Source organism: Rousettus aegyptiacus, unplaced genomic scaffold (assembly GCF_014176215.1).
Source record: "Rousettus aegyptiacus isolate mRouAeg1 unplaced genomic scaffold, mRouAeg1.p scaffold_m13_p_1, whole genome shotgun sequence".
NCBI classification, from domain to species: domain Eukaryota; kingdom Metazoa; phylum Chordata; class Mammalia; order Chiroptera; family Pteropodidae; genus Rousettus; species Rousettus aegyptiacus.
In genome coordinates, this window is record NW_023416284.1 from 157635076 (window position 1) to 157923433 (window position 288358).

Below are 288358 nucleotides of genomic sequence, written 5' to 3' on the forward strand. Positions count from 1 at the left end.
CCAGCCTTTGCTGATTTAATTTATGATGGAAACCAAATGAAACAAGAGTAGGCCTCTTTCTCCAGAATGTCTGTAGGATAATTCAAAGAGAAGAGATGGTGCCATTGTGGAGGTGTGCTTTAATTCATTTTGTTAACCAAAGTTCTGGTTTTATGTCGTTTTTTTATTCCCATCATGTAGGACCATTCCAAATGAGTGAACTCTCTCACATTTTCCTCAGTCCTCAGTTTCCTGATCTAAAACCTCCAGATGAACTTGCCACTTTTTTTTTTTTTTTTGCATACATCTTCCCATGCTTCCTGCTGTCCCATAATTCCCTATTTCACATCACTACTCCCATGTTAGGCACCTGGATTACTTTCTAAGTGTGCCGTTTACCAAGAGGTGGAAGACTTTCCTCATCCGGGGAGTACACAAAGGAGAGACAGCCTTTTCACTCAATTGTTGTTCTCATTCCCTAAGCCTGTGATTGGGGCTTTTGCAACCACTGGTGACTCTTCTTTCTGGGACCAAATAGAAGGCAAATCTTGGGTACAAAGTTAGCTTTTGGAAATGCGGTGTAAAGCAGGGGAAGAGGCAGAGACAAATTTAGCATGATAACCCCAAGAAGACATGCAAGGAAGAGACTCTTCTTGGTCCCTGCGTGCTCCCCACTGATCCACTCATAACTCTAGGTGCTTGGAAACAGATGAAATGGAACACTTGGCAATCTGTACCAGTACAGGCTAAGGAGAAGAGGCATGAACCTAAGAGGTAGCAGAGGAACCAAAGGACACACAGAGTTGAGAACAGAGAAGAGAGGAAACAGTAGCCCAGAGAGGAAAATGTTTTATTCCCTGCTGATAGCAAGAATGGTGGCCATATTGTATAGCTCTAAGACCCTAGATGAAAGACCTTGGGCCCTTTAATGATTTGGGCATGATTTATATATGGCAGAAAAAAACTACTTCTGACTTTTTACCATTTGTTAAATGTGTATAGGTTGGAAAATGTGATTCAAACCTGAATTAAAGGATTATTTTTATAAATTCTTTTGGACCCTTAGTGAGTGCGATGAGGAAACCGATGGTTAACTATAGGATTTCATCATCCTTCTCTTCCACAGTTAGTGCATGGTACAGGGTTATACTATACATCTGTACAACGATTTATCAATCATGTACTATTCATCTCCTCTTGGGCTCCTCCAATGAATACCATGAGAAGAAAATTGGATACTGTGTTTCTAACAGGTTTTCTTCCTCCTTAATTCTTTGCCGTGAGAGACTACTATTAACTTTCATAAGTCTTCATCCAGATCAGCTCTTAAATGCTCTGACCTTCACAAAGCCAGACCTCTAGGAAACATATATTAATATCCAAGATGTAAATAAATTAAAACATACCAGAATAAATTCCTGAAAAACACAATTCCCAGTGATACTTTTATGTTCTACTTTTTTTCTGACAGCTGACATACTAGATTCTATGTGATCTGCTAAAACACCAGAAGCTCTGTTTATCTAAATCATATATTCTCTTAGACTGCCTTGCATGGCTCCTGGACCAAGATTTTTTGGGCAGATTACAGCAGGACCATATTTGTTCCAAAGCTAAGAAACGTGTATCCGAAGGTTTGTAGTGGAACTTCCTAGTTTCACTGGTTCCATGATTCTACTGCTCAGTCACCACCACCAACAACAATAAAAAAAAAACAGACAAAATCTTCATTCACTTGGAGTGGAAAGGATCTCAACATTAAGGATATCTAACAAATTCTGAATTTCAGTGAGTTTTTGTATCCCATTTTTCTAACTTCACTTTCATATTTAGCAATTTATTTTTAATAAAAAAAGAATGTTCTTTGCAAGTTCATTATTGGATTCTGCCTTTGGTGATATAATTCAACAGGCTTCTCTTGATCTGTGATTATTCATCAATATTTCATTCCAGTATTTCTATCATTATATATTTTCATTAACTCTTTATTTCTTTCATGCTGTATTTTTTCTAAAGTAGTGGTCTACCTTGATTTTTATCACTTAGATCCATATATTATTCAAAAATCAAATGGTTTTGAAATTCCTCTTTCATCCTATACCAAATTGTTTCAAACATTTGGGACAATTTCTGGTTTTCTTTTTCTATTCCATTTATTTCTTTGTTCGGTAGCTATCAACAAATGTCTTGTTTATTTTTCTATTTTCTTTGTTTGGTTTTATCTTTTATTTCTTTTATTTTCCGAAAATATAGGAAAGCTTTGAATTTTGTTTTTTTATTTTAGGAACAGATTGCCTTTCTAAACTCTCTAATCTACACTGACCTGTATTTGATTATCTTGGATTTTCTAGGTAAATGATCTTATTGCTTACACATAATAATAATTTTGACTCTTTTTTTTTCCATATGTAAACCCTGCTAATTTTTATTCTCCTTCCTTCCTTTTTCTCTCTCCCTTCCTTCCTTCCTTCCTTCCTTCCTTCCTTCCTTCCTTCCTTCCTTCCTTCCTTCCTTCCTTCCTTCTCTCTCTCTCTCTCTCTCTCTCTCTCTCTCTTTGTTCTGCAGGGGAGAGAAAATACCCCCATCTCCAACTCAGGTTCTTTGGCTGGTTGAATAATTATTTTATTTTATACACATAGAAACTCCATATACATAAGAGACTTGGAGGCTGCACATGTATGAGGGGTTCAGAGACAGAAAGGTAAAATGGGGTATACATGACACCCTGAGCTAAGGAATGGGATAAGGGGCCTGGGGCTTCAAATGGGGAGGAGGGCAGTTCACAGGACACTAAGAACAAGAACAAATGCTCAGGAATAAGGTGTTTGTTATACCATATAAATAGGTTATAAAAATTTATTTCTGATAATAACTCTTATTCTGGGAAAGACTCCCAATTTAAATTCTTCTAGGTAGTTTATAGAGGGGCAGAAGCCTCTTTGGAGACCACAGGGTCTCAATTGTCTCCAGCTCAAAATAATTTGCACACCACGGTGCCATATCTTGGGGCCACTCATTATGTTTTTTATTTATTTTATTTATTTATTTATTTTATTTTATTTATTTTATTTTTTTTATTGGTTGGCCTCACAGTTTGCAAGGACCTTGTCTGTCTGTCTGTTTGTTTGTTTGTTTGTTTATTTATTTATTTATTATGCCTACAGCACCTGGTCTTCCTAGGTGGTCTCCCCTCAAAGTGCTAACCAGGCCCAACCCTGCTTAGCTTCCAACAGGGGCCATTCATTTTGAACCCCTACACTTTCTTGTTTAAAACTCTCAACAGTGCCCAACAACAATAGCCGATGCTGTAAACTCATCTCATTTATATTACATTCTTCGTGATTTTAATGTGAACGGCTAGGCTTGCTTTTGCTTTGTTTTTCAGTTGAATACAATATTTGCTGTTGGATTTACTACTTGCTACTATACTACCTATGCCAAATGCATGATAGAAATAATAATAGCATGTTAACCAGCTTCCATGAATTTCTATGAGAGGTTTGCAAGATAGGTTGAGAACTTCTTTTTCCCTTCCTCATTTATCATCAGCCCAGCTTCAGGCTAGGTTTGCCTCAATTCCCTGTCCCTTGGAGCTTGACTGTGTTTTCAGATCTTTCTGAAAACTGTCCATTGACCTTTTAGGTGGGCTAGTGAACTTCTTGGTGGTTTGCCATTCTCCAAGTTTAATTTACCAGTATCATGTCTTCCAAAAATTGCTTGAAGTTATGCTTCTGATCTCTCTTAATTTTTTAAAATATCCCTTTGGAATGTCATTGGGAATTAAGTAAACAAATCATCTCAGCCAACCAACTTGAAATCGTTAATGATTCTTTTAAAAATAAAATCTATCATTTTCAGTTTTCAAGTATCAAAACATAAGTTATTTTTTTCTGGAGTAATAGAGACAGATGGAAATACTACATTAAAACTCAGCTTTTAACACACATCAGTAGTGGTAGCTTTCTTAAAATTATTACCCTGCTTAATTTAATGAACATTGGAAATATGAATATGAATAAATTGTTTCTAAAAGAATGAAAACTAAGCAATGTATTGAAAGAGTGTTTTTTATTCTAATTATTTCATGAATTATTTTCCTTTTTTATTATGTTGGCAAAGAAACTCCCTAAGAAACAATGTTGCATTTTAGATCAACACTGCATCCTAATTAGAAAAAAACGAAACAAAACAAAACACTATCTCTATTATTCTCTCAAAAGCAAGTATTTTTTCCAGTGGAGCCACTGTGACTTTGTGGATGCCAATGCCTGATTTTTCAAAAGATTTACTACTCTGATGTATGTTTTCCAGTACTAGGTCTCATCGTGCCTTTTACAATGAAATATTATCACTGTTTGAATCACATTTTCGGCAGGACAGTGTTCTGTGTCATTCCATAAAAATCATGGGAGGCTGAGAAAGGAGGAAGACAAATCTATAAAGCTTATGCTTGACTTTTGTTTCCGTGTGTAGGAAATTTGCCCCTATGTGTGACAGGGAGAGGAAAAGATTTCTGTAATGCTTCATCAAACAATATCAGCTTCTTGCAGCAAAAAGATACCATGTAACACTGAGAAACCCTTTTCTCATTTGCTTATGTGTTTTTAAATATAGTTCAAAATTCAAAATAAATTTGAATGTTACCTCCAATCTATACCACTACACCCCACATTGGTTCTCATACCCAGACGTCTTCAGACACTTTATAGTTTCATTCTATTCCTTCAACAGAAAACAGCACTTTGGTTCGTAATCCAGACCTGCTCTTTCTGTCAGTACCGCACGCTCAGAATCTCCTATTTTTCCTCTAATTTCTATAATTCGGCTCTATGATTTTCAGGTAAAAGCTGGCTGATTTGTCAAACTAACTCTAAATCTAGCCATAGCCTTTTTCTTTTTCTCTATGCTATAATCTCACATTGATTCATTATTATGACTCTGTGCTGAAGGTGCAATAATATCAAGGACCTGTGTTATTTTTTCAGGGGCTGAATACTTGGTTTGACATGTCTCTTCTCTAAACTGCCTGGTCATTTACACTGATTCCCATGCTTTCCATCATACTGAAGCAATAACCAAGGTGTTATTAAAATAGAAAAAGAGTCTGGAAATATCATCTTCCTCTTCTGAAGCTTCAAATTGAAGTAACTCAGTATCTTAAAATTCTAAAAAGTCCTCAAACAAGCAGTCTTCAATAATACAGACCATGTTTAGTAAGATTTACCATCTTAGAAACTTCTTAGCTGATGCAAATTGTTTTCAAAAAGGCAGCTGTGTGACCCCTATTGGCAGATGGCCTCATTGGTGTTGCCACTCTGCTGGTGGAAAGGCCTATCTGTTCCCTTGAACTATTTCTTCAGAATCATCTCCAGCTTGCTCTCTTCACTGGTCCATCACTACAGCCTTTTCAATGTAGGGGCACATCTCTTGCAAACAAATGTGTCACATGAAAAAGCTGTAATAGTTGGGTTCTAAGTCTTCTTCTATTCCTGACCTACTATGTAATTTTGGGCAAGTCAAGATCTCTGGACAGGGCCTCAGTTTCTTAGGACATAAAATGAATGTTTTGGATTATACAATTTTTCATGTCACTTCCTATTCTAAAAGTAAAACTCTCACTTATTTCAAGGTTGCTTCTCTATTTGTCTTTAACTCATTATCACAGTCCATTCACTGCTGGAAAGGGGGACAAGACAGGCAAAGCAACTGCCAACTCAAGAATACTAGCACATTAAGTCCTAGCTTATATATGTATTTCATTTTTCTCCTCCAGACCATTTAACTTATGTCTGTTATTTGCTGATTACAAGTTAAAATAGCAACCCATTCTTCCTTCCAGAAGATTTTATTAATCAAACACAGACATAAATTTCCTTTGGGAAATGATACACTGTCTAAGCCATTTTCTAACATCAAGTCCAGACAGTGATCATCATGTTTCGATTATAGAATGATCTTCCTCGTATTGATCTCATTCGGGAATGACAGGCCTGAGGTCACCAGAAAGTCAGAAAAGCCAGGAAGTTAGAAAAAGAATTTAAAAAGGCCATGTTTCTAGAGTTTGCTACAAAGACCTTTATCCTTGGATGACTAGAAATTTCTGGCATGCCTCAGTTTTTACAGTTTCTCTGAATAAGGAGATTTAAAGATATATAACCCCTGACTATTCAGACAAGATCGAAAATTTTTTTTCAAAAGTGTCATTTAATTGAAGTTAAAACACAAACAGGGAAAAGTTTATTTATTTTTGAAGTCTAGAATGTATATGCAAAAAAACCCCTGGAATTCTTGATTGTCTGGAACTCATCACACTTGAATAGCAGAATTTCTATTTTTTCCCCATCATCTCTTTTGTCCAGGCTGTCCCTGTGAGCCACTGAACAAGTAAGCTAGTAACAGTCACTGGAAAGTTCAGGAACCTAAGTATATGAAAGGAAGGCAGTAACACAATATAAGGCCGTAGGAAGCTAAGAACTTCTGCTCAAATTTCTGAAGCAAAACATAGCTTGTTATAACAGTTGAGCTTAAACTTCTTATGGTGGCTGGGGGTACAGAAGTGGAGCAGCAACCTTTGTTATTACTCAAGGAGTCTTCTTGTTTGAGCTCATCTGATGCTATTATGCCTCTTTAAATAACATCACTTAATTCAGAAACCAAAAGCTAAAAATTCCAACATTTTTGGAATCACTTTAATTCTATATAATTCATCTCAATTAAACATTTAAAACAGTTACAACATTTTTTTTATTCACGTTGTTACATACAAGATCTTTAAAATGTTATTGATGTTGCTTAGAATTTACTCCTTAATTTTGTCTTGGTTAGCCTGACTAGAGGTTTATGTATTTTAGTGATCTTTACAGAAAACCGGCTTTGGTTTTCGCTTATTTTCAGTATTGTTTTCTGCTGTTTAAATTTATGATCTCAATTTTATTATTTCATTACTTTTCTTTAAAAAATTCAATCGATCACACTTTTCTCTGTTTTCCTAAGATGAAATTGTAGGTTAATAATTTTTGATTTTTTTCTGATTTCTTCTTTTGTAATACATGTACTTAAAGTTGTTATTATGTTAATATTTTAACTGTATTTTTATTTTAATTTTATTCAAAATATATTTTTATTTCTTTTGAGACTTTTTCTTTTACCTCTGTGTTATTTAGAAGTGTATTGTTTAATCTTCAAACGTTTGGAGGGAGCGTTGGTTCTAGTCTTCTTTCTATTATTATTTCTAGTTTAATTCCATTATGATCTGAAAACATACTTTGTCTGAAATCTCTTCTTTTAAATTTGTTATCTGAACAAATAATAAAAATGAGGGTATTAATTTAAAAGTTGAAAATGAAAAATCAATATAGAAAGTAAATAAAAACAAAAGCTAGTTCCTTGAAAAGATTAATAAAATAGATAAAGCTTTAGTAAGTCTACCCAAAATGAGAGATAAAGAAAGAGAGAGAGAGAGAGAGAGAGAGAGAGAGAGAGAGAGAGAGAGAGAGAGAGAGAGAGAGAGAATTGCTATTTGTTAATTGTTGGATATAATTCATCTGTAAAACCATCTTTTTCTAAAGGTTTTAAATTATTAAGTTAATTTATTTAATAGATACAGGGGTATTAAGGTTTTTCTTTTCTCTTTGAGTGAATCTTGGTAGTTTGTGTCTTTCAAGAAATTGGTCCATTTTATTTAGTTTTCAAATTTGAGGGCACTGTTCTTCATACCATTCCCTCTTTGCCCTCTGAATGTCTCCAGGATCAGTGGCGGTGATCCCTCTTTCATCTGTGATATGATCATTCGTGTTGTCTCATGTACTAGTTTCAATGAAGACAGAATTGTGTTAGAAAAAATTAATAATTCTTATATTTAAACATAATCAAAAATTAAAGTATTTACCCCACATTACAGAGAAGAATTTTAATATCTAGACCATATTATATAAGTGGATTTTATAAATCATTAAGAAAAAGAAGTAGTTCAGAAAATAGACGACAAAAGTCATAGACAACTAAACCAAGAGGAGAGAACTGGCTAGAACTCATTCGCAAAGTTTGTTGCTTTTACTAAAAAAAAAAAAAATTAAATATAACAATTAAATTTTTATTTGATCAGTTATATTGGTAAAGATTACAACACTTTATAACATCGTCACTTAGAGTTGCTGGGGTGAACAAATTTATTTAATGAGTTGTGATGTAAATTATATATATTTTTTCTCAAGTTCTGTGTGATAACATCTCTCAAAATGTAAAGTTATACATATTTTGACCTAAAGGAAAAGTTTCTAATTGCAGATACACGTATTTTATTTAGCAAATATTGACTGTGAACTGCTTTGTGCCAGACAGCACATGAAATGCTAGGAATAAAGTGGTAAATAATAGAAATTTATAATCAATGAAAAATTTCATGTTAAGAGGCTGGTAATACGTGCTTACAATGTTGTAGTATGTTAACCCCAGAGAGAACAAAGTAAGTCTATAGATATAGAATTTAGAAAATTTGTGAATATCTTTGGGCTATTTAATACTGTGTTAAATTACATGTAAAAGATAAGTTGAAAACTAATATATATAACACCATTTTAATAAAAGAAGTTTAAATATGAATCCGAAAAAATATAAGGATTTGTAACAAATTTTTTTACTGAATGGTTAAATTTTGGGTTTTATTTTTATCATTATTAGGACCACTGGCCTAAATGAAAAAATAAATGATTAAGAAAATAAATTAATCAAAGTTAGATGATCAAACATTTAACTACCTACTTTCTAAATAATATTATTATTCTTTACATTTTCCCCAAATAACATGATTAGAAAACTATGTTAAGAAAAACTATTAATGAAAAATAACTTTACATATAAAACCGTTAGATACTGTAACGCAGGAGGAGGAAAAACTTTCTCAAAACCTAAGATTAAGTTGGCCTCTGTGTTTCTCCTGTTTCACCTGGGACCTGTGCTGTTCTCTCTGGCCACATGGTGGCAGCATCTGAACACTGCTGCTCATTTTCTTCTGGGCAACACATTTTTAGACAAAACCTTGGTGGGTGCAGTCTGATTCGAGGGAAGTGGCTAAATGAAACTGTCGTACCACGACTGATGTGCTGTGTAATGCCTTCCGATGAAAATACCCGCTGTACCAGAAGGAAATATATAACGTCCTATTGCCATTGCTGGGGAAAAAGAAACTTTTCTCAACCTTTAAGTTTCTTAGTCTGGTCTAAAAAATCTACAAGAGATAGATTAAAAGGGAAAATAACCAAATTTAGTACATACGTGTGTTTAGGAATACCACATACATGAGAGGTTCAAGGGACAGAAAGTTAAAACGAGGTATATATGACATTCTATACTAAGGAAAAGGTAAAGGCTTGAAAGGGTCACTGCAGGACAATAAGAATAGCAGATGTTCAGTAATGAGAAGTTTGCCTTGGTCTGTAGATGAATCATGAAAAGTGATTTCTGGTGATAACTCTTACGGGCACAGCCCCTCATTTAAATTCTTTAAGGGAGAGGTAAGTTTCTCATGAGCCTGCAGGATCATGATTGCTTTCAGCTCACAATAATTCACATGCTAAAGTGGCACATTTTGAGGGGGGGCTATTCTGAGCTCCTACATCATGTATAAAACTTACATGTATTTGAGAAAAACATTTTAAATTTTGAGAAAGCCTTGGCAAAAAACTAGCAATCTTCAGAATAAATTTCAGTAATAGTAATATTTTCTACAATTAATTATGTTTTTTTCTTATTGTCTTAAAAGACAGACTTAGTAATCTTAATTCTTAAATTACTCCTCTGTCTCTTATTGAAATTCAATGTGATACATGTGTTTTCAAGGAGTGAGTGGGTGAGGGAGAGAGAAGAGCAGTATATTTAGGTAGAAAATTAGATTGTCATCATACGAAGTGCCCCAAGGCAGGATAGTACATAATTCTTTTGTTCACAGTTTCTTCTTGGTACCTAACACTTAGTCTGGTATGAATGAATGAATGAATGAATGAATGAATGATGACCTGTTGTTTGCCATTTGATGATGCAGCTTTCCTAGACCTGATCATTTGACTAATCCTTAATATTATAATTACATGATACTAAAATTTATTCATAAAAGATTCTCCTAAAATGAACTTGCTTTTTAAAAAATATCTGTAACGCATGCATTTAAAAGTCTTTAAAAGACTTTTTACATTGGTTTTCTTAGAGGTGGTAAGATGTTATGGTAAATAGATTTTGTATTACCTATTAAATTTGTGCTTTATGGTGAAAACATTGTGTGAGATGACCGTATGTTAAAATAATTAAATTTAAAAAGTCACTAGGTCAGTTAAAATTAAGAAAATGTGTCTTCTGGTCAGATATTCTAAATTTCGGTTTTACTCCCCTGACATGATCTTATCCAAGCTACTTAAATTGTCTAAAATTTAGTTTTCTTATGCATGAAATGAGGATAAAATACGTTGCTTACAAAGTTTAGGAAGATTCATTGCGATAATGTTTGTAAGACTTGTGAGTGTTATATGTGAGGCACAGTCAGAGTTGCTCTAGGCACTATTGCTTTGACAGAGACTAGAGGGTGCACTCCTGAAAGCAGGAAAGCTCAGGTTTCTGTAGTATAGTGAGGAAGTTTTATAATGGTAAAGAACCATGATGTATCGAGCATGACAAAGACTATCCTCTTGACCAAACTTTAGTAAGGCTCCTCTGAGCCCTCTTCTCCACTAGGCCTTAACCTTGGCCTTTGGTATCTCTCTTTGCTATGTTTGATTTTAGCAAGAATCCTAAATTGGCTTAGAAAGAATCCACTATTCTTGATAATCTGATCAAGTTCATCATCTCCCACCTCTCATATCTAAGTTATAGGCCTGTCTTTAGCAAGAATCTTGTTAAGTCAGTTTAGCAAGAATCCTCCTGTCCTGATATCTCCTCTTAGTGATTTACTATTCATTGACATCATTCCAATCACTACAAATCTCCTGCTGACTTAGTCGTATTATAGGTTGAGTTTTATCTTCCCCCTCAATTGAAATACCTCTTTGCAATAGTCTTGAATAAAGTCCTCCTTACCGTTTTAAGAAGTATCAGAATAAGTTTTCTCTAACAGGCAGATCCTACATAGAGTTGCATCGCCAATTATGGACATGGTTTATGGAATGAATGCATGTGTGTGTGTGAGTGTGTATGTGAATTAACCTTCATCTAGTGGATGAAATGAATCATTGCCAATACTCAGACTCATTCTGGACTCTGTGTGCAAGCAATACTTTCGTTGTCACACTAGAAAAATATTCTCTGCTTTGAATGTCTGGATATATCTCAAAGCCTGCAGACCAAAAAAGCAGTGTCTTTCTACCAGCACTCTTACCTTTCAGTAACTTCTGGCTATTTTCACATGCTTGTGCTGGTACATGAATTTTATAATGATTGGCCAAATTCCCAAATCGTTACTTTTGGATTTGTTGGAATTGTTTTGAATGTATGAGTATAAACTATTCCTTTGAAAGCAAAACTTGATCAGGTCAGTCGACCAAAATGTCAAAATTGTTTCCTATTATTTAAAGCAGGAGTCCCCACTCCCAAGCCGTGGACCGGTTCTGGTCTGTGGCTTGTTAGGAACCAAACTACACAGCAGGATGTGAGTGAATAGCCAGCCAACGGAGCTTCATCTGTATTTGCAGCTACTTCCCAGTGCTAATAGCATCACCTCAGCTCCACCTCAGATTCTCAGGCATTATAATCTCATAGGAGTACCAGTCTCTGATGCGAAAGAGTTGGGGACTGCTGACTTAGAGGATTATGATATAAATATAGAAAAATGTATAATTTAAGTTTCCATTACTGCCCTCTAAAAATTGTAATAAACCCTCAACTGTCACCATTATGATATTGAGCTAACACTACCATGTGAATTGATGAATATGATAAGTAAAGAAAGATTTGTAGATCATTGTTATAGTTGTGTTTAACAAAAATTTTAACTGCCATGTTTGGAAATCTTTTTAGAAGAAAGAGTTTATTAGGCCATTGCTAACAAAGAAAAGAAGACTGGTCTTTAGGGCACGGCATCTAAACCACCAGGAGCATGGCTAGGGGAGAGGGGTGGGTGGAAGACAAACATGTCCATTGTCCTGGAGTTTTGCAAGCGTTTTATATACATCAGATAGTGGGGAGAAAGATGCAAGCCATTCTCAAAGAACTTATAATGGACAGAGTGGGTGAGAGGAGATGGAGCAGGGTTAGTCCTGGGATAGGTGTAGCAGTCTATACCAGAGACTATAAAGTCATATGTAAACAGAAACGAATCCTCCTGTGGTTTGATGGTGCCTGGCTATTTTCTATTTTTAGATAATCTCAGAAAGAGCCACGTGGAAGTAAATTTTATAATTCCAACATTCAAGAAGTGTGAGCAATCTTTTGTTGTTTTTGCACGACAGTTGTTAATTGATTAACTTTTTATTTATTTATTCATTTTGTCTTCCTTCCACTCTCTGGCCATTCCACATAAACCTATATACTGTGAAATGAATAAAATATCTATTTTTTAATATTTCATAAAATAAAGTAAAAGAAGTCATTTTGCAGGCTACCAAAGTTATTCTTTATCTGATATGTGTAGTTTTAAAATCCCATTTTATAGAGTTACTTATATTTTCTTCATCCCATCATAAACTGTTTTCCAGAGGAAAATTAAATCTTATTATAAAGACACGAGCTAAACTGGACTGCTCTTACAGAATAATACTTTCCTGTGTCATTTCCTCTTTCACATTTTACTTAGTTTATATCTTTTTAAAATAAACTTTTCTGTTTTAAATTTAATTTTTCTAATGTCCTGCCTAAAAACATCATCATATTTTTAAAACAATCTTACCAGTTGTTTGTTCATAAAATTAATTATAACTTTTGAAAATATTTTTATAGTAAAATGGGGCCACATGTCAAAAGCTGGCCCATCTTAAATGTTCAAAGTTGCTTAATATTAAAAAAAAAATGCATTAATTTAATTCACTATATTTATAGGTTAAAGGAGTAAAATAACTTACACTAGATGCAAATCATTGGATAATATTCAACCTCAATAAACAATACAAGTGTTCTTAACAATCACTGAGTAAACGTGAATTTCCTTTTTGTGATAAACATAAATTTCCTTTACCTGAGGCCTATAGTAAACATAATTACTGATAATGGAAATATTCTTTTTAAATTCAGGAACCAGATAAGAATGTCATACCTCCCATACAAGTCAACATTTTATTGGAGGTTCTAGTCAGTATAATTATAAATAAATATAAATAATACATAAAGATTAGAGGGACAGATACAAATTGCCTTGTCAAGGGCAAACAAATTACTTTAGTAAGCTAAATATTTTATTTCTGGCCAATTTATTAATTTATTATCAATCTGATAATACCCAGATTAAAAATTTCTTCCCAGGTGTTCTCTTCTTCCTTGTTTTCTCAAGGATATTCCTGAAAACTTTCAAGCCCACATCCCTCCATGTACAGCTGATAAACTAGTGGAAGTAATTAAGTTCTTTAATCTGGGCCAATCCTATGAAAGTAGTTATACAAATGAACTCTCACTTAAGTCTTTGAGAGTCAAGTGTGTGTCTCACTTCCACTTCCTTTAGTGAAGATATTGAATCTCCTCTAGGTATTCACCAATATTATGAGTAGTATCATTTTTTAAATTGACATTGTCCTTACTGAGCAAGTGACAGTGCAGGCACAATGAGTCTTCCTCTGAGAAATTTGACTTCCTTACTTAGGGTAGGAAATTTTTGAAATTCTGGTAATGGTGTAGGATGGTATGTTTCCTAATCATCTTATACCTCAACTTGGCACTTATATATATGTCTTCACAGGTAGCTCCCTCATACCTTGCTGGCTTGGAGTATTTCTACAGATGAGAAACACCGAGAAAATTTTTGAGTTTCCATCCTTTCCCCCATAGAAAAATTTGGGATATTGGGAGGATTGGCTACTACTTCACATCATCTGATTTTCTACCCATATTCCTCCAGTGCTGTTCACCTTTCCCCCAATTCAGAGCTCATCTTATACAGTTTGTGGTAATAGGGCAATTGGTCTTGTCTTTTTAAACATTTAGAATATCTCTTTGTCCCACACTAAAGTAGTAATTTTTGGAGCCAGAAGAAGATACATTGTTCTTTCAAATATCTGTATGACTGCCAGAAAAAAAGGACAAATTGAATGTCTCAAATTATTAGTTTTCACAAAGTAAAAATTTATTATTTCATCCACCACTATCATCATGAAAACAAATGTTTGAAAACAGCAAATGTATATACAATTTTGTTTTTATCTTTAGATTTCAACATGCCAAATTGTGTTTGTCTTTGTATTTACTCTACTTTGTGATTTCTGATTTCCCTGAATCTGTTATTTGGTATCTCGAATTCTGAAAATTCTCAGCTATCATCTATTTAAATATTTCTTATTTCTCTTTATTTATCTCTCTTCTTCTGAGACTCCAGTTAGATATATGGAAGATCATTTGAAATTGTCTCCTTAGAAGGACTTATTGTCTAAAATTTTATTTGTTTAATTGTCTTGAGACTGCAAGCTCTGAGCTCTCTGATGCTGTCCTAGATGCCATGTGGGTTTCTTTTTAACTCATTTTCTCCATTTTTTTCTTTTCTAATTCTACCAGTCTATCTTCAAGTTCAATTACTATTTTTTTCTGATGCCATGTTCATCCTGAAGGCAATTCTATTTCAGAAATTCTTCATCTCTGATAGTATGCTTTTTATTTCCAGCATTTCCATTTAAGCTTTTTAAAAATTCCCTGCCTTTGATAAAACTTTTCATTTCTTCATAAATATTTTCCATCTTAAATGCTTTAACATAGTCATCAAAGATATTTAAAGTCCCCCTCTGATAACTCCAATGCCTATGCCATCTCTGAGTCTCTTTGTTTCGATCAATTTATCTCTTGATAACAGTTCATTTCTATTTTTCTTGATTTTTTGTATTCCTAATAATAATTAAATAAATTAAGGAACAATGTGTAAAATAATAAGGTCGTTGCTAAAATCTATGTATTTATGTGCTTTCTACCATGAAGCACTTTCCTGACCACAGTGTAGATAAAGGGAACCCAATTATGACAGTCTAGCTGAATAGAGGAGGCAGGTAACAGAGTTCAGGGAAGAAAAGTTAGTTGGAACTTACACAGCAGAGTATCAGAGAGGAGGAAATTATTCAGAGAGGCCTCTAGAAATCTGCATAGGTATCCTCCTGAGTTTATTCCTTAATACAACCTAGGCGAGCCTAAGGTTAAACAACAAAAGTCAGGGCAAAAACAATTCCAGGTAGCTGAAGCTTAATAATTTCCAGGAAAAAAGGACATTGAACATGGTATTCATGCAGAAACTGTAACAGACATTTTTTTCTTTGTTTAAAAGAAATTCCTTTAAAGTGCGACTGTTCAAATCAAAAATAATAATTAGTTTGGGGATTATAACATAGGTAAAAATAAAATGTATAAGCAGAGTTGCGTGAAGGCTCAGAGATATTGGGCCTCCCCCATCCTATTTGAGTAGCCTCACTGCCACTGGATGAGAAGCAAGCACAGACCAAATCTTCCACCTGAAGCCTGAGGCATTCTGGGACTTGGTGTCCAATTCTTTTTCTTTGCTCACTGCATGACTAAAATTGTCTACCATTCAGTACTTCGTGTGTTTGTAGGTCATGGAAGGGTAGTGAAGTGGCCAGAACGTGGTGGTATGAGGGAGTTTAGGTGATGGTGGCAAGTCATAGACTGTCCTCCAGTTCTGTCCAACCTAGAGAATTCTGGTTACTATGAACACGTGGGTGCCGCTAGCCAAGGTGTCTTTCCTGGCATATCAGTACTTTTATACCTTAAAAATCAAGTAAAATTATTTACCTCTCTGTGAAACAAACCAGTCTTCAACTTCTGTTGAATCTCAAGTTGTTCCCCACTATACTATTTATCCTCAGAATAAGGACAAGTTATGGGGAATGAACGCGGAGAGGTTTGCAGATGAAATGCCTGACAGGGCCTTCTGCAGCAGCTCATCTAATGCAATTGGCTGCTAAACAGGAAGAGGACATCTGCATCTGTCTAGTGGAGGAAGCTGCCTCAAACGGGAGCTCATCCTCTCTCAGGAGCTTGCCATAATTCATGTGCTTTTGAAGAACTGTTTGTTCCCAGACAGGAAGGAAGATGAGGACTTTGCTTAATACTTCTATAACAGAAGACACACTTGGAATATTAATAGAGATATATAGAATTCCTATGTCCTATCATTCATGTCTTTCAGTGAATAATCATGGCAATTACATTTTATACTTGGGACATTTAGTGAGCTGGATGAAAGAACAAACAGAAGCCCTTAATGTTGAAGTATACTTTGGTTATGCTGCTGTGAGGTCCTTTTTCAGTACATACAACATTGTCAGAATACACCTCTTTTTCAAGTATTATTGAAATATTCTCAAAGACAAACCATATAGTTAACTGAAAACAAAACAAAACTAGTCTCGATATATATAAAATGATTTAAAATATGCAAAATGTTCCTTAGAATAGCCAATTTTAGGGACTGCAGAATTAAATTAGAAAACAATACAAGAAAGATATCTGGAATATTCTCAAAATATGTAAAAAAAATTAAAAACACACTTTTAAATAAATCATAAGCCAAAAGAAAAAAAACAATGTAAATTAGAAAGAATTCTGTAGTCATTAAAAATGAAAGCATGATATATCAAAATTTGTAGGGTGCAGCTAAAGCAGTACTTAGAAGGAAATACATGCTATGTAAAAATTTTTGAAAGGTTCAAAGTTAATGATCTAAAATGTCTTTTGAAACTGTAAAAAGGGCAGTTAAACACAAAGTAAATTTTTAAAAAAGAAAACACTAAAGAGTGCAAATCAATTAAATATAAAACGAATGAAAAACAAAGAAAATCAATGAAACCAATAATTTTAAAAAATATCAATACAATTGATAAATATGCACTTTAATTGATAAAGAAAAGAGGACACGAATGACCAATATCAGAACTAAGATGGGATATCACCACATATTTTACTGACATTTAAAAAAATAATAACATGGAAAAGTTTATGCCAACAAGTTTGAAAACAGAAAAAAGCTGAAAAAGTTCTTTAAATGTTAAAACATGAACTGGCATACAAATAAAGAAAAAATCCAAATAGCTATATACTAAATAAAGAAATCGAAGGAGTAAATCAAAAAAAGTATTTTACACCTACACCCAATTAAAACTTTCCAGGCCCCAATATTTTAATTAGTGAATTATCTCAGACATCTAAGGGAAAAATAATACATCTTACATAAACTTGTTCTGAAAATAACAGAAGAGATAGTAATTCTTAAGTCACTTATCAGGCCTACATTATCCTGTTATCATCGCCAAAAACAAGAACAGAAAATGGCAAACCAGTGTGCTTCCTGAACAGATATAGAAACACTAATTTTATTAATAGCAAATTGAATCCAGCAATATACAAAAAGGGCCCTACATCATGAACAAATATGCTTTATTCCAGCATAAAAGCTTAATTTATCTTTGAAATTAATATAATTCACTATATTAACAGGATTTGGGAGAAAGAAAAGTAAGATTATCTTCATAGGTTTAGAAATATCACTTAACAAAATTTTACACATAAGGAGACTAGGAATAGAAGAGTACTTTCACAGGGTGAAAAAGGGGATCTGTGAAAAATCTACAGGTAACATTATGTTTAATGGTAAGGATTACATTTCACTTAGGACCAGAATCAAAGCAAAAATGTTCACTTTCAGTACATCTAATCTCTATTTTATTGGAAGTTGAACAATAAAATAACAAAAATAAAATTGTGCAGGCCGGAAATAGAAAATAAATTGTCTTCTTCTTAGACAATAGGATTTCATACACAAAATACTAAGAAAATTTAAAAAGAAGCTGTTGCATAAATTTAACAAGACCAAAAGTTATAAAAGCAATACACAACGATGAATTATATTTCTATATATTAACAATGAACAATTGTAGAATTCTATTAATTTTAAAAATCAATTTACATTAGTATCCCTGATGTGAAAGAGAGATACATTTACTAAAATACATGCAAACCATAAATACTGACAATTATAAATATTGCTGAGAAAATCAGAGAAGACATAAATGAAAAGATCTCCCATAATTATCAATTGGAATGAAACCTCAGTAAGGTTAAAATTTCAATTCTCAAATTCAATGCAATCCTAATTAAAAGTCCCAGCAGATTTTTCCTAGAAACTACAAAAGAGTGAATTTATTAGAAAGAAATGGAAGTTAATTTAAAATGATAAATATGTACATATTTATAGAGCACCAAAATACATGAACCAAAATGTAATGAAATTAAAGGGAGAAATTAACAATTCAATGATATTAGAATTTCAATACCACACTCTCAATAACGGGTACAACAACTAGAAAGAAAATTAAGAACAACTCAGAAGAATTAATAACACTATCAACCAACTGAACATAATTCATGTCTACAGAACACTACACACAATGGGAGAATACACATTTCCTATATGGAATGGTAATAATTAGACATGATTAAATCTAACTAAGTCCTAACAAATCATGAAATGCACCAGGTATAATAGTTTTGTAACAGAACTAGTTTGTGTATACTGACGCTTTATACTATACTTTAGGTTGCATATGAATATGGATTGATTTATTTATGAATACTGTTTATATTTCAACATCATGAAAGCCAGACCTTATACAAACATAAATGGCACTGTAACAATGAATGTTCAAAGTTGCCAAATGGTGGCAAAATTACTTGAGCTTAAAAGAAGAAGAATTTCCAATGTGGACATGAGAAGCTTCAGAGAAGAGAATTGATTGTGGTGCGTGTTAAAGGTAGGTTTGCATTTTTAAATGGTGAGCAGAAAAGAAGCTAAATGCCACACAGAAGAGTATCCTAATCAAAAGGAAAGCATTCCTTCAGTATCTATGGGAAACATAATGCTTAGTTTGATGGAGAGAGAGAGACTTTTCGAAAAGTTTTAAAGCCCAGAATATGACATTCTTGAAACATTAGAGTTAAAGAAGTTTGATTAAAAATCTTGAAGTCTTAAGAAAAGTGACTTTGAGATCATGGTTCTGTAGAATGGCCCCAAACTGACTCACTAGTAATTCTTTCCACTCTTTTCCAAATGCCTTAGAGTTATATTAATGATGAAAAACTAATAAATCTCAGCAGTATTCCAGTCTTTAATACCCTAGGATTTTGCAGTTTTCAGAATTCCTGTTTAGAATGTTCTCTTCCTAATTTTGCTTGGTTACTTATTCTTCACCATGTTTCCAAAATGCTTAGTTTCTCATTCTTGAATATTCTGCAAGGAAGTCTTTCCTGACTCTTAGTCTGAACTATCTCAAGAACATAATAGATATGAAAAGATTGATTCATCCAGGCAGTTTTGTTATTACGTAAACGTGGTTTGTTTAATTTAAATATAAAATACTAAAGATAGACGAATGGATAAAGACAATGTGACATATATAAATAATTGATTTATTGTGGTGATCCTTTTGCTATATATACAAATATTGAATTATGTCATACGCTGGAATCTAACATAATGTTACATGACAAATATACCTCAATAATAACAAAACAAAGATTGCAATCACTCTCTTGTTTTGAATTCTTTGACTGACAGAAAAATTTCTGAAAAAATGTTAATGTTAATATAGATAGTTATGAAGATAGTTTTGATGATGATTTTTTCCAAAACACTGGAAAAATTGAATAGATTATATTGCGAATGTGTATAATAATTTAATTGCTGACCTTAAAAAATATGCTTTTAGTAAGAAAATAGTTTTGGAAGTTTATCTGAAGAGAGACAGCTTAGATATAAACCTATGCTGATGAATAGAGGACACTGAAAGAAGTTTTTAAGAAGATTGCCTATCAAGTGCTGTTCCACACCTGAAAGTCCTGTTTCTGGTACATTGTCAGACATCTAATATCAATCAAACGACAATGATTATGTCAACATTGGTGAGCTCTACTTCTTAATATTCTCAAACATCAAGATTTAATGAGTATTTTACATAAATTGCATATGTTTAATGAGTACTTACTCATTAAGTGCTCATCAAACCTACATGTATTTAAAGATCTTAGATTGAACCCGAATTATGTCTTTTATTAAAGAAATAAGAAGTATTAGAATATTTATAATCGATATTTATCCTACCATTTCATTTAATGGTTTAACATTATATGAATAAACCACAATACTATTAATAGTCTTTATTTAGCTTATGTGTGAATGCTCACACATATTTGAAGCTTTGATTTGTTCTTTAATTAGGGACATATTTCTTTGTCTTTCGATTTTGGCTGTTTTCGTGTGTGTGTGTGTGTGTGTGTGTGTGTGTGTGTGTGTGTGTGTGTGTGTGTGGTTTGTTTGTGTTTTTTCCCTATGTGTTAGATAGAGCTACTACATCTCCTGGTCTTAGTAGAGTGGCCTTATTTAGTAGGTATTCTATGGGGCCCAATGGTGCAGTATCCCTGGCCAGCTGGTGTGTGTCCTCCTTTTGTGGGTTGTGAATGCCCTCATATTGGTTGTTGTTTGCATGTCAGTGGGAAGAATTGACCCCCATGCTGGTTGATTGTGAGGACTGACCATGACTGTACTGGAGGAGCTGTTGTGAAAAGGCTGTCTCTACAGAGCAGGATTCACTTTACCAGGGCTCTGGTGCCTGATGAGTCTGGCCTTTGGGTGTGTCATTTGTGGAGGTGGCCAAGTGGTGTTCCAGCTCAGTCAGAAGTGGCCACTTGGCAGTCTGGCCCTTGGGCCTTCTGGGAGGGGCCTTGCTGCAGACTAAGTTCAGCCACTGCCTGTGCCCTGCTTGGGGTCACCTGGCAGGAGCCATGAAGTGATCTTCAGATATCGTCCACCTGCATTGACCTTGGAGGTGCCTAGGAGAGGCAAACTTGCAAACTAAGGCCAGCTGCCACTAGTACGGGGTTTGGGGATGCTTAACAAGAGGTATGAGGCATACCAAGGATACATGCTACTTGCTTAGGGTTTGTGAACCTTTGAGAGATTATAGAAAAGTTTCCAGCATGATCCAAGACAGTCTGCTTCTGTGGAAAAGCCACTGGAAGTGGCTTTGGTGTGCCTACAAGTTGGGTGGGTCGGAATCTTAGGGAATCACCAGGGCAGGGCTAATGGTGTTAACCGGGTTGATGAAAATTCAGATACGGTGTCTGCATGGTCTTCATGATGGGATGAGGGAAGATTCAACAAAGGAACAATACCCTCAGCCAGGACTTCTGTGGCAGGAAGCTGCCCCTCCTAGTACTCATTCTGACAATTCGGTTTCTCCTCAAATGACCTGGTGCCTTTGAGCTGCTTCCTGAGAGTTGGAGATCAGAGCGAGTGAGCCTGGCAGCAAGTAAATCCATGCGTGGGCCCTTGAGGAAGAGTACCCAGGACTCCCACAGACTTCCATTTCACTCAGCCACAATCTCCACTGGTTTTCATAGCCAGAATTTGCGAAGCATTTTATCCCTGGCTCTGGTGCTCCGGGCTGGGGACCTGACTGTGAAGCTGGGCCCTTCACTCATCTGGCAGCCTCCACAGCTGAGATATTCCTCCTGATTCTCAGTCACCAACCATTTCGCTACTCCTACCAGTTTCATTGTGTCTTCTTCTGTATAACCTTAGTTATAGAACATCTTTTCAAATAGACTTTAGATTTTGTAGGTTAGTTACAATTTTGATGTAGTCATGAGACCAGGTAAGCACAGTATTTACCTACTCTGCCATCTTGACCAAAACTTTGGGTCTCTGAAGTTTTTTGTTCAGGGATCTGTGTTCAGACATTCTCCAGAAGTACTCACAAGACTCAGCATATAGACATACTCATAGTTAAGATTCTTTGCAAGGTTGTAACAAGGATACATAGCAGAACCATAAGAAAAAAGACACAGGTTGAGTCTGGAGGAATATATGTGTATGTTTTCATATGCTCTCTCCCTCCCCTAAATGGTCACACTATCTTTTTCAGCAATAAAACTGTAGCAACATATGTGTGATATGCTTGCCCAGAGATGCCCATTAGAGAAACAATGCTCAAGCTGTTTATTGGGGACTGATCAGGTAGAGCTGATCACATATAAAAAAGTTCAGACTTTGCAAGGAAAGCAGATGTTAAGTATAAACCATATTGATTGAACAGACTAGGAACAGTACATTACTCTTGTCATTTAACTGTTGATTAGGAACTTTGAAAGCTAAGTGCACAGATGCCAGCCAAAGATCAACCTTGCAAGTATATATTCTTTAAATGATAGCAACCTCAGGCCTGCTGTATAAATTCTTTTCTGCAAAGATTAGTACATGTCTGTATATTTAATTTCCAGATAAATAAGGTAAAGATATATCTGCAGGAGTGTACTTAATAAGCATAAAAATACAATATAAATATAATAAGTTACTAAAAGTAATTAAAATATTTACTCATTCAAAATTAAAGCTTTTGATTGCTTTTTAAAACTATTACATAAATGACCAACTGTGTTTGTAATGTTATTTCACAAGGAAGGCACCTTATTTTCGGTGGGAAGGCATTCTTATCTCTATTGTTTCCAGGGAAAACAATATAGTGTTGGTATGTTGGCCTATGATAAAAGGATCAATACCAAACTTCTTCCTCCATTTCCCAATAAAAAGCCCTGCCACGATCCTAATTTCTAGCTTTGTCATAATGACTTTCCTTCCTTTTTGGGTCTTCGTACTAGCAGGCTGCTTTTCTGTTTCTTTAGCAGAAGCATCCAATCTCTCAGACTTGTATCCTCCTCTGTGGGAGGAGAGTCCTAGCCAGCTCAATGACTACAAGGTGGAGAATGGAAAGTACATTGTGAATCCTTGGGTATATCCTGAGAGACTGGGGGCATATAAAATCCTGCTGAACAAGACGGGCAGTTATTTTGAAAAATTTGGACCAGAAAATAAACTAAATCTATTATGGGGATTGCCTCTGCAGCACGGCTGGCAATATACTTCAGGTAAGAATGACTCTTATTTTTGTTCTAATGATCTACCAGTATAACCATGTAGTAATTGGGAAATGGGACTCTGTATATACCACACAATGGTTTTGAAAGCTGATTATTTTCTTTTCCCTTCTTCTCTCACATAACTATTCCTTTTCTCCTTTTTTTCCTCCACAAATATTTTTATGTGTTGCCTGTTTTGACTAGAAAGTACAAAGGGGCATATAGTATAGTTGTCAAACACAAAAGACTTTATATCTAATCTATTGAGCATTATGCAAGTATTTATGGGACTTCTACTCAGTGCTAGACTCCATTCTAAGCACTGGAGGAACAAAAACAGTAAAGGGAATATACATAAAAACAGAATGTGATATAAAATTAATTTGAATTCCTTGGAGTTCTAATTGTGATTATCTATACGTGATGATGGAGGCGATGTTAACAAGTAACATCTTATTTATAAGAGTGTTTCTCTGCAAATAATCCAATAATTTTGAAAATAAGGTACATTCCAGTATGTCTCTTGCCTATTTCATACTGATAATACCACCAATAAAAAAGTTAGTTCTGTTCTAATGGAAAAAAAATATGGGGTGATCCAAGTTTATCTGAGATCTGAGCAGGGATCACATGCAGGATCTATTGAGTTGGGCAAGCTATTCATCTTTGTCAGGGGATGTCTTGAGACTCAAACCCACTCCTATTTATCTGGCTTTCCTTAGGGTCAAAAAGACCATGGTCCAAGGGAACTCATGAACGTAGTTTTCACTGTGAGAGGCATTCCAGCCTCAGGGTGCCCGTAGGTCTGTGGTATGAATTGGCTGGTAGATTAATGTCCTTCTTACTCTTTTATTACATTTACACATTAAGGTCAAGCCTTAGTGATGGGCTTAAATGTGTCCAGCATTTTATAACAGCAGTTAAGGTGGCAGGGTTTTAAATAAATATTTCAGACAGTTTCTCTGACATCCAAGATCTTACGAAACAACTGGAACAAGAAAGATATCAAAAATTAAAGAGAGAACAATAAATAACAATTCTTGGATAAAATTTAAAAGCGCAAAACAAGAAACAGCGGAATTAGCTGCAGGGATCAGAAAAAATGAATTTGAACTAGGACTTGCAATGTGGACAGAATTTTACTGGGAAAATAGAAGGCTTGGCTGTTTTTTGAAAATAACTGCTTATGTTAAAAAAAAAAATACTAGTGGCTAGGTCCGCAACTAGAAATTTTTTTCTGATTAAATAATATGAGAAATTAATCTAAAGGACAGAGCCTGGAAACAGCATGTCATAGGTATGTGTGATGGAGTGTAGTATGTGTGTATGCATGTGTATGTGTGTGTATGTGTGTTAAAGGGTCAGGAAAAGGAAGAGATGACCCAGAGAAAGGGTCTGAGGGGGAAGGCGTTGTTGGTTGATCAATGAAAGAGTAAGTTAAAGCAAAATATTTACTGGTATTTAAGAATTAATTTGATTGGAATGTTAGGTAAATTTAGCTTAAGATTTGGGTTTGAGGTTTTCAGAAGTATAAAACCTCTTTAGTTTCTTGAACAAGTATGATTTTACTAAAAGTGTTTTTATAAGCCTTGTTGAATATTTGGTTTATATGGATTAAAACAAGGTATTGGTTCTACTGGGCCAACCTCAGATAATGTAGAGATAATCCAGATTTGAAATAAAGAATCTGGATGAGTGAATGTCCATGGCAAAGACTAGAAAGATTCTTCAAAGGGAAAAATAACATGACATGGGTTCAGAATGGATACAGAAGAAAGGGAAGAACTGAGTTGTTGAAATAAGAATAAAAAATGTTATTCCTCTGACCGAAAAAGAGATATTTAACCTTGCATGGGTATCAAAATCAGTGTACAATTTCAGCTATTTCAGTTGGAGAGGAGAGTGAGAGTTTAAGGCTGAAGAATAATTGTTACCAACATAAAGGTGATATTTGAAAGTGTCGTATAGGGTGAACTGTTTGAGGGAGTAAGTGAAATCCAAAGGAGATGGAGTATAATGGAAAGAGGAGGCCGAACAACCCCTGAAGGAAATGAAAGAGAAGTAATGGAGAAATTTTATAGACTTATTTTAACTCTAACAGTTTGGGGAACAGTCAGAACATTTCACACTTCTAAAATTCATCCAGATTAGTAGCATTGACAAGTTCTTTATCAATCATTGCTTTGAGAATGATCAGCTTAAGAAAAGCCAGGTAATAAAAACAATAAATAAATTTTAAAAAACCCGAAGATATAACTGAAAAAAAGACGAGCAAAACTCACACGCGCACACACACACATATACACACACACACACTCACATACGAAGAATGAAGATGGGAAATTGTAGAGAAAGGGAAGGAAAAGAAATTGAGCGCACAAGAGAAGGAGTAGACACAAAAGTAGAAGATACAACATATTGATCGATAGAGGCATGAAGGCAAGGGAACAACAGATGGAGAAAGTCAATGAGAATGAGTCCTTGACTGATTTACTGGGAGCCAGGGAAAGGAAGATGTTAGCAGAACTGAGAGAATAAGTTATAGCTGAGTAAGGAAAGAAAAGAGCAAAATAAAACAAAACAAAAAACTGGACTGGAAGTCAGTTGAAAAGGTGAAGCAAAGTATGATAATCAGGAGGATGAACAAAGGATGAGCAAGGGAGGTAGGAAAACGACACAAAATTGAAATGAAAAGTTGAAGAGAGGGACTGAGAAAATATCAATCGTCTTTTGCTGAGGAAAAGAAAGACTATATTCATTGGAAGAAACACTTTTCATGTTCTTTATCACTTGACACATATCCTTATAATGTAGTTAATATTATTATCCCTCTTTTATAGATGAAGAAACTAAGGCATAAGTGGGAAGTTATTTAGTGTAGGTGAACCTAGTAGATGGCAGAGCAGGGATCTGGTTTGACAGTAGGCCTCTTTTAATCTGTGTGTATATATTGCCTCCCTAATTTTGAAGGGAAGAAGAGAAGGAAGTAGAAGAGAGAAGAATACAAAAGTAGATAATATTCAAGACAGATAATCCAAAGCAGAAAATTGTGGTGATATTAGAAGAAGGGAAAAAAAACTGGTTTGGAGACAAGAAATGAAGGCTATAAAGAGTGATAGGAAGATAAATACGAAACAGGAGAAATAAGGAGATAACTGTTTGAAAAGACTGATGGTTGTCAGATGGTTGTCAGGTGAAAAAAGTGAAGGGGTTAAGAAAAACAAACTGACAGTTACAAAATAGTCACAGAGATATAAAGGACCACATTAGGAATATAGCCAGTAACGTAATAACTATGTATGCTGTCAGATGGGTACAAGATTTGGGGGATCACCTTGTAAGTTATATGAATATCTAACCACTATGTTTTCCACCTAAAGCTAATGTAAGATTGAATGTCAACTGTAATTGAAAAATAAAAAAAGAAGATAAATGTTTGTGCATCTTTGCAAATAAAATGCACATAATTAAGTTACAATTAACCAGTTTCAAAGTGTGCATAATAAATAATGTGTGCATCCTTTCTCTTCTAGGCAGATTAGCTGATCCCACCCAGGAGACAGACTGTGGCTATGAATCTGGAGATCATTTGTGCATCTCTGTGGACAGCTGGTGGGCTGGTAGGCTGATTTAAAGAATAAAATAGAGGATAATTTTTACCCAACCCTCCACAAAAGTTTCAATATAAAATCTTACGGATAGAGACAAAACAAAAACAGTACTGTTCCTTTGTTAAAAAGAATCTATTTCATCATGTGCCTTGCGGCCTTCATGTCACATTCCAGGATTTAACAGCCATGATATCAATAACAATTCCTTAGGACATAATCTGCTTTTCACAGAATGACTGAAACAAGGAACTGCTAAAGATGATGGCCTCTGACAGACCAGCACTGACAGTTAGGTGGGAGGTCCCACTAGTGATGGAGAGTCTCAGAATGAGAAAATGTGAGAAGTAAGAGAACAAGAAAATATTTTTTTTTCATTTTGCTCAGAGCAAATGCGTTTAACTTTTAAACCTGTAAAAATACGAGATTAATCTACCACAAATCATTTTGTCAACCAGTAATTTAGGCTTTTAGATATTTAATATTAAAATAATCAGAAAATATTTCCTAATGCTTAAATTTTATTTCATGTTCTAGTAATGAAATTAATGTACAGACAATGTCTTAGAGATATTCCCAACAATTAGAAACAAAACCACATGAAATTTCACTTTCTTGGAGTGACACACATCATATACACCTTTATGTATTTTTTCTAATAAGACATTGATTGGTTCTTTTCAAAGACCCACAAATAGTCATGGCCACCAGCTTCTTTATTCTCAGATTGACTTAGTAGTTTGAAGTATTAGCCTGCTACTCTGGAGTGTGGGACTGTATTCATGAATACATGTCTATAATGAAGAACATTCTGCATTACCAGTGGGAATCAATATAATGGTTATAACCAACTATATTATAAAGTTTAAATCTGCTGGAATAGGATATATGTAGAAAGAAATTTTAAAAAACATAATTCATTATTAATTTAGTTATCCAAAAGTCTATTGTAAACACTTATCCAATATTTTTGATTTAACGACCTACTATATGACAAGAGCTCTGTGACATTATGATTGCACATTAAACTTGGTTAAATAAAATATAAAATGTCAATGCTATAACCACATTAAAATATTTTTTTAAAAATCACATTTCACGGTAGAACCTCAGTTAGAGGTGTTGTATCATTCTGTATACAGGTAGATACCTATCTTCCTTTTTTAGTTAATACTTTGAGAAATGAATGTTACTAAATCCATTGCAATTACTTTTGTTTTACAATATCATAGTCAACTACTTTAATCATATTTATTTATGATTATAGGTTTATTAACAAACCATGTTAAAGTTATATTCATATATAATCCTTATGGAGATTTTCAATTCTGTTGGCAGTAATTGTTTTCATATATTTCTGGATCTGTGAGTTTTTGCTTAACAGTTTACAGATTACTTAAAAAAATATCCTCTATCACATTTATTAGTACTTAAAGTAATCATAGGAATTTCGCTCTTACAGACATAAATTACTTTCTCTGGTCATTACCCTTCCTTGCTGCGGTTGATTCTGGAATAATGGGCATATCATCAAACCAAGTCCTACTTTCGCCACCAGCTAAGGATCAGAAGAAGTTTTGTCTTTCTGTTGCTGCTTGTCAGTCATCCTTCCCTAAGGCAATGAAAAAGTGGAAAGATTTCTACCAGGTTCCTTTTTTAAATTTTGTAATTTACTTTTAGGAGGTAGTAAGATCATTTCTTTTTCTGCATAATGCTTTTGTTTAGGCTGTTGTGTGTATTAAACAATATTTTTCTACATATAAAAATGTAAATTTTAAGCAAGTTATATTAATATTATTACATTGCCGCAGGGCATTACATTGTCATTCAAAACTCTCAACAAATACAGCATTAACACAAAATCTATCTACTTATCTCATCCTAAGCAAATTGTAGGTAAATGTGAGAGCACACAGGATAGCTCACTGAAGAAAAACATTATTCTGGTTATTTGAAATTTCAGGTCAACCCAGGGATAATTTGGGGGAGAAATGTAATTATGGAGTTATGATTCTTTTTGAAGTAGATTTAAAAAATTAAAAATTATTTTCAATTATAGTTATATTCAATATTTTATTAGCTCAGGTGTACAGCATAGTGGTTAGACATTTATACAATTTATAAAATGGTCCCACCTAGTCTAGTGCTCAGCTGACACCATACATAGTTATTACAACATTCCTCACTATATTCCCTATGCTGTAATTTACATCCCCGTGACTATTTTGTAACTGTCGATTGGTACTTCTTATCCCTTCATCTCTTTCATCCAACCCAGGGTTGATTTTAGGACAGTCATTAACTTATTTAAACTGAATTAATAAATGATCACATATAGGTAGAACTAACAATTACAAGGCAATCGAAACCAAATATTCAATGACCAAATAAAATACATTCTTTAAGCTAGACATGGACAAATATCAATGTTAAAAAGATAGATTTACTAGTTCTATAGCTGATTAGTTCATTATTTTAGATAGGCTTAAATTAAATATTCTAATAATTCCTCCTCTTTTTTAATCTTAATCTTTTGTGATAATTTCAACTGTGGAAATGGAGAAAAAAGTAATAAAAATGTAAAGTCCTCCTGGCCAGTATAAAATGCTGACTGTTGGGAAACTATTTGCTATTTATTTCTTATGGATGCATTCAATATTACTACTAATAATAGACAGTTATTATAACTTTTCAGAGTTAATAACTGATGGTTTACAAATTAATTCTTAGAAACAAAATTCTGCTCTCACGTAGAATATTGTTAATTGTAAATGTGAACAAGATTAAATTGTAGAGAGAGGAATTATTATAATTGCTAAAACATTAATCAATTTCTCTTCTTTACCATAGCACTTGAAGGTAGCTTCTAGTAGCTTTGAGGACTTGTTGGAGTACTTATGGGCCGCACATACCTCAACCTTGGAAACTACTCACAAAGCATTTGAGGATAGGTAAGAACGAATCCCAAATTATTTTTCATTTAATACAGCCAATGATTTTTGGTTTTACTTATACTTTTCTTCTTCTTCTTCTTCTGAAGTGACTGTCAACCTTCCCATTAAATAATATATCTAATCATTGGGGCATTTAATGATGAAGTATAAATCTTTTGGCATGAGCAGGCTTAAAAAGTGTTTTATGAAGAGGCAAAAATTTGAGAAGAAAAATTTCATAATAACCAAGCAACCAACCAACCAAAAAGCAAATAAAACATGTAACCAATTTCTCTCTTTTGAAAAAAAAAATTTATTCATGATTTTAATCACAGACACATAACACGAGATATTCAGCATGTTTAGACACCTCATAGGGACAGGAGCTGTGAATTACATAGTTATAAAAACTTACTACACCCATAATCTTACCACTGTAATAATTTGTTCCTCAAATATGTAAGTTTGGTTTACTAGAAGACTTCATCCAGTAGGAAAAATCCATGTATTTAAAAAATTAGATATGAAAATCACACACCTATTTCTCTAGGATGTTCAATGTCTTAGTGGCCTCCTTACTTCAGGAAATCAACAGTTTTACGAAGGATACCTGAGGCTAGAAAAAGTGCTTCCTTAGAATCTTTGATCTTTATCTTCACATTTCTCAAGAATATTACTTAGTCATATCTAATATTTGGTTAGTATATAATACACAAGGATAAAGTTTCTTGTTAAAAGTGATAAAAACAAAATGAAATACAAAGAATTGATTGGCTGGTCCTTTCCAAATGTAAAATTTTAACTACCTATATTTGTATCATCAAAGGTAGGAGGAGCTAAAGCCATAACATTCTAAAACTAAGAATTACATTCTTAGTTTGTTGGCAGAAGATTTTTTGCTGCTGTTTAGAAAACAACGAGGTTTAAATTGTGAGTGGACTAATTATAACTTTACATGTTTCCATTTGTCTTTTAGGTTCCAATATTATTCTAAACCAGAAGCAAGTTTTGGAAGAAACTGGCTTGTGAGTGTAAAATATATAGGAGCAATCGAGTTTCCTACGACCTTGATTAAAACACACGAATTCCAGAAGGTTTTACCCCAACGAATGCTCGTTGATGGGGATAAAGCCCCCTTCATCAATGACTTTACTGAACTTCAGAACATGGTCCTGCTTGGTTTAAAAGTTGTTTATGAAGTGGATTACTATACAGGTAAGGAGCTTATGAAAAACACCTTAAAGAAAATCAATAATACATTGACTTAATAAAGGAAGAAATAATGATTATCAGAGATAATGATAATTACAATGCATACCTTCAAAGAAAGTCATGATTTCCCATGAGTATTCATGTTACACATTTTAATCTTTCTACTAATGGTCTTTCCTCCCTTGCAAGTCCTTATTGACCCATGAAGTCATAACACTACCTCAAGTCCACTATTCTTTTTTTACCTATGAATATATATATATATATTTGTTGTTGTTATAATAGTCTATCTTTTCCCCCCTTATACATAGCTCTTAAATTTAGAAAAAAAATAAAGGAATCTCAAAAGAAAACCTACCATGATAAATGAGAAAACTAGGAAATTGGCTTATGTGAGCTCCTTCTATCCAGCCTTGCTAGTTACAGAAGAATTATTCTACTCCATCCCCTCCACTGTAGGACTCCCTGGCAGAGTGAAAAACACAGAGATCTATAATCATGTGTTTGAATTATCACATTATCCCACTTTTTCAGATGTGCTCTTATGCAGTGAATCAAGCTTAAAACACAAATAAAATATTGATATTTTTAAAACAAGCAAAACACAAGCAAATCTGAAAGACATAAAAGCGAACACAAATACGTTAAATATATGATTTACAATTTTATTTGAATTAGTTAGAGTAATAAATATATCCATACAAATATACCCATTTCTTGCTCCAGTAATGGTCCAATATGTTACTAATAAAGAAACAGAGGCTTTTTAAGTTTAAATAGTTCTCCAGCTGGTAAAAATTTTGTATTCTGGCTGTATTATGTTAGAGCCTGTGCTCACCTCCTTAACAAACCATATTGCACACTGAAATCTATATTCTAGGATAGTTTGAAATCTGGTGTCAGCACTTTACTGTTGTTGACAGATGACTAAAAATTAATCAGACCTAAAGATTTCAAACTGACTTAACTTCCTTGCTAGTCTAGATAAAAAAGAAGAGAGAAACAGCTATTCTTGGGTCTTTGGACTTTAATAGATTAGCCCGCTAATTAGCTAGCTGAGAAACATGAACCAAATGCTCTTACCCACCAATCAAGTAACATGCTACAACTACATGAAGAGGAGTAAAGGATGTTTATGAAAACAAAATGGAAATTAAGCCCTCTCCTCCTATCCTCAAATAGTCTAGGAAGAAAAAAAGAACTGGGACCAAGTGTTCTGGGTACTTCCAAACTGCTACATTTTGTACATTATCAAATCTAACTTAAAATAGTTCTTTCTCAAATTTTTTTTCAAACTTAATTTACTATTTACTTAAAACACATTTTAATTGCTCTAACTTTTACTAATTTATTTTAAAGTATATTTAATATATTCAAACTTTAAAAGTCTAAGTATATTGATGCATTAAATGCAAATAAAAATCTTTTTCACCATCCCTCTTCATTCATATCTCTTGGCCTTTCACTCAGTTTTTAAAAAATTAGTCTTCGGTGCAAATTTCTAGAATTTTTTAATACATTAAACATTGTAAATAAATGAATTAAAAAAACTCTTGTTGTTTGCACCAATAAAATCACACTCACTGTTCTGCACTATACTTTTTTTTTTTTTTAACTAAAAGTCTTTCTTGGAATTTTTCTCTTATTAGAAAGTATCAATCCAGCTCATATTTTTATTTTAAAAATATGTAGTGTTTTATTTAACAAATTTACCATAACTATAGAGATTATTTTATAAGCTATTGACAATAAATCACCAATGGCATTTTATGCAAACTTTTTTTGGATTAATTTATTATTTGACTAATAAATTTGTAGAACAGAAATGAATTAACATCGATGGGTCATATATTGCCAAATGGCACTCAAGAAAGTTTTCAGGAGTTTACATTTGGGTCATGAAACTATGAATTAAGGTTCCTATTTTCTCCAACCCACTATTAAATAGCAATTTCAATACTTTATGTTAGTTTGTTATGTAGAAAATGTGACTTTACTGTTATATGAATTTACAATCTTTGAATGTGTTTGTGAACTTTACCCAGTTTTCTGGTGAGTTACTTAATTTTTTAAACTAATTTTTATAGGAAGAGCTGATCAATTAATTTTAAATTTTAAAATTTATGTGTGTAATTATCACGTAATGAACATATAATATTTGTGTGCAAAGAACATAGAATTTTCATTAAAATAAACATTTTAACAATTGAGCTTAAATTTACATGTAAAAATTTTGTATCTTTCCAGGGTCATTATCTCTTACTGTAATGGAAACTTTAATGAAGGTGCCAGGTGCAAAAAAAGAAATCCTAAAGTATATGGAAAAAATTCTTGAAAATGCAACCTCAAAACTTTTGGGAAGTAATTAACAAATTAACAATGCACTATTTTGATTTGTTGAACAAGAGCAATTTTAAAATTTAACATGATCATAACTATATAGTTTTCCTGTTTCTCTTGTTTTTGATTTATGCTCATTTGCTAGGATTTTGTCCATGCATTCCTAACTAACTGTCAATTCGAATCAATGCTACAATTATTCTATTCAATTATTAATTCCTGATTTTTAAATTCATTAATATAAAATGTTTAGGATCTAAAGAAGATTGTATTAAGCTGTTATAAATCACTGAGAAATTAATAAAGAGACATGAAACTTTTATGGCTCTTTTGTGGTTATCATATGTAACCTAATTTCATGAAATTTGGATCAATATACTTGCTGATTTATAACCCAAATCCAGAACATTTTAAAAGAAAATACTAACTATCAATTAAAATTTAAAATTCAGAAAACTGAACCAATGAGTAGAATACTTAACTGATTTGTCAGGTTTTTGTGTGCATTTTCACAAGTTTACAGACATTACATTCTAAGTTTCTCCTCCTTTAATCCACATGTGATAACAATAAATTCTTAAAAGTCAAGTCTATCAAGGTTGCTTTCTTTTAGGAGAAAAAATGAACTGTCCAGGAATAGTGATTTCTAGAGTCGACATGAAACTGTCATACAAAAGCTTTTCCAGAGCTTTATCATAGACTAAGTCTAACCACCAACTTTTGGGAAAAAAAATAAATTGGTTTGAATAATATAGGCACTGGAATAGGAAAGATGTACTCTAAATCTTAGCTCTATTGCTTTCCGGAGTGAACAGGCAATTTTTCTATCCTCCTCCGTGCCTCAGCCTTGTGATTGTTCAAATGAAGATTATAAAACTCACTTGCAGAATTATTTGAGGATTCAATGAAAACATAAATATCAAATGACTGGGACTCTTCCCAATGAATAGTATGCATTTACAAATGGTAGCAATTGTCACAATAATTTTGCTCAGAGATCGATGGTATGTGTTGTATTGTCAGGGCAGTGAAAACATCTTTGATGAGCCAAGATCATAATTAGTTTTTATTGAATCTAAAAGCACATGGATTTCCTGGTAGCTATGTACAACAGAAGCAGTGTAGCAAATAGTCTCCCTAAATCTTCTTCCCAGATGATGTGAAATAACTACACATCTATAAAATGTCTATACAAAACCAAACCCTCAAATCACTTGAAGACAGACAATGCAAAAAGGCAAAATAGCTCTCAGTAAAAAGAGAAAAATCAACAAATACCAGTAATACAGGTTTTAACCCCATCCTTGTTTTGGGAGAGGGAAAATTCCGTGCCGCCTTCTTCTTTAGTTCTTATAGCCGGACAAGTATAGAAGTAATAAAATCGACATAATGACGGAAAACTTCCTTAACCTGGTGAAGAAAATGCACATACAACCCCAGGAAGCTCAGAGAGTCCCCAAAACCAGGAACCCAAAGAGGTTCACACCAAGACACATACTTAAAATGCCGAAGGTTAAATACAAAGAGAGACTCTTAACAATAGCAAGAGAAAAGAAGTTAGTTACCTACAGGGGCACACCTGTAAGATTGGCAGCTGATTTCTCAAAAGAAACTATGCAGGACAGAAGAGCTTGACACAAAATATTCAGCATGATGAAAAACTCATGATCTACATTCAAGAATACTTTGTCTAGCAGAGCTATCATTTAGAGTCGTAGAACAGATAAAAGAGCTTCCCAGACAAAAATAAGCTAAGGGAATTTATTAACACAAGGCAAATATTACAGGAAATGTTGGAAGGACTTTTTTAAGAAGAAAAAACATGTATCAAAAACAGGAATAAAGAATGGTGATAACTGCATTTCTATCAACAAGTACCTCAAATGGGAAAGAATTAATTGCTCCAACCAAAAAATAGAGCAGCTGAACGAATAAGAAAACAAGACCTCTACATATGCTGTCTACAAAAGATTTGCTGCCTACAATAGACTCACACAGACTAAAAGGAGGAGGGTGGTAAAAGATATTGCCTTGATGAAACTAGAGGGTATTGAGCTGAATGAAATGGGTCGGATAGAGAAAGACAAATATTATGAGATTTCACATACATGTGGAATCTAAAGAACCAAATAAACAACAGCAACAAGAAAAGTGGAAATGAACTCATCAATACAGAGAATAGTTTCAGAGTTTCTAGATGGATGGGAGTGGGGGGATAAAAAAAAGGCAAAGGATTAAGAGGTACGAATGGATAGTTGCAGAATAGACGTGAAGATGTATGGTGTAGCATGGGGAAGATGGTTAATAATGTAATAAATATGTAAGAGGGAAGAGGGCTACTACATTTAGTAGGATGATTGCTTTGTGAGTTATGTGGATCTCTGATTGCTATCCTATACAACTGAAACTGGCATATTATCGCATGCCAACTATAAATGAAAAGAGCTCATCAGATTGTACGATGTAAATATAAGCAACAGGTAGTCTAGTATATTTCAATAAAGCCAAAAAAATAAATAAATAAAATCAACACAAAACTAGATTAACAAAAGAAAAAAGTCAATTTAATAGGCGTGCACAAGAGAATCAAAATGTGATTCTCAGATCATAAATGCAGTTCTAAGAAATGATCAAACTAGGCATTTTTTAAAATACATTTTAGACAAAAAAACCCCAATACATTTGTGAGTGATTGACAGGACAAAGTTAGTGCTCATTAGAAAAAATCTAAGCAAAGTTTGGGCTCAGGTAGTAAGTTAGTAAAGGCTCTCCAAGGTTTATTTATACGGGCTTTTTAAACTCTGGGTTTTATAACTCTTAGCAATGTTATCTCTAAGTATTCAAGACCAAGGAGGGCACCTGTCACATGGAGATCTATTTCCTGCATTTAGAGAAGGAGAGGAGAGTCAGAAACCTCCTCTTGCTGCTTCTCAAATAATTTTAGTTTGAAATAATCAATATGCTGTTGTGAGATATCTTGAGGTGGCCTTCCCTAGGCCCCAACACCCATAAGCAAAAGTAGACCAAGACAAACTGTTAGGTAGACTGAGGAGGATTGGCACTAGCGAAGGAGCTGGAGATTGGGATAGAGTGACCATGAGAAAGATTAAAGTCCACCTTATTCTAAGAATAGTAAAAGGCAATGGGCAGATCAGAGTACCTCAGGGCACAACTACAGGAAGCAGATTTCAAAGAATGAGCATAACTTAAAAGGCTAGGGCTGTGCTTTAAATAGAGGCTCTGTATAAAAGGGTAAAACCTGATTAAAAGGAGAGGTATGATTTCAAGTGACACTCTTCCAAATGAATAATTTCTTATGGAGAAAAAAGACAAAAAGAATAAAAAACATATCCATTGGTAACTGGGTAGAAGAAGCAAAGAAGAAAAAGAAGGAAATTTTGTGTCCTTCAAGATAAATGAGAGCTGCAAAATGAGATGACTTTCAACTCTTTCTTCATCATCAATGCAAATAAACCAACAAACAAGAATAGCTAAAGCAAGTGGACTATGAAATTTAACAGAAAATTAGAAAATTAACCGGGTATTTTTAATTAGAAAGCTTGTAAAACACTACAGTGTAATATAAATGAACAAGAGAAAAATAAAATCAGCAATGAACATTTGCAGAAAATCAGGAAATAAAAGTTTACATGAATCAACTGAAAATAATTTGCCTCAGAAAGATTATCATGAAGCAAAAGGAAACTGTAAGTCTAAACAGAAATATCCTCAAATGAGATTTTGAGATTATGAAAACCAACTTGAATTAGAAATTTAAAAAACTAAAAACATAAATTTAAACAAACAGGAAGAAATAAAAAATAGTTAATAAGATTCAGAAAAAAAAAGATGAAAATAAAATTATCTCGGAAATGAAAAATAAAGCATAAGTTGAATTGCCCAAGGCAGAGTAAACTCAAATGAAATTTTAATGTTTGATTAAAGAAAGAAAAAAAACCAAGGACAGATAACAGCTCAAATAGATCAAAATAATAGAATAGAAGGTTCATACCTAGATCCAAATACATGTGGAAACTTAGTGCATGACAAACATGGAATCTCATATCACTAGAGAAGACAGAGACTTGTTTGTAAGTGATGCTTGGATAATTAAGTAGCAACTTTGAAAAAGATAAAATAACATCCATTTCTCACACTCCACACAAAACAAACTCTGAGTGAATTAATTAGTCATCTAAATGTAAAAAAAATGAAACCAGAAATAATCAAGAGGAAAATTTGGGTGACTCCCTCGTAAACTTTCGTGTGAGCACAGGCTTTTAAACTTCATTGCCTGAATGCAATATACAAAAAAAAAAAAAAAAAAAAAAAAAAAAAGACTACATCACAATTGAAAATGCATGTGTGGCAAAAACAAAGTTAGAATACTACTTATTTAGAAGGAAAGATTCTTAACATATACTATTGACAAAGAGCAAGTATCTCTAATGTATAAAAGACTCAAAATTTGAGGGACAAATGGTAGTAGAATTGAAAACATATTGAACAGATAATTCACAAAAAAGATGGAAAAAATGTAAATTAAACCTTAAATTACCATTTATAACATACCAGACTGATAAAAATTAAAATATGTAATGACCATTCCGTTGGTCAGACTGTAGAGAAACAGGCACTATGTTATACTGCTAATGTACATTGGTAGCACCCTTCCGGAGGGAAAGTTGGTAAGAACTAACAAAACTATATGTACACCTGTCTTTTAATCCTGCAATTGTACTTCCAGGAATATATCCTGAAGAATATACCTCCAAACAATACAAAATATAAATGTACAAGTTTATGTATTGTACTATTGTTTGTAATTGCAAAGTAACAGAAACAACCTAAAACATCCCCAAATAGGATAGCGGTTGCATTAAAATTTCAAATGCCTCGTAGTTATAGAAAGAATGAAGAAGCTGACTATACCCTGATGAGGAATGAGTCCCATGACTCATTGTGACATTTAAAAAAAAAAAAAAGCACTTCAGTAAGAAAGAAGAAAAAAAAAGCCTCCTTAGTCAACTGATTCAGTTAAACGTTTTCAGTAAAGACGCTGAAGGAACTTTAGTTAAAGCAGAAGATTATGCCAGACTTCTTTTGTTTTGTTTTGTGCAGCAAAATTGTTCTCAGAGACCGATTTTGTCTTTGCCAGCAATTTATTTAACACAGGTTTACTGTGGGAAGTTTATTAGCCAAGAGCATAGAGGAAAATGTCACTTAATAAGCTGATAAAGAAATAACAACACTCCAAAGTGACGATAACTACATTGTTGTTCCAGGCAAGAATAGGTGAAAGGTAAGGTGTACCTTTTTTTAGGAGCAGGCACTCTGGAGAGACAGCTGAATACACCTGCAGTTGACTTCAAGCTTCTTTTGTAAAAACTAAAATCCCTTGTTGCTAGCCCTTGTTGTTAAGGAGCAGTGACATCATGGCGGGCAAGATGATATTTGCAAGGCCCTTTGAGACTTTTACCACTGTCAATGAGGAGTTGCCTGGACGAGACAGGAGCTAAAGCTCCAATTTAGGAGAGCTACTTAAGTCGGCAAAGTGTTGTCTTTGCTCAGACCCCAAATTCTCAGATTCTACACATGACCTTTAGATATTTATAGTTTAAACATCCCCTTGCCATAGCTGCTTCTCCGTATGTTTTTACTCTTAAACCCCAGCAGTAACATCCTGACACAACTTACTTCATTCATACATCAAAATAACTCAACTTATAAATAACTTATTTTTTGTCTTTGTTATAAGCAAGTGGATTAGAATAACTTCACTTAAGTCCTAAACAAGTGGATGTGACATCATATCAAACCAATACACCACACAGACCGAATAAAAATACCAGGACTTGGGAATAAATGGGAGAATGTGCTTCAATAGGTTGAAAATCATTTTGTCATGACCTTTTTAAAATTAAGCATTGGTTTAAGAATGTTTTAGAAAAAAATACTAATGCAAGAGAGTATAAAATACTATGTCTAATTTTTAAAGTCCTGGAGAAGATTAAAGCAATAGAGTGAAATCTACGCATAGAAACAGAAGAAGAAAATTAAAAAGAAGTATTGAAAAGAAAATATATTATTACAATGACAAACTAAAGTCAAACAGATTTTTTAATACATAGACAAACTTCCCTTTTGAAGGATAAAAATGAAAAATTTAATAGCATGCTGCTTACGGATAGATAATCCATCCCAGATAGAACATTTCTCGCCACTTACAATGCTACGACAGTCCAAAGGAAATTCATACTGTACTTAAAAGGATCTTCCAGCTTTTACTCTTGCTCTCTTTCTTATGCAAGTAATGTCCACATGGTGACCAGAGTGATCTTTTCCATTTTAAGTCAGACCATGTCGCTCCTCTGGTCAACCTTAAAATGGCTTGGCACCTCTCCCAGAGCAAAACTTTGGGTTTGCAAAACCCTAAGTGATGTGGCTTCTTCACTCTCTCTGCCCTGCTGTCTTACCACTTCCCCCTTTCAAACTGACCTCCTTACTCTTCCTCACACACTACAAGCACACACATGACTCATGATTTTTGCATCGTTTCCCTCCTATAAGAATGTTCTCCTCTCAAACTACTGCTTGTCTCACTCCTTATACCTCCTGCTGGTTTTCCCATGTCACTCTCTTAGACTGTCAAGATATTCTCTGACTTCTTAGCACAAATTTGCTCCCACTCAACTATCTCTCTCCTTCTTACTCTGCTTTATTTTTTTCTTCATAACACTTATCTCCACCCCTCATATTCTGCTTTAATTTCTTTGTTTCTTTCCTGCCTCCCCAATCTAGGGTGACAGCTTCATGATGGTAGAGCTTTGTTTTTTTCACTGCTGCAGCTCTAGGATCCAGGGCAGAAGATTTAGTGAGCACTCAAATATATTTTACTTATTTAAATAAACAAATAAATATATGAATGAAAAATGCAAATTTGAATAAATAAGGAAATATTGATGAAGGTTTTAAATGCCAAAACACTTTCGTTTAGTATGAAAGCCACAGGACCTGGATATTTCAGTAAGGAGTAGGAATTAGCTGACAAACATAACTTTCAGGAAGACAAATCCAGGGTAAGAAAGGAATTGTAATCCAATCTGAGATTACTGCAATCTGGTTTAGAAAAATAGTTACAAAAAAGGAAGGAAATTAATGAATTCGAATGGAACAAAAAGTAATTAGCTGAATTAACTATGGAAGGTAAAGGAAGTAGTATTTTGTAAACACTCCTAGTACTGTGATCTTTTAAGAAGTGGAAATATTGGGGCCATTCCCAAAGAGGAAGAAGTTGGGAAGTTAAATTTGTTTTGAAGAGATGACTCTTCTGTGTATGGGGTGTGGGGTAGACAGCTGTGGTTTATTGATAATCTTAAAAAATAGTTTTGAACTCCTAGTATTTATTTCAATGATAAAAGAAAAGTGAACTAACAAAATTTTTACAATAATAAAAGACTGGCCTTTTCAAACCGCACTTTTATTTTTTGTTTTATATTGCTCTTACATGTATCACAAAGCTGTTATTTGATCTGTATACTAATTAGCAGACGAGTGATTGTGTACTGCTCCAAATTACTTTAGGGTTTGTTCCTTCTGTGTCTAAAGGGGTCACAAAACTAATAAACAAGTTGCCAGGTTCTATCTGACCCTCTACCCTTAGCCACATCCTAATTTCAAGACTTCGCTTTCATGGATAGCACACTGACATCATGGAATAACAGAATCACAAATTTTTCCATTGAGTCAGAAGGAGAGTGAGACCTGGAGTGAGTGAGAGCCACAGGAAGAGATCTCCTGAATTGGTTTAATTCTTTAGCACTTTGCACTAGAATCGAGTCTCCTGAAATTCCTTTAGTCTTGAATTTCTCAGAGTATAAATTACTAGAAAACCAAGTCCGAGTTAATTTTACTCAGTTCACAGAGGTTGGAATAGAATCTATATGAATTTATGAAGTCAAGTTGTACCACTCACCTGCCCACCAAAACTACTGAGATCCCCAGTAGCAGAATGTGTGGGAGGGCCGAGCCATCCAGACTTGTAGGACTGAAGTGAAGGCCCTAAGAGGTGACATTCATTTGCAAAGTGCTTGATGTTTCTGGGAAGCTGTATCCATCCCTTCAAGATATCCTTAGTCTAATGAACCATAAGCATTTTACATATTAACTCCAAATTTTACCTCTTAGGCTCCTTGCATTTTTACTCTTTTTGTATTATATCCATATGCTGTAAGAATTAAACCTGAAAAGATTATGGGGTAAGGATTTAAACTGCTCGGCTACACTTTTGAATGGGTAGGATGAGTGACCACCTGGATTAGGAAGAACTCCTCGTTTAAAGTGATGGTAACCCAAATCAAACTAGCTGGGACAAAATGGGATATTTATTGGAGGGATGCCTTGTTGTCACATGTGATTAAAGAAGTCTGGCTCATCAGCCTCTAGGAGGGCAGGGCTGTCACGGACTCCAGGAATAGTGGGAATGAGGGATGTGAACACCGCCAGGACTCTCTGTCTCGGCCTTTTCTCTCTCCTCTTCTGCTTGCCAGTTTTGTTTTTCCCTACTTGAGGCCAGCTTTCTGTGCTGCTTCCCCAGCACCTGCATCCCACTCTTGCTGCTCCCATTACCAGGGAGTCACTGGCTGACCTTTCCTACTTCTCGTTTAAAAAAAATTTAGGGAGATTCTGAATCACCTTTTGTCATGCACATTAAAATGGAGCGAACACTATTATTCACCAATTCTTCATGGTAAGACATACTGAGCCTGCTGTTGGCAGTGACACGAAATGGTTTTGCAAATTCTTCAGGGTCTGTAAGAACAAGTCAACTCAGGTGTGGCTAGAATAGGACGCAGCTGATGTATTTAAGGGCTAGGAAGAGTCTGCTCATCTTCACCACCCTGTCAGGGACCTCCTCCAAGCTCTAGTAGGGTGGAATTGTTTGTGCCTGAGTCAGCTGTGCCTGGCTCTGCCTCTAACCTGAGCTGAAGATTTAGAAACACAACTACCTCCATGACTCTTCCACATGAGGCCAAATTTTTAAAAGAAGATTGATTGGGCCCATTGTTAATGCTGACAGGACTCCATCTATTAGCCGAGTTAGGTTTATGATGGAAACCAGATGAAACAAGAACAGTAGATCTCTTTCTCCATTGTCTCTCTACAATAATTCATAGTGGAAGAGGGGTGGGATGTGTCAGAGAGAGGGTATATTTTAATTCATTTTATGAACCAAGTTTCTGATTTAATATGGCCTTATTACCCCTTCCATGTAAGATCATCCCAAGTGAATGGGCTCTCCAAATGAGGGCCTTTTTTTTTGCCGGCCCTAATAGTGAAAGCTCTCCTGTGAATTCCTGTATGGGAGGCGACACCAAATTGCTGCTGTGTTCCCACATTTCCTGTGTTTTCCTTGCTACTATGTTTTCTGGTGGGAATTCATAGGACGACATCTTCAGGAAAATGTGAAAACTATACTTTGTAAACATCTGCATAAAATTCCTTCAGGCACAAAAATTTCTATTCCACCATATTCTACCCTTGCTCTTTTCCTCCATATTTGGCACCTGGAAAACTTTCTAAATCAGTCTTCTTCCAAGAGGTGGAAGACTCTTCCTCACCTGCTAAACCATTGTTCTCACTCCCAGAACCTGAGGCTGGGCTTCCACAATAGCCTATGGTGCATTTTTCCTATACTCATCCTTCTAGGAATACATAGAAGGAAAATCTAGGATACAAAGTTAGCTTTTGGAAATGCAAATCAGAGGAAGAGCCAGAGATCATTTTAGCGTGATAACCCTTAAGATTCATACGAGGACCAATACCTTAGGAAAACTTAGAACTATACTTTTGCACACATCTGCCTATACTTTTGCACACATCTGCCTGTACTTCCTGAAGGCTCACAATTTTCTATTTCACCTTACCACTTCCTTCTCAACTTCCCCCATAGCAGACACCTGGATTACTTTCTAAGTGTGCTGTTTAGAGGTGGAAGACTTTCCTCACCCAGGGAGTGTGCAATGGAGAGACAGCCTTTGCACCAAACTGTTGTTCTTATTTCCCGAGCCTGAGATTGAGGCTTTTGCAACCACTGGTGACCATGTTTCCTACATCTATCCTTCTTTCTGGGACCAAATATAAGGTAAATCTTGGATACAGAGTCAGCTTTTAGAAATGCAGTGTAAAGCAGGGGAAGAGGCAGAGACAAATTTAGTACAATAACGCTAAGAAGATGTGCAAGGAAGAGGCACTTCATGGTCCCCCCTTGCACCCCACTGCTCCACTCATTACTCCAGGTCCTTGACAATCTATACCAGGGTAGGCTGAAAAAGAGGCATTAACTGGCAGGTAGCAGAGAAATCAAGGGATACATGGAATTATGATTAGAGGAGAGAAAATGTACCTAGAGAGTAAGATTCCTTATTCTCTATTAATTACAAAGGTAGTGACTGTGTTGGATAGCCCTGCAACCCAAGGTCCCAAGTCCCTTGATGACCTGGGAATGATTTTTATAGAGTGGAAAAGCACTTCAGATAGCCTACTCTTCGTGAAATATATAGGTGTTATGATTCAAACCTGAATCCATGGATTATTTTACACATTCTTCTAGACTCCTAGTATGTGATAAAGAAACAGACTGTTCAATATGGGACACCATCACTCCTCTTTTCCACGGTTAATGCATAGTACCCAGTAATATGTACACATCTACACAACACTATATCAATCATGTCCCACTACTTCCTCTTAGGCTCTTCCAATGCATGTCAGGAAGAAGAAAATTGAAAAACTATGTTTCTAATAGGTTTTCTTCAGGCTGAATTCTCTGCCATGAGAATTTTTACCTTTCACCAATCCTCTCCTGGACTAATTCTTAAACACCCTAGTTTTCATGATGCAAGACATAAGTATATTATATACTTAATATAAGTATATTAATATCCAAGAGGTAAATGAATAGAAATACACTTTAAGAAGTTTGTGAACAGCATGAGTTCCTAGAGATGACTTTTATTCCCTTGTTTCCTCTGACATCTGAAAAAGTAGATCTGACATGATCTTCATAACAACCAGAAATCATTGTTTATCTAAATAGTGTATTCTACTAGGTTGCCTTTCATGGTCCCTGGACCAAGTGTTTTGGGGAAGATTATAGCAGCACCATATTTAGGCCAAAGATGAAAAACATATATCTGAAGACCTGTAGTTGAATTTTCCGGAACTGCTCCTTCTGTTTCGATCACCTAGACAACATCAGATAAAGTCTTTACTCACTCGGAATGGAAAGGGCCCTAACATACTAAGAATATCTAATGTATCCTGGATTTTGTAGAAGTTCAGAATGAATCATTCCAACATATGCCTCTATGATATACAGATCAGTTTGAACTAAAAGTAACCCAAAGTTTGCGGACTCAAGAGAAATCTCTGTCCCCACCCATCTTAACTACCTAGAAGAATTTAGATTAGGGGCCTTACCCATGATAATGCCTTCACCAGAAATAGCTTTTTATGACCTAGCTATAAGGTAGGCCATAATTGCTGAACATCTGCTCTTCTTATCATCCTGCAAATGACTTTCCTTCCTACTGAAGCCCTAACATGCCTTACCTCATCCTTAGCTCAGAATGTCATACATACTTCATTTTCCCTTTCTGTTTCTGAATCTCTCATGTATGTGAGGTCTCTGACTCTCATGTATGTGGAGTTCTGATATATACATATTAATTAAATCAGATTTTTTTCTCTTATTGATCTGTCTCATGTAGATTTATTTATTAGATCAGCTGAAAGAACATTGAAGGGTAGAGAATTTCTTCCTTGCTGACAATTTCAATAGATTTCCATCTTATTTTTCAATTTTACTTTCCTGTTTTATTTAGTTTTTATGAAACAAAAAAATAGATCTTTACCAGATCATAATTGTTATCTACCTTTGGTAACGTAATTTGAAAGGCTTCTCTCAAACTGGGATTATTTACCAATATTTATTCTGGTGTTTCTGTGATTATGTATTTTTCAAACTCTGAGTCATTAAAAATTAGTTTGTATTTTTGCATTAATGTAGGGTTTATTTTGTTGAGGTAGTAATTTGCTGTACTTTTTAGTCGTTCAGTCCAACACATCATAGAAAGATCAAACTATTTGAAATACCACTTTTATCCTCTACAAAACTGTTTCACATATTCAGGCCTATTTCTAGATGTTTTCTGTTTCATTTATCTGTTTGTTTTTTTTTCATCCTTACCACATTTCTTGTTTAGTTTTATATATTTTTTTATTTTGTTTTATCTGTTTTTCTCTCGAATATAAGAAAGCCTTGACTTTTCCATTTTTATTCTAGGAAGCAGTGGTTGTTTAAACTCTTATCTTTGCAAATGGTTTTTTTTATTATCTTTGACTTTCTAGGTAAATTATCTTATAGCTTATAAATAATCATAAATTTATTGATCTTTTTCTTCCCTCCCTCCTTCTCTCTCTTCCTCATTCTCTTCTTCCTTCCTTGCTCTATTTTTTCTTTCCTCTCTCTTTCCCTCACCCCATCTTGCCCTCCTTTCCTTCCTTCCTTCCTTCCTTCCTTCCTTCCTTCCTTCCTTCCTTCCTTCCTTCCTTCCTTCCTTCTTTTTCTTCTCTGGCTTAAACTTCCTAAATGATCCTAAATAACAGTAGGTCATGAGGCTGTCTTATCTTGTTTCTATTATATTCTTCATGACTTTAATATGTATAGCTTTTGTTTTTTATTTAAGGAGTTATCTGCTATTGTTTTTACTCATTTACCTTCTAGACCAAAAGCAAGGTAGAAATTAAAGCCTGTAAACTGTATACCAGTATGCCATGCACTTCCATATGATGCATGTAGGGTAGGTTGAGAATTCCCTCTCCCCTTCCTCACCCGTCATCTGCCCTGCTTCAGGCTAGGCTTGTCTATGTTCCCTGGCCCTAGGAGCTCAATTGTGTTTTCAGATCTTTTTTGGAGCTGCTGTTTGTCGACTTTCCAGGTGTATCAGTGGACTGCTGGGTGGTTTGTCTTCACCAAGTTTAACCTCATCAGTACCATGTCTTTCAAAAATTACTGGAGGTCACTTTTCTCTGATTTCCTTTATTTTTTAAAAAAATTCTTTAAAATTTCAATGAGAATTTAGTAAAAAGTCAGTTCAACCAACCACCTGTTAACAGTTTATTTAAAAATAAAATATTTTCAATTTTCCATTGTCAAACCATAAATGAGTCTTTCCTTAAGTAATAAAGAAACATGGAAATGATGCATTAAAATTCAGCCCCTACCATGTATCAGTGATAATAGCTCCTTTGTAATTGTATTTCTGCTTAGTTTAATTAAAATTAGTTAAGAGCTTTAGTTCCAGAGTGAAAAAATATATATAAATAGGTTGTCTCTTTCCCAAAGTGAAAAGTAAGCACATACATTGAAGATATGTTTTTCATTACATTTAGTCTATATTTTTCTTTTTTTTTTATGTTGACAAAGAACCTTCTTAAGAAATAATGTTGAGTTTTGGATTAGCACTGTATACTAATTGAAAAAAACAAAACATATCAAAAGCACCTTTTATTACTCTCTCTGAATAACAAGCATTATTCAATGGGACCACTGTAGGTTTGTGTATATCAATGACTGATTTTTCAAACTATTTAATACTCTGTTTAATGTTTTGCAGCATTAGGTCTGATTATGTCTTTCACAGTGAAATATTTTCATTGTCTGAAGCATATTTTTGGTGGGAGGGTGTTCTGTTACATTCCATGGGAATCATGGAGTCTGAGAGAAAAGAGAAACAGCTTATCTATCTATGAAGATTATGCTTAAATTTCTGTTTTGGCATATGGGAAATTTGCTCCTGTGCATAAGATGGGCTTAAAAATTTTTTGTAATGTTTGATAAAACTAGATTAATTTCTCATATGAAAAGGCTACCACAAAGCACTGAGAAGCTATTTTCTCAGTTGTTTATATGCTTTTAAACTTAGCTTGAAATTCTAAATAAATTTGAATGTTGGATCCAATCTATATTACTGCACTCACCTTTATTCTTACACTCTTCTTTTTTAGACATCTTATGTTATCATTTTATTTCTTCAATGAAATATAGCACTTTGGTTCCTAATCCAAACTTGTTCTCTCTGTCAGCACTCCATGCTCAGAATCTCTTCTGCTTTTTAAAATTTCACTCAATTATTTCTCTAATTTCTTGATCCAGTTGCTTGATTTTTAAGTAAAACTGGCCCATCTGTTAAACTAACTCTAAATTTAGCCACAATCTTTTTTTTCTCTATGCTATAATCTCATATTGACTCATTATTTTAATTCTATGTTAACGATGCAACAGTATGAAGGAAACGTGTTATTTCTCAAGGACTGAATAGTTGCTTTGACACAACTCTGTCCTAAATACCCTGGACTTTTACACTGACTCTCTTGCTTTCAATCATGTTGAAGCTGATATATAACTAAAGTGTTGTTAAAAAAAAAAAAAGTTCGAAAATAAATCCCTCTTCTATAGCTTCAAATCAAAGTAACTTCTCTTAAAATTCTAAAAAAGTCTCAAAACAAGCAGTCTTTAATGACACAGATCCAGACCACCATTGGTATGATTTAATATCTTAGAAACTTTTCAGGCTGATGGAAATTTTTTTTTAAAGGCAGCCATATGTCCCCTGCTGGCAGGTGGCCTCACTGGTGTGCTACTTGGCTGGTGGAAAGGCCCACCTTCTCCTTAGAATTGTTTGTTTGTTTGTTTGTTTGTTAGTTTATTTGTTATCATATGGCCAGAATCATCTCCAGCTTACTTTCCTGCCTGGTCCATTCCTACAACCATATAATGTAGGGCACATCTCTTACAAACAAATATGCCAGACAAAAGAACTCTAGTATCTGGGTTCTTGGCCTGGTTCTATTTCTGACCCAATATGTTATTTTGAGCAAATCAATGTCTCCGGAGTAGATTCCAGTTTTTTAGAACATAAAATGAATGTTTTGGATTTTATGATATTTTATGTCGGTTCATGTTCTAAAGTTTAAAAATCTCACTCGTCTCAAGGTGACTTCTCTATCTGTTTATAACTTATGGTCCATTGGCTGCTGGTAGAAGAATGAGGCAGGCAGGATAACTGACAACTCAAATGGCTAGAAAATTAAGCCCTAGCCCATGTGTGTTTTATTTTCCTCCTCTAGACCATGTAACTTATCCCCACCTAACGGTTAAAGGTTAAAATAGCAACTCATGCTCCATGAGAAAAGGCATTTTATTAGTTTAAACCCAAATGATAAAATTCCTTAGGGAAACAAGATACAGTATAGGCCATGTTTCCTAACATCTGATCTCAGATAATGGCTGACATGGTTGGACCGTAGGTCAATCCTCCTCTACCAATTCTCATAGTAATGACAAAGCCTGGGGTGTTCCTATTTGGTCAGAAAGCCAGAAAGGAGTAGAAAAATCTATGGTCTAAAGGAACTTTTTCCTTCTGATAATTCAAAATTGTTTTTTTTCTTTTCTTTTTTTTTTAAATTGAGGTATAATTTGACATATAATATTATATTAGTTTTAGGTGTACAATATAATGATTCCATGTTTGTGTATATTGCAAAATGATCACCACAATCAGTCTGGTTAGCATCCACACCACACAGAGTTACAATGTTCTTTCTTGTGATGAGATCTTTTAAGATTTATACTCTTAGCTACTTTCAAATATGCAATAGAGTTTTATTAACTGGTTTTAGTTTTTGACCTTTACTAGAATTAGTAACTCCCCATTTCTTTTTCCCCTCAGCAACCACCATTCCATAATTTCATTCTATAAATCTATTTCAGAAATCTCATATAACTGGAATCAAACAACATTTATCTCTCTGTGACTGGCTTATTTCACTTAGAATGATACATATAACTCATCCATGTTGTCCCATATTGCAGAATTCCCTTCCTTTGAGAGGCTAAATAGCATTCCATTGTATATATATGCCACATTTTATTATCCATTTATCTGTCAATGGACATTTAGCTTGTTTCCACATCTTCTACTGTGAATAGTACTGTAATAAACACGGGAGTGCTAATATTACTTTGAGATCTTGATTTCAACTTTTTTTGGATAAATACCCAGAAGTAGGGTTTCTGCACCAATTTGTGTTTCTACCAGTAGTGTGTAAGGTTCCACTTTCTCCACATCCTTGCCAATACTTGTCTTTTGTTCCTTTGATAATAACAATTCTGACAATTGCAAGGTAATATCTCACTGTGAGTTTGATTTACATTTCCTTGATGAATAGTGACCCCAAACATTTTTTTTTCAAATTTAAATATTCAGAATAAATGACAAAATCTTAAAAAACCAAAAACTAATTTATGAAAGTACTTTCATCCAAGGAGTTACCATTTTGGATTTTTATTTCATCGTACATTTTCAGAAACACTTAATTAAAAGGGTGACAAATCAATTCCAAAATCTTTAGAAAAGGTTTTCTTGAAACTTGAAACCTCTTTACCATTTCTTTACAACCAAAAGCAATGCTCTAAGAAAGATAATAAAGATATTAAAAAGTAGTGTGTCATAATTTAATTTTGCTCTTTAAATTTGAAAGTTAGAACAAAATTCAATTATACTAACTTAATTAGTAAAAATTAATATATATTTATGCACATTCTTTAATAAAATGCTTTTGATATTTAAAATTAACTTTTATGCTTCCATACTCAAACTTTTAAGAAACATAAGTTGGTAACGTAAATAATACTTGATACATACAATCACAATTAGAGAAAGGAAAATTCATAAAACATTAAAATATAATTTGTCACATAACGGACTGACAAAAATTTTTAAATTTGCTGATTCTTATTGTCTTTGGCTATGGGGAAACAATAATCTTTATAAATAATTCATTTTGGGCAGGAACAAAAAACCGTAACACACTATTTTTATTGTTATTTGTCAATACCCAAAATATCAATTCATTTCCACTAATTGACTCTATTAGTAGTCTAACAAATGAGGATAATAAAATACACATTAAAAGTCACTTTTCCTTTGTCTGCAAGAACATAAAACTGGAGATAATGTAAATCCATTTCAGGAGAAGCTACACATTTTTTTTAAGGGAATGATGTATGTTAATACAGAGTAACATGAAAAACATAATCTCATTTTGCTAACAAAAAAAGCTTTATTAACTCATTCATTTGTTTATCTAGTATTACATTTACATAAGTCATGAAAAGAATATTAACCATTATACATGTTCAATAATCATAAACAATTGGACTATCTAGAAAAACCCAAAGAACAAGTATAACTATCATTATGGTCAATATCATCAGCAGACAAGTAGAGACAATCAAAAATGGATTCCGAGTTTAATATCAATACATAGGTACACAGGCCTTGTCTGTGTCTTGAGATAGCTGTCTGCCTCTAATGTCAGCAGTTTCTTTTCCTCTAAGAGTCTTTGATGTCCACAGACAGGGACAGATGTCCATTGCAGCTAGGCGCCTGATAAGATTGGAGAGTGTCTTTCATTTGATGTCCTTCACAATAAACAAAATCTCTAGGAGGCAGTAAGTGATCTTTAAGGCCTCTCTCCTGGGAGCTCACTGCGAAAGGCAGCAGTTACCAACTTGGCATTTTCTTGAAGTGACCTTGGCAATAGTGTAAGATGTCTTTTTTTGAATATTAACCATTATACATGTTCAATAATCATAAACAAGTTCCTTTATCTAAGTTCGTAAGTTCCTTTATCTAAGTCCAGTTTAAATGCACTGTAATGCATAAAGGAATTCAAATAACAAAACATCAAGAGCCAAGGGCAAGGAAGAACGAAGCAGCTGCTTTGGATTTCCCATAGCAAAATGGTTAATTCACAACCATTGTTTACCTATACAATATATCCTAGAAGTTTACATCCCTTATTTTACAACGTGAGGTTGAGTACATTTTCAACCTGCTCATTGACAGATTTCATATTATCTTATGTGATTTGACTGTGTTTGCCACTTGGCATTTTTTAATCAAGTTGTAATATCACTTTGCATTTTTCTATTCAAACTTAATCCTCGAGGTGGCAAAGAATTTTTAATTTTCTATCATTTTTTGACTTTTTGCTGTGCATTTCATTATTTATGATCAAACGAGACCATTTTTCAGTTTGTGAATCTGAATAGCATCCTTGACTTTAAGTCTCTTGCATTTCAGTTTTATGCAGATTTATATGTTGTTTTCTAATATTTTACTCTTTTGTTTTTCACCACAATTTTTTAATCAACTAATCATGTTCTTTCAATTTTGACACAAAAGATTGATATGAAGTTTCCCACAGTGACTGATTCCTTCTTTCATAATTTCTTTGTAGCATGCAATACTGTCTGATAGCATTTTACCGATAGTAGAACTTCTTTTGAAATTGGAGTCAATCCTATCAAATCCTACTGCTGCTTTATCAACTAAGTTTATGTAATAGTATAAATCCTTGTTGTCACTTCAGCAATTTTTACAGCAACTTCACCAGGAGTAGACACAGAGACGTGAAGTGAGCAAATGCTGTTGCTGTTGGAAAAATGGTATCAGTAGACTTGCTCGATGCAGGGTTGTCACAAAACTTTAATTTGCAAAAAACTCAATATTTGGAAAGTACATTGAAGTGAAGGACAATAAAATGAAGTATGCCTGTGCAACAAATTTGTGGCATAAACAATAGAAATTAATTCTGAAGGCTAGCAGTCCAAGACCAAGGTGTCAACTGGGTTGGTTTGTCCAGAGGCTATTAGGGAGAATGTGTCCTATGCCTCTATTCTAGCTTCTGGTGGTTTGGTGGCAATTTTTGTGTGTTTCTTGGCTTGTAAATGCATTACATCTCTCATGTTTACCTGCTGTTTTTGCTTTGTGCATATTTGTGTCCCAATTTCCTTTTTTTATAAGGACACAAGTCACGTTAGATTAAGGGTCTACCCTACTCCGGTGTGACCTTGTCTTAAACAATTGCAGTTGTAAAGATCTCATTTCCAAATAGGGTCATATCTGGAGGTACTTGTGGTTAGGACTTCAAAGAACTAATTGAAAGGGGAGCAATTTAACCCATAACAGTGGATGTATCATTTGGTGTTCCCACCACAACGTATGAGAGTTTTAGTTCCTCTGCACTCCCATCAATACTTGATTTTGTCAGTTAGCATTTTAGTCATCCAAATAAGTGTATGGTGATATTCATTATAGGTTTTAGTTACATTCCCTTAATGGTAAATTATGTTAAACATCTTTTTGGGTGCTTACTTGCCATTTTTATACCCACTTTGGATAAAGCTCTCTATATAAATTCTTTGCCCATTTTCATTTGTTTCCTATTGAACTTAGAGAGTTCATTATATATTATGGGTACGAGTACATTTTTTAGAATCATGGTCTGCCAATATTTCTTCCTACTCTGTAGCTTGTCTTTCTTTTTTATTTACTTTGTTTTTTATATAGCGAACATTTAAAATTTTGATGAAACCCAATTTATTATTCTTTTTTTTCGTAAATTTTGATTTGGATGTCAAGTCTAAGAACTCGTTTCCTAGCTCCTTGTTACAAAGATTTTATCCTATATTATCTTCTGAAAGTTTTGTAGTTTTACATTTAAATCTATGCTCTATTATAGTTAACATTTATAAGGTGTTATGTCAACGTTTTATTTTTAACATATGGGTGTTCAATTTTCCCAATACATCTTGTTTAAAAGGCTATCTTTGACCATTGTATTGGTTTTGCTCTCTTGTAAAAAATCAGTTGACTTACATAATGGAAAAATTATAAAGATTCTTTAAAAGTTAAAAATAGTACTGTCATATGATCCAACGATTTCACTTCCAGGTATTTATTTGAAGGAAACAAAAACAATAATTTGAAAAGATATGTGCACCCCCATGTTCATTGGAGCATTATTTATAATAGCCAAGACAGAGACAACGTAAGTATCCACTGATAAATGAATGAAATAAAAAAAAAATGTAACACACACACACACACACACACACACACATACACATATGATATGGGATATTATCCAGCTATAAGAAAGAAGAAGATCTTGATATTTACAACTAACATGAATGAACCTTGGGGTAGTATGTTAGGTAAAATAAATTAGAGAAAGAATATTACCATATGATCTCACTTATATGGAATCTAAAAAGAAAAAAAAAAAAAGAAGCCAAAGCCAAACTCATAGATACAAAGAACAGGTTGGTGGTTGCCAGAAGGGGTGGCTGGAAGGTGGGCAAATGGGTGATGGTGGTATAAAGGTACAAATTTTCAGTTATAAAATAAATAAGTCCTGGGAATAAGCATGGTGACTGTAGTTAACAGTACTGTATTGTATATTTGAAAGTTGCTAAGAGAGTAAATCTTAAAAGTTCTCATCACAAGAAAAAAGTTGTAACTATGTGTGATTGATGGACATTTTTAGATTTGAATATTATGAAGCAGAATTTTTTTTAAAAGCTAAGCTCTCTCTGTGGACTTCAGCCTTTATTCCTACAATTTTGATAAAAAATCTTTTTCTAAAAGGCCTATCACAGTGGATTCTTATTACTGAAGATAAAAACATATTCACAGGGACTTTGATAAATTGTAGGACAGTGTAATTTGATTTAAATTCTTTCTAGAAATCACCTAATTCTATAGATTCTATATATTCTTTTATACATTTTCAATTGACAACATGGATAGATGAAGAATTAGAAGTTCAATCATAGAAATAAATCACTGCAACACATGACCAAAGAAACAAAGGTGTGACTTCCTTTAGAAACATTGTCCAGTGTTTTTGCAACAAAAGTTACTGGCATCTTTACATCTCTGTCACATTGGCCTGTCCTCTCCATGGAGTTCTTAGGTGGCAGGCCCCTCGTAACATGCCCTTTGATTGACCTGGAAGTAATATGAAGCCTTTCTATTCCTTTCTTGAGCCTCAGTATCTTTGCTTCCTCCAATGCTCTTGAACAACAAGAAATTAGAAACAAAAACCTACCTGACTAATGGAAGCAATAATTAAAACTGCCTTACCAGAGTTTTCCCTATCTAGTTCTGTAGATATCAACTTTTCTTCTTTTTCTAAATCCTAGTGCTCTGTCCCAGTCCTTCCCCTTTTAATGTAGCAAAGAAAGAAATAGAAACAGTTTGTAATTAAAGTTTGAAAGTTACCCATTTAGCCTAATTCTAGAATAAATGTGCCCTGTTGAACCAAGTTATAAGATAATTGAATTATTTGTAGTCCTTACATCAAAATATCAAAATTAATTTGTGTACAAAAGGAGGTAGACTATACATTAAAAGATTATAGTAAGAATAACTTTTAGATATCCTAACCGTATTACAGATTTAAATGGTATAAACATCTTTTACTTTGAGGATATAAAAAGGAGATTGAGTGGAGAGTTAGAAGCATTTAAAATATAGACTTGGATGTTGAAAATTTTAGGTCTTTATAAGCTATGACTTTACTGAAAGCCAGCATTGGCTTAGATGTAATGTTTGAAAAACATTGGTGAAGGAAAGAGATAAGCAAACTTTTGAGAAATACAGAAGCTTACAATTATAAACTAGGCAACTAGCAACATCTAGTGGTCATTCCTATGATCATCCCTTCTCTTTATTTCAATTGTTGCTTAGAATTCAGTCATATGTCAAAAGTGTGACATATGTATTTTGAGTTAAGTAAAAAAATATATGTGCTGTTTTTTATGACTGGTTTATGAATGATAGAATTTAATACATTGAGTAGTAAAGAGTGCTCGGCTGCTTTTCTTGTCTTGAGAAGAGTTGTAACTTTGCCATACACAGGAAGGAAACAGGACTTAATTTTACTACATCAACCCTAAAATAATTATTATTTTAACTGATCCAATTGTCACAGATTTTAAACCATTAGCTATTTTACTCAACTGTTTGAAATCAGGCAATAAGTACAGCAGATTTCAATCTTAGAATATGCATAATCTATTAGGGAAGGCTCATACACATGTTAGAAATAATAATAGCTTATAGTTCCTTAGAGGATAAAGAATATTCACCTAGAGTTTTATATTTTTATGGGGAATCTACAAATAAATAATCCAGGAATTGAATATTGATTAAAAACTGTTAGGAAATGGATGGTTCTTATTAACATGACAATTCTAGAGACAGATATCATTTGCCACACACCCGTCCCTGCCCCATTTATAGATAAAAAAATAGTCTCACTCTTGTGATCACGCAACTAGTAAGTGAGAAAGATGGGTCTGAATTCAGCTCAATCTGACTCCAAAATCAATGCTCTCAGTGCTTATCAAATGATTATCTACATATACTAAATTTATACCCTGGGCAAAAGTTTTAGAGAGGATATTAGCTTTTTATTTTTTTAAGATTTCTCATTGCTTTGTAAGCTCTGAAAAACAAAGGCTCCAAGGTCACCTGTCATCTTGAAAGATGTCCCACTGGTCAAGTCTGACTTTTATTCATCAGAGGACAAAGTCTTTCATTTCACACATTCATTCAACTATTATGTTAGGCACTCATGTGACTAGAGGAAGTTTAAGATATAACTCTAAGCTAAAGGTGACATAGTAAATTAAAATTGTTTGGCATTAGAGATTCGCTCATTTAAAACCCATATATTATGTATCTACAATGCATCGCTGCTAATACGAAGGAATATGTAAACAAGTATTCACAACAGAAGATACATTATTGTACTACCCATACAATAACGGTGAAGGAGGGGTGGGAATGATGATAGTGTCTGCTTGAATGAATCTTTCAGAATGCACAAAGTTCTGCAATGCACTAGCCTGATTGAGGTGAGATGAAAGAACATGGCAGTTACAAAGAAAAGTCCACGTAAAGTCAAGAAAGGGATGGAGAGGAGTAGATGGACTTTTAGAAAATAGTAATACATCAAAGGTAAAGACTCCTCATAGCATTTGAATAATGGGAAATATGCAATAGGACATAAAAGAGTCTGGTGTGATGAGAAGCTATTGATTCTCATACATTAAATGGTTTAACAGGACATGATTCCTTTCCCCAAAACCTTTTCCAAATGGTCACTGATTACTTATTTCTTATTTTGGTAAAACTTACTATTTAATATAGTTGTAACATTGTCTGTTAATTATGTTTAAAACTGTAATATATTTATTGTCAAACAGTTTAACTCTAAACTTCTATGTTTTAGGCCCTCAATCCTTGCTTTACATGGTAGTAAGTGACCATGAAGATGACTACGCAAGCTGAAACTGTGCAAAGGGACCTTAATAGTCAGTGAGAACTATTAAAATTGTTCCATGACTATTAAAAGTTTTGTCTAAACATTAAAATATGTGCTGTCAATTATAAATGTATAAGTGAATATAAAAGAATAGTAAAATGAATATTTATCTAGTACACCATAGTTTAAAGCATTGAGAATGAAAGTTTCATATTTCTTTGAATAACACTTATCAAGAATAGTATGAACAATCCTCTTTTTCTCCTCATTTTATATCTTACTATACACAGTGAGCATACCTTGGTGAATTGTCATACTCCTTTCTAAGTTTGGATCAGCTTCCAACATTGTAATCTTTCAGTGTTGTGAAATATCTGAGAGAGTCCCTATAGTATTGGGCTGTCACCACCTCCTCTGACACCTCTTGATCCTTCTTATGACAACCACTTCCCTCATTTATGTTGTTAAGCTGGCCTTCGCCAAGCTCTTCTGGCTGCATATCTAGAGTCTCTCAAATGACAGCAGTGTCAAAATTCCCATACTCAACTATTCTTTCACAACTGCATTCACATTTGATTCAAATTTCACTGCCAGTGTTATCACCTTCTATTTCTCTGATGTACTTCCATTTTTGTTGGACTCTTTGATATCCTCTTTGGCTTACGCAATTTTGTAAAATGTCAGGTGAGTTTGTCACTGAGAGGCAAAGGGACAACACAGTTATATGCTTTGCTGTTCTTTTGTGAACCAAATAACAGATGTGAAATTAGTGACCAATCACCAATATACTGTAAAAGAAGTGATCTGATCAGTCACTGATCAATGTCTACATGTATTGTTTACACAGGAATTTGTGAACTAAAGCAAGGACTGAGGGCCTAAATTATAATGATATATAGTTTAGCTTTTTGGCAATACATACATTACAGTTTAAAAATAATAAGGAACAACATTACAACTACATTTAATAGTGTTACTAAAATAGGAAATAAATAACTAGTGACCTAGGGAAAAGAAACATGTCGGTTTAGACTAGTTAATGTGCAATGTTTGCACTTTGTGCATGTACTCAGTTAAAATACTGTGAAACTGAAATTTTAACCCTGCTGTTGGGGGACTGAAGTTATTCAACAAAACCATGGTAACTGTAAACTGTGTATACAGAAACTGTTCAAGGCAAGGATTGCCTGTACACATACACGCACACACATGTACACACACACGTACGCACACACACTGAACTTACCACACCAGAGGTATATAGAACAGATGGAAATATCATACACTGATGTTTGAAATAAAAAATAGGACATTTAGGGAAACCTGTGATAGTTTCTTAAAAACATTAAACATATACCTACTATACGACCTAAACATTTCATTCCTTATTTACCTAAGAGAAATGGAAGCAATATTGATAGAAGGACTTGTATATAATTGTTCATACTAGCTTTATTTGTAATAACCTCAAACTTGGAATAATCCAAATATGATATATTTATACAACAAAACCCTACTCAGCGAAACAAATAATTAAAAATCTATATATACAATAGCATGCATGACTATCAAAGTAGCAACATTAAGTAAAAGGCAGACAAAAAAAGTATAATCTTCATGATTATATTTATAAAAACTCTAGAAAAATGAAAAGTAATTTATAGTGATAGAAGCACTGAAAGTAGTTTGCCTAGAGACAGAGAGAAGGAAGAAAGAAGTTGGAGGAGCGAATACAAAGGGAAAAGAATTTTTTTTTTTTGGCATCATGGAAATGTTGATAATGTTGATCGAGATGATGGTTTTATGAATATATATACATGTTCAAATTTATCAAATTATACATTGTAGACATATGCAGTTAATCATCATATGTTGGCCATATCTCAGTAAAGCTGTTACAAATATAAATATAAAGATAAATATAAAAATGTGTTTATTCCATTTCTTAACCTTTTTTTACTGTCAACTTTGCATTTACTTAAAAATTGTATTGCTTTATACTTATTCATTGGTAATATAAATCAATTAAAATAAATTTGGTTTAATCTTTTTAAAACATTTGCTCTGACTTTTCATATACAAGACACAAATTTTGATTAATTATTGACACAATATGTTTAAAGTTATATGTCATTCTTATTGTCCAGCAAATTTCTAAAGACAGGTAATGGAGTCTAAAAATTGTTAGACTTTTTACCTTAATTATGTGGCTACTATATCAGTGTAATTCTATCATTAAAATTTACTAACATAGCTGCCAGCTGTTAGAATATGGAGCTAATTAGTCACAGAAACATTTGAAAAGTAAGCTAAGTGAAGTAAGTCAGACAGAGAAAGCCAAATGCCATATGATTTCCCTTATACCTGGAAGCTAAAGAACAAAATAAACAAACAAACAAAATAGAAACAGACTCATAGGTATGGAGAACACATTGATGGTTGCCAAATGGGAAGAGGCTTTTGGGGGGGCGGGTAATGGGTATAAAAGATGAAGGGGTTAAGAAGTACAAATTGGTAGTTGCAAAATAGTCGTGGAAATGTAAAGTACAGCATAAGAAATACAGTCAATAATATTTAATAATTGTGTATGGTGCCAGGTGGGTACTGGACTTATCAGGAGGATCACTTCGTAAATTATAAAAATGTCTAACCACTATGCTGTACACCTGAAACTAATATAAAATAATATTAAATGTCAACTGTAATGGAAAACAATTTTTAATTCAAATATTTTCAAATTAAAAATTTTTTTCTCTATTCAATGAGGAGTAAATTTTTCAATTAATTTAGAAAAATAATTAGAGTAATTCAAAATATTGATTATAATTCTGGGATTATTATTCAATAAAAAATTTTTACTAAAATTCCTATTTAGGATTAGTTTAGATATACTCTGCAGAAATAACATGGCAAATGGTTGGTATTCTGCAATAAATTTATTGAGCAAAACATTTGAAACTATTAAAAAACAAACATTAGTAAGTTATATTTACAGAAATCAGAGGAAACCACAGGCATTTTCTTCCTTGTTCATAACTTCTGTCTTAACTTGTGTTTTCACACAATTAAGTCAAACTTTAATGTGGACATGTCTGTAAATAATAATGGGAGAATACAGGAGAGAAGGGGTCACAACCTAATCATTCACTCTTTCTTGTTGCTGTTGCCATGTTGTAATTGGGTGTTTGTGGCTCTGGCTGATGTTAATGGTAAACTATTCTTGCAAATAAAATTAAAATTAACAAGTTTAAATGTTTAGTTTACTTTATACAAATTAAGAAAGGGTGTTTCAAAAAATATGAAGTTTCATAAACAAAAAGCCCTTAGTATGGCAAATTCAACACATGATTCTATAGTGTACTGATAACCTTGCTCGGAGGTTGGAATGTTACAGTATCCGAGTAATGTTGTCTGGTATTTACACTAATTAAACAATTGCTCTAGGATGTAGGTCTTTGTAACTCTTTGACAGAAGAAATGCAAGGAAAGAAGATTAGAATGTTGAATATTCTGACATGGAATCAGAAACCGATGTAAAGTCTAATATAGATCAATATCGATTTCAATAACAAAACCAAAATCAAGACAAATAGATACAATTTGTTCATCGTTAAAAATGGAAATGAGTCTATTATAAAATAACATCTACCCTAACACCCAATCTTAATAATTTAACCAACATCGATGCAACATTTTCTATGTTTGTAATATTTGGATTAGGACAATTACTGCTTCGTATACTGTAAAATTTCATTTTAAGAATAATATCTTTTAAATAATAAATAATTGTGTTGTTTCATTTTTAACAGTTTTTATTATTTTGTTAATATTTCCTTCCATAAAAGTTTTCTAACATCAAATTATTTCAGGTAGACACCGTTTTTATATTGCATCAAATGTATTATCTCTTAAGAATAAAAAACTGTGCATTTATTATTCAGTTTACTTTTTAAATGAAAACTTCTGAAACTAAAACTCTGTCACATAAAATAATTCCCTTTTTATTATTATGGGTACTCATTATTATTTTTAAAAATAAAATAGGAAAAATCTATGATTTGGAGACTCTCCAGATTCCCAGGAATTCTAATTTCTTACTCTCAAGTTCCCAGTATTAATATCTATACGGAATTTGAAAACACCCTGTTAGCAGTTTTCTTTATTCCCTTTATTAACAGTCCCTGAAGTACAGATTTATTTAAAATCACCTTCACTTCTAATTTTCGTAGCTTGGGGAAGGGAATCAAACCCAGGTTTATGTTGGACCTTTCTATCATGTTGTCCAAGGACTTTGTAAAATCATGCCCAAAACTCCCCCTCCCCATGACTTTGTTGTGAGGATGGGATGTGGTAATATTATCAGTACCTCTTTGTGTATACATACAAAAATGAAAAATTAACTTACTCAAACACAATCTATAATAACAAAAATTATCGAAAGTAGTATAAATACATAATCTAATTTCCACTTTCATAAGGAAAAGCTGTTTGTGACAAACTCTGATAAAGTGAATTTATATTTTAGACTTTTAGAATCTAAATGAGAAATATATATGGATACCTTTTACCTTTTAATACATTTAATATACAAACCAATAATCCAGATGTATTTATATCAGGCAATTATTTCCATGTAATAACAGTAAAGAAATGATAATAGCTCTTCTCCAAAAGAATACTACTAGGCTAATTAAGGATATAAGCATTTATAAATATTTTTGCTGCTATTTCACTACTAATCTTGAACTTAGAAATTAGAAACCTTTATGTATTTGTTATGCCTTGGAAGTATTCAACCCAAGCTTGAAGTTTCCTCACAATGCACAAAAAAGTTGCGGGGAAATATCAGGGCTACATATAAAAGAGTATAATAAATATCATGTGCATTAAGTATTTTGAAAACACTGACCAAAAAGTTTAGCTTTTACTTTTGAATACTGAAAAAATAAAAATTTGACATGTAATGTAGAATTTATTTTCAACTAAAAAATTGGGGAGCATTTTTAGGAACAGGCTGGAGAAAATGTATTTCTTATCTTTTATTAGTATATGGGATAAATATAACAAAAATATTTATGAGATTATCCCAATGTGAAAATGCATCTCAGCAAGATAGCAGAGCAAAATTATATGCCTCATAACATTAAATATGATAAATATATGTATTTTGAGGGAGGTTCACTGACTATCTTTTGGCCAAATCAAACAGTAGTGTTTTTTTTATATAGTTTTATCCTTTATTTTTTTATAAAATATTTTATATACAAAACATATATATCTATATGTTTTTTTAAAATCTATATTTCTACCAACGAGCATAAGAAATACAACATTATTAATATACTTGAAGACCTTACTTAGGCTCTCATTCCCAAACGCTCCTCAACCTTGACCCCAGAGGTCAGTACTATTCTAAAATTTGTGCTTACCATCTCTTTGCTTCATCATATATGTGAAGTGAAGTTCTTAATTCTTAAACATAAAGCTTGGCAACATTATATCTATGTGTATGTCCATATAGCCAGAACACAGATTAACATACAGAAAGAACATTGTTAGCACTCCCAGAAAGCTTTCTTTTACCCTTCCTAGTCATTTTCAACTCAAATGCATACAGTTTACTTCCATTAATATAATTATCATTATATGTTCTTAAAATTAATTTAAATATATCATATAGCATATACTATTTTTGTGTTTGACTTCTATCTTTCAAAATTATGATTTTGAAATATATTTATGTCACTGCATCATTGCACTCATGTTGTTCCTATATCATTTTCCATAATTTATCTGTTTATCTTATAGCTCATGGGCGTGGGTTATTTCCATTTGGAGCTACTATGAATAAGGCTGCTGCAAACATCTTTGTACATGTCTTATTGGCAGAAAAATGCGCTCAATTTTGTTTGGTTTACACCTGAGAGGAGATTCTGGGTTGTAGGGTAGGTACATGTTTAGCTTTAGCAGATACTGTAGTTTTCCAAAGTAGGTGCATTAATTTAAACTCCCACCGGCAATATGTGTGAGTTCTTATTGCTCCACACTTTCTCCAAAATTTGTTCTTGTCATTTAAAAAGAAATAGCCATCTGGTAGATTTGTAATGGTATATGTCATTGTGGGTTTAATTTGCATTTTCTCAAAGACTGCTGTAATTTTGAGAACATTTACACATGCTAATTATCATTTAAATATCCTTGTTTATGAAATGCTTGTTTAAGTCCTTTATCCTTTCTGAAAATTTACTTAATAATTATAGGAGTTATTTATATATTCTAGAAACAATTCTTTTGTTGTATGCATATATGGCAAATATCTTCTCCCATTCTGTGAATTCTCTTTTAACATATCCTTCCTTCTTGTCCACAGATTTTTATTTCTGGATTCATTTTTTTTTTCTTAGAGTACATCCTTTATGTAGTTTTGTACCAAGAACTCAAATGATGGTAATTCCATTCTTATTATTTTTAGTTATTCAATTTGGTTCACCGACTTTGAGATTACCCAGTACCCTGGCTTCTGGCTTCTGTTTTGGCCCTAGTGATGTCTACTGTTTGCCCGTTTGACACCGCAGACTTATCTTTGTATTCATCTTCTCATATTTCACTATAATACAATGTGTCAGAAAATTACTTTTTAAATCCCTCTTGAGGTATGCTGGTATTTTCCAAATCTGAGAATTAGTATTCATTAATTCTAGAACATTCTCAGCTATCATCTTTGAATACTGACTCACCTCATCCTGTGCCATTATCAATTTCTCCTGCTTTAACTCTAAATAAATATTATACCTTCTTAAGCTCATCTCAATGCCTTTTAACATCTCTTATATTTTTTGTCTTATCTTTCTTTGCTACATTCTGGGTGATAACTTAAAATCTACCACCTCATCAACTTTCTTTTCTGTTCTGGTTAATTTGTTTTTTTAATTATTATATATTTTTTTTGTTTCTAGTATTCTTGTTTCTTTTGTACTCTTGCAAGGACAAAACTACTAGGATGAGTTTCAGTTTCAGACTGTAAATCACATATACAAGACACAGTAGGCTTACCTAGCACCAAGTTTACTTAGATTTAATAAAGGATAAAAAACAGATAGCAAGTACAGTGCAGAACAATAAAATCCTGGGGTCTTCAGACACCCAGGTATATTGTCTCGTGTACCCAATCATTGCACTGTTTTCAAGAAATGACAAGAAGATGTTGCACGTGAGTCACATCAGCATAGGAAGCTACAGAGACTAGGGCCTTTCCACTTAGGTACCTTGCTAATCACCTAAAAGAGTGTATATCTAGCTTTCATTCTTTAGTACGGCTTCAATACATTAATGATAGAATATATAATTACAGCAATCATTCACAGAGCACTTAGATTTATCATTTCATAAATAATGGAACTCCTCTTGAGGTAGGTTAAATATAGGTAGAATCTCCTGGGCCAAGTCTGTCTCACAGTGGGTTCATTGTTTCCCCAGACTTTATCAGTGCTCGTTTCCTCATTTCTTAACTTATAATCAAAATGGACATATACAGTGTCTCCTGGAACCATAGAAATGGTTTCTTGGTTCATGGAGAAAGAGCTATTAGAGTAGAAATGGCTGAGTTAAATCCTTCCAAACTACCTTTACTTATTTTTGACCAATGTAGCAAACATAAAAAAAGTCATATCCCAGGCATATCAGCAGATCAATGCCACACTCGTAGATTTTTTTTATTATAATATTTTAGCTAGAATTAATTATTAGAAAGAAAAATAAAGTAATATGAGGGAGGGAAATAGGAAGAACCAGGTTGGGTTGAGGTTACAGTATGAGGCAGTGTGGTCAGGGTGGGAAGTGAGGGAGGCACCTATGTGAATATCCGAGCAAAAAGCATTTTTGAGTGGGGAGAAAGCAAGTGTTCTGCTTTGTTTGATGAACAAAGGGGAGGTGGCATGACTTGAGAACAGGAAGTGAGAAGAGGCCAGAGAAATAATAGGAATAGATTACGTAGGGCTTTGTAGATCATTTCAAGAATTTTGACTTTTACTCTAATGAGGCAGAAAGCAACTGCGTTGTTAAATAATACAATAAGATTTAATGAGATCATTCTTGCTACTACAATAAGAATAGATTGATTGGTAGCAAGAGCAGGAAGAGGGAGAACAGTTATGGGTGAATACAGTTATCTAAGAAGCTTGGGTCACAGTAGTAGAAGTGGAAGCAGTAAGAAATGGTAAAACGGTGGAAATATTTTGATGATAAAACAAAATAAATACTTTAATTCTATTAGATTCAATTTTTAATATTCCAGCCTATTAAGATATGTTTGGATCCTAATTCTGACTCTCCCTTCTAAGGAGTTTTACATATCTTCTTTCTTTTAGAAGTAACTTGTATCTTAAGCCTTTGGATAAGCACCTAGAAGTCTTGTTAATACTGACTTTGATTTTAAAACAGACTTTTTAAGTATATCTATCTATCTATCTATCTATCTATCTATCTATCTATCTATCATCTATCTATCTATCTATAGATAGATATAGTCCTGGTTATAAGAGTGGAACACATCTTAAAGGAGAACATTTTCCTTTCTCCACTTCTCACTCTCTTCCTAACTCCTCCCCTTGACTGCTTGACTGATTCAGTTAGGAAGAAGGCAGTGTCAGTAACTGGTAATCTTGGCAGCTATTTGTGCAGCCTGATCGTGCTGTGAAACACAGTCACTGTGTTCAGCACTGAGGTCCCGGGTTAGGGAGCTGGAGAGAGTGAACATGGTTCCTCTCTTGGCTTCTTTAACACAGGCACCATCCTCCTTGGTAGTGAAGAATTGATTCCAATTCTAATTAAAGAATATTTTAACTTAGTTGTTATAGAAAGATAGTTGTTCCAGAGTTAAACATGACAGAGAACACACACACATACAAATAAAAATTAGAAAATTTTATTTTCAACTTCGAAAAATCTTTCATAGATGAGCATAACATTTATTACACTTTTCAATATCAACAGAGCTGGAAGCACAGTACATACAAGGATTTGTATTAAATTAGAAATGTTACATATGATTTCCACTAGAAAGCCCTTGATTTACGACCAAACTGTGTGATGCATTCTCTTAATTTTCTAATTAAAGAATTATACTTACTGAAAATACAAATTTAATTGGCCTCATATATCAAAATAGCAAATTTGCCTGTAAGTTCTAAGTCCAAAACACCAGTTTGCCAAGGATGCTGGTTGAGAAAGGATTCTCTAGAGACATAAACTTTGAAATGTTCTTGTTCTTAGAGGCAAAAATTAAGCAAATAATAACAGTGAAACCATCCAAGAAAATTTAAGAAATTGTAGATAACGAACAATATTACCACATCAAATTTCTAAACAGTCTTTAGGTATTGAAAATCAGGATTCCTTTCCTCTTAAAAAGAAAAAAAAAAAAGATCAGGGGAAGGAAGTTGAATTATAATACAGCATCACTTAACAATGAGGATACATTCTGAGAAATGCATTGTTAGGAACGTTTATCACTATGTGAATATCATAGAGTATACTTATACCAATCTAGATGGTATAGCCTACTATACACCTAGGCTCTCTGATATAGCATATTGCTCCTAGGCTACATTCCTGTACAGAATGTTAACGTAATGAATATTATAGGCAATTGCAATACAATGGTAACTATTTGTGTATTTAAACATCCTAAACATGGAAAAGTACAGTAAAAAATGGTAGAAAAGATGGAAAATGGTACACCTGTATAGGGCACTTATCATGAATAAAGTTTATAGGACTAAAAGTTGCTCTAGGTGAGTTAGTAAGTGAGCGGAGAGTGAAGGTAGAAGCCTAAGGCATTACTGTACACTACCGTAAACTTTATAAATACTGTATGCTTAGGCTACACTGAATTTATTAAAAATATTTTTCTTTCTTCAATAACGAATTAGCTAGCTTACTGTAACATTTTTATTTTATAAACTTTAAAAATTTTTTAAAGTATTTGACTTGTAATAACAGCTTAAAACACAAACACATATATCTCTACAAATTTTTTTCTTTATATTCTTATTCTATAAGTTTTTTAATTAATTTTTTGCTTTTTAAACTTTTTGATTAAAAACTAAGGCACAAACACACATATAAACCTAGACCTACACAAGGTTATAATCATTAATATCACTGTCTTCCACCTCCACATCTTGCCCCACTGTAGGTTCTTCAGGGGCAGTAACAGGAACGGAGCTGTCATTTACAATAGCAATGCCTTCTTCTGGAATATCTCCTGAAGGACCTGCCCAAGGCTCTTCTTAAGCAGGTGTCACTCTTTTCAGAAATATGTCCATAATGATTTGTTTGGTTCCTTTCTTGTTTTCATCATAAATTTACTTGTAAATAGTTAATGCACCATGAGCATTCCTCTCTGTTAATGAATATCTTCTGGTGTTTGAGTCCAGGAAATTAGTTAGGGATTATTCTTGTTCCTCTCCTGCATTTTCCTTTCTTTTGTCTCTTCTTCAGCCGTGTGCTTCTATTCTAGGTCCAACATCTCATTAGTCAATTGCTAAGAAACCACCTCTAGGAACTCTTCAATGTCACCCTCATTCACACTCATGTTAAAGTGGTTTGTCATCCCAAACACAGCCTTATTAATTGTTGCAACATTTGTGCTACAATGTTTTTGATGGCTGCAATATCACTAGGTAATAGGAATTTTTGGTTCCATTATAATCTTAAGGACCACCATTGTACATGAGGTTCATCTTCGTCTGAAACATTGTTAAGTAGCATACAAGTATATGTATAATTGTATTAAAATTTTTTAACTGTAATTTTTTCTGTTGAAAAGTTGTCTCATAATTAGTTATCAGAAACTCTTTGATACTAAACCAATGAATAATTTCTATACACAAAGTAAAATAATTATGAGATAGGAAATTAGCTAACAGTGTTTGTAGAGTGTAACCCAGGAACAAAACCAAAGCTTTTCATTAAATTCCTGTATAACTTTAATGAGAAAACTCTGTATCTTCATTTTGTTAGAGGCAAAAGAATATCATCGTTGTATACTTAATACATAATGATACATAAATAAAATGATTTTCCTACAATCCTAATAAACATTCATCTAAAGGGTTATCTGACATACAGTACATAAAATAATAAGGGATATTATAAGATGTTTGGTGATATTGTAGTCATGAACTCTGCTTGTTAGGGATGAAAGGAGCAAGTTACAGTAAAATTCCCATGACTCACAATGGTTTTGGCTGTTAAGCCTCAAACACACTTATTTACAGTGTATTTCTAAAATAAACTGAAAATGTGAAGTAAAATTTGTTTCTACAACTCCAAAGGAATCAGATAAGAAACCTGGTTGTTTTAAATCACTCTCTGATATAATTTTTTCAAAGTTATTTTTAACAAGAATGATGATAACACCAGAAAAATGGCAAAAAAATTTTTGAAAAAATAAAATATCTGATGAGCTATCTTCCTATTTTGTATTGGCTTTACTCAAAAACTAAAATATAAAGTTATTCTACAATTGCTTAATTGTTGGTAGTGGAAATAAGAACCATGAAAATTGGAATATTAAATATCTATGTTCTAAGTAACAGTGAAACAATACATAAAGATTTTGGCACAATAGACTATGTAAATTCGGTATAAGTTTCTCTTTAAATTTTATCTGTTAAAACTCTTAAGGTTGGTTTCTCTATTGCAGGTGCCAGTCAGGTTTCTTCTGGAGGTTGCTGGGAAAATAGTTGTTCTTCAGTTAGAAGGTTAGGCTTACTTTTCCATTCCAACATTTATCTTCACTACCCAGATGGATTTATTCACATCTCATTGTTTTTGATGTTTTTCATTTTTGAAGATTTCTATAAGTAAAAATAAATAAAGAAGTAAGAGGGGTCCATCGGAAATATGCATTGGGAACAGCCAGGAAGGAAAGAATTCACTTTCAAGTATTGTTCATAGGACACTCACATACATATATGCTTTTTGAGAAATAATTAGGGTCAAAATAAAAAGAGTCAAAACAAAAAAGCATGAAATATAAACTCTTTAGAAACAAGGTAAATATTTCAATGAGCTAGGAAATAATACCTTAAATTTTTCCAACGTATTTTTTAGTTTACGAAGTGTTTCTCTTTGCATTTTTAGTTTATCCTCATAAAAACTCTATTATATAGGTAATATAAGGTAAAAGAAAACTAAATTCACAGTGGAGTTAAGAGACTTGTCCAGCAATCACATAGCTGGTAAGAGACTGAAGCTGATTACACTCTAAGAAAAATGTCTGATCGCAGACCTCACACTTTGGCTGTGGCACAAGGTCTACAGAATAGAGTCCAACCCTAGCAGAGTTCTGAAGACTGCAGAGGAGAAAAAGGTTACCTTATAAGTGTTAAACTGAAGAAGAGGCAACAGATTTCAAGCAAAAGCTGTATGATCTAAAGCTTCTGATTAACATGGGCATGGACTTGATTTTAACACAATAACATATCAAAATTCAAGTAAAGAAAACTACATTACAAAGAGAAATTCTGTGTTCAGGCAAGACACTGCATTCCTTTCCAGTATGGCTTTGTGGAGTATGGGGGAAACAAGTGGTTAAAACAAACAAACAAACAAATAAACAAAAAAAACTAATAACATGTACCTCCACTATAATAGTCAAGAAGTATAGAAAACCGGTCATCTCTTTAGTTTTCCCATGCCTCTTTTCTGCTAGTGATCTGTTAAGTGCTAGCCACATAGATATTCAGACAAATACTCTTAGGTTCTTGCCTGAGTACTCAATAACCTATGGCTTACTCCTTCCCCTCTTCCTCTCTTCCCTCTCTCCTTTCCTTCCTCCTACCTTTGTCCTTCATATCTCCCTTCCCTTCTTTCTTCCTTCCTCTCTCCTTCCTTCCCTCATACTTCTTTCCTTTGTTTCTTTCTTCTTTCTCTCCTTTTCTCTTTCTTTCTCCCTTCTTTTATTTCGTTCCTTTCCTCCTGTCTCATCTATTCTTTCCTTCCTTCCTTCCTTCCTTCCTTCCTTCCTTCCTTCCTTCCTTCCTTCCTTCCTTCCTTCCTTCTTTCCTTCCTTCTTTCCTTCTTTCCTTCCTTCCTTCCCTCTTTTTCTGCTAAATACTAAATACTATTACCTTAAGGAAGTTATCTAACCTTTACATGCCTCATTTCCTTATCTTTAAAAAAAGGAGGGGTTAAATAGTGCCTATTTTATATGATGCCCATGTGCCTATTATGACAAAGATTAAATGTGTTAATAAATGTAGAGTTTTAGATTTTAAAGTGAGGAGTTTTATTCTCTCACCAACTGTTAGCTATTTTTATTATATGTGTGAAATAGAAAGACAAAATATACAGTTTTGTGACCTCTGAGGAGCTCACAGACTAATCAGGAAAGTTTCAAGAAATGGCATGTCAAAGCAGATGGAAGTGGAAATTCTCTACACATCATGTTAATTCCCTTAACAGCCTGAATTTATTTTCTCCTGTCGACATCATTCCTCAGTGCTAACTTGGGCTAGAGGCTGGGGGCTGGGGGCAAGGTGGGGATAGGCAGTGGCCTGATGAGAAAAATAGCCTAGATGCCATGCTTTCTTTGATTTTATCTCTCTCCTCATCATCTATTATCCACAACTGATGTTATTAGATTTTTTGGTCTTCCTCACATCACAAACATCAATAAAACTATACACTATAGTATATACATTATAGATGAAAGAACACGAGGCTTTTAGGCAGTATGTCCAGATTTAATTCCCACTTCTATCACCTACTATCTTTTGTGAATTTATCTGTAAAAGGGATAACAACAGTGTTTCTCCCTCACAGTGTTGCTTTTCTTGGGGGAAAACGGGGGCGAGGCAAGTGAAATAGATATACTGTAGTATAGAGAAATAAAATCTGAAGCCCTAGATCTGATTCCTTATTCTATGACTTACTGGCTGTGTGTCTTGATGAATCTCTGAATTCCATTTGCTTATCAATGACTGAGTTTTGTTAGTAATAACTGAATCATAGAGTTGAGGAAATATCAAATGAAATAATGGACCTGCAAGTGCCTTGTAAAATGTAAAGAGCTACAGAAATATTACTTGCTATTACCATCTCATAGTCACATAAAACTATTATATGCTCACGGTTTGAAAGTTCAATCTGTCATTTTGACAGTTATTAGTCTCACTCTCCCTTGTCAATAAACTGATTTAAGATAGTACATAGTTAAGCAGAAAAAAATGGGAGGTGAGGGAATTAGAATAATTAGATATCTCAATATAATATAATAGGATTTAAACAATCTTTGTTTTGGAGGAGACCTTATAAGTTGCCTCTCTCTGCCTGATGTAGCCCAATCTTCCACCCAGTGTTGGAATGCTCTAAATAACACCTGTGCTCTAGTGGCCAGTTCAAGTTGACGGAGCAAACTCTATATTGAATAGAAACTACGTTCTTTATTGCATTAATTTTTAGGAAATTTCGACATGTGCAGGAACTGATTTTCTGACAATTATTTAGTTTTAAAATTCAAATTGATTTAAAACCCTTAGCCCTTTTGGTATTCATCAACCATTCATTTTGAAAATGTCACAAACTTAATATGGAAGTGGCATTTTTAATACTAGATTGAATATTCACTGATTACCTTTGAATATTCACAATTACTTAAATGATCAAATTAACTGAGGGTTGTGAATTCATGTACAGTCATTTCCTTGGAGATAAGCCAAATACTTCACCCATTGAAGATTAGATATAGATGTAGTTTTGTTTTTCTCTCTAAAAAGTATCCTTTAGTAGTCAATGCAATAGTCAAAATCTGTGGCTACATGAGAATAACCTCAATTCACAAAATGAAGCTTTATATATGTAAAATTAGATGAGTAATTATTTTGAAAGAGAGAATTAAAATAAAAGAAAATTTCCATTTCTTTTTATTTCAGAGGAATCGAGTTCAAATATACCTAAAAATGCTTCCTATTTTCTTATAAAGCTGATGTTTCCTAAAGAGTTCATTTGAACCAAGGTGAGTCACACTCTACTTGCTTCCCCTTTGGGAATGGGTCTTCTCAAATTGCTCAACTTGATGGTGAACCATAAAACCTGTAGTAAGCACACTGACCTCCTTTAGGAGGCAGCTTGATTATGAAATGTGGTTTCCCGGAATCTCTCATGAACAGTTTCAACTTTATTTTCATCCAGTTACCATTTTCATATCTGTACCCATCTTCTTTCCTCAGCACATTTTGTAATGAAGTTATTGGTTGAGATTGAACTAGCTGCTTTATTTTTCCTCCTGTCTGCAGTAGTTATGTGGATATCACACCATTTTTCAGAAATGAGTCTTATATTTATACTCCTGGCAACTGTTTTTGCATACAGAAAATATTTGATAGATGTCCTGTATTATCTGTCAAGCACGGAATTGGAATCTAGGGTTCATTTCTTTACTCAAGAAATATTTATCGAGATTCTACACTGAGTCATGAAACTTTTTAGAATCTAAGGTAGAGCAGACTAATAAAAATCCTGACCCTCATGGTTCCCTCATGTAGGAAAGGTGACCCATAATCAAAATAAAGAAGCAAAGTGTATTATAGCATGTTAGATAGCATAAGGGAGGTAAGCAGTCCCAGTTAAGAAGATTATAAATTCAGATAAGGTGGTTACAGAAGGGATCTAAAAAGGCAATGGTTAATGAAAGACCTAAAGGAGACAAAACTGAAAGTCATGTAGATTTCTGGAGGAAAGATTATCACACTTAGAGAAAACCTGTGTAAGCATTAAGGATGTAGCACCCCTAGAGTTTCTGAGGAACAATTAGAGGCCAATATAGCTAGACTTGTGAGAAAAGGGGAGAAGTAGAAAGACAACCGGAGGATTTTGAGGAAAGAAGTTGCATAATCTGACTAAGGTTTTAACACATGCACTCTGGCTGTTGTGTTGAGAATGAGCAGTAAGAGTTAAGGGCAGAAGCAGATAGACTAATTAGGAAGCTGATATAAGAATCCAAATAAGAAATAATGGCTTGGAATAGCTTGATAGAAGTGACATTGTAAAAAACGGTCGTATTCTAGATAATGTTCGAAGATAAAGCTGATAGGACTTGATGCAGTAGGTGTGATAAGTGAAAAGAAGGTTGCTTACAAGTCTCATACTGCATTATTTTTTTAAATGTGATCTGGAGACCCTCTGCATCATAATCACCCAGGAAACATGTTGAAATAGTTTACTAGTTCCTACCTGACAGTTTCTGAATCAGAGTCTCTAGAGCAGAGGTTAGCAAACTTTTACTCTAAAGGGCCAGACGGTAAATATTTTAGGTTTCACATATGGTCTCTGTCAAAACTACTCAACTCTGTTGATACAGTGTGAAAGCAGCTATAGACAATATGTGAATGAATGAGTGTGGCTATGTTCCAATAAAACTTTATATAAACATTGACGTTTTAATTACATATAATTTTCATGCATCAAAAATATTTCTTTTCTAACTTTTTCCAACCATTGAAAATTCTTATCTGTGTGTTATACAAAAGCAATCAATGAAACAAATTTGACCAATGGCCAGAGTTTACCAGCTCTGCTTTAGAGAGCAAATCCCAAGAATGTGTATTTTTAACATGCTTGTTAAGTGACTTTTTATGCACAAGAACATAGAGAAACACTGAGATAAACTTTAAAAGTTATTGTCATTTGTTCCTTCTTGCTTTGTTTAGTTCATGAGTCAGAATAAAGACACATTTCTTGAAAGAAGCATGAACCAGAATTGGTTAGAAAGATTTCCACCAGTCAAGAAAGAAGTTTAGAAGAAAGGAGAAAGAAAATTTTAAATGATAAGATTAACAGTTATTCATGAGAAAAATTAAGGAATCAGGGAGAGGTTCAAAAGGTAAATTATTTAGGCATAAATAATGTTTTATCATTCATACTTTAAAAATGCATTTACCATGAAAAAAGATCAATAAATGATTTATATATGACTCTACAGAGGTCAAAGACAGAGGTCATTATATAAATTCAGTCCCTTGTTCTACCTACAGTGAAGATACTACTAATTATCTTAAGAAAAATATATCTTGCCATATGAAAAAATACAACCTATCATAAGTCACACATCTTGTACTCAGCTAATTTCTGCTTATAGCAGCCCTGGGTCTAGTCTCAGTTATGGGTTTGAACTATGACATCTCTTATTTTTTTAAATTTGTTATCTAATGCTTCAATTACTTTTTTTTTTTTAAGTTTTACACTCAAATAAAATAATGTGCGGGAAATAAGGAAAAAGTTAATAATCGTGCTAGTATTAAGTCCTTAAGTGGACTTATTAATCACAATCATGTTACTGAAATAGTAGTTATTCTGAATGCAAAATAATTGATTTTGTTTCTTCTTCTAGTATTTCTCAACCTTATCTCTCCTTTATTGTCACATGATTGCCTTCTTTGTCTCAAGATTTCACTCATCAAAGTTTTATTTTTGAGACCGAATCAATTAGAAATTGATCATTTTTATTTCAGAAAAAATAATTTTAAAAAAACCTCAAATGCAGTTTTAAATCCTGATAGACCTAAAACTATTTAGCAAAGAGATTTGGGATTTCTGAAAAAAACTTATTGATGAAAAAATAGTAAGTTCATAAGTCTTTAGCAAGCATTATGAAAATGTGAAAGAGAAAATGAAGAGTAAAGGTTAAAACAGGCTATCTCAATAAACTGTCTTAGTCTAATACTCCTTAATCCTAAGAGCTGAAGGATATATTTCTTCAATCTAATAGATTCCTTTGTAAACCAACATGTGACATGGCTAATATTATGCCACAGCAATTAATAAGCAGTAAGTGCTAAATAAAAGGCAATTGATTTAGTTCTATAGTAATGATAAGTTTTTTACTCTGTACCAGTCTCATTGCATAATTTCATGTGAGGCAAATATTTCTGGTTTCAAAGCCTACACATTTTCCTCTATACCCCACCATCTCACAGACTGATTCCCCAGTGATTAATGTTCCTGTCCAGACACAGATGAAGAGAGAATGAAGTGAAAAGAAAATAAAATGAGAAAAAAAGATGAAGAGAAGAGAAACGAAGTGAAGAGAAGAGAAGAGAAGAAAAGAAAAAAGAAAGAAGAAAAGAAACAAAATGAAAAGAAAAATATTGCTTTGTCTAGAGAACTGTTTTTCCTTTTCAATGGTACATGATTTTGCTTTTATAATTAACATTTTTCTGATGAGAATTCCTATGGGTAAAGTCTGTGGAGTCAGATTTTCCATGAAGATCAAGCACTGCAGGAAATAAATTAATCTCTAGGGAAGAAGAGAGGCAAGACAGTCAGTACTCACACAGCTGCCTAACAGGAATTGATATTTCAGAATTGTTGAAAGAATGAAATGACTGCGGGTTCTACTTTCAGCATATTCTTAAACATTTAAACATTCTGAGAAGAGGGAAATAGGTTGCTATAAAATAAAGAGCAATCTTATGACATTTTACTTCAGGCTGTCAGCAGTTCCAAATTGAGAAAGTATTCCCTGGAAATGAAAGGGAAATTCTACTAGTGTTATTATTTTGTTTGTATTATGAAAAATCTGAATTGATGTTAATTAGAAGAATAAAAGATATACCGGGGTTTTGGATTATCAATTTGAAATTATCAAATATTTTAAATAACAAGTTTTCTGATCATCGAAGTAAAAGAAATTATTGTGCTTAGAATTACACACTGCTTAGAATAAGACTGAATTGCTGAAGTGTTCCTTTATTAAAATTGAGATACAAGAATATATTTTACGATATCTAAAGTACCTACCTCTTGATACCATATATTCAGTCATTCGATCAAGATCTTTAATAAAAGAACCCTTGCTTTGTCTAATTCACAAAATAGTCCTGATAACTACTTTATGTCTTAGTCCCTATCATACAAGTAAAATCTGAAGTTTAACACTGAGATTAATTTAAAGCTCAATGTAAAGACTTCTTTATTTTCCAATTGATTCATTCTTTATTTCTAGCTTTTACCTCAACTTCAGTGAAAAGTTTTTCTGTGGAGCTTTTTTCCTCTAATCTGTTTAACTTACTACAATAACTAGGTTCCTAGGTTTGGGGAATTTTTTCTATGTGAGTCTTACTTAGAGATGAGCCACAGTTACATCACTCTACGATATCAGAACAAGCCAGAGAATCACATACTTTCAGAATTGACAAGACATAAAGATTAACTGATACACTTCCTATTTTGGTGAGGAAAGTATAAAAATGAAATAGCTTGTGAAAGGCTACACATCTAGATTGTGAAGAGCTGGAACTAGACCTTAGGTGATCTGAATTTTATTTTCTTGCCTAAGGTTCTTCTCACTACTTAATAAGTCTAATTTATGGAGGATGAGTCACAGCATGGGTTTAGTCTAAAGATGTAGGAATAATTAGAAGAATATAGTCAAAGCTTCCAAAGAAAGGAAATTCCATTAGAGACTGTTATTAGGAGAGTATAAAATTTGTTCAGTAGCGAACATTTATGTAGGGCAAAACCAAATAGGCATATGTTAAAAGATTATCCTTCCAGCAATGATTACGGTTTCTAGAGAAACACGTAAGGAGAAAAAAGAAGGAAGGAAGGAAGGAAGGAAGGAAGGAAGGAAGGAAGGAAGGAAGGAAGGAAGGAAGGAAAGAAAGAAAGATAGAAAGAAAGAAAGAAAGAAAGAAAGAAAGAAAGAAAGAAAGAAAGAAAGAAAGAAAGAAAGAAAGAGAAAAGAAACAGCCTCCTGTTTACTCAGTCAGATCACCAGAAGCAATCATTGCAATTAACGAGTGACCTACATAACAATTACATCTGCTTCACAACTAAATGATAATTCTATGATAAATGACTTTGCTTTTGGCTAAAAGAAGCCACCTTGCCCACAGCCATGCCCCTTTCTCAGGGGGATCTGTATCCCATGATTAATTGATGTAGGGGCTATAAAGTCCTGGCCTCCTCACTGCAATATAGGACAACTCTGAAGAGCCAGGCCAGCTCCAGACATCCCTGTAAGATCAGCTGAGGTCCTTATTGTGACTTCACTATCATTTAACTTTTCCCTCTGGCCAGACCTGCTTTTGTTCTTCTGCCTTATGTGCTGTTCCTGAGAGCGCTTCTTATTATACTTTCCGCACACAAATTTACCTTGATTAAACAGTGAAGCCCTGTACTGTTCCTGAGCTACTGCTGCTGAGGCAAGATGGGGAAAGGGTTCTTTAGGGAGGCTCAGGGCTTTCTTGCCTCTGCACAATTACTGTATTTCTGAGACTAAGAGGAGTCCGTGACTCAACTCCCATGTCCATAGAATTCATAGAGGCCATGAAACTTGCAAAAGGATACAGTTCTCAAAAGAAAAACAGTGCAAGCAGAAACTCAGAGACTGCAAGAGCTACATCAGGTGGTCACAGCCAGCACTGCAGAACATCTTCTCAGGAAGCACATTTTTCCTTAGCAATCAACTCATAAAGATGCTGAAGTTAATTAGAATAGCTATGATTCAATTGGAGTTTATTATGTATTATGCTAACTTTAACCTATTTTATCTAATGTAGTCTTCAAAAGACCCCATGGTGTAGCTCTCTTATTAACCCAATTTTACAAATAAAGAGATAGAGACATTAACAAATTGCTCATGGTACACAGCTAGAGAGTGGGAGAGACAAGATTTAAACCCAGCAGTCGGAGTTCAGACTCCAAAGGTCAACCATTTAATCATCCTACTTTCAGAGAAATGTTCTTTTAGTAATTGTTGAACAAAACAACCTGCAGACTTAATAACAATGTTTCTAAAATAAAACATGGCCATTGCCAAGCAACCGTAGTGAATCAAGGACCCACAGAAGATGGTAATCCATGAAATTCCGTGAAGCATTTTCATCAGTGCTTTAGTGAAGAGGAGCTGGGGCTGACAGCACTGATCCTGAGGTATAATTTACTGTACTCCTGGCTGCCATAGAGGAAACTCTCATCACACAATGTGTGTTAGGTGATCCCAGTGAACCTCCTGGTTGTTTACATCCAATTCCAAAATAAATAATTCCCTTTAGTGTAATTCCACTTTATCTAACTGAAAGAAGAACATCCGAGTGTCCTGAACCAGCAAAACTAGAGACGCTGCACCTCTGTCTTAATAAGGATTTTGTTTGTAATATGCCACGAAGACTCTAAAACTGCCACTCTCACCCGAAGATAATTTAGTAAATGATTGACTTATGTCTAATTATTAAAAAGACGGGAAAGCTCAAAAAAGGATGTATTTGCCCATCCTGAACTCCAAGGTGGCGACTGAACATTCAGAAATGGCCAGTTCATTCCAAATCTGGCAAATTTTCAGTAAAGAGCCAATGAGTCTTTTTTTTTTTTTCAAATAAGGAAACAAATACTACATTAAATGAGGTAAAAGAAGTTTGAAACTATATTTCTGCTTTACTTAACTTTTGTGTTTCTACATGTGTAACTGTCATATAACTCTAATTCATAATGAAGACAGATTCTGTAATTTGTAGTAATTACAAATGGGAAAACAAATGAAAATATTGCCCAGATGAGCATATACATAATTTCTAAATAAATGCATGTTGAAATTATCTTAACCTAAGTAAGATTTCATTTTACTCTGTTGAATAAAGTTTAAAAGTCTTGATCAGCCTGGAACCTCTACTTTAATTCCAGGACCTCCTTTTCCTCAAACCATCACTGACAGGCAGTACGTTCAAAGCAGGTGCTGGCCTGGGCTATCACATACGCTGCACTATTCAAAGGAGGCAAAGGTGGGACTGCCATGTGCTAGGCCCGATACCAAGTTTTCCTGTGATTGAAACAAAAACTTCAACCTCAGGAATTGTGTTCCCTGGTACTTTTTAGGATCCATAATCTTAAGGAAAAAAAAATAGTTTCTAATAAATTACTAATGGCATGAGATTCAACATGCTGCAGCAATTTTTACTGCAGTAGTTGTTTTTTTTTTTATAGTCAAACTTGGTTAGTATCTGAAATTTGGAGGAATTGCAATATGCATGGTTTTCAAAGCCCTTTACAGAATTTCATTTTTATCACTCAGAGAGAGTGAATGAAAAGGTAATAGGAAAAGCTATATGGGATATTTTTATAGGAGTGTCAGAAGCCAGTAGGCTAACTATGTGAAGGAACACAGATTGTACAGAGTTTCAGCAGAAACACTTTAGAGACTTTATATCTAGTATTTTGACTTTTACATGCCCTTGGAAGAAAAGAGTGTAGCTATAAAACCAGATAAGGAGGCGAAAGAAACAAACCATATGCTTAAGAATAATTACGGTTTCAATTTTCCTACAAACTGAAATGTAAAGTTTCAAAGATAAAGTGTACTAGAAATTGAGCTGCTTTGGTGTGTCTAAAATATCGCCAAGAAAGAAAATTCTCATTTCCCTTGCTAACTCATCCCAGATTTCCACAATATGAAAGTTAGTCTTAGTAGCTTAATCAAATGCTATCAACTTCTCCACAAGTCTATTTGCTTCTGTTTCACTTTCAGTAGAGATGAAAAATATCAGCTCATCTTCTCTATAAATTAAGCTATCATAATTTAAGTCTGTATTAGATTACTTATCTGACACTTCTTTAAATTGAAACATCTCAATTATGTTAACCTCTTCTCAAACCATTAATCCTTCTTGTTAATTCTAGCAAAAAATATTAAAATGTCATTGTCATGATAATACAAGCAATCTTAAAATAAAATACTGCCTCAGCCATGAAAACCATAAATGAGAAAAATCTAATAACGAAAACAATGAACAGACCTATCATTGTGAGTGTTTAATATATTGCTACACTTAAAACTATATTCCAAAGAGATTTGCAAGTCAGGCAGTCACTTCGACTGAGTTATATAGTCCAAACAAAATATGAGTAAGGATCTGTTTATTGTGCATTTGTCACATAGGCAGTTAAAACCAGTATCAATGGCAGCTTAACCAACCTGTGGTTACACCGGTACCTGATACCGCCGTTGCCCCACTCATGCTTCTCTCTTTATCCAGATCCGCCAAATCATTGTGACAACCAACTGATGCTTTTGACTCCAGGCTGGCTTGATTTGAGTGAAGTTTCTTGGATATGTCTACATGGAGGCTCTGAAATGACACAGGCCAGAGTGATAGATTTCACAAGTAAATTATCAGTCCAAAATAAATGCTTCCGAGAGATATGACAAGGATAAACATTTGTCATATGGCAAGCTATTCCTTATATCTGAAATGAAACATTCTATACGTCAAAGTAAGTTACAATTTATATTTTCATCAATAATATTTTGGTAATCTAGGTGTGAAATTTTCAAGGCTATCTAAGTGAGTGACTAGAATAAGAAGTCATCTCAGGCAGAGAAAATTATGTTCAAAGGCCATTATTGTATATTACTTTCTCCTTGGGAAGCTTATAAAATATTTTTCATTTAGAACAGTTTTATTCTTATAGTTAAATAATCCAGCATTTCATTATACAGTATATAATTATATACTGTATAATGAACAACAGATTTCATTTCTGTATTATTTGCATTCTTTATATAAAACGAATTATAACATCTGCCTAAAAAATAACCCACATTTTTATCAGTATTATGCAAATTTGACAAAGCTCCACTAGTCAATTTAAGAATAATAATTCATCTTAACAATGAATTATTAAGACATAACATCGGTGGACCCTAAAACTCATCTCACATATAAAATATCATAGTGTTTGATGTTGTACTGGTATATTGTATGCTCCGAAAGAATCATCACACAGAAGCAAAAACTAAAGACCTAAGTAGGAAATTGAACTTTCAGATTATGCTTTATACTTAAATTCAGACTAGAAGTTTTTCGGTTTGAATGTAATTTTAAAATATTCAAAGATTTATAAAGTTGAAATTAGTCAGTTTTGGCTATATCCACATAGCTATTTTGACTCACCATAGGATAGGGTAATAAATGATTTTTTTTTATGTGCCTCCTACTGATTGTGCATAGTATTAAATTCATTAATAGTCATGATTAAAAGCTTGAATTAAAGGTTTTAAAGCTTGGAAAATAACAATAAGGGTAAATTAGGGTCCAGCATAATTAAATGATCCACTCAAATTAACAAAATAAAGGGCGCTGAGCCTTGGGGATATGTCTCCTGACTCTTTGTCCAGTGCTTCTTATATCAGTCTCTTATCCATTTGTTCATGTATTTATTCAATGTGGTGGACTGGCTGCCCTGATGGCCCTCATTCTTTATTCCTTTCTAGATACATGTCTTTTCCATGTAATTTGGCAATGGCCTCTTACTGTGACTTTTGATTTCTATATGCCTTCTTCTGGACCAAAAGGAGGATTCGGCATAAGCAACACAGAGACTTGAAAGTTGCTTGCATAATGGTTTTTGCTCATTCTTGTCTTTCCACTATGCCATGAGCACCTGCCTAGACTGGTCTGCTAGATGCTGAACAGGATAGAGAGCAGATTCACATTGCCCAGTCATCTGAGATGAGAGAGCCAACAGCTAGAGGAGCTGTTGGGCAAACTCAGCCTCGATTGGCTTAAACTACCTCAGGTCAACTGAAGCCCACAGCCTCATGAACTAAATAAGTGTGTTTTCGGATTTATGCCATTAAGCTTTTCTGGTGAGTATGCAGCACTGAGTGGTGATAGATGATGGGTACACTCAACAACCATTTATCTATATTACCTCAGATACTGGCTATAGTGTGAGAATACAAATATGAATATGATATAATTTCAGATTCCAAATTGTTTAAACACAATTTTTAAAATTATTTAAGCAGAGAATTAAAATAGGGTATGGAACATCACCTAATGACAAAGAATGGGATCCTGGTGACACTTCCAGGGACAATTCGGATCAGAGTTTGAATGTTGGTATTAACGAGGACCAAACCACTACAAGTATTTACACTTGACTCATCCACAGTCCACCAACAGATTCAACCAGTGTCTAAGTAAATTCATGATTTTGAATTAGATACATTTGGGAAATATATTATTATTTCAAGTTATTAGATGAATATTAAATTATAGTTTCTCAGCACTGAGCAATAAACTAGATTAAAGAAAGAATACTGCTTCTTGCTTTTCCATACTAAATTCAATTGATAATATTAAGACAGTAAGAGAAAATGAAGAACTTCATGGATATTATGTTATTTATAACATATCCCAGACTTCAAAGAAAAAATGCTGAATTTAAATAAAACTTTTAAACCTGAAATTTTCAACATGAAAGACTAAAGAGAGAAAATGACCACTTGAATAGAATGACTCAAGCGTTACAAAAGCCTGGCGTTTCTTGGTACAAATATCTAGTAGATTGTACATTTTATAAACATATTAGCATTTCAATAATTAAGAAACCCACTTTACTAGAGACTGTTCCCACATTGGGTTCTCCTCTCATCAAGTCTTGTCAGGTTTTCCAATCTCTTCTTTACTTATTACAGGTAGGCTCCTATTTCCTGATTTTAATATAAAGAGAGGAAGATGTGTCTTAAGCTACTGAAACTGCCAAAATATTTTGACCTTGTTTATTTAGTCTGCCTTCCCTCCAGTTCCCTGAGTCTCCAAACCATGGCCAGATACTGATTATCTGCCACAATAAAATTCCCACGTGCTCTGTTCTTCACTGCCCAATTGCAATTGCACTCCTTTAAGCCACACCTCTCTTTGCCCTCTATCTCTCTATCTCTCTCCCCTCTACTCTCTCTCTTCTTTCCTATCTCCCAAATTCTTCCACTGTGCCTTTAGAATTTTGCTCCATGGTTTGCAAATTGCACTTACACTCAACTTCTTTTCAGAACACTGTCTCTATCTTCCTACCTTGACTAAACCTTCGCTCTCTACTGAGGAGAGCACTTCTGCAAATGAGGATAGCTGCTTATTCCTCCTCAATCTAGATTCCCTTCGATCAATGATACTTTTGCCATAGTGCTGTTGCATCAATATCTCCTTGCAAATAATTCCTGCTCTGACATTCTTGTCATCTAACTATGCACGATAGCCCTTCTTGTTATCATCTATCACTCCATCCTGCATAAAAAAGCTGGATTGTTGTTTTCCCTTCTTTCCCCATGATCCTGGATGATGTTCACACCTACATAAACATCCCACTTAATATCTTGACTGGATGGATCTCCCTATTACAAAAGAACTTTTTACTTCTCCGCCTTAGCCTTTCACTCCCAGAGTCACACCTGAAACCTGTCATAACTAGAATCTTTTCCACTCCCAAAGTTAGGAAGTATCTTTCCCTCTTATCTGATCTTTTGTTCTCAAGTTACTGTCTTCACTCTAGGCAATGCTCTTATCTTCAAGACTGTTACTATTATTATTTTTTTCCTTCTATCGAGATTACTCTTAGATCTCACTGGGACCTGAGATCCACTGATCCCTCAACTTTCTCTACATTCACCAGCCCCCTAGGCTCTTTTCCCTTTGTAATTTACATAGCATCCATCCTAATTCTAAAACTTCAATCTAGCTAGTAATCTGTCAGACTCTACCTTGTTTACCCCCTCAGCAGCATTGGACAGGTCTAGTCACTTTCTTTTCTGGCTTCTAGCGTCTCTCCTCCCACTCGGTCCACTGATTGTTAGTCTTCTTTGCTATTGGTTTAAACTTCTCTACCTAAAGACTGATTGTTAAGAGTTTCTCTAGATTTTGCTATTGATCCAGTTTTATTTTTACCATCCCTAGATAATTCCAACAATTTCATGGCTTAGTTTACCATCTATAGGGTTATGACACAGAGGTGGGGTCAGATTTATAAAATTAGATGAGGCAGAAGCTTGTATGCCATGGTAAGTACTCTGAACTCCAACTCTAATGTCCTTTAGTTCTACTGTCCCACTGTCCTTCCTTCCTGCTTAATGCTTAGCTATTCTATTAGTCTAGGACATTACCACAAACTCTTTCTCCTTAATTTTACTAAATCTTGAGTCTCAACAAGTTTTCTCTCACCATATACTTAAGCCAGCACCTTTGTTTTCTAGTCTTTGAGCACCTTGTACTTCTACTGCAAAGTAGTTTCCACGAATACCATTAAGTAATAACTGGTTTAGTGTTTAATGTCTCTCTCTCTGGTTAAAATATAAACTACTAAGAATAAGGACTATGTCTCTCCTATTTGCTGTTCTTAGTCATGGTCTCAGTGTTTTAAATATAGTAGGTATTAAATAACTACATATTAAATGAATGGATAAATGCATGAATAAAATATAGTCTTAATTTTTATGACTTTTTCTTTGGTTAGCTTATCAACAGCCACTACATAGTCACATGTTCATATGTTAAGTGATATAAAGTCACTCCTAACAGTAATCCTTATTGTATAGTTGAACAGCACACACATTTTTAACTTATTTTATCCATTTAAAACCACACACATGTGTTGCAAATTCTGTTTTTTTAAAATAAAACTTATTTAAATAAACATACAATTTTCTAGAATACTATAATAACATAGTATTCTATACATTTCTTAGATTGGTTACTATATATGGACGTTATAAATCAAAGAATAGTTATGCTAGGGAAAGTGAGATCCTGAGAACTGAGTGTGTATGTACAGTGGCCCTCATATTCCTGAGGCACAGGATTGTGGCCTGACGATAATGGAAGAAATAAAACTCTCTGTCAGGCCCCGCTTACATGATGTCGAGTCTTCAACTTGAAGATCAGGTCCGGAGGAAAATGAATAAAATAAAATGTGTGCAAAGAATAAAAAGGAACACAGATAAATTTGAACTGGTATGCAGTAGGCCGTTGTGACTACTCTATAGCTGTACTTCAAAAATAAATCCTGTTATTTTGTGTAATTTCCATTTAACTTGTCATTAGAAATGAGTCATTAGGATCCTGTCTACTAGAATAAAACAACTATTAAATTATTTCTCATGTTATTTTTGGCTTGTAGTTTGCATATGGGTTTCAGTGCCCCTGCTGGAAGCAGTGATTCAATTATAAGGTACTGAATATTTTTCTCATGAACAAAGAAGGAACAAATAAACATTACCAAAAAAAAAAAAAAATTAACCAGATGTCCATGAAAAAAAATTAAAGATTTCTTCAAATCCATCTTTTATCTCATACCTAAAGCCATGCTATTTGGTAAACATCATTATTTTCCAAACAGTTCATCGAGATTCTCAGTTCATGATTATATTCGCTTGTGTCCTTTTCCTCAAGGGACACATGGCTTGCTTTTCCTTAGAAAGCCACACAGGATTTGTCTTGGCCCAGGGACTAAACATCATTCACATTTAAAACAACATGAAATATCCCAGATAAAGTACTTTGCTTTATACTTTGTAAAAAATCACTCACTCTCCTAACAGACTAAAAAAAGCGACCTCCTTCTCGGCTTGCATAAACAACTCCTCCTGTCCACTGACCGTATTTTCTTTCATCAGAAAAGTAATTTCAAGTGATATTTGGTAAGAAATTTTAAGTGAGGCTTGGGAAGAAATTTCTCAGTAACTAGCTTCCTTCTTAAGAATTAAATTCTACTTAAATTAACAACAGAAACAATAACAGTACTTAAAAAAATAAAGGTCAAAATTTAATCATAAGAAATATAGATAAATATTTAATAATACATCAAATTATTATTCCAGAGGAACATGTAATCTCTCTTCGAATGTGTACATCTATATGTGTTTGTATGTGTGTGTTTCCTCTTTTTTTTGTTATATGATTGAATCACTATCAATCATTTATGAGACTATCAAGTGGTTTAAAAAAGGTAATAATTTTCTCATTGTGCATTATAGTCAATTAAATGAAGGCAGATATTTGCTTTTTTTCTGAAGAAAATATTTAAGCAAACAAGAATGTAAACTGAAAAATAATCTAAAGTTGATAATTCATAAAAATAGTCCTCTCTTTTACTTATCTGATGTTTCATGCAATTATGCATTTATAATTATAAACTGTTTATTAAAAGAAAATGCTTTTGAGCTTGTTCCACACAATCTCAAGGACATGCTGTCATTGACACAATTCCTTACCCTTGCAGCCTTAGGTTGTTTGCAGACAGGTTGCCCAGGCCTGTGATTGGCAGAGGCCTTGTATCATCTGCCCGTCAAGCCCATTCCAACCTCTTTCACTTTTCCTAGAACTTCAGGATGGGGCCCTCCCAAGTAAGACTCCTTGACGGAATTATACTCCTCGGCCAGCGCTCTTCTCCCCTCAGTTATGCATACTTTCTTTTTCAATTAGGACCATGATAGCTGGGCTCTGAGCTGGCAGCTGATTGGTGGCCTTAGCAGTCACAGGTACGTGCATGTGGCTTGACACTTAGACACTATTGGGCCCAACTGTGGTTGACAGGACAATCTCTTTCTCTCCTGCTTGCTCTAAGTGTGACAAGAAGTTCAGATATTTAAAAGAATAGGAGTTTTCTATCTGTCTTAACAATTCCCTTGGGTTGGAGAAGAGGCAATTGACCCATGGAAAAGAAGAATGCCTGTATTTGGTCTCTAAGTTGCCATGATAAGAGATGAGAGCCTCCCATCTCAACTGTTTAAAGACCTCTATCTGCTGGACTTGCTGGGACCAGACCCAAGAAAAGCCATCCTTGTTGGAGCTATGATTAGAGATCTTATCATGCATTATATCAAAGATCTCACCATGTTCTTTGGGAAAGCATCCTTCATTTCCTATTGAGAGGATTTTAAACCTATACTTTCAAAGGTATGTTTTAAGAACTTAGTATGTATTCAAGGAAGAGATTAACAGTACTCATATATTTTAGTTGCCACCTTCCTCTATTTTTCCTGCTGTAAACCGAGAACTAAAAAATTCAACATCTATAAGTCCCACCATCCTGATTTGATGTTAATTTGACCACTCTCTTGGGAAAAAACAAATTCTAGCTCCTGGATGTGGGAAGAACTTGATATAATCACACACTTCATTTGATCAAAACACATTTAAGAATTCTGTTCCAGAGTAGTCAGGGTGAAGAAGGTCTTCATACCCTTTTGCCAAACTCAATTCAATCTGATTCTTGCTACTGCAATCTATGAATTTAGCCAAAGATGAAATAGACACTTGAGGTAATGCTTAATCAATATATTTTTATTTTAAAATGCAGTCAGAATAAACAGCTGTTCTGTACAATTGTTATTCTTAAGAAGATAAACAAGAAGCCCGGATGCTCTCAAAGATGTTAGTCCTGTCACTCCAGATAATGGGCAAGCATGCAAAGGGTTTGCTATTTAAAAGTCATTACAAGTGCATCCCCTTCGAAATACCAAGGCCGGCTTACTTACAGTGTTAATATTGTGGACACTGAAATAGCTCTTTGTGTATAAATAAATTTTTTTATCTTCATTTTGCTCTCCTGCAAATTTTAAAATTATTAATTCACATGGTTATTGTTATAACTTTCATAGTTCCTATTTTAATTGGAAAATCCTAACTCTTAGACTCTGCGAGGTAGGAAAATTAATCTTAGTTTAAATCATAGAAACAGAAACCACAGCAGAATAAACTGTACGACACATTTTCTGTTTAGATTAGTTTTTGGTGAAGTTAGTTTTGAATCAGTGGACATATGAACAGCATTTGAAAAGTGTCCAGCAGAGCAACTCTTGCTGCAGATGGCAGATGGGAACTGCAGTGTACCATATAATAGTTTTATATCTAGGAAAAATATTCTAAATGTATTCTTTAAAAATTGGAAATCATTTTAACGTCTGGTTATTAAAACACAGCCTTTCGCATAAGTCTTTGAAAGGAATCCATCCTGGCAACCTGATTAAAACATTGCTATATCATCATTTGAGCTATAAATCATTTTAATAAATATGATTCGTCTCACTATTTCTTCGAGCATTCACATTATGTGAAATGTTAAATGGCATTCTTACCAAGAAAGTGTTGCTAAAGTATAAAAAGCTCATGCTATAGTGAACAAAGTGCCCTACGTAGGATGCACTCCCACCTCCTCACCTCAACTCGAGCTCAGCAGCATTTCTTTGAAACCCTTTCCCATGCAGGCTGCCCTTCTCCCCGCTTCTCGCATACAATCCTTAGTCCCCATCCCTTTATAAAGCACCATCATCCAACACCTTCTCTAAATGTCCAGGCATGACCCTTCAGTTATCTAGGATCCACCCCTGCAAAGAGAGCATTTGCTCATAACCATCTAGTCAAACATCTTTCTCTTCTCTTTTTTAACCTCATGTAAGTGCAATCAGAACATCATTGATTGAACATCATTGTCCCTCAGATGTATCCATCATCAAGATCTTGGATTCTAAGACTTTCCTCTGTCCTCACACTTAACACTGTTCTCCCCTCTCAGTCTTCAATTCATTTCCATCTATCAGCCTCTTTTTTGCCTCATTTGTTTTCCTACCCACAGGGTTCTTCGAACCAGCTTAGTAACAGTTTTCTCACTGTGGTTATAAGACCCTCACTTTCCATCCTGCTCTCTTTGCCCGTCCTGAAAATTCATTTTCTCTTCTCTCAACAGAGGTAGCTAGCTCACTGCTGGTAATAAACAAACAAACAAATATAAGTAATAAAAGAAACAGTTTTGTAATTTTCCTATTTTGCTTTGATATAAATTCATGTTGCCTGATGATATCTTAGTCCTCAATTTTGCTCACTTATCAAAGGATATCTGCTTCAGCTCCTTGTGAGGGGTCCATAGAAGATATTGCACATTTTCCCCCCTTCTATTGAGCTCATCATTGCAACCCGACATTCCTCAATCTTAGAAAGGTATTTATTCACTTAATTCATTGAGATTGTGGCCGTACGAAATCAATTCCCACAGCTTCGTTTGTCTTTTCTTAGAAGTTCACTTGATCTCTCTACTTGCAAAATGCCCCTTTCTCTTTCTAAAGTAAGTGCCTCCCCTCTTGACTGTGACACTTTCCCGTTGATGTACTAAACCAGTCATTCTGCCCACCCACTCTAGTTTATTCTCTCATTTATTTTCTGCCAAACTTTAGTAAAAGTAATCTGTTCTTCCTGCTCCTTTCCTCCCACTCACTTATTATCTAGGTATTTACTGCATGGTATCTGGTTTCTATTTCTACCACTTGACTAAAAATATTTTCACCAATAACTTTTTAATCAGCAGTCATAAATCCCATGGCTTTTTCTCAGACCTCGTAGTTCCTGAGCTTTCTGCTGCGCATAACTCTGCTAACCAGCTCATCGTTTTTTAAAAATCGCCTTCTCAGCCTCCAGTAACACTGTTCTCTTGTCTTTCTTCTGCCGCTTGACTTGTCACTCACTCATCTCTTTTGCTCTCTTTTCTTTTTCCTACCAACCTCTAAATCAGAAACATCTAAATAATTTTGACTGTGTCTTCTTAATGATCAAAATTTTAAGCATGAACCCATAAATGTGATACATGTACATATACATTAAATTACATATATATGTACTCTGTTAACATATGTGTAATATGTGCATTTACTCTATTAAGATATGTGCATTATAAAACAAATTCAGAGTAGAACCATTAATATAATAAATAAAAATAAAACATATTTTATACAAAATTTTTTTAGTTATTAATTATACTGAGAAAAATGATTGAAGTTCCCATTATTTTTTAAATTTTGATTTAACACTGTGATACAGCAATTCAATTATTTGCTTCATAATTCAGTTGACTTATATATTGAGTTTTAATGTATTTAACCACTAAAATATGCTTCATAAATATACATGGATCCAAATGAATAAAGTACATTAATTGCTCTAAGTCACGATACATATTTTTCAGCAATGTCTACTAACTTTACAAAGATGTTGAAATTGGCTAGGAAATTCCTATCTTCCTTGATATCAAATTTTTTTTTTTTAACTAAACAGATTTGAGTTGGCAATTAATTAAGTAATATTTTAACTATTGAGCTTAAAATCCATTGAAATTCTTTGGAAGATTTTATAAATGGTTAGAAATTTTGTTTCTCAGTTTTTAAAGTTTTCAAGATAAGAGGTTTTGTACGTTACACTATTTACATTGCATTGTTTTCAGCAAAAAAAAGTGCTTACGGTTAACACTATTTTAAAAAAAAATCATTTTCAAAATGTTCTATATGGGATAACTCTTTTATTATAGTTATTTCTTTCCTTTTAATTGGAGAGCCAGATCAAGTGTGTATGTCTGTGTTCCTCTAGGTAGCAGACTACTGACAAGCACTTATCATGGATAAGGTAGACAAATCCAAATACTCACCTTTTTATAAAAGAAATCTTAATATTAATGTATCTTTAATTTTGGAAAAAAATTATTTGTCATAAGATAATCAGCAAATCTTTATATAAAAGATCATCACAGTCATTTCCTATCTCACAAAGTATCATGAGGATTCTGTTATATTTTATACTTTTGTTTCTATAAATTAACCATATTCAAAACATTCTGAAGAACTTTGTAAACTTCTGGCTACAATTTCTTTGCTGAAGTAACTTGCCTATAATAACATTTTGGGAATGTATTTCATATGTAGCTTCATCTCTCTAAGCTTCCTAGAGAAACACTTTTAAAAATTCTAGACAATGCAGCTGCTCCATAAGTAGTTGTGCTTATTCAGTTTATCCATAAAGCAATGCTTTCGCTAAAAAAGTCATTAAAAATAGAATAATGGCTTCTTCAATGCATCTAAAAAATTTTCTTCATTGATTTCATCAGTGAAACACTATCTAGCCAATATGTTAAGCATTCATGTCAGGAAAAATCTAAGCTCTCATGCAACTATGTAGAAAATCTCCTTCAGAGTCATTTGTTTATACAAATAATAACAATAACTAATGTTTATTTTGTGCTTACTAAGCCTCAGCCACTATTCTATGCCTGTTACATATATTAGCATAGTGAAATCTTCGGTTTATCTAAACATCTTCCAAAAGTATTCTCAGGAAAAAAATGATTTTAGTTTGTCACTGTATTACTTCTTTGGATTATCTTAGCAATTTTTAGGAAGAACCAATGTATTCAATAAAATGTATGTTTTACTTTATCACTGTTTAAAAAAACTCAAAAGAGTTAATGTTAACTTTCGTGAATTTTAAATGTAATGACATACTGGATTGTGTATCACATAATTATAAACAACATTAAAAGACTATAGATAATTGTTTTCATATTCTTTATATTCACAAGAATATGAAGTTTTAAAATATATAGTATTAAAAGATATTGTTAATCACCATAGCTTCATTTTCTCACTTGCTAATATCATATAACATTAAATATGATGAAAGTCATTGTCACTTAGAGTGTTTGTAAATCTTTATTTCAATCTTCAAAAGTTCAGATTTTTGGTTGACATCTTTAAGACTATGATTAGTTCATCCTTTTTCCCCCACCTAAAATGGCTGATGGAGTAATCTTAGAAGTGTGAAAATTACCAGTTCTACTTAAAAAGTCACTCTGTTTTGTTTTGCTTATAAGTACAATATTTTAATAAATTTATTTACTGAAATATGTAATGCTTTTAGGAAAATGCCCCCAAATAAGAACAGCTCAATGCCTTGATACAAATTAAGTTTCTTATGTAACTAGATCTGGAAATAGAATATTAATAGCCCCCATTTTCACTCCTGTTCACTGTCAATCAAAGGGATATGGTCAGAAAAATTTACACTGCAGGAAACTCTATATATTAATCCAGTTTCTCCAACAAATTGAGAAAAAAGTGGAAAAAATCTATAGACTAAAAAAGACTTTAAAACATATCATTCAATTGCAATGTATACACCTTATTTAGATCCCGAGTCACACCATAAGAAAACATTTATGAGACAAGCAGGCAAATTTGAATTCTAATTTGATAGTTAATAGTTTAAGGCATTTTTCTTATGATTTCAGGCGTGACAACTATATTGTTTCTTCTAAAAATCTCTACCACTTAGAGATATCCACCGAAGTATTTGCTGATGAAATTAATGAAATGATACTTGCTTTTTTTTTTTTTTTCCCTCTCCCTAAAATATCCAGTGGGGCCGAAGAGTGAAGGATATAGATAAAACAAAATTAGTCTTGAATTGATAGTTGATGAAGCTTGGTGATGGGTACCTGGACAGGTTCATTATGCCATTCTCTCTACTTTAGCATGTACTTAAAATTTTCCAGAATAAAAAGTTTCAAAATAGTTTGGCCTGACTTGAGCAAGACAATAACAGATTTATATACAATTTGAGGATATATAAAAAAATACCAAATTTCAGAAAATAAGCTATAGTTTTCTAAATCATCTGCCTAACGTTGAGGTTGGTGGTTACTACTCCACTAAGATGACATAGCTAATTCTCTTAAGGTCTCAGAAGGGAAGAATTTCAGAGACTTGACTCTACTTCTCCCCAAAGCTACAAGAAGCTGCAGTTTGAACAATGTTGCAGGGAGAGAGGGGTAGGCATCAGGAAGTAAGGTTGCAATCTAACAACAAGGCGAAGTGCATAAATAAATACAGGCTACATGGTGATCAAAGTCAGCACTGAGGATCATGAGAGGCACCTCAAAGAACAAACCAGACAACTTCTGAATCAGGTGACATTACATTTAGGAGGCCCTGTTCTGTAGACCAGGAACAATCTGCCTTGCTTACTGAGAGCCTTGGAAAGCTCTAAATGACAGCTGCCTAGGCAGCTCCTCTGATGTGGAGGCATTAATGGGTGATGAAGCTATTTTCCACATGGGCAACTCTGTGTTGTCTGCTCTAGAATGTGGATTGTGGAGATTTATTTATTTAACAATGACCAATGACCCTCCCAGCTAGTATGTGTTCTTGAAAATTTGGGGGCACTAATCCTCTAAGTATTCATCAAGCTACATATATTCTTGGTTAATCATTAGTAAATCCAGTCATTTAGACCTGGACCTTCCTGGAAAGATTTTTTGGTAGACAGTAGCATAGACCTGATCCTCCAGTATGGCCAAACTCACCACCCAGCATGACGTTTACTCTTGATTAATTATAGTGAAGAGAAATTTTCATTCAAAAGGCCAATCAGCTTTGTAACAGTTTGTAGCTGAGGGTAACCCATAGCAACTCCTGCTCTTTGTAATGCAATGTAACTACTTGCAACCATAACAACTCCCTCCGCTTTGTAATGGTGGGAGGACAAATTAACCAATCAATCAGCCTGTGGCAAAAAGGTTCTATATAAGGAATGTTGCAAATGAGCTCCTGGCTCAGATCTTCTGAGCGCTAGCTCTTCTGGGACTGCTAACTAATAAACCTGAGTTCTCCTACTCTCTGAGTGCTGCTTGGTTTCTTGCCAGTCTGATTTTGGGTCTTTACTGCAACAATAGGGAATAAAGAGCTAAGAGAAGGATATTTGGGTCCAGATGTCTTTTCCACCTACATCTGAAATTCTCACCCAATAACCCCAAATTTATACATTTCATTTCCCTTTTGATATTTTTTTGTAATACAAGTCTAAAGTATTAGATTAAGAGAAAATTAATTTTATTATATATAATTTGTACATGAAGTGGGAAGATTTTAATTCATACTGAGAAAATGTTAAATATACAATAGAGTTGATACACACACAAACACACACATATAAACACGCATACATACATGCAATTTGAAATTCTGCAGAAAATACTTCAATTCACTCCCACATCACTTTGACAAGAAAGAAATTCAGCAGAGCATAAAATTGATGCTAAGGGATATTTAAGAGTTACTTATTTCTTGATATGGGCTTTATGACAACAAAATCTAGCCCCAGGATCATATACTTTAAATACATTAAAATCTCTACACAAGTACATAATCTATCATTATCTAACAAGTTAAAACTCAGCTCTCAGAAAAACTATAAAAGCCAAAGCTGATAAATAAAACTCAAGTACATAAGGTATAAACAATATCCTCAAATGCAAGCCTTTAGTCTAGGCTAAATGTTCATCCTTTTCAGACCTATGTTTGGATTACTTTTACTACTTGCCATTTTATTCATTCCTCTGTATTTGTCATGATCTCTTAATGTAGTCAGAAACGTGTCTTACAGTGCCCTTATTGCAATTAGAGGATTTATTCCAGTTTCTGAAAACTAGAAAATGACGAGTAGGGAAAACTGAACGACCAAATAGAATTAAAAAGCATCTATCACTGCCTTTTTTTTCCATGTCAGAGAAAAGGTAAAGGGTGGAACAAAACAAAACAAAATGAAACAAAACAGGAAGGAACTTGCAAAACAATAATAGCGATATAGTAATTAATTAAAACACTGCTCAGGTGGTGTTTGATTTAAAATATCATTTATCATTTCACTTTTGTTTTAAAAATTAGGTTGTAAACAAATGCTTGATAAAGCAACGGGGAGTTTGTGACTGTATTTTAGTAGTAATTTATAGTGCCACCAGATGGCAGTCTTCCCTGGCTTTTCGCAGATACCTTCAGAGTCTAGCCATTCATTGCTGACAAAGCAGTGGCATTATATCTATGTACTCAGTTTGAATATGGGAAATCTGCCAGGACTTCGTGGCTCCAGGATTAAATGTCTCTTATTTGAAAAGATTCTTCCATGGGCAGAGGTTTTTATTTTTTCAAGTCATCCATTTTTTTTTTTTTCGCCTGTACAAAGACTATTTACATAAACTCCAGGCTTAAGTTGAGCTTCTCAGGATCACAGTTGGCACCTTTTCTTAATGTTCAGGACTCTGAGAGGCTGATAACTACACTAGTGAATGTTTCAGAGTATAGTATTTCTTAAAGTAGAGCCAAGTAAGAAGCATTCAAATGTCTCCCTTATCTCTAGTATTCTCATCTAATCTCAGCTCCTATTTACTGAAAACATTTTTTTTCTTTTTTCTTTTATTCTTGGCAGGGAGCTATGTAAATTAATTCAATTTTACCTTTCTTATACCTTTGTCCTTGAGACATTTTGAGGTATTGCGTTAGGTTTGAGAATTTTACTCTCTAGTGACATGTTCACATATATATAACATAAACTAATTCCAGAATAAAAGGCTTATCTCAATGGTCAGTGACATTTGTATTCAGGAATCATAAGCAGTTGAAAATTCATCTACTCCATATATTTCTAGAGAACCTCAATGCATTTTCTAACATATTTTTAATTTGTAGTTCTGACAAATTTATATCCCTGAGATGGATCAGTATTAGTGGATTACTTTTTCATACAATATATTTTATAGGGAAAGCTGGGAACATTTTCACAGGATGCTTGCTTGGGATAAATGGTGGGACTTTGGGGAAAGGGACTTCTCAGGCTTGATGGTGACTCTAGGAGGAGAGCACATCTGAGGTGAGGCTCTGTCCTTATCGCCTTGGCTTTTTCCTACTGAAGAGTAGTAGAACATGTCATCCCAAAATATGGCTATAGAATTTCAGGACACAGCGCCCCAAAATATGCCGCTGCAATGTAATGATTATTTTAAGCCATTGACACTTTACAAACAACATATGCAGGCAGAAACTGTCTCTGAACTCCCTTTATCTACGTAAAGACAGATCTTCCAAAAGGCAGTTGATTGTCATAAATCTCCAGAAGAGACATAAATCTCTGCAGCCACCAGAAGATTAACTCTTATCACGGAAGAGGAGAACAGAATTCAGGATGTCACACCAGACGAACTTTGTTGCAAACTATCACACCTCCTTATCTATTCTCTTTAGGGCCTGGTCACCTTTCTTAAAAATTATTAACTCTAATTACTCCCTCCCATTTCCTATTAAGATAATATTTAAGCCTAAATTCTAAAGCGACCTTTTTGGGTTACTCAGTTTCCCTGAGTATCTCCTGTGTATACTTGAGGTGTACATGGTAATAAACTTCTATTTGTTTTTCTCTTCCTACTCTGTCTTTTAATACAGGGATCTCAGCCAAGAACTCAGAAAGGTAGAGAAAAATTATTTTTCTTCCCTTACACTACTCATACCTAATAAAGAAAACAAGTTATCGAACAAAACTATGGATAATTTTAACCCTGCCCTAGATTCTCAAATTTTGCACCTTACCCCTACTCCACGCAATGTATATGCTGTAAATCTAGAGAATTTAAACTCTTTTTTGTATGCATAATGTTAAGTGAGTGTTAGAATTAAGTATAAATTTAAGTTTAAAAATATTCATTATCCAGAACAAAATTCACAGTCATTTGCAGAGAATAGGACTGTAATACATTTACCAAATAATGTAGCATATGTGGATACCATCGTGCATATAAAAAGGAAATTTTTTCTATGGATGAGGAATTGGGGACCAAATTATTTAGGTAAACAATGTAACAAGGAGAGATTGTAGTATTGTCCATGTTAGTTAAAAACAGAGAAAGTTCTATTCTATTTTAATAGCAAAGAATCATAGATTTTTCCATATAAAATTAGAGTATTTGGTTTAACTACTCTATTTAAAATTCCTCTATAACCTATTCTACAGCCCAAAGAATAAATTCCAGACTACTTTCAATGACCTTTAAAATTTTTCATAACCCCATTTCATACCTCCCCATCTATGCTTTGCTTTGTAATGGCCTATTATGCTCTGACTTTGCTTATTTTCAAGTCTACCTTACTACCCAGTGAGATGCTTGCAGTCTTTCTACCTGTTCATCTTTGAAATTTCTGGGGAGTCCTCAATACATATATGATGAATTAGTTTATCAATTAAATAACTCGTGGATGCTTTTCTGACTAGGCCATTTCTAAAAAAATTCCAAAACACCTGAGTAATATATTTATTAACTTTTCCTTGGGAAGTCTTGGAATACTTGTGTATTATATTAGTTTCCTAGGGCTGCTGTAGCAAATTACCACAAATTAATTAGCTTAAAACAGCAGAAATCTATTCTATAAAAGTTCTAGAGGTCAGAACATGAAATAAAGTTGTTGGCAGGGCCATGTTCCCTTCAGATGCTCTGGGGGAGAAACCTGTTTTTGCCTCTTCCAGCTTCCAGTGGCTGTTGACATTTTTTTGGTGCCCCTGGGCTCATGGCTGCATCATTCCAATCTCTGCCTCCATCTCCACATTGCTTTTTTCTCTGTGCTTTTGTGTGTCTAGTCTCTCTCTTATAAGATGTATAATGGTATCTAGGGTCTGCCAGTTAATCCAGGATAAGCCCCTCCTCTCAAGATGCTTAAGTTAAACATATTATTGCCTTATAAGAAAATATTCATTCTTTTGCCATATAAAGTAATAGTCAAATTATCAGGTGATATGTAGACATCTTTTTAGGGGACATATGTAGTTTACCATAACCTGAGAGCAGATAAAAACCCTCTTAGGACACAAAATTCAAACTGGGTTCAGGGTATCTATCACCAACACAATATTTGTGGGGGGTTAGAGCTAAGCCCAGATGTTTCCACAGCTCTGAAATGGAACTTTTATATATAGTGCCCAGGTGGATTGCTATTGCTAAGTGAGCTCCAAATAAACTGACACCTCTTAGAGAACAAGAGGATGCAGGAGACAAAAGTAAAAAAAGTGTTACAAAGGAGACAGGCCTGATCAATGCACTCTGCTTTTGCATATTGGATAAGCAGGTGTTGTGAACGTCTGCGGATGGAGACCTCAAATACATACAGTCTGGAGAGAAGCCCTGGGAGCTAGAGCCAAAAGGTAGATAAACTCAGGATGAAAAAATCAATTTTCACTTCCAAGGAACAAAGGAGTTGAGAGAGTGAGAATGAGCAAACTGTGGGGCAAAAATAAGTGAAAAGTACTTCCAATGCCCTCCAAGGGCTAAGAATAAAGGCAGAACCAGCCAGTGGGAAGGAAAAGGTGGCATGTGAAACAGGGAGGGCCTGAGCAGCCTACTTAATGTTGCAAACCTAACAAATAGTTTCAAACGTACAGACAACATTAAGATTTTGCATGATTCTGTGATCTGTACTTCACCAATATTCTCATATTTTAAGATTCTATTATAGCAATAGTTAAAAGCACAAAATATTTTTAAATACCGTATTTTGAAGGGCTCACATTCAGCTGGTGTGCATTTGTCCTGAGCAAACCAACATTGGCTCTTAAGTACAGAATGTTCTGAAGGTCCAGGGCTCATGCTGATTTTCTTCAATATCATCTCTGATTGTATGCAAGGGCTTGTAAGGGAAGGGTTGGAAAAAGAGCCTTTGAATAAGGGATCCTTGGACCTTGAGGCAGAGATTCTCTCCTGATTCCTCCAGAAGAAGAAATGAGAAAATAAAGAGATTTGGCAACAGGAAACTAATTGGGTTTTTTGGCTTTATGAGTTTTTTTTTCTGGACAGGTAGAAATATTTTATCACAAAGACCATCTGAAGAGGAAGGAATTAAGATGTACAAATTGCCAGGTATAAAAACAGTCCCAGGGGTGTAAAGGACATCATAGAGAATATAGTCAATAATATTATAGTAACTATGTATGGTATCGGATGGGTACCAGACTTATTGGGGTGATCGATTAAGTTATATAAATGTCTAATCACTATATTGTACACCTGAAACTAACATAATACTAATGCAAACTATAATTGAAAAATAAAGTAAATTTTTTAAAACAAGAGACAAAGAACAAAAGCTATCTAAAATCATTTAAAAACTCATGAAGTTAGATGTTGGAAACTCAAACACCTTCAGAGCCCATGAAGCAAGGATCAAAAAAGATGATAGAAACAAGTAAATATCATATTTATGATTGCCTTCAGGGTTGCAGTTACCAATCTGTGACCCTGACTAATGAGAGTATCTTGTCAGACAAATACTACTGGAGTTTGGAAGGCTCTAGTGGATTTGAACATTATTTAAAATATTTATTGGACATGAAAGTCAAATTGTTCTTAGTGATAGTCCAGTGATAGAAAAGAAATAGAAAAGTGATTAATAAGATGATTTTAATTAAACTCATTCTGCATAGCCAATCCAATTGGTTCTTCCAAAAGTGTTTCTTAATTGGCCTAAAACCTCCCAATTTCATTAAAAAAATGATGACCATATGTAATGCCAGCCTCATTTTCCTGAGTTGCTATAGAAAGACATGAGAGCATTAACAACTTAATTTTTTAAAATATTTTTTTCCTGAAAATAAAGCTAGTTTGTGGTTACAAATGTTTATAGAGAAGGATAGGACTAGTTTATTGAAGCAATCCCTGATGGATGTAGCATTAGACCTCCGGGGAGCATTTATGAGTTACTAGAACTCCAAGATAAAAAACACATAAAATATTTACTAAAATATTTTTTCAAGAAAAAGAAATAAGAATTTAGGGTGCATTTTAAATATACATATGTATATATGATGTTTTATCTTACCAGCAAGCATTCTAACTAAAAATCAAAAGGCTTTTAAAAATTTTTTGCTTTTGTAATCGTGTTTGAAGATAGGTCCACCTCTCTCTTACCCTAGTCATGTTCATAGACAGACATTTGTACATATTTGCTTGCCAACATCTGAAGAGTATTTAAATTTTATAGAAATCATCTATAAGAAACCAATAAAACTCCACAAATACTGTAGCTCTGTAGAAAATTCAGTTTTAAACCTGCAAACATACTACCCAACCTCATTATTTCTCAACAAAGATGTGGCTAATTGACGCAGAAGCAATAAAAGATAATGGTCCATAATACATAAATTATAAACATATGGATAAGCTTGATATTGCCTTGGTATTAAGTTTTCTGGTGCATTTTTAGTGATTTAAGAGTCAAAACATGATCTACACCATATTTAAATACAGTTATCATTTTTATTTCTTTTGGTGTTTCTTCTGATCTTGAAAAAGCCTGATAGAACAGCATTGTTTGCTCCCACTTATCAAATTTTATTGGCAATATTCTAGACAAAATCATAGAAGGAGGAAGAATCTGCCAGACATAGTATGCACTCTATAACAAAATAAAGATACAAAATGGAGTGAATGAGAAAGATAAGGCAACTAAGGATATACAACAGTTCTAAAATGAATTCTTAAGGCTCGAAGCACACGAAAATCTAGAGACACAGATGAAAGTATTCAGTTATGAATTTAGAAACTTTAATTTTATAACTAGCGTTTCCAATTTCCTTAGAGGTCTGTGGAAGTCACTTAAAATTACTCTACTTTTTAGTTAATCCTTTACTATAACAACTCATTCTCTTAACAGACCTGCTCATCTAATCAATTTCTCAATCTGCAAAATGAGAATAACAGTTAATGGCTGGTCAAAATAATGGGTCAAATGTACATGAGGCTGCCCAAGCTAGATAAAGGACAGAAAAAATCATCGGAACCCAGATACTTTTCCATAAGGTGACATTTAATCCCGAAACCAATAATAATAATCTGGCATCAGTGAAAAATAACGTAAGAATTGGTTGCTACAGAATAAATGAAAATAACTTCAGCAAGTTCTTAGCAGGGCAGCCAAGAGAATCATATAAAATATAAGGGGAAAAGAGAATACGAGTCATTGCAGAAAATAATGTGGTGGTTTCTGAAAAAATAAAACACAGAATTATCATATGATCTAACAATGCGATATTTGGATACATATTCAAAAGAATTGAAAGCAGATACTTGAATGCGTAATTGTATACCAGTGTTTATAGCAGTATTATTCACAATAGCCAAAGGTGGAAGCAACCTTTCATTCCTAAAAAGGAATCAAATTCTGACATATTCTACACCATGGATAAACCTTGAAGACATTATGCTAAGTGAAGTAAGTCAGACAAAAAAAGGACAAATATTGTACGACTTCACTTATATGGAGTACCTAGAGTAGTCTAATTCATAGAGACAGAAAGTAGAATGGCAGCAACCAGGACTGGGGGAGGGAAGATGAGGCATTATTATTTAACGGGCACAAACTTTCCGTTTGGAAAGATGAAAAAGTTTCAGAGACGGATGGTGATGCTGATTGCACAATGGTATTAAATACTGTCAAACTGTAAACCTAAAATTTGATTAAAATGGTAAATTTATGTATATTTTACCACAACAAAAATATATGAGAAATATTTCTTTCCAGGTTCCATTTATTAAAATTATTACATAAAAGAGCAAATTTTTTTAGATATAATATACAGCATGTATAAAGATGATTCATTAAAGAAAGAAGAGAGAGGAAGTGGGGTATTCTCTTGATTCTTCAGCATGCCAAGTGGTCCAGAAAAGACCAAAAGGCAAAAAGCACTGCGAGGTGACTGTCTTTCCCAGATTAACATAATGGTTAGCTCAGCTCCAATGACAATTCTGCTTTAGAGTCTCTTAATTTCAAGTTTATCACTTGACTGCTAATCATCTGGGTACTAAACACTCCAGATGTGAAGTCTATGCCTGAGAAAATGTTGTTACCCTCAATTTTTGTCCCCCAAAACCGAATTAAATTTAAAAGAAAAGTCTGCTTGACATTTGGAAATTCATGGATGTGAATGGAATGAAGGAAAGAAATTCATGTTAGAAATATCATCCTTGGTGCTTAAGGAGAGTTAAAAAATAAGATATCTAAAAAAAAGAGTAGGGTAGAATTGCAATGTTCAGAGGATGCACTATTTGGTCCTTAATATAATGGGAATGAAGTATAAAAGGTTTCTTAAGATAGAGTCCCTTAAGAAAGATGTAGATGTGTTTCTTAGTTGCTATGGTATTAGCTTTGTGGACAGATGCTGAATTCAAACAAAACTGTAGACATCTTATTGTGCCCGGGGCTACTAGACATATATGTGATGACAAAAATGATGATAAAATCAATTTCTTTCATAAATTTTAATTCAAATTGCTTAGGTTCATAATGTATCACAAAGGCAAATCTTACATTCAGAATAAGTTCTGTTAAAACAACGTTTAAGTAGTAAAAAGCAAGTCAATATTTTTCAATATTATTCTAGTTATTTCTGTATTATGCGTACTGCTTACATGTGTTCCCTTTGAAAATATGTTATCCTTTAAAAATTGCTTTTGGTCCAGAAAAAATAAAATTATATAGTACAGGCAAATAACTGAGATCTGGAAATAAAACCATTATTAAATTATCAAAATTTACCAACTTTCCAATGTCCGATATCAGGTACAACGATCAGAATTTCCCCTAGATCAACAGTTCATTGACTGCTCCAGGCAATTATTTTCCAATAAGTTACAGAAGCTTACTAGGTTTGCCAGAACTGTCTGGTCCCTTAGCTCAGAAAATTAAAGAGGGGTTGATCCTTTGGAATTTTCAGTGGAAACAAGATTTCTCTACAGTAGTCTCTTCTTACTCATTCTCCTTCCTTCAATTTTCCCATTCCCTTTAATATCATGTTACCCCAAATCTTTTATATTGTATCAAATGTACAACTGACATACTAGAGAAGGAAAGACTAAAAGAGAAATGGAACACAGTGGAACTTATGCCAAGAAGGCTCCTAAGTGTTAGAGATATTTAAACAGAATGTTCTCTTTAATGTCACAAAGCAATCAGTCAAGGTGACCAAAACAGTATTCTCCCACAATTTAATTTGGGAGAGCTTAAATTATTTCTTAACCTTTATGGAAAATAATTCATAAATATCTATCTAGGCCTTAAATATTACTATAATCTTGAATAATAGTTCTACTGGTGGGAAATTTGCCTAAGTAGCAAATAGTAAATATATAAAATGTTTTATAGAGAAAATTAGAAACAATCATTCAAATGACAATCAAAATCCAATGTAATGCAGAATAATTAGGGAAATTGTTGTTAATCCATAAGGTAGATTTTTAAAATCATTTAAAAGATGATTTATAACATATAAATATATTTATGCTACATTGAGAACAAGCAAATAAATAGAGATATGTTATATAGTGTATTTGGTCTACATATTAAACTTTAAGTACTGCTCTGTTGCTATGAACATAATATATTTATATTTTATCCTGTGAGTGAATTTGCATACAATTCTAATTCAGCATATTAAATTATGTTATTTAAAGAAAAAAACTTATTGCCTTAACCGAGTCTCCTATATTCATAAATATGAGTGGAACTCTCAAAGATTGTCCATACTACTAGAATAGATTTAAAAGAATAAAATGCCTAATGTTGATATGCATATTTAGAACATTGAAACTATTTGTTTCAAATTCTATTTATGCCCAGTTATTTCTCTATTTCTTCACAAGTTATTCTTTTGCTATCTTCTACTTTCAATCAATAATATTCTATTAAATATCATTGGATTTTCTCTCTCTCACTAATGTCCTCAAAATATTGCTTCCTCATCATAGTCAAGATAGCTACTGAAGCTCCAGCCATCACATTCATGCTAGTGACTGGCCCTCAATTTCCATTTTAGAGACACTTCTTGGAAATTACATATATAATTTCATGCTTATGTTTTATTTGCCATAACTTTGTTATATAAGCAACCTAACTGCAAAGCAGGCTGGGGAAGATAGTGTTATACTAGTAGCCATACTCTAAAAATCTGGGTTCTATATTACTAAGGAAGAGGTACAGAAGAACAATTAGAAAACAAATAGCAATCTGTCATCTAGCTTACTCTTCATTATAGTCCCATAGCACCTAGAGCTTGCACAAAATAGGTATACAAGAAATATTTGATTAATAGTATTTTTCCTCCTTTTCATCCCCTCCCCTTTGCACCTCTGACCTATGGATATTGCCATTCCTCCTTAAGAACTGAATTTCTAAAGGCAGAGCATCTCCTCCCACAAGCTTACTGTGTGCACTGGGGGTCTGGCTCCACCTGGGGTGCGGCTCCACCTGGGGTGGTGGACCCAAGACCTTCTGCATGCAAAGCAGACATGCCAACCACTACACTATGGAGACACCCTGATTAGTAGTATTTTTAAAATTTAATTCTACCGACATGAGATTATTCAGTCAAAACTTTGGGAATATCTTGAAATGCCAATTTTAGTTATTTATATTATGTAACACATCAAAAATATGCTAAAATATTTAACAACAAAGATGCACTACTTATTAAAATTTTATTTTTAATACTACAAAATTGGAAATCATAAATGACCAACAATAGAAGACTAATTACATAAATTATAGTAAATCTATAAAATATAATACTGCACATGGAAAATGTTAATTTTATTTTAAATAAATTGAAAAGAGCTGATTACGAATCAGATTGAGCAAAGGGAAAAGAAACTAAATGGAGATTTATCAGAATTCTAAAGGTAATTAAGTATTGAATTACAGGCAATTTTATGTTTATGCTTGTTTATCTCTTTTCAAAATATTTTTTTTACAATAGCATTTATGCACAAAAGACAGCTCACATTAAGGCATCAAAATAGTGTATTGCTCACAATTCATACTGAATTTTCTTTATTTTCTGATCAAAGGATAATTGGGGGACATGAGAAATCTCTATCTAATTTTTCTTTAATATATTGTTTCTTACTTTCATCCCATTCTCTCTTAGACTTTTTGTCAGACAGTTCCCTGCCTCACACATACACATGCACACATTCACATTCTTACTTGCACAGAAAACAAGCTAACTATAAATGAAGAAAAAAATGAAGAAAATAAACTTCCAGAGGAACCAAAACAATTTCTAATAATGAAAACAATCTCTAAAAAATGCCATATTATAAAGAAAGCATATACAAAAAGAGACAGTATTTCTGCTTGGGGTTGAGGCTAATGGTTCGGCAGGATCTGCTCCTGGTAGGGTTACAGTCTTGTCTCTAGCAGGTCAATTATATCTACTTAGATGTATTCACTTGACGAGTCTGCTTTACCAACATACATAATCAGGATTTGATGGCTAAACTGAGATGTTAAGGATAGTGTCCCGAAATGAGAATCAAGAAACAAGGATATCTTGAGAAAGTTACAATTTCTCAGAAATTTAGTTTTAATTTTAATCCATAATAACACAATAATATAATATTTAGATGCTTTACTGAATTAAAATTTGATATTCATACCACAAATTATTCATGCCTAAATTATATCATGATGAAAGCACACCTGGATTAAAAGCCAATAGATTTGTGTCCATTTTTGGTTCCACTCATAACTAGTCAGTGTGTTATGGGTTACTGGTATATCTGTAAATGAAGGAATGGGATAAGATGAACTTTATGTTCTCATTTAGTTTAACATTCCATGATTCTTTTGAGTATGGCCTCTATAACAATTTTATATGCCAGAATATTGCCATTGGCAAAAATCTCCTCATATGTAAAACCCGATCCAGCCCTGAGGATAGCTCACTGCAGGATGAAAGCTGTTCTTCCTTTATCTGGAAAAGCACATACTTATTCAGTCTATGCCCCTCACAGTGTGGGTAACTTCTTTAATCTTCATTGTTCAAATATGACAAGAGCATAAAGATATGTGGTGATTATAAACTGCAAGGAAAGCAGCTGAACTCGATATTCATTCAAACCCCAGGATTAATGCTCTCTGTGTCAAGTTAATGTGGAAGAAAAGTCTTCATGAAACTGTATGTAAAGCACTGCACATCAGTAGCTTATTTTGAAAGATTTGAAACATAAAAAGAATGATTCATATTCATAAAAAGGCTCTATCGCATTTTCACGTCTCTGTTAGGATTTTTGCTGCATGTGCCATATGGCTTCATAGGAAGTAGCATCCCTAATGTACCAGTAAACTTACAGGTGAATCTGAAATAGATGCCATGATAGCACCAGAGACTTTTAAAAGAATCCATGAAAGAAGGTTACGACTCCAATTAAGTAATCTTATTTTGTAAGACTCTGACAAAGCATTACCAGGTCAAAGGGCTAAATGTTCCTGGACCTTACTAGATTGAAGATGAAGTTTGAGCCATAAAATAAACCTTATCCTATGCTGGACATATAGCTGAACTGGAAGTTTATTAGAGCATAATACATCATGGAGAATTGCAGCCAGCTCCACTGACCACAATAACACAATGTCATAAGTTTTATGGAATATAGGAATAGATTTGGAGTTTTGAGTAGATCAAAGTGTTAATAAAAAGGCACTTTGCTTGATCTTTTTTAGGACATTAATAAAAAGTCATTCCTAACCTTTGCTCATTTCTGTATGGAATAGGGGCACTATCCTCTAGAGCACTCAAAACACTTATAAGAAATATTCTACACAGAAAAGTACGTAATGCCTTCATTATATTCATTGCTATTATGGGGTGTTACCATACTTCTGTCCAGGTGTCAGTCAACAAACTCTATTGGACCTCGGTTGTAATGAGAAAGCTGTCCTTTCAGGAAAAGGAACAATTATCAGTGTCTTATTCTCATTCATAGCATATTCTAATCACCTTTAGTTGAAGAAAAAATTTACTCTTAAGTGAGAGAAAAAAAGAAAATGTTGTGATTTATATATCATTATTTTAGCACATTTTTTTCTAGCCTCACCCTACATGAAAAAGTATCTTCATATATACATTTCAAGTACTAATTTTATTATTTTTATACCTCAAATAGTATTTTGTATGGTCAATTTGAAAAAAAAAAGCACAAAACAACTCATTACTTATAGACACAATTTTATTCGTGTTTTATCACAAATGCATCATTAATATGGGTTGTTCTCCTAATAAATGTTTGGGTTTGGATTCTGTAATATTGGTATAAATTGTAGTCAAACTAGATTTTCTTTATCTGATTTAAGACAGCAAAGATCTGTTATATGATTGTCTAATTACTGTTCTATTTTGTTAATGTTGAAATTTATGAGAAAATCAAAATACGATAAAGAAACTGCTTGATATTCATTTCGCCTTATTTAAATGCTTTGCAAAGTACAGATTATGCAAGTAGAACTCAATGTACAAAGGAGTTGTATTGCTACACTTGGGTAAAAAGATTGGAGAATTTCTTATGAAAGCGTTCTCAATCATGTGTCTAGGCTTCTGGACATTTTCATAACAGTTATTTTAACACAGTGGAACTTTAATATAAATACTGTTTTCAAACTATTATTTAATACATAGATATGGTGAAATGCACATGCAGTTGCAACTGAGGATGCTGTGGCTAAATAATGCTGTCATGGACCCAGATACTTGCTAGCTCCCCACTCTGCCATTCTCAGAATGTCAGTTCTTCTCATTGGCTAATTTCTCTCATGATCAGAAGAGAGGTAACAGTAGTACTCAATAAATGTTCCTTAGTTGATATCCACTGGATGACAGGGAAACCTCGCCCTCAACTAAGGAATATAATTTTCCTCCTACAGTCTCATTAGGCAAACTTGGATTATGTGCTCATCTTCCGACTAATAAATGGTTGATAGGATATTTCCTTAAATGGATCATAAAATAACCTTGCAGTTTAGAACAAGAGTTTTAAAAAGGGAGAGTTATAGTAGGGAAAAAGAAGATAGCGATGTGTTATGGTCATTTAGAATACAGATTTAAAGATTTGGGCAGGATAGCAGTGAGGGCAATAAAAACAGATGAGAAAAGAACAGTAAATGGCATAACTATTTGAATTAGTAAATTGTTGGTAAATCATCTATTGATAGTTTGTGGAATGTTCATAATATTCATAATGTGATATGTGTATAGGATTATATTGCTAGAAATTACTGCAACTATTTGGAAAATTTACCCAAGTAAGGTGGTTAAAGATTATCTTAAAACTCTATTACATTCATTCTTTTCAAAAGACCTCTTTAAAAACTATATGACAGATTGTTATTTTGGTAACACATTCTTTGAAGAAAAATCTTGGTCCTCTAACTTGCAAGTCATCTTTCTTCCAAAATTGTTGGCAACTATGGAACACATATCTTCCAGGAACATATAATGCTCCAGAACTGTATCTGACATTAGCATCATCATCATCAATTAGACTCAGGCAACACAATTCAAGGTTTGACACATGATAGACACTGAATTCCTAAATAAAAAAGACCTACATACTTTTCACATTAAGTACTATTATAAGAGTCTGGTTAGTTTAGCTTCCCTGTCTAAACACGTCTTGGATTTCTACTGTGCCAGTAATGTCAATGAATAAGAAATGTAAGGTTTCCAATGAAATTTTTAACATTTCACATTTTGACCCCCAATATACCTTTTTTTCCATCATCCTACAGAATGCTGAAAGAAACCATCTGGCCTTTCAAGATGTTATCTATTAATTTATTGTAACTTTTTTGGTTATTGTTTCTGTATGTTTTTATTATAGACTACAACTTTTAATTGTATGTTGCACCAACATTCTCCACAAAGTAAAAGCAGAAAATCAGCAACATTCTCATCCTACATATCATAATTTAGCAATCAATATTCAACACTAACTTATCCACATACAGAAAAGGATCCATAATATATAACAAGATATGTTATTGAATAATTCTTTTTTATAGAAAAAAGAAAGGCATTATCATAATTATCTTTAAAAAGTTAGGAATTTCATTTCAACTCTTTAATTTAACTCTCTAAAATCTACGTGTGAAAACATCAACGCACAAACAGGTACTCATTTGTACGACTTTGCAAGAACAATTGTATAGAGCTGCTGTCAAGTTAAAAAGGTAGCACATAAACATCTCATTAACTCGTAGATCAATGACACAAATGCAACTATAAAATCATGGACAAATTTTATCACACCTAAGATTATTACTAATCGATTTTACTTTTTGCAGCAGCACAAAAGATGAAAACTATTATGTGACATTATCTCTAACAGAATACTCCCATGACCAAATTCTAATGGCTGTATGTCCTTTCTTTTTAATGGCTACTTTTGATATAAGAATAATAAAAATAAAGAGATGAGAACGATCAGCATACAAAACATTTCAGAAAACATTCTGGCACTTTTAAATGAAGATTTTGGTTGTTTTCCTCTAGTATTTTTTTTTTTTTTTTACTAATTATTAACTATTTACTACTATAACAGCTACTTTATTTAGTTTAAGAAATAAAGCCTAGAGTGATGGTATATTTTCTGGTATTTCAATATACTAATCAAAATAATTCAAAAGTGGGTTTGATCACAGTGGTTTGTTATTCAGCTTTCATGAGGGTGCAGTAATATCACTTTGAACTCCAAAATGTATGTGCTCTATAGTCCAATTATTTACATCCTTAGAAAATGCCACCACAATTAATTTTATTTTTTTTTGTTAAATGGATAACATAAGATGACTTCATTTCAAACATTTTCCTCATTAGAATGTTTCTACCAATTTGTGTGTGTGTGTGTGTGTGTGTGTGTGTGTGGCAAATATAATAATAAAATAGTATCATAATCAAAAAAATGGTTACCACATTATTTCAGAAAAGAAAAGTAGGAAATCAAAAATATCTGTACCGCGAGTCAAAAGAACCTTTTTTATTCCATAATAAAGCTTTCCAATAGAACTTCTGGGATGGTAGAAATGTTCTATATCTGTGCCATACATTACACTAGTCACTAGCCACATGTGACTACTGAGCACTTGAGATGTGACTAGTTGGATTAAGGAGTTATAGTTACAATTTTAGCTAATTTAAATTTAAACAGCTCCATGTGGCTAGTGGGAATATTAGCCATGAGATATAGCATAACATGCTACTGGATTCTACAATTATTGTCAGCGTTACTGATGATGTATTAGGCCTTGGATAATATATATAAATTTATTCTTGAATAGACAAAATACACTAAAACTGTGATCATCTCTAAAGACACTAATATGTTTAGATACTTTATATGTAAAAAAATCAATTCACTCCTTCAAACAGATAAGTAGATAAACAGATAGGTGATAGGTAGGTAGGTAGATGCTAGATAGATAGATAGATAGATAGATAGATAGATAGATAAAAGAGAGGATAGAGAGAATAGACACTGTATTAGTCAAATTAAATTAGTTGCAGTATCAATAATCACCAATTCTTACTGAGTTACAACAATATAGGTTTATTTATTTTTTTCTGTTATGTTTTTCAGGGTTCGGCTATAGCTAGGTTCTGGAATCAAGTTAAAATGGCTACTATCTAGGACCTAACAATCTCTTGGTAAAGAGAAGAGAGCACTGGTGGAACCATGTACTGGCTCTCAAAGCTTCTGCTTTAGAAGTGGCATGTGTCATATTTTATTGGCCAAGTTAAGATGGACGAACAAGGCTGATACTGCTGGCGTTGAGAATATTACCTTCCTTCCGACATAATTTTGTCTGGTAGAGAGGCAGTAGAGAAGGGTAGCAAATATTTTAACAATAATACTATTTATTCTCTGTAGATAGTAGACAGATATTCCACGAATATGGATATAAATGTTTGCATAGTTGGTATAATTCTATGGTTATTTCAAGTACTTATGAAATACTTTAACAAAAGAGCTCAATGCTAGAGATATCAAGAAGTTTCAAAAGGAATATACTAAGACTAAAGTCATATTAGATATTCTCTTTTAAAATTGCTATGTGTTACAGGAATTTTTAAATATTTTTTCAGAGTTTAGGATGTATACCTTTATTTTAATTAGTAAAGAAAAGAAGTTTACATATAGGTATAAATTTATATGGAGACATTAAATTAATCCTTTACAATAAAAGGATTTGGTCACAAGTAAATTTCTTTTTATTATTATTAAACTTTTAGAACATAGCGCTGTGCTCTCATAAATGTTAGTAAATTAATCAATGAATAATAGTTGTAGGTAAACTTCGAGGTTTGCTGTCATCAGTCACACATATATAGGCTGATGACACTCAAAATCACCTAACTATAATCTTGGACTCAAGAACATGGTATATATTTTACTACCCTCCAATGGGTTCAGTTTTATGTCCAAAAGGCATTTTAAACTTATATCCAAACTTCAGTCCTCCTCTTCTCTCAAACGTGTTTCCTTATCAATCTTCTCCATTTCAATAAATGGTAAACTCTTTCTTCCAACTGCTCAGGTTAATAACCTTGGAGTCATTCCTGATTCTTTGTCTCATCTATACCCATCATCAAATTTTGATGGCTCTATCTTTAAATATATCTAGCATCTAGCCACATCTTTTCACATCTATTCCTATATCCCTGGTCCAAGCCACCACTATTTCTTCCCAGAACTATTTAAATGACTTTCTGCAAGGCTTTTCTAAATTTTTTAATTTTGCTTCTACCCTTTTATAATCTTTTCTTCATATAGCCTTTGAAAGGATCATTTCAAAATGTGAATTAGATCATGTATCTTCTTGACTAAAAACTTTCTGTTGGCATCTACCTTAGAATAAAAATCTAAAGTTTTCATCACTTCCTACATGATCTGTCTCCCCGCTAAGTCTCAAATCTAGTATCCTACCTTTTATCTCTACTCCAGCCAGGACAAGAACTTCATCATGTCAAGGCCTTTGCATTATCTGTTTCCTCTGTCTCTGTCTGTTCTCCCAGAAATAGACATGACTGGCTCACTCACTTTATTCTCTGACCACTCTATCTAATTAATTAAAATAGCTGTGCCCAACCCATTATTTTCTCTATCCTATCTAAAAAGAGTTTTCAGTACTCATCAGGCACTGAAAATTATACTCAGCCTGAAAAACTGGCATTAACCTTGCTCAAATTTATAATTTTTGTTATCTCCTCTTCATTATCTCTTCTTGATGCTATTATTACTCTAAGCACTTCTAGGCTAAATAAGCAGAAGGAAGTCATTCAGCATTGTCCATCAGATTGCCAACTTGCATAAAAATCAAAGAAAAATCTAATCAATCGGCTCTCTATTTGCACAGAGAAAAGAGATAGATAACTTCTAATAACTAGATAGATAATCATAGTCATATATAATTTTGAAATATCTGGGTTGGAGAAGGTGGGAGGAAAGGCAAGGGAAATGCTTTCAAGTGCCCCTTTTGTCAGTCGGTCTCAGTCTTGCTTTGTTCTTTATCTTATAAATAATAATAATAATAATAAAAGAAAACCTTTCAGAAATCATTTACCTAATTTCCACAAATAACTTGTAAAGGAAAAGTCCTTTAGCAAGGAAAGGAAAAGCATTATTATTTTAAATACACACACCAATAAATTTTCCAGGTGATCAAAATATTCCTTATTCTTAATATGCATTATGTAGTGCTTTATAATTTACAGAATACTTTTATCTCATTGGATCATGAAAATCAAGATTTGTTTTGTGGTTGTGACTAGATTAACTAATTAACATGATCCTAAACAAAGCTTAATTTTGAATACCCAAGAGAATTGGTGGTTGTGTGAGGCTGGTGTTTCTGAGCAACATTAGGGTTTTGCATAATAGAGTAGTTTATTGTTAGAAGTAATTTTAAAACAAAAACAAAAGCAAAAGGCATTTGTCCTAGCTTTGCTACTCTCTCTACCCTTCAAGACCCACAAAATAATTACCTCACGCACTTGGAAATGATTGAAAAATAATTTGACATGATTTCCTTTAGCTTGTTCTCTCATTATATAGATCTGTGCTTAACAATATGTAACTAAAAAGCATATGCAGCTACTAAATGCTCGAAATGTGGCTAGTTGGAACTAAGATGTATGTAAGTGAAATAAACATACTAGACTTTGAAAACTAAAAATAAAACTAAATGATCTCTCAATAATTTTATTTTGATTACATGTAAATCCATAAAATTAATGATATTTTGTAAATAGCTAGATGATATATATAAATCAAATAGCACCTGGATTTTATTTTTTTTGATATGATTATTAGGAAATTTAAAATTGCAAATATGACTCATATTCGAGGCTCAAATTGTATCACTCTTGAACAGTAATTCTGAGAGAAAACATAATAGACGAATCTTATATATTCCTAAAAGCTGATTTAATTAGATTTAATTAAGAGATAAATGAGAGCACAGATATCTATCACTAGTTTATAAAGACAGAAGCAAGTGTGTATGCAACATGATCTCTTTCCTAAAATTGGCTGACAGAAGCACTTATAATTGGTTATATGTACTGAGAGCTTACTAGGTACCTACCTGGCTTTGTGCATGCTTTATCTCATCCAGTATTCATTCGACTCCTATGGGGTAAGGGCTAAATCAATACTAAAACCATTTGCTGTGTATTTTTCCATGGTCATTTGCCAAAAATTAGTTTTTCTTTCTCTTTTATTGGGTTGAAATCTACAAATTTGAAATATTTTTATTAAAGTAACTTTCTCTTAATTTTGGGATATAATTAATACTAAGAAATAAAAAGAAGTTATAAAATGTATGTGTGCAACAGAATTCTGTGATCAACAATATTAAAATATAAAATAAACTCTTTATTGAGTATATACAAGATTAAATAGCTTCAGAGAGGACCTGAATGTAACACGAGTTCACTAACACCTTCCCTTATCTGCACCTTGATACTTAGACCTTATTTCTTAAAATAATGCACTTGGTGGGAATCCAGGTCAGGTCCCAAGACAGTGTTGCATTCTAGCTTTACCCTAAAGCAGTGGCGATTATTGGTAATCACACTGACTCAATAACAGCTTATGTATGGTCTTACTCTTCATTCTCTCACTCAATTTTTGAGTATCTATACTTTCTTCTCACTTAAAATTTCCAGAAGTTGCTCCAATGGTGCTTCTCTTGAAGAGATTAATATAAATACTGTTTGTTTTGCCACCTTCTTCTTTCTCCTTCCATATTATAATGAAATGAGACCTCCAACTATGGTAGGAGTCTATGCCTCATTTTGTTCTGACATCTCCATTTGTATCAGCCACCACTTGGGAAACCTCATTAACTGTAAATTTTAAAACTTCATGTAAATGACAAGTGTCTCATTAATCTAATCCTGTTATAAGAGACCCTTGCTTTCTCAAGGGATAACCTCTGAGACTTTGAAGAATTCTAAGTCAAAGGTACTATTATAGCACATATTTTCTTCCTTAAAAATTCAATAATACAGAATGAAAAAAAAAATGTAAGTGGTCCCTTCAGACTTAATGATTCTACAAACACAAGACTAAAATCATGTGTAAAGCTTTTTGAGTGTTAAAAATTGCTACTTTCTAAGGTCTCTTTACTGCTTACCAATATTATCAGTTGGCTATTTTCTGGGAAATGTTTCACAAAGCAACAAACTTTTCATCATGTCATGAGTCTAACTGTAAAGAAGATGATGAAGAGAGAAGAATAAAAGCCCAAATTGAGATGGATTGTCAACTAAGAAAAATAAATGGAGAAGCTAACTCCAGCACACTAGCTTCAAAGCATAAGAGAGTCAATTTCAGCTGTGGTAAATTATAAATTATTACCTCTATTGTTTGTAAAATAATGATGAGAATTTTTGTAATGCCAAATGTAAGGAACTACTGAAGCAATTTAATCAAAATTGAATTGTATTAGGTATATTTGGTGCTGGCTGACCAATAACAGTATTCCTTGGGAGGGGGGAACTGTAATTATTCTTAAATAGAATAATTTAGAGCAAGGCTTTATTCAGTGCCTAATGTAGAAGCAAACAGATCAAAATTTAGCACCCAAAATTCTAAGCAATTTATGGTGCATATCGGAAATCACTGTTTAATATTCTCTGGCCATGAGAATTTTAACAAACTTTCAATCATTATCCAATGGGCCCATTATATTGCAGTGTTATCTCTTCCAATGACTGCTTATTTCTTTGTGATGGCCACTAGGAATCGCCAATGTGAATTTCATACATTCCATGTGGCTTTTGTTTGTTTGCTTGTTTGATGCAGTAACCTGCAGTTTTTTTGAATGCAACCTGAATTTAGTAGCATTTGGAAATTTTTTTTAATGTTTAATTTAATAATACTTTTGGTAAAGTAGTTGGTTATTAGACATAGTTAACCTCATCTCTATTCTATTTCCAAAAATAAAATAATTCTCTTCCTCAGATAATGAAAAAAGTAAAATATTTTCAGCATGTCCAATATAATAACTGGTGAGCATTTATTAATGGTTCAGGATAGAACTGGCCCCTCCCCTAACCAAATGTTCATAAATACATCTACAATCTTTCTCTGAACTACAGAGCACATAGGTACACAGATACACAATTTGATCTATTCAGTTTTGAGCCAATCTATTTAATGATTTTCCTTTCATACGGATTATAAATTAGAGAAATATGACATTTCATTCATTTAATTAAAGAAGTGTAATCATGCTAAGCAAAATAAGTCAGACCAAAAAAAGTTGAAAATCACATAACATCACTTATGTGTGGAATATAAACTTAAAAGCAACAAATGAACAGGACAAACAAACAGAGACTCATGGACATGGACTATAGACTAGTGATTACCAGATGGTAGGGGTCAGAGAGGAGGGGGTAGGCAGATGGTTAAAGGAGGTCAAATATACAGGGGTAGGGGAAGAGTAAAATGGGTAAAAGGGATCTAATATATGGTAGCTTAAGGAAGCTGGACTTTGAGTGGTAAACACACAAAAGATATATAGATGTCAAATTATACACTTGAAAATTATATAATTGTATTAATATTACCCCAATAAACTTAATTTTTTTTTTAAAAAAAAGAAGTGTAATTTCTGAGCAAAACAATTGTTTACTAACGTTATTTATATTTCAAGGATTCATCTCTCATACCTTCTAACTAACTTAAATGTCATGCTGTGTTTCTTTCGTTAACAACTCCAGGCACATTTCCCTTCCTTTGTCTCTGTAAAACTGTTCCTTCTGACTTCAAAGTGGAATATTTTTGCTTCATCATCAGTTTTGTAATCTAGAGGGAGAGTTGGATTGCCTAAAAAGAACCATACTTTCCAGAGAAAACAATAGAATAAGGATACTAATCACCACTTCCTTTAAAAATATGTATGCCTCTTCTAAAAATAAAAAGGCAAGGAATAAAAGCCTTGTGTGAAAAAGATCCTCAAACAGTATTAATTATATTTTTGAAATCCAGGATATTAAAATCACACAACACAATTAGCAGATGAATTATTTATGTATTCAAATAATTACTCAGATCAAAAATTTAGCAATTCCAAAAATATTAAAATGTTTCTAAACAGAAGTTCTTAAGTTAGTCATTATTTCTGCAAAGTTACTACGCATAGCTCAGTGACGAATGTAAAAGTATCATATTGTATTCATCATATTGGCTTTGCTTTCCACTAACAGGTTGTAATCCCTTTGGTAGTCCTGATCTTAGCTCCCATGGCACCTAATCTTTCTTGTTTACCACATGGTTAACTCTAAAGAATTTTTAACCTTACACAGCACAATGTAGAGCTCATTCTAAAATGCAAATATTACAGTGCTAAAAACCAATCATCAGAAGACAGCATTCATTTCTAGTTCACTTCATAGACCTTCCTTTATTAAGTCATTCTCTGAATTTTGGTCAATTGCAGGTAGATGAAAAACATTAATTACATTTGGGATAATTATTTAATTTCTTAAAGCTATACTTCAAATGACAGGTTTAATGGAGAAAAAAGACTGGAATAAATCTAACATTCCCTATTAAATTGGGTATAATATTTGAGTTAGTGCTCCTTGGCTTTCTGTACTTTGTTCTAATCAGCGAATGAAGGTGTCTTAAACTTCTAAGTAAGTTGTATTTATTATAAATAAGTGAAAATAAGTACCAATTTTTGAGGATGTATGTGCTTGAAAGTGTATGAAGTGCTCCTATAACATCTTCTTTGATCTCCCCCAAGAACTTTCTAGGAAGATATTATCTCCTCATTTTACAAGGGAAGAAAGAGGCACAGAGGTAGAGCAACATCTTCAATGTCACTAATTCCATACACTCAGGCATTGCTTTCTACTGCTAATCATACTTTTTGTTCTGGTTTAAGATTTCATTTCTGCTCCATTAGATAGAGAATCTTGAACATTACCTTTATATTCCATAGCAATTACTAACCTCACATTGAAAGTTGGTACTGTGAAAGTCTATAATTATTTATGATTCCGCTAACCAAAGATGGGATGCACCATGGATTTTTTCCCATTCTTTTTAGTTCTACTTAATTATAAAACTAGCATTTACAGATCTCTTATTTCACTATTTCTCCTTCTTCCTTCTCCAAGGTCACTGCAATCAGCATGGTATATGTGTATCACATCACATATATGTATTATAATACAATATGAACATATAGAAATGTATAATTTTGTGATTTTTTTAAACTAGAAAAATACTGTGTATTTTGTTTTAAACTTGCTTTTTTAACTTAATAATGTATCTTGGTTACTTCTGATTTTTAATGATCTGCATCTGTCTCATTCTTTTAAAACTCCATAGTATGGATAGTCTTAGTTTACATAATCATTCCTCAATTAATAGACATCTATATTTTCATGTGTTCATTATTTGAAACAACACAACAATGATTGTTCTTATAAATGAACATATGGGAGAATTTTCTAAGATAGTGAAAAGTAAAATTGCTCTGTCAAAAAGTATTCATACAAGATATAAGAGAATCTGTTTCCTCATACTCTTTGATTGTTGATTTTTATTTTTCCCCATTTTTGTTCCTGTTGAATTAAAATATCTTATTTTTAATTGTGTATATTATTGATTTTAAGTGAGATTAAGAAGTGTTTTGAATACGTATTGGTCATTTGCATCTGCAAATTTTCTATTTACATCATTAGCCCAATTTTCAGGGAGAGTGTTCATCTGTTTACTGAGGATATTTAAGAAAGAATCCTTATATCTGAGCTAATAAAGTGTTTAGAATTTAATTTCTTAAAGATCAAGCTCTTGAAATCATCTTCTGGAAAAATCTCAGATGTGATGTTCATTTTTGTATAGCAAGAATCACTCAAGTATCTTATTGTTTCTGTCAATCCATAGGCTATACCTTTCTCTTTAGTGAGTGTGCTTGCCACAAATTCCAATTCTTATGGTTTTTCTTGAAAAAAAAAAAACTACTGCAATATCTTTCAAATTAATGTCATTATGATGTTTACATTCCCAGAGAAGTCTAAAACTCTAAGAAATTTGAGTGAATGATTTCGAGAGCCAATCTCTTCATTTAAGTAGCTCACTAAAGCTGGGTAGAAGGGGAGTGGTTCAGTCTTCAAGAAATTCTTACTCTACTAGAAGTAAAAATTGTTTATTAGACTTTTCTTTCTCTGCAAGTCATAATCTTCTTAGTATAAAAATGAAGTTATGCTAAAACAAGTTGATAGTATGGGATAATTCCAGAATTCAATGTGTTTATATGTATATAAATATATCCTGATTCAAACACAAGTACCTAAAGCCCCTAAGTTATTTTTTGTATGATTTTGAGGTTAGAAAAATATTTAAGAAACTAGAGATAATCCCAAGATTTTGCTAAGAAAGTAGAACTTTGGACTAAAATGCACTTCCTTGAGGAGCAAGGCAAAGAACATAGCTTATTATAATGGTCTCTTTTAATTAAGCTAATGTGGAAGCATTGAGATCTATGAGAAAGGTTTTGTAATACCAGCTTATTAAAGAATCACTATTTCTGATCATCACACACTCCTGATATATTACAGAATGGCTAGCAAGCCAAGTTCTAATGCTAGAAACTTCCAAAAGAAGAATTATATTTTTAGAACATGGTTGAGCCTCTTTATCTCATTTCCTATCATTAAAATGAATGCACTGTTAAAAATATTCAGAGATTGCTTAAAAATACTTGATATATTTAAAAAAATTATCTTCTTTCCTGTTACTTATGAGTAGCTACAAATCTAAACCTCTACTAAAGAATTTTGAAAGATTTTTAATGATAACAGAAAGATTATGGATATTTTAATCGCATACATGACATCTGGTATCTTCCTCTCTGCCAAGATCTATAAGTTGCTTAAACTATCACTTAACTTTGTAAAAAGCAACCTTAAGAAAGAAGCCAAACAATTTAAAATATAATAATTAATACAGCAACAATTGTACAGAGAAAAAGAGTATAGTTTAGCTCAAGTTCAAAATAAGAAAATTACAATAAGTCAATTTGTTTATTTTTATTCCGTATCATCTTTTGTTCTTATACATAGTGGCTTATATGAATGTCTAAGTTATCTATTGCTGCAAAGTAAATCATCCCAAACTTTAGTGGTTTAAAACAACATCATACTATTATGTTCACCATTCTGTAAATCATCTAGGCCCAGCCTTATGTGATGCAACATCCAAGAAGGCTCACTATGTGCCTGGCATTTGGTGAAGAAAATTGGGCTCTATGGGGTTGCCGTGACAATTGAGCATCTCAATGGTCTCTCCAATAACGTAGCCATTTCTTTTACATGACAGCTCAGGGGTATCTAAAAAGCAAAGCAGAACCCACCAGGCCTTTTTAAAGTTTAGACCAGGAACTGCTCAGTGATACTTGTACCACACTCAAATGTTTAAAGCAAATCACAGAGCTAGTGCAGATCATTATGATAGAGGACTACGGAGAGGTTTGAAGACCGAGAGGCATGGTTATTTGAGGGCTGTTTAGCTAGGCAACTCCATGGTACTGTTGCCTTGGCATCCATTTTGTTTGGCCAAACAACCTACAGAGGACCTAAACTGACGTTAGCCCTTCATGAAAGCATGTGACCTAGATAACAGCCTGCAAAGTCACAAGTAAATGTAGGTTCCTGAAGTGACTTCCTCAAGGCCCTTGTGATAAATAGTCCCTCCTCCTACCCAGGACTTCCCTTTGTATGTACAACCTTTGGATAAGAACCCCACAAAGATTACTAAAACCCCACTATTTTTGGTTTGAATCGACCAATTGAAAGCATGTGACCTAGATAACCTTTTCTTAGATATCCCAAAGCATTCACCCTGGGACTCTAATAAAGGCATATTGCCCAGGTCCTGCCAGCTCTCACTGCTGTGTCCTGTCTTGACTTTCTTGTGTGATCCCTCCAAATATACCATGTACTTCCTACAGAACCTGTGAGTAATAAACTCTCTATTTTTATTCCCTTATGGTCGCTTGTTGAACCCCAGTTAACCATCCGACACCTCTGAGCTCTATTTAACGAATGAATGTTGATTTAATAAAGTCACAACAGGGGCCACCTTTGGAAAGTAACTACCACAGTTAATCCTCTGGCCAAAGATAATGCATATTGCTCCCATTTTCAAAATATAGTCATCAATTTCCCTAAATCCTCAAAGTCACATCTCATTTCAACATTAGGATCACACTTTAAATCCAGGATCTCATGGCGTAAATCAGGTCCAGGTGCAGGTGAGGTTGGCTGGAAGGAAACTTTTCCTGATCTAAAGACCAGGAAATAAAGGAATAAGCTGTGTGCCCCTCACATACCCAACATACAATATGGGGAGGCAAAATCAAGGAGAACCTTAATAGACACTTCTATTCAAAAAAAGGAAAAATGGAAGCAACATAGGAGTCTATGGTCTGAGAAATATCTGAAATTCAGAAGTGCATACGTTGTCCTTTCCCTTTGTTCAGAAGGCAGGGAAGGACTCAAATATGTTCCCTGGGGGAGGTTCCTTTTGGCTACTGGCTTCTTGGCTGCTTATACTACCCTCTGAGTCATCTTCTTTTCCTTAAGAAAAGGTCCATATTTGCAGCTGAGTAATGTTCTCAGCCTGCTTCCACAGGTAGAAAGTTTGGGTGCTCAAAAGCCTTTTTGTTTTGCAAGATCTATTTCTTTTGATTTAAGCTGGCATAATTCTTTTTAAAACCTATAGATTTGTAATGTATAAATTATAATAAAATTTATTAGACAAAAGAGATACCCACATATTTTTCTAAGTGGGGTTTTTCTCTACTTTATGTTGCTCATGAGGATGCAGAGGCTTGAAACAGAGAGGGTCGAATCAGAATATCCCCAAGATTCTTAGAATTCCTGAAAGTAAAAGTTAGACATTTTTTTTTTTTTTTTACAGTTTTCTGAAGTCTCAACAAAATTGCAGTCACACTTTTGGTGGGATCTTGAACTGGAGTCCATAATATTTTATTGGCAGTACTCTAAGGTTGACATTTTCCCCTAAAAATTTTTAAAATTTTCATCACTCCCCAAAATTATTTTGTGCCTCTTTGCAGTGAATGTATCCTACCCCTGGCAAGAAATGATCTGTTCTCTGTTACTATAGATCAGTTTTCCCTTTCTAGAATTTTATATAAGTGAAATTACATAGTATTTACTCTTTAATGTCTGGCTTCTTTGGCTAAGCATGATGCTTTGAGATTCAATGATGCCTTTGGATTCCTTTTCATTGGTGAGTAATAATATTTCACAGTATGGCTGCACAACAATGCATTTATCTATTCATCTGTAAAAGGACATTTGGTTGTTTACAGTTTTTGTTATAATAAATAAAACAGTATAGATATTCTTGTATATGTCTTTATGTGGATAGATGTTTTTATGTCTCTTTGGTAAGCCTTATTGAAGATTTATGTATAATTTTTTTTTAAAGCATATAGTTTTCTAAGGAAGTTGTATCATTTAATTTCCATTATCAATGTATGAGAGTTACAGTTCCTTCATAAACACGTCTGAAGTTGATTTTGTCAGTTTTTTTAACCTTAGCTATTTGGCAACATTGCAGTTTAACTTTTGATAATGATTTTAAATGATCATAAATTGGGTTGCTCTCCAGAATTTTGTTCAGTGAGCATATACCTAAACTAAGTGTAGAAATCTCAAAACATTCTCTATACTGGAGGAATTATTGAAAGTGAAAAATAGTCATTTATAAATATTATGTACTATCTATCATCTATCTATATAGGCCAGGTCTCAGAAGCAGCAAATCAGTTGGCACTATCTAACAAACAGAAGCAAATATGTAAAAACGGTGCTTTGTGATAATTTTCCCTATAATGCAAGATATAGGAAATTAACTTGGGACTGGATTCGATCTTAAGAATGAGTTAAATTTCCCTTTTTTTAAAAAACTATTTCTCCCTCTCAGTGGTGGATATATATATATATATATAACACCAATGAATATCCATTTCTATTCTTTTACTGTCAATCTGAGTTTTTGTATTTAAATATATTTTCTATAGACAATATATAGTTGAGTTTTTATTTTTTATTATCTGACAATTTCTGCCTTTTACTGTAGTGTTTACCCAATTACATTTAATGTGACTATGGATGCTACCTCTTTTAAGAATCTAATTATTAGATGAACTTTGAAAATTTCTCACATGTCTAACTAACCTTTTTAAATTTACCAGTCCTTTTATACAAAACAGGAAGAAAATTAAATGTATGCCAAGACAGTGATCCTTTTTGTCATATATAAACCATTTGTTTTTTAAAAAGAAATCACCAGAGCATGAAGTTTCATTATCGATATTGTACAAAGCATGAAATTTGCATTTTATTTTTAGTAAGTTACAGGGAACAGTACATCAGCTAGCCAAATTACTTTATTTATCTTTTATTCTCCCTCACCCAAATTTATGAAGGTATAATTGGCATACAAAAATTTCACATAATTAATGTGTACAATTTGATCAATTCGACATATGTATACACTTGTGTTACCACTACCACACTCAAGATAATAAACATATTCATCATCTCCAAAAGCTTCCTGTGTCTTTTGTTTGTTTTTGTTTTGTGATAGGAACACTTAACATGATATCTACCTTCTTGACAAATTCTTAAGTGTCTAATACCTTAAACATAAGCACTATGCTATGTGTTCTGGAAATCACTCATCTTGTACAACTATACATTATACCTTTGAACAACTCCCTATACTCTGCTGCATCTGTCACTTGGTAACCACTCTTCTATTGTGTACTTCAATACATTGACTATTTTAGGTAACTCATGTAAGAGGACTCATGCAGTATTCGTCTTTCTATGACTAAGTTATTTCACTTAGCATAATGTCTTTCAAGTTTGTGAGATTTTCTCCTTTCTAAAGGCTGAATAATATTCAATTGTATATATATATATATATTTGTTTTAGGCATTTTTTTCTGTAAGCATCTTTGCCATAAACATCTTTGCTGCAAATTTTTGCCACAACCATTTTTGCTGCACATCTAATTGGCCATAAGGTAATTTCATCAAAAAGAAAAATAACAACAACAAAAAAGACGATCATTTAAAAAGGACATAATGAAACATGAGGAATTAATAACAAAATCAAAAAGAACTTTATTGTGAAGAACGAAAATACATCATTTGAAGCCTTTTGTTCAAAGCATTACTCATTTCTTTTTATGCTTGTTAATTAGTTCCTTCATTTGGCATTGTACTTTTTCTTTTTCACTACGGTTCCTTCCTTCATTAAGAGAGGTATCAGCTTCCAAATAAAGAATAGATAATTGATGCTCTCCAAGACTGTAGGGAATCAGTAGTCACCTCTCTTATAATTACCATAGCTTGGTAAACTTTTGTTTTGATGGGTGGGAGGGATGACTGCTCCCCAAATTATTTGCAAACTGATATTTTATGCAATCTGGCTTGATATGTGTGTAGCTTTGCAATGTGGCTTTATATGTAATCGTTATAATCCACTATTTTAAGACCGCCATGTCTACTTGTCACTGTATAGACCATTATAAAGGCTAGGTGAGATGTATATGTAAATATAGGGAGTAACTGCAAGAACTTTAAATTAAAAAATAAAATTTTTTAAAAAATTTAAAAAATAAAACTGAACTGACAACTAACTTCAATACATTAAGTCTGCCAAATGTGAACCAAACTATTAACTAGTTATTTTATCTTTTATGGCAAAACTGTTTTATGGCCAGTTAGTTGTGCAGTCAAAATATTTGGAGTGAATATGCTTGTGACAAAGATGTTTATTTAAAAAAAGCTTACAGTGAAAATACCTGACACAGTATATTTTACATCCACTATATCCATTCCTCTGTTGATGGACATTTAGATCCTTTCTATATCTTGGTTACTGAGAATAATGCCGCAACAAACAAGAGAGTGCAGGTATCTCTTCGACATCCTGATTTCGATTATTTTGGATATATGTCTAGAAGTGAGATTGTGGGTAGTTCCAGTTTTAAGTTTTTGAGGAACTTACGCATTGTTTTCCATAATGGCTACACCACTTTACATTTCCACTACAATTCCAATTTCCCCACAACCTCAACACTTGTAATCTTTTTTTTTTTTAATGTAGTTATAGTACTTAACTCATAGTACTTAACTGAAACTTAACAGCTATGGGCTGATACCTTGTGATTTTGATTGGCATTTCCATGATTAGACATGTCGAATACCTTTTCATATAACTATTGACCATTTGTAGGTCTATTCTAGTTCTTTACCATTTTGTTTAAGTCAGATCATTTGTTTTTTCACTGTTGAGCAATAGTAGTTTCTTATGTATTTTGGAAATTAACCTTTTATTGAATAAATGGTTTGAAAATATTTTCTCCCATGTCATTATGGGCTGCATTTTCATTATGTTGATAGTTTCCTTTACTGTGAAGATGCTTTTTAGTTTCATGTAGTCACCCTTACATATGTTTCTTCTTTTGCCTTTGACATCATACCTAAGAAATACCTGCCAAGACCAATGTTAAGAAGTTTTTCCTATATGCTTCCTTTTAGGAGGTTCATGGTTTCAGATCTTGTATTTGTCTTTATCCATTTTGAGTTAATTTTTTTTTTTTGTATAGTGTAGGAGTAGAGTCCAATTTCATTCTTTTGCATGTGGACATCCAGTTTTCCCAGACCATTTATTGAAGAGTGAGAACCCTTGGCTTGTTTCAGATCTTAATAGAAAAGCTTTCGGTTTTTATCCCTGAGCATGATGTTAACTGTGGACTTTTCAAATGTGACATTTATTGTGTTGAGAAAAGTTCTATCTACACTTATTTTGTTGAGATATTTTACCATAAAAGAATGTCGAATTTTGCCAATGCTTTTTCTGTGTGTATTGAGATGATCGTGAGATTTTTTTTTTTTTTAATCCTCTTAGTGTGCTGTATTGCACTGATTTAATCGCATATGTAGAACCATTTTTTCATTCCAGGGATAAATGCCACTTAGCCATGGTGTATGATTCTTTTAATGTGCTGTTGAATTTGGTGTGTTGATATTTTGTTGAGGATATTTGCATCCATGTTCAACAGGGATTTTGGTCTGTAATTTTTTCCTTGTGGTGTCCAATATCAACAGTAGGTACGGTGGACTAAAAACCACTGAAACTTCAGTTATCCTTAAAAACCATCAGAATCAAAATTTTCAGAACTCCAAAAATTAACTAAATATTCGCAATTATCCAAGAAACTTTTATTCAAGTTTAATTTTTATGAGAATACTGATTTTGTGGTTTCTTGATATGTTTTAGTCCTATTCCCTCTCCCTAGTGCTGTAGTCACCTTGAAAGCCAGCAGCCTTGAGAACACAGGAGATCTGAAAATCAGCAACCAGGGTTTGGAGCACCTCAAAAAAAAGTATGGATGTTTCTTAAAAAAATTAGAAACAGAACTACCATATGATCCAGCAATCTCACTTCTAGGTATTTATCCAATAGAATTAAATCAGGATCTTGAAAAGATATTTGTACTCTCACAGGTATTACAGCACTATTCACAGTAGCCAAGATGTGGAAGCAAGCTAAAAGTTTACTGATGGATGGACAAAGAAAATGTGGTATATACACACAGTAGAATGCTATTTGGCTTTAAAAAAGAGAAATTCTGCAACATGGAATGACATGGATGAATATTGAAGACAAAATGGTAAATGAAATCAGCCATTCATAGAAGAACAGGTACTGCATAATTCTATTTATATGAAGTGTCTAAAATAGTTAAATTCATAGAATCAAAAAATAAAATATTGGTTGCCAGTGGCTGAAAAGAGAAGAAAATGGGAATTACAAATCAATAGGCATAAAGTTTCAGTTAAGTACTATGAGTAAGTTCTAGAGATCCGCTGTGCAACACTGTACCCATATTCAACAATACAGTTTTGTACACTTAAACTTTGTTAAGATGGTAGATATCTTAACTATTCTTACCACAATAAAACAATTTTTAGAAAGTCTCATTGTTAGAGTAGTACCACAATTACACCAATCTGGCAGCTCCCTCAAAAAGCCCCCTCTTTAAGACTTGTTATTACTTGACCTAACTTGGCACACTCTCTGGGAACAGCCCTTCAGTTAAACAATCGTCTTTCTGAAGCTGTGATACCAGTCGTGGCAATCAAAATGAAGATATCAGGTTATCTCTTCCATATTCTCAATCCCATTAACTTTCTTGTTTCATTTACTTTGGCTCTCTCCAGCATACCTGTATGCATACACGCACGCACATGCACGCGCATGCACGCACACATACACATAGCATACATACCACTTCACCTTCTTTTAGCCAGAAGGCAAAATTTCTGCAGATAAAAAGCCTCAGAAATCACCAATACACTGAGTATGCCATCAGGACACGCTACTGCACTTAGGTCACCATGTTTTTTGTATGACATCATTGTTAAGTTTAGTACATTTTAAACTCATCACCAACACCAGGGAAAAGCTTTCATTTATCTGTCTCAAAAGTCCTGCAAGTATGTGTGTGTGAAGAATTTCATATTTATACACACATTATTTCTGGGATCTGTTTTTTGAATATATCATAGAGACCAAATGACATACAGAATATCTTGATGACTAATAACATAAAATGAATCTCATTGCTCTGCAGTACAAACATCAACATAGCATGAGCCTCATGAAGGGAAGGCGTTGGTGTTCAATCTAATATTTGAAGGTTCTGAGACCATATTCTACTTATAAGATAAGAAGTCAGCACGCCACAGTGTCAGATAGGTAGGTAGATGATAGGTTGACAGATGATGATGATAGATGATAGATAGGTAGATGATAAATAGATAGATAAATAGATAGATCGATAGATAGATAGATGATATAATCTGATAGGAAACATAAAAGGCATTGCTGTTAAAATTATCCTAAATAAATGGTATTGAAATAACTGGTCAGTTATTTGAAAAACAAATGAGGATTTTGCACATATAGAGGGACTGTAGCACAGACTCACAAAAATACAACACTCAGAGCTTTGACTGGCACATTGGTCCATCCTCCCCTCTGCAAAGGAATAGTCTTTTACTCTGGGATGTAAGTAAATATCTACAGGAGGAATAAGTCTCTAAATTTCTCTGAAGCAATATACTATCTCTATCTTCCAGGACATGTTTGCTGTTCAATCATCTTTTAATCAAGTTTGTCAGTGGTCTTTCCTCAGAAAGCTTGGACCACATGGTAACGTGAAAGCATTCACAGAGAATTGCCTTCCAACAATCAGATCTAGAGGTTGAGGGCAAATTTTCCTGATTTACTCTACAGCTTTTTATAATTAAAAAAATAAAATGTTGAAGACTAAAGTAAAGAGGAAAAAAGTAAAATGCTTTCTTCAGCATTATTGGCATTTTCATTAAAGAAATCAGTGATATTCATAATTATTGCTTTGGTCTGAACTACCTGAACTTTTGAGAGTAATCATTTACTGGCAGTAACATGATACTAAAACATATTTTCAGGTTGTAATATCCTATTTGAAAATAAGTTCTTTTAAGATTTTATTCTTGTATCTTTCCTTGAAAAGACACAACAATAATAATCATGCCAGCAGAGAGTCTCCCTTTTTATTACTGAAATGACAATAAATTTTTATATCATATAAATTTTGTTCAGACAAAGGTATTTTACTTAATCCTCATTACCCTCTGCCCACTTGCCCAGCATATAACAAAAAATTAAAGAAATAAAGTTGACTTTATTTACTTTGATGTAGTAAAAATACTTTCAAATAAATTTTAAAATCAGAACAAAAATGGGTCTAATTTCTAGACCACACTTTAGAAAAGAAGCGTTGGTGTCCTGAGTGTTACTCATGCTAATCATTTAAGACCCTCTTACAGCTATAGTAATTTTTTTAAAGCATAAATCAGATCACATTATATTTTTGCTCAAAACTCTTTGATGACTCCCCGTTTCAGCCATAGAAAAAAAATAGAGTCCTTTCCATGGTCTAAAATATCCTACATGGCCTGCTAATCTTGAGTAACAGTTATTTTTATTTGCTTTTTTGTTTTGTTTTGTTTTGCTCTATCTACATATGCCAACCAATTGATAGATGGTTTGCTAACAATTGAGTATGATTAGCAGATAGTTTAGAAATAAGTCCTAGAGTCATTTAGCTTTGCACTGAAATTAGATGAAGTTTTACACAATCTAAATATTTTTCTCATGTATTGTGAAATTTTATTTATTCTCTTGTTTAACCCTAGGCAAAGATTTACTGAGCATCATTTGAGGATAGTCATACACTCATTCAGAACATTATATTTGCTATACAGAATATCCCAGGTATAACAAAAGAGATAAGGTATGTACATCAAGATTACTATTAGTGAATAAAATAGGAAAAAAAAGTTTAAGGAATTCCATGAAAACTATGGTCTGAATTACTTTATTACTTGTTCCAAACTGAAAAATTCTCCTTAGTGAATGAGGCATATTCAGAAACTTAGATCTGCTCTATACCAGAGGAAGATCAAAGTAGAGAGACATTAATTTTATAAAGCTCAAAAAAAAAAAGTTGGTAGCAATGCCAATATACAGTCCAAGTACACTGGCTTAACACAGTCTTTGTTCACCAGGTTAGCATACAGAACTACTAGAGTCAATGCAAATCCAATGAGGAAAATGATATATATTACCTATCTGTCCAACATTGTGTTGGCAATGCTATTTTTATATATATATATATAAAATATTTTTACTTCTTAACGTATATCACTGAAGTACCTAATCGTAACCCCTTTCACCTAGAGAAAATAACTTTATTTCAAATTATAAAATTTGCAAATAAAACAGGAAAATCTAGCTATCTTTTAGGTAGGTCATGTTAATTTCCTTCTGATATGTATGTTTTTAGATATGTTATGTGTGTTTTTAGACATGTGTTATTTGTTTGGATTTTGTCTTTACAACCACCCCATGAGGAAAATGCTATTGCTGTTTTGTTAAGGATAAGAACAATAAACATGGATTCCATGCAAAGAACAATAGAGCAAAAAAAAAAAAAAACTGATAGAGACATTCATACACCATCTTTCCAGGAGGGGTCATGGAACCATAAGTGTCTGGGCTATGGACAGAAGAAAAGGGAGAAAAGTCTGCCCTGATACTGACCGCAAACCTGGGCACCTTGGGCAAGTTACCTTAGCTATAAAATGGAAATGATGATACCTATATCATAAGGTACTGTTACAGGGTTCAAAAGACATGAAATACATAAAACTACTATGTATTATTATTATAGTTTCTAGGAAAGACACAACTTAAAGAATTTCTAATATATTTTTCAATAATTGATGTTAGAAAAATTCTTAGAATCATTTTGAATTATGTTTCTGGTTTTCTCAAATACTTCTCATTTTGAACTATTCTCTGAAAATCCTATGTTGTCAATCAAATCTGAATTACTGCTTACCTCTATAGACCACTCTTGAAGACTGATTACCTTTTAACCATGATTAGAGATTAAGTTTTCATAATAGGAAATAAGAGTCTCTCAGAGTGGTCTGGGAGGGTTTTATAGAACAGCTTTAGTCAGGATTTTATATTAACCATAGTTCCTGTAGCTGTACAGACAATGAGAAATCCACTCCTGTGAGCAGAACCAATTATAACTGAACAGGTACACTTTCTCTCCAGACTGGTCATGATGTCAAATGTTTGATTAGAAAGGTCTTATGCTTTTAGCTAAATAGGGGTAAATTTCTTTCCATTTGCAAGAACAAGCTATTTCTGCCTTTCATTCCGTATCCTCTTAGTACCTTAATGCTGTACCTCAATGCCAAATACACTCACAAATATAACACCCTTGAGATGGGGAAACAATATTGTTATGTTTGTTTGAAAATAAACTGAGTTCGCTTCAGGAAGGAACAGGCTGCACCACTGCCCAGAATCAGATGCATTGTGTGATCTGGGAGAGAACTGGGACACATTATACATAAAGAGTGGGTCCCGGTGGGGGCAAAATAGAGATGAAGTTGGTAGCCCTAGAAGGGAACCTCAAGAAAGGTAACAAATACAAAAAAATTTTTAAATGAAACAGATAAAAAAAAAATTAAGGGCATATTGCCATGTGTGTATTTAATTGAGTAACACAACCACAACAAATCAGGACTGAAATAAGGAAAGATGATTCAGGAAAAAGGTAGTTCCTGGAAAAATCTTCCCAGAGAAGTAAAAAAGAAAAAAACAGAAGCCATTTTCTTTCTAAATAGAGGATTAAGAAGACAAAACAGGCTATATATTTAATCAAGTGCTATAGGCAAGAATGCCTCTTCAGGTGCCAAATACAGAAACATATAAGCAATGTCACCAGGAAATCACCAACTCCTCCAAATACCATAGCTCACTTCTGGATACTTCTTGTTTCTTCTCCTAAAAATTCTTCAGCTATAGCAAAGCAATATTTGATATTTCAAGGGACTCGAAGATTTTTCAATTACTTTAACTCTTTACTCACTAGTATATAGATACAGAATCATAGATTGGTAGAATATTTAGGCTCTAAGAAATAGTACTGATCATTTACTCTAACCTTATTTTATAGTCAAGGATGCTAAGAGTATCCCAGATCACATGACAAACTAATAGAGCCAGGACAAGAATTGTATTTTCCTAATTTCCACATAAAATTTTTGCTTATTTTTTCTTTTTACCATAACTACCTAATATTAAATCTTAAACATTTTCAAAAGAGAAAATGTACCTATATAAAGTCCAAGAGAAGGAAATTCTGTTAATAAGAGAATGCAGGTACAAATAAGCTAAATTTAAAAGGTCAGCAGCAGAGGAGTTATAAAATGAAAATTTCTTATTAAAAATAGGAGGAAAAAATGTAACGCATAAAAAATACTTTTGTCTTGTACTCAAAACATATCTAGAACCAACTGTTTCTTATTACCTTCATTGCTGACGCGGTCCATAATGTATGACAATGTTCCACTAATTAGTTACCCTGTTTCTATTCTTGCTCCCCGACTCTCTAAGAGCAGCAGAAAAGTCAGAATGAGCCCTTTATTCCCCAACTCAATCCTCCAGTCATTTCATGTCAAATGGTGAATTAAGACAAAATCACAATGATCTACAGAGACCTACACAATCTGTCTTCTCCATTTCCTTTACTATCTCACCTCCTTTTGTCTCCTTCATTCAATATATTCCAACCATTCTGGCCTGTAAGATGATTCATAAGCATTTAAAACACATCTCTCCTCAGGGTTTGCATCTTCTCTTTCTTCTGCCTGGAATACTTCCCCTCACTCTGCATAGCTCATCTTATTCATTCACGTGTTTGGACAAGTGTTATCTTCTCAGTAAGGCATACCATGACCACCCTATTTAAAAATTATTCTACTTTTTCCTCATACTCTTAATTTTTCTTATCTTGCTCTACACATTTTTCATAGTAGTTATTATGCTCTAACATTCTATATCATTTATTCCCACTAGAATATAACATTAAAGGGAGTGTCAATTTACCAAAGTGTTTTCTTACTAAAGTGTACACAACACCTAAAACAGTACCTAAAATATAGTAATCAAGAAATAGTTGAGATTTGACTAAAAGCAGATGATCACCATGTTAAAGGACATAATTTTTGGTTTCACTCAGATGAAAATGCACAAATCCTACACCAGAGAGAGTACTATGGCACTGAAAGAAGGGATCTAATATGAATATATGCCAGAGTTCGAAGAAATGTCAGAAGTATATCAGAAATTGTTAGAAAGATGCACATGACTTTAATGAGAAGACTTAAATAAATGGAATATGAAACCATTTACCAAGATGGAAACACCAAGTATCATCAAATTTATATTCTCTCAAATTAATATTTAAGCTTAATATAATTTCAATCAAAAGCCCCATTACATATTTTCACAGAAATTAATAAATTGGTTTAAAAGTTCATTTGAAAAAATAAGGAGCTGAGAACCTAAATAATTAATTGTGAGAAATATATATCAATATTAAGACATTTTAGAAAATATTACGTTGTGAGCTATTGATTTAAGACAAGCCAGATAAATCAAAGAAATCAAGTAAAAAAAATGAGAAACTGACTCTAAAACAGATGAGTAAAGAATAATAAGCACTGGAGAAATATATTAACCATTAGTTTTTTTAAAAAGTGTTTTTTTTTTCATACAATATACAATATAAATATCATTTGAACTGAGGAATTAAACAAGAAAATAAATAATGACTGAAAAAATTATAAGTTGATCTGCTTTTAAAGGCTGGTCAGATTTTCTAAGCTTAAAACTATATAACTAAATTATGAGAATGAGTATCTTGAATATATTAAATAATAACAGTTATTATTACTATTACAAAAAATGGGCTGGTCCTGATTGGAAAAGCATTGATTTTTACGAAATGAAAGAACTTAAAGAGGATTAAAGATAAGGATTAATCTATTAGCCTTAGGGTTTAGAAGTTTCACCTCGTATTCCTAGCTATTCTCACTAGACTTTCGGCAAATTTATTCTACCCACTAGTGCACTGTTTTGTTTTTTGTTTTTTAATTTTTTAAATTTTTTTAAATTAAGTTTATCGGGGTAACATTGGTTAATACAATTATATAATTCTCAGGTGTACATTATAATTTGACATCTGTATATTCTATTGTATGTTTGTCACCCAAAGTCCAGTTTCCTTCGGTTACCATATATTTGATCTCCTTTACCCATTTCACCCTCCCCCTACCCTTCTATATGTTAATAGTTCCTCGAAAAATCAAAGAAAATAAACTGAATTCATAGTTTGAAGCACTAAAGATCAGAGCAATCTGATGCAGTTGGGACACCTGTATTGATTTTATAAATAAACGTGAAGAGTGAAAAACAATAATAAAGAGGGCAGGAGAAAACTTCTGAAGGTGATAAATAGGTTTATGGCATTGACTGTGTTGATGGTTTCATGTGTGTATACTTATCACTAAACCCATGAAGTTATATGTATTAATTGTATATGCTTGATGTATGTTAAAAATATGAAATAAAATAAAATAAAAATTCAGAAAAAGAAGTGAGGAGCAAGACAGCAAAGGATATCAAAAGAGAAATATAAAATTCCCATACAAACTTTTGGAAATAAGGGAGGAGGACAATTGGAATGCCAAAAATTATGTGAAATTGAGGGTTTCTTTGATTTTATTTGGACATTAATAAAAAACTTGACAGTGAAAGAATGACTTGAGATAACTGAATTGCACATACCCACACATACATAGGGGAATATGCACACGAGTGTATATATTGGTATATACATTTACGAACATATATACACAAACATATTTAAAAGCAAGTAATTAAGCAAGTCGGACTTGATAGGATACAAGTGGGATCCAACTTTATTTTTGTTCTCTTATAGCCTTTCAAATTTCTGTGAACTAGTAGTGGTTGTTCTAACCCTGCATATAATCTTAGGGGAAATCCAAGTTTTCAGTGAACAAAGAGTTCATAAAAATTCATGTTACATAATAGATATTTAAGTCCAGCCCAATTTAGTATAATAACCAAAATTCAGAGGCCTTCCCTAACTTAAGTCTTCTCCTGATAGTAGCTTAAGCCTTTTGAAGCTTCCAAATTTATAACAGAATAAATATGATTGAATTCTTAATTATTAGCTCTCTCCATCTGCTTCCTCTATTCATCAACCTTTCTTTTATATTTTTCCATCATAAAGTATAGGGAGAAAAGGGAATAAGGAAAAAGGATACACAGTCCTGTGTTTCTGATACCTCTGTAATTTGGATGTAGCAGATGCTAAAATTTGACCCATTCATTCATGAGATACTTTTGCAGATTACTTGGAAGCCATCCCAAGGCTAGCCACTTACAACTATCACCCTCAGTTTCCAGACTTTAGGAAATATATTTATTGGTCAAAGTTCCTTCTTGCTCTCAAGTTCACATCTTGTCTCTAGAGAGCTCACATGTTTGCTCTGTCATTAAACAAGTGCAATTTACTCTCAATATCACTTACCCAAGAGGGCAGAATCTCCAGTCATAGCCTCTTAGCTTTAGACTTTGTAATGTGGATCAAATGCCCATTCCTGTTTTCCTAACTCCCACAGCCCAATGTCAAAACCCCCAAATGGATCATTTGATGGCCCTATCACATAACTTGAAGTGAGGGAGAAAAACCCATATTCCTTTACCCATAGTGTTTAGGATAAAAAATTCACAGGATATAATTAACTCTCTGTAAAAATAATCTTTTCTCACCTTGCTAACTTCTTAATCTTTCTTTTCCTTGACCTGAGGTAAGGAGAAATGCCCTAGCACTTAAAGAACATTTGCTCCTGGCTTCCAAGATACAAGACCAGCTAATGCTATTGGCACTGGTTATAGGACCTTCATCTTCCAAGTCCTGCATTGTCTAGCAACTCACTTGAACATGTTCATAGGCTTACATTTAGTTCTCAGGTTTGGGTCCTCTGGAATAATTTCAGACACAGAGTCACATCTAACAATCTATTAACCTATATACATGTGTATATATACATATATGTCTATACATCACTTTATCACAGATACAAAGAAATAGAGTCATAAATTTATGTGTACTAGAGTCTACATGTTAATGAATAATGGAAATGAAATATTTGTAGAATAAAATGTTAATGTGATAAGATTACTGGTGAATACATTTTTTTCTTGTTCTTTTTTTTTTCCTGTTTTCTAAAATAACATGCCTTACTCTTAAAATCATTTAAAAAGTATATCTATATATAAACATATAATAGTGGACCTTATTTTTAAAATGTGCTTTTAGTTCAAAAATGAAATAAAGGATCACTGAAAAAGGGGTAATACCCAGAAACAGACTGTTACATAAAGAACTTTATGAATGTGATAAAGAAAACATGAGAATATTGACAAGAACTTAAATGGTATTGAGATATTTTGAAATAAACTTCATAATAAAATTCAATTGGATTCAGTAGTGTATAATACATATTATATACATATATATACACATTTGCATACATACATACATATACATATACACATCTGTGTATGTTATATACATATGATAAATTCTAAAAAAAAAATAGAACTGATGAACATGTGTTAAATCACTAGAATGAAGATAAATTTAAAGGCAATAAAAGTAAGCACAAATAAAAAATTAATAGTTTGGCTGAATAAAAATTTAATACTTCCACATAGAAATATTAAACCAGTAGTCTGAAAAACTTAACTAAAATGAGATATTTTGCAGACTTTAAAATACATGGACTGCAAAGGAATTTATTCAGAGAAAAATAAATTTTCTTTCTTCCTCTCTTCCTTCTTTTCTTTTTTCCTCCTTTACTCTTTCCTCCCACAAACATTTATTGAGTGTTTGCTCTGTACCAGGAACTTTAATGAAACATTAAGAAAGCAAATACAAATATATACTCCTACTCCTAAAAAAGCACAGAGTCAAATTAACATGATAAATAAGTAAAAGAGCCATTATAACACTTTATAGTAAGTGTTGTAATAGCAGTTTGTAAGGCCTGTTGTGGAAACTCATTTTGGGAACACCAACACAAACTGTGAGCGGGGGTTCTTAGGGAGGGAGAGGAACGCTAAGGAAATTTCCTTAGAACAGGTAACAACATAGAGCGATCCTGCTCTGTCCCACCCAGTGTATCCATGCTGTATATGCTCCCTGCCCACTAGACCCTTGGTACCCATCTCAGTTATCATGGAGAGAGACCACATTCACATAACATTTATTCCAGCATGTTATTATAATGATTCTATTTTATTATTAGTTATTGTTTTTAATCTTTTACTATACCTAATTTATAAATTAAACTTTATCATAGGGGTGTGTGTGTGTGTGTGTGTGTGTGTGTGTACAGAAAATACAGTATATATAGGATTTGGCACTATTCATGGTTTCAGGCACTCACTGGGGTCTTAGAATTTATCTTTCCAGATAATGACGACTAGATATTTACTGACACTTGAGTCATCAACCTTAGCAATTCTTAGGAAATTAGCCAAGGGGAGAGTGGTCCACAATTACATAAGTATCTGACGACTGAACCAGGTAAAAGATCGATGAAGTAACATGAAGACTGAGCTCTGACCATTGGGAAAGCATGATATGACAGGAAACCTAAGAAGTTGCTATTGAAGATGTCTTATTCCCCATCTATAACCAAATGATTAAGAAGTGAACTAAACAACTGTGATCCCTGAGCCAAGAAACGTAGGAATGACACAGCTCTCCTGATATGACCCTGCTTGCTTCTCTCCCCTCATATTATTACTCTATTCTGCAGCCATTAGAAACCCCTTCCAGATTCCGATAGAGCCATGCCGCTGCACTATCACCAACGCACGATGTTCCTTCTGGCTGGATCACACTAAATGTCACTCTACATCTAACTGATTCTTCTTGTCTAAACTTAGATATTTCAACCTGGACATCTAAATAGCCTTTTCTGAGATCAATCCAAAAATTTGACAAGATATCCTAATAAACTGTTTCCCAAATCCCTGAACTCTCCATTTAACAGCTCTATTCCCTCCAATTATCATACTGCAGTTGTCTGTTTTCCTGTGTCTAATCCATTAGATAGAAAGCCCCCTCAAGGTAGAGACTATATTTCACTCATCTAATGTATCTCCAGTGCTTATCATAGAATATGGCACATGAGTAAGGTTCTATATCTATGAAACAAAAATAAGTATGAATAATTATAATAATAATAATGATTTTAACATTTTAAAACAATTGTTGATATAAATAATCTAAAAGCATTTTATATACAATGTACAATGAGAGTGATATAGAAAGAAATGCAAACTAATAGATTTTTTAAAATCTTTCTCTTCGGTTTTTTATTGCAATTATATAGTTCTAGTTTTCTTCCCTGTAGTAATAATATACTCTGAATTTTTCTTTTGTTTATTAAGAATGTGTCCGTTATTCTGAGCTCTTTAGCAAAGAGAAGAAATTGAGGATTAAGCTCTAAGGTACTCAAACATTTACAGTTAAGGAAGACCAGAGGAAGAACCAGCAAAAAAATGAAAGAAAAAATTCAATGACTGTAGTATGAGGAAACCAGGAGTGCATGATGTTTCAGAAGACAAGAAAGGATTTCAAAAAGTTGGAGGCGTTCAATTGTGTAATTTATTGCCTAGTATTCAAGTAATATGATACTGAGGACTAACCATAAAATTTGGCAATCTGAGTATCACTGGTAACCGTGACACATTATATACCTCTGAGCCTCAATTGTCTCCTCTGCAAAATAATAATAGTAGCAGTACCATTTCATGAAGCTGTGTGAAGAATTAAATAAGATAACAATACATGTAAGCCCCTAGCATAATGCCAGTAACAGAGGAAGAGCTCAGTAATGGGCAGGTGGTTTTTTAATTATGAAAGACTGAGACCAGTCTATATTGCAGACCTTAGAATAGTTTATTGAAAATAGAATGCCTGAAAACCCTGTGAGAGAGGACTTGGCTGGAGAAGAATCTAGTATGAATGGAAAATGTGGAAAAGATTACCACTCAGGGAGAGAAGCTGGGACCAGAGACAATGAAGAGAATAGCTTGGGTAGGGCAATTCCCATTCTTAGATAACAATCGAGAAAACACATCTCCCATGACTATGTTTTATCCTGTTTCATAAGTGGTAATTGTATACTTTTTAAGTATTAGTTAAGATTTGGAAAGAATTGGAATGCAACAAACTTCTATTAAGGACAAACGAATATAGAGTTTGATTATCTAAATAAGCATAATTTCACAAATTAAAGTTATATTTTTATCTCTTATATCAGGAGAATAGATATTTCTTGATTTTTATATATTGTGTAACTCCATAATTTTACAATCAGCATTTTTCAACTTTGTGTCCACATACATAATAATAAACATTGTTATGGTCTTTAATATATAAATTTATTATGCTTGGCTAATTTTGTAGTCAGTGGCCTTCTGATTTATAGAATTTCATCTTATTTTTTTCTCTCCTCATTAGATTTAAAATTAGCTATGTAATTGGTTCATAATAAATGTTCATAATAATGTATATCTTACAAAATAGCTAAAAGCAACTCATTCTATTAGAAGTGTATCTTGACAATTAAGAACTAGATAGAGGTTTTCTAAGACATATGATCACATTGAAGTTAGATTCTGGATAAAGTATAATAATAAAAAAAAGTTTAGTGCTGTAAAAGGCTGACTGAGAGTTTGCCCTTAATGAATTTATATGAATCATTTCTATTTCTATGAATTTTTGGAGTGTTTATGGACCCTCTGCTCTCTTAAATTCAAAGTTCATTTTGACTTACTACTCTCTATTTTTAAGATAATTTATTCTTCTTAAGTTTTTTACTTTTCAAAATTTGAAAAGAAAATACTGATTTTTGAAAGCCTAGTCTTATGCATTCTTTTATAGCCATCTTATGCTCATTTTCTATCTTAACATTTACCCGGAAAATTTGATTTGGGAAGCAAAGTATAAATGTTTTCATTTATGTGCATCTGACATCAATGAAAACACCACCAAAAGAGTTAAAGTAATGGTTGACTTGCAAGCAACTGGGGAGTTGTAGTAAAAGTTATTTGCTCAGATATATAGCTATGTCTTACCAATTTATTTCTAGGCAAGGTTTTTATTCTAAAACAAATTCAGAACTGATAATGCAGTAATGGAAAACTTGGATAAATCAGTTTTGGGAACTGCAAAGCCAGTTGGAACTTAGCCTCTCTAGATTTCTCCAACTACTCCAGATTTTTTTAAATTAAAAAAAAAAAAAATGAAACTGAAGATAGTGAGCTCAAAGAACAGGACTTAACTATCTAGTGAGCCTACATTCAACTTAATGATTCTAAGCACTAAAATTCCTCCAGGGATTATAGAAAATTGATGATTTAAGTGCCTTCACTTTATACACATTGTGCATTAAACATTCCAAATTTCTGATTCTTCTGATAAAACTGATAATTTCTAAACAGGGATTTCTAGGTTATGGCTATTTAAGAAAGTAAAAACTATTCTAGCCTTTGAAAAAGCCAGAAATTTATTGTGAAAGAATGAATTCCAAATTTTATTCAATACACTCCATATTTTGTCAATCCACTAAGAAAATATTATTTTTAATTCACACTTTTTTTGCAGCTAAAGAGTAAAAATATGATAATCATATATTTGGTGGCATTTTAGTTCTTGACTCCACAGATGGGAGAGGGAGGTGAGGAAGAGTATTAACTAAATGTTTTTCATCAGCCTCATCTCGTTCCTCCAGTGAGAATATTCTCAGTTGGTTGAAAGCTCAAAAGGGGCCAAAATTTTGGTTCATTCAAGTATTTCCAAGTAGAGGTATACTTCAATTACCTCACAATGGAAACAACATTCTCTGGACATAAATTCTCTAGAGAGAAAGCATATTTTATTAATAGTTTGATAACATCTTTGTTTTTTCTTTTTTTGGTCAAAATTCCCTTAAAATCAGGCAATGTTTTCTGATGTCTTAATTTCACCAATTCTTTTTTATTTAAAACCCATCTAAAATGTTCTTTTGCTATCTAGCTACAAGTATTAATGTAGTATGTCATGTGTAGAGTAAAACTTTAAAAGTTATGACTACTCTCCCGCTTCTAGAAGTACAAAAAGAACTTACAAATATTCTGCATTTTCCAGTGGGCACAGGTTTCTATCTCCAAGTAGTCAGTTCAAACCCTATCCAATTTCCAACTCAGCACTTAATTTATTTGTTCTTTGCCCTCTCCTCCCATCGTTTTTTTACCTCTTCTTACTCTAGTTAGCTGTTTATGGGCTCATGTCATTTCCTGGACTACAAACCTCAGGCAATGCAAAAACAATGGTGTATCAATTTGTATGTGTTTTGCCTAAGAACTGCTCAAATACCTGCTAAAATATGTTAAGTTGTATCTCGCAGTTAAAATTCATCAACATTTTAAAGAAAAACCATAAGTTCCTTTATTTTTCTTATTAATCAGATTAAAGACCCCCATTTTTAGAGTATGTCCTTGTTCCACCAGCTTTACCTTTGGTCTTTGAAAATTGCTAAAACATTAATTTTTCCTATTCACAGGGAAATAGACTTATAGCTTCTATGTTAGACCAAGAGGACACACCAGAGTGCACATAGAGTAGATAGATAGTATTTTGCAGAAATGCAGTTGGTTACAAATCCAAACACTCCAATGTCTATAAAGACATTGGCATAATGTCTTTATGCCAAACACAAAAACAATAACAATAACAAATCACATCATTTATGTGTGTCAAGGGTAATCCTATAGATCAGGGGTCCCCAAATCCTGGGTCTATGGATCGGTGCCAATCTGTGGCCTGTTAGGAACCTGGCTGCACAGCAGAAGGTGAGCAGCAGGCAAGTGAGTGAAGCTTCGTCTGTATTTGCAGGTGCTCCCCAGTGCTAACATCACTGTATGGGGTCATCATGCATTAGATTCTCATGGGAGCACCAATTCCTGGTGTCAAAAAGTTTGGGGACTTCTGCTAGATGACAAATAAGTCTATAAAATACTATTCTCTAAAGATCTAGATTCAGTCCAGGAATTTGGATCACTTCAACCCTTTTTAGCCACCCTAACTGGCACACCAGATCAGAAGTAAGTCCTCGCTCCCAGCAGCAGCTGCTGAAGAATTCTCTCCACAGCTCCCAGAAACTATTGCTCTCCTTCTGCCTTTTGCAGCCTTCATTCCAATTCTGGTACAGTGTTTGTTTTCTGTTCAATTCACAGCACCTTGCCATAACTGCCTCCCTTGCTCTTGGCCTTAATGTCTCCTATGGGTGTCTTTGCCAGACAGAAATCTAGAAATTCTGGGAGCAAAGTGGACATTTGGGCATTAAATGGCCAAACAGAGTTAGTGAAATGCAAGATTTCTGGTCCCAATTGCAGGCTCCGAAGGAGTGAAATATCTCATCTTTCAACCAAAGATTTGTTTTTCTATCTGGTTATAGGCTCTTTCATCAGAATACAGAAGTTACATTTTTCCTATGTGGCACTCAGAAGTCATAGCCATATATATTTTGACAGGCAAAAACTCCAGTGAGTATATTTTCTTTCAAGCTATCTGAAACTACTTTGACATAGAAACTAACCTTTGGGAAAGGAGAGTCTGGGCAACCACATTTCTATTTAAAACACAGTTTCAAGCCCAGGCTTATTTATTTAACCATTTTATAATATTGTTCTAATCTGATAAAGAATCAGAATGCACAGATCTTAAAGATGCTATTTCTACATTGTCATAAGCCTCAAAAGAATTTTAGGGGTCACTTGACATATTCTCATCTCTTTGTTTAGACCCCATATATCATTCTCTTAAGCAGTTAGTTACCAAAATAACAATAAAATCCTTCAATGTAAAACTTCATAGGCCTTGAGATCTGTTGTCATCTTCGTTGATATATCTCTCCCCCTCTCACCTGCCCCTGCTCATATCCATATTACAATCCTCAAATTTCTATTACAAATGTTTTAGCCAATCATTACAAAAGCATATATAGATAGAAAAGCTTTAACGTAGATATCGCAAGAAACATACAAGAAATATGTGGAAGGATGGCATTGTGGTAATAAGAAATAGTTGTTTGCAAAACTTTTCAAATAGATTATTCAGAAACTGACAGAGCTTCCATTTATCTTACAAAAAAAATTGTTCATTAAGCAGATTCCTATCTTTGTGGTAAAAAAAAAAAATTGTTGAAAATGAGGCCAATAGGTCTGAACACAGATAAATTATAGTATCTTCTGACATTTTAAAGTGATTTCAGGGAAAATGTAGTTTTTCGCCACACTAGATTTGATGGAACTAATCATAAACAAAAATCATAGACATTCTGAACTGATTGATAAACTTTCAAACAAGTAGGAATCTCCAGACAACATCACTGACCTAGGGTTTCCTAGTTCCTGCTGTAATCTTTTTTAGGGACAAGAAATCTGTTCCAACATATTAAACACAAATTGTCCTCCCTTGACTCTCAACCAATGTTGTAATGAAAAATAATGTACTTTTTGCTACAGAGTGACTCTTAGAATGTAAAAATTACTAATATCTTCTAGTACCAAGTCATTCAAGTTTAGACTATCACTCAGTTCCCTCAATAGGTCCTCAGATGAAAATGGTTCCTGGAACTTTTATCATCTTGAAGAAGGGCCCGAATGGGACATCTATCATAGAGAGCCTCACAGAGTCCCTGGGCTCACCTTTCCTTGTCCTATAGCTTAACAACAGGTTGTCCCCTGTGGCTTGACCCAGAGCTTGGAACATCCTCTGCCATAGAAAGTTGCCTTGAAACTTATGATTAATGCCCTTATGCTTACAATCTTTATGGTCTAGCATTCTTTCCAGACTGCTCCCATGTTTGTTCCTTTTGCTAATGCCACCAGAGGACCATGTTACCAGAGGGAAGGGTCTATGAAACACAACAGAAACATCTCATAGTCCCTGAAATAATGTCCAGATTTTCCCTTAAATACCTAAACTGAACTGAGAAAGGAAGGCAATTTTTAAAAGTGTTAACCTGGTGCCTTCTTGGATCACCAGTGCTTTGACAATAAATGCATATTCAAATAGCTAAACTCCTGTGTCAGTCTATTGGCTGAGCACTATGAAGACCAGATTTAGTTGCCCTCTGGTTTAAATCTTAACAAACAACTCAACATCTTAACAAACATCAAACTTCAGTTAATCAACATTCTTTTGAAGACTCAGAACTAGACACCAGAAATCATATGGAGTCTGACCAGTGGAGAAGCAGTTAGAAATTATTAAGTTGATTTGGAATTCCATATGTACAAGTTTCATCAAAAACTTCATTAATTTTATCTTAGTAGCTGAGAGATAATAGAAAATATATTTGTCTCTGCTTCCGGTTCCTGGTTCAGAGCTCCAGAAACCCTTGCTGTAATTTCCTAAGTAATAAGAGTACTAGGTACCTGATGTAGGATTCCTAAATCTTTTTGAATTTCCTGGCTGGTAGAGGTACCTTTTGTCCCATGGAGGTAACTCTGGGTGGGCTCTTGGACGTCTCTTGGATGAAGGTTGGTCACCAGAAATACCAAGCCATAATTAGCAGTTTGGGATTTTCGAGCCCCACCGCCTCCCTCTAGTTCTCTAGAGAAGAAAGAGGGACTAGAAATGGAGTTAATAACTGATCATATCTATGTGAGGAAGTCTCCACAAAATTCTCCCAAAGTATGGAGTTTGGAGAGCTTCTAGGTTGGTGAAAACATTCACGGACCAGGAGAGCAACACGTTCTGATTAGACTGGGGACAGAAGTTCCTGAGCTCAGGACCTTTCCTGACCTTGCCTTTCATATAACTCTTTATCTGACTGTTTATCTATATCTTTCATTAAATCCTTTAATAAAATGATAAAGGTTTTACCCTGAATTCTGTGAGCCATTCTAGCAAATTAATCAAACCCAAGGGGAGGATCAAGGAAATCTCTGCTTTGTAGCCAAGTCAGATAGAAGTTGTGGGTGACTTGGAGACTTACTACTTGTGATTAACATATGAAGTGGGGTGGGATCAGTCTCGTGAAACTAAGCCCTTAGCCTATAGGATAAGAGATAGTGCCAGAATTAAGTTGTAGTATACCCAGCTGGTGTCAAAGAATTACGCACATCTGGTGTGAGAAGTGTTGTGAGCGTAGTAAAAGTGTGGGAGTAAAGGAAAAATGGAGAAGAAAGATGGGAGAGTTTTCCAAAAACATAGCCTAGGTATAGCATTAAAAATAATAAAAAACTCGAATCATTTCCATTTGACATTTGTCAAAGGGCATTTAAACATTTTTTAACCTATTCTTTTTCTAATGCCTTCTTAGTAGTTTAGGATTTTGGATTCCTTCCTTTCTGATTGTAATAGGCATCTATTTCTTTGTATCTCCAGATCCTCACATACTATTACAGTATTTATTACTTGAGATAAATAGTCTTCATTCCCTTCCCCACCTATCTTGACTTTCTTTAGGCCAGCCAATGAGTTAATTGAACCAGGAGATGGGCATGTGATCCAAAGACCTTCTCTTTTTAAATTGGAACCTAACAAAGAGATTGTATTCTTTCCTAAAGATGAAACTATGAGATGCAGAAACTATCAGAAATAGTGTGTCTTGTATGATTAAAACTAACCTGTGAAAATAAATCAATGTGTCATAAAAAGTAAAGCCCACTCTGGCTATAAACGAGATCCTGCTTCCAACTGTTCCTGGAGCTCATTTGTACCCTTAGGTTCTTCATGGGTACATGAGCTAATAAATTTGTTAAAAAAAAGAAAAAAAATAATAAAAAAATAGCTACTTTGTCAACAAAACAAGTTCTAACTTAAGTATAGATTTTTCTATCTAAAGTTTTTACTTATTCCTCCCTCCAACTGATGTCTTATATTAACTTTCTATTGTCACCGTAACATAAACTTGGTGTCTTAAACAGTACAAATTTATTGTCTTAGGGTTCTGTAAATCAGAAATCTGACATGTTTTATTGGCTAAAATTAATGTGTTGGCACAGCTGAATTCTGATTCTGGAACTTCTAGGAAGATTTCTTTGTCTTTTCTAGCTTCTAGACACATCTGCATTCTGTGGCTCAATGCTCCTTTTCTCTGTCTTCAAAATCAGCAATGATACATTTCTCTGACAATTCTGTAATCCCATATTTCTGACCCTGACCTCAATTGGGAAAGTTTCTTGTAATCACACCTATGATTCAATTGGATTTACCTGGATAATCCAAAATAATCTCATTTTATGGTCCTTAATTTTAAGTACATGTGCAAAGTCTCTTTTGCTATCCAATAAGACATATTCACAGGTTCTGAAGGTTTAGGCATGAACGCCTTGTGAGGGGTCTGGTGGGTGGGCAAACAGGGCATTGTTCTGCTTACCACTTCAAAAAAAAAACAGCATTCCATTTCTCACATCATTCAATTCAGTACTAAACATATATTAAACAGGAGAAACCAGATATCCTCCACATTAATAGAAGCCTGTTAATCAACATTATTTGGGAAAAGTTGTTTAATGCGAAATGACTCCTTTGAAATTGTTTTCCTGGGAGGAAAAATTAGGCTGCTTTTATCTTCTTCTGAAGATGAGTTTGAAGATCCTAACTGGATTTCTCCAGCATACAATCAGAATGCAAACTTTGAAATGTAGAATTAAAAGGAGCTCCATACCCACATACTGGAAGCCTGAGGCAGCTATCATTCCTGAGCACAGAGAGTAAACACAGCATCTCTCTTTGTTTTACTAATAGCTTTGTTTCCCTAAGCTGCTAGCACAACATCTGCCAAGCCAGAATGCACTCCTTCCACAGACCATGGAAACACTGCCGGCCAGATAAACGACCTATGCTTAATGGGGTAAGGGCAAGTGCTTTCCAGACACTCAGCAGGCAGTTTTCAAGAGGAAAAAACTTCAAGTAGAAATGAAGCTGCAACCCCTTTTCTCCCCAAATCTTTAGTGTGGTTATGGAGTTGTTGGTTCTGTAATGATCTCATACTGTCTGCAATTTTATCGATTTTGTTTTTCAATAGAACTGTTAAAGATTACAGTTCCCAGATAGGCAGAATGTGGGCAGATGCTCATATGCTCACACACGGTTCTGCCAAGATATTTTTACATCTTTCTGCACTTAAAACAAAATGAAGACATGTGTTATAGATGCATGCTACTGGTAAACCCTAGAAGAAGAGAATTTTTTGTACGCTCATTTCCTGGATGAAGTATTAAAACAACCCTACCTAGAAAAAATAAACAGCACTTCCAAATAAAAGAGATTTGCTTTTGAGGCACCTTATAAAACATTCCTAATTACCAAAACCATTGAAACGGCAATTTGGGTCAGCATATCTACATGTCATTCCTGCTATATCTAATTCAATACAAACTTCTTGTCACATCTACTGGTTAAGCATCAAAATGCTGCAACAGCTTATTCTCTGTTGATGTTCATTCATCTACTGTGCATTGGAAAGGCTCATTTCAAACATGGCATGAAAGAAAGAAAAGCAAGCAAAAAATAAACTCAGAAGAGACTTGAAATAAATTGCCTCAAGAAAAACACTCAAGAGGAAAAATTGCAAAATTATAGCCTTACCTTGGGAGACTTAGGCAGATCCGCTGTCCTTTTTTCTGCTAAGTTTAGCAAAGTTAACTTTGTTTCCTCTACTGAGGGATGTTTGGGAGGGCGGGGTGGAGGGTGCGAGAACGAGCTTTCATATCTCCTCATCATGTAATATTGCTCTTCAGTGATCTCTTCGATCAGAGTCCTGACTAGAAATGATCCTGTATCTTGAGACAAATTACTAACTAACTGAACAGTCATATTCAAGCGGCCAACAGGGACCTCCCAACACTCCTTGGGGTTGGCAAAGTCACTTATGAGGAGATAAGAGTCTGTGATAGCTTCCTCCAACTGTAGTCCTGGTGTAGCTGCTAAAATGTCTTCTGCAATGGAAAGATCTCTCACGGATACCTTCACATTGAAGGGCAAGTGGAACTGTGCACAAAGTTCAGAAATCTGGTACTGTTTCTTATCATGAATCACCTCTACAAAGCCTCCTTCCATGTACAAAGGGAACAGTGCTGCCTCATAGGACTTTTTGAGGATTTTTTCACAGGCCAGAACATTAACCACTTTTTTGATTCCCTCACAGAGGATTTCAGTCGTCTGTGAGTGATGCACTAGAAACTGGTCCCCAACAGATATGGATGACAACTCATCATGAGGGGAATGAAAGGCTTTGGTGGCCACCACGTGGAGAGGTTCCTTTTCACTCTTTGCTATCTCAAGGTCATAGGCTGTTGGAAATTCCCGAGGTCGCCGCTTGAATTTGCCTTTATAGCTAGTAGGGATTAAGAAGTGTCTTTTAGGAAAATTGCTTCTAATTTCTGAAGCTAAGATCCTTGATGCCTGGTACTTTTTGTGAATCACAATAGTTTTCCCAGGCCGTAAAATGTTTCTGGGTAGCTGGTTTCCTTGAGGCGCTTCTATGACTTCAGCCACTATGGGAAACTCTTTATCGGTCATTGCAGAAAGATCTTGTATAGATAACAGTTGAAGAAACCAGTTGGCATCATAACTATCAGTAATGTCTTTAACTTCAACATCTAAACTGGGCAGAATGCGGACTATATCCTTTCGGACTGGAAAAAAAAAAAAAACATGACATTTTGTGCATCATGATGTTGCTGTGAGGTAGTATTAAAATCTCTCCAGGTGCTATAGATAAATCTCATTAAAAGGAAGAAAAAACCCCTCAGATTTAATGATATAACATTTCTTATGTGTGACTTTCCTTTTTCCAAATTTTAAAATAAAATAGATTATATGTAAATCTAGCACCCATAAATCCACTGCTCAACTTAAAAAATAGACAACCAATACCTTGGAGCTTAAGAACCCCACCGAAATCACATCCTTTTTACTCTAACCTAAGGACAGTCATCCTCTTGATTGATTCTAGAGTTAATTATTCCCTCAGTTTTCCTTTATAATTTCATTACGTATGACATAAACGAATATATATATATGTACATGTGTGCAAATGTGTATGTGTTTAGTTTCTCCAGATATATTATATTATTTTAAGTCGTATTCTTGAGACGACAGACAATGTGAGCAAAATTATCTTAGAAGAAAGTTTTGGTACTTCAGCGAAGACCTTTTCTGCATAAGGCCCAAGAAATACATTCTTTAAACAAAATTTTGTCACGTGGGGTGCAGCTGTATTGTAAAATCATGAGATATAGATATTTAAGATTACTATATGGAAATGAATACCACTATCAACGTTTTTAGTTATTTCTTCCTACATTAACACCTCGATAGAAAAGGAATGACGCAAAATGGGTCACAATCAGAGGAGCCACTTGAGTCCTAGGTATACTGGTGAGGTGCTTACGAATGTATTCTTTGTCTACGTGTCACTGAGAACTAATGAATCTCTATATTCTTTCCAAGAACCTACTGTCTCAGAAATATTTTTTTGAGATTATGAAATATTAAAAATTTTATCCTGAAATTATGTTATCCATGTACTACCTACCTCACATAATAGTCTTATAAATTATCTTGTGTTAAAAATAGTTATATGTTCATATTAACAGGATTTTATAATGGTTTATATGTTTCTGACAATTTCTTAACCCTTAATATTTTCTATTGTTTTCATGATCTGCCATTGTCTCCTAATATCTCTCTCTAGGCACCCTTCTGTCAATATTCTTTTATTTCTTGCATGCTTCTGAAAATGAATAATTTGGAAGATTGAGAAGATAGAATTTTTTCCAATAAAACATTACCTATATAATTACCTTTTTTAAACGTTATTAACTATTATGCAGCACCTAAAAACTATGACTTTATAATTTGTGCCATTATTACTTGTACATGCTGTGTATAGAGTCTCTGAAGACACAGAATGAAAAAAGTATTACTTTATTTTTTGAATATAAGGAAGAAAAAAATCAATGGTTGTCTATAGGCTGAAGGTTGGTAAAAATTGTAAAGATTCTTCACTTAAAAAAAGTGAGAGGGGCTTATCAGTTTTTTTTTTATAAAGTTTAGTACACCCAAACTTTTGAGAGTTTCGATACAGACTTCCCTGAATCCCAAGGTAATTTTAAAAACTTTAAACTCTCAGTTATTTAGATCAGAATTAACTAAGTTTAAAAATTGTAGAGCTAACAATAGATATGCTCATAGGCTCATGTCATTCCTCAAGTAAAGGGAGCAGCTAGATATTGGTTGAGTAGGTGCTGTTAAAGAATTTCTGGGGGCCCTACATTGATTCATCTGATTATAGGGACCCTAATACGAACTAGATACCAATCTATATTTTCAGGAAAGAAATTGTCTTAATACCTTGGGAGGACTATTTTGTTACCAGAGAAAGCCTCCAAGCCAGGCTATCTAAACTGTTTTTATATTTTCAGTTCCTAATCTATCTTCAGTACTTCTGTACCAAATCCACTGGAGGTATGCTAGCCTATCTCATTTTACTTGATATATTAGCAGCATTTGACAGAGTAGATTTGAATTGGTTCTATTTGTTACATTTTCTTTACTTATTTTCTTATCTTACTTATGATTCTTCTCAATTTCTTTGCTGGTTTCTTCTCTCTACACACCACCCACTCTCCCCTCCCCTGCCTTTTCATGTGTCTTGGTCCTCTTTATCTACACTCACGCCCACTGTGATCTAACATATTCTCATGTCTTTAAGTACTATCTGTATGCCAAGAACCCCTCAAAGTATAACTCTAGCCAAATCGTTCTCCTACTTAGGATCTCCATTTTGATGTCTAATAGATGTCTCAAAAATTAACATACCCAAACTCATGTGATCTTCCTGACCAAAACCTAGTTTATCTATTGCTTTTTCCATCTCAGTTATTGAGGACTCCATTCTCTTTATTCAGTCCAGAAATCTTAGAAACATCCTTAGCTTATCTTTTTCTAACACCTAACATCTACTATGTAGGACCAACCTGATCTATATACCACATTCTCTCTTGCCTGGTTTATTTCAATGGACTTCTAATCAACCTTCTTACAGCAAAATCTGTATAGGGAAGTCAAAGATTCTTTTTAAATATTAAATAGATCATGTCTCTTTCTGTTCACAGCCCCACAGTGGCAGTCCTTTTCACTCTGAATAAAAATCGATGCCCTTACCATGGTCCTATGTACCACGTAGATCTCATCTGCTACTGGGTCGCCTCACTCTAACTCACTGCTGTCTCCCTGACATCATTGTTTTTAATCAAGTCTTTGTATGGCATGTTTCCTATGTTTGCTACATCTTTTATCCAGATATGTTTGTGACTACCTCCTCTTCTTCTTCTTCTTCAAGTCTGCCTAAATATCACCTTCTAAATGAGACTTGCTCAATAAGTACTTGTGATAAACTGAATGTTTGTGTCTCTGTAAAATTAATGTGTTGAAATCTAATTCTTAGTGTGATAGTATTTGGAGGTGGAGACTTTGGAAGAGGAGAGGTCATGAGATTAGTGCCTTTATAAAAGACTCTAGATAGATCCCTTGACCTGACATGTGAAGACACAGTGTCTGTGAAATAGGAAGTGGACCCTCATCAGACATCAAATCTGGCAGTGCCTTGATTTTGAACTTCCAGCATCCAGAACTAAAAGAAATAAATTTCTGCTGTTTATAAGCCACATACCTTACAGTATTTTGTCACAGTTATGTAATGGACTAAGACAACATTCTAAAGTTGCAACTATCTCTGTTCCTTGCCCTTCACTGTTTCTCTATTTTCCATGTCATCTTCAATCATTTCATATAATTTTCTTATTTATTATGTCCATTGTTTACTGTTTATTTCCCTAAATTGGAACATATGCTCAGTAGTGACAGAAGTCTTTGACTGTTTTGTTCACTATCATATTCCAATGTCTAGAATAGTGCTGGCACAGAGTAGGTAATCAATGAATTAAATGGATAAAAACAGTTGCAAGGATAATGTCCTGACTGAGCATTAAAGAATGTGAGCCAGTTATCAAGTGAAGTTCCACGTAAAATTTCATTGGGAAGGAAAAGTTTCTACTGCTAAAACTCCTGCTATTAATCAGAGAAGGTATTATATATTTCATGCAAACATGACTCTTTAGGTTGTAGTTTCTCTTACTCAATGGCTTATTACATGCATTAAATATTGGATTGTTTGGTTTCTACAAAATAATAATCTGGACATTTAAAGTATAATAGTAATCACGATGCATGTGCCTTAAAAGATGGGTTAAAATTAACGAAACTTAGAGAATAATAAGCAAGACAAACACCAAAAAATCAACACTCAAACATATCACATTCAAACTACAGAAAATAAAAAAAAAAAAGATAAAAGTTGATGATTCCAGAAGACAAAAATCATCTTATCTAAAAAGAAAGAATAAGAATTACACTGGACTCCTCCTTGGAAATCATGAAAACATAAAGACAGCAAGTACTGTATTTAAAGTATTAAAAGAAAAAACCTACCAACCTAGAATTCTGCATCCAGTGATATTATCCTACAGAAGTCAAGGGTGGTAAAATATGCCACCCCAAAATATATCATTTTGGTATAAGGATTATTTTGAGCTAAAGATCCTTGAAAAATAGCAGATGCAAGAGGGTATTCTAATTTCCCTCTTTCTTCTGCAATCAGGAGATAAAAATCCCTAGGTGAAAGATGCCCTCCCCCTATCAGGAGAAAAGAAACATTCTTCTATAGGGAGTCAAAGCCAAGAGAATTCTGTACAAACAGATCTTGTTACAAAAAATTCTTATCTTCCTTTTACATCCCCACATAGTTTAGTTACTTTTCCACACTTCCTCTTTTTGTTCACCCCAATATAAAAGCATGTAGGCTCCACCATTTCTTTGGGTCTTTATTTCCTTATAAGGGCTCCCCTGCCAAATAAAATTTATATAAACTTGTTATGCAAAACTTATATAGATTTGTAAGCTTTTCTCCTTTTAATCTGTCTAACGTCAGTTTAATTCTCTAGGGTAAACGTACAAATTTACCTCCCCTACAAAAATGAAGGAGAAATAAAGATTTTCTCAGATAAACAAAAATTGAATTTCTCACCAGTAGACCTGCCTTGCAGGAAATGTTAAAGAAGTTTTTCAGAGAGAAGAGAAATGATATAGTTCATAAACTCAGGTCTACATAAAGAGACAAGTGTTAGAGATGAAATAAATGAAGGCAAAATAAAATATTTTATTTTTCCTATTCTTATTTGACAGAATTGATAAGTTTTTAAAAAATAATAATAGAAACTATATATTGTATGATTATATCTCATGAATAATGAAATAAATGACAGTAATGTTATAAAGATAGGAGAGAGGAATTGGGAATACTTGGTTTTAAGGCACCTGCACTGCCCATGAATTGGTATAGTATTATTTGAAAGTGAACTTGGATTACAAATGCAAACTTTACAGCAACCACAAAAAAATTTTAAATATAATTGATATGCTAAGAGAGGAGAGAAAAAGGAATCATATAAAAGCCTCAATTAAAGCCACAGTAGCCAGAAAAAGAGTGAAAGAAATAACACATCTAGTTTGAGGATGGAGATAAAGATAGATATTATGAAAGATGTGCCCGCAACATGAGTCTTTAAGGATGGGGGGAAATTACAAGCCAAGATAGAATAAGAAAGAGAATATCACAGATGGTAAGAACTCCATGATCAAAGATAAGGAGACATAAAAAAACAGGGTACAGTCACTGACTAACATGTAATTCAGCCTTGTGATTTTAACCTAGTACACAAGGTCTGGACAGAAGACCCACTGAAAGTAAGACTATGAAGGTGAATTACTTTCTTGAATTCCAGACAAGAGGAAATCAAAATATTTGAGAGTAAGGATGAGCAAATTAAATTAAGAATTTGGCAGGTTAATCTGACAGCATGATTGGGAGAGAGGCTCAAATCAGAGTATTTGTCTTTCTCTAACTGCCGTGAAGCCCATAGATACCCAGTGTACTGACAACTCAATCTGCCTAACTATTTTGTATCAACTTCGGATTTTACATATTTTGCTCTTATGTCTGTTAATACATTAAAATAAAATCCTATTTGATTTGTTACACTATTCTCTTTACTTTTGCATATTTTAAGTTCTCCATAGGCAAAAGTTAAAATAAAAACTTATATTTTTTAAAATTACATAGAATTTGGAAATTACATCCTAAGTTTTTAAACAGGAATGAGCTTGACTAAGTTTTATGACAAATTTTATTATATATAAGTATTTGTCCAAGAGAAAGGTAAAGAAATAAACATTTTTTTGTTTTGTCTTTTTTTATAAAACAATAAGCTATATGCGCATAAAAATATGTAAAAATATCAGAGGGGAGCAAAAACAAGATAAAAGATTTACTATCTTTTATCGCTTTATCATCTTTACATTACCATTGCTTATAATTCGTATATATAATTCTAGTCATATATGTGTATTACATATACTTTAAACAAGCATTTGTTATCTTACAATTGGAAAAATGTAATCCTCCCTCCACCACCACTCCTCCCACAAAAAAAGAGCTATATAGAGTCAGATAAATTAGGAAATTTCCCCCAAAAGTTATCTTGACTTCAAAATGACAAAGCAATAATAAGGCAGCAACTTAGAGCACAAGAGACATTTCTGAAGGGATTTATTACAAATTTTCCAGCTCTAAACTAAATTGAAGTAACTATAATGTATATTCATTCATTAAACCTTAGTTTAGACTTCCCAAATTTTCTTTCTTGGCAGACATGAATTGCTCGTGCTTGGGTATGCTTGTGGTTATCCAGAGGGAGCTCTTGTAAAAAAAAAAAAAATGTCCATTTCTCTTTTTTCTATAAAGGTTGTACTGGTTTCCTCTATGCTGCTGAGTCATTTCACTAAACCTTGTCTTTCTGCTTATTCTTTCAGGGAAAGTTCCGTTACAGTTAGGGCTAATGTTAATCATAATATGGTGCTTTTCTGCATTTCCCACTGTAACAACTCTTTGAGTTACCTGTGAATTTTGGGAACTCCACTAAACATTATCTTTAAAGAGAAAATTAGATTTACATTTAAGCTTGGGTAACGTTGGGCAATATATTTAATATTAATATTTAATATTTAATTCCGGAATACTCTGTCTCAACTCAGTATATGAGGACCTGTCCTTTGTTATTGGACCTAAATTAGTAGCACGAGGTTAGAAATCTACTGAGGCAAACTTATTCAGTGTTAAAGGCAAGGCGATTGTTTCTACATATTTTTTATAAACAAGTAAATTATGGCCCTGCAGTTTTTCTGTTTCTAGTTCCTCTTATATTATTATTTAATGATAATAATAATTCACATATTTGTCAGAAATTTTCATTTTCTCTTTGATTTGTCATTTACTCCCCAAAATTGTACTTATTTTTCTCAAAACATGAATTTCATCTCTAGCTCTCAATTACCCAGTGAATTGTTTTGTTTCACATTTTTGTATCACATTATACTCTTCATGGTGATTATTAGATATAGTAATAATTTCTGAGCTCTGCTTTCTTCCAGACGTTTACATTAAAATATGCTTTATAGTTCATTCATTTGGTCTCAATTTTCTTTATGAGTATTCTTCAAATTATTTTTTTCTAGTTATTTAGCTTTATTTCAACTTAAGAAATGTTATACTGTAAATCTCCATTTTGTTAGATGGTTCTCTGTTCCACTGCTGTTTGTATTTATAACTAGAAAAAGTGCCTTTTGGATTGCTCTCTAATATTTGTAGCAGAAAAAAAATCATTATGACTTTCATTGAGAAATCAAGAGTCATTTAGAAAGAATATAATGGCTTTCACTATGGGTTTATTTGTAACACTGTTCTGTCTTTTACATTTTCATTTAGTTTATAAAAGCTAAGAAAAGTGAATAGCCATTTTTTATACCGGATGATACATTTCCATATATTTTCTCCATTGATGTTTGTAATGGTTCATTTTATGCGTCAACTTAACTGGGCTATAGTATCCAGTTAATTTTGTAACTGTGGCTAACATCTAAACCAGTTGAGTTTAAGTGAAGGACATTACCCTCAATAATGTGGTTGAGGCTCATCCAATCAGTTGAAGGCCTTATGAGCAACAACTGGAATTTTCCCAGAGAAGAAGAAATTCTGCCTCAAACTGCAGCATTAACTCTAGCCTGAGTTTCCAGGATGTCAGCCTCTCCTCATAACTGCATGAGCCAAGTCCTTAAGTCAATAAGTAATAAATAAGTACATTAATTAATAATTATGTATATATATAATATTAACTACATATAATATTACACATATTGTTACTCTGGAGAATATTGACTGATAAAACATTAATAGTTGATAGTATAAGAAAAAATCCATATATATAATAAAAAATATCCTTTCCTCTGCTTGCTGTTTGATATTTCTATTAGTAATAGATTGCTGCCTAAAGAAAGAATATGAAATGGAAGCTGACTGGAGCATCCACTAGTTCTAATCATCATGTTAAATCACAGTATTTTCATATACGCATTAGGAAAAGCATCACTAATAAAAATTGAACCTGTTATATGAATATAAATGATATCAACTTTTGTGCCATGAAGTGAACATTTGTTCTCCTTAGCTATTAAATTCATAAGTATGTCATTGTAATAAATCAAATCTAGATATGGTAAGTGAGAAAACCCACTTGTTACCTAAATAGAAACTTTGCACTGGGCAATATTTATGTACAGAAACAATTATTCAGTCACTTCATTAATATATTTGTGTATTTTATTGTTTTGATATTTAACATTTACTCTATCTCAAGCATTGAGAAGATAAAAATAAATACATAAGAAATTGACTATATTTGTATAAATTATTTAAAATTATTTTATTAAAATTATTAACTTTGTGTTACATTTATTATTTAGCAATATTAACAACCAGTCCTTTTAGGATTATATTAGGTTCAGGAAAAACTCTGGGTGAGGACCAATTTAAGTAAATAGTGAAGTTTATGGGTGAAATATGTTGATTTGTAACCCTTTCTTCCCTCAAATTTACTGCAAAGGTAAAAAGGAAAATAAAAGAGGGGAAAAAGTTCAATGGATGTATAAGATACTTGCATCCTTAAACTAAATAAAGACAGAACTCACATGAAAGAATAGTAAATGATTTGGCAAAATAGAACCAGGAAAGCCTATGTGCCTAAGGAGTCTAATGGAAAGTCAGCATTTTTGCCCCCACAGAACCCCTCATAGGCTTACCAATTGAAGATATATAACTCCTCTGAAGGTGAAAGAGAAGCTAGGAGGCAAAAAGAAGAAAATTGTTTGAATGCTGAAGAGTGGTTAAACCCAGGTTTCCAACTCGAATTTGGGGAAGCTAAATGACCATCCCTTCCACTTCTGTCTCTGTAGGAAATAGTAGATACAAGGTCCCAGAATATGAAAACCTGGCATAGGCAAACAGAGGAGAAGCATGGCCCTGAAAGCAAAGGAGGTGAGTCTAACTCTGGGTAAGTCTAATAGTGAAACTCTCACAACTTTCTTGTTCAGCTAACGTAGTTTCATAACCCCCAAAAGACATCAAGATTCTTCAGATCAAACTGAGTAAGTCATAGAGGAAAGACTCACAGAACCTGAATGTGGGCAATTATGCCAATGAAAAAACTGGCAAAATGAAACCTGGAATTCATAAACAAAAAACCTGTGTATAAATAGTGCCTCACTTGTTAATTAAAAAAAAAAAGTATCTCATGTAAATATAAATAAATGGTAAATAATAACCAGGGTTTGAGAAAAATATTTAACAAGAACGATAGATCAAAACTTTTTTTAAAAAAAAGCTCCAGAGAAGCAGATAAAATGCAAAGAACAGTAGAAAACTTTAAGAAACTGTAAAATATTCTCAGAGAAATGAGATATCACAGTCTTAAAATAAGAACATGGTAACATTTTAAAATTATGTAAGAAATAACTCTTAGACATTAAAAATATAATAGCTAAAATTAAAAATTCATTAAAACGGTTGGAAATGTAGTTAAGGAATTTCCCCTGAAGATAAAGAAAAGATAAGGAGACATAAAATAGAGAACAAAAGAGTCCTAGATCACTATGGAAGCTTCAACATGAGATTAGAAGTTATATAAAGAAAGAAGAGGAAAAAAATGATTAAAAGGAAATTATCAAATAAATTATCCCAGAAATGAAGGACTTAAATTTCTGTTTTGAAACCTGCCATCACAACAAAATAACAGACCTACCACAAAGCACATTGCTCTAAAACTTCAGAATGCCATGAAATAATCTCTCAAAGGCAATTGGAAGCTAGACCATGAGTGAGCAAATCTTTCAAAATTCTGAGAAGAAATTATTTTCAACTTGGAATTCTATATGTAGACAAACTTCAAATCTTATGTGAGTGTAGAATAAAGATTTCTCAAATATGCAGGTCCTCTGATTAATATTCTCTGCCCTTTTCAGGGAACAAGTAGGAGATGGGCTTCTCAAAACTGGAAGAAAACCAAGAAAGGAATTATCTGATTTCAGAAATTGCTAGTAAACACAAAAGCGAGCCAAAGGGGAACCACTAGGGCAATTGTAAATGGAAGTCCCAGGACAGCACTGTTAAGGACTAAATGTTTCTGTTCCCCCGTATTCATATTTTAAAACCCTACCCCCTAATACGATGGTATTTGGAGATGGGGCCTTTGGGAGGTGATTGAAATTAGATGAAGTCATAAGAGTAGAGTCCTCATAAATGAGATTAATGACCGTATAAGAATTGTGAGAGAGCTTGCTTCCCCTGTCCATTCTTTACCATGTGAAGATACAATGAGAAGTCAGGAGTCTGCAACCAGGAAGAGGTTGCTCACCAAACTTAACTTTTCTGACACCCTACTCTCAGCTTTCCATCCTCTAGAAACATGAGAAACAAATTTCTGTTGTTTATAGCTACCCAATTATGGTATTTTTGTTATAGTAGCCTGAGCTGGCTAAGACAAGCACCGATGCAGTAGGTCTAGAGAGCAACAAATTCAATTTGGAGCATGAGGATGGAGGGTTCCAGGAGGAATACTTGCAGGAGTAAAAATATAGAAAAGGTAGATCTCTTCACACTTCGGTCTCTGTGGAAAACTGCATTTAGCTTTTTAAAAATAGAGTTGTCGAAGAATCATTCAAGACCTAGGAGAGGACTGAAAAAAACCAAGCATGAAGAAACAATAAGGTCATCATTATAGAAAGACAGAGTTATACAGGAATAAAATTATAGTCATTATACGCCACTTGATTCAGCAGTGAATTGTCACAATAAAAAAATACTAATGCTTAGCTATATCTTATCATAATGAGAGAATGTGAAAGGGGAAGGGAAAGTAGGAACGGAGAAGAATTAAATCTTCATCACCAAATGTGGAGTAGATAGTTGCTGTCTGAAGTCGATGACTTGAAAAATAGCAAAATCCTTGTTATTTGGAAATGCAAATGCAAATACAAGAAAGAAAGGAAAGAATATTTAAAGAAGTTACATCAGAATAGCAGAATGTGGGGGAAATTTGGGAATGATCAAGGGTACTATGTTTGCTGATAACTTTGTTATAAGTATTTTTACCACTATTTGATTTATTTGACTTTGATAAAAATTAGATTTTTAAAAATAAAATGAGAAAAAAACATAGTCTTTCAGAATACTAAAAGATCAATGTGCTTTTTCTGCTAACCATTTATCACCTATTATATAATATTTATATGCTGCCTTTCAGATATCTTTCTGCTTGTATGATTTCAGCTTTCTGCTTGTAAGCGAATTTGTATGTCATATACTTGAGAATAACTGTACCCCTAAAATTTGGAAGGCACTGAGTTTTTCTCCTAAAAGGAGATGTAGCTTTCCAACTCTTAAATTTTTAGTTGGGGAAGAAATAATTATCAATTTATATTTCAAAACTTAACATCATTAAAAGTTTTAACAATAAAGACTTTTGGCTTTTTGAAGTAACTTTAAATAGCTGAATCAATTATTCATTTGCAAATAATATGCATTTCATTCATTACACTAATATGAATTTTGTCTTCCTGTGAAAGGCACGAATTGATTTGTCTATGACTTATGAGACCAGTACTTAGAGGTCTTGAACAATTATTTCTAACTTTTCTAAAAAGACATAATTTTTAAAAAGTTATAAAATATATGTGAGAGTTAGAGGGGTTTTAGGCCTATGATGAAGATTATGACCAAGAATTTCCAGGAACAAATATTTCATTTGAATACTTTTTGCTGCTTTTCTAGTTTATGGAGCCTAAGTTCTCTCATTAATACCATATTGAAAACTAGCTCTAGGTGTAGAACACTTTTTATTCCCTCTTTTCTCTATTTACTTGCTATGTTCTCTTTTTAGCAATTTAATATTTCAAAACTTCCTATAATTCTCAATATTTTGTATCTTACTTTCCTCCCTAAAGTTTCTCAAAAACTTCCTATCCCTGGCTCAGACCTATTTTTTTTTTTTCTGTCATTTTAGAAAGAAAGAACTCCTGCCAAGAAGGGTTTGAACTATGCCTGACACTCAAGGCCATTGGAAAGCAACCTAGTAACATGGCCTTGACTTTAAGGCAGTTTGAATCTTTAATTTAAGAAAGAGTAACGTAAAACAAGACCAAAATTAATATAAAATGGAATAGTCTACACTTTAGAAGAAAAACACAACAAAATTGTGAAGAATTAGATAGTATGTGTTGAATACTCATCCTCTGTTTCCAGAGAATGTTTTGCAATCAGTGCACATACAGAACAGTCTCATAGAGCATCTGTCCCCAATTTGCTATACAATAACTAATGTTTAAAATAATCTCTAAGAAATTAAGGACGCAAAATAATTAAAATCAAAATTCAAATTTAATATTATTAAAGAAAGAAAATTGGACTATAACATTTGGGAAAGATTTTGTCTCAACCAAAGGCTTTCTTTAGGGATCTTGGTTAGCAGGAAACCATATTTAAGTCCACCTAAGCAATTCTCTTAAAATCCTCTGCTCTTCTGTCAATGTTTTATTTTTAATGAACTGCACCACCATTCAGCCAGTAGATCAAGCCAGGAGCCTTGGAGCAGGGTTGACTTTCTACCTCTTCCACTAGACCTCCAAATCCTGTTGGTTGTACTTTTTAAATAACTGTTAAAACCAATGTCTTTTCTGTCTGTACCTTTGAATTTACTATTGTATTAATCTCTCAGTACTCCACCTCACTACACTCCTCTGATCCTGTTCCTCTCAGCTGAAAAAAAAAAAACACTATTAATTTGCCCTTTAGACATATGTTAACCCCATAGCATATATTTTAAGATCCTCCATGACTAATTCAACCTCTCCCATTACATGATTTGGCATTGTCTCAACCTGCCTTCTCTTCTCTTTCTTCATACCCTGTGCACTGCAGCTCCAATCTCTTGCTTATCTGCTTTACCACAAGCTGCTAGCACTTCCTCCAAAGTCCTCCCCTCCTCCCTTGCCTATTCATCCACTCTTCAGGTCTTAGTTTAAATGCTATTTCCTCAGAGAAGCCTTTCTTGATTCCTAATCTAAATTCATTAAATGTTGTAACCACCTCATTCATAGACAGGTTCTGGACTGGCTGGTCTTCATTTACAGCTATGTGACAGGAAATGCCAATGGTTTTAGAAAATTAACAAACTTTAAAATGATAAAATGTTATCTATTATTTATGAAAACTGAGAAAAACTCAATTTTTAATTTTGATTGCACATTTTGGGATAGCTAACAAAACACTAATGTGAAGAATATAATTGTCTGTGACCTTAATTTTTTTCATTTTAAAAATAATTATGCCATGGCATCAATTTTTTGTAGTATTAAAAAAATCACTACTTATACTGTTAGTTCAAATGAGTTAATCAATTCCTGGTTAAATATTTGTATTTAACAAAATTTAATATGTAGTTCTAAAACATATCGAAAGGTTCACATCAATTTTTTCTTACTTGTATAAGTGACCAACGATATTAATGAGAGTAGAGGTACATAAAATTTGAGAGGGCGATACACTTTGACAAAATATTTTTATATACTGCTTTATGTTCTCAAGTGTATTATATAAAGTACCAAAATGAACCTTATTTTATTCTCAAAACAACTCCAAGAGGCAGCCAAAAGGGATATCATCACCCCCTTTAAATGGACTCACTCAAATCTTCAACTTATTGTTATCAATCCAGAGTTAAAATCTAGGACTTTTGACTGCAGGTTCAGAGCTCTTTCTCCAAACTTGCCCTGATTATGTGCCTAATCTTGAAAATTCAAGATATTAATTCCTTTATGGTAATGATGTTCTCCAGCTTTTCTTACTTTAAAATACATAATCCTCTGAAGAATACATATTTAAACACACTGACATGAGAATCAATTTGTCACACCATTTCTCTTAAGTCAGAGAGACTTCCAGCTAACAGAGATCTGTGACCAATAATGGTGGCCAAAAAAAAGGTTGTCACAAAAATAGGAGTAAGAAACACATTAAGGAAACTTCATTTTAACCTCTTTGTTGACTATCTCCATACAAGAAAGCCTCTTTCTAACCAAACACATTATTTTAAAAAGTAGCTGTTTTTTCTGACCATGTTTAACTAGCAGTGAGGGTTTTAATCTGTTTTTATGAGACAGTTACAGCACCTTACACTTGGATAGTACCACATAATTTAATTTATATGTTTATATACATTATTCAATTTGATCCTTGCAACAAATATGTGCTTTGATTATTTATAGATGATACTCTTAACTCTCAGAAAGCTTAATGGGCAAATGGGGGACAGAGTCCCATTCTTTAAACTGTAAAGTCTTCCTTTCCCAAATCCCACAATGCTCTTGCTCATACAGTATCATTCTTAGTGGATACTTACATTTCATCACACCTTGAATTTCATAAACAGGTTTCAGAATCAGGGCACCATAAAAGCCTTTAGGGAAGGGATTCTTTAAATCCCACTTATTTGAAAAATCTGTAAGTTTCACAGTTCGTGTTCGGTTCTTGGGGATCTTCCATTCGACAATCTCCTTTAGGGTATAAATATGTTCGTCTTCACACTCATAGAATTCTCCTTCTTGTGACAAAGGCAAAGTAAATGAGTGGTTTTGATGATTCCTTACCACTCCACAGTTCACCAATATTTCTCCATTGATCTCTTCAACTGAGTTGAGCATGATTTGCTCACCCTGCTTTACAATGAGATTCTCTACTTTTATATCCTTCTCATGATAGAAGCAAGGATGCCCTAGTCTACTTGATCCAATGTGAGTAGTCCTTGTAATTTCTTCCATAGTAAGGTATGGAGTTTTATCAGCCACAATCTTGAAAAGACCTAAGAACAGAAGTGTATAAATTACAGAGAGTTCTTACAATGAAAGTTCTCCCAATAAAATCACAATGAGGGAGTTATAAGACAAATACAATGTAGCTTTTGAAAGTAATGCGCCTTTTTAAAGATCAGAAATACTTGTTTTTTTTTAAATTAAATTTACTGAGGCAACGTTGGTTAATACAATTATATTGGTTTCAAGTGTACAATTCTATCATACACCATCTGTAGATTTATTGTTTGTTCACCAACCAAAGTTAATTCTCTTTCTGTCACCATATTTTTAACACTCTTTACCCTTTCCGACCTCCCCGCCACCTGTTTTTCCCTCTGGTAACCACCATACTGTTGTCTATGAGTTTTTGTTTGTTTGTTTTATTTGCTCATTACTTTCAGTTTTATACCTCACATATGAGTGAAATCATACGTTTCTTGATTTTTTTTGATCTGACTTATTTTGCTTAGCGCGATATTTTCATATATAATGGAATACTACTCAGCCATAAGAAAAGATCAAATACTGACATTTGGATCTTGAGAAATACTTGCTTTAATTCGGAATTTTTCTACAAAAATATTAATGTATTGTCTGTAGATTACTAGATCATCAGACCTAGGCAACATAAGTAGAGACAGGAAAAATAATACCTTGAAAGAGAAAAGGCCCTGTTCTTGAAAATGGGAACTCTGTATGAGACACTGATTGTCCAATCTTGAGCAAGGCATTGATTCTCCCAAGATCGCATTTTTTATTTTTATTTTTTAAATGAGAGGATTGGATTAGATCATGTTTCTATAAATATAATCTTGGGACATATCAAAATCAAAAGATATTCCAGAAGGAAACTGTTTCATGGGTAAATAAATAATTGCAAAACAATATACATAGAATTAGATAATGGTGCTGGTTGTACAACATTGTGACTGTACTTAGAAACAGTGACTGGCATACTTAAAAAATGGTAAATTTTATGTTATGTACATTTTACCCTAATGAAAATATTTACAAATTTCCAATTAATTTAAGATTTCTCAGAAATTTTAGATATACTATGACTCGTAAAAAGGGAATATAACATGCAAAAATTTTTAAAATTTCTTTGATTAAAGTACTCTTGGGAAAACATCCATTAATCAATCACAACATAATACACCATGATATATTAGTGCTCCACATAACTCTCCTTGGAAAATGCCAGGTTAGGTATTTCTAAAATGACAACTCTTGATTACATATCATTCTTTCTTCTCATTACTTTTCTTATCTTGTCATTTTCACTATTTAAATTTTTTTCCTCTAGTACCATTGGAATAGTCAATAATACAATAAATCTTTACTATTTATGATAGCCCTTTTTTCTGCTTGTATGCTTAAGTGTTTAAGTTCAGCTTTCTTTGAATTATTTTGCTTTTATTTTATGGGCACACCTGGTTTGTAGCACTTTCAGAAATTTGTTGAATAAGTTTTAATACATTTGAGAGAAAACAAGAATTAAGAAAAAATTACAGAATTGCTTTCTTAATCCCAAATTAATGACAATATTGTATACTAGCATGTACTTAAAAGGCAGCGTATTTAAAAAAAAAACTTACTAGAATGATATAGCTTAGAAAAGTCATTTATTAGTTTATTAAACATCAGCATTTCAACCAAATTTATCTATATATCAAATCATTATTAACCAAGTTATAATGCCTGTTAGGTATATTTTACTGTACTGTACAAAGATTTATGGTTAGTTATTTTTGTAATCAATTTTTGCTCAAACAAAAAATATAAGATTTTTTGGTTATTTTTAGCTATAAACTTTCTGAAAAAATGTGGGTGATGAAATCTTGGCAAGGAATGAGTAAGGTAGCATGTGCAATCTGTCCTGAAAACCTTTAGAAATTGAATAGTGTTCATCCATTGCATCACAGTATACTTAAGACAGCAAGGCAGAGAAACATTTATTTTGAAAGAACTTATTTCATTACGTCTTGTATCAGGGAAAATCCAATAAAATACTATTCTTGAACTCTTCACAGTAAATAAATTTGTGTGTTTGCGCACACATGTTAGCACACACCTGCATGCACACACTTTTTTAATATCATTTATCTGTGTGAAGATTTATTTCTGAGTCCATAATCATTATCAGAGTATAGCAAGTTCATCAGCTTTTGTGACATAAGTTTAAAAAAATAGCTGCCCAGAATCTCATAAATGGTAAAGACTTTTTTTTTTTCCTCCTATCCTAGCTATATTGATGATGCGAATCACAGAAAATTAATTTGGCATTTTCTTTCCTGGAGAATTGAGTTCACCTAAGGTAATGACAAACCTAAAGTGTTATGAAGTAAAAAAAAATCCTGAAACTCTAAGGGCCACCATTATTTCAAGTTAATCACACACTTCAGAACTGTCTTGTTGGGTGTCTCTATTTCAAGAAAAATCTATTTATAATTCTGTGTGTTTTCCCTTAGAAAATGATTAAGTACACAGTTTAGCATACTAAGTGGCAGAGTACAGAAAAAATGTCTGAGTAACTGATTTTTTTATATACTACTATATCCAAATTCCCTTCTTATAAATAGCCAGTTAATATCATATAAACTAAGACAAGCTTATATATATATGATAGATAGATGATAGATAGATAGATAGATAGATAGATAGATAGATAGATAGATGATAGGTAGATAGATAGATAGATAGATAGATAGATAGATAATAGGTAGATAGATGATAGATGATAGATAGATAGTTAGATATTTGTAGATAAATATCAAATATATTTGCATGCGCACATATGTGATGTCATAAAGGAACTTTATGAAGTAAAGTAAGTAAAAAACAAAAATAGATTTATGTTTCCATATTTAATTGCTACTTATTACAATGGATATTATTACTAAGTTAGGAGAAATTATTCACAAAAAGCATGTCACTTAAAAAACAAAAATTATGAGAAAATGCAATAAACTGACCTGTTGAAAATTAGTCAACAACTGAATTTAATCTTTAAGATATTGTTCCTGAATATTAGATTTTTAGAAAGTTTTAACTAATTCTTAATGATCTACAATCATTGTAATTAATAGTAATAGCAACAAATGAAATTTGTTTAGAAATTTACAAGTTTGAATGATTTTTTAGATATACATCATTTATTCTCACAATATGCTTATAAGGACAATAAAACAAATACTACTAAGGGATATGAAAGTGGTTGTGATTTTCATAGTCTGGCTCTACAATCTCAAATCAGACCTTTGACATCCAAGTCTCACACTCTTGCCACCACACCAGGCTGCTTCCCTGTTACATGTGTGACTTATAAAGACATTGCTTATGAAAACATGTTTGTTTCAGTTCACAAAATATGTATATGCATCTCATGAGCTGGCCCTCTCTTTGCATGGATCAGCCTTTTTAAACCCTCTAGTGAGAAGAATAAGAATAATTTTCTGATTCATTGTGCAGAATTTGTTCTCATCAGATTTTTTTCTACATTTTCCTCTTTCTATCTCATTAATTCCCACCAAAATAAGGACTAATTTTAAAAACTAAATTTTCCAACTGTGTATCACAATACTATTTAATATACATAGTATAAGATCATTGTGAAGAGTTTACAATTTTTTCCCTAGTCTAATCTTTAGCTGGCTTTTCCCGCTGCAACCAAATATATTTCCTCCATCTTTGAAAAAAGGTATCTTGGTGTGAACTTTACCTACAAATTCTCATCTTCCTCTCATATCATTAAAATTAGAATTCTTAAAATATTTGTAAATTACAATGTGTATATCATACATATGTCATATGTCATATATCATATGTATGATATAATTTAGTTTTTAAAATATCAATATGAGCGGGTAGCTCCATAGTGTAGCAGTTAGCACATCTGCTTTGCACACAGAAGGTCTTGGGTTTGTGCCCCAGGTGGAGCCACGGACCATACCCCTGGTGCACCAGGCCCCGGGTGCATGCCCCAAGCATAAGCCCTGAGCATGTGGGAGGTGATGCCCTGCCTTCAGAGATCAGTCCTTTAAGGGGAAATGTCAACATCCATGGGTCAGGGGTGAAAGTGGTGGGGGGAATTAAAGAGGGAAAAAAATAATAATAATAAAAATAGAAATATGAGGTCGCTAGAAATAAAGTACAAACATTTCACAGATAGGTACATGAAGGTTTGAAGAGATGCCATAAATTCCCTAGCATCACATAGTTAATAAGAGACAGAGTACGTTTTTGTGTCTCTAAAGCTCAAGTGCTTCACCACAGAGTTACACATTTCAACCTTTTATTATTATCGCAAATCATACATTGCTTATCCAGATTTTTATTAGCTTATGGGGATGGGTCTGAGGTGGGTGTTTACTCTGCTTCTGGATGCAGAAAGACTTAAAACTTTTAAAATCTGAAGACATAAAAAAGTGAACTTCACTGATATTTCAGACATTGAGGGCACTCGTCTCATCTGTTTGTATGTCAGATGGCCACATGTCTGTAGGTACAGGAGAGGCCTCTGAGGAGCGCTGAGAACTATACAAAGTGAAGGTGTTGACAGTGCTGCACATACCAGTTCATGTACTGTCAGCGTGCTGCGGGTTAGCTGTCCATATTTAAGTAGATTTCTAGAACATACTATCATAGTTTTTACATAAAGTAACCAACAAAAAATGGAGAAGTGACCTTAAACACTTCCTGCAAGCAAACCATGTATTGAAATTAAAACTAATATAAACATAAGAATGACAAAAAACAGCAAAGCTGACATTTCTATTTCCACTCAAGCTTTTCTTCAGTCATATTATAAGATTAAATGACACTCAAATCTAATAAAAAATGAAAAGTTGCTGAAATTTCTTTAACACAAATTTATCAAAATATGAATTTAAATCTATTATCATTATAAAGAAACTTGCCCTTGAGATATAGGTAATGATACATCAAAATCACACTCACGATTTTAAATAAATACACATATATTTGGGATACATGTTCAAAAATTTCTAATGCACTGAGATATGTAAAGATTTTGAGACAAATGACTGCTGCATATTTCTGATCATGTGTCTTGTCTCTCTGCCAATAAAGCAAAGTATTATTTTTGTATGTGCTTCTCTTATTTTTGTATGTGCTTCTTATTTTTGTATATGCTTCTTCCTTTTATTTTTGTATGTGCTTCTTCCTTTTAAACTGCGCTGTTTGTTCTGAAATCAAATTTCTAAACATCCTTGTTAATTTATTCTTGCCTCTATAGATTTCTCATTTCACATGCTTTTTTTTGGCTTTTCTACCACTGTTACATTCCCAAGGTGATTCTTAGGTCAGCATATCCTACAAAATTATCTTCAAGACTACCCCAAATCCAATATTTTCACTAGAAATTCTAGCTCAAGCATCTCTGTTGAACTTCAGATTCAGATTCAGATTAAAATTATGTACATGAAATATCCTAACAAAGCAAAGACTCAAAATCCTTGAACGAAATATTGAAATATACAATCATAATGTTCAAACCGTGAGTCAATTTCTCAGAGTCAATTATTGGATTATTGAACATCATCAACTAATGAATAATGCTAATAATCTTTGCAGAAAAGTCTCCAAGAGCAGAAACAAAGAATATGAAAGAAGTCAACGTTTGTGGTAAGAAAATTTTGCATGGTAATTTAATTGAATATTTGGGAAGGGAGAAGAGATACCCAAGATGATAATCAAGTTTGTTAAATGTTAAATGAGACTAAATGAAGATGTAGAATTGTTATGTTTTAATGTCTCTACAGTTAAAATAAAGTTGGAATTGTCTATAATAGCTATTAGAGAGTTTTTAATAACTTTTACCTGGAAACGAAAAGGATAAATAATATAATCTATCAATTTATTTTTACTTCTTTCAGTCAATTACTGCATTAAAAGAAAAAGACCTCTTTTCTCAAATAACATTTAAACTTCTTGGAAGGAGTGGCGATGCAATCAATATCTAACACATATGAGATGTTTAACAACAAATAATTTATACTAATAATGTTAGGTCTTAAAATCAAATGATTTAACTCAATATCTATTCCTGAATCTTTATTATAATCATAGATTATTGATAAAGTTGTCATACATACTTGTTCATGTTAAAGCTTTTTCTCTCCCAAGCAGTGATAATGAGTAATAAACCTAGGATGAGGAGAAAGAATGTGAGAAATTCTTCTTCTCATAAACCTTGGTAAGATCACAACTCCCTGGACTCATTCTGCAGAGCACTTGGGTTATGGGAAGACTCACAGAGGCATCAGGACTGGAAAGAAACCTTACAAAACCTTAGTCACACCAAATCTCCCACTAGGCTTTGTTAGAAAGACCTTCAAAATACCCCACATTTACTATTCCTGGCCCTAGGTGACTTTGGGCAATGGAATTTTCAGGGCCAGTGGCACATAGCTATCTCGGCAGTAAAGTGTATAAAGTGTAAGGGGTAAAAGTGTGAATCATTGATTCGGACAGCCTAGGCTTAATTCAGGCCTCAGGCCTTTCCTCACTGTGTAAACCTGAGAACTTAACTCTCAGAGCTACAGTTTCCTTTTCCGTAAAGTGGAGAAAATTATATCACCTATCTCATAAAATAATTGTGATAATTAAATAAGTTAATACCTATGATACACCTTTATGATACTTCATACTTAGCATGCACCAAAAAAGCAAAACACAAAAAATAATGGTTATTTCTCCTAATTTTTTATTAATTCTCCTAAGCCATTGCAGGATGATTATAAGGTCAGAGAGATTAATGTTTATGGTGCCAAAGAAGTATTCCAGACGGGATCAAATTAGATAAGACAAAATATGTAGAATCACAATTCATCATCTGACGCAGATGGAGCAAAAACTCTTAGCAATAATAACTTCCACGGATTTTGCTAGAGTGTTTGAATATGGAAATGAGCTTCAGGTGACTTCTGTAGATGGAATGCCTTTGAGAAAACATTTCCAGTTTGCTTTGAAGAATTTGTCTGATCCCATGTTTTGATAAATTGCTTAGAATTTAGCCACCATAATTTTATGCCCATAATAAGCAGATTATTGGGAGACTTAAGCACTTCTTAAATAAAAATATTGTTCTGCTCATAGTTATTAACAAGGTATACATTATACACAGTTGTTGAAATTCCCTTGAACAAAAGAAGCAGCAAAATGCCAAGGCATTTTTGAAAATGTGTTTATGCATGGCTCTGAAAGGTAGTTGAGGCCAACTGAGGGAGGAGTATCCCTCCTTCTATTTTAATGATCTTAATTTTGCTAATGGAATGTTAGTGGAAAGAGTTTGGGAGCCATGTGGTGCTGATGGCGTTGTTCAGTATTGATGTTGCCTGAAAATTAAATGTACCTAAGTAGCCACCTGTTTATGCTTACGATTATGTAAAGCCCCATATGTTTCCCCCTCTACACATGGGAGGTAAATACTGAAAAAATTATTCTGGTGTGAAGGGTGAAAACAGCAGCAATTCTTCTATAACTGTCACATATGCTGCAGCGTTTCTTTTAATGTGCTTTCTCTGACTTATTTGCTGATTTTTACCATGCAGTGTTCAAAAAATATGTTACCCATGGTTATACAAAAACAATTAAAAATCAGTTCACATTAAATTCGAATTAGAAAGAGATGTAATTTTTCAATATAGCCATAATTTTTAAATGAATTCCAGAGCTTATGATTTAAATAGATTTGATTTGCACGATAAAGAAAACTGAATTTTTTTCTAAATTCACCAGCATACAAAAAGGAATATTTTCTTCTTAAAGATATTTTTGATTGCAAATTTCTAAGTAACACAAAACTAACTCAAATAACATGAATTTGAAAATCCCACCTATAATCAGTTGCTCTTCAACTAGCTTGCCCACCATGATGCCCATGGATTTGTTCTGGAAAGCAGCTTGCTGGACTCCATACCAATATGACCTCGTACCTGGTCAGCAAGGGTTCCTGAGCAGTTTTAGGATGATGAATTTCCTTAGAGCACTGGGGTGTCTGGCACAGGTAATGCCTGTGGAACTGCCTCGGACTATTCTGAGATTGGCTCAGACGGGAGCTCATCGGAAAAAAACCAGCGACACTGGACTTGCTATTGTTGAGTACTTTAAGTACTGAAGATAAATGAGTGGCCATTTTATATGATTTGTATCTCATCGAGAAGGGTTTAAATATCACCTGTTTAGCAGCCTAGACACGACAGTCCTGATTTCTCATTAAAGTATTTGCAAAACCACACAGACAGAATATGATGGAAAAAGATGAAAACTTTACACACCATCAAAAACTAAGAAACATAGACCAATCGCCCCCAAAAGACTGAAGAATTTACTTTCAGAATAAGGAAGATAGAGCTGAAATAAGAACATTAAAGGCCTACCCGTGTTGAGTCTCATGAAACAGAGTAGCCCCTCTTAATTTTTTAAAGATAATAAGAAAAAATAAATAAAAAGAACTAAAATCACTGAGCACTTTCTATAGGCCAAAGTTTATAGTAAGGACTTAATGATCACCTCATTTTACTTATTTAACTCTTGGAAGAATTTTAAGAAATGAATAGTATTTATATTTTCCCAACTTTATTGATAAGAAAATTAATTAACTCAGGCATAAGAAAATACATCAAGGAGATCACCCAGTTTTTTAAATTCTGACATTTTTTTCCATTTCGACATATACCTACACAGAGATAGAAATGCTTTAAAACTATATCATATATATTCATCTGAATACCACTTGTTTCATTTAACATTAAACTATGATTAAATCTCATGTTTAAAATTATTTTTGACAAGGAGGATTTTTAATAGCTAGCTGTATAATATGTTTTAAGAGATGTATCATAACTTATTTTTTCCCACATGATTAGGCATTTAAATTGATTCTATTACTTTTCTAGTATAAATAATTTTAAGATGGTCATTTCCTTAGAATTTATTCTAATAAGTGGAACTACTAAGTAAAAGGCCCTTTTCTCAGCAGAATACTGGTTTCAGGAAGGCAGGGACTAAGACATAAGTTTATTTGTCATCACTTGTTACCCCTGTGCATGCACAAAATAAATATTTGCCAAATGCCTGGCAGATGGCTCTTGAAATATGTCAACTTTATTTTCAGAAAAGTTATAACATTCTATATACTCTTCAGTTGGGTTTGACAGTGACCACTTGACAATACCTTTTTCAACTTTATTATAATCATAAAAGTTCAGCTAATAAATATGTGGAAATGTTGTCATTATCATTTTAATTTACATTAATGAATCCAAACTAATTTCCGTGTGATAACAAGCCATCTAAATTTCTTCTGTCCTTTATTCATTTCCCAGTTAGTGTTTGAGACTATCCAATTGATTTTTTTTTTGTTTTTCATTTTAGTGATATCTAGTCTTTTTCAAATTGTGTCATTTTGCTGTTAAAACGTTCTTCCTGTTTTTATTTTTCTGATGTACAGAAAGTTTCATTTTATGTAATTAAATATATTGATTTTTTATGTTTTTAAATTATATTTAAAATCTAAAAGTTGTTTTAAATACAAACAAAAATAGTTTTACTTAAAATGTAACTTTTTCTTCTACTACGAATTTCTTTTGTGAAGTGGTGTAAGCCTGATGATCCAATTTTGTCTACTCTTTTCTAAATTGATAACTGTACTGTAATGTTTTACTAAATAATTATTCCTTTAAACCTAGATGTGTTGTACCAACTTTATCAAACAGAAAATAATAGTTTATATTAAAGTCTACTTCAGAGCTGTAAACAAAAGCTTAAGTTCAGGAGCACTTGAGTCAAATTCAAAGCATTGCTCTATAACAACTAGTATCACTATTATTATCATCAATCTAGCTTTTGATTTTCTGTAACATTCAGTATAATTTATTCTAACTCTGTAATAAGTTTTAATATTGGCAGGACAAGCACTCCCTTATTGTTCTGTTTTTTAAATCTTTGCTTGAATACGTTCACTTGTTATTCTCATAAATGAACTTTAGAATTACTTTCAAAGAGTCAATATAATAATAATTACGATTACAGTATGAGAATTAGGTTTATCATTGTGTTAATCTCTCAAACTAATTTATGGACAATTGATATTTATACAATATTCAGTTTTCTGATGCAAGCATTTAAAATGTATTTTTGTTTATTCTTAATAAACAAGTAAGCTCTTATAATATGTTTAAGTAAATAAGAAAATAAATGGGTTAAAGTTTTATAATATTTCTATTAAGCCTAGTTCTGTGCTTTTTTATTGCAATTTAATAATATATTTTTATATTCTAAATGGTTATAAATTAAAAGTTATGACTACATATATTCTATATAAATATTTGTTTATGTGTATATTTTATTTATATACTCTATATATTTACTTATATTTTTTTATCATGTCATCTTACTAAAACTCATTATTTATTCTAACAAATCTTAAATTTTTGTTTCATTTGATTCCATTGGTTTCTCTAGATAATCTTACTGCAAATAATGATTATCACCCCATTTCTAAAATCTTTCGAACTCATTTGTTTCTAGCCATATCTTCTTACTCAAAGTTATAGAATGGTGTTAAATAAGAGTGAAAACAAACACCCTTACAAGAACCATGCTTCTTTTGCATGACTCACTGTGCACACCTCACTCTACAGACAGCACTGCTGATTGTAACCTTCTGCCACCTTATGTCAGGCCCTGTCATTTCCTAGGATCATGAAGGTTTTCAAGTTCATATTGCTTAAAAACTGAGACAGAAATACTAAAAGATCATTGAATTATATACTTTAAAAAGCTGAATTTTATGCTATGTAAATTACAATTCAATAAAGCTGTTAACTTTTTTTAAAATGTGAGAAGGAAGGGATGGACAGTTAAGTAACAGCTTTAGAAAAACCAGATTGACCTTCTCATTAGTTCCTTAGTTCCTAGTGGGGTAGAGATATAAAATGGCAGAGCATTCATGGAATGTGATTTGGCAATATGCTTCAAAAGCTTTCAAAACATTTTTACATCTGAAGTCATAATTTTGTGTATATGAAAATACTTTAGTAATCAGAAATACAGTTGCAACTTCAGTTAAAAGGCTGCTCATTGTAGCACAAATTGCATAAAATGACCATATTCAGGATAGCTTTAATAAATTATGATATATCTATATGAGGAACTATAATATAAAAATATAATATAAAAAATGAAAGTCACTTTTTAAATAATATTTAATAACATAGGCAAATCCTTGGAAATAAGCCTGTTTCCCATTATATTAAAATACATGTCTGTTTGTGTGTACTATGTACTGGAAAATAATGGAAGGAAATGTAATAAGATTATAGAGAGCTTTAATTTACTTTTTTGCATTTTCTTCCATTTTCTAATTTTCTACAAGATTATGTGATTTTGTAAAATTGAAAAAAATCAATACATTTTATAACTTTAAAAGTTATGTTCCTTATGTTCATACTAAAACCTGCACATGGATGCTTATAGCAACTTTATTGATAATGGAATATTATTCATTTCTAAAAAGAAACAAGCTATCAAGTCACAAAAAGATATGTTATTAAGTGAACAAAGCCATTCTGAAAAGGCTACATTATGATTTCAACTATATGACATTTTGGAAAAGGCAAAACTATGAAAACAATAAAAAGATCAAAGAATATCAAGGAGGAAGGATGAACAGGCAGAGCAGAGGACTTTTTAGTGCAGTAAAAATATTCTACTTAGTTCTTTAGTTCCTTGACTCTCTTAACTGGACTTTGATAAAGTACATATTACCGTATTTATGTATCGGTGATTTAGAGGTTGTGCCATTGGGAAAAAGCCTTTATTTTTTAAGAGCAGTTTTAGGATCACAGTAAAATTGAGTGAAAAATACAGAGATTTTTCCATGTATCTGCTGCCTCTACATATGCATAGTCTCCTTCATTATCAGAATCCCCCGCCAGAGTAGTACACTTGCTACAACGGATAAACTACCTTGACACATCATAATCAAAGTTCATGGTTTATATAATGGTTTACTCTTTTTGCACATTATGTGGGTTTAGACAAATGTGTAAAGACATGCATCCATCATTATGGTATTACAGAGTATGGTTCCTGCACAGTGTAGTGTTGAGGTAATACCATAAAGAACTGTAGAGGAATTGTACATGTAGGAAATGGAAAAGGTAAAAACAAAAACTAATAAAATAGATTTTTAGAAGAGGTACATAAAATACTAATACTATAAAAACTTATAGAAAAGTGTCAGTGTAGACACTTTTTGACAGAATTCTGGTCTAAGGCTAAGATGTACATAAATGGAGGAAAAAAATATTTTGACCTAGAACTGCAAACTCTATTTGTCTTCCAGATAATATACATTTTAGTTAGCAAAAGACTGAGAATTTAAAGAAACTATCTAATCATATACTAGAGTAGAAGAAAAGGTAGAGTAAAAAAAAAAAATTGGAACTGAAAATTAGTGGAAAAGCCTGAATTTCTTGTGCATTCAGATTGTTTCAAATTGTCTTTCATAGTATATCCAGAATATCTCTTTTTGTCAAGGACAATATTTTGTGTAATAGACATAGATAAATTTATTTTTCTTAAGAGAGCACAGTGGGGAAGAGATGCCTTAAGAGAAGTTGACCCAGAAAATTTGGAAGAATAGCCCATGATTCCTCGAATAGCAAATTATCCAAAGGCAGGGAGCCTATTTAGGGCCTCTCTGAATCTGTTTCTTCATAGCATCCGGATGGAAAAATAGAAGCAAATTCTGCCTTATATTTTGCTTTCTTTAACTAAAGTCCTTTGAAAAATTGGAGATAAAAAGATTATTCACTATAAACTTATTAAAGATATTTTAAATATTTTTTACATAAAAATTTTCCTATCAAGTAATTTCTAAAAGAAATTTAGAAACTGATATTTTAATCAAATAAAAAAATAGATACAATCATAAAATGGATAAATATAAAAGATTTATTCATTTTGATGATAGATGAAATATAGAATGAATAACCATTGAATGCGATATGGTGTTTTTATTAATTAAGTATATAGTTTCCCAAATAAAACAATGTGGAAATTTATTACAAAAATGTTAATGTATTAGATATTTTGGTGCAGAGGCACAAAGGAGCAGGTTTCATAAATTTTAGTAATTTAACCTGAATCAATTTCTTGAAAAATAATTATATTATTAATCTAATTTTTGCCATATTTTACTCTAAATACTTTCCTGTGTTTTTCATATTTATAATTGAAATGATTTAGAAAAGAGTCTTACTGTTACGGGAAATGAATTTGTTGGTAGATAATTGTCCAGGATATTTCTGCATGATTTGGAGGCAACAGATTTATTTCCTGACCAATATAGACATGATAAAGAGTATCTCCCTCCTGAGAGACATTCTAGAATAGTAAAATCTACTCCCTCTCCCCAAAGATTTTAATATATTCCAGAGTAATAAAGACAATGTTTTTCTTCAGAGCAAAGATTGGCAGGTTTGCCAAGCAGTCCCTTCTACATTTGGGATTTCCTTAACTTAGTGTTCTTCCTGGCCCTGCTCTATATCAGACTCTGGGATGTGGGGTCCAAGGGGAAACACTAAGGCATAAACTCATGCTGCCTGCTGTGCCATTAGAAATAAATTGCTATACTCGTGTGGGCTCATTGTTTCATTACTGATTGTTTCATTACTGACCATTTTCATTTCTGAAAGTATGACAAGTCAGCTTGACAGCTATGTGGCTACTTAGGGATAGCTTGGCCACCTGACAGATAAAATCCATTTAACCATTTCTCTGGTAGAAATTAAGTAGGAAGCGCTGCCTGAAGTTTTTCTTTAAAACGTGATTTAAATTCATTAAATATATAAAATAAATTTTATATTTTGTGAATTTTTAAAGTTATCTAAAAACTCCCATTTTATGTTAAGAGTGGCATTAGTTTAGATCTCTTTAAATATTACGATGCTTACTGTATATAACAAAAAAATGAGAAAGGTTGCCACATATCTACAAGATCTATAGCTCTTTATTATAACACTGATTTTGGCTTACAAAGGACATCTCACTCTTTTTCTATATTTAAGTAAGAAGTGCACAGACTCCAGAACCATGCTGTTTAGATTTATATTGGTGCTCTCCATTGCAGTACCACAACTGGAGGCACTGTATTGAGCGTTTAAAGGGTGGCTACTTGAAATTTGCATAGCTGGAAATGAGATGTGCTATAAGTGGAAAACACATGCCACATTTTAAAGACTTAGCATGAGAACAATGTAAAATATCTCAATAAATTATGTATTGATTAGATGTTAAAAGGATATTTTAGATGTACCTTTTATATAAAATATATTATTAAAATTAACTTCATATCTGTTTTTTTTTTTAACTTGTTTTTTTTCTATCTGTGCCTGCTGGCCTCTAAGATTGCCCCAAGTGATTCCACTTCCTAGTAGTCACACCCTTGTTCAGTCTCCTCCAAGACTGTACCAGCATTTGTTTGTATGATCAAAACAATACAGTTATATATTGCTTAATGATAGGGGATACATTCGGAGAAATGCATCATTAGGTGATTTCATCATTGTGGGAAAATCACAGAATGCACTTATACAAACCCAAATGGCATAGCCGATTACACACATAGGCTATATGGCATAGTCTATTGCTCCTAGGCTACAAACCAATATGGCATATTACTGCACTGAATATTGTAGGTAGTTGCAATAAAATGGTTAGTATTTGTGTGTCTAAACATGTCCTCAACATAGAAAAGATACAGTAAAAATATGGTATGAAAGATAAAAAGTTGTACTCTTCTATAGGGCATTTATCATGAATGGAGCTTGCAGGATTAGAAGTTCTGGGTAATTAAGTGAGCGAGTGGTGAGTAAATGTGAAATATTACTGCACACTGCTATAGATGTTATAAACACTGTACACTTAGGCTATACTAAATTTATTTAAAATTTTTTTCTTCAGTAATAAATTAACCTTACCTAACTATAAGTTTTTACTTTATAAAATTTTTAATTATTTGACTTTTTTGTAATAACAGCTTAAAACACAAACACATTGTATTGCCATATAAAAATTTTTCTTTATAGCCTTTTTCTATATTATTTAAAAATTATTTTTTTACTTTTTAAACTTTGTTGTTAAAAACTAAGACACAAACACACACATAAACCTAGGCCTACACAAGGTCAAGTTCATCAATATCACTACTTTCTACTTCCACATCTTGATCCATTGAAAGGGCTTCAAGGGCAATAACATTCGTGAAGCTGTTATCTTCTATGACAACAATGCATTCTTCTGAAATACCTCCTGCCTGAGGTGTGTCACTCTTTTCAGAAATATGTTGTTGGTGGTTGCTGGTTTTTTGTTTTTGTTTTTGTTTTTGTCATTGATGCTTATAAGCAGATAATTCACCATGAACATTCCTCTCTATGAAAACCTTTAGATATTGGGGTTCATGTTTTCAAACTTTTTAAGAAGTTTGTCAAGTTCTGCAAAAATTTCTGCCAAACCTTTTATTATGAATTTGTTTGGAGGTTCTTCTTGTTCTTCTGCATTTTGTTTTTCTTTTGCCTCTTTTTCAGCTATGTGTTTTTATTCCAGGTCTAACAACTCATTAGTCAATTCCTTAGGAACCATCTCTAGGAGCTCCTCAACATTATCCTCATTCACATTCACACTTTGGTTAAAGTTGTTTGCCATCTCACACAGCCTTGCTGATTTTTGCAACCTCCTCATCCTTGGCAAATCTTTCGAAGTAATGGACAAACCTTTTGAATGTCTTCTTCCAGATGACGTACACACACTCTTTGGTGACATCACCCCAAGACCAAGCAATGTTCTTGATGCGGTCATAGATGTTGCCATTCTTTCAGAATTTCATCATTAGTTTCCACAGCAGCAGCAATACCTTGGGCAAAATTTTTCCTTAGATGTATAACCCTTTGATTCATTGATTAAGTCAAAGAAGCAGTATTTGGATGGAGAAAAATTACTTTAATATGGGGATGAATAACATTGAAAGAAGAAGGATTTCCAGAAGCATTATCAACAATAAGCAAAACCTTGAAAGTTATGTTTTTCTCAAAACAGTAGTTCTCCATAAGCTGGCATGGCAATTCAGGAATGCATCTTGGATGAGGAACTGGGTCATACACAACTTCTTATTGCACCTGTGGTACACAACCAGTGTGTGATTTTAATATTCTTAAAGGCCCTGGGTTCTCATTGTGCCAGATCACAAAAGGTTTCAATTTGTAGACTGCAACATTGCCCCCAAGTAGACTACTATCCCGTCTTTAAAAACCTTGAAACCTGGCATTGATTTTGCCTTCTTACAGTTGAAAGTTGTTTCAGGTATCCATTTTCAGAATAAAAAGGTTTTATACATATTGAATATTTGCTCTGACAAGTAAGTTTTTCCACAATCAGTTTATCTAGAGTTTCTAAAAATTCTTCAGCTGCCTTCACATCAGTACTTACAGACTCACCATTCACTTTCACATTATGTAATGAATAATAATTGTTGAATCACTTAAACCACTTAGAGCTAGCACTAAATTTAACATAGTTATCAGGTCTAGCCTTTCCTTTCGACATCACAAACAAAATTTTGTTTTGGCCATAGTCATGTTGCTGAGAGGGACACATTTCTATGTCTGGTCTTCAGTCCAGGCCATAAGAAGTTTTCATTTTCTGGAGCTACATCTATAAATTGTATGTACTATATTTTTATATAACTGTCAATGCAGTAGGTTTGTTTGTACCAGCATCACCATATACTTCTCAGCCTTTTGGCTAAGATCAAGTGCAAAATCACCACAAACACATTGCTTGATATCACTAGGTGATAGGAAGTTTTTAGTTCTGTAATAATCTCATGGGACCACCCTCATGTATGCAGTCCATCATTGACCAGAAAGTCATTAAGTGATGCGTGGCTATATAGCAGAAGAAATGGTATGTCCCTTCTGAGATTAGGTTATGAAAGACTATGGTTGCCATCTTGGGCTTGCTCAGATCACTTACATGGAGGAACCTTACGGAGTGGGCCATGCATTAAATAACTGAAGCTTCTGGAACAGCTATGTAAATAAACTTAGACAAATAAACATGAATGTACAGTCTTACATTATATTTCTTTCAGATCATGCTAACATAGATTGAATGTAAACATTTACTATGTAATCTTGGGCAAGTTATTTGGCTGCTCTGTGGCTCTGTTTTCTCATATAAAAAATGTAAATTCAGTTAGTAATGTGTATATGTCTGTGTTTAGAACAATTTTATATTTAAAACAGTGTCTGGCACATCCTCAAGATTCTCATTAGAGTATGTGGATTAGGCAGGATAGGTAGAAGGAGTAGAGAACATCTCATCTCTAAGATCTACTATCACATTTTTTTACATGCCTCTTATCTCCCACAATAAAATTTCTATACAGTAATAAAGTTTATAGAGTATGATTTAAAAATTCAAATGAAAAGTGTTTTCAATCCATCCTTATAATTTTAATGTTGATTTTAGAGATGCAATCACAGACTCCTTAAACATATAGTTCAGAAACACTTATGTAAACTTGATTTGGGGGGAACAACAACAAAAAAGGCTCTTCGGCAGAAAAATATTAAAATACTTTTTTTCTAGATATTTCTCATTTCTAATGAGAAGACATTTATTATTTATGCATTATAACACTTCAAAGAAGGAAGAAATCTTTCCAGGAAGCAATCCAGAAATTTACAACTAAACTATGCCCCAAACATTACATGATTTACCAATCTGTGGGGATAATGCAATTAACTACCAAATATGAGAATATATTTTTGTTGTGTTTGGCAAGAATGTCATGTTTTCTAGCTCATAAGAAGGTTCAGCAAAGGAAGCTGTCTTCTAAAGAACAAATTGTGCTTTGAAGCAGTATGTTAATTTTCATAAAAAACAAAATGATTGCTTTTTATTTCTTTTAATATATTGAGCATTTTTTTGAGGTGACAAAATAGAGACATATGGAAACAATATTAATATAGGATGCAACCAATGATGTTAATTGCAATTTTAATCATCCAATCACATTTTGGCAAAAATGCAACTTCTAGATTGCCCTTTGAAAGTCCTTGCCAAATCCCTACAAAGTTTTCATTTCTTGACTGTTGTTTGAGGTTTCATTTGCTGGAGCTGTATCTATAAAGCTATATTTACTGGTCAAGAGCTGGGGATCTTCTTTCAGAATAGCATCTTTATTTTCAAAGAAATCATTATAGTACCCTTGCCAGGGTTATGGTCATTTTCATTTGTATTACCATGAGAAATTAAACATCCGTATGAATATACTTTAATACAGAAGGGTGGGTGATGTCAGCAAAACAGTAGACTAAGGATCTTTGAAAATCATCCCCCACAAAAGCAGTGAGAAAATCCGTAAAAACAAACAAACAGACAAACAAACAACAACAACAACAACAAAACATTTTTCAGAATTATCTTTTTTTTCGGAATTCTGGAAATTAACCAAAAGATTATAGTAATCTGAAGAACATTTATTAATGAAAAATGTCTGATTTTTTTGGTAAGAACAGCAAACTTTGTGACATATTACCTTTTTATATTTTCACTCCTCTCACCCTCATCAAATCTCCAATAGCCTTGAAAATTAACAGTCTGCAATCATAGCAAAACAAGTAGCCTAGCAGTCACAGGATGGGGTAGAAATGAGCTGGAGTTCCTTTAAAACTCATTCTCAGAAAATAGTCATTATTTAACATGTCTGGAAGATTCTACTTGCAACATTGTCTTTATTTTATTTTATTTTGAGCTTACTCAGTGGGAAAAGACTTTTCCTCAGGATATTTGTCAAAAACAATGAGAGGAAATTATTTAATTTCTGTGGTTGCCTGCAGTGGTGCCTAACCGTTAGGGAAAACAATAAGCTAACCAAAAAGCTTAAAAGGAAAAGCTGAGGGATGAGATGTCCATTGGAACATTGAGAAGTTCTGACTTATTCCTGGGTATCTAGAAGACTATACACATGTGTAATACTCTACACACGTGCAGGACTGTGTGCACACTCTGGAAAGTCTGAGAAGGCCCCAAGCTCCCAATTCTAGCTGACTTTGAAGCCCTACGTGAGGAGGAAGTAGAGACTAACAAGAATTTTCAGTTGCCTCTCTGAATGTTGAAGGCATGACCCCAAATGAACACAGAACCCCTCAACAAAGATTGGGAAACCTCTTGATTTCAGTTATTTTAGGAAGATATCGTCCAGACATCAGTTGCCCCCTAAAATTACTGAGCCATATAAAATTTCAGTGGCCATATATGAAAAAGAATGTAGACTTTATAGATTTAGATCAGAAAAGTCACTAAACAACTAGTAATAACAAACCCTGAAGAAAGAGGAGAATCAGATTTCTAGTCGACACTTTATATTGTTTAAAATATCCAGTTTTCAACAAAAAAAAAAATATGAGACAGGCAAAGGAACAAGAAAGTATGGCCCATACACAGGGTAAAAAAACACAGAAACAGTCAATAGAAATTGTCCTGGGAGAAGCCCAGGCATTGGACTTCTTGAGAAAGAAATTAGCTATTTTAAGTATGAACTAAAGGAAATCCTATCTACAAAACTAAAAGGAAGTCTGAAAATGAAGTCATAACAAATAAGAAATATAAATCAAATTTAAAAAGAGGTCAATTGAGATTACCCATTCTGAGAAACAGAAAGAAAAAGTATAAAAAGAAATGAACAGAGTCTCAAATACCTATTATACATCATCAAGCACATTAGCATGTGAATAACGGTATCCCAAAAGAAGAGAGTGTGAAAGGTGGAGAAAAAATGTTTGAAGACATAGTGACAACAACTCCCAAAATTTCATGAAAAACATAAATCTACACATTCAATAAACTCACTATATTCCAGGTAAAATAAACACAGATATCCATATGTAGACATATCATGATCCAATTGTTGAAAACCAAAGACAAATAGGGAATTTTGAAAAGATAAAAACAAACAAACAAACAAACAAAAAACAACTCTACATTTACAAGGGTTTCTCAATAAGATTAAAAGCTGATTTCCACTCATAAACCACGGAGGCTGGTTATGACTGGGATGACATGTAAGAAAATGCTGTTAAGAAAAGAACTATAGACCAAAAATCTCTATGTAGAAAAAAATATTCTTTAAAAATCAAGGGGAAATTAAGACATTTCCTGATAAATAAAAACTGAGAATTTGTCACGATCAAACCTACCATACAAGCAATACTAAAGGGAGTCCTCAGGCTGAAATAAAAAGACCCAAGACAGTAATTCTATTCTACATGAAGGAAAAAGAGTACCAAGAAAGGTAACTAAGAAGGTAAATATAAAAGTTTAAATGTAGATTTTTATTTTCAAATCTTTTTTTCTCCTACCTTTTAAAAAAGGCAATTGCATAAAAAAAAATTATAAATCTGAGTTGATAGACAAACAACATATAAAGATGTAAATTTTATCATAATAATGACTCAAAAGGGGGAAATGAAGCTATAGAGAAGCTAAATGCTATGTACTTTTGAAATTAAATTAGTTAATCCAAACTAGATTGTTATAAATTAAAATGTTAATTGTAATACCCAAGCAACCATTGAAAAATGAATAACTAAATTTATGTATACTTAAAAATCATTGGACTTTTGGTTTCTGTCCTGGCGTATAAGGAGTTTGGAAGTTGTTACTCCATCTGAACAAAAAGTAAAACAATGAACAAACTGAAAAAACAAGTTTTCTTAGATCCATCAGAGAAGTGACAAAGGACAAATCCCTGCCTCCAGAACTGTAGAGATAGAGAAGCAAGTATAGAGAACCACAACCCACCAGAGAAGAAATCTCTACAGAAATCAGAACCTGGGTAGGAATTGCTAAACTGCAGTTGACAAACTGTGTTATATACTTCCCCCAACACACACACACACACACACACACACACACACACACACACACACACACATGATTTTATGTTTTACATCAGGAACTTGACCAGCTCTCACAGTGACTATCAGAGAAAAATACCCTAATGCTTGTCACAAAGGGAGGGTAGAAGAAACTATTTTTTAAATTACATTTATTGAGGTGACATTGGTTAATAAAATTAAATAGATTTCAAGTGTACAATTCTATAACATGTCATATGTATATTGCATTGTGTTCACCATCTAAAGTTAAATTTCCTTTTGGCACCATATATTTGACCCCCTTTACCCTCATCTACCTCTTCCTCCCCTTCTTTACCCTCTGGTAATCACTAAACTATTTTCTGTGTCTATGAGTTTTTGTTTGTCTTGTTCATTTGTTGCTTTCAGTTTTATATTCCACATATTAGTGAAATCATATGGTTCTCAACTTTTTCTGTTTGACTTATTTCGCTTATCATAAAATCTCAAGATCCATCAATGTTATCGCAAATGGCAGTATTTTATCTTTTCTTATGGTTGAGTAATATGCCATAGTATATATGCACTACATCTTTATCTAATCATCTATAGAAGGACACTTTGGTTGTGTCCATGTCTTGGCCACTGTGAATAATGCTGCAATAAACATAAGGGTCATATATTTTTACAGATAAATGTTTTCAAATTTGGGGGGTAGATACCCAGAAGAGGGATTGTTAGGTCATATCATATGATAATTCAATTCTTAATTTTTTTGAGGAATCTTTGTAGTATTTTCCATAGTGGCTATACTAATTTACATTTCCACCAGTAGTGTGTGAGGGTTCCTTTTATTTCACAACCTCTCTAACATTTGTTATTACTTGTCCTGTTGATGATGATCATAACAGGTGTGAGGTGGTACCTCATTGTGGTTTTGATTTGCATTTCTATAATAGCTAGTGAAGTTGAGCATCTTTTCATATGTCAGTTGGCTGTTTGTATGTCTTCTTAGGAGCAGTGTTTGTTCAAGTCCTCTGTCTACTGTTTAAATAGATCGATGTTTTTGTTTTTGAGTTATATGAGTTCCTTATATATATTTTGGATATTAATCCCTTGACAGAGTCATTGTATGCAAATATCTTCTCCCATTTAGTTGGTATCTTAAAGAAACCATTTTGAAATAGACCACAGCATTCTATACCTCCTAATGAGGCCTGCCCTTAAGAGAAATTATTGGTGTTTTATCAGGACCAACTGCTCTGGATGTGAGGGGGAATAAAAATACACAACTAATGACCTCTCTAGGATTCCACTTAGGGAGGGAAAATATCCAGCTCTACCTTGTTCTATATTCTTCCACATAGGAAAAGGGAAATACCCAACTTCACCCCACTCTTGCCAACCTGTTCCACGTAAGGGATGGGGAATAGGACTGAGAGCACTTGTGAATTTTATAGTTCAGGGACACAGGCTCGCAAAAACATAGAGACCTAATTGTAGGACTATAAACTGTTTCACCCCTGGCCACACTTTATTGCCACATTACCAACAATTGTTTCTACTACAGCTCTGTTTACCCAGTACATCATGCCTGGCTATTAAGAAAAATTTAAAAGGCCCACTAAAAATCAAAAAATACAGTAAAAGAAACAGATCAAGCATCAGAATAAGACTCTAATATGGCAAAGATGTTGAAATAGTCAAACAAGAAATTTAAAACAATTATGGTTAATATGTTAAGGGCTCTTGCGGATAAAGTAGAACAGGTGGACAATGTAAGCCAGAAACAGGAACCTAAGGAAATGCTAAAAGGAAACACTAGAGATCTAAAACACTATAAAAGAAACAAAGAATGCCTTTACTGGGCTCATTAGTAGACTGAATGCCGCAGAAGAAATAATCTCCATAATTCAGTATGAATTAATAGAACTTTCCAAAAAAAAAAAAAAAAAAGCAATTAGAAAAAAAACAAAAACAAAAAAGACAAAAACAGAACAGGATATCTGAGTACTGTTGGATAACAGCAAAAGATATAGCAAGGTATTTCCATGCATAATGAAAATGCCAGAAGAAAAAGAAAGAGAAATAGAAACAGAAGCAATATTTGAAGCAATAATGACTGTGGATTTTCCCAAATTAATGACAGATATCAAACCACAGATTCAGGAAATTCAGAGAACACTAAATAGGATAAATGCAAAAACGAAAACAAGAACAAAAAAAAAAACAAACAAAAAAAAACTAAACTAAAAACTGCACAGGAATATTTTATTCAAATTGCAGAAAATCAAAGATAAAGGAAAAATCTTGAAAGAAGCCACGGAATAAAAGACTTTACTTACAGAAGAACAAAGATAAGAATTACTTCCGACTACTCCTCAGAAACCATGCAAGCAAGAAGAGAGTAGAGTGTGGGATTGCAATTTGCTGCAGCTGCATGGAAGTTCCTCGAAAAATTGAAAATAGAACTACTACATCACCCAGCAATCTCGTTTCTGGATATTTATCCAAAGAAAACCAAAACACTGATTTGAAAAAAATATATATATGAATTCCTATGTTTATTGCAGCATTATTGCAATAACCAATATATGGCTATCCACAGACAAATGGATAAAGAAGATGTGGTACATACAATGAAATATTACTCATTCATGAAAAAGAATGAAATCTTGCCATTTTTGACAACATGGATGGACCTAGAGGGTATTATGCCAAGTGAGATAAATCAGAAAGAGAAAGACAAATACCAAATAACTTCACTTACATGTATAATCTAAAGAACAAAATAAACAAAATGAAAACAGACTCACAGACACACAGAATGAACTAGTGGTTGCAGATGAGAGAGAGACTGAGGGGGCTGAGTGAAAAAGGTGAAGGGATTAAGGAGTACAAATTAGTAGTTACAAAATAATCACAGGGATGTGGAGTACAACATAGCAAATATAGTTGACAGTATTGTAATAATTATGTATAGTGCCAGGTAGGTATTAGAGTAATCAAGAGATCACTTCATAAAATATATAAATGTCTAACCACTATGCTGTACACCTGAAGCCAATATAAAATAAAATAATATTAAATGTCAAGTCTAATTAAAAAAAGGAATGGTGGTACATATATACAATAGAATATTACATGGCCACAAAAAAAAAAAAAAAAAGAATAAAATCTTACCATTCGTAACAATGTGGATGATCCCAGAGGGTATTTTGCTAAGTAAAATAAGTCAGACAGAGAAGATAGATACCATATGATCTCACTTACATGTGGAGTGTAAAAAACAAAAAAAACAAAATAACAAAACAGAAACAGACCCATAGATACAGAGAACAAACTGTTGTTTGTCAGATGCAGGGGATTCAGGGACTGGATGAAAAAGGTGAAGGGATTAAGAAGTACAAATTGGTAGTTACACAGTATTCATGTGGAATATAGCCAATAATATTGTAATAACTTTGTATAGTGCCTGGTGGACACTAGACTAATTGGGGAGATCATCTCCTAAATTATATAAATGTCTAAGTACTATGCTGTACACCTGAAACCAATATAATGTTAAATGTCAACTCTAATTGAAAAATAAAATCATATATATATGTGTGTGTGTATATATATACACATATATATATATATACATATACGTATATATGACTTTTTGAGATTAAAATCTAACTGGGAGTTGAAATTGAAAGCTTTGAGTGGAGTATAAATATCAAATATCAAAATGCCTTTGTCAAAACTTATAAAAAATATTAGTGGCCTTGTTTTTATCTCTCTCCCTAGTGCTGATGTAGAAGGATTACTCCTATATTTGGGATCCCCTTCATCATAACCTCGTTTTTTTTTTTTTTTTAAAGAAAGTATTTTCTGATCATTATCAATCACTTTAGCCCTTCCTTCTAACCCTGATCTTTACAATAAAACTAATATTGTAAGTACATTTTTCAAACTGTTGCTCAATTGGTGCAAGATCATTATGTCAGTTGAAAGCTCAAAAGGATATTCTAAATAATGACTACCCAAGTTAAACTGTTAGTCAAAGCTAAGTGTTTTAATTACTGTAATAAGAAATACCCCATAATATGAGAAGATTCTAGTCAGTTTAACTTACTAAATATTTGTTATATATATCTTCTCCTAAACACTATGGGGATATAGCAACAAATGAGATTCAGAATCAGTCCTCAGCAAACTTGTGATCTATTAAGCAGATGGTGCTCATAAGACAAGCACACAAATAACTTCAATTACATGCAAAATGTATTGAATATGATGATTAAGGCGGGAAAGACTATAGTGATTCAAAAGGAGAGTTAATACATCCAATTAGAGTTCTTAGGAAAAACTTCTTCTAAAGCAATGGTTCTCAACCTTGGCTGCTCATTAGTATTACCCTGGCAGCTTTGGGAAACCTTGGTGATCAGACTTTATCCCACACCAAATAAATCAGAATATCTCAGGCAAATGGCCTGAGCACCAAGAGTTTTTAAAGTTTTCTAGGTGATTCCAATGCATAGCCAAGTTTGAGAACCATTGCTATAAAGGATAGGGAGAGGAAAGAATAATTAGAATAAAACAATGAGTAAGATTTCAATTGAAATGAAGCAGAATATTGGAGCACTTGAAAGTATCATCCCCTTATATAGTTAATTTATTTTTATTCTCCAAACCTCAGTTCAAGTATAACATTCTCTAAAAGGCTTTGCCTGACTCAACTGATGATAATAACAATATTAATAATGGTAATAAAAGCTGATACCTTCTTTTTTTATAGCCCTTGCTATATGGTAAGTGCCATTCTAAGCACTTTAAATACATTTCAATATTTAATCTTCCCAACAACACTAGAAGACAGAGAGCATTATTATTCCCATTTTACATGTAAGGAGGGTAAAGAACTTGGCAAAGTTACATAACTCAGAGTGGTAGAGCTGGGATTCATATATAATAACTCAGAAATCCATGTTCTGAAACACGACCAACTGGAGTTAGATGTTCCTTATCGATACTCTCATAGAAACCATGCATAATTCATTCATACCATGAATCACATTATATTGAAAATGTTTGTTAGATTTTTCTCTTCTACTAATCATTCAATTTTTTATTGATTTATCTATTCAATAAACAATTATTGAGCACATTCTCTGTGCTAGAAAATGTGCTTGGTACTAGAAATATAAAGTCCCCTATGTTATGCTGTATCTGTGAGGGATTTTTAATTTAGAGCAGAAGTTAGCAAACTGCAATTCACAGGCCAAATTCTGCTGGCTACCTGTTTTTATAGATACATTTTTATTGAACCACAGCCATGCTCATTGATTTATTATCTGAGCTTCTTTTATGTTACAACATAAGAATGGAATAGTTGTGATAAAGACCATCTAGTCTAAAATTTACTATCTAGTCCTTTAGAGAAAAAGTTTGCCAACTCCCGGTCTAGAGAATAAGGCAAATAAAGAAATCATCATTGATTAAAACATGGTGCATGCTATGGTGCCCAAGATATTTTGGAAACATAAAAGAGATATCTAGGTTAAGTTAGAGGGTACACATAAATTTTCCAAAGACATGATATTTGAACTAATTTTGTAAGGCTGAGCAGAATTAAGTAGACAAGAAAAAAAAAAAAAAAAAAAAAAAAAGCAGCCAGACATCAAAAAGACAGGGAAGTTAGTTGTGATTCAGGGAGCTAGAATAATGGCAATAAGAATAAAGCGGGTTGACATATTTAATATATATTAATTCACTCTACATAATTTATAAAAATATATATCTTTGATTTCTTCATCTTCACTATCTAGCATAGCTGGTTCTGCATATAGTTGGAACTCACTAAATATTGTTAATAAAAAATATTCAGTCCTAAGTAAAAAATGTTTGTTAAAAAGGGGAGAAAATATTTGCCTTTTATCAGTCTTTAAAATCATATACAAATTCTGATTTTTACCCGTTCCCCTAGAGTGAAAAAATAACTACCATATTTTTTATTGTTTTCAATTATATAGATGTATATTTCTATTAGCAATGCAGTTTTACGAATGAGAAATGGTTGTATATACTGTACCTGGAAAATTCATCGGCAGTTCAAATGGTTGTGGAGACTCACAACCTTCAATGTGCTCACAAATTTCAGCTATGATTTTCTTAATTTTGAGACCAGTAATTTTAATCACTTCTCCTGTCGACAAACAGCATTCATTTCCAAACATTTCATAGATAGAACCTGAAAAAAAGGTTTAAAGTTTTCTTAAAATAATAATTAAATAATGAAGAACGAAGTAGAGTCAAAAGCCTCATATAAAATGTCTTTATTCAGTTCCTCTCTTAGCTACCTACTAAGCAGGAATTAATCAAGCTTTTGCAAATGTACAGCATGCACCAGAAAAAGTGTTAGACTTCCTCTTCATCCACTGGGCAAAGTATGAATAATCTTATTTTCATTGTATTGTAAATTGAATTTATGGTTTCCTCTGTACCTTTAGCTCATCTTTCCAAGGTCGAACTACAAAGACATCTTTCCTTACCAGGATTTATAATCTATTTTTTGCAGGGTCACAGAATTAGGCTCACATGAGTCAAGAATGATCTAAGTAAGTACTGCAAACAACATTGTAATATAATCCAAGATCCGAAGACAGAGGGTCTGCACACCAGAGCTCTATATTAAGAGCATCATATCTACTTCTTAGACCTGGTCTCTGCATCATTGTGAATATAAAATGGACTTTTGTCCATTTTATCTCTTGATTTTTGGCAAGCTGAAAACTCTCTCAGTATCTTTATGGCAATAGGGGGCAGACCAGCCCAGATAAACTGAAAAGCTTCATTTTAGTTAGGATTTCAGTCTCCTTCCTTTTTATCATAGATACAAAGCTAAGCTTTTCACTCATTTATTTTCCTTTTATACTCCTGATGGAAGAAGAGCAATTAGTGAAATGACCAGAAGATGAACAACAGAAAAGAGAAAAGGCAAAAATTCTCGATAATCCACCCTTAGTTAAAAGGGAACAACCAAAAACTACATCTCTGGGATATTATCACTTGACAAATAAACAGTAAATTAAAGACTATATAAATAAACATTACAGAATTGTGTGGTTTGAAACATATCAAATTTTCCTTAATTCTAATATGATTTATAACCTCTTTATCACACTAAAATGTGAATAATATAAGCACAAGAATTTAGGTTGGTTGGTTTGTTTTCTGAATTTTTTTTCTATTGAACCCCCTCCTTATCGAATCTTGCCTGATATACAGCAGGCAACTAAAACATTTTTATAGAATTAATGGTTATCATAAAAGTTATTAAGCTTGACTTTCAATCTAGCTTTAAGCAACTCTGCAATTGTATCAGAGTCTAAAAAGAAAGCAGAATGAACACTCGAATTAGAATAATTTGAGGAGGTTTTGACAAATGGGCAATTTACACAGAGGCACAGCCAGTTCTAGGCAACACAAGAAAATAAATACCCTGATCTCATCCTCCCTCCACTTGACTCTCTGATAGGCACCCCACAGGCCAAATTCAACCAGAAGCCAGACAGCAAGGGAGGTGCTGATTTCACATTCTCAAGTAGAGAGTGGAAATGAACACCAAACTTACTTTTCATTACTTAATGAGGACCATTTTTACATACATACTAGTGTAACTGTTCCTCAAGTTTGAGTATATATTTCTAAAACTCCCTTTTTTTCTGATGCTATTCCTTTAACTACATATGTATTTATACTTTTCATTAGCTCCAAAACACAGCATTGTCAGTCATTACCAATCCTTTGAGAGCAAGTTTAGATATTAAAAAAAATAATAAATCCATAGTGACAGTTTCTTTAATAAAATCAGAATAGTTTATTTCTATGATCTTCATCTGGTAATTAATTGCATGCTAACATTTTACATCTTTAGTAGTATCTCATCTTGTACTTAACTTTTTTATGGCTTCAGTTTTTATTACTCCCAATGCAATTTTAAGTTTCATATAAGAAAATATTGTATTATATTACTTCATAACTATAACACATCAACTTCCTTTCCTTATTCATTCAACAATCTTTAATTAAAACCTACTGTGTGTCTGACATAGTGATTGGTAGTGGACATCTAAGATAAAATGAATAATTTTTTCCTCCCCAGAAGCACTAACTGGAAGGGAATAGACAAGAAAACAGGTAATGCAACAGATTATGAAAAAGTTATAATTTAGAAAATATAGGGCATTGTGGGAGATATTAGAGGCATTCAATTAAGAAATTACATGGTGAAGAAATTAGGGAAGGATCCCTGGAGATGACAGCCGAGCTGAATTTTAAAGAAAGCATCACTAGATCTTAGGACAGGCAGAGGTATTGTAATTGAAAAGGCACAAAGATACGAAAAAGCCTCATACATTCTGAAATTTCAAGTAGTTTGTTATATTTGAAATGTAAAGAAAGGAAAGTGGTAAGAAAGGAGAATAGAGAAGTAGAAGGAGCATAGATTTTCAGTATTTTTATAAAATTACCAACAAATAAAAAGGCCAATAAAAATCTGAAGCAACCACAAAGTCAGAGAATCTACATTTTCAATCCGGAAACTAATATCAATTTAATGAGAGGTCATATGTATCTAGGTACTTGCTATCCAAAGTGTCATCTATGGCATCACCTGGGAGCTTGTTAGAATCTTGACGAGACCCCAAAACTGCTGAATCAGAACCTGAATTTTTAACAAGACCCCCAGATGATTCGTAAGTACACTAACATTAGACAAGCACTGGTCCAGGCAACAAATGTATAACTGAAATAGTCTCTGTTGTGACATTGTTGCAAAACTAGTGAGGAAAGAACATGCCATACGGAGAAAGCATTTCATTTCATTGAGGGGAATGTTGAAAGTGGGGACAAGGAAAGACAAATATTTTAAGTACAAAAATGACATGGTAAGATTTTTCTTTGTCACATGAAACAGAACATAATTTAACCTATTCCATTTTAGCTGGTCTGCTGGGCTTAATTTCAATGCAATGGGTGTCTAATTGTAGATGGAACATATATCAAACTGACTGACTTGGAATGCCATTTTTTCCAAAGTTTCCATTGCAATTCAAAATTAAAAGATGAAATTATGTGAGATTACACATCAGTTCACAGGGAATAGAAGCCAGAGAATTCTATGAGGAGAAAATTCTATGTTTTAGTCACCATACAAAATGCTTTTGACTCTTCGGGTCTCTTTCCGAGCATCTTTCTCCTTTTGAAAAAAGAAAATCACTCTTTTCGGTAATGTAAAAAAATAAATAAATAACCTTATGCAAATACTATTCTTTAACATTTTTCTTTAATCTTTGTGACCTGATTTTCTCTAACCAAAAAAGCTATTAATTCACTTTCAATAGAGTGGTCAGCAATGCTCAACACTAGAAAGGTATTTCCATGATAGGTGACAAGAACATACAGCAAATACTAAATCGCTGAAACTTAAAAGGTTCTTGTACTTTGTCATCAATATGATGTTCAAAATATACTTTTTCCTCAGCGAAAATATAAAATGGCTAATTTAAAAAATAGCCAACTTTCATAATCTTAAAACAAGTATATATAATGTATAAATTGCCTTTTAAAAATTCCCTGAGATGTGTGTCTGAACTATGTTTGTGTATATACAGGTATTAAAATTGTTTTCATTTCAACAGGACATGTACTTTAAATATGCAAATCTAAAATCTATTAAATCTTTACAGACTGATTCTTTCCAAGTCAGAGCATATGTATTCAGGATAATGCCAAACATCAGAGAAAGCTGGAACAAAGCAGCCTGTTTTCAGTGATCAAACATCGCCCCTGAAGGCTGTAATGAAAGAGCCATGCGCCTTTGAAATCACCTTCTCTGTAATGTTATTTTGCTCAATAAAAACGACACATTAATATCCTTTTATGAGCTCATCCCTTATTTGACAATTCATATAAGCAATGCTGTGATCACATCAGAACAGCCAAAACAATTGGTTCAGTAGATTTTCTTCCATTTCCTCTACATAGTTAAAAAGGCATGAGAGTCAGGAAAGAGGATGCTTACAACATTTAGAGTCCCCCCCCACTTTATTCAAGATTCACCCATTCCCTCAGTTCCCCATCTCCTTCCTCTGCTATACCAGGCCACTCGCTCACTCCCTTACCTCCTCATCAGCCTGTCAAAGTTTAACCAATCCTAAAGATTCAGCTCGCATTTTTCATTGTCTTCTTAAAAGCCTTCCTTGATCCTCATACCTAAATGAGAAATAACTTTCCCTCTGTGTTCTTCATGTGTATCTCCATTATAGCCCCTATAGGATTATTATCACAGCCTGCTATTAGGGTAATATTTTCTGACCATTGGTACTATGCATATTTCAGAATTCATTATGAGTTCCTAGAGAAGAGATATCTCTTAACTATATTTATACTAATTTTCATATATATACAACTAGTAATGTAGTTAGTAGATCCTTAGTGAACGTTGAATCATAATTTAGTTTAATTGTAAAATGACAATAAATTATTGTGACTATAGTAGTAGTTCTTCTACATCAGCAGTTTAAAGCATGGTCAACCCAAAGCTTTGACATGGTTTATATCACCATTTGGCATGCTTAATATCAAATGAACAAGCATATGTGAGATTAGTTGACAACCTTGTGAATCATCTAGATAAAAATATTAGCGTGGTAATTCTATAATATGAATTTCTATTTGTTAAGCTTGCCACTTTACCACTATGTTTACTATTTTTATATTTCTGAACTTCAGGATGAAAGGAAATAATAAAATAAAATGATCTGAGATAAGTTTGAAGGAGTTAAGCAATTACATGTGTGAAGTTTACTTGAAATTGTATGACAGTGTATAAAACCACATCAAATCAGGGTTGCTAGTGGAGATATATCTTTACTACTCATAAGTAGGTACGATTATTCTTTAGAACGGAGTGTGAAAATAAGTAAGCACGAAGCAACAAGCTTGCAGATGTACTAGAGGTAGATTCTACCAGTTAGATGTTGGATATACCACAGAGTGGTATATCTGAACAATGATAAGAAATGGTCTCTCTTACTCCACCACCAAATTATGAATATAAAGACAACAAAATATTGGCATTAGGATTAGGTAGTAAGAAAAATGATAACCACACTAAGAACTAAAGTACATCTGAGTATATAGGGTTCTCTTTGTGAGTTGCAAGGTTAAGTGTTTTCTGGGAAGTCAAGCTTAAAAACTGAGATGTGCTAAAGACTGTAGTAAATGCTAGTGAGTCTTAAAGAGTCTGAATATGGGGAAGCAATAAAAGCCAGAACAGGTTGGAAAGGCAGGACCCAAGAGCCAATAAAGCAGATTAAAATAGTAGTGAGACCAGAAACCAGAAAATGCCCAACTTTTCAACCATACAAAATGAAGAACATATCATTTAGATGACTAAGTTTTAGTGGTCAAGAAATAAAGATTCACAGTTTTATACACTAGTTAAAAACTTGATGTTTGTTTAATGGCAGAATTGATTTAATAGGTTAAATAAAACTGTGCTAAGAGAGTTTGCAAGTTGGTGGTGTAACAGAAGTCATTATTGTGGCTCTTTGTGTTAACAATTACCAGAGCAAAGGGATGTAGGATGTGGGAGTATGAAATGAATATCACTCCTACACATCTACAAACCATTTCCTTATGATAGTGGAACAAATCATTGGTTCTATATCTCTTGACACTATTACTGATTAAATATTCTTCACATTTTATCCAAATATTAACCTTCCAAATGTCATCCTAAATAATGTCATAATTTTTATATGGAAAATGTCACATTGGAAATTGGTTTATTGTTTTAGAAAGGACATGGTTTCTGGTTCATTTTATACATTTTATGTACTTTAATGTTTTAAAACCTAAATTTTAAATAAAGCTACCGTAGAACTCTATAGCCATTTAAAGTAATAAACCTGTTCTCTATATCCATTTAATGACTATAAGTATACTAGTTTAATTGATTATACAGGGGCTCCAGTGTACTATAATGCGTCCATCAAATGCACAAAAAATAAAACATCACCATATTATAAATTTTTCCTAAATTCATTAGCATTGAATTCTTCATGAACTAGTTTGCTTATGAACTATAGTTTAGAAATTAAGAGTAAAGATTCAGAAGATTTTATAGAAAATTTGAAGTTATTTTATACCCATTGAAGTAAATAATAAAAATATACTTGTATTTTGTTTTTATTTATTTTATTTTTATAATACTTTATTTATATTGTATTTTATTAAAGTAAGAGTCCATGATAGATTGAGAAAAGAAAATAAATCGGACCTTCACCATAGACAGTTTGAGAAGGACTTTCCTACAACATTGAGTATAAAAGAATGACCACAGTCAGCGCAAGGAACCAGATGCTGTCTCAGGGAGTTAGAGTAGAATTTGAACATACTGAAAAAAGGAAAGTAATAACCTAATACATGAAGTCTTAATCAGTATTATTAACTCATCTATCTCAATGTCACTAGCAGCCTGGGTGCCCTGGCTAAAAGACACAGGAATTTTAATCAACCTGACAGTAATAGTTCTAATTGCAAATTATTATATTGCCATTCTGATTTTTACATTATGTTCTTCTGAGTTGTATGAGGCAGTGCTTTAGCTTAATTGACCCTGAGCACTTTGAATTGTTAGACCTACACAAGCTAAGGTACAAAGCCACAAGCAGGTAAAATCCCCTAGAAAATGAATTCTATGAGTTCTATCTAGTGTGTCAGGTATTTTCTATGACTGAGATGGCAAATATCTAGATTACAGTCTAATAATTTTCCCTCCCATCACTAATTATCTATGGCATATTTCCAGCTAAATCCAGATGAGGCCTGATAATCCTCTTCAATATAAAGTCCTAGGTAGCTAGCTATCCATCAGTTAAAGAAGGCATAGAAGGTATAAATGATTCCCAACCCAGTTCTACATTATGACTTACCTTGTATTCTTTAAGCTCTTGTGGCTCACATTTATTTTTAAAGATTTTAATCCTCAGATTGGGCTAATTTACTCCTAATATCTTAGTCTAAAGAAATCAGGCAGAATACAGACTCCCTCAATCCATCATTTTATTTTTTCCATAGCAGCTGTCTGAATTGAGGCATAAAACATCTAACTTGATAATAAAAACAACTTTATATACCTGGATGGCAGCTGTAGGGTGAGTTTCAACTTCATTTACATATCTAAGCAAAGTGCCACTAATTCTAATAATGTCTTGATTCATTGAAACTCAATGTCAGACAGGAGCTTAAAAACCATCATATCCTAACATATTATAATGCCTGAGTCTCTATGCAATATCTTTACCAAATGGTTGTCCAAACTATACTTGAACACTTTCACTGATGGAATTTCAATTATATTAAAGTGGCCTAGTCTGTTTTTGAGCAATTCTCACTGTTAAAGCTCTGCATTTTATTAAGTGTTATATGTATTCCTATAGGGTATACAGTGTAGAACTATTTTTAGTCCTATTTAATTCTTCCAATAGCGACCTTAGAATGTTTGGAGACCCTGTCACCAGTTGTTCTTCATAGCAAATCAATCTGTCAAACAATTGAGATGTGTTCAGGACCACTGCTTATACCATAGGTTTCCCACTATAAAACTACTTGAAGCACAACTTGCATGAGTGTGAATGGCATTCTTAAAGTTGTGCCTCGTGATATCATGCCTCTCAAAAATGTGTGCTCTTCAGTGTTCCAGGAGAGTGACTATCGGGGATGTACAAAGGTGATTAGATTACCTGCCATTAAACTAAAAATTTTCACATGAGGAAAAAGGTGACCATGTCATACTAACAACATTTGGCTTTGCCAACCCATGAGTCAAAGTAATTCCTATAGGAGAAAAAGTAAACAAAATTGTAAAGCTAAGTAGTAGATTTAATGAAATAATATCTCGCCAGTAGTTGGATTCTTCCTCTGTATTTCTTCCATCGCTAAAGCCAAGACATGTAGATTATTTCCCAGAAAAGGAGAGAAATTTAGTTATTGTTTTGTTCTAAGACTCAAAGATTTTTGAATACTTGGAGAGATAGTAATCTTGAAAAGAGAACTTTTATTGGAAGGGAAAAATATTTTTTCACAATTATCATAATCTTTTTATATGAACATAAAAATCAAATGATAGAAGATTAGTACATAGAGATTATAGATAAAACTCAATGCATGACATAAAATAATTTTTTTCCTGCAAAGAAAATTATAATTTATTTTTAATTGCAAAGATGAAAAAATCCAATATTCCATTTTTTACTTCAAAAATTGGCTCTTCGTGCCACATCAGGAAAAAAATAGTTTTATAAATCAAAGCTTTTAATTAACAAGATTTGTTTCCTATTGAGAGAAGTCAAAGCCAGGTCTTAAGGAAGAAGGTCATAGAATTTTTGCTTTGAAATTAGTTTATAAAGAGAATAGAAGAATTACAGTCTATCTCTGAGAGACCAGTTGGAAAGGAGAGAGGTAAGTTTAAATGAAGAGCCATATTGGGGAAGATTAGTTGGGCCTGATTTGGAGACATTATGTGGAGAGAGTACAGAGAGTGCCATAGATAGCTTACCCACATCTCCCACGACTGCCTTCAGGAAGCTCTGACTACAGGAAGCTTTGACAAATGACCATTCTAAGAGCACTAAACTAATGTGAAAAAAGAAACTCAGTTTATCAGTTTCTCACTTCTGTCTTGTGAATACCTCCTTCAACAGCTGCCTGAATGTCCAGCAAAAAATTATATCTACATTAGGTGGGTATCAGAGTCCCTGAGTCCACCCTCAGATTTGATGACTTACTTCAAGGACTTACAGAACTCAGAAAAGCTATTATAGTCACACTTACAATTTACTACAGAGAAATGATACATATTAAAATTAGCAAAAGAAAAAGGAATGTAAGGGAGACTTCAAGAAACAAGTTTCTAGTTGCCCTCTCCCAGTGGAGACACATGGACAGAGCTTAATTCTCCCAACAGTGGTGGATGACAATGTTTACAACGTATACAAACTATTACCAACCAGGGAAGCTCAACAGAACCTTGATATCCAGGGACTTTATTAGAGGTCAGTCACATAGGCAACATCACTGACTTTAACTACTCAACATTCAGTAACTCTTCAGACATCAAACTAATATAGCATGGCCCAGAACCTTAGTCAAACCAGAACTGGCATTCGCTATAAGTCACATTGTTATCTCAAGCTATCTAGAATAGGTCAAGTTCAAAAGTATACAGAAATATTCTTGTGAGGCAGGATACTCCAAGGAGCCAGCCCACAGCCAATACTTCAAAATGTGCAAAGTTTGCACATCCAAAATCTTAACTCTTTACTGCATAGCATGTCGCAAGACTATGTTAAAGCTTGTTAGGAAAAAGCTGTAGAAGAGAAAGTGAATGAAATAGGTGTCCTTTGAGTGGAGAACTAGACATCGTCTGGCAGAACTTTTGGAGATTATCTGAATATATAGAGGTATGAAGTTTTCAATGACATTATATTGACATAGAAATTGATAGAAATTTAAATTACACTTAGCCATACCAATGCAAATAATTATTTTCCATGAAAATAAAAATAATTTTTCCAGTGTGTATGTATATATATATATATATATATATATATATATATATATATATATATAAAATTGACCTGTGCCTTGTAGAAAAGGTAACTTTAAACATCACATATTTGAAGATAATAATCAGGTTTGAATAGTTGAAAATTTATTTTAGCATTTTCGATTATATTTTTTTCTGCATATATGTGTACTTGAACTGGTTTTTATGTTGTACTCGTTCTCTTATTTAATAAGTTAAACAAAATCTTTTACATGTTCATCTTATATTTAAACAGGAGTGATGTTTTCAACTGTGAAAAATTTTACTTTGTCAATCTCACATTAGTTGTACAACATTTCCATTCTCTTTTCAACACACCTAGTCTTTCCAATTTGTAAAAGTGGGTTCTTGATTCTCAGAAGTGCAATAATAATTTGATAAATAAATTTTTCAATATTTGTATTTGGATAAAAATACGTTGAAATTAACTTTCCTCACATTTGTAGAACACTGTGTCTGATTTATACTGTAGATTTTCTTCCTTTTTTTTTGGTCCTGCTTTCCCCTCCCTTGTTTTCTGATTTATTGAAGGATTTTTTAAATGATTGATAAAGTAAAGAGAGAAAATTAAAGACCTAGTTTGTCTTCAAAATATATTAAATGTACTCAAGTACTTCCATAAAGTGCAATATTCATTATAAGTTACCTGTTCAAAGTGTCTATAGTTTTATTCGGTGAATAGAAATTATAAAATAAACAATTAACACCATTGCATAGATATGTGACATAATAGTATATTTTAGCAGATCAAATTATCTCTTTTTATAAGGATTTTCTCATCAGAACAAATCTACAACAGAATTTGAACATCTTACTTTTAAGAAGGAGAAATATTTGTAAATTTTATGTTCAAAAGAGTTAGATTGAGAAATTTTAATACACAATAAAATTCTAAAGTGTGTTCTAAACACTAAATCACCTTTCTGTGAGAGAACTCATTGTCTCCTTGTTTCCATGAAGTTTTGAAAACAATGAGGAACATTTCACACCAAATTGAACTGATAGGTATAATATTTATAGGAATTCCAGAACTCACTATTATTAACCAATTATGAGCTCCTATACAATTCAGAGTACAATGCCATAAACTAAAGATACAAAAGAAAGAAAGAAAGAAAGAAAGAAAGAAAGAAAGAAAGAAAGAAAGAAAGAAAGAAAGAAAGAAAGAAAGAAAAAGAAACCCAACCAAGTAAAACACACAAAAACAAAGGATGACTTTTCTTTGAGATGTTTGCATTCCAGGTAGATGAAGATAGAAGGTACACACAGATGTTTAAGAACAAAAACAAGTAAACTAGTAGACACTAATGCCAAGCACAAATAATTGTAGCTAGGGTTACTCATGTTTCTCTGATCTTTGATTAGAACTGATAAGAACCACCACCCCACCACCCTCAAATGGTTTTCACTGCTATAGAAAAGGAGATTTGACTATCCTTTTCTGAAGACTGTTCCTTTCTTCTCAGAGCAAAGAAAAAAAAATGAAGAGTTCTTTTAGTTATGTAAACCATTGTTCTTGAGGAAACTTAGACGCAACCATTGGCTTGAATGCAGCTGTGCTTAGCCAAGCAATTTTTCTGTAATATTAATTGGTATGTTTGAGTCACAACTCTTTCTCTATTTTGAGAAACAAAATAATAAATGGTTGTGAACCCATCCTCAAAACCCCAATTCAACTGCTGAAGCAAATACCAAAACGACAGTTGCTTAAACAAGAAATATATTTATTTTTCTCAAGTAACAACCTGGTAGTAACTTGTCAGGGTTTATATGGAAACTTCATAGAATCCAGCTTTTTTCTATGTTACTATTCTGGCCTCTTCAACATGAAACTGAGGCTTACATCCTAAGATGGCTTTTCCAACTCATGTCTTAATTTCAGCTAGTGAGAAAAAGAGATGGAAAAGAGGAAGACATATTCCTTTTGCTTTCATGGCATGCAATAGAATTTTACACATCAAATACTTAACTCATTGCTGAAAACTTAATCAAGTGGCTACATTATGCTTCAAGAGAGCTATGTAATATCATCTTTAGCTGAGCAGCTGTGTTCACAGCTGAAATCTGTTACTGCAAAAAAAGGAAAGAATGAATGTAGTTAGAGGGATAGCTAATAGTCATCGATCCAAAAGGTAAGGGAAAGGAATGTATATTACATTATTTAAATTAGGTTATACTGTGCCTGTAAATCTTACATTGTCTTATGGGGAAAAACATATTTTTTTATTTGAAACACCAAAGACAGGAGGTCTGTTGCTAAGGTTAAGACTGCAGGATAAAATTTCAGGGCTGATCTTTATCTCCGCTGAAGAGACACAACTGTTGAACACACACACACACACACACACACACACACGAAACACACTTCCTCTCTTCATTCATTCCTAGGCATTCAACAAGGTAAAAATCACAGATAAGAATGCTTTCTCTAGAATCAGTTTCAAATACAAGATCTACATTTAATAGATGCGTGATCTCAGGCAATAACTTTATATGTAAAATAGGGAAAGTGCCCCAATTTCCTTATTTTTAAATTGAGAATATTAATAGTACCTCAAATAGTCATTTTGAAGGTCAGAGAAGATATAAAATTTTAAGCATGAAGTCCAGCACTTGCATCTATTAAAAAATATTAGCCATAATTTGGTGTCATCATTATTATTTTATATGTTTAAGACTGAATAATTCAGTATAATGTTACATTATTGTAAGCTGGTATGATTTCTTGGTGAAGATGAAAGATGTTTCCTTTTATGGATGGGGGTGGCATTTCACTGAATAAAAAATTGAATTTTTCTCTGTTAATTGTCCTAAGAAAGAGAAGAATATGGAAGAGAAAATAAGGACTTGAGAGGATGAACTTTATTTGCAAATAAAGATACATTCAAGGTTTGTTTTTTTTTTTCAATTTGGAATAATGAAATTTGGTATGCCAAATATGGGTTATAAGTGTGTCAACACATCGAACTCCTCATTCTTCAAAGTGACTAAGTCAGGTAGGTCTGGGAAGACTGCTGGCTTTGTCTGGTGACCTCTGGCTGCAAGTTGCCTTGTCTGTTTACCCATGTGCCAAACAAATATTTCTATTGTGTATGTGTATCTTATATAATTTAAAGAAGAAGAATGGTCCAAGGGTACTCCTAATGGAAAAGATAAGCTGTGTTCTTTCATATGGAGGTTAGCTGAGAAATAACTATACAGTGCTATAGCTGTTTAGAAAGAAGCCTTGAAAGAAACTTTGTTTGTTTATTTATTTATTCATTATTTTTATCTTTTCAGAAAATTAACACACGCTATGTGGCAAACAAAAGAACGATAAGTACTACTGATATAATGGTGAGCAAATGATATGTGGTTTCAACTTACATGAAATTTTTAATATATTGGAATAAAAGATACTAATCAAAATATCATAGCAATAAGTGATTATAAAATTATAATTACTATAAAAGAAAGTTGCATGGTATTAGGAAAAAGGGCCTGGGCTTCTGGGTTTCATGAATAGTACCTTTGTACTATATTTATTTATTAAAGCATTCAGTATTAATTGAGTTCCAGGCTATTAATCTCAAGCTTATAGTAAAGTCTTATTAAAAGATTTCAGCTGGGACTTCTGTTTCTGGGAAGATGCAGTAGACATCCAATTTTTTAATCTCGTATATCCCAGGCTTGAAGCTGAAGAAGCTGGCAACCTAGAAATGCCAATGAGTACAGATGAAATTTAAAAAAAAAAAAAAAAAAAAAAAAAAGCGCCAACAAATCTTGTTCTCTCTAGCCAAATGAACAGGAAAGGAACGGTTTAGTAAGACAGGCCACTTTTTGACAATAATCACTCTACTCAAGTCTAACACCACAGAAAAAATTTGGTTCTACAACCACCCACACTAGGAAAGGCTGAGTAAAGATGTTAAAATCCCATCCTCGACAAACGTAATAACAACTCACCCACCCTTTGCTGGGGTGGTGTCAGAAAAGGCAGAGTTGAGAGATGGGATTTATATCTTTGTGAACCAGTAATAAACCCCTACTGCCTGTCAGAGAAACCATGTTGGGAATCTGGACTTCTACCCCTACACAGCAGTGCTGAGGTGCTCTTCCTTCTGCTGGCTGCTGGGATGATGCCAGATATGTCTAGTTAAAAAAAAAAAAAATAGGACTTTCACTACTGCCCACCATTAGGTATAAATGAAGACCAATGATGAGGCTCTGCTATGCTCCCATCAAAAGTGGCATTAGTAAAGACCAAGTGAGAAGCTAGTACTCACATTCTCACTAGCAGTTAGGGGGTTCCCACCTCTTCAGGTGTCAACAGAAGCTGAAGGGGGGATTGGGATTTCTAACTCCACCTTGCAGTAATGATGCAGTGTACCCTATCCCCTGCTAATTTGATATTGATGTATCAATAGTTACATTAAATGTAAATGGCCTAAATACATCAATAAAAAAGCAGATTGGCAAAGTAGATTTTTTAAATGACCCAAATATATCTACAAGAGACTCATTTCAAATATAATAACATAGGCAGGCTGAAAGAAAGTGGATGGAAAGATGTATTATGCATATATTTATCGAAGGAAATCAGGCATAGCTATACTAACATCAGAAACAGTAAACTTCAGAGTAAAGAAAATTACTAGGGACATTACGTAATTATATGAGGGTCAATTTACCAAGAAGATATAGCAATCCTAAATGTATATATACCAAACAACAGAACTGGAAAACAAATCAAGCAAAAACTGGTATAACTAAAAGGAGGAATAGACAAATTAACGATTATTGTTGGAGACATCAACATTCATTTCTCAACAATTGCTAGACATACTAGACACATTACTAGTAAGTATATAGAAGAACAATAACACCATTAAACAACAGAATTAATCTACATTTATAGAACACTATACCTAACAACAGAAAATACACATTGTTTTCAAGATCTTACTAGAACATATACTGAGATATCTTTTACCAGAGAACAAATCTTAAAGAATCGACTTAAAGAATTGAATCATAGTATTCTCTGAACACAATGAATTAAACTAAAAATCAATAACAGAAGGTAACAGGAAATTCTCCAAACCCTTGAACATTTGAAAAATAAATGTCATACCTCCAAATGTCCCTTGGGTAAAAAGGAAACTTCAAGAGAAAATTAAATACACACACACATAACATTGAACTGAATAAAAATGAAAAACAACATATCAAAGTTTGTGAAACACAGAAAAGTAAGTACTGACAGGGAAATGTGTAGTAGTAAATGTTTATATTAAAAAAAGAGCAAAAGTTGCAGATCAATAATATAAGCTCCTTTCTCAAGAACTTGGAAAGAAAAATGGAAAAAGAAAGAGAAAGTCAATAAAGCAAAGGGAAAATTCTTTGAAAACATCAGTGAAATCAACAAACTATTAGCAACTCTGAAAATAAAAGGTAGAGAAAATATAAATTACTAATAAGAGAAAACAAACAAACAAACAAAAACAGAGGATATGACTACATGCGTTCCAGACATCTTAACCTATGTAATTTGATGATATGGGTGAAAATTGATTAATAATTACAAAATTTTCCCAAAAGAAATCTACAGGTTCTGGTTATTTCTCTAGATAATTCTATCAAAATTTTAAGGACGCATTTTTACTAATCCTATATAATCTCTGCCAGAAAATAGAAGATGAGGGAAAACTTATCAATTTATTTTATGTAGCAAGCATTACCATTATACCCAAACCAGACAAACATTACAAAAAAGAAAACTACAGGCCAATATTCCTCATCAATAAAGACACACACAAAAAAATTCTTCACAAAATTAGCAAATAAAATCCAGCAGTATATAAAAATAATAATATTTTATGCAGAAATGTGGTTAATCCAAGAGATACAAGGTTAATTCAATATTCAAAAAGCAATCAACATAATCCTCTATAATTAAGAGACTAAAGAAGAAAAAGCAGACAGATTGATGCAGAAAATCATTTGACAAAATTAAACACACATTCACAACTGCAATTTAAAAAATTTTCTGAAAAACTAAGGTACCGGGCAACTTTCTCAAATTGATAAACAGCATATAGCAAAACAAACAAACAAACAAAAACATAAAGCTAACATTACATTTAATGGTTAAAGATCAAATAGTCTCTCCCGAAGATCAAGAACAAGTGAAGGCTGTATGTTCTAACCACTCTTATTCAACATAGTCCTGGAAGTTCTAGTCAGTGCAATAAGACAAGAAAGAAAATAAAAAGCAAATATCTTTGAAAGGGAGGTATATAACTGTCCATATTTTATTTGCAAATGACATAATTACCTAGATAGAAAATCCTATGAAATCGACAAAAAAATCAGCCTCAATTGAGGCTGTGGCACTGGGAAAGGTGTACACATGTACATCAATGGAACAAAATGAAGTAGCACCTAGAAACAGCCTCATAGAAACAAAACCATTTGATTTTTGACAAAATTGCAAAAGCAACTCAGTGGAAGAAAGATGGCCTTTTAGACAAAAGGTGAGGGAGAAACCGAATGTCCACAAGCAAAAAAAAAAAAAAAAAAAGCCTAGTATTAAACCTCATACCATGTACATATAAATGATAACTCAAAATGTATTATGAAGGTAAATATGAATGTAAAACTAAAAAAAAAGGAAAAAGAAAAAAAAACAGTAGAAACCCTTTAGAACTTAAGGGCTAGGCAAAGAGTTCTCAGAATTGATAGCAAAAGCATAATCCATAAATGGAAAACTTGATAAACTGGACTTCATCAAAATTAAAAATGTTTGCTCAGTAAAAACCCATGTGAAAAGAATAAAAAGACAGGCTACAGATGGAGAGAAAATATATGAAACCATATATCTGACATAGAATTTATATCAAGAATTTATAAAGAAGTCTCCAAATCAAATGTAATAATAAGAATCGATTAAGTTAGAAAATGAGAAAAAGTCATGAACAATCATTTCACCAAAGAGGGTATATGAATAGCAAATGAGTATACTGTAAGCCATTACTAAATTCAAACCACAGTGAGATATCACTACATAACTATTAAAATGACTAAAAGAAAAAAATAGTGACACTACCAAATGCTGATGAGGGTGCAAAGAAACTGGATTACTTTTACATTGCTAGTAAGAATGTAAAATGGTAGAGCCACTCAGAAACACTGGCAGTTTCTTAAAAAATAGCTAAACATGTAACTATGAGCATTTCCTTGTTGGATATGTATTCCAGAGAAATTTAAAAAATATATTTCTGAGAGACAACCAATAAAATGTACCTAAGCCATCAATCAATCAATCATTTTCACACCAAAACTTTTCTACAAGTGCTTATAGCAAGCAGGTTTATTCGTAATAGCAAAACGTGGAAAGAGGCCAGATGTCCTTCGCATAGGAGTAGTTAAACACAATCATGGTTCTTCCATACTACGAAATACCACTCAGCAATAAAAAGAAATGAACTGTTAATTCATTAAAAAATTTGGATGAATCTCCAAAGAATTGTTCTGAGTGAAAAAAAAGCCGATCCCAAGAGGTCACATACTGTATGATTCTCTTCATGTAACATTTTAAAATAACAAAATTATAAAAATTCTGAACATATTAATGGCTGAAAGAGGTTAAAAAGAGATGGGGACGTAGAAAAAAGTAGGCATGTCTGTAAAAGGGCAACATGAGTGACATGATGATCTGTACCTTGACTATCAATGTCAATATCCTGGCTGTAGTAGTGTACTATAGATAATTTTGTAAGATGTTAAGTTGGAGGCAAACTGGATGAAGAACATATGAGATTGCTTTGTATTGTTGCTTGCAACAATTTAAATAAATGTGTGTGTGCATGCACTGCAGTGCACTTTTCACACTAGTAACAGAGTGAGAAAGTCTGAGTCAATCACAGAAACACATGTGGACAAGGCAATGTAATAGAAGCACCTTGAAGAAAATTGTTAACCCCCCAAATGCAGTAAGCCCTTTGGAGAGTCTTGACAGCAGAGCTAGAGGCAGTGGGTTCTGTTGCTGTTGGAGAAGGTGTGAGCCTCTTCCCACCTCTGGGACCCCGGGAAGAACTCCAGAGCAGCACTGCCAGTTAGAACTTTTTGCAATGATGAACATAATTTGAAGTGCCCAACACTGCAGCTAACAGCCACATGAGGCTCATGAACATTTGAAATCTAACTATGTAGCTGAAGAACTCAATTATTAAATTTACTTACTTTAATTAATTTAAATTTAAATAGTCACACTTAAATAGGCTAGCAGATACAGTATTAAACAGCATTCTTTTTTAAATGAGAGCCTAGGTTTTGCTATGGCAAATGTGTCAGAGTTTTGGTAATGTAGGCATCTCTATTATCACTTTGATTGTCCTCTCATGCTAATGAAGTTAGCAACATCTGAACATATACGCTCTTACATATGTAGTAGTTGATGTGTCATTGTGGCCTAATAGGGTTAATCTGGATGGCTGGTTATTTATAGTGATGGAAAGGGTATTCCAGGAAGTTCACTTTTCAGATTTAAACAAATCACCATATGTTAAAAGACTATCTGACATCAGGTGTCTTTCCAAGATGATCTGATTACAAAATAAAAAGTCAGTGGTTGGAGAGAATTTAAGGAAACTGAATTTAAACTTTAAGCAATAGAGTGTTATTGTCTAAGAAAGTTCAAAGAGCTGCCTGCAGAGTAACAGAAGACAATGGGGGAAATGAGATGCGTTACCACATACTACAGTGATGTAAGTATACGGTGAGAAGTGCCTGATTAGGATGGCTGCTCAAAACATTAAAATGGCCTCACAGGAACTGGGGAAAGAAAAGTAAGAAAAACGAGACTCAGCGAATAATGGCGTCCTCATATGTGGATATATTAGGAAGAAAACACCAAGCTCAGTTCTTGGTATATTATTTTGATGTCAAATGGTCATCCTTAAGCATAGTTGGTCCTATTTAGTTCCTCTTAAACAACCGTTTGCCAACAGGCTGTATGACAATTAATTTGGGAAAATTTAAAAATAGGGATTCTTGGGCTACACTCTAGAAATTTTAAATCAGATTCACCAGGGTGGAACACAGGACTAGGTAATTGTTTTAAAAGTTCCCTAATAGATTCCAAAGTTTCCTTAGGTTTGAGAAATAGTTACAAACCACAATCGGTGAAGTGAAGTCATGACTACATATGTCAACCTGGGGAATCATACAAATTAAGGATTAGTTAAAACTATAAGAGTAAAAAGAGAACAAGAGCAACTCTATAGACAGATCTACTCCACTAAGAGTAAGAAGAATAGAGCATCTGGTACATGTATGAGGATAAATGTTTAATATTATTATAATGTGCCTGTAATTTACTTAAAATACTTCCTCATAATGAGATACATACATAGGTTGTTCAATAGTTTTAACCTATAGCCCTGCGAAAGAGATGAGGAAGATGTCAACATGAGTTGTACACTAATCAGAAAATATAAACCCAGGGTGACTAGCTAACATGCAAAAGATTAATCAGAAGTCTATATACTTTTAAAACAATTGCCACAAGTGTGACATATATTTATTTACCTCCTACTAACACAAAAGTCTTCTTTAGCACGATAATGAATATTAGTGAGACATCTCCGCTGATGAAATGAGTGGTGTTCAAATGTGTCGATTAGTTCCAAATGTAAAGTAGGTGCTCCTGTTCTTGCAAAGGGGTGTGAGAATCTAGAGAAGCGGTCCTGGTTCAGTGGCTGCTTCTAAGCGGTTTTGTCATCTAACTAGAAGGGTAGTTGGATCCTGCTGCTGGAATACTGCTGCGGAAGTCTCTAATGAAACCTTTCATGCAAAGTTCTGTCAGAGTATCAAAAAAGACAAATAGTTGGGACTATATCAGACTAACACACAGGTCATGTAATTTTTATATGCCTGCTTGCAAATTAATGTTTCATATTTGGCAAAATCTGATCTAAGGTTTTCTTTCATTGTATGAGACCATGTACTTCCAAGGACTGAAGACCATCAATATCTACCAAAAATAACCTAATAATGGTGAATAACAAATCAATTCTGATCAGTTTGCAACAAGTAATTTTTTTCCAGCAAGTTTGCCATGATTTTTTTAGTTATTCTTAATAGGATGAAATTAATATTCATTAATGGATACATTAATAAATAGGAGCTGCTAAATTTTACTGAGCAGTGACTTTGTGGTTTTTAAAAAAACATGGTACTTCCTTGAATAATTCAACTTTGTTTCTCAAAGGAATCTGAATTAGAAAAGCAACCAGCATGAAGCCTACCAATAAAAATGCAATGCTACAGGTCACTTGTCAGATAAATGGCATCTATCAATAGTTAATTTCGCTATTAAATTTTATTGAGAACTTGCAAATGAATGGCTTATTGTTCCAAGTAAGAAGAAAACGTTCTTCATAGCAGAAATTAAAATTTCCATTCTTCTGTCTTCTGTGGTTTGAAGCATTTATTAAAGCTTTAAGGCATGTGTTACAATAAGAAGTCATCTATTTAATGTCAGTTTTTAAAAAAGTCTTTTTCAAGGCAATATTATTTCTATACTGTATATATATATGTGTGTGTGTATATATATATATATATATATATATATATATAATTTCCTTAGGTATATTATCTAAAAATTCAAATGTTGTAATTAATGATTGACCAAAACCATATCAATACAGAAGTGAGCAAACAACCTGCTGAGCATGTTTATGTAGAGGACCTCATGACATATCTTTGCAACTGTTATGTCTGACTTACTGGGAATGCCTTGACTTTGAGATGGCCTGGTGATTTAAGGATCTTTGTTGCTGTAAATTCAGCATCCTGTCAGGTATTAGGTAGCCACTCAACAGTGTTGGCTGAATAAACAGTTATTCTTAGAGATGTATTTGTTTATTTCATTGTTTATCTATTTCTTTAAGTATCATTAAGAAAGATACTTGTTAATCCTGTTATTGGAAATTTTTCATCTATTAATAATTGGCGAACAGAATAATATCACACACACACACACACACACAAACGTGTGATTTTAGGTTTCGGCTTCTATAAAATGAGGTTAGTTTTGTTGATCTAGAATACTGCTTCATTCTGAAAAGAGTAGATTTACTAGAAATGTAGAAAATTACTTTTTAAAACAATGGACAAATTATGCAGGGGCAGGGTGTAGGGAAATTGATTCTGCGGGCCGGCTGTGGCTGGGATGCACCTGGAGAGGCTAGGGATGGTGAGAGCTCAGGGCGGCAGGAGAGGGGCGTGGCGTTCCATCCGCACGGTTTGCTGCTGGCCTTTCAAGAGCTGGAGTTACCCTTTCCGTTCCAACCTGACGTTTCTCTCCAAGGTAGTCTTCCCAGGATTTACAACCCGCCCTCTCCAGGCTGGTCCCACTGTTGGGTATTTCCCTGCACGTGGGAGCTGCGTTTGCATTAATCCCCCGGAGGCGGCCTTAATTTAACCCTTGACTCTGGAGCCTGCTCTTGCAGGGACTGCGCGGCAGGTTTAGCCCAATCACTAGAGGCACAGCCACCTCGTTTGCCTCATTTTTTTTAAAGCATGCAATGTAAGTATAGCTAATCGGGACTTTTTTTTTTTTTTTCAAGTGCCATTTCTATTATCCTATAAATATTTGTCCTTTCTTTGAATGAAAAACTTGATGGCAATAGGTTTTAGTTTATGCCCCACCTTCATATTCTACTACAGCACATAACGTGTACTCAAAAGTACATTACTGTCCATGAGCATCTGTAAATGTAGCCAATCTCACTTGACTAAAATATAAAGGAGAATGGAAGATAGAACAGCTTGTGTCTGATCAAGCACGAATTCATATTTCCGTTATTGTCGAGATTCTATAAACCTTTGAACATACTATATTGTTGCTAATTTTTTAAATTATTGGAATAAATACATACACTATTTAAATAGGAATATATTTAAATTAGTAACTATGTACTAATTAATGTTCAAAATCAGAGTAGTCTCTGCTAATGAACAGTTAATTCAAAACTTACCATGATTTGATTTCAGGAGTTCTGGGAAAAAAAAAATGTTTTAAATATGCTTTAAGCTTTTTCTAATATCAATAGAGGTAAAAAAAAAAAGTTCTTTGGTCTGTGGTTAGAATTCACACATCGTTTATGGGGCAGGTGTTCTTTTCTTAACCGACACAAATGCTGAATCATTGAAACCAACTCTTCAACCAAGAGTAAAAATCTTTAGACCTAATTTTTCTTTATAAGATTTAGAATATTGGAGAGCTAATTTCATTAGGTGGTTTAGTAGAAAACTTGCCCTATTTCTTAACAAACTATTTTTCTTTAAAATAACAATAACAAAAATCTTGTCAAATAACTGTTCATTGCCGTTTACAAAGTATCATACCATGTGGAAAAAGTAAGTTTCATTTCAGTAAATTTCATATCAGAGCTTTTGCTAGAATCTTAGTTTTATAAAGGTGAAATGATTCCAAATACAAATAAAACAAAGTAGATGACCTGATTAGAATGTAATGTTTTTAAATTCAAGAGCTGGAATATTGCATCAGAGAAAGACATTTCTAAAAATAATATTTCAAATGTTTTTTACACATGAAGTTACTTTTGCTCTCATTTTCAATACTACTACTCTTTATTTAGTAGTGCTTAACACAATTTATCAGTATCATCATATACAAAAACAAACTACTATACTTAAGGCAATAATTTTATTCTTTTCATTTAGTAAGTGCTGTTCAATGTTAAATAAATGACCAATAATTTATACCTATTAAAATGAATTTAGGTAATTAAGATCTTTAAATAAAATGTCCATTTCACAGCATTTGAAATCTAGCAGCCAATAAAATATATAATTTTAACTTAATCTCTTGCTCAGTTTTTTCTTTATACTTACGAAATAAAGCATATGTAAATCTATATTTACATAATTACATGCAAAAACACATATGCCACACTCCACTTTTTAATTTTGTGTTGCATTGTTAAGGTCGGTGCTTAACAACAAATAAATTAATAATTTTTAAATGTGAGCACTCTACTATAGGCTGTCTGAATCAAAAATTCACACTTTTACCCCTTACACTTTACTGCTGAGATAGCTGTGTGCCACTGGCCCTGAAAATTCCATTGCCCAAAGTCACCTAGGGCCAGGAATAGGAAATGTGGGGTATTTCGAAGGTCTTTCTAACAAAGCCTAGTGGGAGATTTGGTGTGACTAAGGTTTCTTTCCAGTCCTGATGCCTCTGTGAGTCCAGGGAGTTGTGATCTTACCAAGGTTTATGAGAAGAATTTCTCACATTCTTTCTCCTCATCCTAGGTTTATTACTTATTATATTGTTTGGGAGAGAGAAAGCTTTAACATGAACAAGTATGTATGACAACTTTATTAATAATCTATGATTATAATGAAGATTCAGGAATAGATATTGAGTTAAATCATTTGATTTAAGACCTCACATTATTAGTATAAACTATTTGTTAAACATCTCAAATGTGTTAGATATTGCATTGCCACTCCTTCCAAGAAGTTTAAATGTTATTTGAGAAAAGAGGTCTTTTTCTTTTAATGCAGTAATTGACTGAAAGAGGTAAAAATAAATTGATAGGTTATATTATTTATCCTTTTTGTTTCCAGGTAAAAGTCACTAAAAATTCTAATAGCTATTATAGACAATTCCAATTTTATTTTAACTGTAGAGACTTTAAAACATAGGAATTCTACATTTTAAAACATTTCCACTTAAATCACACAAAACAATTTTTGGCAGGTATTTTTCTCGACGGCTTTTGAAAATAATATAGATTATCTGAGCTGCTTTTGTTTATTTGTAATGTGTCTTTTTCAGGAATTTTTGTTAAAATAAGGCCCACTTTAGCTAAATTTTAGGGGGGGAAAGCATACCATTCAAACACACACACAAATTTACTACTTTTACAATCATTTTACATTTTAAAACCTTAAAGATTTGATTCTTATTTTTAAATGTAATGTTTAATTACATTAAAAAATAACTTCTTATTGACCTGTAGCATATGGCCTAAAGGCATTTTAGAGCCAAATTATACAGTAACTGAAGTATCAAGTCTTAGATAAAAAAAATTGTTCCAAAGTTTTTATTGAAAACAAAATTCAACATTATTTTGAGCAAGATTTTATGCCTTAAAGACTAAAGACACAAATGTAGTATTTACATATCAATCAAATCAATATAATTTTAATGTTTCTTAAATGAAAATGAAAATTTACATTTTCCAAATTTTATTCTCCTCATTATTTTAGTGTCCAATCATATATCATTGATACAAACAGAACAAATTTAGATTTATTTTATGTCTTTATTGATTTTACATTTGGAAATATAATGTTTTTCTTAATTTTAAAGTTTAACTATAAAAAGTTTTCAAGTTTTAACATCTGTGAACTTAGGTTGTCATGAACTTCAAAAGCAGTTTTATACCATTGAAGCTCAATAGAACATATTGTAAACATGTTGAAAAATTCTACTATAGAAATTTAATGCTTGTCCTTAATAAATCTTTATAAATATACATTCATGTAAGAAATATTGGTGGTATTTTCTTTTAGCTGATATTCTTTTTTTGAAATGCAATAGGCCATGTTTCATTAGACTTTTAAGTGATTTCATTTCTCTTGGTTCTGTATGAATCAGTACCAATGTTGTAAATATGCATTAAAAAGTAAAAAAAAAGTTTTTTCTTTGTCTGAATATTTAAAGCATATGAAATATGAGTAAATACAAGTTGAGTATAATACTATAATTTTCGAATTTGTCCTGGTTTTAGTAGCTAATTAAATTAAGTCTGAAGAAAATTAAATTCAATTAGCCATAAAATAATTATGTTAGCTTAAAATAGGCATGATTTGTTGTCATGTGAACTTTCATAGATGTATTGAATCCATAAGACATGTTTATATAATGCATAATTCACTAAGGATTATTATTCAATATACTTATTCAACCAGCCTTAAAGTTAATACTTCAATGTCATTCTTATCAAATTACAATTATGATCAGTAATAAATAATAACTTTTTAAAAGATAAAACATTTGTAACTAATACTGGTTATTTCTGGTGCACATTTACTTTAGCAACTCAATTTGTGTAGTCAAACTTCCATTAGTAAATTGTTATATTTCTTAAAACATTGGTGGCTCTGTAATGATTGAATTCACTGTAGGGTGCTGTAAACTTTTCAGATGGGCAGAGTAAGAATCAACTTTACTAAAAGTTTTATTCCTGGGGCCTATGTAGGTGATATGGCAAATAGGTGAAATTGAAATGGAAACAATAATATTGCAAGATACTGCCAGGGATTAAATTTCTCTATAAATATGATGAATTAAGTAATTTAAATAATATTAAATGTATATGTGTACATATATACATATGAATACTAAATTTCTATATAGATGAGCATGTTATATTATTTATCCTTTTTGTTTCCAGGTAAAAGTTATTAAAAACTCTAATAATTACTATTAGCTCTTTACTCTTTGACTCAAATTCATCTAGTAAACTTCTACTAGATCTAATCTACTCACCTGACATGATTATTTTCTTTTTTGCCTTAAACATCTCAGATAATCTTTAATTTTTTTTCTATAATTTCCAAGTTATTTACAATGAACAAGTTTAACTTTTATAATCAGAAAAATGCCTAATTATAATTATAAGAAACTTTTACAAATTCTTATCAAATACAGAATAAGTTCAATATCCTATTGTAGTTCAAGAACCATTTAAAATATGACCACAAATTACCTAATTATGTCCTATACCCTGATCTGTTCTTGGGTCATATTTCACATTTTCAAATTCATATAACCTTCTAAACACTTCTCTTTTATTCTAAAAATTTCTTATTTACCTGCTTATCATTTCTATAGGTTGCAAGCCCAGCAATATATATCAATACCTCTTATTAAGCTTTCTCTTACTTTTTGGGTGGTAAGTTGTGCTCTTCCTGATGTTCACAAAATAGTTTATGTTTATTAGAGAAACTTTCACATTGTATCATAAAAATTGATTTAAAAAAAATCTATTTCCTCGAACTGTCCTATGGAATTGTTAAAGGCAAGAATCATATTTTATTCATTTTGTAGAAGGAAGGATGAAGAAAATATCAGAGAAACATGAAAAGAAATAGATAAAAATTTAAGAAATTATTTCCATGATTTTGGCAGAGAAAATACATATAATATTTAATATATTCAAAACATGGTACTTAAAAATCTTACATTACAAGAGGGGAAACTCATATTTATAGTGTTTAAAAACTACTATAAGAAACCCTTTTTAGCATTATATTTATGGGCTCATTGAAGCAAAACTATGATCTGACTTTTGCAAATGTGTGTGTGGTTTCATCAGCATTCTCTTTCTTGATAAATAGTGAAAAATGGCTCGAGATGTCTAAATATATTAGTGAAGAGTTCTAGCATTGTTTTAGTTATTTTGCAAATTTAGATTAACATCTCTAAATTTCCAGTTCTTCTAAGAGAAAACCTTTGCAATGTCAAAAAAAAAAACCATATATGGTTCTCCACCGTTTCCTGTTATCATTTCTGATCACTCTCCCCTCCTTCAAACCTCACTGTTTCTTACTTTTTCTGATATATATCAACACATTTCTGCCATAACTTTTGATTAAGATGTTCTCTCATCTTGGAAAGTCATTCACCCAGATACCTGTTTTGTTAACACCCTCGCCTCTCTCTACTAGAGAAAGTCATTTCTACTCATCATTCCCAGCATGCTTTGTAACTATGTACAAAATTGGTTAATTCTTCCATTACTTGGATTTAAGACTTTAGAAAATTCTGGATAATGCAAATGGAAATTACATCCGAAGATAAGAGATAAAACTCTTAAAAGAAAACTATGAGGTAAAGTGTTAACTTCATGGACTTAGAGTGCTGAAAACCACATTCCCAAGAAAGGAGAAGCTTTGACAGGGTCCTGAGAGATAATATTTAACTATTGGAATATCCTGACAGATAAGAGTGTTTTTGTATATCTGAGACCTTGAGTTACGCCAGATAATTTATGCTAATAATGTGATTTATGGGTGAATGCCTGTATTTGTTCATCTGTTGGTTCTGGATCACACTGTATTACTTGACCTCTGGAGGGTATGGAGACTCAAATAACTAAGGTCATACAACTACTCCATGCCTATGCAACTGTTCCAATAAAAAATTTGGGCACAAAAGTCACAAATGAGCTTCCTAACTGGAAATATTTTGTCTATGTTGTGATACATCATTGACAGGAGAATTAAGTACTGTCCATATGCCAGAGGCTAATTGGTAGCTCATCCATGTTTCCTCATGGAATCTTTTTCTATAAGTCTTTTTCCTTTGTTGACTTTAACCCATATCCTTTCCCTGTAAAAAACACAACACTGAGTAAAATTGCTTTTCTGAGTTCTATATTTCTAGAAAATCATCAGAATGGGAATGATTTGGAAGACTCCCAATATAAAACACGGGAAGAAATTTTTGTGACCTTGAGTTAGGTAACATGATACCAAACATGAGCACTAAAGAAAAAAAAAAATGACAAATGTGACTTTATCAAAATTTAAAACTTCTTGCTACAAAATACATTAAGAAAATAGAAAGACAAGTCATAGAAGGGAAGAAAATATTTTCAATTGTATATCTGAAAATATTTGCAAATGAAATACTAGAATACAGAAATAATTCTTATAATTCAATAACAAAGAGACAAACAATTAAAAATGGGCAAACGATTTGGAGAGACAATGTATCAAAAAAAACCCCAAATAAGTTGCTAATGAGCACAGGAAAACTGCTCAATGACATGATTTATCATTGAAGAATGCAAATTGAAACTACGAAGAGATATCATTAGTTACTGTTTAAAAGATAGGCAATACCAAGTTTTAGTAATAATTTGGAGAAACTGGAATCCTAAATCATTATAAATGGACATGTAAAATAGTTCAATATTCATAATGTCTCCAAAGGAGAAATTATACAAGTGTCATTTAACTGGTGCTGGATAAATAAAATAAAATAAAATAATAAAATAAAATAAAACAAAATATGGTATATTCATACAATAGAATACTATTTATTAATAAAAAGAAACAAAATACTTATACATGCTGCATCGTGGGTGAACCTCAAAGACATTATGCTAAGTAAAAGAAGCTAAATGCAAAAGACTATTTATTGTATAATTTATTTTATATGAAGTGTCCAGGAAAGGCTAATTTATAGACAGAAAGTAGATGAGTGAATGCTTGGGGCTGAAAATGTCAGTGATAATTATTGGCAAGTAGCTCAAGAAACTTCTTTGAGGTGATGGAAATTATCTAAAATTATTGGTGGTTGCACAATTTTATAAATTAAGCAAAAATCATTGAATTGTACACTTATAATGAATGGATTTAAGGCTTAGAAAATTATACCTCAATTAACTATAAGAAAAATCTAATGGGAAAAGATGGGGGGAAAAAAACAATAAATAACTTAACATGGAGTGTAAGAATGAGGAGAAAGGTGCTTTGATACACCAAAAAAAAAAAAAAAAAAAAAGAGAAAGAAAGAAAGAAAGAAAGAAAGAAAGAAAGAAAGAAAGAAAGAGAAAGAAAGAAAGAACAAAATAAGGAGGACAGAGATTATATGAAGGAAGTGTGAAAATTTTTCAGTATTGTCAAGGGTGGTCAAGGTTAAGACTCAGAGAAAAAGGAGTTAGACAAGTTGATGTCTGGTAGAAGAGCTTGCCAGTCTGAAGGGCAGCATGAGCAATACTTTAAGGCGGGAGCACATTCCCAGGTTTGAGAAACAGTGAAATGGCCAGTGTGGCTGGAAGGAGAAGGAGATTATTAAAAAAATAAAGTAGATAAATAATGGGAGCAAGGGAAAAATATATAAAAGGCCTTATTACTCATTGTAAGGTTTTTATTTTGAAAAAAAAATTGGAGAGCCATTGGAGGATTTTTAACTGAATTGCATCATGATCTGACATACAATTTAAAAGACTCTTTATGCCATGTAGAGAATAGAAACAGGGAGACCAGTTAGGTGGCTACTTTGATAATCCTGGAAGTAAATTATGATGACTTGAATCAAGGGGAAAGATGGAAGTTGTGAGTGGTGAGATTCTGGATAAAGCATGAGGAAAAAAATTTTGACATCAATTTTTTTCTTTTTTAAAGTTAATCATATTTTTATAAAAATTAGAAGAGACTATATTGAAATGTTAATAGTATTCCTTTGTGTTTGATGAAGTTATTGGTAATTTTTTGTTTCTGCGCTTTCTAATTTGTCAGCTGTGTGCATGTATTACTTCTATAAAACAAAAATATTATTTCACTATCTAGTTCATTAAACAAGATCAAAATGCAAACAAACTGCTTTTTGTCATATTTTAAGTCAATACCAAAATGGTTATATATATGAAGAGAAATAAATGGTCATGCTAATTTGAAAAGTCATCTAAGAAGCAACCATATTCCCTGAATACAGAGTGGTGAACTCACTTCCTTGCGAACATGTGGTAGCACTACTACCCAAATAACTTTCCTGGCATTGTATAACTCTCTCCAGAATATGTCTGATGTCTAATTTTTAAGTACAGTTTCAGCAATAACACATAGAACTTGTATCAGTCAGAGAAGTTTAGGTTATGCTGAAATAACAAACAACCTCAAAGTCTTACAAATTTAAACAGTGTAGGTATATTTTTTTATTCCACTACATGTTTAACACAGGTGGGTGAGGGCAGGATCTCTAAAAATTGTAGTCACCTTGGGACATAGACTGTCAAAGGCTTCACTTTTACATGGTCTACCAGGATGAAATATGTTAAATCATGAACTGGTTCTTATACCATCTGCTTCTAATGATATACATTATATCTGCTCATTACATTGGCCAACGCATATTCTACGGCTACAAAAATATTGAGAAGTGTAATCCTATGATATACTCAAAAGAAGGTTAAAAGGAATAAACGGACATAATTTTTTTTTTAATTCTTCACATTTGCTCTTTGGTTACAAACTGTTCTTTCAAAGAATTGAAGATAGTATGATGACACATGGGTTATGTTGTCTATGCTGCATGTCATAATTCTTCATGAGCCAGCTGACAGCTAGATTAAAGATCTGGGATTTGCGATGGCCATTATGTTATCTCCCAACAGGGCTCTCTAAAGTGGGCGAACTATCCCATACAGTATTACAAAATGTGACGTAAGAGAAGAAAATATTAGATCTTTAATTATATTCATTTCAGCATAAAAATGAGAAAATTCAATAATACTACTATATTATATAAAGATCTTCTAATATATAATTTAAACTTTGCTAGTATTTAACATTTTAAAATCCTAATTCTTTCTCTACATCAGATGGTCACATGACACGTACAGTCCACAGTAAACTGAGACAGACTGGGAATTCCAAGAAATGAGAACTAAAAGAAGTGTCTTAATTTACTCATTTATCTGCGATATTTCCATATAATAAATTTTATGTACATCAAGTTAATTTAATAATTAATATGATTTAATTTAACTATACTAACAAATAGGTGGTAACTTGCCAAGATACCTACAAAGACATTTGAGAATTGAAGATTACAGAGTCTATCAAGAAGAAAATGTCAGATTCATGAAGATTATTCAAATATAGATTGACAGCCATCAACATTAACGATCAATCTGCTCTAAACATATATTATATATGATGTATGTATGGTGTATATTGGGCCTTTATAAAGTATCTTTAAGAGTTATCATTCAAAGCAAGTACTTAAAGAAATAAATTAGGATTGTGTCTTTGAATCACTATCACATAGTATTAAATCAACATCCTATAAATATTGAAGGATTCAGTAATAAAAATATTTAATTTTTCAATGATTTTCAGTAATATTGCTTTTGCTAAAATAAAGTCAACTTTTATGAGAGAAAAATGGATTTTGTTATTAATAATAAAAATTAAAATTATTGAAAATATTGTTAATTTTACCTTTATTGTTAGTCTTACAATTTTTATTATTATGTATGCTTTAGAATGATTATAAATATCAATATTAAGGGTAAGTCATCACTTTTTTTTTAACTGACAGGGTTTGTGATCAAATACAGTCTTGATTGATTAGATCACGGATGGGACATTCCAGCCATGAGCTCACTGGGTGGCCAAAAATTGGCTTTTCAATTGTCGACTTGAAATTTCCACTTGGATAAATAACAGATTTTTATATTTAACATATCAAAACATATCTTTTGCTTTTCTCACCAAACCTCTTCCTCCTGTGTTCTTCACAACTCTGTCAAATGCACAAACATCTATCTAGTGGTTTAAGTCAAATCCTTTAGTGTGGCCTTCTCAGACACACATCAAATTCATTAGCAAGTCCTGACATTTCTACCTCCAAAGCATGTCCTGAACTAGTCATTTCTCTTTAAACTAAATCAAGTTACCATGATCTCTTCTGGATTACTGCATGATCTCCTTCCAAATGCATCTCATCTAGTTTTGCACCACTATCACCTATTCTCCCCAGAGCAGCAAATGATCCTCCTAAAAATGACAATCAGGTCTTGTCAATCTCCTGCTTCAAACTGTCGTTGGAAGGTCTTAAACAATTTAAACTCCTCAAAATGCTCTTGCCCACTCCTTAAATCTTCTTATAGACTCTCCTCTCTGATTTCTTCTACATGTTTGAGATACGGGAATATTTTTCCCTTCATCAAACTGACTTTTGTTCTCCAGATGTTTACACTAGCTGTTCAATCTGTTTGAAACACTCACCTCCCAGAACTTAGCTGATTGCTTCTAAACATTCAGATCTTTGCTCCTAAATCAGCTCTTTAATGTGGCTTTCCCTGACCACTTTATCTCACATGCCCCCTTCCACTTCTCCAGATTCACTCTGTACCAAGTATGTATTCCTATAGCCTTCGAAGCCAACAAAACCTGCACTTCTCCACATCCGCAGCCTCATCTCCCACCATCTTCCCCATCAGTCGGTCTGTTTTATGCTCATAGTCTACTCCTTGTTTCTTAATTAGATGAAGACCATTGCTATGTGGTTTCCACTTGCTCTGTCCTCAGAAGGAATGTTCTTCCAGACATGTGCAAAGCTCGTTTCTTTAGTTTAGTCTGGCCCCTGCTCAAATTTCAGGGCTTTGCTCTCCTCTTCCATTGTAATTCTAGGCTCTTGAACACTGCCTGATAATGTATTACTATAATTTACATAAGCGATTTCATGATAAGGCTCACATAATTGTGTATAAAACATGCTGCTATATTCATTCTGGTATAATATTTTTGTTTTTTTTTTTTGTAATTATATTTAAGTTTATTTCTAGAGGTCAAATGTTTATGCATGTTATATGTTGATGCATATTTCCCAGTTGTTACCTAGAAAGTCTGCAACAGTTTATATACCTACCAACTGTGCTTCTCATTTCTGAACATTCGTGCTTACGTTTGTTTTGTGAATCTTTTTAGGATCTGTGACCTAAAATGTGATTAAGGATGATTTATTGCTTTATTTGTATTTTATTGTTTAATTAGAAAAATTTTTATATGATTCTAGTGTGTAAACTGCCTTTTTTTTCCCTTTTTAAAATTTTACATTCATTTTTCTTTGTTGTTATTTAACAATTCTTTATACACTTAGATATTTACATGTTCTCTGTTGTATATATTGTGACTATTTTCTCAATTTGTAGTTTGACTTTTATCCACATTGATGTATTTTGTTTTCTTTTTTTAATAAGGAAGTTTTCTTTCTTATAAATTTAACTTTTTCACTTTTAAAATACCTAGTTAAATATTTTTTATGGTTTTTAAAATGTTTTTATTGTTAACATTTTAGTTTTTAATATTTTTTTCTACATATTTGTTTTGGTATATGTAGCAGCAGTGGAATTCAAATTAGTTTTGTTTTACTTTTTAGAAGTGGTTGCTCAGTTTTCCTCATAATATACCAACATTATGGTAATTATAGTAGTCATAATAACAACACATAAGACACACTGCAAGATTTCTAAAGCCAGTCATTTTGCTAAATATTTTATATGCAATACCTCAATTAACCTTTATATAAACCTTCAAATATATGATTAGGCCTATTTTTCTTGAGAGGGACTAAGCAAATGTTGAATGTTAAATGTTGTAAGTTAACCATGGAATCATTTCTTATTTGTAACAGCCAAGAGGCAAAGACCTGAGTTTATCACTCACATTCCCATACTACATATCAAAGCACAATTTAATAAATGCTAGAGCAGCATGTTATTGATAGTTATCCTGCCTGTTATCACTGTGGTTGTAATTTGAGAGCATTCAATCCAGTACCACAGAACCTTACATGACTTCATGTCAACTTTCTCAAATTCCCTCAAACCTACCTAACTTTCCCCCAAAATCTGTTATGGAGTCATCCTCATAGGGTGAACGAAACCTGGTTCCACTGCCTGCACTATATAAGAAGAAGAAAGAGGGTGAAAAATACATTTTCTTGTATTTCTTTAAACAAGAAACACCAAAATATTTAGGAAAATGCTTAGAAAAAGATATTCCTAAAAAAATGGATTAGTGATATTACTATTTGACAAAATATAAATTAATGAAAAAATCATATAGAAAAAGTGTGATAATAGAGTAAAAAGATATCATACCCCCATTCTCAGTAGCACGTGCAATAATTCAACCTCAAAAATATGATCAAACAAAAAAGTAATGAGGAGTGAACAAGATAAATGAATAAATATTGAAGGGTTGTTTTTTGTGTAACCCTCTCAGAAGATTATAGGTAAAACTAGAAAACAAGGAAGAGATGGAAATTTTTTTAATTTAATGAAAGTTAAATGCCAATTTTAGAATATTACACTTAATAGAGAAATTTTAGATGCATTTTCTTTACAATTAGGAATAAGATGAAGAATCTTATTATTGCCTAACATTGCACTCAAGGCCCTGGCCTACACTATAAAGCAAAGAAAAATAAACAGTTGTAAAACATAGTAGGGAAAGACGCAACTCTTATTATTTTTAATTACATCAATATCTATTAAGGAAAACAAATAAAAAAGGTAAACCATTATAATTAACAATAGAGTTTATCAGTACTGATAATATTTACTTGCATTTCCCACTTCAGTGATAACCAAGAAGAAAAAAGAATTATCAGTCAATATAGCAATACATATACACATGCGTATACATGCTCATTCTAGGAACTCAGCTAAGATACACAAGATCTCTACAGAGACATTTTATTAAACTCTAATACACGATCTACAAGATGGGATTTTATTGAGTTTTTTTATTGAGAAATAAATTATGCTCATGGATGGGAAAACATTTAAAAAATTAAAGTCAAAATTAAAGATATTTGTACATTAGAAATCCCATTTTAGAATGACTTCATTTGGAATTCTATAAACATTTAAGTAAGTACCATCAAATTTGCACAACATCTTTAGAAGAATAGAAAAAGACTCTATCCATGAAGTTTCATAAGTTCAACATAACTCAATACAAAAATCTGACTAAGATATTACAGGAAATAAAAATTTTAAGTCAATTTCATTTTCTAAAAGAGATACAAAAATCCCCCCCAAAACACTGGTAAACCAAATTCAGTATTATATGACCAAATAGGTTTTATTTTTCAAGTTAAATTCTTGTTTGATATTTAAAATATCAATGTTATATATATGTTACATGTAGTACTCATTAAAGTTATAGAAAGAATATTTGATAAGTTATATATTCATGATCAAATAAAATTACTAGAATATTAGAAACTTTTTTTACTTAAATGTTATATTTAAAGATGAATTATTGAAACTTTCTATCAATGGTTGTGAATAAAAATAATTCCTTTATCATTATTCTCATTCAAAATTATACTAGAAGCACTAGCCAGTTCTTAAACTGAAGAAAAACAAAAGGTATAATTATTAAAAATAATAAATAACATCTATCAATATTCACAGAAAACATAAATGTGTACATAGTGTATCCAAAATAATCTCAAGATATATTCTAACAATTCAATTAACACAACAAAAAGAAAATGAAAGCTTCGAAAGATGCCATTTATAATGAAATGAAAACAATCAAATAAGAATTAATTTGAAAAAGAAGTGTAAGAACTCTACACACACAAAAAGTTATAAAATGAAAGAGAGCTATATAACTGGATAACTATATGAGGTTCATGGATCAGAAGACAATATGATGCCACTTTTCTCCAAACCAATGCACTGTTAATCAAAATATCAGGACAACTTTTGTAGAAGTTGATAATTCTAAAATGTATATAAAAATCCAAGCTGCTAAACTTGAAGGAGAATCATAAATTGGGATACCTTATTCCATAGTAGTAGAGAACTAACAGTTCTCAGATTGGGCTGCATGTCATATTCATCAAGGAGATTTTTAAAAACCTGATAGTGATACCTATCTCCTATGTAAAAAAATTCTTATCTCTTGAGGAGAGACCCAGGCATCTATAGTTTTAATATTTCCCAGGTATTTCTAATATGCAACTAAGTTTCAGAACCACAGCTCTATAGCACATTATCATATATAAGTTATACATTATTTTGGTGCGAACCCACATTAATTTAGACAGGGCGAAATCGGTGTAACACGAATAGTAATTACATGAATGAAATACAATAGAAACTGTGGAAAAAGATGCAAAAATGTATGGACGCTATTTATGACTAATGTAACATTAAGGGAAAAGAAAAAAGGCAGTTTTTCAATAACAGTGACTATACCAATTGATTCCATAGAAGAAAAACAAAATAAGCATTGATCTAAACTTCAAACCATATACAAAAAAAAAATCTGTTCTAGGTAGATTGCAGATCTTAAGGAGAGAGTAAACAAATAGAATCTCTGGAATATAAGAGAATATCTTCATGAATTTAAGGTAAAAAAATTTCTTTGACAACACACAAAAAAGTAAATAATTATAAACTGACTACATTAGTACTAAAATTAAAACTTCTATTCATCTGAAAAATGAAATGTTAAATTATAGACAGGATATTTGCAATATAGGTAACTGACAAAGAGTCAGAAACCCCAATATGCATATAAATATGTACATATTATCCAGTCAATAATAAAATTGACTGGATAATTTTTTTTATAAAATTCAATAGAGAAATGAGCAAGAGACATCAACAATGTCTTCGCGAAACAGCATCTCCAAAAGGCCAGTAAACATATAAAATGATCATCAATCTCATTAGTCACCAGGGAAATGCAAACTATAACCATACTATCGCTTTACTCCAGAATAATTAAAATTATGAAAACTTGATAACACCCAACACCCAACATCCAGTGTGGCCAAGGACATAGTTAATTGGAGCTCTCATATACTTCTGGTGGAAATGCAAATTAGTATAACTACAAGGAAAATTTGGTTTTCATTACCTACCAAGGCAGAATATGCACATACCATATAACATGGCAATTTAGCTTATTTATATACACAGCTAAATACATATGCATGTGAACACACACATATAAGAATGCTCATGATAACTTCAAACTGGGAATAATTCAAATGCCCATTCACAGTAGAATGGATAAATAAATTGTGGTTTATTCATCCAATGGAATATTATACACACTGAAATGAATAAATTATATAGAACAACATGGATTGATTTTACAAAATGATGTTGACCATATATGCCAACCAGAAAAGGATACATGTTATAATTTTTCATTTATATAAAGTTTATAAAAGAACAAAAGTCATAATAACAGTTATCTTTGGGGAAGGTGATGAATAATGATTGAGAAAGGGCACAAGTTAAGATTTCTAGAATACTTTTAATTTTTGATTTCTCGACCAGGGTGATGATTACATAAATGTGCTTACTTTGTGAAAATTCCTCTAGTATACACTTTTTTTCTCTTAAAATATAACATAGTCAGCAAAGTATTAAAAGATAAACACAGTCTGAACACATGGAGAGGCATACTATGTCTTTTTGTAAGACTTAATATAAAAATGCCAGTTCTTCCCAAACTTATAAAATCAATCTAATTGAATACAAATTCTAGTTGAATATTTTAAGTAACTAATTGATTTCTTTAAAAACGTATTTGAAAGATCTCTGAATAATTAAGTCAACTTAGAAAAAAGAAGCAAAGAGAAGGTATTGGACCATACATTACCTATATATTGACATTTATTCTGGAGCCACAGTTATAAAAAGAAAAATTGGGGAAAAAATAGGCTAATGGAATAAAAGAGATATTTCAGAGACAGACTAATCCAGATGTGAGCTTATACTATGACTTAAAAGCAGCAATGTAAATCGACAGGGAAAGGATGCTAGCTTAAAAAAATGGTACTGGGAAATCAAGTTTATTATATGGACAAAACTACAATTGGATCCCTCTGCACCTCATAGCAAAGCGTCCTCCAAATAGTTTCCAAACTAAATGTGAAATATACGACTGTAAAGTTGATATAAAATAATACAAGAAAATATCTTTTTAACCTGGACATGAAGAAAGACTTTCTACGCAAAGCCTCAACAGCACAAAAACCATGAGACAAAATAATGATTTAGGCTGGCTTATGAACAAAGATATATTTCATAATATTGTGTACATGAAAAAATGTGTTCTGATTTCAAATAATCAATTTACAGATGAAGTAAACAAAAGGCAACATTAAGCTGGTGACAGCCTCCCCCAAGTGTGTGTGTGTGTGTGTGTGTGTGTGTGTGTGTGTGTGTGTGTGTTGGATCTGACATTTGTCAATTTTTGTTTTATTTCATAATATAATATCTAAAACATTGTGTTTTTTTTAATGAACAGAAAAGATTTATCTACCAGCAATTCAAGTTACTTTTCCAGTAGTTTTCTGTATCTAATTCTACTATCGCCTCAATTCTAACACTCTTATGACCAGAAATATGTATTTTTCTAGAAAACAACTCTTTGTCTTACATATATTCAAACTAACTGCTCAAAGATTCCAGAATACACATATTATAGGCTTTTCCATTCTTTTACTGAATTAGTACATAACATCTCAACACACACACTTATTATTCTATAATGTTAATTGAATTCTGACTTTTTAACATAAATTCTTAAAAATTATCTTGTAATTGGTAGACATTAATTTCTATGCTTTCAAATAAGAATATAATTATTTAAAGAATTAGGAGTTAAGCCCCTGTGGAAAGAGTGGGAGAAGCATTGACATAGGCAACACTAAGAAGTACTTAGCGTTTGGTGAACGGTTCTTTCTATACACTGTTTTAATAGTTGCCTTTGTTTTAGAAAAAACTAAATTTAATTTTTTACATTCCAGAAACATAAATATGGATAACTCGACTTTCACTCTTTCATTAGAACCAATTTCTAAAAGGCAGAAATAACTTATCATTCATGTCGAACTACTTGAAGGCCTACAAAAAGCTCAAGAAACTTCCTTTTGTTTGCCCCTTTTCACCCCAGAGTTCTATCTAGTCTCTCCTTTCTCCAGTCCTTTTGAGTCTTGACCCTCAGTCAGTTAATCACTTTTTCTCTTTTACGATCACCTTTTTTTCAACATAACTCATATGTTGTATTAAAATTTTCTCCTCCAATTCCCAAGAGTATACACTTTGTAAGCGTTTCTAGCCAGCTAAGACATAGGAGGGTGCTTACCTTCAAAATAGATGCCTGACTGGATTTCTAGGACCCTAGGGAGGGTCCTTAGGTCAAGGGTGTGGATAAATTCTTCCAGTGACAGTGCCATTGCTGAGGCTTGGGGATTGTGCAGACCTGGTGCTTAACAGAAGTTTGTGTCTTCCAGTTGTTGCTTATCTGCAGTCACAGCCCCTGCTCATCATTCCTCGCTCAGGCAGGCAGGGATGTCACATTTGAGCCCAACTGGGGTGGAGTAGCTTTTTGTGGGGAGTACAGTGAGGAGGGAGGGGGGCATAGGAGACAAAAAGTGTTAGAGCTCTTTTTGTTCTGGTTGTGGCTTCATTTCCTTCTTACACTGAAGTAGAACAGGATGGGGGTGGGGTGAGCATGTTTGAACAGACATTGCCCATAAAATGAGAGTCAGATAAGTAGCTCACCGTCTGTAGCCAGTTCAGGTGTGCACACAGCAGCAGCAAGACTGTTTGGGGTCAGAGTTGCTTGTGGGTTGTTGATCAGAGAACATAAATGCAGTACCAAAGTTTAATCTTAAAAATGGCACCATATTAATTTTTCACCTCTTTAGTTCATTTCTAAAGTTTGGCTTTATGCATTATTTGCATACGCAGTGCTTTTATATTAAATTTGGTTCTGAAAGTGTTTTGTGTCAGCTCTTTTCAAAAATCTGATACCCTGGAGAGAGAGGATCGAAACCACTTTTCATTCTTCCACATTAAAAATTTTGCTTAATCTTAAAAAAGGATGGGGGAGGGGTATAATATGCAAAGTGATACAGTAAATTAATTCAGTAAGTTAATATGAAATATCTAATCACTACACTATAGTGAAAGCATCTAAATTCATTGTTAGCAAACCTGGGCTTCCTGGGTTTAGTTCTGCTTTTGATTTACAGATTACTTCAGCCTTGTCATCTCTGTCCCTCGTTTGTCTCATTTATTAAATTGACAAAATGTAGAAGGAGTCAAATAAATTATACAATTTTTTCCCCAGGCTGAAATTTTACAGTTCTGATCCTGTAGTCCAAATTTAGGGGCAAAAATGTCCAAAGTCAAAGGAAGCAAGAGAAACCCAAGAAAACAAACTTTAAAATCCTCCCCCTCTCTATTCTTTCTATTTCGCTGAAACAATGTGTTAGAGCTAGATTACATAAGTCAAGGTGATATTTTCTAACTATCTTTAAGGGTGAATAAAGGAAGACTGGTTGCTATACACACAATTTTAAAATGAAAGGAGCTACAGCTTCTCCTTATAAACTGGACTCCGGGTTTCCTATCTAGAAATCGTTTAGTCTTTGGCTGCAGAAAGTATAGCCAGATAGAGAGGGTCAGGCTCATACAAGATCCACTATACCCTTCACGTAAATGACCAAGGAATAAAAATACTGCTTTATTTTGCTATAGAGCTTTCCAAACCCTTTTAGCTCTTAGAATCAAATTTGATACTTGCAATAATCCATCTGGCTTTATTTCTTTCTTTACAAGACTAGAATTGATGGGATCGTGTCAATAGTTTTTTTTTTACCTTAGCTTCTACTTCCTCACTTGCAACGTTTTGCCTCCAAATATCCCAAACTTGATCATTTTGCCTAACAGTATATCTTACATGGTTGAATAGGTGAAAAAGTTTGCTGTGCACTGCTCCTTAAAGACCAATCATTTGTTAGAATTGGTGTCACAACAAATTTCACTTGATATCTAATACAAACTGGACTTCACTTGATTTTGTATTTTAATATTGCCAAGTCAACCTCCTATCCTATTAGCCAAAGAATTCATTTCAAAATATCACCAGTTTTTTATAATTATCTATGCTACTCCTGCTTCTTCTTTTTCAATAGATGATTCTCCCTTTCTGTTACAATCTACTTCTTTTGTATCCCCAGGTTTTGATAATGACACTACCAATCTTTTAGTTTTCCCAAGCCAGAAGGCTGTGGCATGGGAGATGCCATCTCCTGTCTCCAAATCCCTTATGCACTATTGATGGCAATATCACTCACTCTGTTCCTGCTCTGTATCCCCACCATTACCACTTTAGTCCAGATCATAATCACATCCGACACTGAAGGTAAAAAAATCCTGATGAACACAAAGATAAAATTGACAAATACAACTATTGAGAGGGTACTCGAACCACCAGGCAGTAAAACGAATGATTAAAGTTCAAGAATTAAAATAACAGACTAACGATAAGTCAGAAACAAGCCAGAATATAAAGAATCATTTACTATACGAAAGACGTGAAATTCTAAAGTAGTAGGGAAGAATATTTTATTCAATAAATCTGACCAAGTCATAACAACTCAAGAGTGAATGATTTTTTATAAATCTGTTTTAAGGAACAGGAGAGCTATCAGGGCCCAGGACTTGAGAGGCAAATATCCTGAAAAGTGGGGAAACACATGAGGGGAATGGGATATTCTGAACTTCTTTACCCCTTAGGGCATTCGTGCATTAGTAATTGGTACCAAGAGAGAGATGGAGAAGCACAGCAAAAACAGCGGTTAAAGAGGAGGGAAGCCAAGCTGAGTTTTTATCAGTGTCACATAGCTAGCTAGGGAGACAACAGTTGGAATTTGGGACTATCAAGCATCCAGGGAAACTTGGATGAAAGAGTTGTTCAATATCACTTTTCCCATTCAGAGTTTTGCCCATTCAAAAGCAGTATAGGGTTAATTATATGAGACACCAGTTAGAAAGTGATCGGTAAGAAGCTGAAGAAACCAAGTACTGCTTTCCAGCAGTCTCATATTGCTGGAAAGACAGGGCCCACCAAGGAGAGGGAGGGGTTCCATTTGGTACATATCTCATGCTTTCAGCTGGGGCCTTTGAAAGCTACTTTCTAAAAGAGTTGACTATATAAATAGAACAGGCTTTACAAATATTGATGCCCAAAGGAAAATCAATGAAAATTCTAGAGCTGTAAAGCACCATATATGAAATTCAGAATTCAATAGTTGGATTTCATAGCTAATTGGACTTATAGTAAAAGACTTTTGAACTGGAAATAAGAGAGTAGATCAAAAGAATTAAGAAAAGAATATAAGGGCCATTTCAGTGATGGCGAAAAAGTATTCACTTTTGTGTACACTGATTACTAACATGAAAAGAGAAAGAGAGTAGAGGAAGAAGCAATATTTTAAGAGATAAAGACTGAAGATCTCCCAACAGTGAAAGACATCAACCCATAGATTCAACAGTTGCCAAGAAAACCAAGAAGAGTAAATACAAAGAAAAGCATACCAAGAAACATACTAAAACTTTTAAAAACCAAAGACAAAGAGAAGATCTTAAGTGAGATCTAAGGGAAACACAATTATTACCTTCAAAGGACCAAAATAAGACTACTACATAGCTGGCTTATCGACAAAAAATAATTAAAATGTTGAAAGGTAATAATTACTGACTCAAAATTTTACATTCAGAAAAAATAACCAATAAAAGTAAAGGTAAAATAACTATATTTTCAGACAAACGAAAACTAAAAAAACTTGTCATCAATTGACCCGCACTAAAAACAATTCAAAAAGGTATTTTTTCAGGCCAAAGGAAAATGACCAAGACAGAAAGATAAAAATGCAGGAAAAAATGAGGAAAGTAAATTTCTGGGTAAATTGAATATTTATTGACTGTATAAAACAGTAATGACTTAAGGAGTTTAAAGTAAACTATATCTATGTAACCTATATCTAGTTCACACAATATATTGTATTATGTAATAATAATGCAAAAGAAAGAACTAGTTGTAGGATTCTAGCCTTCTAGAGATGCTATAAAAACAACTATTAGCATTAGACTGAAAAAATAAAAAAGCATTTTATAATGTTTAGGCAAATTACTAAAATAGAGTAAATGAAATAGTAAAATTAATTTTTGATCAATCAAAAAAAGGCAAGGAAAGTAAGAAAAAGGACCTTGAAATAGCTAGCAAATAGTAAGATAGTAGACAAATGAAAATAGGTTCTTTGCTGAATTAATCTAAATTAAATAAATATACAAATATACATTAAATAAGTTAAATGTCCAAGTAATAAACTATTATTGGCAAATTGCATTTAAAAATATATATGTTGGTTAAACAAGGCACCCCTTAATATAAGTACATAAAAAGTCATAGAGTAAAAGGATGGAAAAAAATACTCCAGAAAACATTAAACAAAAGAAAGCTCATGAAACTAAACCAATATCAGATAAAGTCAACTTAAAGAGAAGACATTATAGATATTAAAAGGTACATTTAATAATGAAAAAGTAATCAATTTATAAGGAAGATATGGCAGCTTGAAATCTGCTGCACTCAGTAATAGCTTAAAAATATCTAAGGAAAAATTAACAAAATGAAGATGAACACACCGTTGGAGTAAGAAACATTTACATATATACTTGATAGTTGATAGAATAACCATGTATCTAATAAAATCCATACTGCTGGGGGTATAGTATAATGTCACTCTATATACTACAAACCGATGTGATCTATACTGAACTTCTTTAAATGTATTTCTACATTTAAACATAATCAGACACTCACAAAGATATACTTATACCATTAATTGAAGCATTTATTACTTTTAATGGCAAAAAAAAAGGAAAGGAAGCTAAAGTACAAGACTAAAGATTATTTACATCCATCATCCACGTGATTATATGCTATGCTATTACTAAAAAGCATGTTTTCAGAGAAAAAATTGTTGACATGAGAAAACTGCTAACAGTATAATGTTAAAACGCAAGGCTGAGAAGCAACACATACACAAAAACAAAACCTACAATAAATACCAGATTTTACATTTTTAATTAGCTTGAGTGTTTTTATTTAGAAAATTAAAAATATTAAGCCAATGAAATAGTGTTTACTTTTCTTGAACAAACAGAGATTACGGGTTTAACTCTGTAACTTCTAGCACCTCCTTTGCACTGTTTTGACCCAAGCATCAATTACCCTATTTTCTTTATTTTATCTTGTGAACACTTTTTACTCTTTATCTAGACTTCATACCCATGGCCATGCACTTTTCCTTGAAATACTTTCTTTACTTGGCTTCACTAATTTTTTATTCTATTTTTCTACTTGCTGCTTCTCAGTCAAATTTGCAACCTTTTTTACTCTACCTTTTAACTATTTCTATATTCTCACTCACAACATTTGTCTTAGATATTCGAATATAACTTCTATTTTAAAAGTAACGTCAAAAATAACATAAAGCACTGAAAGGAAACAAAGCTGTTTCATCTCCAGCCAGTTGTCAGGAAAGAACATAAGCCCAGTGATACTGGTTTTTCAAAATTCTCAAGGAAAAATTATACTGTTGTTTTTCTTGTGAAATCACTTTTATATTTTTACAGCTAATTCTAATGTTTTTTTTTAAATGATGGCCAAATTATTTTTATGTGGATTCCCTGATTGTTACTAAATGTTTTCAACTTACTTAGAAAAAAAAAGCTAGCCAAAAATAAATAAATAAAAGGGCTGCCTATACCTATATGATGATGTCTGCTAAATTCGTTTCTCTGGTCCAAAGTCTTTCTGAGATTCAGACCTTTTGGATATTTTCAAACCTTAAATTTGATCTACCCCAAATTAAATATTTTATTTCTTTTGCTTTCTCCACTCTCATCCCCTTCCACCATACACACATACAATATCTGTCCCCTCTTCCTATATTTCCTACCTCAGTAAGTAGCACCATCCTCGTACAACTTTATTAGTGACACTTTCTGCCATCCCCTCTAGCAATCACTGAGAAAATCCAGATCTGTTGCTGGGATAATTCTCAAATTTTTATCTCTTTCCAAGCTCTACTCTTCCTGTGTAATGAAGACCAGCACCATTTGTTGCCTATAAATATAAAATTTTTAATAACCTCCTTCCTGACCATGAAGCCTGAGTAATCTTTCTAAAGTATGAATATGACCAGGTGATTCCCCTATTGAAACTCTTCAGTAGTTTATTCTTCAGTGATTATTACGTGGAGTCTCTCCACTGTAATAAATAAATTGGAAGTGACAGAAACTCAACTCATTTTTCTCAACACAATCGGTGGCCCGAATTGACCCTTTTATAGGCCTAACATTCTGTGTGTAGTATTTGGTCCTTTCTTTTAGGAAAAGAAAAAATAAATATTTGCAATAGAAGCTTTGGTTCTCAGGTTAAACCTTACTAAATGTCTAAGGGCATGTCTCTTAGAAAGGTGCATTTCACATTATTCCAATAATTTAAATACGCTTTGAAAGTTCTTGTTGAGAAAAATCTCTGAGTTTGCTCCTCAATGCTTTTACTGAAGAGCTAAGGTGGACCTTACCTCAAAGGTAGTGACAGAGTTACAGTTGGTGTCATTTCCAAAGATCTCTGCTCTAAGAGAAGTGGAAAAAAGAAGAAGAAAAAGAAATATAAAGAAAAGCTAATAACAAAAAACAAGCTTTGCATAATATGACCATTCCTTTGCTAAGCTCTCTGTAGCTACTTTCCTAAAAAGCAGAACCAGCTGAACATAAAAAAAATAAACAAATAAAATGATAAAAACAAAGCAAAACAAAACAATAACTGCATAAACTACAAATCTGGGACTTAAAACCAATATTTTAATATCCAAATATGACATCATAGTTCTTTGAATGAAAACTAAACTTCAATAATTTTGACTGGTATCTACATCTTTTCATTTTCTAAAACTTTCTCCTCATTATTTCTGGAAAAAAAAAATTAGGCCTTCCCTAGAAAATAGAAATCACTCCCTTATTTTGGCTTAACTTAACTATGGAATTTATTATTTCAAGTCATTGATGAGTTAAGAAGCAATTCTAACTGTAAAATAAACTGATCTGGGGAATCACACAATATCATCAGGGAATTAGGCTCAGATTTCTTCTACATGGGTTGCATTTCAGGGAGGTCATACTGTTGTGATTTCTGACAATTCCATACTTATAACTTCAGAGATCCAAGTCCAATGAAAAGAGACTAACTTCTTGTTTTACCAAGTAAAGTCTCAGGATAAGCTCTAATTGCTTCGATTTGAATCACATATCCATCTCTCAGCCAATCACTTGGATGGAGGAAATGAAATATACTAGTTTCCCAGGTTTCACATGCTCTGCTTTGGATATTTCAGGCTGTTTCCCCACTGAATCACAAAAATGGGGCTGACCAAGAAAAAGTCTCAAAGGAAAATGAGAGTACTATTACCAAAAAAAGAAAGTGTTTTATAGGCAAAATCACAGTGTGCCTGCTGTAAATATTCAGAGTGCTCTTCCATCTCCAGCTGGAGTTGTAACTACATACATTTTTAATGTATAAGAATGAGTATGAATTATTTTAATAATCCAGAAAGAAAATTAAAACCTACTATAAATCAACCTATTTATCTTGTCAAAATCCACATGGGCATATCTTTTATTTTTTACTCCTTCAGCACCTGCTCTTCCTAGGTGGTCTCTCATCCAAATACTAACCAGGCCTGACCCTGCTTAGCTTCTGAGATCATACGGGATTGGACCTGTTCAGAGTAGTATGGCCATAGACCACATGGGTATATCTTAAAAAGGCAAATTATAATTTCTCACCTTCTCTAATGACTTTTCATATAAGTATTTTAGAACCTGTGAGTGTGGGCCTTCATCATGGCCCCATTTTCAAATTAGCTCCTGCTTCCTAACATTTTTATTTTCCTTTTAAATGAAGCTTAATACAAGGCTCTGATTTCTTCCCAAGTAGGTTTATTGTTCTGGTCATCCTTTTTCTACTCTAATGCTTAATTATTCTTTCATCAAACATTTGTTGAACTTTCCTCTGTGCTCGTCATGATACAGGCACTGAAAATATAAGTGAGTCTTTAGAGAGGTTGCATTATAGCAGACCACATGCACAAGTTAAGAATCACAATCTAACAAATAAAGTTCTTGACAGAGAAGAGCAGCCTACTTTATGAGAACACTCAGGAGGAACATCCAACCCAGAGACCTGGAAATGTTAAGAATGTGTTTCCCTAAGGAAAGTGTTGCTGAGGTTAATCTTAGAGCCTAAAGGCAGGTAACTAGCCAAACCTGCTCAACTTGTGGAGGCTTTATTCAAATAGATGGACTTTTTTTTTTTGCTTAGAGTTCTGCCTATGTCTAGATAGTGCAGAGAGGGAGCACAGGTTGAAAAGTGAATCTTGCTAAGAGGAATGATGAGGGTGTCGGCATCACCCTATGAATCCTATACCGACATGTTTCCTTGCCGTACAACTCAAACCCTTTTCTCAGAACCATAATGACTAATCAAAAATAAAACCCCTTCACTCTTAAAAGATATCTTTCCAAATGGTGGAGGTTCTGTGATATAACTAACATTTTCTTCTGACAGCTATGTAACATTATTTAAAAACTTAACTGCAATATGACTGCAAAATGGATATTCCCACTTTAACAGTTCTTTTCTCTTTTTCACACATTTGTTGCATCTGAGAGATAATCAAGATGTCATTTATGTTTTAGTATGGTAACATCTTAGTGTCTCTGAGAGACAATTTAGATCTATGCATTTGTGAAAATAAATTTTAAAAAATTTAAATAATTTTTATTGCAAATTAAACACTAATAAGTTTCTAACCTCTTTAAAAAACCAAGGCTTATATTTTCAATATCAGATCTCAAATAAAATAATATATTAAATATAAATTATATTGTGAAATGAAATATATTATTAAAATAAAATATTGAAATAAATGTTAAATGTAAATTATTTATTTGGCAAATTTAACTTAGGCATGTATTTTTTTTAACCCATCAGTTTCTTAAGCAATAGATCTTTTGCTCAACCTGAAAGATGTAAATACAAAATTGTTTGAACAACATTTTTTTTACCTGATGTTGCTGAACTGAGTCAGACTAGGAGGTACTAGGTGACAAAATCTCTGTAATATCAATAGCAAACATACAATATAAAATACAATTATATCATATATGTATATGTGTGTATATATATGTATCTATATATAAAATGTTAAAGAGAGGAAAAGGGTGAATGATGCAGCTTGGTCAAGATTTCTAGTTCTTAAAATATTTTGATAACTAAAGAACAAATATGCTTTGCTCACTTGAAAGATAAGCAATACATGGCTGAGGTCATTATGTTTCTCAAAGTTTCCCCCATCTTACAAACTAAGCAAATAGTGCAAATTTTGCATATTTGACTTAGATCATTTTTAAAGTTAAAATTGTTATAGATCTAGTGACAAGAAAGCCTGGGGCAGGAACTACTTATGGAAAGAGGCCAATATGTTGAGAAACTACATTCTCCTCTTCTACCGCTCCTCCCATCTCACAAAATGAAAACCTCCAAGAAGGAAACTGAAAAAATTAGCAATGGGAGACATTTATAGATTCATTTTATAAAAAAAAGTATGACTTTAGAGTTCATTACTTTCTAGTGCATCCATTTTTTTTTTTGTATACGTGAATTAGCCAAGAATAAATGAAGCAAAAGCTTTGTTATAGATGATAATTTTTACAAAGATTTATAATCATAGTTCAAATTACATTCTCAGTGACTATGTTTTTCAGTTAAACTGTGAGAGAATTGCAACTAGACTCATAATTTTATGAGCTCATTATTTTAGAAGATGTATTTATTTCATTCTTAGGAATCGTGAATTTATCTTCAAGGTTTCTTATCAAGAAAGAAAATTCTTGATATCATAAACAGTTATAAGCACATTATGTGAGCATTTGTTTTCTGATGCTATGTAGTCAAAAGCAGTTTAATATTTTTATCTATTTCCAACAACACTATTCCCAGAATAAAACTGTCTGAATAGAATAAGGCACTGGAGAACCTTTTCCTACGATCACTATGCCTCAGAGAAGATCATCAGAGGGCTTCACATTTGAAGCGAAGTTTAGAATGTAGAGAAACCATCATTTTTTAACTTTTAAATAAATAATTTTATAATAGATTGTAGATTTACAGAAAAGATACAAAGATAGTACAAGTATACCTCAGAGATATTGTGGGTTTAGTTCCAAACCACTGCAATAAAGCAAATATTGTGGTAAGGCAAGTTACTTAAAATTTTTTTGGTTTCCAGCACAAATAAAAGTTATGTTTACACAATACTGCAGTCTAAGCATGCAATAGCATTATGTCTTTAGTAAAAAAATATGGTCGAAAAATGCTAACCATCATCAGAGCCTATTGGGAATATGGTGCCTATAGAATTGCTCAACACAGGATTGCCACAGACCTTTAATTTGTAAAAAACAAAACAAAACAAAAAAAAACCAAAAAACAAAAAAACCCACTATATTTATGAAGTGCATTAAAGAGAAATATAATAATATGAGGTGTGCCTGTATAGAGATTTTCATTTCCCTTATTGTTAATATTTTATGTTACTAAAGTGCAGTTGTCACAAGTTAGAAACCAATATTGAGATAGTATTAATTAAACTCCATACTTAATTAGAATTTTATTACTTTATCGCTAATGCCTATTTTCTGTTTCAGGATCCCATTTGTGATATCCCACCATATTTCACCATCACATCTCTCCAGGCTGCTCTGGGCTATAAGAGATTCTCAGACGTTCCTCGTTTTCGATTACCTTGCAATTTGAAGAGTACTAGTCAGGTGTTTTGAAGAATGTCCCTCATTTTCTCATGATGTTTCTAATGATGTTTTTCTCGTAGTTAAACTGGGGTTTTGGATTTGGGTGGGGATGATCACAGAGATGTGCATTCGCATTTTGTCACATCGAGGACATATGCTATCAACATGACTTCGCTGGTGCTGTTAACATTATTCATCAGACTAAAGAAGTATTTACCAGGTTTCTCCACAAGTCGTTATGTTTCCCTTCTTTTCATATTATTTTCTTTGGAAGAATGTAATAAGCACAATCTATACTGAAGGGGTGGAAATTTATGTGCCAGATCCTTGATGGAGGAGTGGCTACATGAATAATTTGAAATTCATGTCTCCTCCTCCATTTATTTATTTATTTACTGACTTACTTACTTAATCCCATCTTTATTTCAATACGGATACTTCGATATTTATTTTATATTTTGAGTTATAATCAAATACTATTTTTTGTTATTTTGTAGCTGAAATAGTTCCAACATTGACCATTGTGTATACACGTAGCTATAAATATTTCTGTCTCTATCTACATTAAGCTAAATATGTTCATACTCATGTCTCCAATTCTAAGCCAATACTATGTGGTTCATTCCAGCTTTCTTCCCTTGCTTATTTGTAATCTTGTACTTTGGCCATGAGAAAGCTGTCTCCTACCATCTATCATTCAATTAACTTAATTGTGCAATTTCAGTATACACATACAGAGGTTTCAGAAATGTTAACCTATACACAGGCACCTTAGTGAGAAATAACTTTTTCAACTAAAGCAGAGGTCCCCAACCTGGTTAGAAACCAGCCACACAGCGGGAGATGGGCAGCTGGCAAGCCAGTGAAACTTCATCTGTATTTGCAGCCACTCCCCAGAGCTAGCATCACTGCCTCAGCGCCACCTCAGATCATCAGGCATTAGAGTCTCATAGGAGCACCAGTCCCTAGTATCGCTGAACTTAAGTACACTGCGTATTATGTTTCTTTTGTCACTTCCAAATATACTTAGGTGAGCAACTCTTCCTCTACCTTGTTCAGTAAAGTTATGTCACATATTTGTAATACAGCTAGATTTTTTTGTTACAGTGTGAATTGCCTCCTGGAATTCCCTTGGCAGTCATCACTTTTATAATCTCTGCATCTCTTAGCAGTGAGATGCCTAATTATCTTTTCTAAAATACAGAAGAGAGACAAAAGAGTATATATAAGTTTTAAATTCCATGTTAATAATTATGTTTTACTGTATGGAAGTATTTAAATGCATGTTAACATGTGAATATGTATGGAAGTTGAAAAAAAACTAATATAATCCAAAATAACAGTAGAATGAATTGGGGCCTGTTTCTGCAATCGAATATTATGCAGAGTGAAAAACAAATAATATACGACTGCACACATCAACATGAATGCATCTCAAAAACAAGAATAAAAGTCACAAAATAACACAAATAATATTACATTTAAACATTAAAAATATGTTTCCCTTAACATATAACAACACAATACTGCAGTCGATTAAGCATGCAATAACATTATGCCTTAATTAAAAAAAAATACTTTATGGTTGAAAATGCTAACCATTGAGTAAAGGAATAAGAAATACAAAAATCAAGGTACTACAAACCTTGCTGAAGAGAAGAGAGATGTGTTCAAGGACCATAGAGGCAGTGTTAATGCACTATTGGCCGATTAGGTGTTTCTAGTAGCAGTAGTATTTAAATTTATTAAACTTATTAAATAAGTACATATGCTTATGAATTTGTTTACCTACTTAAAATTACAAAGTTTAAATAATAAAAGCAATAAAGTCATCTATTCATTTATTTGATAGGTTTTTATTACATTCATACCACATGTCAGGAACTGAGCTTGGTGTTGGAGATTTTCTGCTGACCTCAAATGGGTATAATCTCCTCAGTCATGTTGTTGATAAACTAGTGTTTGTTTGCCAGCTATGAGCAATTTAAAATTTTCTCCACAATTGTCAGAAATTAATGGCCATGGAAACAGTTTATCCATACTGTCTCACGTCTGTAAGCCAGAGTGAACCTTCTGAAGTCCTCAGGCATGTACTTAGGCTAACAGGATCAAAGAGCTATGAAACTCACCTAATTATTTCCAAGTTTCTATATCATCTTATACTCAGGAACTTTGTAATGTCCAGAACTGGTCTGAGACATTCTAACCGAAAACTCAAACCCCTTAATCTAGACTATGAGTGACTTCTACAGCCTAACTTAAATTATTAATAGACACTATATGTAACTTTTTAAAAAGTTTAAAAGTATTAAACAAATGTAAGAGGAAAAGCTCTAGTCTTCCGGAAAAGATGGCAAATATTTGTCATATGTCTTTTGGTATTCTGTAACAGTGCATTTTTTACATAAAATGGTGTTTTCTGCCTTATAAAGTGCAAGCTGTTTAGTGTTAAAGTTAAGAACTCCAGAACCCAGCTTGAAGTTTCCACATTTCCAATGTTTCTGCCATAAATCCTGTTATTTTAGCAAAGCGAACAACTTGTTTATTTCAAGAACATGTCACTAATCCAGTGGGAAAAGATTATTATTTCCTGCTTCTCTCAGTGATCTGACTGAGTTATGCATCAATTTCTGAACAATCTCAGTGGCCAGATGACTGTAATGCTTACTAGCTAGGTTAGGTTGCAAGCCCACTCTGACACTGGACGTTAAACACCTGGTTGGAAGAATAAAATAGAAGTGATTTCTCAGAGAAAGGTAAATAGATACTGGATGGGGAAAACAAAAAATTCCTACACTCATCTTTTAAATACCTGATCTAATTTTGTATCCATGAAGCCTCTTCTGATCTTTAAACCATTTTCAAAATTCTCTCTTCTTTAATTGAAGTCTCATTAGCTGAACATCTCTTATTATGAGACCTTTTTTGTTTCTGGGTTGTAATTCCTTACCAGAAGGATCTGTGTCTAATTCAGCTGCATGTGCTTCATAGTGCTAAGTACTGAGTTAAGAAATATTTTCTAAAAGAACAAATGAATGGCCTTCACATATTTGTAGTATTTAATCAAATAATATGAAACTGAGCCAGGTTAAATTCTGCTCCACCTTCCTCTTCTTTTTCTCAAGATGACAGTAAAATCATGACCAATCCTGGACAGAAGCCAATGCTAGAACATTTGTCTCACCAAAAGACTATTTAATCTTTATTTAAAGTAAATATTGGCAACATAAAGAGACTAAATATTTTTTTCCTGAGCAAGATTTCATAGTTCATACTTTAGAATTCAGTTACATGTACAATATTCCTAGACTGCCAGTATTGAATTGGTAATGACAATCAAGGACTTTGTGTTTCCCAGGACTTAATCTGCAAGAAGTATTGCTCTCAAACCTCTTACTGAACAGTACAGAGAAATGATAGCAGCTATGTCTTATACCACTATTTCTATAACAGCATATTTGTGAAGATACTAAGAAAATCTTGTATTTATTTTTTCTTGTCACTTTGTAAACCCCTATAGCATGAATCCCTTCTACTATATACCATTTCATATAATAATAGAATTTAAGAAATAAAAGAAAGCTTTTTCTATAATAGAGCCAAAACATAACTGTATAACTTTTACAAAGTCCTATTTTATTTGAAATAAAGTAGTATTGCAGATAAAATTCCAAGTACATGGTTTGGTTATCAGAAGAACAATTCACTTGAAACACAGTTTGACTTTATATTATATATGATGACTGAACCCAAAAACCTGCTCATTGTTGGTATTGAACTATTTTTAGAATCCGCTCATTATTTTCATCCAGCTTTATTGAGGTAGGATCAAGAAATAAATTTTAAGGTATACACTATGATGTTTTGATAAATGTGTACATGTGAAATGATTATTAAAACCATTACCGTAATCACAAATATATCCATCACATCAAATAGTTACTTTTTTGTGTGTGTGTGTGTGTGGTGAGAATACAAGATCTACTCTTGCAAATTTCAAGTATGCATTATTATTCTCTAGAACCACAATGCTGTATGTTAGGTCTCCAGACTTACTCATCCTGTAACTGAAAGTTTATGCCTTTTGATCAGTATATTCAGTATATCTCCTCCCACCCCCACCCCCAGCCACTGGTAACCATGATTCTACTGTCTGTTACAATGAATTCAACTTTTTTTTCTTTTTTATTTCAAATATAAGTACGATTATATAATATTTACCATTCTGTGTCTGGCTTGTTTTACATAGCATAAAGTCCTCCAGTTTCGTCCACGTTGTCCCAGAGTACAGGATATTTTTTCTTTTTTAAGGCTGAATCATATTCCATTATATATATGACACTTTCTTTATTCATTTATCCATCAATGGACATTTAGGTTGTTTTCATATTTTGGCTGCTGTGAATAATGCTTCAGTGAACACAAGAGTGTAGATATCTCTTCAAGATCCTGATTTTTTTCTTTGGATATATACCCAAAATTGGAATACTGGATCACATGGTAATTTTATTTATCTATTTTTTGAAGAAAGTTTATATTGTTTTCTAAAATGTTTGTACCAATTTACACCCTTACCAACAGTGCACAAAGGTTCCCTTTTCTCTATATCCTTGCCAGCACTTATCTATTGACTTTTTAACAACAGTCATTCTAACAGGTTTGAGCTGAAAATCTCATTTTAGTCTTGATTTGAATTTTCTGATGATTAAGGATGTTGAACACCTGTTCATATATCTGTTGGCCATTTGTATGTCTTCTTTGAAAAATCAACTTTTCAGGTCCATTGCCCATTTTTAAATCAAATTATTTAGGGGTGTGTGTGTGTGTGTGTGTGTTGTTGTTGTTGTTGTTTTGTTTTTGCTATTGAGTTGTCTGAGTTCCTATCTACTTTGGATATCAACTCCTTACCCAATAGATGGTTTGCAAATATATTTGCCTATTCTGTTGGTTTCCTTTTTATTTCATCAATGGTTTTCTTTGCTCTGCAGAAAATTTTTACTTTGACATAGTCTCACTTGTTTATTTTTGCTTTTGTAGCCTGTGCTTTTAGTGTCAGATCCAAAAAGTCATTACCAAGACTGATATCAAAAAACTCTTCCCCTTTGTTTGCTTCTAGGAGTGTTTCAATTTTAGGTCTTATGTTTAAGCCTTTAATTCATTTCAAGTTGCTTTTTGTGTAAAATAAGGATTTAATTTAACAATTTTGCAAATGGAGATCCAGTTTTCCCAGGACCATTTATTGAAAAAGCTATTTTTTCCCATTGTGTAATCTTGGCCTCTCGGTCAAAAATTAGTCAATCAGATATAAATATATAGATTACTATAGCTTTGTAATATAGTTGGAAATCAGGAAGTGTAATGCCTCAAATTTAATTCTTCTTGCTCAAGGTTGTTTTTGCTATATAAAGTATTCTATGGTTCCATACAAATTTTAAAATTGTTTTTTCTATTCTGTGATAAATGCCATTGGGGTTTTGGTAGGGATTGCAATGAATTTTAGATTACTTTAGGTACAATGGACATTTTAATAATATTAATTCTTGTAATCTATGAACATAAGAGATCTTTCCATTTATGTGTGTCTTTTTCCACTTCTTTTATTAACGTTATAGTTTTCAGTGTGCAAATCTTAACTTTTTCAGTTAAAATTTTTTCTCAGTATTTTATTCTTAATTCTATATTATTTTAATTTTACAGATATTAAAATCCCATTATAATAGTACATTACTAATGGATTCATCTTTTGCCCTTTTTATAAGAAATGTACTTTTAGAAGAACCTTTTAAAAGAGAAAAATCTTTTCAAGCTTTTGTTGTGATGTTGTATGGGGCTTATTGTACATTCTCTCTGGGAACAAAAAAATCAAAAACAATCATAAGTAGCGAAATAATGATGCTAATATAGTAGCTTTTTGTTGTTTGTTTTTGTACAACTAGGATAGAGAAACACATCTATGACTAGGAGCTAAAATCACCTTCCAATCACCCTCTCCCAATTCTAGAGGTTGGTATTGACAGTTGAGAGAACTGAAGTTGAAGATTCTAAATTTGGGGAAATTCACAGCTTCTTCAACACAAATCAGACTTAAAGGCCTATCTCTAGAAAACAGGCCTTGGGCCCTGACTTTGCTATGCTTATTAATTAAAGGAATGGCAGAGAAAGATAAAACGGTCATACTGGGCTTGGGAGCGAGAGAGAATTTAGAGAGAGAGAGAGAGAGACTGAAACTCACATGCAATTTTATCCCAATCTTAGCAGAGAAGATGATTCTCCCATGGGAGGAGCAAGTAATAAAGAATGGGCAAACTTTTCTTCTATAATTTAAGATAGAGTGCAGAAGTTTCTATTTTATGAGAAATGGAAATCTAGAGAAAGTCAGAAATTAGCCCTATTTACATTTAACTTGAAAATTAAAACCTAGAAAAAGTGTTAACAATTTTATTTTTTATTTTTTACATTACAATTCAATATCTTTATTGAAAAAAGTAAACCTTGGGAAAGGGTAACCAAAGCTAGAACCGTATTCTCTCTGTGGAAACCTAAAATGTTAAGAGCAATAAGACAAAGAGAGTAAGAAAAATAAAATGGATGATTCATTTCAATGATTGACAATGCTCAGACAAGATAGTTAATTACTTTCTGCTGTGCTGTTAGATTCTAAATCTGATACTTTCACCTTGCAGTGGAGTCAGTGAACTCTCCAATATGCTTAAAATAAATTTCCTTTTTGCTTAAGCCAAAGTCAATTTCTGTTGCTTGCAGCCAAGGACTTTAAATAACATGCTACCAGGCAATTGTTTCAGATTTCTTTGAGGCACAGAACAAGATGGAGGCCATTAAGACGATGGACAGATAAGAACCCTGAGTCTCCAGGCCACTGATAAGAATGAGAATCCCAGGCCAGAACTAGAAGCGAAGAGTTTGGTTTTGAAATCTAGTCCATAGAATCCAGGAAATGGAAACAGACACAAGCAATCAAAAAATTTAAGAGTTGTATTTCTAGAGAAAGCAAAGCCTGTCAAATGACAAAGTACTGTATTATTCAAACTCTAAATAATCTTGAATTTCAGAAGAGAAGAGTTAAAAAAGTAGGGTAGTCCCCACAACTTCCCCAAAGCTCTCTCAGATGTGATCTATAAGTCAAAGTCAAGAGAGTAAAACGGAGTTAGTCTTATAAGTACATTTTGGGACTATAACACACAGTAGCTCCTTCTGGTACCAATCTCTGTATTATTTAGAATCCTTTGGTTGGAAGCAGCACAAATAAATGTTAATTAAGGCAATAAGAGGGAATTTATTAGGAGGATAATGTGCAGCCATCCCTCAGTATTCATGGGGGATTGGTTCCAGGACCCCTACAGATACCAATATCCACAGATGCTCAAGTTCTTTATATAAAATGGTTCAGTATTTGCATATAACCTATACTTTCATTTAATTTGCATGGATTTAGCATAGTGCTTGGAGTTTGACACATTCACATTTTGCTTTGTAGAACTTTCTGAGATTTTTATTTTTTGAATGTTTTCAATCCACAGTTGGTTGAATCTGTGGACGCAGAACCTTTTTATATTGAGGGCCAATTGATAAGATGCTGAAAACAGGACAGGACCCAGGGCAGCAAGATCTGGCATGTATGAGCACTGTACCCAGGCCTTCATATTAACCCTCAAATCAATAGATATAAGTGCTTCCTTGAGTCAAAACTCCTCAGGACAACCATTGTTTAAGATACTTTTGATCTCTTTGCACAGCCCTGGCAGATAATTTCCTTTCTCTTCAAAGGATCAGCAGGGAAGTGACTCTCAGACATATTTGTATTGTATAATCACATTGTGGACCATTGTTGATTAAAGATGGACCAACACTGGAGATAAGCTGGCCAATCAAATTTTATCCCCCAGAAATTTAGAATTTGAACTAAAAGATATACTGGAAATTGGGCATTAAATGTCTTTAAAGTGAGAGCTTTTAAAGAGCTAACCATAAACCCCTTCTTCTAAGACTGTTTTTTCCTAGTTCCACATTTCAAAGGCCTAACGGTTCCACATTTTCTTGGAGTCCATTAGATGTCATAATATAGTTCTCATAAATTTCCCATTCCTGCTTATCTCATTGGCATCTGAGAGAACCGTAACCACTATACTGCATACTTAAGGTCCACATTGCAAGATCCAGTGTTGGTTTTTAAGATCATGCATGGCTGGAGTAACCTTAGAAGCCATTTTTTTGGATAGGCTCTAATCCCAGTATAGAGAATGCCTCATCATTAACTATAAGCTAGCACTTAAGATTCCAAAGTGCCTGTATTAAATGAAGTCAGACTCTCACGATTAAAAATACGTAAATGTATAACACATGCCTTATGAATTTTAATCCTACAGAAAGAGAAAGATTATCAACCTGATACTGTATAAGAGTAATATTTTTAGATAAATTTGTATTTAGTCTAAATTTCTATAACTGTCTTCTTGAAAGAAGAAAATTGTGAGCATACATAAATAACCAGCAATAACTGTGACCCTTGGAGGTCTTATGCAAGGATTATCTGGCAAAGAGTTGTATCTTTGATGCTAAGGATTATTATTACATATCAGCACTGGAGCAACCCAGGTCTTCTCTTTCTCTCCTGCAGGGAAGAAGGAAGCTGTGAAGGACTCCTCATCCCCATGACCAGCAAAGGAGACTAATATAAATATAAACCTTGTAAATGTAAATATAAACCTTTCATCTTCAGAATGCTCCATTTGTGAACCTGGTGTGTCTACAGATGGGGTGGAGCTCTCAAAATTTGATGTGGTTAAATCCAGATTGGACCAGACTCAGTATTTTCTGCTGTATTAGCTGAAAGTAACAACAAGCAATGCCAGTTATATTAATACAAAGAATCAAATTATTATAAGTTTTCAGAACTGTTTAAAGGCAAGCTTGCAGCTGGGGAGTAAAAACTAGAACTACAAAAAAAAAAAAGACATCTGGAACTTAAAGTTCTTTCTTCGTCTTTCATTTTTATTTTCTCTGCATGTCTTAAAGTACCTAAGTAACTCTTTCGCTTTCACTCAGCTACTTTGTACCAGAGATGGAACTGAAATCCAAATCTTTCGACTTTTGGTTTTGAACGATTTCTATTTCACTTTACTTTCTGCCTTGAGAGCAACTAAAATCAGCTATGCAAATTTAAGTACTTCCATGTTTTACTCATTGGTAAATTGTATCAAATAATTATATATTAAATGATGCTAATGAATAGTTGCATAGAGGCTTCCATATTTCCCTCCTCCAATAGGACTGCTTTTTTTCTACCATAGTGTAGTAGGTGAAGTCATTGATCATGAAGTCACAGAGTCTTGACACCACACACTAGGCTGACCCTAAGTTAGTCATTTAAACTCTCTAGGTCTTAGGTTTCTCATCATTATAATAAGATAGTAATTGTTTCACCCACAGAGCAATTCTGTGAAAGTGAAATGAGACACTGCACCCTCATGATACCCTTAATGTGCCAGCACATGGTAAACTTTCTGATAGTACTAGAGCTATTAGCATTCATTATTTCCATTTCAGTTCTCCAAACAGCTCTGCCATCCCATCTCCAGTTCTCATCACAAAACCCACAGTCTTGAGCACTCTCAGAGCAAGAATATTTATATCGATAAAAACAATCTTTCAGTGTTTTTGTGGAAGAGGAGGTTAGGTAAGCAGATGAATTAACATTTATTGATGACCTAATTTAAGCATCAAAGTCTGGTTTCCCAAAGAGAATGGCCAGTATTTCTGGGCAGCTGTCAAATCTCCCAGATTTACACAGATGCAATAACACCTGCTGAATTAACCTGTGGCATTTGCCAAAGCCAACCTCTGCCAAAAACAAATCTGTCTCATCCTGGCATGCTGAATAAGAGATAGGGATGCATTAAACATTTACTGAGACACTTCAAAATAGTTTCAGGTAACAGGAAGTGTTTTGAGATTTATTCAGCATGCTTTAAGTGCACATAAGACAGCAGAATATATGTAGGGAATGTTCCTGAGAGATTTTTTTCTTCTCAATCAGCTTCCTCTGTGACTTTTACACTATAATTTATTTTTAAAAAGGTATCATAGTTATCTGGGTGCCATAATAAAATCTAAAATAAATGTTTTCACCCAGATAAGAGCTATTAAAAGGAAAGAGAACTGAATTCATTTAAATACATTTGCAAAAGATTGATTTTCCCAAGAGAGAGTGTACATATCCTACTTCTTTAATTATTCTTGAAGTTTTGCCTATCAACTGACAATTTCTTAGCGAAGGGAAGCAAAACAGCCTGGCTTTCCTGACAGCAAAGAGCTATAATAATACTAGAATGAAAATGGGTTTGTCATTTTATAATGTGTGAGTTATAATGTCTGAGTTACTGGGAGTCAGAAATGAAATAACCCCCACTCTAGTGAACACAGTTGCTAACAATATATTAAACTGAAAGTTAAATTCAAAGTCAACTTTCTCTAGTTGTTGAAGATTTGTACACTTATTAACTCTAAGTAACCAATACTATGAGTTATACAAAATTAGAGTAAAATGTAGTCACATTTGCTTTATCTTTCCAATAAGTTTTCTACTTTTCTCTAAAGCCTAGAACCTGCCATCGTGGCTGCTACAGCAGAGTTTTTCAGCATCATGTTCACACCTGATTAAGTCCTCCCAGATCCTTGCCCTAAACTTAAATCACCAGCCCACAATCTTCTATTTTAGCACAGTTTTTTTAGAAGCTGTGGTTTCTTTCTCATCATTGAACTTGAGTCAAGTCTTTCTGAATCAGGTCCTTCTCCAAAAGCAATGACTTCTGTTGAAGAGTGGTGGTGGTTATACAACATTTTGAATGTACTTAATGTACAACATTGTGAATTGTACATCTAAAAATGGTTAAAAGTAGTAAACTTTATGTTGTGTATATTTTTTTCACACAAAAAAAGTGATTATTTCTAGCTTTTTATGTCTAGGTAGCTGCCCTAGCCTTCTTTTTCTAATAGGTCCACCATCTCTATATCTTTGCATGCCAAAGGCAAAGGCTTTTTGTATATATTATTGGTGAACAAAATAAAACTGCTCCTTTAAGTTCCATTCAAGATGGTGGAGCAGATTAGTGCTGTGCTCACCTCCTCCCCTGACCACATTAAAAACACAACTAAATTATAGAACAATAAACCTAGAAAACCATCTGAAGACTACCTGAACAGAAGTCCTAAAACTAAAGATATAAAGAAGAAACCACGCTGAGACTGGTAGGAGGGGCAGAGATGCAAAACAGTTTGGTCCCACACCCATGTGTGGCAGTTTAGAATCAGGAGATATATCTCAGCTGCAAAGGCCCCCCTGTGGAACAAGGGGTCCACGTATCACATCAGGCACCCCAGCCCAGAGCACCAGTGCTAAGAAGAGGAACCTCCACAGCATATGACTGTTAAATCAGCAGGGATTCCATCCATCTGGGTAAAACAGAACGTTGCTGAAAATCCAAGCATCCCCTTAAAAGGTACGAGCAAAGACTCCCTTGCTCTCAAGCACTGACCTTGGGCTCCAGTGGAGGAACAGCAGCCTGGGAAGCACCAAAGAAATACAGGAAGAGACTGAGTTGTGTGGTTTCAAGGTGAAGGCTGGAGGGACAAACGCCATTGTCCCTGTGTTAAGCCCTCCTCATATGCAGCCAGTGGGCAGGCACCATTTTTCCTGGGTTGAGCCCATCTCCCATGCGGCCAAACGTGAATCTACATTGGCCTTTTGGATTCTGCAGGCTCCACCTTGGTGGCATCCTAAGGCTCCACACAACCCAACTTGAACATCACCTGAAGCTCTTTCTGCAGGGCAGTCAACAGGGGCCTGCACTGCAGTCTTTCTTGGGCAACTCTTGGGTGTCTGCAGGCCCCAGGTGGTCAGTGGCTGGCCTTGTGTGCTCTGCCTTTTCCTGAGTGGCCCCAGGCTCAGCACTGGAACCAAATCTGAATCTGCATTAACTCGGCAAACAGCACTCACTCTACCCCAGTGACTTCCTGAGACCCTGCCTCACTGAACTCATGTACTGCCCCATGCTCTTTCAGTAGCTGAGCCCTACAGGCAGCTATCAGGTACCAGCAGGTCTTGGGGTGCCCTAACCTTTCGCTGAGCTACCTCAGGCCTAGTACTGATGGCATCAGGCCTCAGTTCACAGCACAACATTTTCCATGCACCTCCAGGTCCAACACAGGTATCAACAAACCATGGATTACTTTGTAGCTCCTACCAGTTATCCCTGGGCTGCTCACAGGCAGTGGCAGACATTGGCCTGTACTCAAGTGCCTCCCAGAACCAATACACCTGGTGGCTGGATTCAGACCACAGAAGAGGACCACTCAGTTAGCCCCACAGCAGCACACCCAAAGGGTAGTCTTGGCAGGCACCAAAGCCCACTGAGGCAAATCTCACTCTGTGGGTTCAGCCCTTGCACAGCAGCTTTTACACTGTAGTCATGGGCAATTCTCACAGCCAGTCACCCTTAGGGTCAGTCCCTCCCACTGATGTGCCAACAGCAATTAACTCTCAACTACAACAGGGGGGCATACACAACCCACAAAAGGAACACTCCTGGAGCACCCATTTCAGGTGAGCAGGGAGAATGCACCACTGAGCCCCAAAGGACACCTGCTACATAAGGCCACCCTGACAAGATTGGGAAATGTGGTATATCTACCTAATATATAAAAACAAACACAGAGAAGTGGGCAAAATGAGGAAATAAAAAAACATATCTCAAATAAAAGAAGATTTGATAACTTCAGAAAAAGAACTAAACAAAATGGAGGTAAGTAAATTACCAGATATAGAATTAAAATCACTGGTTACAGGGACGCACAAGAAACTTAGTGAGAACATCAACAAAGAGATATTAAGCATAAAAAATGACAGAAATCATCGAAAATAACCATTCAGAAACGAAGAACACAACGATGAAAACAAAAACTACACTAGAAGGAATCGACAGCAGATTAGATGAAACAGAGAAAGAAATCAACAATTTAGAAGAAAAAGTAGAGAAAATATCCAATCAGGACAGCAATGAGAAAAAATAATTTTAAAAAAAAATGAGACTATTTTAAGGGACCTCTGGGACAATATCAAACATAACAACATTCACATCATAGGGATACCAGAAGGAGAAAAGAGAGCAAAGGCTTGAGAACTTGTTAGAAGAAATAATGATGGAAAACTTTCTTAACCTGGTGGAAGAAATAGACAAGTCCAAGAAACACAAAGAGGCCCCAACAAAGACACATCATAATTAAAATGCCGAAGGTAAAGACAAAGAATAGTAAAAACGACAAGAGAAAGGCAATTAGTTATACAAGGGAGCTTCTATAAGATTGTGGACTGATTTCTCAAAAGAAACTTAACAGGCCAGAGAGGAGTGGCACAAAATACTCAAAGTGATGAAAAGTAAAAACCTACAACCAGGATTAAACAACCCAGCAAGGCTATCATTTAAAATTAAAGAAGAGATAAAGAGTTTCCCAGATAGGAAAAAGCTAAAAGAGTTCACAGTCATCAAATTTGTATTACAAGAAATGTTAATTGGACTACTTTAAGAAAAAGTGGAAAAATATAAATATGAATAATAAAATAGGTAACTACACTTATCGATAATCATTTTAAATATAAATGGCTTAAATCCTCCAATCAAAGATATAGGGTAGCTGAATGATATATATATGCTGTCTATAAGAGACTCACTTCAGATTAAAAGAAACACATAGACTGAAAGTAAAAGGGTGGAAAAAATTTCATACAAATGAAAATTTTAAAAAACTGATGTAACAATACTTATATCAGACAAAATGAACTTTAAAACAAGGCTACAATGAGAGACAAAGAAAGGATCAATACAATAAGAGAGTATAAACAAAATAGAGTCTGAAAAAGGAAAACAGCGCAAAAAATCAATGAAACCAAGAGCTTGTTCTCTGAAAGATAAACAAAATTGATAAATCTTTAGCAAACTTATCAATAAAGAGAGAAGACCCAAATAAAATCAGAACTAAAAGAGAAGTGACAATAATCAAATTAAAAAAAGAAATAAAAGGCATCCAAATTGGAAAAGAAGAAGTAAAATAGTCATTATTTATAGATGACATCATTCTACATATAGAAAACCCTATAAATTCAAACAGAAAAACTATTAGAACTGATAAATAAATCCAGTAATGTAGAAGGATAAAAAAATAAATATTCAGAAATTGGTTGCGTTAATACACACCAATAACAAATTATTAATAAGAGAAAATTTTTAAAAATTCCATTTATAATTACATCTAAAAAATAAAATACCTAGAAATAAATTTACTCAAAGAGATAAAATACCTATACTCAGAAAATTATAAAACACTGAAGAAAGAAATTTAAAAAGATACAAATAAATGGAAGTATATACTGTGCTACTGCATAGAAGGAATTAACATTGTTAAAATGTTCATAATACTCAAAGCAATCTATAGATTCAGTGTAAGCCCTATCAAAATACCAATGACATTTCTCACAGAACTAGAACAAATAATCCTAAAATTTATATTGAACCTCAAAGACCTTGAATAGCTACATCAATCTCGAGAAAGAATAAAGTTGGAGGAATCACACTACCAGATATCAATCTATACTACAAGGCTATAGTTATTAAAACAGCATGGTACTGGCATTAAAAAAGATGCAAATGACTGGAACAGAATAGAGAGCCCAGATATAAACCTACACTTCTATGGTCAATTGATCTATGACAAAGAGGGCAAGAATATACAATGAGTAAAGACAGTCTCTTCAATAAATGATGTTGGAAAAACTGGACAGATACATGCAAAAAATGAAACTGGACCACTTTATTACACAATATACAAGATTGATTAAAGACTTAAATGTAAGACCAAAAAATGAATTAAAGACTTAAATGTAAGACCCCCAAACCGTAAAACTCCTAGATGAAAACATACTCTCTAAGCTGGTTTTAGTAATATTTTTTTCTGATATAACTCTTCAGGCAAGGGACACAAAAGAAAAAATAAATAAATGAGATTACATTGAACTAAAAAGGTTTTGAACAGCAAAGAAAACTACAAACATAACAAAAAGCAATTTATCAAATGGGAGAAGATATTTGCCTATGACACATCCAATAAGAGGTTAGTATCCAAAATTTATAAAGAACTTATACAACTCAACACCAAAAAAGCAAATAATCCAATTAAAAAATGGATCCAATTAAAAAATACCTCATAAGGCATTCCTCCAAAGAGGACATACAAATGGCTAAAGACATATCAAGAGATGCGCAAGGTCACTAATCATCAGAGAAATGCAAATTAAAGCCACGATGAGATATCACCTCACACTTATTAGAATAGCTATCATCAACAAATCAACAAAAAACAAGACATGTTAAGGATGTGGAGAAAAGGGAACCCTTGTGTACTGCTGGGCTTGCAAATTAGTGCAACTACTCTGGAGAACGATATGGAGGTTCCTCAAAAAATTTAAAATACAACTACCTTATAACCCAGCAATTCTGCTTTTGGATATTTATCCAAAGAAATTTAAAACACTAACTTGAAAACATATATGCACCCCTATATTCACTGCAGCATTACTTACAATAGTCAAAATATGAAAGCAACATAAATGCCTATCAATAGACGACTGGATAAAGAAGTGGTGCATATATACAATGGACATAAAAAAGAAAGAAATCTTACCATTTGAGACAACTTGGATGAATATAGAAAGTATCATGCTAAGTGAAATATGTCAGACATAGAATGACAAATACCACGTGATATCACTTAAATGTGGAATCTAAAGAACAAAATAAACAAAACAGAAACAGACATATAGATACAGAAAAGAAACTGATGATTGCCAGATGGGAAGGGGGTTGGGGAACTGGGTATAAAAAGTGAAGGGATTAAGCAGTACAAATTGGTAGTTACAAAACAGTCTTGGGAATTATAAAGGACAGCATAGGGAATATAGTCAATGATATTGTAATAACTATGCATAGTGCCAAGTGGATATTAGACTAATTGGAGGATCACTTAGTAAATTATATAAATGTCTAACACTATGTTACATACATGAAACTAATACAAAATAATATTAAATTTCAAAAGCAATATTAAAAATATGAAAATAAATGAAACTGCCTTTATATTATTTTCCTTCTTATTCAAGAGATGGCATATAATTTTCTTTCTCTGAATCTTTGTGGGCCTATAATTCTCTTGAATCCGGTCAAATGTGCCAGACATGATGCTGTGTAAATTGTGAGGCTAGATGATTAAAGGCAACTCACCTTTTTTTCTTACTTGCTCAAACTCTCATGTTGGCTCCCTCAACTACCGTATATAAGCTGTCCAACTACACTGCAAGCATCATGCTGTAAGGAAGCCCAAATGAACCCACACAGAGAGGCCAATGGAGAAGCCCTAGGACTATATGAAGAGAGAGAAAGGTAGTCCTCAGCTGCCCTACTTTCAGTCACTCTCTGAAATCAACTGTGTGAAACTCTGAGCCTCAAGATCGTCCCAAATTCCAGACTCATCGAAATCATGAGAGCCAATAAAATTATTGTTATTGATTTTGAGCCATAAATCATTATGCAGTAAGAGATAACTGAAACAGAATTTGTTACCTGAAAGGGGGTGCTGTCATAAAAACCGAAAATTGGTGATATTGGGTTTAAGATCAGGCAGAAGTTGGAATAGCCTTGAAGAGACTATTAAGATAAGTCTGAAGAGCCTGAAGAAAAATTTTGCAGAATCTTAAAAGACCGGAAGGAGACTGTCTGTTAAAGCTTGAAGGCAAGTGATGAACATATTATTAAAAAGTTAAGAAATGGAGAAATTTAAATCCTTTACCTTTAGTGACAGAAAATTGAGCAATGCTATCATCTGAAGTAAAATGGAAAATAGAAAATGTACCCAATGAACTTAGTATATAGTTAAAGAGATTTTCAGGAAGAGTGTTGAGATTGCTGATTTGTTTCTTTTAGCTATTATAAAATAAGGGAAAAAATTAAACTAAAAAAGAAATTATTTGGGTTTTGAATTGAATTTGAAAAGTATACAAAGGCCCTCCAAATGATCTTTTCAGCTAGCAAAAGCTTCTCAAAGTAAGAAAGGGTCTCTAGCCAAAGATAAAACCTAAAATGTCACTATAGGATTATTAGAAGACCTACACAGTGCCTCATGGCATCTTTCAGACAGACAAAAAAGCCTTAAAAGACCACGAGGGCATGGCTTTCAGTTAAACAAAATGATTTCAAAGAATCTTAAGGGCATTGTCCATCAATAACCTTACAAGTAAACCCAATTAAAAAAAGAAAAAGAAAAGCTTATTTTGAAGAGATCTGTGAGTATGGCTTTTGTCTAATGAGACATATTAGAAATTAATACACAGGAATCCTATAATATTTGAAAAGAATTGGATTTGAGAAAACAAAAAAATTAAAAGAGCTCCTTTGGACTCCTTAGCACCAAAGGCAGAAAGCAAGACAATAAAACTAATCAAATGCAAATACAGGCTCCAGGCTCATCTTGTATGCTTTCTGCCCTGTTCCCAAAACCAATCATTACCCAAAAAGTCCTAATTCCTTTAATTGAAAGATGGTACTAGAAACCAAGACCTGAGTACTAGGTGTGCTCATTGCTACTGGGGCGTCATTACTTTTAAGCCATCTCAGATGACAGAACAAAGAAACAAATGTGTATGTAGTGGAAGGAGGACAGTTTATCATAAAATCTCATGTCGAGCAGAGTCAAGAATCCTTAGTTTTACCTGTGATGCTATACTCAGAGAATGACCCCTGTTTGGAAGGTTTGAAGCCCCTACTATTTGCAGGGAAAAAGAGGTGATAAATCTGGCAGCCCCTTATTTTTCTTTGAGATCTTGCGCATCTCTGAGCAGGAACCACAGAGGGCTAGTTCATGAGTGAATATATCATGAGAATCCCCAGAAAGTGTCTGGGTCCCTCTTGCTAATAGTTTGGGTGGTTCATCCAATTACTGTCCAAGGTCAAGGATGCCTCATTCAAGTTAATTAAAGGGGCACAGAGGAATTAGATTTAGGTTAGAACCCCAGATACTTGTATTTAAGGGGAAGCAAAACCAACAAAATAGAAACACAATGATATCAAAAATAGGAAAGCAGAATGTGGTAACCAAGTAAAGCCCATAACTCCAGCAGTATGTTTGCAAGGAAGAGAAGGGACATCTCAAAACAAATCACTGCAAAGAGAATTTAATATCTGTTTTGCTCCTGGTTATAACTCATCCTCTAGAAGCCACTGAAGGTCATACTCACATGATTTTCCAGAGGATTTTAAAGGGGAAATATGGAGGTATAATTGTGGTCCCCAACTTTGACACTCTATGAATGAATAAAAGCAGTTCTACAGATAAATGTTGCATTTTACTTCCTTTCTCAAAAAACCTCATGTCTCGTTTCATAATTTAAAAACATGGAATGATATATTTAATTGTAATTTTTTCCTTGGCCTATGTAAAGTTCAATCTGAAACAATTTCAGAGTGTTTCATTTTAATGACTGAAATGTGTATTCAGTTCCTATAAAAATCCAAAGCTCTATCCTGAATGCAGTTGACATTCTCCAGCACATCATTTAAATTTCTCCTAGTAATTTTCTGCCTTCTGTGAGACAGTGATATTACATTGCCTCAAGGCATTTTGCATATTTTGTTGATTTTAACATTTAAAGTCCTGGTGGTTTTTACTCTTTCATTATGTCCCTGTTCATGCCCCATATTTCCCTCTACTTTCCTCTAGGAAGCAGTGAGAAAGCTGAAATGATTTGTGCAAGTTGAAAAAGCAATTTCTCTGGGATGAGGACAGATGAGAGTTTGAGATGGAAACCTTGATGAAGATATCAGGAACTAAGGAAATTTGTTCTGGTTATGAGGATGAAATAATTGAATTCTTCTGCCTACTTGAGGAAGTCCTCAAAATAAAGTAAAAGCTGAGGACTAGACTCAAATTTAGCATTTAGGAAAACAAACAAGCAAAAAATTTATAATCACCATAATGTTAGAAATTTCTTATGCAAAAGCATAGGAAAAGCATGGGGGCGGGGGTAATGACAAAGTACCTTGAAGATTCTGATTTTTCAAAAATAAAGTCTGTTAAGTAAAGAAACACTTGAACGAAAACAGGAGAAAAGAATAAGCCAATCTGTTCAAAAAACAATGCAAAGAGCCATTATATCTGTTATCATTTCTAGATACCATCTTAGTATATGTATTAGTATATAAAGGAAGGGCCTGCCTCATGTCTTCTTCCTAACATATATACTTATGATATATTTTACTTATATATTATATGTTGTAATATCTAGACTATGATGCATATTCCCAGGTACTTTTAACTGTAAATAATAATATTCTTTGTAAGTATTTTCATTTTTAATCCTTACTCCTTGTTTCTTTTTATCCATCTGCTTCTTTGGCCTAGATCTTTTTCATTTATTCATGCATTGATCCTCCATCTAACACTTATTATAAAATGCCAATGGGGCACATTAAAGATGGCCACAAATTATTTGACACTTTTCAAATTGAGAGTTGGAGGTCTATTTCCCATCCTTTTGGATCTAGATAGGCTCTGCAACTTCACTGACCAACTGGAATAATTGACTAAACAGAATTAATGTTATTCCATATTTTGAGCCAGTTCTTAAGAGATTGGGAGATTCTACTTCCTTTTTCTTGAAATACTTGTCCTGGAGAATTCAGTCACCATGCAAGAAGTTTGGTGACTCTGAATCTATTATGATATAAAAAAGCCTGGGCTAGCCACATGCAGAAGCCATGTGGAGAGAGATGGCCAACTAGCCCTGGTGACGAACATGTGAGTGAAGAAGCTTTTGATGACTCCAGACACAAGCCATTTGACTGCACCCATGAGTGACCTTAAGAAACAACCAACCACTGAGCTTGTCAACACCTAAAAGAGATTAAAAAAAATGTGTGTGTTTGTGTGTATTTATACATACACATAAACATATATATATAAAGCAACTAAGTTTTGGAGTTTATTATTACATAGCATTAAATAACTGAATAACTCAACACTGAGTGCTGAGGGGATAGAAAGAAAAGTAAAACAAGAAACTCTCCCTCAAAGAAAGAGTAGAAAAGAATTTTAATTAACATTATGAGTAGTTAAAAAGTGACTAATTCCATAAGAACATAGAGGATTAAGGGATTGATTATGACTGGGTCAGTTTTCATAAAAGGTTTATTGTTGAAGGAAAAAAGAGAGGTGAGTTGGACTGTGTGAATAATTTAAATTCTCTGAGCCTGTTTCCTTATCTGTAAATATTGTAAAGATTAAATAAATTAATTATGTAAAATATTATGGGTCTGGCCCATAGTAAATGATCAATATTTATTATCTGCTATTATTATGATAATTATTGTTGTCATTATTATTATCAGCAGCAGTAGTAGTGGCAAACACCTCCATCTCAAGACATAACTGAAAAGAACAATAACTCACCCAAGTTAGTTCTGCTGGCTATTGGTGGAAGAGGAGTCCATAGTTTTGCTTCTACCTCACATAGTAATGTTCTTTTGAGCATCTTTGATCTTCAACAGCCATGAAATAGTTGTATTGCTGCAAGTCACATTAGTCTGTCTAAGGTCATTGTTTCTAAATAGTATAGAGAGGGAAAATATTGTGGCACAATGTTTAAGAGTAGGTCAAATCTTTTTTTGAACATATACTGGCTGTGTGACTTTCTGTGTTTCGGTAGTCTCATCTTAAAAACTAAAAGTAATTATATTTCTAGCTCAAGAAGTTGTAGTGGGGATGAAATGAGATAATACATGTATAATGTCAGCACATAGCATTGAATAAGTGTTAGTTGTTATTGTTATTATTATTATTACCACTGGCAAGTAAAAATAATACAGTTCCTACTACATGCTAGTCACTTTTAGATATTATTAATGATCTTAATAACTGTCAACCATGATTATTATCATTTCTATGAGAAAATTGAGGTTCAGAGACAAATTACCTTCCCCCCCCACTGTCACCAAGCAAGAAACTGATAAAATCAGACTTTAATCCACATCAGGCTAATTCCAAACCTCATTCTTTTTCTACCATGCTATTCCTTCTTGAGAAAATAATATTTACCATGAATAGGAATCAACACACATTCTCACTTTATTACGGTTGCCAGATTTAACAAGTAAAAATTAAATATATATATATGTATACAATTTATCTGAAATTCAAATTTGACTGGACTTCTTGTAATTATCTGGCAACCCAATGAATTTATATCTTTTTAGCTGTTAAACCAAAAAGAATTTTTGCTTTTTTACTAATCACTGAAAATCAGAGATCTTCCTTCTTGCCACTTATGTTTTTATTTGTTAGATAAAAGTTAGTTGAGAGAAAGAACACATTCTTGTATTAGATATCTTTTACCCTTAAACTCATGGATTATTATCCAAACAGATCAAGAGTGTTCCTTGAAGAAAGAGACTTTCACGAACACGTCTCACTCATGTTTGTGTCTCCCAACACTATATATAGCATATATGGGCTCTCAGGAAAGTGCTTGTGGTTTGAAAACAACAGTCAAGGCTTCTTAGGAGTGCTTCATAAGGAACATTTGTGTAGCAAAAAAATGTTCAGCAAATAATATATGCAGCAAATATAAAGCAGCAAAATTTTTGTATATCTGTTTGGGCACTTAGACATGAACACTCTTCTTCCTTCCACAACCAGAAGAAATTCAAAATCCTCTTATCCTACCTAGCCTTAGGTAAATACTGTGACTTCTTACTTATTCACGGTGAAGCTCTAAACAGACAGAATTGACTGATACTAGCATATCTGGAATGCTAAATGCCATGGAATAAAGTTTGAATCAAAGTTGTATTATAGCAGGAAAATTTCTTCGTTATTATTATCATCATCATTGTGTTACACCTGTTTGTACGCTGCATTTATCTTCAGTATTGCACTCACTGAGAAAATTATAAAACTAAGGAAACTTTTTGGAGACAGCAAGTGAAACCTTGACTAAGGTTTAGTTACAGGGAAGATAATGGAATCCCTGAAATAAAATTGCCACAAGAAGCAGTGAGTTGGAATTGAAGATAAGGAAAAAATAAAATTTTTGATCTCTGGGCTTGAAAAACTGGAAGATGATCTGATTCAGAACAGACTAGTACGCTGGGGTAATAAATATATCTAAAGGACCGTAGCCCTGAGAGTCTCGCCCAGCTTTTGCATGGAAAGTACAGCATCTTCGTAGGGGTGGCTTTATCCTATCTTCCCAGGCCAAGAATCTGCACCAGTAGCCATCAGAGTTTCAAGGGAAGTACAGTAATCCAACCACATCTCTGTGAACTTGATCATCAGTGATAGTATTTATTAATATGGGTGATTCTTCTGCCTTATATGGTCTTCTGTAGTTTACTTAACATCTCTGTGCCTCTATTTTATCATTTGTAAAATGGAGTTACTAACAGTACCAATATCATATCTGCTATACAAGTTAAGGTTAATTAACAGTATAATAAATGTTTACTGTTAACATTATAAATTTTTCACTGTACACCTTGTATTGTGCAGTGACAGCACTTTATTACAACAAAAGGAGCTATAGCCGTGGGAGCTCAAAACAGTTTTGGCTTTGAACTTCTCTGCCACCATACTGAGGGAGCGAGAGCAATTTTCCTCTTTGAAGCCCCATCTATTCTGGACAATAGGAGGAAACGCTCAATCCTTCTAGCCTTGCCCTATAATTCTGACTCCATTTTTCAGGTCTAATGGTCTAGGAGAGTGCTAGAGGACCTCAAAAAAGAAAAACAGTATGGTAGGTGCAGCTCATTCTTCAATCTCAGGTTGTGCACTGAGGTTCCAATACCACATCTGAGATCTGGGAGAGATCAGGACTGGCGAACCTGGCCAATGCTAAATACACAGGAATTGCTGAACATGTAAGAGGAGAAGGGGGTCCCTGAAGAAGGCATGTATCTGTTTGCTCTTTCCCCTTTAGGCCACAGTCTTGAGATATGAAACCCTTTAATCAGTTAGGTGCAGAAAAGAAAAGACAGTGGTTCCCTTTGTCCATGGGGGATACATTCCCAAACCCCCAGTGAAAGTTTGGATAGTAACAAACCCTATATGTACTGCTTTTTCTATAAATCATATGTATGATAAATTTAATTTATAAATGAGACACAGTAAGAGATTAAAAATAACTATTAACAAAATAGAACAATTATAACAATACACAGTAATAAAAGTTACGTGAATGTGGTATCTTCTCTCTCTCTCTCTCTCTCGCTCTCTCTCTCTCTTTCAATATCTTATTATACTATACTCATCTTTTTACTGAAAGCACTTTATGGCTTCTCTTTGGCATATCCAAACTGGCAGAATCACTGTTCTTGATCTTTGAGGCCATAATTAAATACAATAAGGGTTACTTGAACACAAGCACTGTGATAACACGACAGTCCATTTGGCAACCAAGATGAAGACTGCTATGTGACTAATGTTCAGGAGGGTATGTAGCATGGAGACACGGCACAAAGGGATGATTCTTATCCCAGGAGAGAATAGAATGGGACTTATGAGATTTCATCATACTACTCAGAACTACATGCAATTTAAAACTTATACAGTGTTTATTTATGAAATTTTCCATTTAATATTTTTTGACTGTGGTTGACTGTAGATAACTAAAACTTAGGAAAGCAAAACAAAATAACGGGGGACTACTGATGTAGCAGCATTTTTTTTTCTATAAGTAGCAGAGGTACTTTTGGATGAAGGGCAAAAAAAGATGTGCATCACTGGGGTAAAGAAAGGAGAATTATATGTAGCTCATGGATATGAATACCTCCTATATTTCCATTTTGATCAAGGAAAAAAGTACACAATCTTTACATCTCCTTTCTCAACACCTGATCCATTTTTTCTATGGTTCTAGAAGCTAAAAATAGATTATTTTAATTTTTTATTCATGCAGTATAACGTATTTTAAATTATTAGTAACTCCTGGATATGGCTCGAGTTAAAGTTTTAATAATAGCAGTGTGTAACATTTGATATTTTTTTAATTATGGAATATTTCTCTACCCTTTGAGTAGACTTTATTTGTTTAAAATCCAAAGAATTTATATGGAAAAATGCAAAATCGGAAGAACAAAAAATTAAATCTATATCTGTTTTTCAATATTTTCTTCTTCCTGGTGATTCTTTTTTTGTTTGTTTGTTTTGCTGGCTCACTATTTCTTTGAGTGTTTTGATCCTAAGAAAATTAATTCCTTTAATGTTTTTTGCTTTTTTTAAAACCCACATTCTTCTGGTTAAAACACATTTACAGCTCTTTATTTTCTCCTTTTCCCCCTCAGTTCTCAACACAAGCACAGCATTTACAATTTATTAAATGCCAGTATGCATTGCTCTTTTCAACACTTTCAGAAATACATTTAGTGGTATGTTTGTAGATGGCAAAATGATGTCAACACATTTATCTATCTGCCTTTCTACTAAGCTGTAGATCAATGCATGCCGTTTGATGTATACCGTGGAATATATATGCTGTCCTCAACGTTTCTGAAAATGGCTTATACCGAAAGCTATAAGGGTGATTCATGATACTTTATTTAGAATTAGAAATCTACAAATCTCAGAATAGCTTATTTCATATTGTTCTCCTATAGAAGAGATATGATCTTTGGAGATTATATTGGTATAATTTTCTTTCTAAAAAAAAAAAAAAACAGAGAAAAACAAAATAGTAAAAAAATTTTTTTTCAGAGAAGCCCTTGTAAGTTTTCCTAGTGAAATGAAAAAGAGCTTATTAAATAAGTCTTCTTTTTTAAATTCTATGACATGTTTGTATATGATATATACATATATGTATATATGTGTGTATTTACATGTGTGTGTGTGTGTGTGTGTGTGTGTGTGTGTATAAAATTTTGAAGACTTTGGGGTTGAAGCACATAGAACTTGAGGATCCACATTCTTGGCCACCTCATAAGCAGTCCAACTGACCTTAGGCCACCATGTCATAAGACAGCCGGTGTAGACTACATGTAGAATCCATATGGGGAGACTTGAGATTACATGAAGAGCTAATACCCAGATGTCCCAGCTTCTACTGTTCCAGCTCCACATCACCTTCTAACTGCAACTTCATGGAATACCTCGAGCTGAGAACTTTCTAAAAAATTTACTCACAGAAACTATGAGAGATAATAAACTGATTACTGTTTTAAGTCATATAAAAGAAAGAAGAAAAGATGGAAAACATATTTTCTTTAAGGCATTTGCCAATATTTAGAGCAACATGAGAGACTGAAAATATGGACACAGGGTTTAAACAGGGGGCAATTGAAGAAACAGAGAACCTAGAGAATTTCTGAAAATATCAAAGTGCTGGAGAGATAAAAGTTGGAGTTCACGACTGACAAATAGCCAATATTTAAAATTAACAGTGACTTTTAAATTTTATCTGCTTACCCCATATCACACCCACCCACACACACACACGAAATAGCTAAGTTGAAAAAGACTGACTCAGGAGAGTTTAAGTTGTTATAGCCACTTTGCAAATCTGTTTGGAACTTACTATCTACTAATGACAAATGTGCATATTCCACTTCTAGATATATACCTAGATATTCTCTTATCAGAAATGACTAGATATACTCATGAAAAGACACGTACACTAGTGCATAGCAGCACTATTCTTGATAGAGCAAAACTGGAAACAGTCCAAATGTTGATCAGAGTACAATGAACAAGTAAATGATGCTATATTTATACGACGAACAACTATTCAGTAATGAGAATGTATGTACTACGTCTACATGTAATAGCACAGCTTAATATTACAAACACTTTAATTAAACTAAAGCCAGACACGAAAGAATTCCTTATGTTTGATTTCATTTATATAAAGCTCAAAAAACAGGCGAAAATTAATCTATGCTGTGAGAAGTTAAGATAACTGTTACCTTGGAAAAAATAGTGACAGGAAGTGGTCTTGAGCAGGTTCTAGGATGCTGCCAATGTTTTATTTCTTGACCGGGTTGCTGGTTATGTGGATATTTTCTCTTGATGAAAATTGACATACAGATGTGTACAGCTGTGCATATCTGTATGTAAGTTATACTTCAGTAATAGTTACTTTTTAAAAATAAAGTCTCGACCCTATATTTTCATTGGTTTTACTCCAGGAACCCTCGGGGTTTTCACAGTAAAACCTGGCTCTGACAGAAGGGAAAGTAACTTCTTTTTTTGAAATATACCTAAAGCATTCTCCATAACAAAGGCCTACTCTCCAGCTGGGAAGACGTGACTCTTCCTGTCTCAACTAAAGGAGGAATGACAGCAAAGAAACACTTGCGAAAGTCAAAGCCCAGGGACACAGGCTCACTAAATGACAGGGATTTAATCATGAGATTATAGATCACTTTCCCTCCCCCACACTTTACTACCAGACTAATAGGACTCCAGTATAATAATAACCAATTACAGCTGAAAGAGCTTCAATGTGCAGATTCACTCTAAGGAGTTCTTGGGGAGGCTACCAATTCAACGGGGAGACAAAAGCAAGTACACTAGAGGAATCTAAAGCCAACGGCATCTACAGGTATAGCAAACATTAAACAGAGCCCAACTCCTACCTAGATTAGCACAAAACCTCACACTAAAGGTCTGTTTATCTCAGTTCTTATTACTTTATGTCTGGTCTTCAAAAAAAAAAAAAAAAATTCATGAGACATGCTAAAACACACGAAAAAGGAAAGATCTCCAGGCTGGATCAATATGTGTTTTTTTATAAATAGTATAGATTGTCTTTTGAAAAAAATTGAATTAAAGTAATTTTTTTCATTGAGTATAAGATTTAGTTAACTATATGAGTTATAAACTGTATCAAACTTTTGGAAATCGTAATATTGAATTTAACACATTTTCTGCTAATAAGTTGAATAATATTTTTTACTTTAGATCTCTGCTCCAATGTCATCTCATCAATAAGTCCTTCCATCACATAAAATAGAAGCACTTCTCCACACTTCTAATTTACTCTGTTTATTTTTCTTCATAGCATTAATTTTTGTCTGACATATTATATATTTCATTTTTTTGTTTATTATTTGCCTCTCCCACTAGAATGTAAGCTTCATTAGAGCTGTTTTATTCATTACCTCTTCCAATAGTTAAGTGTTTGGTAAATGTGTGTTGAATATATGAATAAATATACACTCTATAAACATTTATTTATGATTACACAAATATACCAGATTATATGATATTAACAAGAATTAATTGAATTCTTAATGTGTACTAAGAACTGTGCTAAACAGCTATGGGTTTTACGTGGATTACCTTATTTAAACTTCACGACAACTCTATATGTAGGTACTATTATCATCTCCTTTTTTGCAAAAGAGAAAACTAAAGAACAAGGAGATTAAATAAATTATCCAACATCCTCCATAGACAAACTTGACTTTTTTTGATCTTTGACTAAGAATTTTGACTTAGTTGCCAACATTATAAGCCATAAATGATAAGGGCCCACTCAGTCTAAAGAAGAGCCATTATACTCATCTTGATAGGACTTTTTAAAAGTTATGTTGAAATTTCCACCAGCATCAGACTCATGTCTAAAGCACATAAAGGGAAGACTAGGAATTTAGAAAGGGTATCTTGGATGTAAAGTAATTATCTTTTTAGATTGTCATTACTAGAGTGAAATAAAGGGCAGTGGCTTTTTCTGCCTTCCTTCCTCCTTCCCTCATTCTCTCTCTCCTGAAAGCCTATGCTGCCCAAGGAAAGAATCCAGATATAATGATCTTTTTCTCTTACTTGCTGAGCCTGAAAAACTCTCAAACCTTCCCTAGCTCACTGCACCAAAGTTTCGATACAATGAAAGAATTCTCAATTACTTAACTTGTGTCCTTTCGAGTTTGGGAGCATCAGATAGTGCCTGTCACCCACATAATGCATAAAGTTAAACTGATAGCTGAAGCAACTCCCAATGGCAGGGAGCCATACACAGCCATCACTCCCAACAATTTGCTAGGGTGAATCTATATTGAAGGTCTCACTTATAAAGGTGGACTGTGTTGGGCAGCGGAAACTCAGCAGCAAGAGACTGTGAAATAAACACACCAGATATAGGATGTGAGTTGGCCATGATAAGATGCCAGCCAGAGAGGGCATCACTAATATTGGAAGTCATGCAGGGGAATGAAGAAGTACCCACAAGTTCTCTGAAGAATGAAATGTTGCACAAGCTGGCATTTGGATGTCTATCTCAAAGCAGGCATTGACAGCCTATCAGTGGTAGCAAAGGGAGAATGAAATTACAGGACCAAAAAAGTAAAAAAATATAAAGTTTATACCTTGGTTCTAATCTCTTCTCTCCTTCACTGTAATACTTCAGGTTTCTTTTATGTCAGGTAAAAGGGAGGGAGAGTAAAAGAACAGACCCTCCACTAATGCAAGATTACAAGCCCCAGGTCAGCGTGAGTTGGAATAGGGGAGGGAGTTGTGTTTAACTGGCCTGAGATTTAAGTCATGTCATGGTCTGTTCTGTAACTTATAACACATAAACTTCTTTTAATTGAAAGTTCTCAGAAAGCAATGGATCTGTCTGCCTTAGATGTCGCCAAGGAACAAAAAAAGGCACGATAAAATCAAACATGTTGAAAACAATGGTAAAGAAAAATGAAACTTTCCTGCTTGTACCCCACAAAAATTGGATTATTCTATAAACACATTACAAAAATAGAGGTCACACTATATAGAGCTTTACTATATCAGAAAATAAGTAATTAAAAGGAATATAAAATAATTTTCATAATATCTAAAAATACTGACATATGACAAAATCTGGGCTGAGTATACACTTCTTATTTTGGCTAAGGTTTGTAGTTTGTCTAGGTTTGCAGTATTAGTCTTGAAATAAATGGGTTAATTTTGACCCGGATTTCATACTTTCAACCATTTTGAATCTGCTTCAATAGCCTTATGTGGAATCTGAAATATACTATAAAGACCAATACAATAGCAAAGACACAGTGGAATATCTAATCTGTTAAGAAGCCATAAGATGCTCAAGATTATCTATGAATGAAAAGTAATACACCTTCTTATATGACAAAAAGATAACAATGATCACTGAGTAATATCAGACGCTGCATAAAATACTCATGAGGTAAGTTCATTATTATTCATATATATATGTGTATATATATATATATATTACATATGAAGAAACTGAGGCACAGAGCAATTAAACTTGTCACCCAGCTCATAGGTGGCAGATAGTATCTGAATCCCAGCAATCTAGATTTAGTCTATGGTTTCTCTAATAGTTATGTAAGAGAGATGCCTCAAGTAGCAACAAAGAACTAGTCAAAATTCTTTAAAAGTAATTATAAAATTACAAGAGAGTTACTCCCCCGAGTTCCCTTATGAACCAAGAACTCTTAATACCAGAAGTGTCAGTTTTGAAAAATTTCCTCTGCCCAAAGTTGATTACAGCATTATTATAAAATTCTCAGTGCTTGTCTCATCTGGATCTTCAAACCCAGTATGGTGGACAGGGAATTCTTTAAATTCAAATTTAGCTGGAGGGGAAATATTAATCATTAAAGGTGGACTGTCCCCAAAGGCTTAGTGTTTCTGTTCTTTTATCTTTACATTTACAACTTACAATACAAATATTACAAGATCATATGTTTCCACATATTTTTTTTTGTTTTTAAAAAGCCTAAATAAATATTAGTTTCATACTTTTGATTATTATTTTAGTAACACTCCATTTGAAATAAACGTTAAGTGCTCAGAACTAATTAATTCATTCTCTTTGCTACAAGGAGTGTTGCTGACAATAGCTCTAAACTGAGTTTAGAATAATTCTCCAGGAATTATCCTTGGCTAAAAGAAGTAGCTTCGGTCAATATTAAGACATTTCCTTGAGAGCTGCTTGAATTGAATAAGCAGTCAAAGTTGTCATACAAAGTTCTCAATACCCTTGACTGAAAGGAGACAATTTTAAAGGGCTATCTCAGTTTCAGAAACTTCTGTAGTATCCAGTGAAACCTCTGTTGCAATTCATCAAAATTCAATTTCTTCCTCTACCCTATTTTGCCTCTTTCTCTCTCACTTGCGTTGTTCTCCAGTAAAGGCACTCTCCAATAAACCTGCATGCAAATCCCATAATCTTAGACCTAAGAAAATTGGTACTGGAAAGGTGATACTGGGAGTATACCTAGGAAGCAAACTAAGAAATCTCATTTTGCAGCTTGACAGACTTGAGGAACTAATAATTATAAGAATGATTGTATCAGATGATTATTGCTGGGATAATAAACATTGGAAAAAGGTAGTGAAAAACTGAAGATGATTAATCACCAACTTAAAGTAGAGTGGTAAAATCAGTGAATCTTCTTGACAACATATAGAAACTTTTATTTACTAAGCTAAAGAACAGAAAAAACTTAGGATTTGACCTAGGACTTAATTATAAGAGAACCTGCTCCAAAACAGGTTGAAGTCTTAATATGGCATGGTCTGACATGCCAAGATCAGGGCACTGATTGAGAAAGAGTAGGACCCTGAGACTTGAAATAGGGACCTCTGGGAAAATGTACTAAAGCACCTGAATTCCCAGAATCCCCTGGGCATCAGAAATCTCTCAGTCTCCTTGGTGGTTATCATTCTCCCCTTGCTTAAAGAAAAGCATAGGCTTCTGACCTGAAAAACAATAGATTTATTGCTCAAGATATAGTCTCATTTGCTCTCTTGACTACTAGGAAAACAGCTAGGATAGGGTCATAACATAACCAGGCCAGGGAAGTGTTAGGCTTGCAAATTAACATGACTTGAGTAATGTGGTATGTGGTCATTGATCTGGAAAGTTAGTTCGTTCCATTCCTATCAAAAAAAGGTCCACAAATGGTTAACATTTATATGGGATGAACAGCAGCACGCATTTATGGTCTTGCCCTAGAGCTGCAATTTTCTGCTACTCTCTGTCATAAAACAGTCTGAAAAAACCTGGACTTTTTGGACATTTCAAAAGATCAAATTGGTTCACTATCCAAAGAAAAAATATGAATCAGACATGATAAGCAAGAAGTGGTAAATGCATTGTAGAAGTTGGTAAGAAATAATAACTCCTGAGTGTGGTGGATAAACTACAGAAATTCAGTGACAAAATATATTAGTAAAATTTTTGGAAATCTAATGGTCTAGGGCAGGATGAAACATCCAAAAGTAAAGAACAAAGAACTATTCAAAGTGATGAACAAAAAATTGCTTCTTTCACCTACTAAGTAGAAAGCAATGTCTAGTAGAACTTTTCCAGTTCTGGAGATGGCATACCCCATACTTGGGAAACTACACTAACCTATTTACTGAGTGATAAAATGCCTGCTGACTTTGAGGGGTGTTCAGAGCAAGAAAGGGCTCTGAGCATGTCCCAGTTGCAGTTCAAGCATCCCAGCTGCTTTGGCTCTGAAACCTGAGTAACTCATTGTACTAAAGTTATCTATGGCAGGAAAGATATTATGTAGTATATGGTGCATCTCCTTATATAGCATGAGTTCTAGAACAATGCTAGTAGATAACCATTCTAAAAACAACTCTTGGTGTGCTACCACGCCCTAATAGAAATTGAGCATTTGACCACAGACACAAAGCAACAAAGAAGACTGAATTACCATTGAGTTGGGTTCTTTCGAACCCATCAAGTCATAAGATTAGACAGGTCTAGCTATAATAAATTCATTATAAAATAGAAGTGATATCACCTGAAGCAAGCAAAAGAAAAGTATACTGCACAATATGACAGTGCAGATCCCCAAGCTACCTATAACTCTTGCACCAGCACTCTTCTCTCATTGAATATCTTTAGCTAAATGAAAAGTGACTAGCTAAAATGAGTTGGGTGAGACTGGGCCAAGCTAAGTTCATAAATTGTTTAATTCAGTATATGGGTGAACCTGAAACTAGACTGCTATTCCACCACAGCCCCACTAAGCAGTGGCCTTGATAGACAGTGGTGAGAGAAAATTATAGCACTCAATAAAGTTTGGGGCATACAATTGGTCATCCAATTGGATGGAAACAGATATAGCCATGTATGAATATACACAGATTTGTGGACAGTGACAAATGGCTTGGCTATTTGTTTGAAGTCCTGAAATGAGAAAAATTGGAAGATCACAAAGAAAGAGATTTAGTGAAGATGTATGTAGAGACATCTATTAGAGGTACAGGGAATGTGAAAATCTTTGTATTGCATGTTGATACCAGAGAATATCCACTGCAACCAAGTGGACAGAATTACACAGCTTACTAATGGTTAGACAGTCTCTGTCCTTAGTCACTGGCAAATGTTTAACCTGACAGCAACTGAGAACAAGGCTGAGCCCCCAATATGGTACTGTTCCTTGAGGAGATGAACCCGTCAACTTGGATGCACACCGAGTCCATTGATTTTCTTCTATACTGTAATAATGAGTAATTTATGTTGACTAGAACCAACAGTTACTTTGTGTATGGGTTATCTTTCCTGCTTTCAAGGCCTTAACTAGAGGCACACCGTTCAGTCTTTTAGTTTTTGATCCACCAACATGAGATCCCAGGTAAAAACAAATAAAACCAAAGGAACCATTTTAAAGTAAAAATAGTCAACAATGAGCACATAGTCATGGATCCACTAGTCCCTATTACTTAGACACTACCAGCTTGACTGAGTGATGGACTAGCTTGTGAAAGCACAGACAAGACACCAGTTTAGATAATGAGGCATCATCCTTCATGATGTGACACATACACCAAATCAACGTCCATTATATTGTGCTGTGTCCCCACTAGATAAATATATAGGTATAGGGACCAAAGGGAACATACAAATAAGAGTGGCTCTAATGATCATCAATCACAATGACCTCTTAGAGTTTTGTTTCTTGTACTTTCAATTCTAAGGTCTGTGGTTCTAGATATTCCATTCCCAAGAGGGAACACTTCTGTCAGGGAACATAGTAAGAGTCTCATCAAACTTTAAATCAGAGTTGACATCTGGACACTTTGAACTCCTTATACCCAGAGTTCAGAAGGCAAGCAAAGGTATCACCAAACTGGCAAGTATAATTGATGCTGATTTTCATGGGGAGCAAAGCTGCTGATATACAATGGGGTCAGGGAATGATTCATTTTGCATCTAAATAATCCAGTGGGGTATCTGATGTTTCTTCTATGCTCTTTATTGGCAGTCAACAACCAAGTACAGCAGTTATGGCTCAGAAAAGGCATGGGAACTAGAAGCTCTCATTCCTCATAGATGACAGCCGTCATTACTCAACCACATAAGCCAGCAAGATCAGCAGAAGAACTAGTCAAGAGAGGCAAATATAAAATGGGTGGTAGAGGAGGAAAATGGATATCTTTGGAATTTGCTGCAGCCTGGGGGTCTGCAGTTTGTGCTGTTAATCTTCCTCTTGCATATTTTTCAGATAATAGAGGCCCCCCAGAATCTTGGAAAAGCTGATTCCAGATAGGGCGAGTTCATTACACAAAATAAATAGATCCAAGAAACACATGAGGGTGACCTGTAATGAATGCCGTGGTGTACCTTCCTCAGAGCCTCTGTACCCATCCCCCAGCTGTCAGCTGAATCTTTCTCTATTAATTACCCATGGTTTGTGGGAGCTTCTTCAATCCAAAGTGACACACCTTCCCTTTGAGTAACCTGCAGACAGTGATTAATCGATGCAGGGACACAACTGCCTGGACTCTTCGCCTGAGTTGGGGCACCCTGCAACACTGATGGGCCAATCCAACTCTGTTGCAATTACATCATGATTAACTTTTTTCCTCTTCCCAGTCCTGCTTTCCTCACTCCTCATATATGTTGTTCTCCAAAGCACTCTCCTATAAACTGTCTGAATGCTAACCTCCACTTCAGAGTGTCTTTTTAGGAAAACTGACCTGTGATATTTTCTAACTTCTTTAGAAAAATACTTCTCTTTTTCTTACCTAGCTTTTGTAAATGTACACAATTATTTTTTGATGTTCTTTCTAAGGCAAGGAATAGTGCTTTCAAATCTATATTTAAAGTTTTTTTTTTTTTCATGTCTTTTGAAGGCCTGTGTGTCAATTTCCAGTTAGTCTCCGTTTTCTTGCCTTCTTCATAAGATTGTAAGGTCTGGGTGACTAAAACACAGCCTAATATTCAAAAGCGCCATAATCTATTTCCTCTATTTCTACAGCTCTGGCATAAAGAAACATTCTGCAACAGCCCCTTTTAATATGAAAAACTCAAACTCTTTTCCAAAGCCACCAATTTCCTGTATCTTTAAGCCTCTTTCTTTGTCTCATTTCAAGAACCGCAAAAACACTATCATTAACAAAAATCAACAGTAATTCTCAACCTAAAATTAAATTTGATATTTCAGTTTATGTTTATCCCAACAAACATCTTCAGAAGAGTGTAGTTACAGTTGTCTGGATAACTTTTCACTGACAATAAAATAAAGCCCAACCCTCTGCCATGTTAAGCCTCCACATTCTGTCTTGAATCTCCACTATATTCTGTTCCAGCTAAATTGGCTGATGCACACTAACATATCTTGACCCTTTTTGGGAGTGTCTTCTTATCTCTCCACTCTCCCACCCATTAGTCAGGCCCTGTCTCTCATGTCATCTCTTCATAGAGATTTTATGACTAACTGAGGTCATGAAAACATTACTTATTGCTCAGGAGAGAAAAACCCTAATCCTAAAATAGCTTAGAAGGATCTGCATTAGATGGCCTCTCTCCTTCCCTGGGTTTAACTTACACCTTGCTCCCTCAGTTTCCCCTCTTTATAGCACCATGTTATTCCTCCTAAAAGGTTACTTTTATGCAGCCCTTATTTCTATACAACTTCTTCTAGCCTAAAATGACTAGTCTTTTCCCCGGTTGATTTTTATGTTTTCAGAGCTAAGATCAGTCTTCGCTTCCTCAGGGAAACTTTGCCTGATTCCCCAGAAAAGGTAAGAATTCCTTCATTATATGCTCTCACAGAACACACAATTCCAGCGATAGCTGTAGCTATGTGCCTGTTTTCCTCACTGATTCAGTGCTTTTACATGTTGACTCAGGCCATGTTTGAGTAGAAGATCAGAAATATCCACTGTAGGTATTTCCAGGAAGAGGGGACTAAATATAGAAATGCAAAGCTTACACAAGTCTTTGGAATGGTGGGAAGAGTGAAGCCTGGGGGAAAACTGCCATGAGAATTCAGGAAATCATGAAGTGTAGGGGTCCTTCGTGATCTCTGCTGGGTCTCTGTGGCTAATACAGAAGAGGATGCCTAGAAGGTTCTGGCTAAACCTCCTTATCAGTTAGTTGCCAGAACAAAGCTCATCAAATTTTGTATACCCCACAAGGAAATACTACCTTCTGCTTTCTTGTTTCATTTTAAGCCTCCTATGAGGCCTTCTCATTAGTGAAATGTAATCTACTAAGAATTTTGGGCAGTATAATTCCTAGGATTCTATATCAGAGTTGAAAAAATTTTTCTATAAAGGTCCAGAGAGTCAATTTTTTAGGCTTTGCCATTTGTATGGTTGAAGGTACCCAGAGACACTGAATTTTAAAATTCATAGTGTTTACATGCTACAAACTCGTGTTTTTCTTTTGAATTCCCCCCTAACCATGTATAAATGTTAAAAAACATTCTGAAATCCCGAGACGTATAGGTGGTGGGCTGAATCTGGCCCACACGCAGTTGTTTGCCAGCACTTGTTCTAGACCCTGCCAAATAAGAAGAGTGGAAATGATGCTGACAAACCAACAGACAATTTGGTAAGTAACTAATAAAATCAAGAGGATTTTAACACCTCAACGAGGCCATAGGCGCGAGTTAGGGGACAGGAAGTGAAGACTAGGAGCAGAGGTCAGGGGAGTCTGAAATCTACTTGTGATTTTTTTTCTCTGCTCAGGCTCAGTCTTATACATACCAATAACATTTCATAATGAAATGCTTTTGCACCCTTCCGCTTTTAAATTTTCTTAGGTCAGGTAACACTCAGTTTTTGATGGTAGGTATTCTTATAATCAGTTCTGATAGTTGCTTGGCCTTCCATTTCATTCTGGTGTTCATTTTCTATTGGAGACAGTAGCAAATCCAAAGCAACTTTGTCAATGGAAAATAGTAGTTGGCAGAAGAGGAAACGGCCTTCCTCCCAAACCTCAGGGATCTGCATTGTCCTATTACTATTGCTGGCTACATATTCTATCCCTTTCTGACACAAATTCTTCAAGTACTACTCAGTCTACTGTGTCATAGGCCTAAGTGGCAGGTCAGCTTGTACAGAAACCTGAACCTACTGAAGACCCTCTCTTGCTCACAAATCTCTTGGAATAGGAAGCTTTCCAGGTTATCTGGTTGTTACCAAGTTGCCTGAGCAGTACTACCAAATATAATGTCTATGGACTATGCAAAGTGAGGCAAGTATCTCTCATTTAAGAAGGAATATCTTGACATTTCACACTACTGTCCTACTAGAAACTTTGTAACATCAGAGATCTGTGAACTTTCACATGGTTGTCTCTCTTCCTCAATCATGCTTTTTCTTCCTAAGACATCTGGTTGTGACATCTTCCTGAGGACATAGTCAAATTAATATGCTCCAGCATGATATTCTGTTGCATATCAAGATGATCAAGTTTCCTCTAGATTAGAATATCATCTAAGCAAAGTATCTGCCTACAACAATAAGGTAAAGAGCTTGCACCAAAATATAAATAAATGCACTGTTTCCTCATCAAAAATTGTCCTGCTAAGAAAAATTGTCACTAAACTGGACAGTACACAGTGACATAGTTCATATTCTGCTGCAAACTCCTTAATTCATTGGGGGACAAGTAAGAAACATGGACCAAACACCAGTTCACAGATGAAACTTTAAGGATCACTGCTCTAGTCTAGACTATAACATGACAGGGATCAAACATAGCTTTGATAAAGAAAGCAAAGCTATACTGCTGAGTGCTGGGCAAAGGTGAGATGTTACGGGTTCTACTTACTGATGTAAACTAAAGGGAAAGCATTTGCTAGGGCAATAGTTGTATATCATATGCTAGAGGAAGATTTTTTTTTTTTAGTACAGATACCATCAGTTGTTTGACTCAGATTACCAAGATCTCATTTTCCCCTGGCAAAAAGTCTATTCAGGCACTCATCAAATGTATGAATGACTCAATTCCAGAATGCAATTTGATGGATTGTCTTTGGACCACTTCTGGAACCCATTACTGTATCAGTCAAGATTTTGGTAAGAAATTGATAGCATACTCAAACAATAAATTAAAAGATTAAAACAAAACTATAGTGAAACTATCAAATTTAGGAGACCGGTAAAGGTTGGTAAAGCACCTGAGAAATAGCAAGAACTAAAATCCATTATTATTTTTAAACCTGGAGGGATAAGAATATGAAGCAGTGTTATCTGGAGTGTTGAATCCATGGGGTGAGGTGCTGCCTCCGGGAGATTGGTAAAGAAATGCGGCCTCTATAAAAATGTGGACCAGCAAGGGGAAAGCACCACTCCCTGTTCTACGGCCAGCTCTTCTCCCATTGTTGCCTTGCTTTGGCCAAGCCCAACTCTACATCTCAGAGCAAGAGAGTCCAAGAGATGCAGTACCAAGAGGTCAGCCTCCCACAACACACAGCCAAGCGGAGAAGGGTGGAGAATGACTCCTAAGAACCAAATAGAGAAAAACATGCGTTCTTGAAAGACATATTGAGAATAATATAACGTTCATTTACAAGAAAAAGTTCTGATAAATAGCTTATACCTCTACGATAAAATGCTACAAAGAAGTTTAAAAATAAACTAGCTTTCTAATGTAAATAAATCTCAAAAATGTAATAAGTGAAAAACAGAAAGCAGCAGCAGTCTACCCATACTATAATATTTATGCAACATTTAAAAATCCAATAAAAATATATTTCATGAACATATAATGTGTGAAAAAAGATATTCTAACAGTGACCACTGGGGATGTAGTTCTGTATATATCCTTGTTACAGGCTGAATACGTTTGAAAATATCTTCATTCTACACTCACATTTGAATAATTTGGCTGGGCGTGTAAGTTATCTACTGCTGTGTTTGTGGGTTGAATTGTGTCCTCCAAAAAATATATTGAGGTTCTAACAATACTTCAAAATGTGAACTTATTTGAAAATACTGTCATTGTAGATGAAATTAGTTAAATTAAAGACATACTGTAGTAGGGTGGCCCTTAATCCAATATGATTGGTATCATAAGAGAAGAACAGACACAGGGAGAATAACGCGTGGAAATGAAGGCAGAAATTAGAGTGATGCAGCTGCAAGACAAGGAAGGCCAAGGATTGCTGGCAAAGCACCAGAAGCTAAAAGATACAAGAAAGAAATTTCCCCTATAGGTGTTTTCTTGACTTTGGACTTTTAGCTTCCAGAACTGAGACAATACATTTTGTTGTTTTAAGCCACACAGTTTGTAGTAATTTGTTATGGTAGCTCTAAGAATCTAATACAATCTCAGGACTCTTAGAGTAAGTTACGTGCTTCTAGGCTGTCAGACCCCGTTAGGTAGAGGTGGGTGACTCTTTCAGTCAAGAGCAGTCTGTTATTCTGCTGCCATGGTATATGATTCAGGCACCAGATGCAGACACAGGGTGGTCCAGGAGGCCAGCAAATCTTTTACTGTCAATCAGCTCTGTAACCTCGGTTTGGCTCTGGTCCTGACTATCTCTCCTGACACCTCAGGTTATCACCCCTCTTTCACTTGCTCACGACTATGGATTTCTATATGATATTTAGGAAAGCCTCTCTAATTCCAAATGATAAGATTTTCATTACTAGTTTTTATAGTAGGCTCTGTATTTATAAAATATGCGTATATGTTGCTATCATTTATGTGTTTGGACTAGAATAGAGAAAGATTTTGCTTATATTCAGTCAGTGATATTGAACTGGATGAATTACTAAAGTCTCCTTAGATTCAGATTTATTTTTTATTTATCATGGTCTGGAATCAAATTACTGAAGAGCTCACCAAATCTATGAATACTGTAAATGAAGTGCCAAAGTGCTTATGGGAATGAGCTTCCTAGTATAAACAAAAAATAATCCTGGAAAGATCCCAGGATCAGATGCCTGTGGGTTTCATTTATTTGTCTTTTTTAAGAAGCAGAGGCGTTGTACGGTGTTGTAGAGACAAAAGAGAAGAAATAAGCCTGGACTCTAGGTCTGGTTTAAATTATATCTAACAAAGATTTACTAAAATCGTCCATGTGCAATGTAATGTATTAAGCTCTAGATTATGCAGTGGGAAGGTAGAGAAAATGGAAGGCCGAGATGAATAATATATCCAAATGCTTGGCTCTGGCTTACTAAGGCCACATGCTGTGGACCAATCTCACTGATCTCACATTTAACACTCTCTTCAGTATGCTCCAGCCTCACTGATCACTTTTTCTTCTTTTTACACATCCAGCTCTTTCCCATTCTGGAGCCTCGGATTGAAAGGATCCTCTCCCTTATTCTCTCCAGCTATGCAGGTCACTTGCAATATCATCTATTGTAATATTCTCCATAGCGCATATTGCTTTTTCGCTTGTCTGATTGTTGATTTACTCTATATAGTTCTTTTGTCTGTCTTCTCTATCTGGCTTCACTCTTTTGGACATGGTTTTGGACAAACACAAGAACTGGATTAAGATTTTTCCTCATACTCCTTTTCCTTGGATATTATCGACACTACAAAAGTTAAAAAAGAAATATGCCGAAAAGGGTGTTTTCTCTATTTGAAAAAGAGATTATGGGTTCAGGAGTTAATGATGCCTAATATTTTCCTCAAGATTTAAAAATGGGAAGATGAACAAAGATGGTGGACAGAGGGAAGGGTGGTTGGGGACTGGGAGAATGGAGTGAAGGGTTAAAGAGGTACAAATTAGTAGTCGTTAGAGGGTCACAGGGATGGGGAGCATGGCATAGGGAATGCAGTTAGCATTAATATGTTGGCTAGGTGGTGGGCCAGAGGAGGGAGGAAACAACTGGGGAGGTTGTTTTATATGAATTATATAGATGTCTAACCAATGTACTGAATACTTGAAACTAATTCAAATAAATAAATTAATTAGAAAAAAAATTAAAATAAATAAATAGGGAGATGGCTGTGGATTATTTTTCCACTGGGGAATGATTGAAAAGTTTCATACTTGTATGTTGGATAAAGTTGGATCACCTGGTTGGTGATGTGTGGGCTGTCGCATATCTTTTGTCAGTAGAAGAAAGTTTTTCTTTGAGTTTCATCTTTCAAGGTAACTTGAATACTCTTTTCAAAACTGAAGCACAATATAACAACCAGAATATAGACATTGATACAAGTCACTAGTCTCATTCAGATTTACCTAGTTTTGTTTAACTCATTTGTATCTCTGCGTGTGTACATTTAATTCTATGCATCCACCACCAGACAACATACTGAAGGGTTCTATCATCATGAAGATCCCTTGTGTTACCCTTTTTATAACCAGTCCACTTCCCATTCACCCATCCCACCCACATTCCTAGTCCCTGGCGATAACAGATCCGTTCTCCTTTTTAAAATTCTGTCATTTCAAATATGTTGCACAAATGGACTGAACCCTACAGCATATATCCTTTGGGGTTTTTTTTTTTAATTTTATTATTATTATTACTTAGAATAATTCCCTGGATATTCTTTCAAGTTGTCGCTTATGTCAGTAGTTAATTCTCTTTTATTGCTTAGTCGTTTTTCATAGTGTGGGTGTAGCAAAGTTTATTTAACCATTCACTGGTTGTAGGATCTCTGGGCTGTTTCCAGTTTGGGGTGATTACAAATAAAGCTGTTATGAATATTCATGTACATTAGTTTTTGTGTGAACATTTTTTCTGGGATAAATGTTGAGAAGTGTAATTGCTGAACTGCATGTTATTGCATGTTTAGTTTTATAAGAATCTGCTATACTGTTTTTTTCAGAGTGGTTCTACTATTTTACATCTCTATCAGCAACATATGCATGATCCAGTTTCTTTGCTTTCTCACTAGCTTTGCTGTTTGGTGGTGTTGCTAATTTTTATCTTAGCCATGCTGATAGGTAGTGATATCTCACTGCAGTTTTAATTTCCACTTTCCTAATGGCTAACAATGTTGAGTACTTTTTATATGCTTATGTATATCCTCTTCAGAGAGATGTCTTTTCTGCATTTTCTAATTGAATTGTTTCGTTTTGTTTTACTATTAGGTTTTGAGAGTCCTTTATATATTCTCAATGCTGGTCCTTTTATTGGATATGTAGTTTTGCAAATATTTTCTTCTAATCTCATCTTTCATTCTTTTCACATGGGTTTTCCCAAAGCAAATGTCTTGATTGTGATGAGGCTCAAACTATCAAGTTTTAGTTTTAGGGAATCATGCTTTGGGAGCCAAATCTAAGAGTTCTGATTAGCCCTAAATCCAGAAATTTTTTCTATCTTTTTCCTAAAACCAATATCATACTCTTCTGATTAGTATAGCAGTATAAAGCCTTAATATTGGATAGAGTGATTCCTCCCTAATGTTTTCTTTTCAAATTCTGCTTGCTACTTGGTTACATAATCTAAAGACTTTTATTAATAATTTTTGTATAGTAAGTAAAGTGATCACTTGCATTTTTTAATTTGCCAAGATCGTTTTAGCTATGCTGAGACCTGTGATTTTCCACATAAATTTTATAATAAGCTTGTCTATATCTATAAAAATTCTTGTTGAGATATTTTAGGAATTACATTAAACCTATAAAATTAATTTGGAAAGAACTGATATATTTACTATGTCAAATCTTCCAATCCACAAGCAAATATCTAACAGTTTATCTAGGGATACTTTAATTTCTTTTACCTGCATTTTATAATTTTCAGCATGTATATCCTGTATGCTTTTTGATAACTATGTATCTAAGTATTTTATTCTCTTTGGAGCAATTGTAAATGGTATTGTGCTTTTCAGTTTCATCATGTTTACAGTTCATAAAAATGCAATTGGTCATGTATACTGTGAACTTATTAATTTTATATATTTTTTTTGGAATTTTTTACATAGACAATCATGCCATGCAAATAGAGGAAGTTTGATTTTATCCTTCAAATGTGTGTGACTTTTGTCCTTTTTGCTTGCCTTATTACAATGCTGGAAATTTCAGTACTGTGATGAATAAAATACTGTTCCCAGTATTAAAGGAAAAGCATTGTCTTTCACTATTTAGTATGAAGTTAGCTATAAATTCTTTTAGATATTATCAACTTGAGAAAGTTCACCTCTAGAGAGTTGTTATCATGAATATTGAATTTAATCAAATGTTTTATCTGAATATAATTTTTTTTTTCTTTAGCTTGTCGGTATATAACATTGATTTTCAACTGTTGACTCAGGCTAGCATATATGGAGATAATCTCACTTGGTTATATGCATAATTATTTTTACTTTATTGAATTCAGTTTGGTAATATTTTGTTGAACATTTTTATGTAAAGTTCATGAGATATATTAGTCTGTAGTTTTTTTAGGTAATTATTATTTTTTTGTTTGTATCAAGTTTGGTAACAGATTTATATTGCCTTCATTAAATTAGTTCAGAAGTGCTCTTTCTTCTATTTTTTGAAAAAGATTGCTTAAAATTGGTGTCAATTCTTTAAATGTTTGTTAGGACTCTCTGGACCTAGACATTTTTTGAGGGGGGGGCTTACAATTACAGATTCTATTTCTTTAATCATCATAGTAGTATCATTCTTAGTATCTCATCTTGGTTGAGTTTTAACAGTTTTTTTTTTTCAGGAATGGTTCATTTTTTTCTAAACTGTCCAATTTATGACTATATATATTTATAGTATTTGTTATAGTATTTCTGTATTTTTTTATTTTTGTTAAAACAAAAAGTTTATTAAATTTAATGAGTTTTTTAGAACAAGAGTTTATTCCATTAATATTTTCTAATTTCCTATTTTCATTGACATTGATTTCTCCTCTTTATTCTTTCCTTTCTTCGACTTGCTTTGGTTTATGTTGTTCTTTTTATATTTTCTAGAGGTTGAAACTGAGATGATTGAATTGGGACCTTGTCTCATTTCAAATGGAGGCATTAAATGCTAGAAATTTCCCTTTTCACTACTGCTTTAGCTGTATCTCCCATATTTTGCTATGTTGTATTTTTATTTTTTGAGGTCTGCTTTGTAAAATTCCCTTTGAAAACTTCTTTTTGTTCTATGAATTATTTAGTAGTGTGTAGCTTAATTTACATATGTTCAGAAATTTTTCTGTTGCCTTTATTGAATTCTAGTTTAATTCCTTTATGTTCAAAGAACATACTCTATAGAATTCTTTTAAATTTGTTAAAGTTTTGTTTTATGACTCGAGGTATAATCCATCTTGATGAATGTTCCATGGTTGCTTAAATAGTGTATTCTGCTACTGTTGGGTAGAGTGTTCTAAATTTTCAATTAGACCCTGTCAGTTAATTGTGCTGTTCAGATCTTCTACATCTTTGTTAATTTTCTGTCTATTAGTTCTATTAGTGGCTATGGGAAAGGGAGGAAAGGGTGGGGTTTGAAGTTTCCAACTATAATTGTGGATGTCTTTTTCCTTTAGGCCCTATTAGTTTTTGCTCATGCATTTGGAAACTCTGCAGTTTGGCTTGTACATTTAGAATCATTATGTCTTCCTTGTGGATTGATCTTTTAATCATTATATAATGTTCCATAATATGGTAATTTTATTTGCTTAGAAGTCTATGGATTAGATGTTTATTATAGCTACTCATTATGTTCTAAATTGAATATTTGCATGCTGTATATTTTTTAAAACCGTTACCTATTCCATTGAGTTTGAAGTAAGCTTCTTGTATATAGTATATAGCTGTCATTTTTTAATACAATGAAAAATTTTTTTATATTAGTTTCAGGTATACAGTACAATGGTTAAACATTTATATAATTTATGAAGTGATCTTTCCATTACTCTAGTACCCATCTAGCTTTATACACAGCCGTTACGATAGTATTGACTATCTTCCCTATTCTGTACTCTATATCCCCATGATTGTTTTGTAACTACTGTGTACTTTTTCATCACTTTGCCTTTTCACCCAGCCTCCTAACCCCACCTCCTCTGATAATCACCAGTTTATTCTCTGTATCTTGTCTGTTTAGTTTGTTCATTTCTTCTGTTTCTCAGACTCTGTCTATAAGTGAAATCATATGATATTTGTCATTCTCTGGCTTATTTCACTCAGCATAAATTGTAGCAAAAAACAATAAAATACCTAAAAATTAATTTAACCAAAGAGGTAAAAGTCCTGTACTCAGAAAATTGTAAGTCATTGGAAAAAGAAATTGAAGATACAGCTAAATGGAGGCATATACTATGCTCATGGATAGAAAGAATCAACATCATTAAAATGTCCATGCTACCCAAAGGTAATGCTTTTATCAATGGCATATTTAGACCATTTTTGGTAATTACTCATATGTTAACACTTAAGTTTGTCATTTTATTATTTGTTTTTATTTTCTTTTTCTTATTTCTGTGTCTCTTTCCATAATTTCTTGTGTGTTATGTGAACATGGTTTAGAATTCCATCTTGATTCATTTATAGTGTTTCTGAGTGTATCTCTTGGTATAATTTTTTTCAGTGATATCTGTGTTACAATATAAATATGTGACTTATTACAATTTAGTGCTATCATTTTACCAATTTGAGCAAAGTATGAAAATTTTACTTTTATTTAAGTCCTTTACCCTCCACTCTTAAATATCATTTTCTTAAATATCAGATGATATTTTTTGTTTCAATCATCAAATATAATTTATAAAACAAATATAAGAAAAGGATATTCTATTATATATACCCATTTTTGCTCTTCTTTTCTGATACTTAAAATTCCTTTTTTGTTTTTATTTGAAGAACTTCCTTTAGCCATTCTTTAAAGGTAGGTCCAGCAACAAAGGTAACAGAATGGTTTGCAAGGTTTCAATATTATCTGACTCTTTACTAGTAGACATATGAGTTCTCTAGATTTTAAATTCTTAAACTTAATAACAAGGACTTTAGATTTAATCATCTATAACATCTCTTTAACATCTATTGTTTCATTCAAAAAATCATATGATTTATTATGTAAAGATAAATTTTTTCTTTCAATGACCACATCTGAACTCAGGCAATACAGAACTTAACACTGGAAAGTAAATAATTAAGAAATACTTACTCACTTTATCATGCCAAGACTATAACATGAAGGTGAAAAGAAATCAATTTTAGTCTGCTGACTGTGTTTCAAGTAATTAGATTTATGAAACTGGAGTTCAGGTTCCCACTGTGGGCTGGCGAGAGCTCATACTGTTTTGCACCTGCCATGGAAGTCAGCATGTACCATCACAACCTGGAAGTGTGGCGCTTCCACAGATGCTTTTCTGCACTTGTGACTAAAACAGCTCGGGCCATCCCATGACTCACAGAACAAGTGCTCCCCTTTTGAGTTCTCTATGCTATTATTTCCAGGAGAATTGTTTTCTAATCATTTTTGGGGTGCTTACTAGGTGAAATGTGTGGATTACTCTCTGAAATATGCTGTTCTGAAATTAGGTAGGAAGGCACAGAAAGCGAGATCAACCTTTTTTTTTTTTTCCTGAGGAGTCAAGATTTATCTACATTTCTTAAAAAAAAACACACAAAACTATCTAATAATGTAAATAGGAAACAAAGAATATGTATGAAATAGTCATGATAACTATTTAAAGACAACTGAAACTCATGTTTCTTTTAAAAAAAACTTTAAAGGTCAAAACAGTTGTTCTACAGTGAGGGTCACAAACAGGAAGCCTGCAGCTCTTAAGATGACCAGATACAGCCTCTGGACAGGTAGTTTTTTGCACAGAACTGAGCTAGAAGTTTAGTTTTGTTTTTGAATTTAACTGGTTGACAACATTAAAAAATTTTAAGAGTTCACATAAAAACTTAAATTTCCACTCCCTCTTGACAGGTAAGACACTATTGGGTCCATATTCCCACATAGTAAACCCTGCTGAGAGATGAGTGCCATTCTCTTTGGGTATCACATGTGCTTTCAAGTCCAAGTGAGAGTTGGCCTCCCCACATGGTCCTCTCTGTCTCCAACCAACAATCGCCATTTATTGTGAATCTTATGCTATAGTTTATTACAGAAGAGCAGAAGATGGCAGAATATTTAGTATCCATTTTTCAATTCAAAGTGGAAAAATGCAAGGTGAACAAGGATGGATACGTGTTTTAATAAAAATGAGAGACATATATTTTGTAGAGAAATATTCCTACTAGAAAATGCACAAGCTATGGATGTCTATTTTCACAATACAACCTGAATGACCAATCTAAAAGATACCTGGCCTATTTCCCTCACTCACAGTACACGCTGGCTATGCAGGCGTCTCTTATTTTTTCTTCAACAAATAGCAAATGCATGCCACGACAATGTTTGCTCTGCTTTCCCAGTTTGATTTTGTCTCTCAGACCATACAACACAGTGGGAATGTATAGGATTGGATAACAGGGTCTCTCTGGTGTTATCTTCCAGGCTAGCATTTCAATTTGCTTTAGAGAAAGCTTGAAGTTCAAAGATATTCTATATCTACCACATTTCCATAGATTTTGGGGCAATTTATATTCCAGAAGCCACTTAAAGAAGCTCACTTAAAGTAGATACCAAGACAAAGCTTTCCTTTTAGTTTCAGAGCGATAATATTCTAATACTCTGCAGACTGCTTGAATAGACCTGAGTTGTGAACAAATTCAGATAATATCTCTCTTACTCTAAGACTCCCTAAGGTGCAGGGAGACCTTTAGAAATATGTAAGTAGAAATTGTTATGGGAGGCACAGCCAACTGTCGTCTATTTTCACTTAGGATAGCATTAAATAAAATAGCATATTGCCCTTACCTTAAATAGGCGTGTTTCCTAAAACACTGAAATGAATCTAGAAAGGTTATGGAGTTTCTGCCTATGGAAAGATTTTATAAATATTCTGCATATTACACTGGGATCTAGGATAGAATATTGCTTTGACTATTTTTTTATGAAAAAGGAATGCTTGAAGTGCATAAAAATTAAATATAAATGTACAACTGTCACTCCCCTATAAAAGTTAGACAAACCTCAAAGGTGAACTTCCAAAGCTAACAGACAATTTCCTATTTCCAGTTGAGCTATGGACAGTCATTTATGTCCTGCATTTTAATATTCATTGGTGTCTTGTAAGTGTTTTAGATGCCAAGAACCTTTTTCTATAGCTATACCATTTTCTGGCAACAGAGCAAATTTGAAAGAAGCTATTCACATCTGACTTCCAAGTTTGTTATATAAGTACCTGGAACCCAAGAGATTATCAATAAGGTAAATATTAAATGAGCACATTAGCTTATCAGTATAGAGGTAAACATGTCTCCTCTCCCTCCTTGTGTACACAAAATTTTTTTTTGTTTATCTCTCAAAGTCAGAGGTCTTTGGCTGTGACACAGCAATGCATTCATGCAAGAATCCTCTTTCTCCAAAGGCTAAATATTAGAAAAAGGTGAGGCAGCTCAGACTAGAAGGTTAACATTTACTATCAGGAGTACTTGGTTAAAACTCATAAATTCCCAGTTGCTTATGTCTCTGCTGAGACACTTCCAACATTTCCCTGGTGATAACATGTTTGAAAGAGATCTATAAAATTAAACTTTATGACAGCTGGCTAAGGAATAAGTGACATAGAGACAGGAAGATTTTAATTGTGAAATACATGGCCACTTTTTAAAAGTTCTGCCAGGACATTTTCTGCCCAGTGGGACACAGCTAAGTGGGAAATGGTGATGCATGGGACTATGCGAGGACCTCAATAAGGGTATAGGGCATGATTTTTTTTAATGTGAGCTTTGAAAAGAAAATTTAGCATCTCTACCCTTTCAATTGTCTCCTGATGATATATCTGATCTCTGTGGTGCTCAAACAAAGCATGACATTTTAATTTCCTGTTAGAAAGTTTTGCTCTTTGCTTAATTCTGGAGGCCACAAGGACCTTTGAGCTTTATGGACAGTGGTATTTGTGGTGATTTTGGTGTTGTGTGGGTGCATAATCATGTGAGTAAAAATGAAATCGGGGTAATGCCACAAAGAAGAATCCTCCATATTATTAATTAACATCAAGAACATCATTGGGTGAAAAAATCATGGCAAAGTCTGTAGATTTTTTTGTTAAATGTATTCATGTATCAAGGATATTAGTGTTCTTAGAAAAAGATGAAGTTTCTTTATCTAAATTCTCACTAAGAAAAGTCACAAATGTTCTAATAATGTACAGAGCAAACGAAGGTCAAAGATGCCTGTAATGATTCATACTTTATGAGAAAACCAATTAATGAAGAATAAGAATAAAGTGCTGTCTACGGCCATGGCACCCTGAACATGGCTGATACCATCTGATCTTGGATGCTAAGAGGGATTGGGCCTGGTTATTACTTGGATGGAAGACCACCTAGGAATACCAGGTGCTGTAGGCATAAAAAAAATAAAAAATAAAAAAATAAAAAAGTATCAATGTCAAGATAGCAGGCTAGGTAAAAGCAGGGTTCCCCTCCTTCCATGACATGACAACATTAAAATTACACCCAAATCATAAAACAAACAACTTGGAGAACCACCTGAAATTTACCTGATTATGATACACACATCTGAGGATTTAAAGATAAAGCCAAATAAGACCAGTAGGAGGGGTGGAGATGCAGAGCAGGCTGGTCTCACCCCGGAGCATAATGACTGAGCACCGAGAGGGAGAGAGCAGCCACTGAGCATAGCCTCCTGAAGGAACGAGGGGACTTAGTTCCACACAGGGACTCCCCAGCCTAGGGTTCCGGTCCTGGGAAGAGGTGTTCCTATAAAATCAGTGGGGATTCTGGTCACCTGGGTGAGACAGAAAGAATGTAAAAATCCAGATGCCCTCCTTAAAGGGCCCATGCACAGCTCACTCACAGATACCCAGGGCTTTGGTAGAGGGTCAGCAGCTTGGGAGGCACAAGAGACATATGTGGAGTGACTTAGTTGTGTGGCACAGAGTAAGGGCTTGAGGGACAGCCACCATTGCTCTGTTGTTGGGCCCCCACCAAGGCAGTCTACAAAGGAGTGGCATCTTGGTTGTATTGAGCCTTACCCCCGCTGCCCCTGCAACCCAAGCCAATTCTAAAGCTGCATTGGCCTGGCGAGAGTGGCTCATTCCACCTGCGTCTCCCTGAGACCTCGCCCTACCCAATCCATGAATAGCTCTCTGGGGTGTCTGTTGCCAGGCAGCCAGGCCCCTTGCACTCTGCTACACATTGGTGGGCAGCCTTCAGCTTGCACCATCCACATAAGCCTGCATATAACAAGGGAGACTTTTGGTGGTAGGCTGCTGGTGCCAGCCCGAACTGCAGTGCCTCTTGGGTGGATTGCTGGAGTCTGCGGGCTGAGGTTGATGGCAGCGGGCTTCCTTGTGATCTGTGACTTTTGCAGCCCGCAGGCTTAGCATTGGCAGCCATTTGCATTAGCCCGATGGGACTGGCTAGCTCCACCCAGTGTCTCCCTGAGACCCTGCATCACCCAACCCACAAATTACCCATGGAGGGCTTGTTACTGGGCAGTCAGTCCCACTCTGTGCTTTGCCTGGGCTGTGATTTCGCCAGCGAACAACATCCATCAACTCACACAGCCTGTGCACCCTGTGCATCTCAGGAGAGACTTTTAGTGGTAGGCCACAAGATATGCCCTGAGCTACAATATTTCATAAACAACCTTGGGTGTCTATGGGCCTAAGGCAGCCAGCAACTGGCCTTGCTGCGATCTGAGACTTTTGCAGGAAGCTGCAGATTCAGCATGGGGAAAAATCCTAATTCTGCATTGGCTGAATGAAATCTGCATGCTTTATCCTGGTGACTCTCTGGTCCCTGCCCCACCCAACACCCGTACCAAACAAAGGTTCTTACAGTTGTGGAGACTTATGGGCAATGGCAGATAGTATTAGGCCTAAGTGTGTACTGTTACATTTGCTGAGCAGCCCCTGGGGGTAACCAACCTCAGCTCACAGAATGGTCTCGTCTACTTGCCTCCAGATCCAGCTCAGGCAGCAACCATTCCATGGATTGCTTTATTGCTTTATAGCTCCAACCAGGTAGCCCCGAAAAATAAAAGGCAGCAGTTGACCTTGACCTACATGGAAGTATCTCCCAAGGGGTCCCAGAACCAATTCAATGGGAGGCTGATGTCAGACCACGACAGAGCACTACCTGACTAGCCCCATAAGTGGTACATCCAAAGAGTGGTCTCAACAGGTACATGAGCCTGCAGGGGTGAATCCCACTTTGTGGGGTCAGCCCCCGCATAATGGCTCCTACCCTATTATACCCAACACAATCCCCACAGCCAGTCAGCTCAAGAGTCAGTCTCGACCACTGATATGCTAATAGCAATCAAGGATTGGCTACAACAAAAAAATATGCACAACCCATACAATGAACGTGCACAGAGCACCTGGTGCAGGTGATCAGAGAGACTGTGCCACTGGGCCATACAGGCCACTTAGCCAAAGCTGGAAGACATAACAAATATTCCTAATACATAAAAACAAACAGAGAGGCAACCTAAATGAGAAAACAAAGAAATATGTCACAGTTGAAACAACAGAAGAAAACTCCAGATAAAAAACTAAATGAACTAGAGTCAAGGAACCTACTAGAGACAGAGTTCAATACAATGGTTATAAGGATACTCAAATAACTTAGGGGAAGAGTGGATGATCTCAGTGAAGACTTCAACAGAGGGATAGTAAGCATAAAAAAGGACATAGAAACCATAAAAAGAACCAGTCAGAAATGAAGAATACAATAAGAAATGAAGAATATACTAGAAGCAATCAACAGTAGATTATATGAAGCAAGGATTGAATCAATAAGTTGGAAGACAAAGTATCAGAAAACACCTAATCAGAATAGCAACAAGAGAAAAGAATCAAAAAAAAAAAATTGAGGAAAGTTAAGAGACCTCTGGAACAATATCAAACATACCAACATCTGCA

General features: G+C 33.5%; 2 protein-coding genes across 6 annotated transcripts; one reads left to right on the forward strand and one right to left on the reverse strand.

Annotated features, from left to right (window-relative positions):
* Window positions 1-22775: 22775 nt before the first annotated feature.
* Window positions 22776-38679, forward strand: CUNH6orf58 (chromosome unknown C6orf58 homolog). The gene is made up of 7 exons (XM_036238615.1): window positions 22776-23076; window positions 26601-26687; window positions 28138-28322; window positions 29526-29626; window positions 30585-30823; window positions 33068-33150; window positions 38569-38679. The coding sequence occupies exons 1-7, from the start codon at window positions 22776-22778 to the stop codon at window positions 38677-38679; spliced, it is 1107 nt and encodes a 368-aa protein (XP_036094508.1).
* A 27755-nt stretch (window positions 38680-66434) lies between these two features.
* Window positions 66435-226780, reverse strand: THEMIS (thymocyte selection associated). Of its 5 annotated transcripts, XM_036221584.1 has the most exons (7): window positions 188229-188321; window positions 177005-177406; window positions 167318-167369; window positions 160751-161209; window positions 145431-146479; window positions 79383-79536; window positions 66435-68268 (listed from the first exon to the last, which is right to left on the reverse strand). In XM_036221584.1, the coding sequence occupies exons 4-7, from the start codon at window positions 161166-161168 to the stop codon at window positions 68234-68236; spliced, it is 1656 nt and encodes a 551-aa protein (XP_036077477.1). In that variant the 5' UTR covers window positions 161169-161209; window positions 167318-167369; window positions 177005-177406; window positions 188229-188321; the 3' UTR covers window positions 66435-68233. The 5 variants fall into 5 exon arrangements, with proteins under 5 accessions (XP_036077477.1, XP_036077474.1, XP_036077471.1 ...); XM_036221581.1 differs by lacking the exons at window positions 167318-167369; window positions 177005-177406 and adding an exon at window positions 226545-226780 and having other exon boundaries at window positions 79401-79536; window positions 188229-188387; XM_036221578.1 differs by lacking the exons at window positions 167318-167369; window positions 177005-177406 and adding an exon at window positions 226545-226780 and having other exon boundaries at window positions 188229-188387.
* Window positions 226781-288358: the final 61578 nt, after the last annotated feature.

Excerpts from the sequence above, each read along its gene's own strand:
- THEMIS (XM_036221578.1), bottom strand. The coding sequence starts at position 226,635 with ATGGCACTGTCACTGGAAGAATTTATCCACACCCTTGACCTAAGGACC. Across the intron at positions 188,388-226,544 it reads GTCAGGCATCTATTTTGAAG|GTTCTATCTATGAAATGTTT; the intron begins GTAAGCACCCTC and ends CCTTTTTTTCAG. Across the intron at positions 161,210-188,228 it reads ACTGCCGATGAATTTTCCAG|GTCTTTTCAAGATTGTGGCT; the intron begins GTACAGTATATA and ends TTCTGTTCTTAG.
- CUNH6orf58 (XM_036238615.1), top strand. The coding sequence starts at position 22,776 with ATGACTTTCCTTCCTTTTTGGGTCTTCGTACTAGCAGGCTGCTTTTCT. Across the intron at positions 26,688-28,137 it reads TGTGGACAGCTGGTGGGCTG|ACATAAATTACTTTCTCTGG; the intron begins GTAGGCTGATTT and ends TCGCTCTTACAG. Across the intron at positions 28,323-29,525 it reads AGTGGAAAGATTTCTACCAG|CACTTGAAGGTAGCTTCTAG; the intron begins GTTCCTTTTTTA and ends TCTTTACCATAG.